General features: G+C 39.6%; 7 protein-coding genes across 10 annotated transcripts in view; 2 read left to right on the top strand and 5 right to left on the bottom strand.

The window, feature by feature from the left end:
* PYROXD1 (pyridine nucleotide-disulphide oxidoreductase domain 1) overlaps positions 1–1,453 on the bottom strand; it is a 19,857-nt gene extending 18,404 nt beyond the window's left edge. For 2 of the 3 annotated variants that reach the window (XM_026066818.1, XM_026066821.1), the window contains exon 1: positions 1,273–1,453. In XM_026066818.1, the coding sequence (XP_025922603.1) occupies positions 1,273–1,347 (75 nt within the window). In that variant the 5' untranslated portion in view covers positions 1,348–1,453. The remainder of the gene's footprint in view (positions 1–1,272) is intronic. The other variant, XM_026066820.1, reaches the window with a different exon arrangement.
* A 30,059-nt stretch (positions 1,454–31,512) lies between these two features.
* Positions 31,513–35,179, bottom strand: IAPP (islet amyloid polypeptide). Its single transcript, XM_026066936.1, has 4 exons — positions 34,868–35,179; positions 34,375–34,471; positions 34,094–34,228; positions 31,513–31,705 (listed from the first exon to the last, which is right to left on the bottom strand). Exons 2-4 carry the CDS (start codon positions 34,452–34,454, stop codon positions 31,513–31,515), a joined length of 408 nt encoding a protein of 135 aa, XP_025922721.1. The 5' UTR covers positions 34,455–34,471; positions 34,868–35,179.
* A 20,546-nt stretch (positions 35,180–55,725) lies between these two features.
* LOC112966599 (solute carrier organic anion transporter family member 1A2-like) lies at positions 55,726–72,471 on the top strand. The gene is made up of 14 exons (XM_026066898.1): positions 55,726–55,815; positions 57,003–57,144; positions 59,009–59,141; positions 60,019–60,125; positions 62,486–62,632; positions 62,952–63,050; positions 63,523–63,756; positions 65,796–65,960; positions 67,298–67,493; positions 68,716–68,881; positions 69,937–70,121; positions 70,693–70,757; positions 71,313–71,430; positions 72,303–72,471. The coding sequence occupies exons 1-14, from the start codon at positions 55,756–55,758 to the stop codon at positions 72,469–72,471; spliced, it is 1,986 nt and encodes a 661-aa protein (XP_025922683.1). The 5' UTR covers positions 55,726–55,755.
* A 15,274-nt stretch (positions 72,472–87,745) lies between these two features.
* LOC112966595 (solute carrier organic anion transporter family member 1C1-like) lies at positions 87,746–107,917 on the top strand. The gene is made up of 14 exons (XM_026066893.1): positions 87,746–87,856; positions 88,488–88,629; positions 88,739–88,871; positions 90,374–90,504; positions 90,729–90,875; positions 94,833–94,931; positions 95,694–95,936; positions 97,131–97,295; positions 98,720–98,915; positions 101,368–101,533; positions 103,804–103,985; positions 105,337–105,401; positions 106,558–106,675; positions 107,695–107,917. Exons 1-14 carry the CDS (start codon positions 87,746–87,748, stop codon positions 107,915–107,917), a joined length of 2,121 nt encoding a protein of 706 aa, XP_025922678.1.
* Positions 107,918–119,227: 11,310 nt separating this feature from the next.
* LOC112966586 (solute carrier organic anion transporter family member 1B1-like) lies at positions 119,228–135,502 on the bottom strand. The gene is made up of 14 exons (XM_026066880.1): positions 135,371–135,502; positions 132,922–133,063; positions 132,701–132,833; positions 130,870–130,985; positions 129,877–130,023; positions 129,659–129,761; positions 128,116–128,357; positions 127,394–127,558; positions 126,719–126,914; positions 125,070–125,232; positions 123,480–123,664; positions 122,165–122,229; positions 120,271–120,388; positions 119,228–119,444 (listed from the first exon to the last, which is right to left on the bottom strand). The coding sequence occupies exons 1-14, from the start codon at positions 135,500–135,502 to the stop codon at positions 119,228–119,230; spliced, it is 2,124 nt and encodes a 707-aa protein (XP_025922665.1).
* A 17,735-nt stretch (positions 135,503–153,237) lies between these two features.
* LOC112966596 (solute carrier organic anion transporter family member 1C1-like) lies at positions 153,238–175,544 on the bottom strand. Of its 2 annotated transcripts, XM_026066896.1 has the most exons (14): positions 175,407–175,544; positions 171,992–172,133; positions 170,766–170,898; positions 170,002–170,123; positions 169,154–169,300; positions 167,958–168,056; positions 166,921–167,166; positions 165,888–166,052; positions 161,772–161,967; positions 160,583–160,748; positions 159,937–160,121; positions 155,892–155,956; positions 154,546–154,663; positions 153,238–153,457 (listed from the first exon to the last, which is right to left on the bottom strand). In XM_026066896.1, the coding sequence occupies exons 1-14, from the start codon at positions 175,533–175,535 to the stop codon at positions 153,238–153,240; spliced, it is 2,133 nt and encodes a 710-aa protein (XP_025922681.1). In that variant the 5' UTR covers positions 175,536–175,544. The 2 variants fall into 2 exon arrangements, with proteins under 2 accessions (XP_025922681.1, XP_025922680.1); XM_026066895.1 differs by lacking the exon at positions 169,154–169,300 and having other exon boundaries at positions 175,407–175,535.
* A 21,506-nt stretch (positions 175,545–197,050) lies between these two features.
* Positions 197,051–286,961, bottom strand: PDE3A (phosphodiesterase 3A). The gene is made up of 15 exons (XM_026066912.1): positions 286,899–286,961; positions 239,912–240,172; positions 237,024–237,178; positions 232,787–232,902; positions 228,808–229,027; positions 224,921–225,006; positions 224,291–224,460; positions 222,847–222,984; positions 215,818–215,929; positions 212,774–212,887; positions 211,094–211,293; positions 208,713–208,916; positions 204,991–205,146; positions 201,269–201,509; positions 197,051–197,292 (listed from the first exon to the last, which is right to left on the bottom strand). Exons 1-15 carry the CDS (start codon positions 286,959–286,961, stop codon positions 197,051–197,053), a joined length of 2,478 nt encoding a protein of 825 aa, XP_025922697.1.
* Between the last annotated feature and the right edge of the window lie 1,397 nt (positions 286,962–288,358).

The following is a 288,358-nucleotide window of genomic DNA, read 5'->3' as shown; positions in this document are numbered from 1 at the left end:
TACTTACACAAATAGTTTAATCAACTTTTAAAAGATTACTCATATTAATATAATATTTAAGAGTGTAGTATTAGAACCCACATATTACATTAACTACGAATAAAATCAAAACAAAAAGCTGATAAATGGCAGAAAAATAGAAACTTTCTATATAGAAGGGCAGCATTATAAACAGATTTTTGTAAATTAGTCTGTATCTAGTTTATACAACATGCCTACGATATTGTCAGAAAAGAAAACGTAGATGAAATATCACTTCATCACCAGAGAATACACACATCTGAAACAGAGTCTTTATACCTGCTTTGTAGTTTAAGAGATAAAACACTCTTTACTAAACTACAGTTCAATATCTACATCATTTTATTCCCCATTTTAGGCTCAAAATCACTTCCAGTTAAAGCAAAGCTTCAATGCACGTTGTTACTTTAAACTCAAAACTGAGAAACTCGAAACTGAGAAATGAACCCCTGAATTGATTTTTAGAGCTTGAGCTCATGGAAAGGTGAATAAATTGGGCCATCTCCACAGGTGTACAGACCTAAGCATGGATCCAATGAAACAGCACAATATCTGTATAAAAAAAGAGCACGTCATAGCAACCTTCCTTTCCATTGTAGTATAATCCTTGATGGCACTAATAATGAGGGCAGTGCTCCTTCAGGTTTCTGACCTCCAGGCTAGCATACAGAATGCCAGCTTTCTCGAGTTACAAAGACTTAGCCCATTTTTACAAAGCAGTCATATTCCCAGCCAGCAGAATATTGCTATATTACAATACTGCTTCCACGGGGCTGGCTTTGTTCGCTATTCATAAAACTTTTTTTTTTAAAGGACAATATAAGATATTGGGTGGGGGTTAGCAGAAAAATTATTTATACGACTACTATATGGACCCAAGGAGCTGTTTCTACGGAGGTTCACACATTCGCTCTAAAAGCATTTATGCTTTGCGAGTTAACATAAATACGTGACTTAACATAATCACGTCACTTAAACCGTGCAGCCCCGGCAGGCCCCGGCCCCACAGCACCGCCCGCTACTGGAGCCGCGAGCCCCGGTCGGCGGTTGGCGCTGGAACCCGCCCCCCACGGCGCAACCGCCCCCTCAGGGAGGCGGCCGCAGTCCCCCACCCCACCCCGCAGCGCCTCGCGCCCACGCGCGACGCCGGGGAGGGGGGAACCACCGGCAGCCGCGTGCACACGCGGGCAGGCGGTTGGGGGCGCGCGCATGCGCCAAGCCGGGGTCGGGCGGAGGGGCCGCGGCCTTTACCTTCTGGGCGCAGGTAACTCCCGCGATCCCTCCGCCCACCACCACGAACTGGCTCCGCGCGGCGGCAGCCGCCATTTCTCCGCCTCTCCCGAGCACGCGAGCGACGAAGGAAAGAGCCGCGCCCCGCCGCCGCGGTGCGATTTCCACCCGCCGCCGGCACTTCCGCGTCCTCGCTGGGGCGCGCCGGCCAGCGCCCAGGGCCGTGGCGCTCCGCCTACGGCGGGCGGCAGAGCCCAAAATTCTTCCGCTGGCGGCGGGCGCCGCCGCGTGTTGTTCGCGGCCGGGGGCGAGAGTGCAGCCAGGCGCCGGCGTCGGGCAGGGGCCGTTGCACCTCCCCCACCTCGGGCAGAAACACCCCCAAACCCAACTCGTCTTTGTTTCTCTTATACTAAATTTGCCTTTTACTTTCTCACGTGCTAGGGCCCCGTTCACCTGCAGCGTTGGCCACAGCTACCCCCAGCAACTCTCTTCCCCCTCAGGGGCCGTGGGGAGTCAAAATGTTTGTAGGAGAAGAGGGCTTCACCTACAAAACCGGTTGGGTCTAGCAGCAACTGTTTGGTCCTCTCTTCAGGAAGGAGACTTCCCGATTGTTTTTTGTTTCCTTGATAGTTTTTGGTTCAGTTTTCCTTCCTTGAACACTCGGTAAAACCCAGCTAAGTTAGTTAACTATCACTACATAAATATTTGCATTGTTAATAGACTTTGTCAAGGCACTTTAAAAACAGCTAACAAATAATTAATATATGGACTAAAAAAAAAATCTATATTTAGGCCTTTTTTCATTCCTTACCCAGAAATCAGGGGAAAAAAAAAACCATGAAAATGTGAGAGTAGAGTTTGCATTTTTCACAGAACAGTACTAACTGTATAATTTAGATCATAATGTACTTTCAAGAAGAAATACAACAAACAGCTAGAGAGTGATCTTAGGTTCCTGAGACACTGTGTCTCCGCACATGACTTCTGAAGGCCTACCGAACTGTCTTTCAAAGTGCGTAACAGTATCATGATACTTGGCACTTCCCAGTGAGCATCTTACTGTTGGGAAACTCAGCTGCTGGAAGTGCCTTGTAGCCCTCAGGTGTTGTTGAATCTTTAGTCTTCTTGTTTGTGATTAGAGCAGATGACTTTGACATTCTCTTTGGCTTTTTCTAGACTAGGATAAAAAGTAACACTACTGTAACATAAGTGCRTCAAAGTAAGAGAATAACTTGACATGTGATAAACTGCCCGGCAATGCTTATGTTTTAATATGACCCTCTTAAATTCAACCTTATACAGTCTAGTCTACCTTAGACTTTTCAGCATATTACTAAGTATGTTTTGGATTCTAACAGTGCCACTTTAATGCTCTTTTTCTCTTGGAGAAAAAGATAAACTATTAAAAAGATAAAGCTATTAATTGCATGCACCTCAGATACCAAAACTGTTTAATAGCTAATGCCTTTTCAGACATTCCTATTACTGTCAGAACATCAATCAGTTTTTAAAACAGTGACTTCCTGATGATGGTTAGTTACATAAAAAGAAAAAAGCAAAATGAAAATATTTAAGTAACTTTTTCCTAGCATAAGGAAAATTTCATGAAGGTAATTTCACAGTCCAGACAGTTGCTGACCATTTTGGTCATAAACTAAATTCTGTTCTCTGAACACATTCCTTTCCACTGTAAATTACCAGACTAAATGACCTGACATAAACAGTGCAAGAAATTGAATAGACTTGCATCACCAAGTGCAAGAACACCTTCCAAGGATTTTATTTTGCAGTATATGGCAAATGAAAGGAGAAACTCTCATTTTACTTAGAGTATTTGCTTGTGCAAACTAAGAATAGTTATTTCTGCCTCCACAAAATTGTAAAAAGCCTTTTCAGATGCAATGGGACAAATTCAGAGCATGAAGTTGCTCACAATTACAGCATACCTGCTTAGTTCCTAATTGGCAGCAAAAGTGGAAGATAATGAGATCTATAAAAAACTTTTCCAAATTAATAGTGCTTAATTTATGCAGGGGATATAATGAACTTAGCTTTAGTATCAGTAACTCATTGCACATAAACAGAAATTTGCTCCTGCTACTTCTTACCAAGTTTCCTAGCATATATGTGTTGGAAAGGAATAGTGGAGGATGTGAGACATTGAGAATAGATGACATTCAATAAGTAGGTTTTACTCTTTAATGAAGGGGAACTCAATGCTCTCCGAGGAACCCCGAAAATCACTGTGCATCCATCACAGTGCTTGTACCACCCATACCAGTGTATGCTTGTATAACCTTCAGTGCTTAGCTTTGCTTATCTAATAGTCACAATTTAAATATAAATAGGAGTCATATAGTTCCTCCGAACTCCAACAGCCAAATCCTTACTGCCTTGCATATATGGATATATTGGACCTGGGAGAATCCACAAAAATTATGGAAGAAAGACATTTAACTGTAAAGCAAATTTTTTTTTATATCCCTATTTTCAATGAAGGAAAAAAAAATCTGTATACGTAAAGATCCCAGAGGCCTCTGCTACCCTGCATCCTCTGCTAAATGTTTTCTTTTTTTCCCTGAAATGATTACTGCTCTGATTTTCTTTCAGAAAATGTCTGTCAGGCATTGTAATTTTGACACATTGGACTTGAAAATAAATTAACAGATAATTAAATACCAGCTAAATGTTTAATGTGTTGGAGGAGTCTGAATCCAGTAGTCTGATGGGGGCAAGGCTGCTGCAACTCCATGCCCACAGGTCCAACCACTAGCAAGGCAGAGGATATATTCCCAATAGCACACATGAACACGTATACAACACATGCATATATACATATGCCAGCCACAAAGATCAACACAGACACACACAGCACTTGCACAAACACAAACAGCACCAAAAGCCTCATCCTGTTCCCCTCTCTGGCTGATCAGGAGGAAGGTCTGTTAGTGGGAAATACATGTATACATATATGTACAGTGTGGATCCACCAACAGCTGGTCTTAGACAGTCTACCCCGTATCTGCCCCTGGAGTCTCTCTCTTCCCACGTGTCTCTCCACTAGAAAGAGGGACACACACATACACACACGTGCATGCATGCGGGACTCAGTCAACCCCCAGTCCCCACGGTCTCTCCAGCAGTTGGTCGGGACCCCTTGGTCCCTCCAGTAGCCAGCTTCTCCTGTGGTTGCACCCTTAGGGACACACACTCACACCTGGCTCCCAAGCAACTTAACCTGCTTGTTGGTTAATCTGGCTTGATGTTCAGTAGCAACCGCACACTGGTTTACATGCCCTGGCTCACTCCAGTTGCTGGCTCCACAGACACATGGGCTCTCTGACCCATGGTCCCTGTCCAGTTGCTGGTGCTTAGGCCTCCATACACACACATGCACACAGAATAGCAAGTATCCTCACCCAGGAAAATAGCTGGAAATGGAATTTAATAAAAGATAGGACAGATCGTGCTGATCATGCGCAGGGCACAGTCAGACAAGCGTACTGACCAGCAACCTGTTTAAATGTGACCAGTTTTTTTATGCCCTTATCCTGCTATTTTCCCCACACTTGTTCCTTCCCAAACCACCATGATCCCTCCCTTTCCCCACCTTTGTCTCCTCCCCCAAACATCCCATAATGTCTTGTGCAATCCCCAAATGCTCCTCCTCTGCCTGCCATAATGTGTCCCATACCCCCAGGCAGTAACCTTCCTCAGTCCCCAAGGCAACCCAGAGAGATGCTCCTGTTGACTCACCATGGTGGGTTTCACACCTGGACCATGGGGCTGATGGCTCTCCTTGCACAGTCCTGTTTGGGGCCAGGCCTCATTTCTGTGTTGTGGGGGGGTCCCCTACCAGCCATTGTTCCTCTTTACTCCTTTGTGTGGGTGCAGATGAGCCTTTTATCACATAACCTAACATCTTATTGTCATAATAATTTTATTAGTTGAAAGTACAGCTATTAGCAAACAAGTTCAGAAGCTTGTTAGTGAAAACATGTTGACTGGGTTCTGCTTTCATTTCCATGGGTGTAAAACCACATTACTTTTAAGGAGCTCTGAAGGGTTTATATTGATATGGCTGTAAATGGATCATTAACTCCATTTTCCTTGTAAGAAGAGAGGAGAAAGGATGTGGGCCTCTGTCCTGTCATACATGCACCAGAGAGTACTTTATTCATGAAGAGTCCCATGCAGACTAATATGCCCTATCAGAAACAGGCCCAAACTCATTCACAGCAGTTGCAGTGTGGCAGTGTAATGTACACAGATGCTCAGATGCGAGCACTGTGTGGGCACATGTACAATTACAGCTTGCTGCACTCTGCACAGCGTACGCAAAGCCAAAAACAAGAAACCCAATGGGTTGGATTCTTTTATCAAGCTGTAGGCTTGGAGGCAGATGTCAGTCAAGTGATAAATGCATAGCTGCTCATTAAGTCACAGGGCAGAGGCGCTCCTCTGCCATAGGTTATGTATTATAGGTGGAGCTCTGGCTACAGCACTATTTCATTGACTTTCCTTGTCTCAGAGTGCAAGCAGAACTAGTCAGTGAGCTGGAAGTGCATTGATCAACTGTGCTAGGCCCTTAAGTGCTTGCAAGACAAAGCAGGGGCATTGCAGTGAGGGGCATGGTAGGAAAGCAAAAGTGCAAGTCTCACTTTTCATGAGTCTTGACACAGCTGATAGGACCCTTGATTCTGATCTCTTTAGTTAATTCAGAGTTGAAGAGCAATAACACCCTGGGGTCCAGAGAGAAAGGAAATCAGTGGTGCAGTATAAAGTGCTTAAACTGCCTGATGTGCTTATATTAACCTGGTGTGAAGGAACTGCTAGTCTGCATGGGGAATATTTTACCTGATTAAGAGTATTTGTTCTGGGTAAGGATTTGTCACGTGAAATATTAATATAACTGCCAGTGTGTTAGATGGAAGGGCTAGGTTACTATTTCATTTGCTTGTAAGAACTGCTGCTTTTCAAAAACAAAACCTTGGCAGTTTCCTGTTTCTTCAGGACTGACTGGACAAAAGCAAATGCTTAAACTCAGAATTTGTGAACATGTGTAAGCACAAACATAAGAATATAATTGGACCTGCTGACTGCTAAAGGAAGCCTTTTTTTAAGGTTATCAAGCATTCTGGAAGTTTGCAATGTATAAAATGAAAATGAGAAAATTTTAGGCAATTAGCTGCTGTGTCATTATATTTGCTCCTTACTACCTTTTCTTGTACTTGTGATATGATACAAAGGTTGAATGTTTGTCACCACCAGTTTCTTGGGCTGTTCAATTTAAGGGAATTCATGAGCTCTTGAACAGTGTATGGATTCTGATAGTTAAATCTGAAATTCCAGGATTTCTATCATTGCTAATGAGGATTGAGTATTGCAAGAGGTTTGCAAACCTGTGTTTGCCCAGATGTAAGCATCCTCACCAATGCTTGGTCTAGTCTACACTTGCTCAGACCCCCCCTCACCAGGGAGCAGCCTTAACTGTTTATCAGGGCCCCAGCCTTGCTAGATCTGTGATTTACCTTTCATTCGCAGGGCCTAAAACATACCTTTTGTTTGTCACTAGTAATTGATAAATGCGGCTATCCAGCCAGCTGCACTCTGGGAACATACTCTTGGCTTGGCAAAGCAGGCATGAGGTGGCAGTAGTCTAGAAGCTTTGCTAGTCTGGAACAATTTGTTGATTAAGCTGCCAAACAGGGCTATATAAAGTGCTGTCCTTGTCTGGAGGAATGGAGGACAGATAGGAAGGCATGCAAGAGACTCAGAAGACCCCAAAATGGGGAATTCTGGGAATACTATTGAAGGACTACCTGTATTTGAGTCTTGTAGCTCCTTGCCATCCTGTATCCACATTGTGAATCAGCCATGTAGACAGGGAAGTAATAGCTGGGATGATTTATACATAGATACTGAAAAGCCTGAGCCTGAGGGCTCAGGCAGGATCCACCTAGGGAAACATGCTTAGAGATTTTCGGTGTGGCCTATGTGATAGTATATGGCAAGAATGCAAGCCCAAATGCATGGGTAAACTTGCAGTATAACTGTAACCTAATTTTGTTATTCTTGGATATAATACCTTATCACTCATTCCATAATTCATGTGGTTAAAGCTTTCCTCCCATCTGAAGGATTCTGAAATAGAGATGACATCATTTATCACGGAACAAGGAAGCACTCTGACAGTTCTATTTTGTTACCTCATTATCAGATCACAGTTGTGTCACTTCACATTAATTGGGCCTGTCTATGCCAGCTTGAATTAGTTCTGCAGGTAAAATTTACAGTATCAGAAGTACTGACACCATGTTGTTGCCAACCACTGACTTCCATCTGTCACCCTTACCATCCCTGGACAAGATGCGATTGCTAGATTAGAAGCGTGGCTTCAGCTAGGTCAAGCACAGAGCCATCTAAGCAAATTGACTGGCTCATAATTTATCTTTGGGAAGTGATTTGCTTTCAGGAAAGAAAAAAATTTCCCCATAGCTTTCTGATGCATATCTGTCCCTTCCTCTCCCTCTGTTACCATCTAGCAAGATCTAGATAGCATGTTATTTCTTCAGTTTGTTTTCTATTTTCCTGAACACTTAGAAATGACGTTCTTTGAACAACACTTTGAACTAGTTTTAAAGAACTAGTACTTTCCGGCTTACAGAAATATTTTACTAGTAGAGCAGAAGGGAAATACTGAATGAGACCTTATTATGAGAGCAGTCCTGCATACTGGAAAGCAGATAACATACAGCACTTGAGAGGCCTCAGTCCTGCAAGAAGTTGTGCTGCAGGGAAACTCCTGCTAAGTCACTATCTCTGGATTTTTGCTCTTCCCTCAAAGATATCAAAGTTTATAGACACTGTTTAAGAGGTACTTTATTGAAAGTTATGAAAACCAAGCCTGATTTCCACAGAACTGACACAGCAGAAACAGATGCAGCTCATCTTTTGTCTAGCAAACCAGCTCCTATGCCTAACCCTGGTTTTGGGCTGAACTCACATCTTAAAGGCCCTTAAAAGCTAGATGAGTAAAAAAAAAACCTCAGTTTGCCTTCCAAAAAGCTTTAATATCTCAACCCACATTTTCTCCTAAGTCAGGATCCTGAACCTTGGGCCTAAGAAGTCGCCTAACACTAAAGCAATTGCCAGGAGAGGCAGGATGCTCCCTGGGAAGGGGTGGGGGTATATCAGGGGGACATTAAGGCCTCCTGGTGCCCCCACAGCCATCCTTCCCCTACCCCCCAAGACCTGGCCCAGAGGGGACTTGCTGTGAAGTGCCACCATAGGCACAGGCAGAGTCTGGAGCCACCATGGGACTATTTTGGGAGGACATAGCATGGGGCTGGGATAGGGACTTGAAGGCAGGACAGGGACAGAGGCCACCACAGGATCACAGGGCCAGAGCAGAGACATGGGACCAGGACAAGGCCCCCCCTAGGCCAGGCAGGGGGGAGCCAAGGCATGGCCAAGGAGCCCCAGAGGTAGGGGGGAGCAGGGTGCTGCAGAGGGGCTGAGTTAGGTGCTATGGGAGAGGTGACTGAGGACCCCAGGTCACTCAGGCCAAACCAGCCCCAGTTACCCATGCAGAAGCAGGGCCACCCCACAGCAGGAACAAACCAGGAGCCAAAGGTGACCTCACAGCATCCATCAGCAGCCAGGGCACAGCAAGAAATGACCCAGGGCCTAGGTCCATCCAGGGGACCATCAAGAGACAGAGGCCCCAGGCCTCAGCTTAAATGGTGCTCCTGGGCAGGGGTGTGGAGGGGGGGTCCCAGGTGGGGCCTGTCAGGGCAATTAAGGTCTATTAGTGCCCTTTCAGCCCTGAAGGAGATATTATTATCAGTTCAACCAATCAATGGGTTTTACTTTAGCTTAGGACTCCCTCAAACGAAGCATTTTTTATCTTTTTCATGATGAAAAATTAAAAAAAAATAACTATAGGCACTTTCTGCAAACTTCTAATGATGGCTTCCATAGAAAAACAATTTTGGAAAGTTGTTCCCAAAGAATTTAGTCACTTGCATCTTGATTTCTCTGCTAAGATACCCAACAAAGGATACGAGAGTATTGTCAAGTAACTCAGCTTCCCTGTTCTTTCCCAGATCTCCTCTCTTATCCCGATCTCCTGATTATCCACATTGCATAAGCGTTAGTCTAGGCTACCTTCTGGGGTTAAGCAATAAGTTCCCACTGAAATGCAGCCTGGGGCAGTGTTATGTGCTGGGGATAGTTTGCTGCAGGGGCTGCGGCCAAAAGATGTTAGGAGCCACCCTCCAGTGGATTTGGCTGCCTTCTCACTGCACAGTCTACCACCGTCAACCCAGGAGGCAATTTGTACTGCAGATGCAATCAAAGATCCCGCTCGTCTCCCTACCTGTGGACCCTTGGTTTGGAAGAAAAGGTAAATAACATGTATGTTAATATTGTGGGTAATACTAAAGTAGGTGATTCAAATATTTCTATGTATCAGTTTTAGCTACCCTTCCCAGCAGTATTGCCTCAGCTGCTCCTAGCAGTGGCCCTCTGCTGAGGTGGCCAGACAGCTTAGGAGAATGAGTGTATTCCTAAAATATATGTAAGATGTTCACCGGTGATTTAGTCATGTATGAATAATTCTCTCCAGGGTGATTTTCATGTACAGTAAAGACTTAACCTTTCATTTTTTGCAGGTTTGTTCTGTTTCTTGGCTTGTCATAGAGGCACCAGGTAAGGAAAAAAAATCCTATATATACTGTGTTAACTGTATCTGGAAAAAAATAGTTTAAAACACAACTGTCTTTTGATTCTCTCTTTCCAAGCCTGTGATATTGCCAGTGGCTCTGCCAGTAATAAGTTTTGATAGCTAAAACAAATAACATTTGGTCATATTTGTAGCTTAATAGCTCCCTTAATGTAGTCTAGTCATGGAGCTAAACTTGTTTGTTGACAAATGAAACCATCAGAACTGAGAACAGAAACTTCTTTTGTGAACTCCTTTATTTTTCTATCATTTCTCCAAGGGCTTGTGATGAACAGCTGTCACACATATTATACATTAGATTTGTTTCCTGCTTTGCTTTTGCAGATACCTTGTCATTGCCATTTTCATTCAGTGCATAATTTCTATGTAGTATTTCAGAGCTCTAAAATCTTAAAAAATTTGTTACATTACCTAGCTTCATATAACAACATAGAACAATATGCTTTGTAATGTACATATATATGGATATATGTGTGTGTGTATATATATTTATATATATATTTTTATATATTTTATATATATATAAAAAAATACTGATTGTAGCTTTTCTGTAAGAAAATGAAGTGCAACAGAAATAAAAATACAGTATACTTTCTCTGTGTATACATAAGAACAGTCATGCAGTGTTGGATCAAATACTCTTCCAGCCTAGTCCCTGTCTAGTCTCTGACAATGTCCAATTACATACATTTAGAGAAAGAGCACGGAGTGACCATTCTCTGGGATACTCTTTCTGGTTCTCACAGTCTTTGTTTAAGAAATATCCAGAGCAAAAGGTTGCATCTAAACCACAGTGTTTCATAGCCTCATGACTATAAAATAGGTTTAACTTAAATGAATWTATTTAATCCATTTTGAACACATTTACTCTTCGGGTTTTTGCAGTGTTCTGTGTCAGTTATTTTCATGGTGTGTTGTGGCCATTTTTACTGAGGTTCTCAAAATGTTCTACACATTTCACAGGTGGACAAATGATGGCAAGAAGTCATGATACCATGATTTGCAGTTCTGGACATAGAGCTTGATCATCCTTAGTCTTCAGACTAAGGAGAGAAACAAAGACAGTGCCCTGCTGTTTTTGTGGGTGACTTTCTTTTCCTTTGTATAGAAGGGGTAAGCCTGTTTCAACATACCATAATGGAGGACTTTTTGACATTGGTATCACAAGTTTCTGTCCTGATTCTGACTATCTGCAGAGTTGATAGAACTATTCTGTAGTGAATGTATTTTTCTCACAGAATCATTTTAGGACATGTTCTTCTCTACCTTAAGGTTTCACCTCTTGAACTCCACAAGACAAAATTTTTATTGTAATATTATCAGATTCTGCATGGTCTGATACCTCTGCATTTTGTTATCAAACATATCTATTTGCCAACATGTGTCTCTGGACAAATACAAAAAATTTGCACCTGAAAAAGCAGCACTGGCTGACACTGAATTCAAATGAGACTGAACTGATATTGCTAGCAAGAAGAAAGTGCTCTTACAGTCTTAAGTAGATATATAGGTCTTCATTTTACTATCCAAAACTCTGATGACATTTGTTCTTTCTACTTGAGGGCTGATCTTCCTTCTCTGACCATGATTTCCTATAGCAATGGGAATGTAAAACTGCTGAGCAATAGGGGAAGTTCTTTAACATGGGAGATGAGACTTTTGCAAGTTGTCTTATGCAGATCAAACCTTGTTCCTGCAGCAGAATAGAATAACCCCAGAAACAATCCCTTGTGAAACTAAATAGACTTGAATAAGGTGCATAGTCACTTCTTTTTTAACATGTGCAGGCCAAGAAATTACTCAACAGACATGGTGATCCAGAGGTCTTTGCAACTAGAGATAAGTTCTGGTACATCCATTAGTTCTTCAGAACAGTGGGCATAGAAAATCTAGTGGCCTAACTATCAGTTACAGGAAATCCCTGCTGGTTTTACTTATATGGATTTGGATTGGCTGTATAACTTACTTGTCACATCTCTTGTCCTTAGCGTGGAGATCCTGATAGACAGATTATATACTCTCACACACAAAATAAAGCACTACTATAAGCCTATTATTTTAAAAATGTTTTAGTAAGTTTTACAAGTAATGATTCCAACAGAGCAAGACTGAGACTGCAAAGAAAATTACACCAGCAATGTTATAAAAATCTCTAGAGATATCCTGTTTTATTTGTTAAAATGAGGTGATTTTAGAATGGTATACCATAGAATTGTCTCAAACTAGTGCATATTTCCTTTAGAAAGTCAAATAAGTCCTCTTTAAAGTAATCTGCAACTTCTACTTTTAACTCTGAGATTCATAAGATGTTAGATCTTAATGGCCAGATTTTGCTTCCCTTGCTCATGATAATTATTGTGTTATTACATGAGTACCTCATTAATTCCAATATGAGTAATGACAGAGGGATGGTTACCATAATTCTGACTTGATGGTGACTGAATACTGCCTATTTTGAGTCTGTTCAGTCTGATATGAAGGAAAATGGCAGGTATCTCTTGGTATTTATTTTTTGGAAGACTGTTTTGGAGGTCTGGAATCGTAGATGAGTTCTGCTGAGACTGATCTCTGAATAGCATTGAAGTAGAGGAAAAATTGTTGCATCTTAAATCCAGTTTGTCGTAAAAGTCTGCAACAATCACCATAGTAAGCTGTATTTCATTTTGTGGGCAGATATAGTCAGTATACAACTACTCACCAAAGTTAACAGTGGTACTCAAAGAAAAGGCATACTTCCTGTCGTCTGGCCTCTTACTTTCCAACCGCACATCTTTCTACCTTTGTTCTCTTTTTTCCTTTTTTCCCTAAGATTAGATTTATGAATCATTTGCAGAGGGAGAAACTCTTCTGYGATGTTTTTGTCATTAGTCCCTTTTGATGATTCATTTTAACACAGATGCTGTCATTTAACTCTGCTGGTGCATCAAAGGCTCAACTTGATCACAAGTTTTTGGAACATGAAATTTTTTCCAAAAGCAGGAAGCTATCAGAAGTGGTTTCTTGTCTGTCATATAATTTATCTGAAAAGGTCAGCATGGCCCTATCTTCTGTGCAGAATTCATAAAATTATAAACATGTTGTCAAGGTTTAAAATCAAAACTTTGACAGGATAACCATGACCTTAACAATCACCTTATTATGATCAGAATTGTGTCCTTAAAGGAGTGAGAATAATAAGGACATTATCTTTGAAAATCCATGTTTGGCAAATGTCTTTCAAGTTACATTCATTTTGGCATTTGTTTTTAGCAGTATTTAAAAATATTCTTAAGTATGTAGCTTTGAATTTACCGGTGGCAAAAATAAGGACTGGGCAAGAAGTGTAAATCAGCATAGTTCCTTTGACTTCAAGCCATCTTAGTTCACAAAGTTGTGGAGCTGATTTTTATTTAAAATGATTTGCAAGTTTTCTTTTCTTTTCTTTTCTTTTCTTTTCTTTTCTTTTCTTTTCTTTTCTTTTCTTTTCTTTTTTTACAATTTTACAAGACATGAAGGTACCAAATAACATATCTTTTGCAGCATGATTCTGAGAGTATTTACCTTCTTTAGTTACAGTACCTTTTAAAGTTATCATAATGAGAATCTATCCCCTGTTCTTTTCTCTTCTCACATAAATTGGCCTTTTCCCTTTAAAGCATCTTTTAGCAAATAAATATGCTATTTCATACACTCTAGTATTTCTTGTTGGACACTTGGTATGTTGACACAGCAAGCAGTATCCTTTTTAGGGTAACAGAGAGAGTGTAGATAACAGTAAGAAAATTGCATGTCTTAAATCCACAGAAAGACTCTTGGTTTCATTGGGCATCCTATAGCTCTTGCTAAAAATGCATTCTTCTGAGGAGGAATTCATCACATTTTGGAAAAGACACATTAGATTTTACAAATATGTTCAATCCTGGTCAATTTAAACATGTGATTTATCATGATATATACAGTCATATAAATATTTTTGAAATAATGTGTCAAAAAAAAAAAGCCATATAGCCAGATAATACTGCTGATAAATGAAACTTATTGATATTTGTTCTGAACATGTGGTGAGTATGGGAAAAACCTTATAAATCTGATGATAGTCTATTGCTGCCTCTATGGACTTGATGGTTGTAGTTCCAGGTGTATCTCTGGTAATGAGGGGTGACTCAAAGATAATTGATAAGCAAACAGTATAATAAACTCAGTGATGAAAATCTGCTTCTTACATCCCTGAAGCCTTTGGCCACATGAGTCCTGCTCAGAATCTCAGGCAGGAAAGAGTATTGCTAGCTTTAAGTGAGACTGGACTGTCAGAAAGACAGAGTTTGCAGGAGCGCAGATGTATCAGGTGTAGTAGTCTTACAGTTGCCTTTCAGTTTTGGGAGGGAAAGAAAGAGGAGAGCACCAAGTAAAGTAGGATCTACTGTGATTGGCAAAGAAGGGTGAAATGAAAATGTCCTCATTTTTTGTTGTTTTTAACTTTTCTTCCTGTTCTATTTTTGTGGGTCAAAAACCCCTTCAACTCTAATTTTTAAAGAAGCCCTGTATTTTTCATATTTATAGCAAGCACGTAGAGAGAAATCCATAACAGGGCCCAAATGCAGATGGATCTGCTGAAATTTAAATATGGTTAATAAGGTCACAGGTATATATTTATGTGAATGCTATGTAAGTTGATTAACCAGCTTAACTCTGGGGAAAACCGTTGAGGAAATGTTAGCATAGGCCTTCCTATTGAAGTGCTTTCCCAGGAATGGTAGAAGGAAAGACCAGAGGTTGAGCTTGCCCCCTGAGCTATATATAATAAGTACAAATAGAGAGGCATGAGTCTCTCCCTTCAGTGAACTAAGGCTCAGTTTTTGCCAGTTAATCTGGTTCTAGGGTTAGCTAATGTTAATGGTAGTATTGCTAGATTTCTTTGGAGGTTGCATTAACATTCATTGCATGGCTGTTCAGCTCCATCAGTTTGTTCCGACTAATATTTTCTTTTCTTTTTCAACACATTCAGTCAGTCAGCAAAGTACAGAAGTAACTTTAGAAGGGTTCTCACTCCTTCTTCGTGTATCTGTGCCAGTATGTATGCACATGTTAGTGCTGCGAAAGGCTATCCCTGTTCAAGTGGGTCAGCAAAAGGTATCAGATATATATGTTGCCTGAAAGGAAAGGCATTTCATTAAAAAAAAAAAAGTTATCATTAATTTAGTTAGTATATAATCAGATTTACACTTCCAAATATCATGTTTGTCACCTGACATACAAGTGTTTGGTGGCCATTTTTGATCTCAATACCACTTCATGAGATTCTTGATGGAACACAGTTATTCCTGCCTTCTCTTTTCCCTCAGGTGAACATAAAAGTTTGTTCAAGGTTGGAACCAATTTATGAGTAAGAAAGAAATTCCTGCCCACTAATAAATTCTAGGCTGATCTAAAGGAAACCCTTCTCCACTTGTAAGCTGCCCCACTGTCTTCTCTCCTGAGGTAGAACAGCCTAGAGGATTTCAACATGAAGCTGAAGGATTGTGCCATTATTCCTACCTTCCCCTACAAAAGACTTCAGACTAGAAAGGGCGTGGAAGATAAAAATTAATAGCTGTTCTGTATGCCTTAACTTTTGCCTGGTTGAAAAGGAGAAGATGGAATCACACACAGAACTCAACAAGTGTGGGAAGAGTGTGTGCAGCAGGGAAAGAGGTCAGGGTGGAGAAAGGACAAGGAGCAACAGTGAGAGCAGGGTTTTAGCCGAGGCAGAACTGAATGCAGAATGAACAGGGGAGAGGTGCGGACATCTCATGAGCAAAGTATATGGGTAATTGCATTCTGTTCAGCAAAGCTCTCTATGATAGTTTTGATTTCAGTGAATTTTTTTTTATGTTTTAAAGATAAGCTATTTCTGGTGTTGTACGTTAAATGGGTGGATTTGTTATTTTCTTAAATAATATGCTAACCTTAATGAATGGTCCATTTTTGAGAGGTGCTAGGCATCCACAGCTCCTCTGAATTTTGGTTTGGACTTCAGTGGTATCCAGAATTTTTCAGCTCAGTTTGTCCTTCTAGCAGAAAGCAAAATCAATTAGACTTTGTCATTGCTCACTTTCTCATCGAATGCCCTAATAAAGCTATTGTGAGCACTCACACTTCAAATGTGGATAGTTAATACTACTGTCAAGTAATTAAAAGGACAGAGTCTCAGTGTCTATATCTGAGGGAAGAAGAAATTTCATTTTGAATTATTGGTCACAGTGACCATGGCCCATTATTGCGCTTTATGGCGAGGTTTAGAACATTTTCCATTAAGAGAGGATCAGCTCCTAGAATTGAATAGAACAAAAGTTCAACATGTACTAAGAATGTGTGAAGTTTATACGCAACTGTGGATCCTAAGGTGCATTAAGCATTGAAATAGTTAGCTTTGAGGAAGTTTATTATTTAGTTTATAATGTTGGTTTATAATGGTTTATAAGTATTACTTGCTTTATAATTACATGGTTTAAATTATCTCAAAAGTTAATTCACAAATTATGTCTCTTGTGTAATTAGTTGTATATTCTAAGAGGCCCTTGCTTTTTGAAAAGAGCTAGTGGTAGTGATAATAAATACTGATTGTTCAGTGTGAAGTAAAAGGATAACAGTGTTACAATATCTTAATATCATTTACTGTTAATGTTTACAATTTGTTTTTACTTGTGATACCAAATGGCCACTCACTGTTGCTTCCACCTGCATCCTAAGAGCACAGGTTGATTGTGGAACCTGCATTTCTATGACATAAAGATAAYGGCACCAGTCTAGTGCCCTATGTTCTTGAATTTTACTTTTAAGATTCTGTGTTTAGGTGGATTCATTCCCAACATAAATAGTAGCCGTGGCCTTTTAATGAGCACTCACAGTGTTAGGTAAAGATGATGCAAGTATACAAGCATCACTAAAATCAAGAGAATCTCTCCTGCAGTACTTGCTGAACTAACTTAAGTCCTGCATAAGACTTCAGAATATAAAGCTATTTCTTTATCTGAACTGAAGCACTGCAATGTGGGGAAAAAAAACCCAAAGATTTTATCACTTTCTAAAGTCTCAATTTGCAAAAAATCTACTAAAATGACAAATTTAACAGATACCACCATGAAGTAGGAAAGAAACCGTGCAGTTTCAATTTTGTATTTCCTCTGGAAGTTAGTGTTGCTTATTATATTTTCATAGTGAACCAAATCAATCCCTGAAACAAAAGAAGTGTAAAGCTATTTCTACCAAGAATGATTGACTAAAGCTTCACTCAAATGGCCTGAGTTGTAAGGTTAAACTCTGCTGGCATACTGATAATGTAAATCCCTTTTTGCAGAAGTTTATACCTCAACATGTGGGACTTGAGCATTTTAGATTTAAGGATTGCCTCAGGCAATTTTGTGGAGGAACTTTTTGCCTTTATTTATGATGTGGGCCACTTTCTTTTCTGTTATTTTCCCCAATCCCAGACCCATTATATTTGGAATTATATTCCTGATAATATAGAACTTTTTAGGTCCCATCATCACTATTTATGGGATAAGTACTTGGTGGCATTGTAGAAATTATTTTAGAACCCTGTCTGGTTGGAGGCTTGTCCCTCTCCATTCTTTTTTCTGGTTTCCGAAGCTTAGTGTGGTCTATATGAGTGCATTTCTTTGTCTCAGTTAATTGTTCATGAGCTTTCTTTTTGTTAATCAGCATGTTCTAAATCCCCTGCATGTCTCCTCCATTCTCAAATTTCTTATCTCTCCCCAGGGTATTCAGTTAAACAGCCCCTTGGGTATTCTTCTGTTCTCCAAACTATGTGCTGAAGAATTATATTAAGATTGTCGATATCAGCTTACTTTCTTTTCCTTCCTTCCTTCTTTCATTCCTTTCACTCTCTCTTTCCCTCTCTGTCTCCCACATTAATTTCTCCTTTGTCTAGCTCACCTACTTTTCATGATTTTTTTCTAATGAAGTACTATATACAATAGCTATTAACATTGCATTGACTAGTATTTTTCCCTCTTCTCTGTTTTTCTACAATGTGAGCTACAAACAAAAATAATTTTAAGGTTTATTTTCATTCCTCACATCCCACATAAATGATGCATACCATGGTACTGAGTTACAGGACTCTTCAGCGCTCTCCACTGCTCCTTTTTCATTTGCCAAGGCTTTTATTCTCAGTGTTTTGCTATTTTTTAGGTATTTTACAAAACAAACAAGTGTCACTGCAGTAATTATATTACTCAGTGGCTTAAGGCATTTCACAGTGATAGCAACATTATTTTTTACCCTCCCTCCCCCAAGTCAGACTTTCTTCTAATTGTGCTGGTCCCTGTTCACCCGAAACCTGTAGCCAGCAGAGCTGTAAACGTTCGTAGAGTTATTGATTACACTACACTTAATACGGTTTGACTCTTATTAACCAATTGTATTGATTCTGCTTGTTGACTTTTCATCTAGGGAGCCAGTTTGTTCATCTGTGGGCAATCTTTTATTAAATATATTCTTAGTTCAGTCAGAAAACCATACTCAATGAATCAATTCAATTGAAAAGAACAAAAAAGGATGTTTTGGAATACTACCTCTTTGAAGAACAGAGCCACAGTGGTAATAAAGATCTACCCCACGTTCAAAACCAGCTTGGCAGCTCCCTACTGGGTAGCATGGTTTTCTTGATTTCTGAGCGGAGTTGGTTGGTTGACAGGATAGAGGATAATGGAGAATTTCTGCACAAGATCATGGACTGTTATAAAGGAGAAATACAGTCATGTGTATCGTGTATCATCTGTATCATCTGTTCACAGAATGCCTTCCATACACCTGTATTTGTTCAATCTTGCTAGCATGGATTACAGTAGGAGTGAAGATGTGGACTTCAGGATGTGCTGGCTGCCAGAGCATGGGTTCAGGATCCTTGAATTTGTCTTTCTCATTTTCATTACAAAGTTGCTGAGCATGACCCATCGCAACCATGCGCTGAAGCTGGTGACCCCACGCAGAGTGCTTCATCACTTAGGGTGAGAGGGTGGCCCTCAGTCCCGATGCCGACTCCTGTGGCCTGTGTCCTTGGAAGCAGGGAGGATAACTCCAAACTGCTCTGCTGGGAGAAGGAAGAAGGCAAAGGAGAGTGGGGATCTCTGTACCCGTGCAGATGAACTGCATGCTGTGAGTGACAGCATGCTTTGCTCTCTGTTTCATGTGAAAGTTTTCATGTGAAAGAGGTGGGTAACCAGGCTTCTCTGACTTCACATCCATTTTCCCCACTTCAAGGGTGATTTCAGGGAGAAATTTTTTTCCTGCTCCCTAAGCAGTTTGTCTTGGTATTCTCCATTTTCCTGTTTTCATGGTGTAGAAATGTCCTTCTGCTGCCTGACAAGAGTCAGCTGTGGGAGTTACTGCTATTTGACATACATGCATGCATACATACATAATGTATGTATGCATGTATGTATGTATGAACTCATTCATGATCTCAATATCTCTCTCTGTAATACTTGCTTATAGTTAAGCACAGGCCTTTGCCTTCTTTGCTGACTCTGTTGCTAATAGAAGTTGCACCTCTATATTAATTCCCAGGTCATTTCTGGCATGCCATAGAGGGACTGCTTGGCTCTTTTACACATTATGTTAATGAGAGTTAACTTAAGCTCATCAATATGGTGTTTCCTTCTGGACAGTATGTATGTCCTTATGTTAGGGTTTTCTTTATTTGTGCTGAAGTTAAAAAAAGAAAAAAACACACAGAAGTGGTATCCTGCTGCCTAATTTGTGGAATTTTTGACTAGTGCCTAGAAGAGACACTAGGGTGAATATTTTTCTGTAGGAGTTCTCTCCTTCCTTTGTCATTCACCGTTTCTTTTCAAGGGCAAACAAACCTGGCTGCATTCCCTGGCTTGCAGCAGCTTTCTTTCTAAAAGTTTTCTTTGAAAGAGAGAAGAGCAGCTTGAACACTGAACTTGGCCCTTGCTCTGTTGGAGAGGGTGGATTTGGGAGGGGGAGGTAAGATGTACTCTCTGGGCAGTGCTGGGGCTGTCAGTAATCGGTGCAGGGCTACAGCTCTCGGATGGGGCAGCTCTAGCTTGTTTGTTGGGTGCCGTCTGGAGCAAGGGTGAGTGTGGATGGCAGTCCGTAGCCTGTGGCTTGCCAGTGAAGAACTGGCCGTGCGCTGATGATATGGAGGTGAAAGGGAGGAAGGGATTGGTTCTGATAGCAGCGATGGGATGATGGCACTGGAAGCAAGAATCTTGTGGCTAAAGAAAAGGTCTTGACTTCTGATGTCTTGGGGGTTGTGTAGGAAGAGAAACAGGTTGTCAGGTTGTGTTTCATTTGCCACTGCCTCTTCCTCTCCCTCACCGAGTCCTAGTCTGTGCTGTGAATCATCTCGCTGATACTACCGGCTGGCAACATCTCAGTAGGAAGCCTCCACTGCTTTAGGATTTGGGCTGCCTCTTTCAGCTTCTGCCCCTTCCACTGCCTCACAACTCGCAGCCACGTCCTGTTTGGTCACATTCAGGTCTGGAGACAACACATGCAGTGGAGACTGGTTGGCCCTACTGTTGATTGAGCGCTACCTTCTCCTTCTCTGTAATGCTCAGAGAAGAAAAGGGAGCTCAAAGGGAGCAGAGCTGCTGACACCTGCCGAAGTATTGTGTCTCATCTCAGATGTCCTACCCAGGAGGTGCAATTTTGTGTTCCTAATTTTCTTCTGTACATTTTGTTCAGAATGACTTCAAAAAAGATTTGTGAGAGAACTTGCACTTATTCCTTCTACCCCCGTAGAAGTCCTTCTCTTTCTATTCCTTTTGGATTCCTTTCGTTCTAGGATGTGCCAGCTTATGTTCAGAACTAGATGGTATAAGATCTTTTGACTATGTCTAGGGATGTTACTGAGACTAACCTCTTAGGTTCCTAGATTGCCTTTTCGAAGGAGAGAAAGGAATGAGAGCATTGGATAGCAGTAGTGGAGTGGGGGAAAACAGGCTGCAGTAAACTCAAGATGTGGAGATCAAACCTCTTGGAAAGCAATTTTTAAGGGAAAAGTTGCATGCTGGCAGGCAGGGGGAGGCTGAAGTTACTAAAAGAATTTGCCATGTATTAGTATTAGTATTGCCTTAGTATTAAGTGTTGCAAATTGGAGGAAAGGTAAGTGCAGTGGGACTGTTCTGCAACAATGCCCTTTAATGCACTGAAAATTAAAAGCATTACACAAAAGGTAGGGAGAAAGGATACAGGCTTAAAGAGTATATGTGTAAAGGACTGACATAAGTAGGTACAAAAAAAGATTAAGACAGAAGATGAGTTAGTTAATGGGGGATGTAATGGCAGTCAGAAAAAAAGGTCTGTAAATATGCAGAAGTCTGAGAGGGCTGACAAAATTACAGGTTTGCTACATAATGGGAAAGACTAGTAAATAACATAGAAAATTGAGACATTTGGTATTTCTTTTGCTTCATTAGGTTTATTGGATTCATGGTTAGGTTCACAAGTGGGAGAACAGAGAACAGAGCTTGCTCTATTTTGTGGTTTTGTTTTTATGGCTGCAGAGGACTCCAGAGGGTCAGAAATAGAGACTTTTTTCTTATTCAACTGCTTATCCACTAAGCAGTTGAAATATTCTTGTGAAATGTAAGTGCACCAGTTAAATATGGTGATTGACTGAGCAGTTTTTAGATGGGTATCCCTGTATACTGGTCTGCCCAGACCTATCATCTTCCAGGATTTGAATGGCCTTGCTAGGATTAGGTGAGGCACTGTTTATTACACTTTTACAGAAAAGAAGTCTGCTTATAGCTATTTACATACCTCCCTATAGTGAGAGGAGAGACAGGCTCCTATTTTCACCTACAGCTCCTCGGGGGATRACACACCTGTGGTAATGAGTGAAACAAAGCCTATATATCCTTACAAATAATGTTCATACTTTACATTATGCATGTGCACTTAGGCTTTATTGGGACTTAACTTGTATTTAAGCCTCAGCTGGTATGTGATGTACATGACTTTTTGTTAATCCAGACCTCTAAATTCAGTGTTGCTTTGAAAGGTTATTCTGGCTAAATTACATGTCTGTAGGCTCCTATAAATTTTAGCATCACACTTACTCTGTTTGCAAAGAGGAAATCCACAATACTCTGACAGTCCAAGCTGGTGGCAATACCAGATCATGATGCCCAAATGAAATGGCTTTCTCAGCAGGTTAGCAGATCAACATTATAATTTTTCTGTCTACTTTCTTGTCTGCTACTAGCTGCAGTGAAATAGTCAACAATGTTCATTTATGAGCTGTGTTTATTAGGTTTCAAAGTTAATGATAATGGAAAAGAATGAGGCAAATTCATACTTTCTTTATGTCTAGTCTCCAGCTTATCTTTGTCAGTTCTGAATAACAGGCATCTTTTCAAAGAGAGATATTGAGGAACAAGGCAGCACCCAGTATGTAAAATATGAAGTTTGTACTCTGTGCCAGCTCAGTAGATGGATATTTTTATTTAAGATATTAAAGTTTATCATTATTATTATTGTTATTATTGTTTTTGTTGTTATTAGATATTATTATTATTAAAGATCGTAATTATATTATTTTGATTTAAGATATTAAAGATTATTATTATTATTACTACGTTATTAAGATTTTAAGATATTATTGGGCAAACTTTGAGGTAAAAAAGATACTATAGGATGTAGAAACCAGAAGAAAAGCCACTGTCACACTGATCTGTGCTAGTTCTCTAGTTCCAATGGTAATAAAACCCAACAAACCAAATAATCTTTTTTTTTTTGGTGAATATACATTGGATGAAAATTAAAAAAAGTTCGGATCACTGTTGATTAGAACTACACTTAAAATTATTAGAATGTGATGGATGTGTTTGGATGAAGAGGAGGAGGAAGTTTATAGTTAGGCTAAGATTTCTTTGAGCAATTTCTAACCTTTACATTAGTCAGATACCCAATCTCCGGTCCCTTTGGGGAAATATAAATAAATACAATGTAATATGTGAGCAGTAAAATTTATGGCCATTGCTTGATTTCACTTGGAGTCTGCTGCTTACGTGAAGAAGAATTTCTTAAAAAATATGCAATCCTGATTCTTCCCAGAGACATACTGTATCAGTGGGCCAAATCCTGCAGGCTTTAGTCAAACCTGTTACTGAATATGATTATTAAATGAAGACACTAAGATTTTCACCTCTAGAATTAAACTAACTGCTCTCTAGAAGAGCTATCCAAAGCTTAGGACCGTCTTTAAGTCCAGAGAGTCAGACAAAAGCTCTGAATTGATCTTATGTTGGGGTGAATTCTTAAGATGCATTTTGATCTCAGAAGATACAAAAAGTTAGCTCCACCACTTATATTGTGCTCTTTACCTTAACTGTTTTCTTCTTTCACTGTTGGCTCTAAGACCGCTCATTAGTTGCCCCCCACTCTGAGGCCTAGCATGCTATCCTTAATTTTTTCCTACTTTACCTGTAAGGTCAATAAACACAAGAAATACTGATGATTTATTCTGTTTAATTCATTCTTCCCAGTTTCTCAGAGCATGTTATTAAACTTGTCTGCTGATTTCAATGGAGTCCTTGTCAATGGAGTACTATTATTAATTCTAACAATACTAGTATTAATAATAAACAGTTGGATTAATCAACTGAAACTCAGCAGAAACTGGGAACTTCAATGTGTTATCCCACAAATGCAAACCAAAGAGGAAGTTTCCATTTACATAAAGCTGCAGATTTTTCCCTGTGCTGTATTTGCACATGTACACACAAGCGTGCACACACACACACACACACACACACACACAAACATGAGTCACTGAAATGATATATACCCCAAGGCTCATTGCTGCTGATTTGCTTCAGAACTTCCTCAAAATTTCAGGTCTGCTCTTATCAGTAATGGAAGTGAACTGAAACTCCAAATCCAAACGTTGTTCACCCACTCTTTTGCAAAGGTCAGAAGTTGACTTGGGAGTTATTTCCTAGTTTACCAGTGTTTCGTATTCTAGCCAAATTTTATACTGCCAGACTGAATAATGATTTTAACATGAATGATAGTTTTCTGAAAAATCACATCAGAAATGAGACGTGCCCTTAAACCGCCAATTTAATACAAAATAGAGAGTTACCTGAGTATGTAGTGGAATGTTTTTGAAGGAAAGTACAGATTCATTAAGGTTGAAGACTTTGATACAGGCCTTCAAAAATCTTTGTAGCTTTTGGGCAAGATTTTTTTTTAAGCAGCTCAGCAAAACTGGATTGACCATTTTGTTTCAAGATTTTGTTTTTACCTGAATACTGGAAAATTCTGCTTCTGTCCCATGTTGCCCTGTGTGTTCCTTCACTGGATGAATCCACATGGTTTCTGCATAGCCACTTGGGTCATATGTTCGAGTCAGCCTCCCCTTGTGACTGCGAATTTGTTGTTTATTTGAAGCCATGTCTGTTTACAGCCTTGCAAAACATTCAGGAATTGTTTTCTTCTGGCCGGTTATGCTGACCATGGAGAAGGGCAAAGCAACAGTTATTCCCTGATTTTTCTTCCTTTCCTGTCCTTCAAATTTTCCCAAGACAAAACAAAACAAAACAAAACAGAAAGACAGGTTTGGAAAGTAACAATGTCTAAAAAAGAAAGAGGTTTGTCTCTGGTAGCACTACCAGTTCAAGCAGCAATTCCTGAAGTCGCAGCCTGGGAGCTCTGATGGGAATGTGGGAGACAGTTGCAGGCAGCAGTCTCCTATGTCTCACAGTGGTGTGAGAGAAGATACCTCCTTGCTTGTGGGAGCAATCTTGCTGAAAAACCTGTTGTGAAATTCTGCAAGGTAAGCCCTAGTTATGATGACCTCTGCGGCAATATCTTTGCAAATGGTTCTGGGGCAGTGTCAGCCACATTGTGTATAAAAGGTGGTGACATGCAGCAAGATGACCACTGGGCCCATGCATTTAGTTCAGTGTCCCATAAGGGACAGGAAAAATGTAGTGGTATTCTTGTCATATCTGCTGGAATGAGACCTGAGAACATGCATACCCTTCTAGGAACACAGTGATGTCCCTCTTGATTTTATGGAGCAAGTCATGCAGCTTACTGTCTGGGAAACTACCATCTTGAACAACTATCCTCCAGATTACTCTTGAACTGGGCAATGGCTAGTTATGCAGGTAGCTTCCTTTCAGACGTTAAGACCGATCCAGCTGAAAGCTTTACTGAATGACGGTGATGGAAATTATTTTGCAAAGTCATTCATTTCCAATGCCAATTATTTAATTTCAAAAATATGGAAAGAGTTGTTTTAATTAATTTTGTTTACTGTTGTGAATAGTGATTTATATTCACAAAAGTTATATTGCTAGGGTGTGGAATGAAGAGGAGGAAAATTAGGGTGAAGCAGCCTTCTCCCTCAATCATTTAATTCCAAATATCATGGAGTAGTAGCTTTGTGCTACATAAGGCTCACTCAGTGTATTTATGTTCACAGAGCTGATATTGAGGCTGTCAGTGCTGTGCTTTATTGCCTGGATTTGAGCTGGGGTAACATATAATGAGAAAAATACAACCTTTTTATCTTCCAGAAATAAATTGAGCGTCATGCTTGGTTCCTCTACTTTTTGTATACTCTGGGTTCGTGTAATAATACTTTGATTAGGTCTTTTCCGAATGTGCTTGTGTCTGGTCTGGCTTTGCCCTCGTGTGTAAGCTGCAATGTAAGCAGGTGGAGTGCATGCAGAGGGTCTTGGCAAAGGCCTACTGTAACGCAAGGAAAAAATAAGTAGGAAAAAATAGCAGCAACATTCACTTTTTGGTTTGGGAAAGGGTTTCCTAAATAAAACAGAAGTATGTTAATAATGAGCAGCTATGGACTCAGGAATAATCTTTTTAAGAAAGTCTTTGCTCAGTAAAGAAGGAATGATTTGGAATGACCTCAGAAAACCGAAGGAGAAGAAGCTAGGAAATGTGCAGATGACTTGCATTGGGGAGCATGCTTGTGACATATCTAATTCAACAATAGTATGAGTATTTAGGAACCAACATCCTGTGCTAGCAAGGAGGATGGGTTTAGTGCTGGTTCCCAAGTGCCAGAGAGAGCTGCGAATCCTCCCTGTGCCATGAGACAGGAATCCTGTCCAGGGGCAGGAATGTGCCCCTCTCTTCTCCTGGCCATCATCCTTGCAGTGGAAAATTAAAAATCAGTAAAAACATTCATATAAAATAAACTATGTAATAAGATTTTCCTTCAGAGGATGAATGAGGGAAGGTTTGGATCTTGGTGCTGGACCCTGCCTGTGGTCCAGGAGTGCTGCCTCCACCCCAAAAGAGGTGCAGCTGAGCCTCAGGCATCTCCGCTTCCCTTGACGTGGGGCCCCGCTAGCTCTGTGTGCACACTCACACCTTCAGCTGCGGTTGCAGAAAAATTAGGAATAAAAAATGGCTACCAGTTGCTTACTCATTCTGGAAAAAGTTTAAAGTATTTTTGACAGGACTGAAGTATTCTGCAACCTTGAAATTATGTCTCTTCCTTCTCCAGTTTTTATGACCCCTTCTCCCTTTCCCCTCTAAAAAAATTCAAAATCAGTTTTCTGTTTTCTCTTGAAGTGCTGAAGAATAGAGGAGAAAAAATAATCTGTTATATTACTAGTTCCATATGCCACACAAGTAATGAACACCAGCTAGTCCAAGAATGATATTTTAAAATGACCCATATTCTGAGTGTTAAGTAGCTTGGCTTCTTTAGTGCTGGACTGATAATAACTTTATTTAGGCTGAGTAAATTTTTATACAACTCCCTGAGTGCAGGGAAGTCCCACTTTAACCTCCTCCAAAGGGACTGCTTATTAAATAAGGTATGACTCTGTGCAAATAAAGTGCAAATCCTGGTGTTCATACTGAGTAGCATTTCATTCCAAAATTATTCCAGCTGTTTCAATTCACACATGTAACAGTCTATTTAATGGAACTCCAGTTATTTTAATATGTACCAGTATTCTGATTGCTTTTGAAAGAACAGTCCACAGAGATGATGCACTAATCAAAAATTGGGACCAAAGTAATTCAGGTAATTCCAGATTCTATCACCCAAGGTGTAACCAGTTGTTCTGCAGCAGATCTCAGGCTACCTGTGGAGTAATCGTTTATATTAAGGGTGTTGCAAAATAGCCTATGAGAAACAGTTTCACTATCTTTAGTGCTGGATCAAAAAGAGCCTTTTTACGTAGAGGCAAAAATGTTATTAAAATAGGTGCAGGTCTATGATCCTTAATTTGAATAATTAAACTGAATTTGGATTTATAAAGCATTTTTAGGAAATAGTGATTTTATGGCATGATTGTTGCTCAGATCAGCCCTATTGTTAGGATTAAAATGCATGTAAATGTGTTCTTTTTGTTCAGATTTTTTAGCATTCAAGGAGAAAATTTGTTGCATAATGAAAAGCAGTTTTGACTATTGTCTTATCATCTCCATTGTCTCAACCTTCAAAAGCTTATGTGATGTCATGGCTTTCGACTTTTGATGGCGTGTATAATGTGAATTCCAAGCTTGAGAACAACATTTTTAACATTTGAAATGAAGATTGCTTGTAGTTAAAGAAACACTTCTTAACTAAATCTAATTCATGATATATAGTTTCATATAGTTTATAGTAATGGAAGCTGGAAGCCAATTTACCTGAAATATTCAAAAAACCTGATCAACAAAGAATCCAGATTTTGCTCTCTTGGTTCTTAATTTGAAGCTTAGTTTGAACAATGGGTTTCACATCTGCGTTTGAGTCTGATTACTGAAGCATACTCAGCTCCACAACAATATTTCAAATATGTTTTATTTTTCAGTATAATTTTTTCATGTGTGGGGAAAAAAAGAGATAATGATTGAAACAGAAGTTGTCATATCCCATAGAAAGATTCTATTTCATGTTACTTCAACCGTTATTTTTATATTCTGTGTGCAGCAAGCAGATGTCTCATGCCTAACCACAGCTTTTTGCTAGTGGCATTGCAAAAGCAATGTAGAGCAGTCCCTTTYCTACACTATAATGAAGCTAGACAACAAAATTACTTATCTTGTTACTGTCAACAAAAGGAATCTACCATAAATGTCAAACTGTATTTGTAAGTGAACTAACTGACTCAAAAACAGCATAACTCTAGAAAGCGAAGATGGCAGCTACTGAAGATATTCAGTAGTGCATTACAGGAAATGGATTTTATTCATAGTATCAATGTATTAACTTTCAAATATTTTTAGAAAGCCATTCAGTAGAATCCAGACATGCTAATAACACTATCCTGCTGAAGGTGAATGGAAGCTTTGTCAACCTAGTGGCAAAAAATCTTACTTATCTGAAGAAATATTTATTTTTCTTAATGGAAATTGAAAATACTCATTCAAAGGTGACTATTAAATAAAATTGCACTTTCTGCTGCAGGAATATTGTATGCTTTATTACTTTTAGCCCAAGCCTTTTAAAGTGAAATCAATTTCTTACCTGAACTGTATTCATCATGAAAAAATATAAATTCTGTCTTTTGTGAAGCTGTCACAGTTCCTGAGAAATATTAGACCCTGGGGCCCACTACTCTGTTTAATGCATTCCTCATGTTCCTATCATCTTTTTTTAATGTTCCTTTTGCTTGTTTGATGACTTTTATTCTTCCCTCTCTCATTTAGCAAAACTCAATATTATGTCCCTATTCTGTTCCTTTTAAAGACAACTTAATAGAAGCCACTAAAAATCAGAGGTTTAGTATTTATAAAGTATTTCTGAATATTAACGTCATTTATCACATTTTTTATATTTTTCATTTTCCTCTTTTTTATTTTTTGCTTTCTTACCTCTTCTCTGAAAGATACAGGGCATCCAGCTGAATTCAAAAAGAACCGAAGCTATGTAAGATCTTATTCTCAAAAAATATTTAGGTCCCTAAAGATGCAGGGATAAATACATACATAGTGGGATTTTCAAAAGTGCTTAGAGGCACTTAATTTTTATTGTTTAATTAGGCTTCACCTAGCAGTTTTCATGTTCTGAAATTTTTGTATTTTTTAAAAAAAAACAAAACTCTTGTCCTGTCTCATTCTGTAAGGATTATGCTTGTATCCAGGTTTACCATGACTAGATCCTTCTTCACTAAGTGCAGTCTGTGGTAATCATGCAGTAGGAGGAAGAGTAGCAGAACTGTGTTCTCAAGGTATACACAGGAAAACAACTCAGTGTAGGCAGTTTCTCAAGATAGATGCTCCAGTTGATGAACTTGCTAATTTATTTCAAAACTTTTTCTTTTTTTGCATACTTGCAAGAATATGAGAATTGATTACTCTGATGATTTGAAGCCTGAGTCTTGTTTTTTTTTATTTTATGAGACTGTTTTCAGGTTGAACAATTCATACCAACTGAAGGTAGGATTCATGTCACCTAACTCTAGCCAACTTAAAGTTAAGTTTCCATTTTCAGCTAATTGTCTAGACACCCTCTATAATCAGTGAAGAAATAGAGGTGCTTCAAGAGTGTGATTCATCCCATCCTAAAATAAATGTCTAAGCTGGGATGAATTGGCAGTAGCTGTTTTTCTCCACCAAATAGCAGGAGAATGTTGACAAATGGTTAGTCAATAGCTATTGATGTATCTATTATCTCTATCTGTTGGTTTGCTAATCTGGGAGATGAACAACATTTTTCAGTATTTTGCCAAATAGGATGAACAGATGCCAAATAGATGTTAGTATTGAATTGTTCATGATCATGGGGCAGAAGGTAATGTTTACAGTTCCAGTGAACCTGTATATAGACAGTCTGTGCTCTGTTTTGATTATCAAATGACAACTTAAAGAGACAAAATTGATGCCTAATACATTGTGCATGTTTCAGGTTGGGATTAGCCTTGAAATGAGTATCTACCTGCAGTGAATATTCCACGTGGTTACTCTTCAGTACAAACACTGTGACAAGGACACTTCCAAAATATTCTCTTTTCTAATTCTAATTAGAAAATTCTAATATTTTCTTATTTGTTTTCTGGAAAGTAAATATTCTGGCTGAAAAACAAATTAAACCCACAATGGGTACATAACATATCTCATAAATAACTTGAAGAGAACATATTTCAGATTGGCAGAAATATTAGACAAGTTTAATACTATCTAAATGTTTTTCTCAATAATTTTTAGGACAAATATCCATCAGAAGATGATGTAAGATTGCAACTTTTCTGAACAGAGTAATCATTAACAATTTAAAAGCAGAAAATTTGTGCTTTAATTTTTATTCCCATTTATAGTTTGGGAAATGAAGAGAATGTGGCATTTAGCTTTAAAATTAGCAGAAAAGTTTATCTTTTGAGGTATTCTTTATAAGAGAAACAAATCAGCCAATGAAGATTATTAAGATTTAATTTGCTTCTCCAGTAGTAAACTTCTGCTAAATGTTTTTCATAATTAGACAGTCATGTTTTTCAGATGATAGTTAGTTCCTCACCAAGAAAATGATGAACACAACAACCATTGCTGCAATAGGATGGTGTTTTTTAGGAAAGTTCACTTAACATTTTAAAGGAAGCATGTTTACTAAGCCTTCACTGATACTGGGCTGAGGTAGGAGAAAATGAAACTGCCAGACTTCCGTTAGGGTCCACCCATATCTGAACTAATTTTCTTGGATGTTGGTAACAATGTAAGTATGTCAGCAGGCAGATTAACCCTGCTTCTATCATACATTTTGATGCCTGAACTGCTAATTTGATTTTATCCCTTCCTTCTACTACTCTAGTTCAAAGAAAGGAATGACCAAAGAAAAGTGTTTCTGAGAGCTTGTTAACTGAGCTTTCTTTTATTCATATTTAAAATGCACTTATGCTCATGATGCTTACATTTAACTGATACTATCTTAAAGTAAGAACTGTAAATTCTTAAAATCCCATAATAAATATGTAATGAAATCTGTACTGCACGACCACTTCTATTAATTTAGTGCACTTAAAGGTGGAAAGAGACCATTCAGTCAACTGGTCTAATCATCTACACAGTGCAGCTATAGTATCTCATCTAGTTTTTCCTTGAACTGAGCAAAACAGGACACTGCAGACATTTCCAAACCAGAAAAATTTTCTGTTTCACTTACATTAGGACATAGCTTCTGTTAGCAATCTGATTTTTGTTGGTCTTCTTCATTAAGATGGTTTCTTTTCTCTTACCGAATTGTGACTATAAAGACATACACATCATGGTTATCTTTTTCATCTTTTTAATTAAAAAAAAAAAACTGTTGCAATTACATTTCCATTTATTATTGTGATTTATTTTCTTTTTACAAAGGAATTTGACAAGCAGGTTTCTGGAGTTCTTAATGAAGTTAAAGCAATAGTCTATGCATGTCATTGTACATGCATAGTGAAATAATGAACATAAAAGTCATGTACACACACACACACACACACAAAGAAGACAAGGCACTGTTAAGACTGTACCAGTAATAAATGACTGAAAGGTTATTGATACATAAAAAGTGGGCAGGAGCTCCTAATGAAAACTGTATCAGTAGTCATTTTAACACATTAGAGCTGTGCATTGTTTTGGGGTTCTCTGCTTAAAAGCCCAGCTGTGTCCCTCTTTCCATATGTATTGGACCCCACATTGGTAGGTGAATAAATTGCTCCAATGTTGTTGCTGGAACGAACTAAAAAGTCGGCCAAGCGTTGTGTCACACATGTAGCAGTGTTGCATTTCCGTTTCTCCAGATGGTGACTACTAATATAAGACAAAAAGAGCCAAGATGAAGTCAAATGATGAGCCATAAAATATGCCACTTCTAAAAGACATTTGAGCTGTGCTAATGTGGGAGTTCTTTTAATATGAGCACAAATACATGAACATTACAATCTTCCTACCACCTACCTTGTGCCTGAAAAAATCTTGTGCTCTATGCTATTATCAGTTTTAATGATGGGGATTATTTAAATGCAAAGACCTTAAGAGTCATATGTCATTTTTATTGATATTCTGCACAACAGTTTATGACATCTAGAAAACCTGTAATGATAGTATAGTTAAGACAGTAAGTGAAAACAATGACTAAATGTTTAGCTTTCAGCTGAACTTCTAAATCTATTTAAAGCTCTTGCTGATATCATGAGGATTACTAACATAATGACAGTCACTATCATTTATTTAGTTCTCTTATTTCCACAGAATCATATCCTGCTCTCATTGAAGTGAACAATAATCTCTTAATTCACATCAAATGGATGAGCCCAAAGACTCTAGCCAACCATGACACCTATCAGGAGAAGTGACGGGCACTGCCAACTTCTCGTGGCTCCAGTGSCACTTCAGATTTAGCTCTGTCCAAACAGGAATTTATTCACTCGCTACTGAAAAGCAGCCACATCTTGCTGAAACACTAGCAACTTGATAATGCTGTTGTGGCAGGAAGTGATTGTTTGCTGGACAAAACTTTAAAGAGTATCCATGGAAGAATCCATATCTAAAAAATAACATTTTGTGGTTTGAACCAGCAGACCATTTACAGAATTCTGTACAGAATTTATGTAACATGAGGATTTTTTAAAATCATGATAAAATGCTTAGCTTGAGAGAACTTGGGTTTTCAAGCTTGCTTCTTAGACCACTATACAGTTCCACAAGACAGAAATACTCCTATTGCTCAGGTTGCTTACTGAGTTGTCAACAATTTTCCTGGGCTTCTTCATGTTGATGGGGCACTATTGTGCTGATTGGCATGATGTGGCCAAATCGAATAGAAATTATGAGAGAAACGTCTGAATTATACTGGTTCTTTGTCAGCAAATGGGTAGGGATTTCTAARCAATTAATATTTTAAATATGTAACTATGTTTACAGTAAATGGCTGTATAGAGCTTGATATGGTTCTTTTTAGACTTCCACTAGTATTTCTATTGACTTAAGAAGAGTTGAATCAAGCCCTTAATATGGGAGGTTCAAGCAACAGTGGGTTCTCATGGAATTCCCAAATCTGTTTGTGGAGGCAGAGTTCTCATTTTCTTTAAAGGTGCCAAATGAAGCCCTGAAACTCCAAGTTTAAAACTCCAGTCCTTACAGTAGGTTACTAGGTTTCTAACTGATATCTAGTCCAATTGAACCGGTTATAGCTGTAAGCTCCCGGATCTGTAGCCTTTATTTGAATATGTCATTCAATGGGACAGCTCACCCAGTAAAAGACTATAAGCAAGGGCCACAGAAAAGCAGGTATGGCACACCACACTCATAAAGGTAATGCCTTACATTTGATTATTATAATAATAATTATTTTAGTTTTTAAAAGTAATAGCTATAAAAATGCCACAACTTTGTCACCATAATCAAATTATTTTGAAAGGTAACCAAATTGTCATATAATAATGATTCTTCAAATAGAGAATGAGAAATTCAGATCAGAGGTGACTATATAGAGACGTGTTCACTGAATCTATCCATAACAGAATTGTCATTAAAGAAAATCACTCATAAGCCTGATGACCAGATATACTAATTCAGTGCTGCTTATGATTGGATACTAACTCCAAATACTTTATGAAATGCTAGTTTATTCATTAAAAAGTTACCTAAAAATGGCATTTATGGATTTATAAACATAAATGCATTTCAGATTAGCTAAATTCTATGAGAGCCAATTGCTTCTTTTTATTCTTCTCATTATTAAATTGGTATTTAAATCTGTAATAAACATAATTTACTTACAGGAAGTAGTTACATTTCAAAAGAATTATATTCTAGCAGAACTTTTGTGTTATTCAGAAAGACGTATTTTCTGTTTTTTTCCCTTCAGGCTTGGAAATGTAACAAATAAAAAAGCCCTTTCAAAATAAACCTTCCTTTGCAAGGTAATGAAGTATTGRTAGGCTTTTTCATTTATGAAAGGGTTATAACGGATCTGGTAAACTGATTGATGATCTGCCACTTTTGTCGCTGGATTTCACTTTCTAACCCAATCTTTATGTTTACAGAATGGCTTCATTTCCACCAGAAGAGTGTTTTAAGCTCTGTTTGAGAGTTGAATAGGAAGAGTCTGAAGGAACAGAATTTCACTGGCACAAAGTTTACTTCATAATCTAATCTTAACTGATGTGACTAGAAGAACAGAGAGGAAATCAATACCTTTTTGGCTTTGCTGCTGCTTGTTCTGGCATTGCCTCATTAAGTCCTGAGAGTGCATTCCTTGACATTACTGGCAATATCCATCCTTGTCTCTTGGAAGTCCCATCAGATAGATCATCAGCCACAGATAATAATCTTTAAACAACAATAAAATATACTGTGAGATTGAATAGCTCTATTTTTGCTCATATCATTTGAAACATGAAAGCAAAAGCAATTCGTGCAACAATCTGAATGTATTTTCCCTTAAAAAGAAATAAATACAATTATTTATAACTCACTTCTCAATAGGCGTAGCTTCCAGACAGCTCAAAGTGACAGAAAGTACAATGAAGACAACTGACAGCTTTAGGCTGCACATCTTTGCTTCCAAAGTTTCTGGAAAGAATAATGATTCAAAACTGAAAGCAATCCCAAATACTCTTGAGCATGTCCAATTACTAATGCCCATTCTGTCCTAAATCAACAGCAGCTAATCTCTTTCACACGCTAAAGTAAAAGCATGATTCCCCTAAGTTTAGTCACACAATGCAGTTTCAGACAGATAGCTCTCAACAGCAAATGCTCATTTTCCATCTAGCAGTCTCAATCCTTTCCCATATCTCTGGCATATGTCCTGAATCTCAGCTTTTGGTCACAGGTGCAATTTATCTTGAACTTATTTTAGCCTTTTCCTGAAAAATGCTGCTGATTAATAATGAGAAAGATTGTGCTTTCCTGAAAGTACTGGTGTTGCATGGTATCTTAAATAAGGGAAGAAGGGAAATTGTTTACCTTTTGGTGGTCAAGGAGCTATCTGAAGAGGCACTCCTGTGTTAGCAAGAAGGGTGCATGCAATAATTCCACGCTTGCATCTGGCTCTGGAGTATCCGTTTTCCCCCTTCCTTGCTGACAAGTAATACAGCTCTTATATACCCTTCACACCTTTCTCAGCTCTGACATCAGGCAGCACAGAGAGACTGTCATTAATTCCCATCCCTATAGATAGAAAGTGCCCCAGAGAGGAGCAGAGGCACATGGGTCATTACTGCATTAGCACATCAGTAAATATTAACCTAGTATATGCAGGATGCCCTCATGAAGATACTGTAATAGCATATTGCACATCAGAACTGTGGCCGCAATTTTACAGTTCTGATAAGATGCTGAGGTAATTTTCCCTGTGGGTGTTTTCAAGGGCTAAATAAGGTAACAAAAGTTATAAAGAAAGCAAGAGTAAATGAAATGCCAGATCACAAGTAATTGAAATATAAGAAAACAGATATATTAGAAAAGATAGGATAGTTAAAGTTGTTGAGGTTTGTTATAGAAGTGTATAATGTTCACAACAGAAAAAAATGTATGAAGGGATAAAAGCTGTATGAGGCATGAGAAAAAAGAAAATGATTTAAGGTGACTGATAGGATGATCATTCAGGTAGAAAATAAGGTAGAAATCCTGTAMGTTTTTCAGTAGAGTGTAAGTATGAATGAAAATCTTATCATTATCAATGCAAAGTCTTTTGTTTTCTTAACAGGGGTAGATTGTTTCACGCATGAAAATTGTATCAATTAATATTCTTAAGAAGGCAAAGACTACTATTAAAAAGCTAGGAAATGTCAGAGTAAAGGCTGATTGTGCAAATTTATTTCTCTACTGTGCAYAGAATATGGTTGAGGGAAACATAGTCAAAATACAGCTTTACAGAGGTGAAATCTAGTGTTAATAATTACTTTGTTGCAGATTTACAAAGATACAAATTAGGACACTTTTCCAAGGGTCCTGATTTCAGTGGGAATTAGGCAAATTACATTTTTTCCTAAGTATCATTAGTTGCTTGTTTATATCTTTAGGTGCCCAAATGCCTTTGAAAAACTGGTCTTTCAGTTACTTATGGAGGTTAAGATGTTGACGCAAAAGCTCAGGCAAAATTTGCTGTGATAAGAAGTCATCATTATATATCCTCTTCATCCCCATATGATGTGAATGCATTCATAACTGCTTCAATACTGAGTATGTTGCCTTAGCTGGAAGGCTCCTTCATTGTCAGTTTAGTTTGTAACAGCAGATTTTGCACCGAAATGGCCAAAGTTCAAGTGCTAGTTCTCTTCAGGCATCTGTGCTACTTGGGTTGAAGAGAGAAGGAATACTTGGCTGGGGATAGTAACCTCTTAAACTGACACAACAGCTCATTAAAGAGCTTGCCTGTCAATAAGATTTTAGCAAGTGACAAAATCTTTTTTTTTTTTTAAGGAGTGTTGCTTCTGAATATTTTGCTGTTTTTGATATGCTATACTATACTACTTTTGCCATAGGTTCCTATCTTACTGCCCTGGATGGACAGTCCGAGGGTGAAAGAAGTATAGTTGCCTTTAATCTTCACCATGACATTATGTGCTGTACACCACTTTGAAATAAGTTCGGCTCTTCATAATGAAGAGTTTTCTATTGTTATTTTCACAGTAGCATGTGAATGGTTCTCTGAAAATAAGGCATGGTTAGCTCCATTTTACAGAGGTAGAATTGTGCCAAAAAGATAATTACGCTAATAATCTGGCAAGTGATACCTCACAGCTTGAATATTGAACATGAATGCTTTGGTGCAATTCTTCCAGGGTGGTAAGATTTCCAGGTCCATCTGGCACTCAGAAGAGGTGTTTGTGCTCAGTTCTTGTGAAAAAGGAAGCTCAGGTTGTCTCAACTCCTGAAAAGCAGTGGATAGATCAGCTGCAATTTGGGTCGGAGATGTTAAAAGATTGGACTGAATATTCAGAAGTAGTTATGTTTTAAAGTAAGCATGTTGTATAGTGCTTGAATCGAGCTATGGGTTGGCATAAGACAAGTGTGAACAGGTTTTTCTAGGAAACATCCGTCCCAAATTCTAATTCCAGCTCTTCTGAAAGTGGCCGTGGGGAGTTTCGTTGCTTTGGGGGAAGAACAGAAAGGCTGGTTCTTGAGGGCGTTGTAGAAGTGAAACTAGGCTCATGATGTCCAAGGGCCATTGCATTCTCTCCTGGGACGTACAACATTTTGGTAGAGTCAGCAAGAAATCTATCCAGCTATTGAAGTTCAGATACAATGTTCAGAAAATTAAGATATGACTGCTTCTGTTACAACTTTCTCTTAAGCAGAAGTGGTGATTTTCCAGGACAAACAGCAGAGGATCATGCAATCATGGAAAGTCTCTGACATCAGAGGTATTCATAACTCAGCTTTCAAGAACTTGACACAAAGTACTGTGCTGTTAGTACCATTCAAAGAAATGGTTAGAAAACTGTGTTTATCACTAACTATGTTTATCACTAACAAAGCTCCTTAACCTTGGTCTCAAAAATAGTTTAATTATCATGCATTAACAAATATTTTCAGCCTGAAGCAGAAATTAAGGATTCTGAGTTTAAAAAAATGACAAATTTCATCCTGAGTAGTTAAAATATGATACCTTTACATTTTTATAATGTCATTTAAGTCCATGTATGAAGATCTGTCTAACATGTTGTGCCTATATGAGGATGCAAGAACACCAAAGTTGAGGTTTTCGAAGAATCAAGAGGATACAAAATGCCCATGCCCCAGTTCCTTCTAGAGACTGCCTGCTTAAATGTCTTGATCTGCGAGATGAGGAACCTGCACTGTACTGTAATGTACTGGCAGCAGAGGAAAAGGAAACCAGTCTCACCTTGAGTGTCTGCTGCTTTTGTGTACTGGGGAGTGGGATTCATCTGATTAAATGAGATGAATGGAGAGAGCATTCTTGTGCATATTTTTAATGTAGGAGTCTAAAATAGCTCAGATGATTTGTACCTGTTTCTCCTCATTGACTATAAAAGCAGCCTTGGGTGACTAGCTCAGATATAGATGTTTACACTGGAGGTGTCTAAATACATGTGAAATTAATTCCATTGTGGGTGCCTTAACATTTTTTTAGGTCTTCAGTTGCCTAACATTTAAGGAATCTCCTTCTTTTTCTCAGATCTGCCTTTTTCTTAGGCTATTCTTGGCACTTGCTGGACAGCTGTTTCCCACTCTCCTGGCAGCTTTTTAATTTCTGAATTCCACATTAGGTTGATAGCGTTAATGACACACATATAGACTTTTGGTAATGGATATCTCTTTTCCTTTTGTGAGAGTCACAAAGAGCTGTATTGCCTGTTGCATGTACTTTACCAGATGCTGTTTTGCAGTGCAAGGTAGCTGTTTCCAGTAAATTACACCGTTGCTCAGTTACCAAGAACTAGAAGTGTGTGAATAACTCATGCTTTAGTTTGCCTGCTGTATGAAAACAGCGAAGAAAAACTCTGGGGATTAATCTGAAATAAGCATATTTCAAAATTTTCAGTAAAACAGAAATCATAACAGCAGCATTAGTATGCATTAATGTAAATATTGCCAGTACTGAAACAGAATGGAGCATGTGTCACTGCTTGTATTTGTTTTATCTTGGGCTGAGCGTAATGCTGTATGTGAGCTGAACAAATTCTTTCGTTTTTATAACGTTTTTATTGGCTTTTTATTTTTTTAAATAAATCTGAACCAAACATCAAAACAAAAGTAAAGGATTAAAACAAGTTCATGAATAGTGTCAGCATCTGTGAAAAAAAACCAAATGCCTTGTGTTCAAATGGCCAAATCTGAAATTATGTGCCTAAACATAGTTGTCTACTGGCATTTTAGATGCCCTAGGATATCCAGGATAGAAATGCGCAGGCTTGACAAATAGGACACATTCCTAGCAGCTGCAGACTGGGTGGGACAACAGATGGAGTATGAAATTGCACTAGACACCTATGATTAGGAACCTGAATAATTCCCTTAATTTTTACATTTGGGTGCCAAAGTCTGAAAATTTTGGCTGTAATATAGTCTTCACAGTATTTCTTGTTTGGTACTATGCTGGTGAATACTACAATGTTTGTGTTTTCCGGTGAGTTGAGTTGTAATTTGCTACTTGTAACACTTAAGCTATGGATATCTGCATTCAAATATTGTTTTATCAAATATACTTTTGCTACCATAACTATGTTTGTTACTACTACTAGGCATGGGCTGTTTCAGCATTGATAAAAACTGAAAAAGCTCTTCTTGTTCACCCCAAAACTGATGTTAACCCTGTCAAAGAAATGTGGAAGCAGCAGCAGGAGGGGTAATGGGAACAAAGTTAATCATTTCTCCCCTGTGGAAAAAACACTTAGGTGATTCAGAAATGCAGGGCAGCGGTCCGTGGAACCAGCAAATGGAAAAAAATCATTTGGATAGTTAAGAAAATCTTAATGCCCTTGTTGTGATGTATTAAACTACTCAGCTCACAGCACTGAAAAACAACGGTGTCGCCTCAAAGGGCTGATGCTAACGACGGTTCTGAGAATGAGCTCAGCAGAGCTTGTGCTGAATCAGTCCCTGAAACTGGGAAGTTTCCTCCCAAACGAGGAATAAAATCCATGTTACATCAGAAAAGTCAGAATTGACAGCACAGTGATTTATGAGTTACAGTTCCTAATGCCATTGCTACTTACAGTTTGTAGAGTTTAATTGCATGGCTCCTACTGGCTTGTGTTCAACAATTCATTTTTGAATACAATAGGAGTTTTAAATTCATGATAATTTTTTCCTATCTCTTCTGGAACCTGTTTCCAGAAACATAACCAAATGCAGAATTCTCCTTTAGTTATCAATGTTACTTACAAGACCTCTAGACAGTGCTAATGGTAAATAAGTAATATGCAATAGTACTACTTGTATTCTTCCTTCTTGGCAGCCTAAGTCATCCATTGTTTCCTGCTGTGATCATTCTCTAAAGTAACTGTCTATAAGAACTCACCTATAAAGAGGTATTCAGCTCTCAAATATATTGCTGGAATGTATACATACCACAACCACCACCACAATAATATGTGAACTCACTCTTGTTCACAGCAGAACAAAGCATTTTGCTGAAAGGAAAGCTGTGGTGCTTACTTGGAGTATCTCTTTGCAGTCAGCACACTGTAAATTCATATCCTGTCTTGCTGCATATGTCTCCTTACAGACAAATCCTGAGTATACTGCTACTGAAAGTGCAGCATGAGGCCTCACTGCATGCTACTTTGAGGGAAAAAGAAGATTAAAGAATTAGATGAGTGTAGGAATGCTGTTTCTGATTTCCTAAATGTTACTGTGAGAGTACAGAAATCACTTCTCCACCCATCTTCCCCACCCCAACATTTTATAAAAAGCACAGACATCTGTTTGTAGAAGATACCATGAGACCAGGAACAGCTCTCAGACTTATTTCAGTGGAGATGAATCGCTAATAAGTGCAGAGCAAATGGAGCCATTCACCAGTAAGAGAAACTGTTGGTTTTCAAAATAAGTCTCCACAAAATCACCTCAGTCCTTCTTAGCTGATCCGGTGCATAAGTTTTAAGTAAGTTTTCTTTTAAACTATCTCACTTTCAATAATCAGACTTTTTTCCCTCTGCAAGCTGCAGTAAGAGAATGACAATCTGGCTTTGTCTTGAAACGCTCTGAGTCTTTCAGATGATGCAGTCTTGACAGCTCTGCTATTAATAGTGGCATTTTCTCTCCTGTTTAAAAAGGAGTTGTGCTGAACTGAGAATCAGTCATGTTAGTAATGATTTTTCACTAGGGGCAAATGCAGTGTAGTAGCTTATGTAGGAGGATTTATGCTGGCAATGCCATGAAACATAAATTAACTTATTTATGGTATGTCAGCACATGTGGGGTAGGCTGCAAAGTAAGATAGCCCTCCCTTGAAAGAGGAGTGCAGTAGGGCTGCATTTTCTGTATGCTTGGATTATTGTATGTGCGAGCGGAAGACCTGACCTTTTCATTCTGCTTGGAGATGAGAAAAAAATTTGATAAGCACAAGGAACATGAATCAGTACATGAAATTGTCTCTCTACTGTAAGAAGTCATTAAAAATTCATTAGAAGTTCAGCATATGTATCTGAAGAGAATCAGTGAATTTCTGCTCTATTATGATCATGTAATTTCCGCCATATATCACTGTTTCCATCTGATTAGCCACCACTCCACTTTTGACTGAGATCTACCCTGATAACAGAAGGCATGAATGATGTGGAAAAGTCAGCATTTAAATGTGAGATCTCATAAATGCTTCAGGTGCTACAAGTGACATGGATGATTCAGGAGGTGGTATTTTTTGCAACAAACTGGTATTGAACCATATGTCCAGTGGAAGGTTTAAGCCACTTTATTATTGCAAGACATGAAACTGAGACTCTGAAAACTTTCAGTCATTAACATTTTAAATTAATTTTACACCTGTACATATTGTGCCCATGAATGCTATGATTTCAATGGGACAAAACTGAAAATCCATCTTATCACAGCACTTGGTTCAGGAAAGAATGCTATGCAGACTGGCACAGAGACACATACTTCAGGACAAGTTTAAGTCTCTTTAAAATCAGTGCATACTGAGTACATACTAAGCATTTCTTTGGATGGGTAGCTTAAGCTATGCTTTTGGGATCAGAGCCTTTGTCTATCATCTAAACTACGGTCTAGATTTGTTTTTTTCAATTTTTTTCTTGATTTACAGGATCTCTAAACATTTCCAGATGGAGGGGTAGACCTCTGGCTAATGACTGTAATTCTAATTACTATAGGCTTGCTTTTGTTACTCACTTTTCACAGAAATCCTATACCCCTTACTGATGGGTTCCCACAGGCTGAAACAACTACTTTCATTTTAAAGAATGGTCAGATAGCCACACTGTTCATACTTACTGGTATTATGGGAAAAAGCTAAGAACTTTGATAGTGTAATATATAATTTCACATCAACATAACATAACATTTCATATAATTTCATGTCAACAAAGGACTAACACATTCTTAAAGTATTTTATAAGCAGTTGTCATAAATGGTCATAACCTTCTCCATGGTGTTATAGATGGTTACAGGCCACTGCTCTGGGTGATATATCATCCTGTTGGCTTTTATAATACTCATAACAGACTGTAGCAGTTGATTAAACAGCTGTTAAAAGAACCATAAAAATTGTCACCCATGGAGGTAAAATATTTTATCATAAAGTGTTAAATGTACACTGTTATCTGAAATCAGTTCTTTAATTGCTATTGTCAAAATGTATGCAACTTAAACCTTTCTGAGCAACAATTCTTGTTTTGGGGGAATCCTATGAAAATTGTCCATGTTTTTAAAAAATGAGGTGCCTGCAGTTAGAAAGCCATGCTCACAGGTAGATGCATAGCTGCATGCCTGATTTCCAAAAGTTTGTCCATATTCCTAAAGCTTCCACTTTTAGGTGAGGATGTGTCGCACCTTTTAGGGTTGAGGTCTTTTAGAAGAGGTCCCTATGTAAAGTGTCCTTAGAAATGTTGGGAGTATCACCTTGAAGTATTTTCTGGCAGCTGGTATCTAGTCGGTTGTATGATGATATCTCTGCACACAAAGCATATTATCACACACGAAAAACTTTGGGACTTGATGGATAGCGAAAGTGAAATGCTATCAGGTTACATAAACCACTGATTGATGAATCATAGTTAATGTCATTTCTTCAGAGGAAAAGACTCCAGAGAGACTTTGAAGCCTTGAACTGCCAGTCAACCTACAGCACATTAGCTCCTTTAACTTTTCTCCAAGTGCCTTCAAGAGACAATAGGACTCGTTAGTGGAAAGCTGACGACCTGAACCCTGAATGCACAACAGATGTCTTTGTATCTTAAAAAGGAGGTACTGCCCGAGACTGTATTGTTAGGTATTTGACATTTTTTTTATAAGTATTTTAATTTGAAAAGCTGCTTTGACAACTGGAACATTTGTGTTTTCTAACATTTAAAAATAGAAGTTTGTGTAACAGAATATCTTAGTAAAATTTGCCACAAGGCTGGAAGACACAAACCTGCTTCATTAAAACAAAAACAAAACCCCCGAATCCATACATGTAGAAATCAGTGTGCTAAACTGCTTTCTTAAAAGAGAAAGAGCATTATGACAGTCTTGCTAGCTTAAATAAATAAATATAGATAGTAATGAAAACAAACAACAACTAATGTTTTGCAGACAGACAATATTATCTCCGACATATGGATCTGAATGCACTCCATAAATGACTTTATTATTCTTGTGTTACAGGGGAAGAAACTGAGACAATGGTGAGTTTAGTGAGAATGCACAGAGTCAATGGCAGAGCCGAGCATAGAAGACAAATCTAAATCTTGATCTAGTGTGTAACTGACAAATACTCTCTGACAAGGTAAGAGAAGATAAAAGTGTACTGCATGTTCAAACTAAATCTGCATTCAGGCTTACAACAGGCAGAAGGTTTTGTGCCTCTGTGTTTCTGCATAGACAAGGATGAACACCAACCCATCTTTGTTAAATGTAGATGGGTGCTTCCTTATCTATCATGGATAAATCAAGCTCTTACCTATTGGCCAGTACAATGAGGTATAGTAGCTCCCCATGACATACCTCCATCTAATATAATCACTGTCAGAATAAGTATACTTTTGATTAAAGTAATCTCAGTTAAATTATTACAGCTCTCTTCATCTTGCATCATTCTCCTCTGTCTTCCAAGAGAGTAAGTTCCCAAAATATTTTGAGAAGAGGGTTTTTTTTTGCCCTATGCAGCTGTTGTGACCTCCATAAGCAGGTGAAAGTAGAGAAAACATTGTGACATTTCCAGACTCAGTTTTGCTGGTCTGTTCAAAGATTTAAGTTTGCAGTGAAGCTTTTGGAGTGTGTATCCAAACCAGAGCACAATTCTGAGAAGAAAATTCTGTGTTGTTCTTGGTAGAAATCATTCTTCTGTTAGTCTCCACTTGCTGGGACCAGTGCAGCTATGTAGCTACAACGGCACTGGATGGTGTGGAGCATGCTATCATCCCAGTCAGTACTAGAGAAGGGTAAAATTTTAAGCTCCCTTATGTTTCCTGGTAAGCCTGTACTAGGGAGGTAGATCTCAGGAGGTGCAACTAAGAAAACCTGTTTTTAACCATTGCTTGGATTGTGGGCCTGCTCTGAACTGATGGGGAGACTCAAGGGAACATAAACTGTGTCACAAAATCCTTGCCTGGGTTGCCATGCTATGTAAGATGGGATGTGCAACCCGTTATTGCTGTAGTGCTCAGTTCTGTGGACACACAGCTCATATTTCTAGCTTTTCCTGAGTAAGGTACATTTGTGGTTATATACTATTACAATGCTGGAAGAAAACTGTTTATTTTCTCCGTGTTTCCAAAATAACATATGGTATTCAGAGTGGGGCCAGAAGTGACTCCTGTGTATTGGTAGATCACCCATCCTTTCATATAAAATTCAGATAGGAACTAAAGTTGTTTCTGCTTTTTAATTGAGATTTTACATTAACTCTGCAATTCTTATGAAACCTCTACTGATTTCAGTAAGAACCCCATTTAGCCAGGTGAATTTCCTGTGAACTTGCACAAGCAGTTGTAAGTGAGGTACTGACCTTTATGCTTCTGGCTACAGCCTTTTTTGTTCCTTGGCCAAGTCAGCTAGATCTAGAGTGGCATAAAGAGGAGAGATACCCAGAATAGGTGTCATATGACCTGATTTTATCTTTAGCTATTTAGGCTAAGCTACCTATCTAGACTTTTACAAATCAAAGAAAAGAGAGAAATACCTCCAGAGACCATTTCCTCCCATTCATTTTAGACAGCTGTCTTAAGATGGGATAAATTGCCCTCTGGAAATGTCTGTCTCTCTTGAATACCTATTGAGAGAGTCTAGATGAGTGTCTTAAACAAAACTACTTGCTAAGAATAGGATATACCTGATTCTATACAAATACTAGACTCTCTCAAGGTGTTTTCCATATATTGAAGCATTAGAATGATTAGAGTGTCCCTCATGGAAAAACTATCCATATAGAAAAAATAAATAAATGGAATCTCAGTTTCTCAAATGATGGGCAAGTATTGCAGGAAGCGGTGAGCTTGCTGCATATATGGTCTTTTAAGAGGAATCCTATCAAGCAGATGTGAAATATTTTGCCAATATTCTAAGACATCATAGACTCTCTGTAACAATACATTATGCTTGCATTAATCACAAGAGACATTTGCTTGAAGGTAGAAATGATTATCAAAACCAAATACTATACTTAATGATTTTTACATGCATTTACTGAATATTAAACATGATGCATTTGCAGACCTATGTTAATTTCATATCTCTGCTCCTACTTTTTTTTGGAGAGCCATTTTATTTGTACATGTTGCTGATCCCTGGCCAAGGACTCCTCACCTTCATCCAGTACCTCAGTCCCACAGCTGAAGGCTGTGCACTGAAACAAAAGCAGGTTAGACAGGTCAAAATCTGCACAATTAAGTGCACCAAAGTGCACTGATGACTAAGGGCACTAGGCACATCCAAGCATTGAAAATTCATAGAGGTCAGGGGAGTCTACTCATGGAGGTGTCCAAGTATAGGCCTTATGGGTGTGTTCCTTCAGGCATTTATTTATATACACTGACCACACAAGCAGGCTACAAGTATCTTAAAATTTTAAAATTGAGAATATACACTTCCCCAAAAGCATTCCTTCACACATCCTTCAGCTCCCCAAAAGACTGGGAAAATATAAAAGCCCTGCAGCACTGCAAATAAATGTATTTTCAATTTAATATTTTTCCTGAGAAAACACGGTTTTAAAAGGAATGATTTTTCCTGTAAGATTATTCCTGTAAGAGGACAGAAGGCATTTTCCTTCCTCCAGGACTATAGAGCCAAATGTATGGATACTACTAGCCTTTGTTCATTTGTAAGCAGTAGTGTCTCAGACCCTTTCTCCATAAAATGAAGATTGATATATTTCAGATAGTACCTTCTTTCTCATGGTACCACACAAAAATAGAACACCAAGAACACCAGACAGAAAGCTTATATTACTCTTTCTTGAATGAAGAAATTCCTTGGGAAAACTCTTGTTAGTTTGTGTGTGTGTGTGTGTGTATGTGTCTGAAGGAATGTGCCCTTCAAGCATCTCTTTCTTCATTTTGCTTTTAAAGATAAAATCCTCAGTTCATACTTAGACACCTCAATAAGTGAAATCCCTTTGACTTTTGTGACTCTGCAGCACATAGAYGCCTACTTTAAGGCACTTTGCAAATATGTTAATATGAATTGATCAAACAGAGTGGCATATACAAGAATAAATCTTTTATAATGGGCAATGTGAATCTTTGCAAACAGGCATTTAAACCTCAGATCTCAGCTGAGATAAACCAATGTATGCAGTAATTAAAACCATCATCCTGGAGAGGTACTTCAGCTTTTAAGAAGAAAGTATGTTCTTTTCTTCTTCCTCCTCCTTATTATTTTTTATTTTTAAGAGGAAAGAGGGCACTCATTTGTATTCAGTTTCTAAAATGCAGATTATTGATGATACATTCTAGGGAAAATTTTAAAAGCATAGTTCTCTACAGTGGAGCTAGAAAATCATATGATCATGGGCACAAGCTATAAATCACTAAAACTGCCACCTAGGTTGTTTTTCTCTGATACAGAGTATTTAAAGCAAATTGTCAAATGCTTGCTATGAAGAGGGATTAGTCTGACTGGAATTTTTGCTTTCCACTTCTTGTATTCCTTTGTTGGATCTGAATTTTCAGCCTTACTCACCCTAAGCCACAATTATTATTGAACCAAATAATCCTACAGAAACCTGTATCTGATGCTTCTATGTTTTCTGTTTTATCAAAGTTTATTTGATGGCTATTTATTTAATAATTAATTAAAAACTCAYGCAAGGGCTTTTATGTCACTCACAAGGGCTTTTATTTTCCATAGATACCAAAAAAACTTGGAGGCATCTCAGAAGCTCATATAAGTACTTTTGAATAAGTATGATTGCTAAGGAGCTTTGAAAATACAGATCTCTGTAGTCAAAATCATGGCTTTTTTCAAAGAATAAAAAAGCATGAATTAAAGTATATTCTACAAATAGTTGTGAGTTGAAATATTACAAAATGGATGGGGTGAGAGAGAGAAAGAAGAAAGGAATGGTAAACCCTTGTAATAGTTAAGCACAGGGTGAAAAACAACTAGATGGAGGTCTACAGTTCCAGTTTCTAATCAATTAAGGTAAATATATTGTATTCCCTGCCTCACTCTCTTAACCCAGTCTCTTAATTAGGTGCTTACAGTCAGATTTCTGTAGTGGGCTGTTGCAATTACAATACTGACCTTAATGGGAGGGATAGGCATACTTTTAATGCAAAAGCAAAGGATAACGCTCTAAAGACACTGAGACTTCTCTCCTTCATAGATTCAGGCATAGCTACACACAGAGGGCTACTGCACCTTGTATTTGCACATGAAAGAAGTCGCTTTATTTCTGAATGAATGCTACACTGCTGTTGACATACACTACTGAGCAACTACCATTTTGGTGGGCAGCATCCTCTTCCCTCATCACCTTTAACTTTTTTTTAAGGGAAGCAGGGTTGGCTGCAAGGAGTTAAGGCAACTTTATGCTCAGCCATTTTCTACCTCTGTTGACTGTTGCTTTTTCATTGTACTGTGTTCTGTGCACCCAAAGCAAAATGTGGCAGAACTCAGGTGGACCACTGTCTTTATGTTTCCTTCTTATTTTGTCAGAAGATTTTTTAATTTTCCAAAAGCAGTAATGGGAAAGTGGGGAAAGGAGACAACCCTTCAACATACCTTAATGAGAAATAACGCTTCACCTCAGATTTTATTTCAAGGAAACCAACTGTTAATGTGGAAAAAGAATTTCTACTTCTAGTTAAACTTTATAAACAAAATCCCAGTATAGACAGTCGTTAGGTGGGATTTAGGGGCCACCATGAAAAGGGAATAGAAAGCCAGGCTATACCTCTTATGATACACACATTTTCTGAGGGAGAATGAGATTCACATATTGGAAATATGTTAATAGCTTGTACATAGGAAATTTGCTTGTAAGAACCGAGAAGATAAGTTCTCTGAAATTTACCATTGTGAAATTTCATTTTACAAAACAATAGGGAAAAATGCATCACCTCAAGTTCTGGTGCAGTGCTGAGGAGCCCAGCAGGGTCTGCAGGGACCAGAGGTCTGTAATGCATCAACAGAGGGTCTGCAAAATGATCATAAAAAATAAAGGTGCCTAAAGGCATAGTTGGGAGCAGCAGTGCAGTGAACCTAAAAGGCCAGTTATATTACTGTTATTTTAAATTAAAATCATTTCAGTGCAGCAGTAGAATCATAAATTTGTGAGACAATATTCTGTGTAGCAAAAATGCTGAGCACCTTGCTGATCTATTATTTCCCACTCCCACTTGCTTAACCACAGTGGGTCTGAGATAGTCCAGGGAGACTTTTCGGGAAGGCTAGGTGCTCCCTAGAAGAAAAGTAGAAGAAAGATAGAAATGCTGCCCCAGGAGGCTGTGCTCAGGGCCAGGAGTTCACTAATTCCAGTCCCACCGACACCACACTTTGTAGACCTACCATTTAGGCTTTTCATGTGTATTAGTAGTTATTCCTGTGAGACACGCAAACACCAATGTCATCAAAGGAATTAAGGTCACAGATGAAACCTGCTTCACTATCAGTAATGGAAGGTGTGTCTCCTGATTCCCAAATCTGATGTTGAATTGATTTGATCACAGTCATATAACCTTTTCCAGTCACAGTAGCTAGAACAATTTATACTTGGTCAAACTACTTTCCAGTTTTGTAATAGCCAAGCACAGGTGACTAACACTACCCAGTCTGTACAGCAACCACAGCCACTGTGTGACCATGGGCAGCTTTTTTATCTTTCCCTTTTGCATAGTGAACAGTTGTCACTCAGCAAAAGACCCAAAGGAAAGGGTGTACCGACCAAATGTTGCAGTAGCTCATGATTAGAATCTTTGACCCCTTCTAGAAGTAAGAGCACTCAAGTTATACAGCACGTAAAGAGAGTTAGGTGCTTAGAAATTGGATCTAGAAAGATGATTACACTGAGCAGGAACCCCGAAGGCCAGGAGTTGGAGATGCTGAGAAGAGTGATTTTATGCCACCTTGCTTAAGAGGCTGAGATCACTTTCTCTGCTTTTGATTCAGCCCCACCTCTCCTAGAGCTAAGCTCTAAGTGCTTTACGCAGAGGAGCACTACCCTTGCTTTCAAATCATTCTGCGACAGGAACAGGAGCACAATCATTGTGCCTGTGCTCCTTTCCCTCAGCTAACCCTGGCCTTAAGCATCCCCTCAAGATGGTGAGAAACAAACTCGTACACTTTCCAGTCTTACTTTATATCACCCTTTGCTAGGAGATTGGCTAAACCTGTACACCAACACAGTTATGTACACTCTTAAAGTTTCTTTCTTGCTCATGAGCTCTCACTAGACGTCTTTGGTGGGCAGAAACATCAGCTCTTCGTCCTCAAGGATCCAGTGTAGCTATAGTTCTTTGGCACTCTTTTGGGTGGAGAAAGAGATAGGCATCATTTTTTTCAGATAAAGGTAGAGTTCAGCCCATATTTTTCACATCTGAGTGAGTACTCTAAAATGTATAACTGAAACCGTCCGGCAAGAACACAAGTCCAGTGGTAATTACACTTTAGTTAATTTTCAACAATTTAGAATAAAGCTCAAAGTTTAATTGCGCGTTATCAGCCATTTCTTCTGATAACTTTATGAAAACTGTAAGTACCTAATTGTTTTTCTCTTAGAATCTTTTTTTTTTTGTCTCAGCCTAACATTAGTTTAATTGCATTTGAGTAACAGTTTGAACTTAGTAAAACAAAATTTTAAAATGCTTTGGGTAATCAGGAAAATTAATTAATTAAAAATTCTGACTGATACTACAATTGACTTCTGGGAAGAATTAGTTGCTACATGTGGTTTTTAATCATGTTTGAAAGAAAAGATGAACTTATCAAATTATCCATATGAATAAGCTGAGCCAATCGGAAGATGCATTTTACATTGAAATTAGGATGCCCCCTTGGGACTCGGGAAAGGCAACTTGCAGAATATTGCTTCCTAGACCCTTAAATCCAGATATCTGTGTATTTTTGTCTTCCTTTTTGTTGACTGGTTAAGATGAAATGTGGTTTAAAACAATTGAATGTATTTATGGGTTTGTATAGGGGAGATATGTCCAAACTCAGACCTCACAACTTTAGCCTGTCTGCTTTCGTCAGCCACACAGGATATGTCTGCTTTAATATTTTAAGCCAACCCCATTCAGCCTAAGCCATGACAGCTGCCCTTCATGCATCTACTTTGTAACTGTAGCCTGTYCACGTTGTGCTTTTTTGTTCTTTTTGCACTGTGTAAAGTGGGTGTCTTCTAGAGATGAGTCTGATGTTTACTTGTCTATTTTTCTGGCTGTCTATGTTAAGAGAAAGGAAATTGGGTCCAGTAGTGGAGAAGGTTGGAAGAGGCAGTTGTGACCTAACAGCTAACTAATGTTTTAGCCTGCCATAAATACATTCCCAACCCAGGGCAGAGGTGGCAGGACTAATGCTGATCCTATACAGGATTTTTTTTATTGAACTCTTCTCTGAAATTGAGGCAGATGTTGCAGGCTTGTGGGTAGAAGTCAAGTGTGCTTAGACTACACCTGGTAGGTGAATCACGACCTGAGCACAAACTGGGGCAGAGACACAGCCTCACCTGGCCTGTGTGTATTCCTCAAGTGGCTTGTTGCAAAACTTAGTCGCAATGTGAATATCCTGGTAGCAYAAGTTGTCTCCTCTCAGCTCACTGTTGGCTACAGAGGTACAGGCTGACGTTCACCGGAGGTATTTCTCACAAGTATTTTCGGTTGTGTCAGGGTACTGCAAGGGCTGGGAGTGCCCGCAGGGCCCTGACAGGTTGTTACAAGTGCTACAAGGCTCCCAAAAGGAAAAAAAAATTGCATTGCTCATGCTTATCTGATACTTCATTTCCTTTCCTAGCACTCTGTTCAGGGTAACTGTCTTAGCGGTTTGGCAGCTAATCCTGCTGTTGGCAAATCTGGCATGTTTATCCCGTCTGCTGCTTTTGGAGATCCTCTCTGGAATTGTAAACAAGCTGGAATGAGGCTTTATTTAATGAGTTTGAATGGACGATTATCCTCTGAACAGTTCAGTCTTGGGGGGAGGTGAAATAACCCTAATGAAAATAAACTTGCTCTTTTTTATTTATCTTTTTATCACTAGCCATATCATTTTGATGCAATTAAACAATTAACATTTTTGATGAAAGACCTTTTTTGTCACTGTTGTTGCAGATCTATTTTCCCCAGGTCTTCAATGGGCCTCTTAGTCATGGGTCTATGGGCCTTTTTTCAAAGGCTATCCTATTTCAAGCACTCCCAGTTCTTTTTCTTTCGCTTGTGGTTGCTCATTCCTATTCCTGAGCCAGCTGCTCCATCATGCCAGAGCAGCTGCCTGGCTGGACATAAGCTGAACAAGGATGAGGGGTTGATCCAACAGAAAATAACCAGTTTTCTGTGGGGTTGCAGTAGAGGAGCTGGGGACAAGCAACCTGGCCAAAGACTACTTAAGCCAGTACAGACAGCATTGTCATTTCCTCGGTGTTCCCCTTTTTCCTGTGTGTGCTGTAAATAAGCAGCAAAGAGCACAAAGCACGTTTGAAAGCAACTTTTGCATGTTGGTTTTAAGCATTTTAGGCTGACAGTCAGTAGCTCGTCTGTTCTTTGTATCCCCAGGTATCTCCAGGGCTGAGCTTGTGCAGCAGGAAATGTTAACAGCAGCTGAGAAAACAGGAGGAAAAATCATCTCTCATCAGTCCTTCAAATGCAAAATCAAATTTCCATAGGCTCTAAAGGGGAACTTCACACTKTGTACGGCACTGTGAAATTTATGTTCCTACTTGTAGTTAATTTTATGAGTCACATAAGGGGGTGGAGCAGGGACCACTGTGACGATCAGGCCAACCTGATGTGGTACCCCCCCCTGCTACAGCTGGAGGAGGGCAGCCTTTCCTCTGCACACAGCTGGGCATTGCTGCCGCCTCCCTCATCCCCCTCTCAGTGCTCATCACCATCACCGTGTGGTTCAGTCCACTGATCCGGCTGAAAACTAACCTAGCAAAATGGAAGAGCAGCTCCATTTCATTTTGAGGGGGTTTAGGGATGGATGAGGCTATTATTACACCCAAATTTTGGCCTAAATGGATCATGAAACCATTGAACTTTTAATAGTTGTCTTTGTGTCATGGAGATCACAGAGATGTCTCTGTGGTGTAGGTCCTAAATACTGTCTAGGCATCAATGAATACGTATACAATGACCTGAGTMAGAGCCTTGCCGGATCTGCTGGTGTCCTGTGCATTCAAACGCAGGCCATGTAGCAGAACACTGTGGACAGCTACAAAACACTTTACAGATACTTGGTTAGTGCTGTTAATATCCTAAGTGCTTTAGCTGTCAGAACTCAAAACATCAGTGACTATATAAACAGTGGTGAAGGAGAATGGGAAGCCAGCAAACTACACTGATGTCACCAGAGTAGGAAAGTGAGAACCTGGGGATCATTTTCTAGTACAATGTTTTTTAATTACTGTTGTCAGTGTTTTTAGCAACCAGAAGGTCTTTTGCGTCTTTATGAGCAGACTGAATTTAAACTACCTGTTCTGATTAATATGTTATGATAAATAACAAAAACCTCACCAGAGAGTTTAGTTTTCCTTCACTGTCTGAGCAATTGCTCATGAGTCTGGGAGGTGGGATCTGTTACTGGAGAAGCTGAGAAATCCTGTGGCAGCAGCAGGGAGTCAGGGGAGGTTCAAAAGCTTAGAACAACCCTTGAACGCAAACAGACCTAATAAATAAACAAACCTATTCAAATACATTTATGTTACATATAACTGCTTGCTGTGCTGATCCTAGGAGGTCAGCAGTATTCAGGGCTGGCTTGGGCAGGTTAGGCTGGGGCTTGGGAGTGTACTTGCACAGATAGTTCAGGTAACATAACGCATCACTGGCACCCAGATGGGCAGGTTTCACTCTTTTCTTCATCCTTTCCTACTTTGCTTTCATCCCCACTTTCCCCTCCCTTCTCTTGTTCTTGGCCCTGCTGTCCTGCTCTTTCCCTTAGGTGGGTTTGACACTTGTTAAACTGTTCTGTGGGCCAACTCAGGTCACTACCTGTAAGGCAGTTTTTTTGCTGTGTTAGATTTCTGCCTGGTTAATAATTTAAAGAGGTTTGCAGAAGAGTCTAGATCATCCAAGACTGGGAGCAAGATAAGCAGCAGGAATGCACAGCAGGGAGATGGGAGAGGGAATGCTATTGGTTAATTCTGTGGCACGGAAATTGTAGTCTGAGTTCTAACCTGGATTTAAAATGCGGTGTAAATGCACCTGAACTGAGTGAGTTACATACCTACATCTCTTTGACATCTACTCTGTAAGTCTGTGTTGTCTTCAGTTCCATTCAGTCAAGCGTGACCACAACAATATTTCAAAGCTAGGGAAAGCAACCTCAGGGACATTGCTTGAAATCATCATACTGTCTGTTTTGCTATTCATTTAATAATCTTCCCAATCAAAAATGGATAGAAACATAATTTCCTACAAAAATGTATGCTTTGAGGGAAGGTAATAATAAGTAAAGGCAAACACTGCCATTTTGTCATCTGTAATTATATGAGGGGCAGTGTGGTGTTTTGATGCCCCAAGACAAGGAAGGGACTTTGGAGCACAGGTTGCTGGCTGGTTTCTTTTTGCACCAGAAAACAAAGCCTGTAATTAGCTAGATGATGTTCCCTATATGTGTTAGTGCAAGTGGTCTAGTAAGGGACAGAATCCCATTACCTACTTCTTGGAGTAGGAGAGGAAACACATAGGGGATTTCAGTCTTGTTCTGCTGCTCATCTTTTGGCATTGTGGATGGGCTAAAAGCTGGATTAGGCAGGGGCTATAAGCTCAATAAGGCAGTATAAAGATAAGGCATAAAATATTCCCTGGGTTGCAAACTTTTATGCCAGTTTTCAGAGAAAACATAAAGCTGTATAAGCACAATTTAGTACTGATGACTTAAGACAGTCTGTGTACAGATCCTTAAACAAAATAGAAAAGCAAACAATTTATTTATCATAGTAATTGCCCAAGATGCTGATCACCTACACTTAATTGTAAATTAGGTATTTCCAGGAATGTTATAATAATGCACTGTGCTTTTAGAGACTGAAAATGGGGAGGTGACAATAGAAGGAGTTAATGCCCACGAATTCACCAGGAATCAAGTTAATGAAGAAATACATTTGAGAAGATTAACATTGTTGTGGAAATTAACATTTGTAGTGATTGACTGGGGGTGTTTGTGGAAGAATGTGAAAGGGCAGTTTGATCCTGGTGAGGACTGAAGGATAGTTTGCTTCCCAGCCCTGGCACCGCGAAGTGGAATACATTGAGAAGAGCAGGTGCTGCAAGGTAGCACTTGGACACTATATCCAAGACGAAAAAGAGGAAATTAACCTATATCCATTCCAGCCATAAGGTAGGGCTCTGACTTGCCTCGTTTTCTTCAGCTTCCCCCACTATCAGGCAGTGGGGAACTGTATTGTATAACCTGATTAAATGAAGCCTTTTCAGCAGTCCTTAGAGATAAATCCCCTTTAAGCTGGTGTTCCCCCTGATTCACTCTGCTTGGCTATTCTTGTTAAACCTCAAATGTGCAGGGGCTCTTACAGGTCAGTATATTCCAGGTCTCTGGAATATATTGCCCATTGTTTGAATACATAAGATGCGTAAGAAAGCAGGTGGCTTAGCAGTACCAAAAGATCTAACCATCAAGTCAAGATGAAGATCGCTAAAAGTAGGCAGATGTTTGGTTAGAAGACAAATAAAGAGGGTTGTTTTGCAAAGCTTGGGAGGGGACCAGAACTGAGACTGATTTGTTTCTGTTTCAAACTTAAGTTGGTCTGGTGGTTTTGGTTTTATTTTTTCTCCTAATTTAATGCCAAGAAACTAGGCTCCAATCCAGTTTCTATTAAAATTAACAAAGAAACTTACATTGATTCTATTGGAAGAGGGCCAACAGGGCATGCAGAACAGAACCATATGTCCTCTTTATGGCTAACAGGGACAAACATAGTAAGTAAAGAGCATAGAGACAGGTACATCAGCCAGACCTAATAGTCTTCATAGTCCTGTCTCCCCCAATGGTTAGTATCAAATGCTAGTGAAGAAGACTGAAAAGCTGTACTACAGACAGTTACAAACTAGCTTGCCTACACAACATCTCTTTTCTTCATTCATTACTTACTGGTTGGGTTGTGACCTGAGCATGAATGTTTTTATTCCCATTTTTATCCAGGCTGATGCATCTGTCTCAGTGCTCTTTACACACTTCCCACTTCCTTCAGGTCTCACCCTGCTATAGACTGAGTTCCTCACTACTGGCAGCTGGATCCTGCCAGGGCAGTGAGTGCCTGTTGACAGCATTCAGTATCTGATGAAAAATAGCTAGCTGTTACACTGTTGACACTTGCATGTCAAATGTTCTTGATTAGAAAATATTATTTTGGCTTGTACATTTGTTGGAATTCAGTTTGCAGTTATTTGGGGAAGATGCTCAAATATCTGGTCTCAGAAGGAATCTGATTTTTTCCAAACATGGAACAAACATGTTCCTTTTTTTCTTTCATCTTTTTAAACACTGTAATGGGATCATTAGAAAGATTCAGAAACAGACATTGGAGTCACTTCAACAAAGCAACATGAAAGAAGCTGAGAAACCACGTGCAAGGGAGAAATTCTGCTGCATTTCCAAGCTTAAGGTACAGAAATGTTTTAGCAATTTTATATGAATGCACAATTATAATTGCTTGCACTGTAGTCAAAGTCTTCAACTTGTAGTCAAAGTTAAAATCTAAAGTAAGTGAATGAACAATCTCTGGGGTGTTTTTTGTATCCTTAATGCCTTAATCATTGAGGTCAAGCAGGTTTGTAAGCAAACGTGTGCTGTTTTCTCTGTCCCTGAACTTTATGCTCTGTGAGGTGTTAGTAGGTATGCTTGATTGCTCTTTTGAAACTCCATCTCCAAACTTGTGTAATCCCCCTAGTCTGATATAGTTATCATTCCTTCTTTAACTTGTGAAATGAGCCTTACCAATTCTGGCATGACACATGGCACTAAAAACTGGCTACTGACGAACCCAAACTACTCAAGTTGTCAAGAAACTGTATAAAAATTATATAATACTTTGTTTTTCATAGTAATTCAAAACCCTAATATGTTACTCATGCTTTTTAGGATTTGCAGCAGATGTGTTTAAAAATACTATTTCTTTTCTCTCGTGAATACTATTTAGTAAGTGTCCTAAAATGAAAAGAATTTGAATACAAATGCATATATTCATATTTATTTTATTAATATCAATCAAAAGTTTATTGTAAAAAGTACCTGCTATTTACTACTACTCCTGTTTGAAAGGACTCATTCTGGGCTCATGACCTCTACTGAGAAGGGAGAGCAGCTACTCAAACAAGTAATTCTATCAAAGACAACCATCTTACTCCTGCACGTAATTTATCACTCAGATGAGCAAAAGGTGCAAAGATCTGATCTTTCTTGCACTTTGTGCACTGTCTTTCTTTTTTCCTCTGCCTGCAGATGTTACGCAGTCCTGCAGATGGCAATCTTGCAGCAGGCACACGGTGGGAGAGAGTGTGCTGTGCTTGTGTCTTGGCTGGGGAACTGGGGGTTGAGGTTTCTGAAGATAGTCTTGGTGACTGGGATCGGGCGAAGAACAAAATCTCGCTTCTTTTTTTCGTTCACTGAAGCCATAGCTCCGTGGACACGGACAGCAGATGGGATTTGAGCTTGTATTTACATGCATATCAGTATGTCAGGACTGTTCCCTTGTTTTACTTGGAAGCACATTTTTGATCAATAAAATAGCCTGGAAATATTCCTAAATATCAAATGTTGAATTTTTTATATGTTCTCCTTTTTCTTTCCCAGATATTTCTGCTGGCGCTATCATTTGCATATGTTGGTAAAACGATGTCTGGTGCTTACATGAACAGCATGTACACACAGATAGAGAAGCAGTTTAATATTCCGGCTTCTTTAGTGGGGATCATTAATGGAAGTTTTGAAATTGGTAATCACTCATTTTAATATTTTTTATTCCTTCAAAAAATAATWTGTTGGTTAAGCATGTGTTAGTGACTCTCCTATCCACAGTAATCTGTCACTTGCTGTATGAGACAGAATAGTGAGCAACACTGTCCTGCCCTCTGAACTGGTACTTAGGTATTTAGTGTCTTGGACAGCAATGGGAAAACTTACTCAAATAAGGAAGTTCAGGATTAGAAGCTGGTTCAGCTAATTTAAGCACTATCTTAGGATAGCTTGTATTAAATTTAAGGTCATATTTATCATTTTTGCAGTTCTTTTCATCAATGACCTCAAAGTTGGTTGGAGTAGATTGTCTCCTCACTCAAATCCAACAGTGTTTCAAGTTTTCATACTTGTATAGCTATAAGAAACCTTCTAGTTCCACTGAGAGTGACCCCCAGCTCTCCCATCAGTGACCTTTACTGCCAAATGACAGGCTCAGGTTTTGACATTGCCACCAAAGCCAACAAAAAGGCTTGATAGCTTCAAAAAATATCTGGGTAGAGATCATCAGAGGATGCATTTTATACCCTGAAGGCCACAGTCTGGATCCTCTGTTACCTCTGGCTCAATGGAGGAAAAGGTCTACACAGGCTTATATGTACTGGCAGGGAGAGGAGTCAAGGCTCCATTCATACCTTTTCCTGGTCTCCTCTATCTACATGAGCAAAGAGAAAAGACTGTTCACCACTCCATGCTGCTGCCTGCAAAGCGGTCTGATAAGGCCATTCAAAGTCATGAGAGAATGAATAACCAGAATATATTCATGCTTTTGAAAAGTCTGGTAATTTTAGAAAATATGAAATTGTCAAGATTTGCGAGGTGGTATGTAGAAATGTTATTATCTTAAATAAATTTTCCTTTCATATGAACTTTTTTAAAAGAGCAAGTTGCGGCATTCCTATCTCCAAGGATGTAAAATAACTGTGAACAATCACATTAAGATATAAATGATTAAGAATCAGTGTATGTGCCAGGCATAATGAATTTACTGGAATTGTACAAGTGTACATCTTTTAGTGTAATTCAAGCCACTTATTCAATGCAGTCTGTCTAGCAATTATATACAAGAAAAGATGTAAACTTCATTCAAAGCATGATGCTCACCAGTCAGAGACACAGTTTTGTTCTTTTGACAAAAATACGACAAAATTAGTAAGTGTGCTAACAATTGTTATTGTTATGGGACCTGATTCATAACATGAGGTTTGATTCTTAGCTGCATCAGCAATAAATGAGGAGTATAGCAAATCAGCTGATTTTGAAGTGAAAGTAGAGGAGAACAGATTCAAGTTTTTAAGCCCATTTGTACTTTTAAATGGCACTAAGGACAAAAATCTTTTTTAAAAAATCCTCTTAAATGATTTTTGAAATTAATATTGATTTATTATTCCTCTTTTCTCTGTATGCCATCTCACTTTTATTCTTTTCAATACCGAAACACTTGGATATATACTTCTCTATTTTCCCACATGTTGCAAAATAGAGTATCCCAGGAGAATAATTTCCTAAAAGAGGTATTATTCTGTCTAGTCTGCATGTAAAGTAGTGTGAAATTTCTTCTGTATATAGGTGCAGTCAAAAATCTCCTCTTTCACCATGATATCTGTTCTATTTTAGCTTCTGTTCCTATGTTAATTCCTGACTAGTGTAACTCTTACAGAAAAACAGACAGTACAAACAGGAGAGAATCATTGCACCTTTAGCCGGTTCCCTGTATAGCTAAAGTACTCACAAGACCAGAGAAGTAACAGATGTTGAGCTAACAAGGTATACTCAAAATTGTGTTGGACCTTAAAAGATATAAGGATGCCTTAGTTTGTAAATATGAAACATTCTTTTTGCAGGCAACTTGCTGCTGATAGCATTTGTGAGTTACTTTGGAGCAAAGCTTCACAGACCAAGAATAATTGCTTTGGGCTGTACAATTCTGTCATTTGGCTGTCTTTTGATATCACTTCCACATTTCCTAATGGGACGGTGAGTGTTTTGCTTAACTCACAATAGCTTCTGTGACTCTTTACCTGCCTTAATCGAGAACTCCTGCTGAAGTCAGATTGCTTATTGAGAAAAGCATTGGGTATGGAATGATAATTTTAGAGAGGCTTCTTTCATTTTGTTTCTGAGAGGACTTCAAAAGTCAGTAAGCCCTCTCTTTCCCTGTCCTCTACCCCTTCCTCTCCATGCTACCTCTCACATGGACTCTCTGAAGAACCAGTGGCCTATATGCTACTGTTGCATTATACAGTTAGCTCTTAGCTGCTTGAATGCGCAATACAAGATGATTTTTCAGATGTCTTTGGTTTGGAGCTTGGATTAGAAATTGTATCTGATCATTGTTCTGACAATGCCTTTAGATATGATTCTTTATCCACTTTTTCATTATTTTTGCTTGGGTTAACAAAATAAGCATTTAGGCTTGTCAGCATCTTAATCAGTGAGATGCTTTTCGAGGAAAGAAGATGCTTTGGGATTTTAATCTTGTTATGCCCAATGTGGTATGTCTCTGACAGGCTTGGTGGCACCCTCTGCTCAGGGTGTAAATTGGATTAAAGTGCGTGAAAAAATAGGAGAGAAGATAATATGGGGTCTTCTTTAGGGTGTTTCATCATCTTCTCCTGAAGCATCTGTTACAAGGTTATGTTAGAGACAAGATACCAGTCTGGATAAAACACTGGCTTCATTCCTTCCTATAGTTCTTTTGGTCCTACCTCACTTTGTTACTAAGGCTCAGTTGACTTTTTGCTGTACCTACATAATCCCCTTCTAAATAGCTTCATTACTGAAGGAGAGATTTATGAGGTGGTTCTAATATATTTCTTCTTGATTTGTAAATGCTGTATTTTGATTCAAACAGATATCATATTGAAAGCAGCATTTCACCATTTGAGAATTCTTCAGTCATGCCTCTGTGCTTTGTTAATCAAAGCTCTTTCTCTTCACCTACAGAGAAACCATTAACAGGTATGGCTATTCTGATATCTACTATTACTTTCTGCTCAATTGTTTTATAGTGTTTAAGTAAACAAGGTTTTTTTGATTAGTACTTTTTTCAGGGCTCTACTTTGGACTAGTACTTTTTCCAGGCTTGAAAACTAGAGGTCAGGCAATTTCTTAGATTTGCTTGTTTTTTTTAGTGTGTTACTCCAAAGCTGTAAGTCCTTTTCATGCAGTTTTTACAGTATCCTAACAGCTTGAGTTAACATCCCTGTCATTCCACGTTGTTTGGGAAAATCAAAAACCATGCTGTTTTCAGAAATCTTTGTCTTTTTGACTTGAAATACCATAGTACTGTGAGGAAATGGGAAACTATGATTTGGAAGATGGGTAAAGGGCATCAAGATTCCTTTTTGTTGTATCGCACATGAAAGAAAAGAATGAGAAATTGAGGCAGAGCAAAAAAGTAGCCCCTGCTTTCTTTTAGAGAAAAAACTTATCTGGCAAACTGCAATATGCATATCCATTATCAGACACATATGCATATAAAGTAACTATTTTGAAGTCAAAAGAGTGAGAGACAATGATTAAATAATAGCACATAAAATTCTCACTCTGAGGATGGGATTAATCTCCCTGGCCTTTATCCACCTCAAAGAGAGGCATTTAGACTGAACTCTATGGGGTCCCTTGATAGATAGTGGAAGGAGACTACAGAGTACTTTCAGAGTGTGTCCCTTGCTGCAGGGATGTTCATGCTCTTTGCTGTAGGATAGGGCAGATTACCTCCTGGATGTGCCTATTGATTGTTGGAAACTTAGATGATCGGTGGATGGCAAACGTTAGGTGAGATGAATCCCACAATTATTTGTTATATTCTGTGATGATGTTCCATAAATGTGTGCTAAAGCTGAATCACACTGCTTTAATATCATTGTATGTACTCTGTGACATAAAACCCAAATGTCATTATACTGTAGTTTTCTGTGTCTCCATTTAATAAAGAACATGGTTTCCAAGCTCTCCAAGACTGCATATCACTTTAGGAGTTAATTTTTCCAACTTCAGAAGGAACAGTTAGGAAGAACATAGGCTTAAGAGCACTTATTAAGCTTTCCTTTGAAGACTTCAGATATTGTTTTTCTTCACTTATCCGTAACAAAAAGTTACAGATAGGTAGAGCAAATTTCCTTAAATTAGACAGCCATTCAATGGCCATGTAGGAGATAGAACCCAGAGGTCCTCATTCCCATGCCTTTACTTGGGCAAGTTAACTGTTTCCCTGTTAGCTTACAGACAAGCAGAACTGTGACAATTTTATCACACTTATGAGCTCATCTCCTCTGTGATGTGAAAACTCCTTTAAATTTGATCACATCTGCATTTGGATTGTTTCACCTGTGTTTGCTGGCAGGGATCTGACATTGATGCAGTAGACCTGAGCTTGGTCTCTGAACAGTAATGTTTTCAATTAAAGAGTGATCATAAACTTAATAACCTGATGTCTCGAAAGTTGAAAACCTTTTCTTTGAGACATTGTAGAAAAATCTGAAATGAAATAAATTATTTCTGAAAAGCATTTTTTTCTTAAAGTAAACTTTTCCCATTAAAAATGTTCAATTCTAACAAAATTTTCTATTAAGAAAATCAAAATAAAATGTTTCATTTCAGTATCCAAAACAAGTCCAACAAAGGATCACAGCAGCTTTGCCATAACAAATTGATAAGTGCAGGGACATGTTGCCAGCTAACAGGAAAATCTTGTAAAAGGAGCTCTTTTCTAGGTGAAAACTGTAGATGATTCAACATTTCTGTTTGACTTGAAATGGAAATGCATGGCATAATATTGGTGTGAGATAAAAATGGCAGTTTTAACTAGCTCTCATTATCAGTTAGCAAATGTAAATTGTGATTATCATTCTAAGGATTTTCTTGCATCACATTAAGTGCCAGGAGGCCTTCCAGGCTCTGAGGCAGGTCAGCATCAGTCTTGAAGCAGGAGGGGATGTTGGAAGGACCTTCATCTACAAGCCAAGAGGCGCACAGATGTTCAGGGAGCTGTGCTCTATATACTAACACGAAAATAACAGTTCTGCTGGTGGGAATGTGTAAAGAGAAAAGTCTAGGTTATAAAGTGAGCAGCACTGCCAGCTGTTTGGGGAAGTGTGGTGTGGGCAGAAAAGGATTTTAAACTCTGCTCCAGCAAATGCAACAGCTTTTTCCAGTTCTGGAGCCTTTCAAGCACCCCAACTACTTATTTTCCTGTTTTACAGGACAGACCTACCCATCAAAGCTTATGCTGTTAGTTAATTCTTCATCTTTACCTCTGGAAAGCAATTAATAGTTAAAATTAAAACATTAATTCTGGCTTCTTATTTTCTTTATAGATTGTGAGAAAGAGCCTGGATCCTTGCTGTGGATATTTGTGATGATTGGAAACATAGTGCGAGGAATGGGTGAAACTCCCATCATGCCTTTAGGCATTTCATATTTGGAGGATTTTGCCAAAGCAGAGAATTCACCTTTCTACTTGGGTAAATCTATAAGTACTCCATCTTATTGTGCTAACTCCCATCCCTAAAACAAACATACAAATAAGCAAAAGCAAAAGGGAGGTTCTTATGACTCCATTAGTCCAATAAAGGAAGATAAGATAAGAACTTTGCTGCCTTATCTAAATAATAATACTGTAGAGCTTGTAATTTAAATATTTGTTATTAATTTGTTGAAATGAGGCTGGTTTTAGGCCTAATTATCTATTTAGTAGAGTTGTTCTAAACATCTATAATACTTCCAAGAAAATAATTATGTGCAGGCTCTGATTTTGTATGTTTTCACCTTTTCATATGTCAGGATGTCTACATACAGCAACCGTGATCGGCCCGTTCCTTGGTTTCTTGTTGGGATCATTCTGTGCGGAACAGTTTGTTGATGTGGGATCAGTAAATGCAGGTAATGGATGAATATATAAAAACTTTCATATAAATCAGTAGGCATGAGTGGTGTATTTATCAGCACTAAAAGATGTTTCTGAGCTAATATGAGTTGTATTCCTTTTATCTGAGCTTGCTAGTGTTTCTTTTAGAATGGAAAATCTGTATGTAATATTCAGTTCAATAAAAGCCCTGAGTTCACACATCAGCAAATGAATCTGCATATAAATTATTTGATGAATTATTGTATCATCTGACTTAACATAGAAAAAATATTAGAATTAATTTAATACAAAGCACTAAAATTTGCCAGAAAAGTTAGCAGCATAAGAAAAGAAGACTGGAGACTATTTATTCTCTTTCATCAGCCTCATTTTAAGACCTTTATAATGTTTTTAATCTACTACATATGTTAGAGATGACTAGGAAAACAAACAATGACAGCCAAAAATGTTTCTGAATTAATACGAGATGTGTTTTTTTCTTTTTAGAGGATATAACTATAACAGTTACTGATGCCCGTTGGGTTGGAGCATGGTGGCTGGGCATTTTGATTTGTGCATCACTGAATCTTCTCGCAGGAATACCTTTTTGGTTTTTGCCCAAGTCCCTTGTGAAGGAAGGAGAAACCAATGAACCTGAGGAGTTCAGTAAAAAAAGTCTAGTACTATTGCAAGAAAATGATAAAAATGAAGCCAAGCAGACCATGTATGAAATTGCTAAAGGCAAGTTATATTGTGTCTTATTTCCATCTTAATTTTGTCCTTAAGATGTAAACCATGTCTGTGTATTTTTGTAAGTAAAGATGGGTCCAAGGTATGAAGTCCATACATCTGTTTTTCAGCTCTCTGCAGTACGAAGGATTTGTACAGGGATTTAGAATGGCCTTTACACAAGTAGAAAACTAGTTTCATACACCCAAGTCCAGAATTCACTCCTTTTCCACCCCTTCTGCATTTCAGGTATATGCCGATCTGGAGCTTTTCTTCCTTTTTTTTTCTTCCCAGAGGTTTAATGCATTGAAATCTCATTAAGAATATTACACCTCAGTGAGCTGTGAACAAATTGAAAATATTAGTTACACGTGTCCCAAATCCACTGTGCCGAAAACTAGCACAAGTCTTACGCGCTTCTGGAGTCCAGCTTAAAGACACAAAAGGGAATTGACAGGTGCTTAAGTGTCTCACAAACACTTGAAGAAGAACATTGAAGAAGGATCTGTTTGACTTACATTGGTTCATGCTTCCAACAGCAACATTCACATCTGTGTGTTTTCAGATTTATATACCTGTAGAAAGCTATTTTTTTCCTTCTAATTTTTGTACTAGTTAGAAACATAAATGAATAAAATACATCAAAGGCTATGACCTTCAGAGTGGTCTCATGATTCTGGATGCCCAGCTCCAAGTATGAGCTACCTCTCCATGGTGTTTCAGGCTGAGCCCTGCATATTCACCATACTGAGCAAACACTCAGATCTTGGCTGGTATTGTAACTTCATTTTGATAAACATAGCTTCTCTCTATGCTGTCATGTAGCCCCAAATGAGCCCATGAATAACATATTGCTTTGGTGAGGTAAGGTTCCTAGCTCAGACTGTGGCTCCCTAGCACTCCAGAGTCTACTTCAGAGCTTATTTGTATTTGTCATCATTCCCTTCCTGCACTGATGTGAATGTCCACTGTACTTGAATATCTGGAAATAAAATGTATTGTCATGTGAAGTTGAAACTTGAAGTATTTATAGTTCAAATTAACATGGTAATCTCTTCTGCAAAAAGCTCTGATTCTAAAYTGTATGGCATATATAAATAAGACAGCCTATTCATCATGTTTCAGATATTTGACCCATTTTTGCAAGACTGATATACCGATCCTGTTCTACTGAGATACTTGCCTGCCTCTGAAAGATAGGTATCAGTGCTTGCTGGTGCCCACTTTCAGTGAATCATGGTCATTGTTCTACAGAAGTTTGTGTTTTTCTGCAGAGTTTCTTGACAATATCTCAGCACATTAATTGATAGAGAACATGAGACAAAGAGGAATTGTTGTGGGTTTTTTATGGTTCAGGTCCTGATTTAATAGGCATTACTCAGAGAAAAGACATGTGTAAATTAGTTTCTCAGAGGTTTACCTCGCTGAAGGCTGGAGGATCCAGACTTTGAGATGTGGTGGGAATAAGCAGAGCCACTTATCTCTTCAGGCCTCTTCTCCCCTAWCTTTCCCTTTCACCCTCACTAACAGTAGCGTTATCCAAAATTAGTGATCAGGTCTCTGTGACAGGTAGTTACAGCTGTCTAGTCTGTGTGTATCCTTTCCCCTTTGTACTCCCTTTGCCTGCCACATGCTGGAAAGGGGTTCTGACAGATGCTCTGCAGGGACGGGATGAGGGGAAAAGGAGGGGGAATAGCTGGGCAGTAGCTGCTGCTGCAAATCTGCAGTTGAAAGATTCAGTCACTGCCTAACTCATAAGCTTCAGGAAAATTTTATGACGAAATTTTTACCGTGCTTTATAAGCAGCACCATGCACTGCTCTGTGTGTGTGTGTGTGCATGTGTGTGGTTATCTGCATGTAGAAGAGACACACTGGGGAAGGCTGGACTAAGTGAACAGTCTTTGACCTGTGGTCTCTGTCCAAGCACAAGAATTAGCCTGATCCAGTTAAGGACCATCTCTGTTCCCCTTTTTCCTCCTCAGCCATACTGAGCAATGGATGATTCATTTCATAAAGCATCACACTAATTTGTTGCATTCTTTCATTCCAGATTTCATCCCGTTCCTCAAGGCTCTGTTTCGCAACCCAGTTTATATGTTATTTATATGCATAACTGTGTTACAGTTCAGTGCATTCAATGGCATGATATCCTTCATGCCAAAATACTTGGAACAGCAGTTTGGAAAATCTGCATCAGACGCCATCTTTTTAATTGGTACATTCACATTTTGCTTTGTTCTGATCTACCACCTGGTAATGGCTATATGCAAATTCCCTCTACACATACACATATATGCATGTATACATGTATACATGTACACATATACATGCTAGGGTCAAATGCTTCTACATGGAAGCAATTCCACACTACAAAGCAGTTCTAAATAATCATTTTGTATTTTCTACTAAACACCTCCTGATYTTCTATGCAGAATTTTGTAATAGTCCATTTCCCATCTTTTAGATTGTCCCAGAAGCTTCAGTTGATGTATTATATCATCTGATATAATTTGCACCACTTGCACTACTGATGTCAAAGAGGTTATGCTAATGGCAAGTAGTTGTAGCACAAAGCAAATATCCTGAAACAGTAGGTTCAACTTTTTCATTTCTTAAATTCTCAGCGTTCTCTTACTTAAGGGTTGTGGCTTAATTATATCAGGACAAATTATTGTAGAAGAATCATCTTAATGTACATTAAGCCATACTTCTGTTCCTTAATTGAATGCTCAGCTTTCATAGTAGCTGCTGCAATTTCTTTAAACAATACCACAAAGAATGTCCCAGAACTTATGAGTACCACTAATACTCTCTGTCACCAGCGTTTTGAAGCTCTGCATACAAAGCCATATAGTTATCATACATCTTATCTGTGTTACACTGCCATTGCACTGCAGGGTTCTTTTTTGGTCCGACTGCCTTTAGTATTCAAATACAGAGTACTTTGAGAGGAGGACAAGTCTCATTTAATGGCTTTTCCCCTTTTCTCACACTCCCCATGCTCACATGCAGTCAAGGATTGCTAGAGAACCAACATCATCTTGAGCAAAGACAACCAAGCCATATGATGTTTGTGTAAAACTATTTCCTAGATGCCTCTCAGTCAACCTTTGCTTCATTAAAATATCAAACAGTGAAAAAGAAGAGTGAAGCGTATGTTCAGTAATCCCATTCCAAAACTGCATGTCTGTTCTTTCTTTCTGTGATGCTCTGTGTATGCAAAGATGTGCTGCATTAGGTCATCCTGCTCTTGAGTTGCTCTCTCAGACAGGGGGACTGTGATGAAACCCTGTCTTTTTTGTGTTGAAACTAGACTGCTGTTGTAGCTTGCAATTTTCTAATGAATTATTTGAGTCCTAGCCACTAGTTCTCCAGGCAGTTCACAACTGCTATTGACTTTGGCTGGTTTTTGGGTGCGCAAGGGAACTTCAGTTAAATTAATCAGCCATAGGCACTATATGCGTCCTTGCTGAATTACATATACATTCTTCCTTTATGGGTAGCTTTGCCAATCTCCTTATTTATTTTAACATGTTTTACTCTTTTAAACAGGTGTTTACAACTTACCAGTTATATGCATTGGATATTTTTTTGGAGACTTGTTCATGAAGAAGTTCAAGACAAATACCTCTCAGGCTGCAACCATGGCGTTTTGGATATCTTTATTGGAATACCTTCTCTACTTTGCTGCCTATTGGACTATCTGTGACACTTCACCAGTTGCTGGCCTAACAGTTTCATACGAAGGGTAGGTTCTTTAAGGCACAACGCTGGAATGATTTTTCTTGTCAGAAATCAGCCACTGACACCACAGTTTTGCAAAACAAAACTAGGTACATTTCAGCTTGAGAATCTAACTTTTCTAGACTTTTTAATTGCGTGAGACACTAGGTCTATAGGTCTAGCTTTGGTTATTTCTGTTTTAAATGACACAGTGTATTAAAAAAGATATAAATACTTGTACAATTGCATGTCTGTATTGATCCTTTGACTAATACAGTTATACATTCAAGTCATGTAACTGCAGGTAAAAATAAAAAGTTGTTGATCAAACGTAGGCATATATGAATGCACTTTCAGAATTACAGGGGAACAAAAACTTTCTTTATCTTGCACTAGTTTACTGGAATTTGCTTGTTATCAAGATAACAGAGGAAATTTATCTGCAGTTTCTTGATTTGAAGCCTGATCAGCAGGGGGGCTGTGTGTATATGAATGCACATGTAGGTATACATATGCTTATTGACAGCTGAGCACATATATGCCTTAGATGAGAAAAATGCTGTAAGGTACGATGTTGGGGCCCTTGCGGTCCTTCAGAACAACAATCTATATGAGATATAGAGTATGGAACTACACTGTTTAGGATTAGTTGCTTAGCACAACTTGCTTAGCATTAGTAGCTAAATTTGCTGAAGCCTTAGGCCTCAGGCTGTAGCCGTTGCTACGTGCTTTAAAGTAGTTTTACCAAGGACACTGGTGCAGCTGGGAATGATACATCCTGAGAAAGTACAGATAAACTAGCAGAAGCCAGYGGGAACCAAGGTTAAGGGCTAGACAGTTTTGCTAAATAAGTAGCAAGGTACARGRCATGACCGCTGCGTGCGTGATCGGTGCAATGATTGGCTACCTGTGACATAATCTGTATGAACCACCAATCAAGGGCCAAAGCGCCGAATACCTGTACCTATAAAATAGGCAAATTGCTGAATAAAGATGGAATTGAACCTGCATTCTGTGAATGCATATGATTCTTTCCGCAGACCGCGACAGTACGAATACCTAGTTATGAATATATACTAAAGTATAATACCCTATAGAAAGATAGACAGGCATGACTGCTGGATAGAAGCATGTATGATTATGTCCTGGATCAACGCTTGAGCTGGATTAGAACCGTAAGCATTTCAAAGGCTTACATTAGGGATTTCATTACTGAAATATTTATTCATCTTCTAAATGTATTTCAGGATAGAGCAAGTTTCATATGCAGAAAATACTCTACTTGCTGGCTGCAACAGTAATTGTAATTGCACACTGAAAGTATGGGACCCCGTCTGTGGGGACAACGGAATCGCTTATGTGTCACCTTGTCTTGCTGGGTGTAAAGCCTCAAGGGGAACTGGAAAACATATGGTAAAGCACACTTTTTTTTGTGCTGTAGCTATGAAATATAGTATTTGAGGAACAGGGGGAGAAATATCCATACCTGTACCTTTAATTGGACTTGTAGGAGAGAATTGGACAAATTCATTGGGTGGCAACAGAAATTCCAAGCTGAATATGAAAACTAGTTTAAATTAAGTTTAATTTAAAGAATATAAAGAAGAAGCCTCCTTTAGTAATTGAAGGAAGTCGAAATACTAAAAATGCTGTGAAAAGTTATTCTCAAGGTATTGTCAGTCTGTCTGAAACCTGAGCGCATGKTCAGCCAGAATGAAATTCTATAGCATGGATATAATAATCTCTTTCATCCTGTAGATTTAAATACCATAACTAAGTATTATCGAGTATTTGTTATCCTAATTAAGTATACATTTTTCATAATTAATTTATTTGTAAGTTCTGATTAGATGGAAAACAATTGCAAATAATAACTTCAATAAAGTTCCAAACCATACAGATTTCAGAAATCATTTATGCTGTACAAGTATTTTAGAGAACTATTAGATTAGATTAGATTTAGCAAGGGCCAGACACTGATGCCCTTATTCACTGTGGGTGACATTTGTTAGCCCTTATTCTGTGAATAGTCTCATTGATTTAGTAGAAGCAAGCATGTGAGTGAGGATATTATAACCTGGCCTTAAATCAGATATCTCTGGTTTCTTCTCTTCTAGCATGTGAGATCCCATACGTTCAGTTATGAAAAGAAGGGTCAGGTTTAATGGCAGTGGAAGGACCACATTACTAGGCTGTGGTGGGAAATATATCTTCTGCAGAGGGCTCTTTTGATCATGGCCTGCTTGAGGTAGTGTACTCCCAGCTACATAAGAGCACCCTGGCTCCCTCCTGCTCTGACCCCACGCACCACCTACAGCTGATCCGTGGACCTATGCCTGGCAGGTGGGGAGAGAGACTGCAGTGCAGCATACAGACTCAGGAAAATGAGCAAGGCACCAATTGTGAGAATTTCACACTCGGTGTGTGAGTTTTGTCAGGTCTGTGTGATTAAAACACTCTTTTGACAGGTATTTGAAAACTGCACCTGCGTTGCAGCCTCCGAGTTTTTATCTCAAAATGTCTCTGCAATTCTGGGCCTGTGTGACAGAGAGGAAAACTGTGACAAGATGCTTCATTATTTTTTAATATTGTCATTAGTCTGCAGCTTCATTTTTTCCTTATCAGCCATGCCTGGATACATGGTCTTGATAAGGTACAGTAAAATGTTCTTATCTTAAGAAACCTATTGGACTTTTTATTCTGAGGTAAAACACCTCCAAGAGTTAAAAGTGTGTTACTTTATGTGGAGGGAGGAAGAACTGAAGGATCTTATGTCACTTCTGTGCTGATTGTTAGGGTTTAGTGTCATGCTAAATTTTGTCAGCTTTATAAACTGATGTTGCTTCTGGCTGTCAGCTGTGTCCTGAATTAATAAAAGACCACTGAGTCAATGCACTGAGATACTGAGAGGTGCGTAATACCCATCTGCTTATTGATAACATCAACACGATGCTGATTAAGCCACCACTATCTTCTTGCTTTGGCCTGGCCTCAGCGCAGGTGGATGATACTGGGAAAATAGCCTTTCCTTTTGTGATCTGAGAGTCATTGTTAAGGAACTTCAGTCAAAGCCGTGTAATGAGGATAATGAACTCTTTCAGCCAGTGCTCTAGTTGGAATGATTTGAGCATAATGTGATGAAGAATTTGACTGAAAAAAAACAGATAACTATTTTTTATTAATGTCACCTCTGTTTATCTGTGTACAATATAATTGTCATACAGGTCTCTAAAACCTGAAGAAAAATCATTTGGAGTGGGTATCCATGGACTAGCTTCAAGAGTATTTGGTAAGAAAAGCTCTGATGCACTTTGGAAGCATCTCTAGGGCTTATCTGGAGTTAGATATAGGTCAGGGCTGGGTTATGGGCATGGCACATGGCTCCTCTATGGAGTGCCTTTGAGCAGGGGAAATTTGTTTTTTTATAAATCTAGGCAACATGGCAGATTAGAACAGCTTTCAGTTTGTGTGTATTTATATTGGGGGATAGGCTGATTATATCTGGGGCTCATCTGAAAGCCATCTTGTATTCCTTCCCTCTTGTCAAGTGTTCACTGAACACAACACTCTCACTGGCAAGAGAAAATGCTGAGTTTTGAGTAGGAATCACAATACATGTTTTTTATATTGTAACATATTGCAACGTGTATATTGTTAAAGATTTTTTTTGTTGAGAGTAGGTGAATAAGAAAGAAGAGGGAACATATGAAAGGTAGAAAACGTGGTTCATGTTGAAAGAGAACAGGACAGATAGAGTAGGTGAGAAACTACACAAGTTCTGTAGGGTATCTGTTACTCAGAAAAAATATGCAATTCACAAAAGCATTGCTAATGTCATTTTTAGCTGGAATTCCATCTCCCATTTATTTTGGAGCTTTGATAGATACCAGTTGCTTGAAGTGGGGTACTATGAGTTGTGGAGGAGAAGGAGCATGCAGGATGTATGACATTGTCACTTACAGGTATATTTTTTGTTTTATATGCATTTCTCCTCCTTACTATATTACTAAATGCATAGAGATATAGATGTATGCTCTTCATCTTTATCTAGTACAAAAACAGCTTCTGTATTAGAGATTTAACACAATCCTTTCCTTTGGTATTGGCTTTATTTGTCAAGTGCAACCTTTGCCACAGACATTGCAACATCTTTTGAACAGAAATGTCCTGTTACCATATTTACATGCAATGAACATCTTCCATGAGAACAGACCTTAACACACTACAGGTCTGATAAAAAAATGAAAAGCAGGAAGCCCTCATGGAAAAAATGTTAGATATTTAGTGGCTGACCGTATGATATCTTTGAACAGAAAATGAGCGAAGTAGTGCTTGAATTAAATTACAGAGGGTATGGTTACCCAAGCTGGAATTTGGTGCAGAATATTATGCTTCATGCCTTTTGTAGTCCTTCAAGAAGCACTATGAGAATTTTGAAGAAAAGTGTTGTTGAAATAACAGCCTCAGCCTGATTCCTGATAATACTGTGTTAAGGTTGGTTTTGGAAGAAGAATGCTAGCTCACGAGTACCTGTAAGTTTTCCTCAGGTGTTCTGAACTGCCCTTTTCACATCTCTCTCTGTTTTCCCATAGGGGACCAGGTGGCTAACTTAGCTGGCCAGATGAGTTGCCTGAAGTTGAGTGGTGTAGGCAGCCACTTTGCTGCCTTTGACATATTCTTTGTTCTCGCACTGATTCATCCTAGATGAGATCCAAGAGACTCGGGGCACAAGCTTTACAGCAGCTAGGCCATTATCACAAAAGGATGTACACTGAATAGTTTTGCCATTGTTTCATGAATGCATATATTTAATGAAGCTCATCTTTTATTCCAGATGGCTCTACCTGGGTCTGCCAGCAATATTACGTGGAGTATCCTATATCCCATGTGCATTAATTCTCCTTATTTTAAAGAAGAAACTTAAATCTTCTGAAAGCAAAGTCCTAATAAATGCACCAGTGGAAATGCAGACTAAAGAAGAAGAGAATGAGTCACTAAAATAGCACTTCAAGGCAGGACATATCATGAAAAAACCTTGCAGTGTAAATTTTGGACATATCTTTCTTTGTGAAAAATTTGTTACTTTTACTAGTGAACTCTTGGACAGACATTAATAGAATTACACCTAGTTATATCCTAATACTACTCTTAGAAAAATAACAGCTCATAAACAGAGTTTGGAGAAAAAATGTGAGTGTTTTGTGCAAAAGAACAAGGAGTAGAAGTATGAAAACTTATGATATGCCAGGGTTGAGTCATCTGAGCAAAGGGCTATGAAGCAAAAACATATGTTTTGAATCCTGGTTTCACTGAAGTTAATTAGAGTTTTGCAACAGACTCCAGTGATGCCAGATTTCATCCTGGAATTCTCCAGTGGCTTCTGCCACAGCCTCTCTCATTGACTATAGACAGGTCACACAGCTTCTCTGGGCCTCAGGATTCCATAAAATTAATTAATTATATTGCCAATCCTTTCAGGCAGGGACTGTTTGTTAGTCTGCATAGCGTAGATGCCCAGTGTTATGAACCTGGTTTATGACATGGCCTGGGTGCTTTGGTAACAACAACAACAACAACAACAACAACAATAAAAATTAAAAAACTGCTGTGTTGTGGGGATGTTTTAAGGCTTGTATACAATGAGGACAAGGAAAAGTTCTCAGGATTTGTCACTTCAGTTGCATTCACTTTAGAAAGGAATAACTTGTACATTAAGAGTGATAGAATGGTAAGTGGGGGTATTTTTCCAGCAAATTGATGTCTGTTAAATCCTATACCTTTTCACGTTTTGTCAGATTATTCTTTGAACGATAAATAACAGTAGTCACCTATGTGCTCTTCCTGGTCTTTTTCCAACTTTTATTTCTCTCATATGTGATGCCACAATGAAGACAGTATCCATTTGGGGTTCAATGTCAATGAGCCACTGCCCTAAGATGTCTTAGATATCTCAGTAAAAGACCCATACAGACAATCTTGCTCATAGGGATATACATCATGCTAGGTGCATATTTGGTTGAGTACAGTGCATCGCTGTTTAGCCTCTGGATTGGAACTGCCTCATGTTTGACTTCAGTGCAGAGCCTAGGTCTGTTCTGGAGCTGGCCATACGAGAACTTCTCAGGCCCTTTTGGTGTAGCTGTTGGAAATCCTCCAAGCCCCTGACTGTTATTCCCTGCTGCATAAGGCATGGAGGGAGCTTCCGGAACTGTATTCTATACCATAGACCAATGCTCCAGCACTTGCAAGTGTTTCCTACCTACTTAATCTGTGTTATACAGAATCACTCTGATTTTATACATCTGGGACCTTCTGCAGTCACATAAAAACAGGAAGGATATTTCACCAACATAGTTACGTTACAGCAGTTATAAGGTTATACCAGACTCTTTAGGGTGGCTCATTAACTGCGTGTGTGTATGCTTGAAATTGCTTCAGGCGAAATCATGTCCCTCAAAGACAAAATGCCATTTCCTTCCATGGAGCAGGGAATTCAGCTCCAAAATTTAAAGTTTTCAGCTTCAAATATGGGAGGTCTTACAGTTAATTCTTTTGAAAAGATAGGTCACAGCTCCTTTCTCCCTTTGCACCAGCTGATGGAGCTGAACTGCTATAAAATGAGGAAGAGGAAGAGAAGAAAAGGAAAACGTGATGCAGGCTGTAACACAACAGAGCAAAGAGTACAGTTCTCTATTATTCCCCAGGTATTCTAGCGGCATCGTGACTATTTGAGGCACAGCTGATTTTCATTATTGTTCTTGCTACCCTAGGGCACTTACTTAAAGCCATCATTCTTCCTTGTGGTGATTATTATTCCTCCAAAGCTAGAGTTAAAAATCTCTTGCAGGCATTTAGTCACAGTTTGGTGCCAAGGTAACCTGGGAAACATGAAAAGATACAGCATACCAAAGTTTCACAGCTGTGGCAAACAAAAGGGCCTTGTTACTTAAGTAAATCTGTGCCATATAAATGGACCACTGCCAAAGAGTCAGGCCCAGTTAACTCACTGTGTTTTGAAATGGAAGGAAGCAGATAGGAAAGTCTCCAAGTTTGACGTTTAGCCTTTTGGTACTGACATACATTTTCTTTTTAATTGTTTCACTTCATCTGCTTGACAGTGTGTGGCAGAGTAACAACCCATCTTCACCAGACAGTCTGAAATCATTACCCTGCTACTCAATCTGCTCATTGACTTAGAAAGCGCTGGGTGGAGAGAATGAATGATGGCATGGTAGAGAGGTGTCTTGGCGTAAGTCTAAGATGGGAACATTACTTCTCCAGAGCAAAACCAGGAAATGGAGAGTACGGGTCATTCCAAAGTAATCTTTAATAAAATCTTTATAATATGCCATGCCTGGTACAACAAATATTCCTGGGAATAGGTTAGGAGATTAAAAAAATATTCTTGGAACTATTCCTTCAAATGTAAAGCCAAACTTTAGACTTGATCCTTCCAAGTTCTGAGCATGCTGACCTCAATTCAGCAAAGCATTTAAGCATGTGTCTAACTTTAAAATGAGCGGTCACATTGATGTTTATTCTTTAAGCAGGTGAGCTGTGCTCATGAAATCAAACATCTCAAGACTGATTGCAAAAATGCCATAGCTGTGACGCTCATTTGAACAGAGGCTACTGCTGTAGGTTGCAGTAAGTACTAAAATCATAACCACTGTGCTTGAAAGTTTGGGCTGATCCTGGTCTGCTGTTTCAAGCACTGAGATATACATCAGCACAATGGGTAACACAAGCCAAAACCAGAAATAATGTCAGTAGAAGTAACAGAGTAAGTGTGAGGTTTTCTATAAAGTAGTCGCATATGAAGGCTTTAGTTGAATAAATCCCATATTGAATTGATAAAAATGTGTGGTAAGTTTATTTCCTGAGTGCTTGGGAGCTGAGCAGATGGCTTTCACAATACAGTCAATCACATTTGTTTATCGCTGGCTCAGTAAAGGATGCTTATGGGTTGAGTTTTGATTTTTAAACCTGCCGAGTGGAGGACTGGGTGCTCATGCCTGGATACAGAAGCTGACAGACGCTGAGAAACCAACACTTGATGTTGTTCTGGCAGTGTGACCTATGCTATCATCTTAGAGATATTTTAAAGGCAATGGTACTCAAAACTGTGTGCRTATCATGTATTCATCTAGTGTTTTGTATTCAGTGCCTTTTGTAATGTTTCCTGATTCTTGATCTATTTTTTTGACTGTGGTCCAGCACTGAGTTGACATTTTCAAAGAAATACCCACAAAGTCTTCAGTATCTCACTGAAAAAGCTAACACTTTATTTAAAGCACATCTTTATGCATGTGTAGGATATGATACTATTTTTATATTTACATTGTTTTGTATCAACTTTTAATTTCATCATCTATTTCTTTGCCAAGTCTCTCAGTATTTTACAAGTTGTTATTAACAGGTTTGGAACTACCTTAAAAAATGTTGTGTCTTACACAAACGTCATTGTCTCCCTGCTGTTTCTAACATTTAAGAATTTAAACCTATTCCAAGTGTACGGCTAAATATTGCTGATGATGCAGTTTGGTTAAGGTATGATTTTTTTTTAGAGATAAAATTCCTCATCTGGGAGTATAAAAGAGAAAAAATGTTACCTGTCAAGTCCATTTTAATTAATGGACAGGAAGGAGGTGTGGTGACCAAACCTGCACTGTTGCATAATAATTTTGCTGAGGGCAAGTCTATCTGGTTTATGATATGAATGCTGGCTTCATATTTGTGATACATACATATTAGGCTAACGTATAGCTTCTGAACAACAAGCATTACAGTTTTGGACAAGCCTCATTATCAGCTCAAGTTCACTTTCTTTCTTCAGTCATTTCACCTATAAACAGTGGACCATTTCTGTGTCCTTTCTATCTCAGGTTGAATTTTATCAGATGACTCCTCCCTACAGACTCTTCTCATCCAAACAAACTCATATAACACAGCACCCAGAGGTAATTAAGTCTGTGGATGTGGAGGAAGTAACTTCCTGAGAATGCCTGGGATGAGATTTGGCAGAGGAAGAATTTAAACAACTTTTCAGTTTATATAAGTTTGCTCATGTGATAAAAACTGGATATATTCAGCAACAAATTCCTGGCTATTGCTGCTTCTTTTAGAGATTTTTCAGTCTCTTCCTTTACTAAGAAGGCACAACGTRTTCCCAGCTATGCTGGTTGCGGTTTTGAACTTTCATTGCGATTAGGACTTCCTCTGGGAATGCGGGAAATTGCTAGGTAATTTACCTTTCCCTTGCTTTGTCCAGGGAGCCCAAGGCCCAAATTTTTTTTAAAGGCTTATAGATTGCATGAGAAAAACTTGTAGATCCCATTGGAAGGTAAAGCTTAGGCATGGCAATGCCTGATGTCCCATCAGGATGAGCCCCACTTGGAAGTTGCAGGCTGGATGTGTGATATATGCCTATTAATTTCCGAGAGAGGTGTTTTGGAAATACAAACAGCAGTTGCTTAGGACAGACATGTATGCATATGTCTGTGGGTGGGAACTTGCTGGATCCTTATAGCCTGGGCAGTGGGACAGGAAAGTCTTCACTCAGAGGGCAGAGCGCCTATTTTGGATGAGAAACGGTGGCGTGTGTGTAGGGGACAAAAAAAGAAGTTGAGCACAGAGGCTGAGTTTTTGTAAAACAAACCTGTGTTTATTTAAAGACTACCTAGCTTTATAATGTTATCATTTAAATGGTTCCAAACAGGCTTTGGAAAAAAAAAACAGACTTCTCATTTGAGATTAATGGAAAACAAAGTGGTCCAGATCATGCTGTACCTTTGCTGTTACTATTGTTTCAAGGCTGTTCTCTGGAAGGTCCCAGTGAAGGCAACTGTGTGCAGTCTGGCACTTGAAGATTTTTCTTTCCTCTGTAGGTGGCAAACCAACCTCAAGAAAACTTTCTGATATAAAGATGGAATCGTATATAAAAAAATCTGAAGTTTCTGCAGACATTTTCAGAATTGCAACGTATATTTCAAGAGGGCGTGAGCCCTGCTTCCTAACCCTACTTTCCTTCCCCACTTTCCTACCCTATTACTCAGCTTCTGCATCGTAACTCTCAAAATTCCTCCTGAAGGATTTGAGTAACACGGTAGTAGCATTTGAGATAGTGCTGTTGCTGCTTTGTGACTTCCGCTTATGACTAGGAGTTTGGAGGCATATTCTATCAAGGATATTTGCACACACTCACATACAGACACATAACCTTCATTGTTCATCCACTCATTTATTTTTCAGCTATTACAACTTAATAGACAGATACTACTAAGGGATGTTGCAGCCAGTAACAACACCCATTCAATGGAATCGGTGGCCCAACATTTCTCTCCTTTTTTTTTAAATCTTTTTATGTAGAAGTCTGGCTTCTGAAATCCTCTTCTGGGTGCTAAGGAAGTCATTTCTGAGTTCAAATATATTAAACATGAAGCTATTCAATGTTTCTAACTTTCTTTGCTAATTTATCTTGCCATGTTTTCAGATCAGACAAGGCCTGAGCAATGAAGGTTAGATAAGGTTATGAGCTTTCCTTGCAACTGGAGATCTTTAGGTCCAGTTCCTTTTTTTCTCTACTAATTAGAAATGCCAATGGTATGTAGAGAAGAGCTTAGTTTTCTCCAGATCTTTTTTTTATTTTATTTCTGCCATGAACTTTGTCCTTCTGAATTTGATACTACACTCCTCCCTGGCAGCAAATAGTGGTATTATTAAAAAGGAATTATGGCTTTAATAAATGTTTGGAGAGAGGAAGAATCTGGTAGATGAGGGAGAGTTGTTTTGCTTCAGTACTGTGGGCTGATAAATCCAAAAGAAATCCATATCACACAGAAAGCCCTTCTGCCATATATTTACACGGCTTTAATACTGAGGGTCAACCACTGAAATCATTCAGTATAGCTAGTATAATTGGTACTTTTTCATGCTTTTTTGGTATGTGTTTTCACAACATAAATAATACTGAGTTAAGAGGAGTCCAAATAGGGCTGCAATTCAGTCAGTCTCCCAGGTGTGCAGATGACTAAGAATAGGGAGTACTCTGTGAAATTCAATGCCTGAGTGCCCCAAAATGGCGGCTGATCCATCAACGCTCAATTTGCATGTTTATTATCACAAATCCATTAAGCAATATCATCTTCAAATAAAGTGTTAGGAAGAGAGAGCACCAAGATTAAGGTAAGTCTACATATGTCTTTAGTTTAAAGATTGTAACAGGAAAGAGAAGAGGTGCCAAGAGGGTCCACCTAGCCTGTGTTTGCATGGAAGGAATCCAGGTGACTCCAGGATGCACAGTGATCCTTACTGAGCGTTTATGTACTGCAGGATGAGAAGTAGAAGACAGGTGGCTGGGGGTATCAGACCTTAGATGGCCAGGCAACAGCTGAGGATTAATGCCTGGACAGGACTTTTAGCAAGTGCAATGTATGCTGGAATAATCCCTTGCCCCAGACAAATGAGACAAGCTCTAGGAAAAGAAATGGCACGTCAGCCCAGACTATCACATAGGTTATAATAATGATTGGCAATCTTTCCCTTTTCACTTGTGATCTGATAATCAAATATGTACCTCTGCCCCTCACTAAAGGCTTTGCCATGTGTCAGTGTGTGTCCTGCAAYGAGATGAGCTGGCCTCTGTCCCATAGGATTCGCACTGCCAGTGGGGAACTGCATAGCTCCAGCGTGACCTGGGCTTTGCTCAAGAAAAAATCCCAACTTCCCAAGGGGGCTGGGTTGGCAGGCAGCTCTCCACCATGACAGAATATTGCTTGTGGTCTCTAGAAAGAGAGGGAGGGGAAATAAGCAGGGGGTGCTGAGGCTGACACCACCAGCCTCTCCACTGTGGCAGGGGCACAACATCTGGTGCATCTGGCTTGAATATAACAATTGCACAGCAAGTTGCAACTGGCAACCCCCAGGCTGTCAAGGAGGATTTAAACTACTATCGGCTGGTAATGTGCTCATACCGGAGAAACGAGGCAGTGATAGTAATGAACAGATAGGAACAATTTAGTGACCAAGGCCTCTCATTCCAGTCCAGTTGTGTTTGTTTAGCTCTTCTGGGTCTATAAATTGCATACAGTAAGTAAATTACATTCTCTGCTGCCAATATTTCTTGGCATTTATCTACTAATGTTTGTCAAGTCTGATGATAAAATCTAAATGGCATGGAGATTCTCTGGGGATTATTTTAGACTCTGTTTTACTGTCTTGGAACTTTTCCCAATGTGTCACAGACATTCTGTTCTGTTAATTCTTTTTTTACCATGGACTYACTCATGCCATTTAATGTCTGTTTTTTTCTCTTCTGTGTTGTTACATTCTTCAGATATTTACTTCTGTCAATCTCTTTAAAGTAAGCCTGTATCATCCCTATATACTAAGAACCTTAAAATTTGTCCTGAGAATGCATGAAATATATGTGATGTTCATCTAATGAGCATCCTTATCATAGCTGCACCGAAAACCAGTTCTTGGCTGGAACACTGGAACATTTCAAGGCATTCATTGCCCTGAAAGAGGTCTTCAAGTATTGCTTTATCCAAGGTCTTCCTACATTTTGATATTATCCTCTGTCCATTTTTTTGGTGTGAGATTTTTCCAGAATTTGTACCCTTTACAAAACAAAAAGCAAAGATTGTTTTTTTAAACTGTGTTGTCATTGACCCTGGGGAACTGAATGCCAGAAACTTATTTCAGAGACTCCTGTTTTTGCTTTTCAGAACACCCAAACCCAGCTGAAAACCAAAGAAACATGGCTCACCACGAAGAAGAAAAGAAACATGGCTACTGCCTGGAGTGGAACACCAAAATGGTGAATATACTGCCTTTTTAATGTTTACCATTACATCACTGACGCTATCTAGCAGTTGTTTTACAGACTGTAGAGGAAGATATCTTTACATTCCTTAGCACAGGACCTATGAGAAAAAAATTCCCGTTTTTTAATAATTCCATAATTCACTGAGATTATACTGCACAATAGTTTCAGTGACACTTTCCAATAAAACTTTCTTTTACATACTCCTCATGAAAAAAACGACCCCCCTCAAACCAAATTACCATAACTAATGTTTAAATACTTCATTGTTTCATTAAAAACCAAAACTCTCTATAAAATATTGCTGCAAAAAGTGGCTGTAAAAATACTGCCTTCTCAAATCTGTACTTGGAATTGCAGGTGAGAAACACTGATTTCGGAGAAATCAGGATATGTTTTCCTTGAAGCTTCTCATGTCTAGCACTCTTTAAGGGAAAGCAGAAAGTTCATAAGTTTTTTGTAATGATTGTTACAACATCATTTAGAAAAAAAGCCTAAAATGCATAAATAATTATAGTCTTGCATATAAAGTACTTTGAATTTTCTTCTCATTTAAAAAAGGTGAAGGCAAGTTTACAGCAACCTAACATACAAACAAATCAAAATAATGGCATTAATAATGATTTGCATGTTAGCAATGAGATGCATCTCCTATACTTCCCCCTGTTTTCAAGCTGCAGTAAGCATGTTCATTCACATCTATCTAATTTTTAGATATGTTTCTGTACTCAGAACTAACTATTTAGATGTGGAGCATTTGTTTACCTCCTAAACTTTGTGAAACCTCTGGCCCTCTGCTTGTGAAGGTACAAGCACCATTCCAGATGCCAGCTCCCTGGTGCGAGGAGGCTCTCCCCTCCTTGCCGTCCGTGTTGGGCACTCTTTTGCACTCCCACAGAGCAGGCGCAGTGTGGTGGGTAGATCCCCCAGAGCTGTGGCTTTCACTGCTTGGAGAGGACAACAGAGGTCTAGACCTGATAAAAACATCAGTGCCAACATATTTGAGGATGACTTGGATCATATTCCACTATAGAGTTGCTTGTTTACGTTTTTTTAATCCAAACTGTCTGCACCAAAAAAAGAGAAAAGGCTGTGATTTTTAGGAGCTAAATTCCCTCCTTGCTTTATGAGATTCCTGTTTAATATGGCCTTCAAATGAAATACATATAATAGGTGATTTGCAATGGCATAAATAGGACGTGGGCATCTACCTTCTGTAGGTTGTCAATGGTAGTTAGACTTCCACTTTGGAGCTTTGAAAGTGTCCCCAGTAGGTTTGACTGCTTCCTTGTTTGCTTCAGTGTCTAAGCGAGTCTAGGGGACAAGCTATCAGTATTCATGTTTGGCCTCCTTCCACTACTAATTACTGTCTTCTGAGGGAACCCCCAGTTTGACTTGCAGACTGAGCTCTCTGAGTCCTGGTCTTGCAGCCACATCAGCCCTGACACAGCATCACCATGTGATCTTTAGGCTGCAAGCTTGGCACTTGGGACTGGGCAGCTTAAGGCTCAAGCTCTGTTGACAGTAAAGCTTAATCAGTGCAACCAAGCATGACTAAAATAGTGACAAGTACCTTCCCCTTGCACAATGCTTCCACTGCTGATGAATGAGATGCAGCGCTCAATGGGCAGCCTCTTGAGCAGGAGCTGCCATCTGGCTTACCTCTGCATGGCAGGTGGCCAAACCTTAAACCTCTGCAAATTCTTAATCGACTACCAAAGTTAAAACACAAAATGACCTCTGGGGCAAACAAGCCAGCTGAACACGGGGAACATGTGCCCACTTGCTCTGAATGTCCTTACTTGTCCTCAGCTGCAGAATATCTTGCACCTGTTTGATGCGGTTCATAACACACAAAGGGCGTCGATGGGCAGCTCCGTTCAGCCAGGCGCATCATATCAGGAACGCTGTGTCCTGCTTTGGGAACATGGCTGGCAGTGTTAAACAGCGTAGTGCCCATCTGGAGCCAGGCAGCAGCTCCAATCCTGAAAGCCGTTCTCAGTGCCGTCCCAGGGGGGCTTTGATGCCCACCTCCTGAGCACTTGTCACGGAGATGGCCACTGCTGCTCAGCCTGCCGCAGAGAGACAGCACTGAGTCATACTGGGAGGAGGAACAATCTACATCAGTGACAATAAACAATTGCTTGCTGTTGATCTGCTCTTCTGGTTTTGATTTTCTGTGCTATCACAGGCCTTGCAGAACAGGTTCCCTGTGGGGCAAGGCCAACCTGCAGCCAGTTGTCAGGCTGGTGGCTGACACAACAACCCACACTGTGGCTCTCAGAGAGGCACTGATGTGTGCTGCTGATGGTGCTCTCTGCCAACACGTGCTGGTGGGTTGGCAGGGATTTGGTGGCCGTGGCTTGCCTCACCAAGACCGCCCTTCCAGAACAAGGGCCCTTTTTTTCCTCTAATGTCTATTAGCAGCTGCCTCAACACAACTGAGTCACTCTGAGAGGTACTATGGCAAACACTGTCACAGGTACAGGAGCCCAGTTTGCAGAAGCTATGGAAAACTATTTTTATGGGAGCGCCAAAGTCTGTTATGGTGGGATTCGTCTCTACTGACTTTCCTTTGTCAAAAGCTGATCTTGTTGTCTCGCCTTCTTTCACGGCTGTATCAAGAGTTATTTCATATCATTCTGAAGTAAGTAACTAAAATAGACCAGACAACTCACACCCTTGGAAAAGCTTCTTTTTTCTCCTCTGACTATAAAGAGAAACCGACTGACTGCTTCATCTGGAGGTGTCTGCACTGGATCCAGGCAGTGCTGCCACGTAAATGGATCCTATTGATCTGTGTGAGACAATCACAAAGAGGTCATGCCCTCTAAAATTAAACCCCTTGGAATTTAACTTTAAAATACTTCTATGGAAGTGCTGATGGGATTTTCCTGCCTATCTCACTTTGAGAACTTTGCTCTGCCGTTTCACCTCCTAGACGATGGGCTTGCAATTACGTTTCCAACAGACTTCTGTTGTTCTATGTGACTGCAAGTGGGGGGCAATAACAAATAGAGAGCCCATTGCTAATGTTCATATACATTTTTCCTCAAACTTTTTAATAACCTCATAGTTAAAAACAGTCCAAATGTAGGTTGCAATATGTGTAACTTCAAAATTATCAGATGAAGCCAGTTCTGGTTTATTTTGGTGATATTCTGGGGAATGAACCTAAGCATTTTAAACAAAGTTGTTTTTTTTTTTTTTATAATTAAGGCATTAAGAACTAGGGAAAGATAGGTTTTCTTCACTTAAATAAATATATGAGCAGATGAGACAGTGGATCAGTTTATCTGAAGTCYAGGTTTGATTGTGTTTCCTGTAATCTGAGTTGTTTTAAGAGAAAGAAAGTTTCATACGTACATTCTTTCCTCAGGTTAAAACTAGGTTAGTTAAACTAGAAAATAAGTATTTAAAGACTAATACTGGAACATCATAATTAGAACCATTATAAATAAAATGTATCTGTGTTGCATGTATTCTTACCCAATGGTAGAAATGAACTGTGTTTTGCTCTGTTCACTGAGTATCTGATGACATACCACAGGGTAAATAAAGTCACGGAGGCAAAGTGGAAAATTTGAAACTTTAAGTGAGAAAAGCAAATAAAGACCCCTAATTAAAAAAAATTAACATATAATCATCATAGTAAAATAAGCAAAAGTGTATCAAGCAAAATCCAATAGCAAGTGTGAATGTGGCAGATGAAATGATTGTCTGCAGTTAACTACTAAGCTTCAGGGAGAAGTGAGAATTTGAAAATTTCTGGACTTCTCAAATTTACAATTTATTTTAGCTTCAGGAGTAAATAATAAATTGCCATGCATTTCATTGAATCAATTTAATCTTTGGCAAACCTCTTAACTTATGGTGTCAATCTTTTATATGGAAAAGGCTAATGAAGGCTCATCATCCAAACTTTGTCAAACTCTTATGGATTTCAGAAATTTACCTTTCACTGTAAAGAAAAGTGATGGTAGCACAATGCTTTTTTTCTAGGGTTTGTGAAGTTATTGCAGTCAAAAGACTGTTTTCGCTATATTTAGATATATATTTAGATTTAAATCACTTGAGAAGAATGGCCCTTTAATTAGACATGAATCCGGTTTTGCAATTTTGTCATTGTAAAAGTGAGCACCATGCTGTTAATGGCAACAAGCCAACCAACCCCCCCCTTTTCTTGAGAATCTTTTTATAATACCTGGAAGGACCTTTAAGTCAGATTTTTTTTTTCCCCCCCACTGGACGATTCCGCTCTAAAGAAGACAATGACTAGCTGCTTTTGCACTCTCTATGTGCCTGGTTAGATTTAAGAGCTAGAAAATATTTGTGGATGGTCAGCATGTGAGAGTCAGGCTAGTTATACATAATAGGCTCATTCCTCATGTGTGGCCAGCCTGCAGCCAGCATGCTGCTCTGAGGGGCGGCTGTATCATCCTACGTCTCCTATTGGCACCTGTGGGAATGGCATGCAGTTGTGTTAAATTACCCTGAGTTCTAAGGCACAGAAGGTCTATGACAGGAGGCAGTGATTGCCTGAGGGCACCCACTTTTCTTTAGGTCTCTGTGAGGGTAACTCTCTTTGCCTCTATATCAGGGTTGTGGCACAGAGGGCCCATACTCAAACTGGCAGATATGAAGGTACAGTCCACATCCTCCTGAGGAGCTAGGTCATCCCTTAGCACCTCTGCCAAGACCCTCAGCAAAGGCATCAATAAGTGCAAGTTACGGTGTTTGCAAGTAACACACTTGGGWTAACTCTCGGAGCACTTGCATGTGAGCTGAGCCACTCTGTAGCTGGGGTGGCTGGTGGGTGGCACAAAGTCCCCTCTGTAGAGGTGCTTAAAGCAGCTTTAGCATTTAGACTTTAAAAAAAAAAAGAAAAAAAAAAAGAAGAAAACAAGTTGTTCCTCCTGGGAGAGGCTGGCACCACTAGCAGGCTGGCAGATAGACTGCCAAAGTAATGACAGCACAAGAAACCTGCCTTCTTTTGCGAAGCTTTTGTATCACTGACTGTGGGAAAGTTTTGCAATCACCGTAAGAAGGAAATCCAGGGTTTAAAAAAATGTGGTGGAGAGCTCTGCTTCTGCGAGTAGGCAGCACTTCTGCAGTGACGTTGCTCTGGCTCCAAGCCTGAAAGCCCTTGGGCACAGGAAAGCAACAGCCTGACACAGAAGTGACACAAAGTAAGTTGTCTCTCTCTCTGAATCTCTCTGTCTCTCCCCACCTCTCTTGCCCTCTCTCTTCTGCTGTTTCTTTCCATCTGTTTGTTTGTTTAATGGCTGCATGCTAGTGCAGGACAGAATAGGGTCCGCGTACGTCTCAGTGTCACTAAACTTGGAAGAGATTATCTAAAGTTCAAAAATACAAGTCCGCAATTAGATTTTTTTTAAAGGATAAGCACTGTGGACAGCTGTGGGATGTTTTATCCCTCTGTACTGAAGTTATTCATTCCCATTAGTTCATTTTAAAAAATTGCCGTTAATTAAATCTTGTGGTGTTTTTTCTCATTAATTTTATTTTAAATACTGCTGGTATCAATGATTAACTGGTTTGCCAAAGTCCAGATTTTTATAGAGTTGTCACTGAAAATACTATTATTTCATTAGGCAGAGGAAAAGGTGAGTTCATACAGTTCAGCATTTTCTATATGTTTAAGGTATACTACTAGGCTGGCAGCATAACATTAAATATTGTGAAAAGAAAACCAGGTCAGTGATTTAAATACTGTTTATTTAACAGAGTCAGATATTTCCCAAAGTTAATCATCATCAAAATACAAATCAATAGAGAATGTATCTGCTTTAGAGAACTCTGTCTTTCAGCTAACATCCTGTAAAGACTGGGGTAAGTTTGAATTCATCATACATTAATTATCTAAAACTGCTGTTTTCAATTTTTTTTGATTTGCAAGCTGCTAAAAATGGTCTAAGGAAGGTTGGATCCTTTTAGTAACTTCATATTATGTGGAGTACTGAGTAATATACATGTGCTTGCTTTTCATAGTTACTTTTGGTGGGTCCTCCTGGAGTAAGATTTGGAATAAAAAATGACAAAATTGAAGTGAGTGGTTATGAGGCTTTATAACTCTTTATTAGACATTAGCACCTATTCACAGTCTTTAAGAGTAATTCAATTTGGGTTTTGGGGGGATAAGAGAGCTTTGACCTTTCTGAGTGTGGGTGGACCAAATTACTTCTAAGTGCCTCGCCTGGGAGAACAGAGCAATCCAGGGGAACAGAGAGATCCTTACAGGTTAGCTAGTGACATTGCAGTAGCCCTGCAACTCCAGTGTCTAAAAGCCCTCATGACACCTCATGACAGGGCTGAAACTCAGAGCTCAGCTGGCCTCCGAGGCCTGCAGGAGGAGGACTTTGATAAGTTCTCGGAGGAATTCAGCACTTCTACAAACTGGAATATCTGAGATATCAATGGGCAGAAAATGTCGCAAGCCAATATTTATACCAATGCATATTAGAGCTAACTCACTGATTTCAATACTTTTGCACCAGTTTTCTGACACAGGAACTTGGCAATAGGCCTTTTTTACTTGTTTTCACTTCAGATCCTCCCCATGAGCAGATCTTCCCTAATCAGCTTAACCTACATCAACTCATGTAGCTAAGACAACTCCTTGTATCAGAGTTAAATTTTAATGAGAAAATTTGGCAGTCTCATTAAAATAGCTACATTTAACTTCTTTTTTGCAGAAACTTGTGGCCCATATGCCTTGAAGATAACCGTTGTTTCTTTTAGTCTTTGTCCTCTTTTTTTCTAATACATCTTTTTCTTTACCATATTCCTTGCTTTATTTACTCCTCTGTCATCATTTAGGGTCTGATTCTACAAACGTTTATCCAATAAATARTTTTATTCATAGGAGTACTGCCAGAAATGTACAGAGGAGTGTTCARTATTTCTGCAAATTCATAGATTATGAAGTCAGTGGAAATCTTTGTGAATAGTACGTAATATCAGTAGCCATGCTGGATCAGACCAAAGTTTCATTTATCCTGGGACAGTGACCAAAAGCAGATGCCTAAGGAAAAATATAAGAATTAGTTCAAGCACAATGGAGATGTTTCTCTGACATACTCTCCTAGCCTCCAGCTGCTCAGGGACTTTCCTTCTCTGTACAGATTTCTAAAAACTGTGAGAAAGTTATCTCTAAATTCCCATTAATTCAGTCAAGGTACTGAAATCTCCTAAAAAGCAGATTTTCCAAAGCAGGTGCAGCAACCCTTAAATCATTATAATGACACTTTGAACGCTGCTCAAGATCCCCTCTGAGAAAAAACTTTACTGTGTAAGTGCTTCAAGTAGTGTCTCACTGTCTAGCATGCCTGAAAAACATTGGAGAAGCTTTTATTGCTATGTAAATAATAGTGACTCACAGTCATATCTTCCAAACAGGAAAACCTACATATCAAATTTAGAGGAGGAAAATCATGGATGGGAGAATCACTACTGACCAACTTAAAGACAAACCACCATTGCAGGACAACAATGGCAGAGCAGTTCTTGCCAAGCGCATGTGCCATAATTGTTCAAAGTTAAAGGTATGGAGAGTAGCCCTCAGCATATATTTTCTTTAGAATACTGAAAAACATAATTTCAAGTTCTATCAAAATGTAGTTAATTCTGTAAGATAGTATTTTACACTACATGTTTTGGAAACAGTGTTTTAGGTTGTGATTCCAAGCACCTCAAATTCAATAGATGTATTCAACAGTTAAGAGATGGTGCCATATTTTGCTAATGAATGCCTTACAGATGTGGTATAATCATAGTAGTAATTGCTAAAGCAGCTACATCTTTTTATCTGTATTTTTAGAAGAGAAAAAGTAAGAGTAATAAGAACATGGCATAGTAATAATACCAATAAGAAACAGCTTTATGCTGCAAGTTTTCTCCAAAAAAGGAAACAGCTAAAACAATATGTGGTAGAAAGGTAGAAAGTGCACAGAGTCAACGCCTCTCAACTTTCTTCTTCATTGTAAAAGGGGCTGTGCAGGCCACCAAAGGTAAAGTACGTAACATCTGTTTAAATGAAAACAGTGGAAAGAACCTCTTCATGCAGAATTAGTAAACAAAGTATCCGATTCTTGTGTTCCTTGAGTAGATTGCTGAGCCATCCAGCTGTGAAGAAAAATTTGTTTCTTTGCAAACCCCATTATTTTCTCTCTTCAGATATTTCTTGGAGCTCTAGCTTTTTCCTTTTTTGCCAAAGGATTTTCTGGAAGCTACATGAAGAGCATGACCAGCCAAATTGAAAGGAGATTTGAAATTTCATCATCAGTTGTTGGCATCATTGATGGCAGCTTTGAGATAGGTATGTGTACTTTCTGGGAGAGTGGAAAAATACTCCTTCTTAACACATTTTTTCCCCCCAAACACCTTTTCTTTTGTAATCTTACTGATACCTTTTTCTGATGGTGCAGGTAACCTAATGGTAATGGTATTGGTGAGTTATCTTGGACCAAAAGTTCATCGACCAAAAGTAATTGCTGTTGGATGTCTCATCATGTCACTTGGAGCATTTTTATCAGTGATGCCTCAGTTCCTAATGGGACGGTAAATATGGACAGTTTTCACAGTGTGTAGTAATTGAACTTGATCATATGATTTTTTTTTTTATCAAATATCTCAGTTAAAACCTTGACAATAGTAGATTCCTCCAGATAGGTAGAAGGTTTTAGTAGGTGGACTTTTTTAATTTTGACTTTTTGATTTCCTTTCTGAAAGCACAGCTCTTTCTACTAGGTAGGTAAGAGAGAAACCTGAAGTTCAAGGTTTTTGTATGGCTACAGAATTATGTATAAACTGAGTTGAATTTTTCACATGAAACAGGTAAATAGACACAGATTTTTTTTTTAGATGTGCTCCTTTTTAAATACTTAAACTCTTAATGAGATCTTGTTGGAAGGGGTCTCTTTCTCCATGATGGCTATTTATGCTGAGCTCTTTAAAATTATGAAGGTGTGTACCTACTCTGCACTGATCTCAGGGAGAGTTAAGTATCTAAAGGCCCTTAGGATCTAAGCTGTAGTGCCTACATAGCTGTCAGAAGCAGTTCTTCCCTCTTCAGTTCTTCAGCAGCCTTACTGAACAGTAGTTGAAAATAAAGCCCCTCTGTCTCTCAAAAATTAAAATTATTTATCTGTATATTTTCCTTAGCTCCAAGACTTACACCTATGATAAAGAGAGCGTAGAAGGAGGACTGTGGGGACCGTGGTGCAGAAAGTGGCCACAGTCACTGCCCTGCCTGTGAAATAGCAGGGTACAGCACAGGATGGAAGCAGAGCTAGGGAAATTTCTGACTTATTCCAAACTCACAGATGAGTCCTGAAGATTACCTGTTCTCCACAACCCTGTGCAAAACCCAGTGGCCGTGGGGGCCTCACTGTTGTCCACCATAATATTAAATGCCACCAGCTGATAGCATTGTCAGAAGGAATATCTGAAGGAATACCAGAAGGAATATCTGCTCTCCATTCACCCCAGTGTAGTGAATTCTACTCAAGCCAGCTGCAGGTTACTCAGCAGACTTGCGGTAGTAGCTGACTGTCTAAATACAGCCTACCTGGGACATGGATTTTGCAGCCTGTGTTAATCTCTTTATAGACACAGACAGATTATTATTAGATCCTGAGACAGCTAATTTTAAGTTAATAGAGTTATTTCTATATTACATGTCTGTCACATAGGTAAGAAAAGGGGTGCCAGTAGGGAAAAATATCAGCACTATTGTATGTAGGCAGATGTGGGTGGATCTCTGTTATTGTGTCTAAAGAATGATCCCTTATCTTAGAGCAACTTTTTGGCTCTTTAACTGAAGAAAATATTGGTGTCAGAGTGGTCACAGCATCTTGAAAAATACTAACTTGCAGTTAGCCTAGCAACTAGGTAACCATTAGAAGACATTGTGCAGTCCCCACATGAAGATGCTTTTTTTTTTCTGCCTTTTTTTTTTAAAAAAAAGCTCTGGAGGTGGGTTGCCCCCCAAGGCTCATACTCATTTCTTGCAAAACAGAGATTTTCATATGTCAGTTGTATTTTACGCAGTTGTTTTCCAGTTATAATTATGAAAGGATAACTGTTACTGTGGACAACTCTTCTACAAGTTTATCAGCTTGCTCTGCATCATTGTCTGTGGACCATCCAGTTTTAGATGCTACAGAAACACCAAGAGAAGCGAAAAATTCTGGTAAGCAAAAAATCTGACACTGGAATCCTGTCTTTTGCTTATCCTCATTTTATATACCCTCTTTTTTTTGGAAAGCATAATAGTGAAACCCCTATTAGAAACCCTGATATGTACAAACCCATACTATGGTTGTACAAAAATATTTTATGTTATGTTATTTTTCTTTTGCAAAAAAGTATTCTCAGAATTATGTTCACAAAAGTGTAAATGTTTATGGCCTGCAGGATGTGAGAAAACATCAAGTTCCTATCTGTGGCTCTTTGTGTTGATGGGAAACCTTTTACGTGGAATTGGAGAAGCACCAGTTATGCCATTGGGGGTTTCATATATTGACGATTTTTCTAAAGAAGAAAACTCAGCATTTTACATAGGTAATATCCAAATGGGTGATGTTATTTTCGACATTCTTTTCTCTAAGATTTCTGTAGCAAAGCCAAAAAATCTGTCTACTCTATTTTGGTTATTTTTTTGTTGTGCAGAGACAAATAAGGAGTGCTAAAGAAATCTCATCTTTGTCTTGGAGGGATATTTCCCAGAGGCTCCTCTTGCTTTCTCCAGTTGGCTTCTGCTACATGTGCCAGTTTTCTCTCTGATGAAAAGAAACAGGGTTAGATACTTATTTCTCTACAAGTATTTATTACTCATATTTGGCATTAGCATATCACCTTCAGTACCACAGCTTCAGAGAATAAATTCTTCCTAATCACCTATCCACAAATACCAGAGTTATGCTTAATCACAGTAATGTAAACATGTGTTTCAGAGCCTTTAGGTCACATTTTGAATTTTACATGCAGCATACTTACTGATGAAAGCTTTTTAATGCCAATAGTTACCTAAGGAGAAACMAAACCCTTGCTAGGATGTTGTAACAAATCACTTCTAATTGGGATTTTGTTGTTGTTGTTTTGAGGAAAGATACCCTATTGCCCAAGACAGAAAGCCTTACACCCAAGCAAATTGATTTATTGCCAATTTGATTTTATACCTTGGAGTCTTTGTGTGACTGAAGGTTCTTGAAACTGCTGCCCAGAACAAACTTGGTGAAGCTGAACTGGTCACAGAGATAGTCAGACACCATACTAATTTCAAGAAAAACTCAATGGGTGAGGCTGCAAGGTAAGGCCATTGAAAATGTCTTCATTTGGTGATGAGGAAATCTGTAGCTTAAAGAAAATGGAAATATTGTGAATGGAGATGACAAAAATACAAGTTCCACTCCCCGCTCATCAGAAATATTTCTAATCACCTCTGAGCTTATAATTAAAGGTAGTTTAAAAAGTACAGCTGAATTTTTTTCTTGTCAAAGTCTGATCTAGGAGAGATTGTGATGTGTTGGGAGCTACTGGTGAAATGAGACCGAAAATATAAAGCAGAAGGAGACGCAGAGAATAGTATAGATTCAACCAAATGAAAACTTGTTTGGGTCATGCAACTGAAACAAAATATTTTTTTTTATGGAGTATCCAAATGTTTCATTTTAACATTCTGAACAGATTTTTTCAGAGCCTTATTCAATTAAAAGATTTCAATATTTTAATGGACTAACCAAAGTGCAAAAAAGAAAACACTGAAATATCGTAGGCTTGTAATTCCACTTTTTGACCCATTCTGACTCCTTTTATATCTCATTTTTATCAGTTGTCTGAGTCAATCTATGACAGCATTTTTCTCAAATATTTAATAGGTATTGTCCTATAATGAAAAAAAATCAAGTCAAGCCTTGCTGTTGAATTTTGAACACTGATCTCGTTATTTGACCCTGAGGCAGAAGCATCAGCTTCATGTGTATCCATTTCTTCTCCTACTCTTTGATGTTTTGCTGAGCAAGAGTGTAGATTACTACCACTATTGTGCCACTATTTATGCCACTTTGTGGCAGAGACAGCTTTTCACTAAATGTCAGTAGAATACAGCATTACGATTTTTTTGGTAGAGCTGTAGTGCAGATGACAGCTGAGAGTAATAAAACCCTGAGCTGCCATAGAATGGAACAGAAAGGGAAAAACGACGCTTTTTTTTGTGTTTTAACTACCTTACAGAACTTAATAGAGGATGATAACTTTACTATAGAATTATATAAGACAGAAAATTGATCTTTTTACACAAGCCCTTTAATTTATGTAGTTCTACCAGGCCATCAACGTGGTCCTGAGTTAATGCCCTTGCTGGTATGATGCACCGTACACGGCATACAGTCCTAAAAAGTGCTTCCCCGTCAGGTCGCTGCTCAGTATGACTATGAGGTATAACAACCTGACCCACTGTCTGCAAGCAACTGGTATTCATTAGGAGGTAGGACTGTAAGGCTCTGACCAGTTTGCTTTGCTCTGAGAATGCACTTTGTTGGAGTAAAACTTTGAAAGGCTGAGACTGATTGACTGCTTATTTTTATAAATATTCTCCCATACTAATCACCTAACTTAGGTATTTCATGGTATTCAGATATCTAACTCCTGCTTAGGTGCCTCTAGAAGAGCTGCCACTATGTCTCTGAGGATCTGGCCCATGCTATAAGCTTTTGGTGGCCAATTTTTTTTAAAATCAGTTTCTGAGTGTAATTGAAACTGAATGTTGACATGGTTAATTAACATCAGTAGCTATCAGATTTAGCATTCTCTAAGAGGAATAATAGGCAATTAAAATTATTTAATGAGGTGTACTCCACTTCCATGGGTTTCTCACTGAAAGAGAGACTGTGAATGAATGAAATTACATCACAGAGTTGAACACTAACATATAATCCTGTATCTATTGAACTCAATGGCTTCAATAAAAACATGTCTGAGGCCAATGTATGTTGTAAAATTTAAAACCAGTTGTATGTCATAGTTACTCGTCAATACAAAGGCTAGGTTGAGGTATGTTTATTTGCAGCAGCTGATTAATTGATACGTTGAGTGATTTACTGTTTACAGTTCAGTCTGTTTATTAATTACAAAGGATAAATACAAAAATATAGTAGGAAAATATCACAGTGAACTTATTTGATTTTATCTTATCAAATGTAGGTGTAAGCTTATTAGATTAATGAAGTTGTTCTTTAATTTAAAAGCTATGCAAATGTGAAAGTTAAGAACTTATTTACGCATATGCAAAATTATTGCACCTGTTCTTCTTAGTTTACCTGATAACTTATAGTATCTTAAAGACATATGCTGTAAAATACCAGGCTGCTGATACTGGCGTGCTGGGTTTTTTACCTGTTTAGTTTAGAAATTTGTCACTGAGTATCTGAACTTTGGAGATGAGCTTTCATAGTGCGGAGCAGTAAGATGTGCTCTAGACTGATAAATGTAAAGAGCTATTTCCTGACTTYCAGTGTCAAAATCCTGACTCTACACAAGTCAAATGCTTTAGCATCAGAATTTAATCTAAAAGGCCAGATTTTCCAAAGAATTAGAATGAGAGCTCTGAATGAAAGCAATATGCAACTGAAGTAATGAAGCAAAGAAGAAAACTCATATGGTTAAATTACATTGTAAGAATTCATTACAGAAGTCTCTGATCATTAGCTGAGCAATCATTGTATTCAGCAGTGAGTTTGCAAAACTAATGAGTGAAATATCTCCGCAGTAAAACAACACAGTGTGTACATAAGTACGTATTAATTCATCCGTTAACTAGTTTGCTTATTCTACTGCTCAATGAATCAACAAAAGTTCTGTCTAAGGTACTTTATTCAAATACAGCCGGATTTATATTTCCTTGCTGCCCAATGAAAATATTCTCAGGGTTCACTTTTATTGCCTCTATCATTTAAATGTGCTTCAAAAACATGTTTTCTTGCATGCACATTGTCAATAGAACTGCTGTTACTTAAACAATGACCTGAAAATACAGTAAGGGGAAAAGTTCTGAATTCTAAAATCACAAAACATCATGCGAGTTATAAACATAATTATGATACCTTCAATGGACCTAGAGTTGTATGTTCTTTAACTGCCATAAACTGAGCAACAGAAATACAAAAATCTGAGGAGAGAACTTGAGGAAGAGGTGGGTAAAAATCACTGCAGTAGATTCTTTTTCCTCATATTTGTTCTGCGACCCAGACCTTGCCAATTAAAATGCATGTGGGAGTCCATGTGAGAGCCCACTGCCTTCAGCAAAGCCCTCTGTGGGTGAAGGAGCCCACTTCATGTTGCAAATAGCGGTCTGGGGGCTTACAGTTTATTTTCTTGCCTCTAAAAGACTTACCCTTAGACATTCTCAAACAGTCTGTGCCCATTTGTTTTAGTCTCCTCCATACCTCTCCTCAGAGGAGCAGGATGCTTGTTCACATAGTGTCTTCCTCACTTGCTTGTTGTGCCTCCTTCCTGTTACAGGCGTTGTGAGATCTGCGGGGATGTTTGGGCCAACCCTGGGCTTCCTGCTTGGATCTTTCTGCGCCAATCTGTGGGTCGATATTGGCATTGTGGATATTGGTAAGAGACAGTGAGGGGATGCTCTAGTAGCTGAGAGGGCTGCAGTATAGGAACCTGCATACTAACAGTGCATTCCCAGGTTACTACTCCAAAAAGGGGGACTCTCTAAAGGTTTTTCCTACTCAGAAGCTGATGTTATTGCTGTTTGATTTACATCTCCAGCACTGTATTGTGACTGGGACAGCCCTTATTACACCTTTGTTGAGTAGCTGAGAATGAATGAACAAATGAAAGGCCATCCCCATTTTAAGAGAATGGTGAAGGCCTTTTGTTCATGGACTTTTGGCAAAAATTAGGTTCTCTGAATACAAGTGGAACAAAGATCCATATGAAATCCCATTTCATTGTCCAATTCACTTTTTTATGTCTCTTTATATGTCTCCTGTCCCAGGAAAATTTGAGGAACTTCAAGGATAAACCTGTTGGGTTTGAGGCTGGAAGAAGGAGGGGACAGTGGGAAATTGAGAAAGGGACGTTCTTTTTTGGTGGTAAAAGGCTCTCTTGCTGTCACCCATCCCCACAGAAGGTATTAAAAGGCTAGTCTGCAGCAGGAAAGGTCACCATGGGTCCAGATGGAGACACTGGCACTTCTTACTTTTGACTGCATGGGACTGATTTAATACAAGCTGCCTTTTAAGTCATCACATGAAATATAAATCTGCTTTTTCCTGCTGTTTAAATCTTATAAATGAAAGTTTAAATTAAAGTTTAATTGCTTTCTATTGTATTTAATCTCTTTTCCTGTCTTTCTGTATTTTACAGATGCCATCAGTATAAATCCTAAGGACACCCGCTGGGTTGGTGCCTGGTGGCTTGGATTACTGATCTGTGGAGCAGTCAGCTTCATAGCTTCATTGCCTTTCTGGTTCCTGCCGTACTCCTTACCAAAAGAAGGAGAGGATGAAAATCAGAAGATTAGTCATTTCCCTGTGTCTGTTCAGGGAGATCATTGTAAAATAGAGCCCTCAGTTCAGCCACAGTTAAAGTTCTCTGAGGCAGTAAAAGGTGAAAGATTACGGCCAAGTGTTTGCACATGAATTCTCTCCCATGGGTTCATTCTGAGCTGAGCATGGGTTTGCACAACATGCAGTGAAATGCATGTTACTGCAGTGCAAATGATGGACAAAAGTGCTCTCTCTAAATTGTAATATTATACTTGAGTGCCAAGGGTGTGCTTCAGTCCTCCTGCTATGTCAGACAGTTGGAAAAAGCTCATGCTGTTGCTTTGAGCACTTCCCAGTTCAACACAGTAGTTGTCATACAACGTGTTACAGCTATAACCATAAGAAGGGGGAGGGCATGAAACATCCCAGCCCTTCATCAATGAGCAATTCGCTATTGGCAGGTTTCTCTTTAACTGAGGCCAACATATGGGAGGGAAACATGGGGCTAAGTACCTCATTGGCAGTTGGTGGGGTTTCACTGAATTCATGGTTCCTGTATATGAGCTCAGTTATGCTGACTTTGATAAATTAACCTACTACAGTCAAGATCAGTGCCAAGTACCCAGTGCTGGACTCAGTCCCACGAGAGTTTTATTCATATGTATGCACGTGTACCCATTAGTGTATAGGATGCTTCCCTGAGAAGTGTTTTGAAGTCTGATCTTTTAGGCAAGTGTACCAACAGCTAGACTACAGGCTAATCACAAGCTTTTCTTCTTCACTGCTTAATTTTATGGACTTAAGTACTGTAATCAAGGATCCCAGCAAAGGTTCCTGCCTTTGGCTGAGCCAGGCGCTCCGAATCCCTTTCTCCTAATGCCACCCCTGGTACCACGTGTGGTGCTCTCACGTGGTTTGTGAAGGCTTCTACTTTAGGCAACAAAATTTTTGCTTAGTACATAATAGAGAATTTTAATGTTGGGGCATTCTCCTGTCTGGGCATTGATGATTGGTGTTGCAAGCTGTGTTGCCTTTGATGAATAGTCCTGTGTTACAGACAAGATAATTTGGGATTTCTGATTCCCAGTCCAGCATCCACCATACCATTCATCATTGCTGCTTCATGCAGCAGTAACTCTGTAAATCATGTGTTGGCAACTGGGAAAATTCTCACTTTGACAAGCATATATTTTGATAGGCAAAAAATTATGTCCTGCTATTAATTAAATCAAGGTTAGGTTTATTAGCTAACAGATGCCAAAACAACTCTTCTCTGTGTTTAGCAGGGTGTACAGCATATACCTCTCCATTGCAGATTTCCTACCAACTTTGAAGAAGCTGTTTGGAAACCCAGTTTTCCTGGTGTACGTGCTCCTCACTATTTTGCAGTACAATTCTCTTGTTGGACTGATAACCTATGAGACAAAGTTTATGGAGCAGCAATTCAATGTATCTGTGGCAAGAGCCATCTTTCTAATTGGTAGGTACCTGTCTTCTTTTTATTCTAAAATCAAAAAGGAAGATTTTCTTTGTTGTTTTGTCCTCTGTTTTAAGAAGAGCTCCTGTGAACTTTTCGGGGTTAAAAAAACCTGTGTGGACGTTTATTAGTTTCCTGCTGTATTTTGAAAGTGGATGTTAATTTTGGTGTAAATTTTCCTGGTGTTCCTAATATAGTGGGCTAGTACATTATTAGAACTGGGTGAATTTTTTAGTTGAAGCTTTTTTCAAAGAATGAGATTGGGATTGTGAATTTGTGTCAATCTTCATGAAAACAAACCCCMCATAAACTGCAACTAATAGCAACTAAAAGATCCAAGATTGTTTACTTTCAAAAATGTCCAAAGAAATGTCTGATTTTCCTTTCCAGAATAACAGTTTGGTTCATATGTTCTTCAGTTTTGATTACAAATACAAATTTTATAAAACAATCAAAACCATATAAACAATCAAAAAACAAAGTGTAAAATTTCAAGTCATTTCATTCATCTCAAAATTCTTTTATTTGCCAGTTTCCTCAAAAATAATTTCATTTTAGTTTTCTACAAAAAAAAAAAAAGCTGAATAATATTAATATTTTGCAGCGCTGGATGAACATGGTCTCATAAACTGGCAAGAAAACCCAGGGTATTTGAGGACATTGCAGAACCTGTATTCCATTACTTTAATCTGAAGCAGGTCTGCTTTTGCTGTGAGTCAGGTACAAAAGTGGAAAGAACTTTTTTTTTCCTCTTTCTCTTTTTTGGATACAGGTAAAATTTTACAAAAACAGCATGACAAAAAAAAAAAAACATGCAGAGAATTACAAACCCCTCACAATAGAAAAGTAAGAGCTCTCTATTTGGCACGTAAATATTAGGGCTGGAGTTTATGAAATGTTGAACAGATATTAAATCTAAGTGAAAATCTTTCCATGATTCAGTCTCAGAGCAAAATGGAATCTCGTACAAAACCAGACATTCCTTCCTTTCACATTCTGTTTTTGGGACTTTTCGTAATCTTCAGGAAGTGTAATGGTTTACATTAGATGAAAAAGTTCCCATGAGCTATGACATTTATCTTATATACTCCATTTTCTAATAGACACCTGTATAAGTTCTGTTACATCAGTATACATACTAACAACAGTACAATAAAAAAGGTAGGGAATATTGAGGAATTAAGCTTTTTAAAACCATAACGGGAGTAGGAAGAAAATGAAGAAATAATAAAAATTAGTTAAAGGTAAGAAAAATTCATAGAATGTCAAAGGACCAGTCTGAAAAAAGGTCAGTATCTGTTTTTTGTTTTTTGGGGGGTTTGGGTTTTTTGGGGGGGGTGGAGGGGGAACTATTAGTATCAGATATTTACTCTAAAAAGGGTCTAAGTGGCAGCAATTAACATCTTTCTGTTGCCTTTTATTTGCAGGTGTGATACTTTTACCCATCACGATCCTGGGGATGTTTCTAGGAGGCTTTCTGATTAAGAAATTCAAACTGCATGTAACTGGAATGGCAAAGTTTGCGGGCATCACCTTTATAATAGCATATCTCTTAAATCTCTTGTACTTTACGTGCAGTTGTGAGGTGCTCCAAGTGGCTGGTTTGACAGTGCCCTACTCTGGGTATGTATTCCCTTGGGTTTGTGCTGGTTTTGCCTCTTGCCATAATTGTTTCCTCTCTTGTTCAGAATATTTTGCATGCACTTGAATTCTTTTACTCTCATAATCTCATCTGGGCTCATAATCTCATCTGCACTAAGAACCTTCTAATTTAGAAAACATTTTAAACTGAATTTGGATGAGTTCTGAAATATAGCCTCTCTGTTGATTTACTGTAGCATATTGCTATAGCCTTCTGTGTCAAAGATATATTTATATTTGTATGTTTAAAAGCTGATTAATTTGTCTTTGAAACCTTAGTGTACCAAGTTACCTGTTAGTGTCAATCAGTGCCATTTCAGCTCAGAGAGTGAAGCTACTGTGGTTATGTCACTTCATCGCTCCCTTACTAGTAACACACACAAGAGGATCCTAGGAGTTAAAACAGACTTGACAGGCTGAAATGATACCTAGTGTTGGGGATGTGCAGAATACTATGACTTTGGTTTTCAAGTTTCAGTTAAGTTGGACTTTTTTTTGGGGGGGGGGGGAAATTGTTTCTTGATGAATATTGGCAAGGTAACTTTGTACGCTRGCAAATCACTGAGATGAAATTGATCTCAAGTAATTGAAATGTTTATATTTTATTTCAAAGGTTTAATTTAAAGCTGGCCTCCTAGGCCAAATAGGCCCCATAGGGAGTGAGAGGTATAAAAAGTGTTGAAGGTGGCTTCCTTGTAGCACCCCAATGGCTTTACGTTTAGAAGGCACCGTTCTCTAGCTCAGTAGTTATCAGCCTGCACTGCTAGATACCAGCCTCCCTTAGTATCTGGAGCTACCTACCTACCTGAGTCTATTTTTTTCCACTGAAAGATAGAGATTGGTTACCTGAGGAGCATGTGCTGCCCAAACAGAAGTTCCCCCTCCCTTACCAGGGCCAGGGTCATGCCTTCTTGAGAACATTTTGCCTACTGTGTAAATTTAGCTCAGGCTGGTCTGACAAATTTAAAGGGGTTTTAAAGGATTAAACTAAATCCGGCAGGTCTTGCTAGATTTTCAGTTCAAACAGAAACTCAGGCCTGTGTTTCTTGAAACTGAGCATATGTTCAGGGAAATACCTAGGTATCTTGGCAAACCTGAAACCTAGTTCAGCTTCGAGGTTAGTTATGCAAAAGATGTCAGTTTTAGTCAGTGGTGATTACTGTGGCAGAGTGCAACATCAGATGCTGTAGACAGAACTAAAGAATAAGCCAGAAATACCAAGATAGCAAATACTGAAAGAGCAATTACAGTTTTTCTAGTCCCTGACAGTTGGGAGTGACTGGAGAATTTATCATGTGATCAGACTTCTCTGGTCAAGTGAGACACATACTATTTCACCAGTTTCATAATTTATGGTTTGAAGACCAGCCGTATCACAGCAAAGGCTAAAAGGAAACCAGTTATTTTCCATCCTAAAAAACTTTAGGAGAAATGTAGCTCCCATGAGGTTTGTTTTGGATTAGGGGTAGGGATGAAGAAAAGGAAAATTTTTAACGCTTTTTCTTTAATTTGTGAATTCAGGTCATGTTTTTTAAATCTGTGGATGTAAGTCACCTTAAAGCTTGGGTGATTTGTGGATTGTGGGCTCTTCACACTTTCTGAAAATAGAGCCCTGCTACCGTGCCTGCAGAGCCATTGGCCACTTCTTTAGTTCTCAGCTCTTGTTGCCATCCTCTTAGCTTAGCACCTTGGGCGTCAGTTTAGATGTTTCTTACAGAAATTCTAATAAAAATGAAAGCTATAAAAGTCCATGATAATGTACCATAAGAGATGAGATCTGGTAAGAAACAACTCAAGCCTGGCCCAGGGGCAGAGCTGCTGCTGCATGTGGTCAGAGCTGAGGTGGAAGCAACACTTCGCCCTCAGACATCCTTGACTTTCATTGCCACTAACCTGCTCTGATCCAGTGAACAAATGTCAGGGACACCTTGCTGCTGTAGTTTTATGGAAAGTATTATATCACCGCTTCCAACATGCAGATGTGGCAAACTCTCCACCACTAGGGAAGAGCATGGCTAGTCTAAAGGTGATAGAGATTTGGGGTATGATTTTCTTTCTCTTGGACTGAATTTTCAAATGAAAAAGTAATATCAAATATTCCCTGCAAGTTTGTGTTTATTCATGTTCTCCTACCCTTTAATAAAGCCAAGGATACCTACTTTGCGAGTTACATGCCTTTTCAGCAATAGTGGATAAAACTGTTAATACATGATGAGATGAGATGAGCTCTTAAGAGAACATTGGTTTAGCTGACAATTGCTTAGTCTCCATACAACAGCTTCACAGTCTATTGGATGCTGTTGGATGCTAGCAGATATCTGTCCACGAGCGTTGCTTCACTTTCTCATTTTTTCCTACCTACTCTCACATATTTTGTCTGAAGTTATAATTCAACTACATAATTCCTTTGTTTCTTCCTGATCTTTTCCTGCAGATTAAAACAACTCTCGTCCCTCCAAAACAGCTTCATAGCCAGTTGCAATGCTGACTGCAGCTGCAAGATGAACCAGTGGGACCCTGTATGTGGGGACAATGGGATCACTTACATGACAGCCTGCTTTGCTGGGTGTAAATCATCAACAGGAACTGGAAAGGATATGGTAAATGTGTAGCTGGACAGATGATTATTCATATAACTGGATTTCTCTATCTGTTCTTTTTTGGGGGGCTTTTTGATTAAGAAATCCCATGGAGACAGATGTCCAGTCCGTACTGTTAAACCATGAAGTAGTAACTGAGTGAATGCAAGGTTCCAGGTAGGATTTCAAAAAGAGTTGGGAAGAGGTAAGCAAGCCACTCAGGAGAGATGTAAAACTCCCAGACTCTTGACTAAAATTTCTTGAATGCTTTTATTTTAAATTTTGAAATTTAGCTTAAATTATTTTCTTCTCAGCAAGATGACTATAAATTTCATTTTAAGTTTCTCAGTAGATCTCTTATTGCATAGGTCCAACACAGCTAAGAGTGGTCTGCTTTAGAAGACCTTTACCTTTGTCATTGTATCAGCAAATCCTGTGCAGATCTGTATAAAACTGTGAGTGCTGTTTTCATGAACCAGTATGAATGGTACTAGAATTGCCTGCTTTCCCAAGCTGCCATAGCAGTGGAGCAGCAGCTGCACAAGGGATTCAGTCAGCCCAGCTGTGTTGACTTAAATAGGTTCTACCTCTAAACTGTACAGCTGGAAGACCTGTAAATGTAGGCCTTTGTGCTCACCTCTGCTTAAACTGCCTGCAAAGTTTTAAGCAGGGCTCCGTCACTTTAATTTAAGTCAGCTAGGTCAWGGGCAGAGGAGCATCCTCAAGACCCCAACATTTTTTGTGAACGATCTTTAGTTCACATTGGGCCAGATTGCCTGGTTTGGCTTGGATCAGCAACATAAAACAGTTAATTGTGCCTGATGTGAAGTAAACAGCACTCATTGGCACTGCTTGCTGGAGATATTAACAGCATCAGGGACAGGATTGCTATTACTGCCACAGCTGGATTTAGAAAAGGTRGGTCCAGAGCCCTAGGAAATGTTTCGCTCTTTGCAAATTACACTGGAAAGAGCTAGCAAGGTCTATCTTCATGTAAGTGCAGTTAAGATGACACTGCATGACCAGATTATCTGCTTCATTTAGTCTGTTGCTGCTCTTGTAACTGCTACTACTTTTCTGCTGCAGTTTATGACCCTCAAAGTTGAGCATCATCATCAGATCATGTGAAAGGTCCTGGCCTGCTTCAGTGAGCAGTTGACTGGGTTATCCTTAGTCCTTGCTGAAGATAAGTGCTTATGAAGACTAGGTGGCTGAACTAAGCTTTCCTTATGTCACAACATCAATCTGAAAAGGCTTTGCATTACAGGGAAAATACATAGAGCTCAACCCCAGGTTTTACGTTATCATGTTTATAGCCAGAAACAATATCTAAACAAATATTTAAGTTATGCAAATATTTAAATATATAAAATTAAAAAATATATTTACAAATACAAAAAATACAAATACATTTACAAATACAAAAAGTTTACAAATACAAATATTTAAATATATGAATATTTACAATGGAACCCTAGTCTGAGCCTATACATACCCATCATAAGAACTTCCAAATGCTGTAAATTAAGGATGTTATGGCACATGCTGAATGTTTAGACCATTAGCTTTCATTTTCAAAGTTTTAGTCATACCTCTCCATTCAAATAACCATTACTATACAGCTTTGAAAATTCCCTTAAGTTGTTTTGCAAAGCAATGAAAAATAAGAAAATTGTCATATTAATTGTGTGAATGGCCATGTCTTCTGGCAGAAGCACGAATGACTTCTCATACCAATACTGAAAAAGACAGGCGATGTATTCTGCCTTGGTGATATGCATAGCCATATACTCATGCTTCACATCAGTAGGACTGGCATTCGAACCCACATTGCCTGCTGGCTTCAATGGCTATGACACAGCCCACTTTCAATCCAAGGCCAAATGCTGATTTAGATACATAATAATAGATACACATGTTCGCATTCAGGCCCATATCTATACCTTTATTGTTATTTTATGTACTTCATAGCATCCCTGGTCAGAATGGCTTCAGACTTCATGTCTGAATTTTATAGCTTTGGCCCATCTTCAGCACACACAGAGCACTTTCTGTCCTAGCAGCAGCACGGCTGAAACCAGAATCGTGGTTGCTTTGTGTGTCTGGAGCAGCTTAGAGCGGCTGGAGCATACCAATGTACTTGGCCATCAGTCTGCAAAGACGATTAGGGAGGCTCTCTCAGCATAAACAACAGCCTGCCTGTTACACGGAGTGAAAAATCTACCTCCTAATAGGTAGTACACAGAATACACTGAATTCTGATTAAATAAATTTTTCTTCTCATCTTTCAGGTGTTTCACAATTGCAGCTGTGTGGAAGGACAAGGACATGGACTTGGCAATTCCTCTGCAGTTTTGGGACAATGCCAAAGAGAAAGCTGTACCAAAACATTTCCCTATTTTTTAGCATTACAGGCCGCATGTGCATTTATTTTATGCTTAGGAGGCACTCCTACATATATGATAATGTTTAGGTGAAATATTTTGCCTTACCTTGACCCTAAAGCTTGGGGAAAAGAGAACCAAAGTACGATATCTACCATTTCATTCCTGTTCTGAGGAAYGGCATTCTGATCAAACTGGGGTTGTGTGTCTTTCCCTGTTCTCTAAAATCCGCCTCTGTTTGGAGGGATAACGGAATGTCTATCCACCACTTAATTCCACTTTAAGACCTAATATATACTTTGATAATGGGTAGGCCTTATGCTGATTCTGTACATTACATTTTACTTCCAACAAGAGGGATGTGTTTAACAGAGCAATGAACTTGAAATAAGATATGGTGCTACCCCATTTCCAAAGTGGCTGTACTTTTCACCTTACTCAAGAAAGAAACATTCACCTTTGTTAAGAGGTTTACCAAAAAGCTTTGTTGTCTCAGAATGTTGTCTGTGTTGTGGAAATATGTGAAAAGTTGAATAGTCTATTTTATCTAGAGCTGGTATAAACAGAATTATGTTATCAGCAGTAATTTTTTATTTTTGTTCCCTTGATTGTCAAGCAACACTGCTATGTTATACTTAGAAGAAAAGACAATATTTTGTGCCTTTCACATGGAAGTTTCTTTCCACTTGTGCTTACAAGTGAATTACAATCTTCAGCAAGCAGGGCACTTCACTAGCTAACTTTCTTCCCTAAATTGCTGATTCTTCTGCAGTGTTTCTTAGTCCAGCTGTTCTTACTTCTTGCCTGGATTGCAGACAAGGTTAACTTTACTGGGGAAAGCTGTCAGACAGCTAGTGCATATAATCAACAGTTATTAATAATAGTGCTGGAAAGAAGATATGATATACTGGCCTAGCAAAAACTCCAGTTTGGGAAACAGACAGGTCAGAGCAAATGTCCTGTCTGCCCCAGTGCCAGCTCAGTGCTCCCTTCTGCTCTTTTTGTGAATTCTTCTAATCTGCCTGATGGACACAGGCCTTATCTCCACTGGTAGGAATGAGGTGCTTTTATAACCAGGTAACTCATGGTCACTGTCTCTCCGTAAAATGCTAGAGGCCCAGGTGGGTTTTATCTGCATGTATGCTTTCCAAAAAGTCTTTAAAACCTGCTCTCCTTGGATTCAAGAGTAGTTCCTGAAGGTTCTCCCATTTAGCCCAATGAGAGTTCATCCACTGAAATCAATGGAAGGAGGCTCAACATCTGAACTTTAACTTTGGTGAATGTTTTCAATTAGAGCCCCGGTGAAATGTGCTAGGTAAGCCACAATACTCTTGGGATGGGGCAGGTGCAGATGTTCACAGCACAGCCATCAGTGTAGCTACTTTAGTCTACTGTTCCCCAAAACATCAAAACAATGTATTATTTTTGTTTCCTTTTCAGATCTGTTTCCCCAGACTTGAAATCCTTCGCTGTGGGGATTGAAACTTTAGGTGGTAGAGTACTAGGTAAAGCTTTGTTTCATTTTCTTTTGGAATTCAAATAGGCAATGGAGGAGAAAACCCAAAGTTAGCTGGTGGGATGTCCTTGTTCTAGGCCAGAACAAAAGAAATTCTCCAAAACTTACTGTATGACACTTTTCTTTACAAGCAGAAAACAAATTTCAAAATATTTGAAGGAGTTTGGTACCTATTTCCTGGTATATAGTTACATATTATAATTATCTCTTCAGAATGTTTTCTGTGCAGCAGAGAAATCAGGTGAAGGAAGGAAACTGCATTGTAGCTTTGGGTGTTTTTTGATTAACAGGCACAGCTACCTGAGCAGGATTAGTCTGGATGCCCTTAACACCCATGCTCCCTGTTGCTGACCACTTTTCTTACAGTCAGCATGTAGTCTACCTATTCCTTTCCTTCTTGTGTTGGCCTACAAGAAGTAACTATTCCATTCCTCAGACATGTAGCATGTCCTACCTTTTGAAACTTTCCCCATGCAGATAAGCCCTTCTGGTCATTTGATTCTCTCCCTTAATCTCCGTATTTTAGCTGAGTGCTGCAGAGAATCAATCTCATGCTTTTAGGAAATAGCTTTCTTCACAAAACCACACATTACCCCTGAAATAGCTAGTTCATTGTATTAAAGCATTATGACTGTCTTTAAGTTCTAGTCCAGCAACACACTCACTTTATATTTGATTTTGACCAAATGCTTAGATTGAGCCCTTTGCACTGAATTAACCGTTTTAATGGCAAACAGTTGTATAATACCCAAATAGGTATATTTATACATATATATATTAATATATCATGGCACATAATTCCACACCAGGGACTGACAAAGAAGTTTTGGTTATATTATTTCTTTAAACAACAGAAGTTAAAATTCTGGTAAAAATAATATTAAAGTGGAATTACTAACTTTTTTTCCCCTGAACTGGAACTGAAAAATTACAATGCTGTAATTGTCCATCCACTCCATTCCCTTTCAGTATTTGGTTAAAAAAAAATTCACAAGTCTTGTTATCTCAAAGCTGGACTGGGCTGTTTTGTTCCTTTTTGTTGCAGCAGAAACCTACACTGAGATTCATTTTGCCATTTCTTCACTATGACTTTAAATTCTGACTTCTCTATTTCTGAGATCATGTAATAAGACTTTTCTTTGCAGGAGGACTCCCAGCTCCTATTTATTTTGGTGCCTTAATAGATGAGACCTGCTTGAAATGGGGAACAAAAAGCTGCGGGGGATCTGGGTCTTGCCGAGTCTACGACACAAAAGCGTTCAGGTGAGCTGAAATCTTCAGCAAGGAGTTGGGAACTTGGCTTCTGAGGCAGCTTTGGCCACTGAGGACTGAGGTATACTTTTGCCCATGAGAATTGTCCAGAAATGGATTAGGACACTACAAGCATCAAAACTCCTTTTTTTTGACTACACCTTAGTAGCTCAAATAAGCCACAGATTTAGATTAAATCTGACATACAGCATTGCAATACACTCCTTTACATTGCCAAAATCTGTATCTTTAATGAAGCCCTAGTGCACTGAAGAGTTCTGTGGTGCTTTGGGGAGACTGAGCGACCTAGAATAAGTGTAGTACTGAAGGCACTCTTCCTCACCTCCTCATTTCTCTCCTTACTGATGTACAAGACATCTCAATCATCTCCATTACCCAGTACATCTTGGTCATCCTGGACCAGTTAAAGACTTAACACTTTCTGGAAGCAGCTGTTCTCCCCAGGCCAAAAGGCTGTTCCCCAGCTGAACTGTCCTTTAACTGGGGAGTTTTTTGTGTGAATGTGAAGGGTTGGAACTAGGGAGAAAACCCAGGGCTGAAAAACACATTGAGTGTTTTCAGGTCAAGAGTCTACCATGAGAGGTTATTGTAGGATTTTGTTATTGAGAGATTTGGTCACAAAATGCACTTGGAGAAGGGACGCAGAAACTTGCTGGTGTGTTAAGTGCTGTGGCCAGGAGCTCGATATCGTGCTCTTGGTGTCGTCTGGGAGAGCCGGCGGGGCCCCAGCTGCGCAGCTCCCCCATCCCAGTCCTGAAATGTGGTCCATGGACAAGGAGCACTGTTCACACAGGAAGCATCTCCGCTAGCAATGTAGGACCAGACCAGGGCCTGTCTGGGAATCAAAATCATCAGATTGTTTGTTTTCTGTCTGTTATTTCTCAAAACATGGATCAATGCCTGGCTAAGAATAAATGCCTATGCCTAATTGTATTTGATATCTTTCATGATWTCACTCGGAAGTGGCAAGCATTGCTAGCAGCAACATGTTTTGTTGCTTTTTTTTCCAGAAACATCTATCTTGGACTCATCGCAGGACTACGGGCAGGATGCTGTTTCTTATACATAGTGCTCTATGTTTTAATAATGAAACGGTTCAAACCAGACAGCAAAGAGATGACAGATATTAAAAATATAGAAAATCCAACCAGTAAAGAACCAGTTAATAGCAACAAAAAAGAAACTCTGCCTGGTGCAAGAATTTCAGAGGACGGTGAAGAAACTTGTATGTGAAAAAGAAACAAGTCCTTTTCTAACTCTGCGTATGTGCCAGTTTTTCTAAGCACAACAGAGGTTTTATTACTGACTTTAACAGCTAGTTTACATTTTGGGGATTCAAAGAAAAAATGTTTTTGAACTGTTGAATTTTAATTTACTTTATCATATCCTCTTCCCCTGCCCATCCCAAACAATAGAGAAAAAAGGGTTTTAAGATTTAAGGAAACTCGCAAACTTCCTTACCCCCAGTTCTCTTTCTAGACCAACTATAGGACTGGCCAAAATTTTTTAAGTATCATAATTTTGAATACAATTGAGAAATTAAAAAGAAGAAATCTACAATAATAAGCTTTTTTCCTGTTTTTAACCAACTTTATTTCAAGTCCTCTTGCCTTGTATCTAGTCCCACTCTTCTAAATGGCTAATCAAGTTATACTTGCCCATTTGCTGTGATGGACTTCGTTGCTTGGTTGATGATCCTTGTTACCGACCTGGTCCCACAGCCCATGCTCAGATGAGAGCCCCCATGGACATCAGTGAGCACTTTCTGAACAAGAAAGTGACATCAGGATTTGGCTCAAAACCAGTAAGCAATCAAAGTGGATTGAAAACAAAAGAAAATAGTGTATTAATTTTGCAACACATCTCAGTATTGGGTTTGAGTAAAATTACTCTGAACTGATGCAATAAATTGATAGATGTTGAAGTTAAGTTGTTTTGTTTTTGTTTTGTTTTTTTGGTGTGGGCAGATTTATCCTAATGACTGCAGTATATAGATATGTGTCCTAATGGCCACATATATAGAGATTTCTCTCATTTTTTGAGGAACCACCAGTAAGCATTGAAATACAGTGCTGAAAGTTTCAAAATTCAGGTCTTTCCATGGACAGACTACTTTAGAGAAAATCTTTAATAAAGAATGCTTTCTGTAGTTATTACTGGGAAAAAGCAGTTTCTGAAAGATACTTGGTGTGATATTTCTCTGACAGATCTCATTCTGTGGCTGTGCAAGGAGAGCAAATATGCCTAGCAAGATCACCGTAGGTTTTATCTCCACCACCACAGATATTTTGCTTTCCTTCCTGAAGTGTATTCTGTACTCCCTGAAGTCCCATGCAAAAGCCTAAAAGTAGGAAACAAGCTTCCTTCCTAGTCTTAAAGTTCTCTGGGACATGGAAGGGAGCACTGTATTAATACAAAAGAAACTGTACTACCGTCTATAGGAGAAAGCAACAGAGCAGAGGGCAGACGAGAGAGATTCTCCATATCAAATGATCTTCTGATCTTTCTTCTACCACCTGTCCCATGTAGGTGCCAACACAGGAATTGAAGCCCCTGGAAAAAGGGTCTAGGTAGTACTTACTGAAAGCCAGGTTTTCAGATCCTGGCCTTGGGGATACCATTGGTTGAATTTTATTGCTTAAAGACAATGACCAGCACATTCAGACATTGTGTCTTTTGCAATCACAACTTTGATTATAAACTGTAAATAGATGTGGGAAAGCAATGTGTGTTAAAATGGAACAGGAATGAAAGCTACTCTAGAACAGATGGTACCAATACTGCAGCTAGGTCTGGGAATAATTAAAGAAAAATTCAAGGTCCAGAAATCCCAGGAATTTTACTCTAGGAAAGTTATGGTGTGTCTTTCTCCCTCTTCTGATAATGTTATAACATTGAGCAAACATATTGGTAGTTCTAGAAATATTCCTGATCTGCACTAGGTATATAGGAAGAGATCTAGGCAGGTGACTCATATTAACATCATCTCCCTTTTACTTCTCTTGTTTAGATATTTACTTCTATACATAGATTTTTATATAATAGGCTTTCTGATGAGAGTATCTTTTGCACCTAATTGTTTGATTTTCCCAATAGGTAATGTTTTATCATGGGTATCTCGATAATTGATGTAAGACTAGAGCTGAGGTTCTGGTCAGATCTGATAATTGATGTCCAGATATTTACTCCACTTGCAACATGATGTAGCAAACTTTTTCAAATAAATAGGACAACATAATTCTTCATAACAATCCCAAAATCAATAATAGCATAAACGCTACCGTGGGTAGTATTAGAAAGAAAGAAAATAGTTTTGAAGCTGGTAAGAAGGATGTGCATTTGATAGTTGCCATCCAAATGTAGTAACTTTTACCAGTACCTCTTCAGATGTATGTAGCAGAGAAAAGTCTTGAAGCAGGAATGTGCCAGTTAAGAAATGCAACAGAAACATTAACCAAAGGGCCTTACAAAGGAAAGAAAGGAATCTAGTTCCCCACAGCATCATGTGGTATCTCTGTGCCAGACTGCAATACTCAAGGGAGGAAAACCTCAAAGGAGGCAAATGGGTAAAACTAGGAAACTAAGCATGAGACAGTTTTGAAAAATGGTCTGGAACAGGGATGAAGAAACAGAAAAAGCAGCAGCAGCAGCAACCAACAGAAGCAAAAGAAACTCCAGCTTAAACTAATTGGCAGAGGTTTCAACTTCACTGGAGAGCTGGAAGGCAGCAGAGATACCGAGCAACAAAAATATCTTTATTGCTATGTAGAAACTTCATTATGGATAAAAAAAAAAAAAAAAATCCTAAATCCCGTTATTGCAGATTCATGTTTTTAAGTAAGCATTATTTTCTCCCTTAATCTCATCTAGAGCTTTAACTTGCTACATAATAATTTAAGGTTGCAGAAACCCTTAGAATTGGTGTACTGGAATGCTAACAAGTGTTTTGATTTCCAGTGCATTGCTCCAGGGCATTTAAAAGGTAACCTACTGGTTTCTGTAGTTACTTGCCCCATCCTCAGATTTGTATCATCATTGAATAAGACTGCCTGGCCCAAACCTTGACTGAGTGGGCATCCCCTTCACAGAAGTTTCTGTTGATTAATTCCTCCTTTCAGAGTCTACAAAAATGTCTCAAAGTTGCACTTTCTAGTGTAAAAGAACTTTCTGTTTTTTATTATCTCTTAGATTTGTTTCCATTTTTGGCTTATGCCAGCTGTCACTGCCTGAAATGGTACCAGTTTCAGACTGATTTGCTCAACTGCACAAGGGTAGTGATTACACAGTGGTTACAAAGATTGCACCTTCTGGAGATGATCCAATAAAAACACTTACCACTAAGTATATGAATAGACCCCTTCAATTCATCAGGAAATACTCCAGTCCATCCAATGGGGCCATAGCAACAAAAGTCAGTTACTCTCCTGTTTTAACACTTCTTGTCACTTGCTGTAAGCCCCAGCCTTGAATGGAACATTTCACGGCAAACATAAGAATTAAACACCTTAAACGGTGTTATGGAAAATTCAGCACACAAAGCAAGGAACTTCTTCAACTACTCAGTAGGAAATGCCAAGGAAATAGGCAGGACTGAAGTTTGTTTTTTGAAGTTGATCCTTTAGAGCATCACCTCCTTTGAACATATCCAAGATGTTTGAAGGAAGTGTTGCATGCATGGCCATTAGCTGCTGAAGGTCTCTGAGCTGGGTGGATGTGCCATTGAATGGCTATGGCCTGGCTCCTCTCCTTGTGGCAGGGTGCCCTTTGGCATTTCACACGATGAAGCTGCACATCGTCAGACACAGCTGGTGGCTGTACAAGTTAACCTCTTTGCTGATATAGTCTTCTTGCTGTCTCCAAGAGGAAGAGGAACCGGCTATATTTTGAAGTTTAAGTAGAGGACTTCTTAAACAGGAAAGCTATGTAGGACATTTTTTATTTTCAATTACACTAAGACAAACTTATTTGAGAGTAAAGATCACAAACCAGGCAGTTTAGGGACCATTGCTGCTTTGGTGGGCCAAAGATGCAGATAATTTAAAACATAATAGTTCCACTGAAATCAATGAGGAAATAGCTGAATTGCTGAATTTTTTTTCAGACTGTAGAAAGTTTAAGGGCATGACTCTTGTGTTTACCAGCTGTGAGTCTACCATATAGGCCCTTTACTGGTATTATCAAAATCTTTCTGTGAGAATAACTGTATAAGACAGAACTTCGTCTGGCAGTCGTTATTTGGCATTTCCTGACTTTTAGGTATATAATCAAGCAGACATAATGACCTATGACTATCTGTTTTTATGATATTTTCTAGTTGTTTATCACAGAGAAAAAAACCCAGCAGCCCTAAACCCCCAGTTTTCTGTATGCATTAAGATCATGTATCCTGCAAAGACGTAGCCTTCCTACAGTTTTCATGTCCCCATTTTCAGCAAGTCCAGTCTATCCTGGCACAAAAATATATTGGGACTAGAGTACTAGTTGTCATTGAACAAACAGAAAATACTTCAGGCTCTCAAACTAAATAAAAAAAAAAGCATTTCATACATTTTATTAAAAATAGTAGAAAGGTAACATTAGACTAGATTTAGTCCACCAGTTTTTCACTGTGGAATATATTGTCATTTTGCCTACTTCTGTTCTGGAATATGGCTGTAGTTCTTTCTAAATGAAACTGTTACTAGAAGGTCTGACTCATGCAGATCTGCACTGCAGACTGGATGGGCCCTTCAGCCTGAGCTCCTGCCTAATTCACCAGCAGTGTACCGCAGGGTGCAGAGGCTCTCAGCTGAGGTCTGAAAACCCTCTGACGGTGTCTGGTTAAGAGATCCAGGATGCGGTTCCTCCCTTGTGCGGGCAGGACTGTTTTACGGGTCAAGCAAAACCTGGGCTTGCAGTCATGGCATGAAACGGTCATGCACCCCGGGAGGCTGGTCTGGGCAAAGCCCTGGCTCAGGCTCATGCCAAAAATGCTTTTTAGGTGTCTCTGGCAAATAGCCTAGTGGTTGTGGTGCAGAACTGGAAGCAGAAAGCCTGCAGTTTGTTTCCTACAGGACTGAAGTGCTGTTTTTCACTTAGCTCTTCTACTGATGCTGCAATGTGATTACTATATTTAGTGAAAAACTAAGTAATAATCACTCAAGACTGTCAGGGAAGCAACAGGTCAGCAGATTTAGGTAAATCAGTGGAATAAACTGAGAGAGAGAATATATAGAAAATTATTATAAGAGAAATGCAGCTGGAGACAGACTATTCTAATGGAATCCTAAAGGTTTGTTCAGAATAAAACTTACGTCATGCCAGAAATCTGACTCTGAAAAGTGTTTCTAAAACTATTGTTACAGATTTGCTTCTTAAACCAGAGATATTCTGAGTCAGTGACTGTCATACCTACGTAATTTATCTCCTCAGCTGTGTTATGCTTTAAGATTATTTATATAGAAAGGAATCGTTTTCTTCTCCACTAAAATCATCAGGTAAGAAATCATCAGAAGAGCTTTATGTTTCTCAGTAGGACATACTGCTGCATAGGTGAACAAGTGCTCTTCCTATTACGTGCAAAATAATAACTGACTTCATCTCATTTGAACGTATGTTTATTTTATTATCATCTCATCAATGGAACACTGATGCCACTATTAGCTCATTTACATACCACATATTTTTCATATTTCTTTAAAATCAGCATTATGGTAGCTCCCAGCTTGGACTTCTTATACATCTATTGAGTTTTGCCACTCCCACAGCTCAGACTTTTTTGCTCTTTTTTTTTGGTTTTTATGGAGTTGTCTCTAGCTTTGTTGTTTTAGATAATATTTCTTTAGCAAATGTATATGGGTCTCTATCATTCCAGTGGTAGCAACTGCATGTTTTGGCTGTTGCAGACATGGTGAGATGGATGAACCCAGTGAGATGCTGAGAGAAACACAACTGTGTGTGTATGATCAACATATTTTGTTTTAGCTCTGGTTGGTTGCTGTGACCAGATGGGATTTCCACAGTAGCGGGATTAATGAAGCCTCRGTCAAGGCCAGAATGTGTCCTCCAAGGATGACCCGCTTTTAGGTGGCTCGAGACACCACCTGGCGTGCAGTATGGAGGGCTCGTATGCGCCATGTGGGAGAGTCCCCACTGCTTGTCCTCTGAGACCCCTGGTCACCTGACTCCTTGCGTCCCTCAGGATGCTTCCCTGATAACAAAAAGCCCTGGTGTTATTTTTGCTTGCTGAAGTGAGGACTTTGCTGCCTGATGTCATGCTGTGAGGTGACATGACATGGCCTGCAGTTATTTCATCTACTGAAGTTTTGGAAGATAAGGGACATTCCTTCTCATGTCAGGCCATTCCAATGCTTATCTGTAATATAACAATTATTTTCAGCTCAGTTTTTCTCCATTCCATTTTGACTATACCACATTAAAGGAGATTGATTTAAGAGCTGCAGAGGTTAATGGAAACTGTAGTGGAAATACAGGGAAATCCTTTGGTTTCTGCTGAGAGCTGAGAAGTCACCATCTAAGAGAAAATTTGAAGAGTGGAGAGGAGCAAAATTAGCTAATGCTGGTCATTGATCTCTCAATGTAAAAGATATTTTACAGCCACTTGGTAAGAAAGGTAATTGCAAATGAGAAAGCAACTCCTTTAACACATGATTTTCTCTCTCTTGTTCAACTATAAATTGCACAACTCAGTAATTCACTCCTGCTCCAACACAAATGATCACTGCCCTACATGCCTACTCAGAGCTTGCCTTTTTGGATCAACTGCCCTGGATTGTTTGCAGATTTTCTTTGACATTGTCAGAAGTTGGCCCAGATAATGTAGTCTGGCTACTGTGATAGATCCTTTTCCTTGTATTCCCATCTATTTTCTCTTTTCCTCCTTAATTCAGCTTAAAAAAGAACAGTTTACAGCTGCTGTCTTGCAAAGACTTCTCAGCTCTACTCTCTGCACTGTAGAATGGTAATTGTTTGCACCAAATGCAGCTGTTTTAGCATATAATATAGTTTAGGTAGTACACTGATTTGTTAAATTCACATTCTGGCATTGAATGTTTGCCCATCCACCCATCTATAATTAATGTCTGTGTAGTACCTGCTGCTAAGGAAATTTTGTGTTTTTAATCTTACTTTGATAAAACCTTCAGTCAGAGTGAAGCTTTTTAGGAATGGCAGGAATCTACTTGTTCTATGTGTTCACTGCTGTTCTTTCCAATGAAATGTATGTTGTCCTTTATATAACCATTTCTGGCATTTTGTTACAAGTCCAAATTGACTGCAAGCTAGCAAAGTGCATCCCTCACTGAGCAGTGCTATTAACATAAAGATATAATGACATCTCACCCAATGCCAGGTCTTTTAGACCTCTAAATGCCTGGAGAATATTAAGAACATGATGAAATGTGATGGTGCCATCATCAAGTCATCTATATTGTGGGCCAGATGCTGAATTTCTTACAGCAGTGGGGGAATTGTCACACAGGGCTGGAAAAATGGCAGTTGTGAGACCTGGACTGCAAAAGCATTTCTTACATTCCACACCATTTCTGTCTAAACCAACTCAATGCCTTCATAAAGTCAATGAAAACAACAAACAGCTTTAAATCCCATGCATTAAAATGAGGATTAAAATACAACTAGTGGGCTGAAATTAATTATGATTCAGAAATGAGTCAGCTGTTGAACTCTCTTTCAAAATCTGTTTTGAAGAAGAAAAAAAGAGAAAAAATAGGATGAATAGTTGGAAACTAAGGAGCTTTTGCAAGCAAATACTTGCAAATACTTAGTGTATGGAAGTAAAGAATTCCGGAAAGCAAGAAAAGGAAGGTACACTAAGAAAACAACTAGTGCTACTACTGACCACTAGCAAGTATCTTTGAAAAATAGTGGATAACTACTAAGATACCAGCTGAATGTAGCAAACTGAACTGAAAATTCACTTTGGAAAGGCTCAAGAGAGAGAGAGCCTGCTAAATTTGAGACATTTGCCCTTGAAGTGGGTAGAGTACATCACAAGTACATCCTTTGTCAGGACGATGACCCTAACCCAACAGGGCGCTCACTGTAGTCATGACTATTTCCWTAGCCTGTCTCTGGGCTTTTCACATTTAGCCAGAATACTTCACACTGGCACGTACAATTAATGGATTTACTAAAAGTCCAAGAATTTTATTAGAGAGGAAAATTCATATGTTTCAAACTAAAGTCACCTTCTGACAATATGCTGCTATGGATAAAATGCATGACAGATGGTCACTTTGCCAAGAAACATGTTTTATGAATTCTTAAAAAAAAAAGGAAAAGGGCTAATCTTTAACACTGTTTCAATTGAGCACTAACACTGTTTCAGCTGAGCACTAATGAGCCCATTTGTCAGCTTGGACAGATCAGCAAAGTCATTTACAATGCACTGATTTGCACCAGTTGATAATCTGTCGCCAGATAAAATTGACAGATTAAGTCATCGTCTTTGTGTTGTGCCATGTGTCTCTGCAGCGCATCTTGTTGCTTGTGGATCCTTATTCCAGGCAAGACTAGGATAACCTTCATGAGGTAGTATACACCCCACAAAAGCTGAGTGTGCCTTTCTCGTGTTTTGCATTAGTTCAGGCATTAAGCTCATATCACCTCAGACAGCTTTGGACAAATCACTTGTTGTGTGGGTTTCAGCTGTGGCTTGAAATGTAGATACACACCTGAAAGCACCTTAAACAAAGCATGAGCAACTCTAGAAGTATTTCTATATTGTTTTTGGACACTAGGCATTTTTTATCAAGTGGGAGAGATACAATCTAGCTTCTTTCTGTGAAGTAATAGAAAAGAGAAACTTTTTTCCCCACACTGTTTTCAAAGAAAAACCAACCCAACCCAGAACAACAACAAGCCCCCCAAACAAACAAACGAAACAATCAATCAAACAATTACTGCAACAACTTCCAGCTTTGTTAATTGTAAACTGCCTCTCTGGATTTAGAGGCATTGCTGCTAACTTCAAAACTTCAGTGCCTACAGGAAGGCACCTGAATAAAACTGATCTGCCCCTCCAAAGGGATAAGCAAAGGGAGCTATGGATACATTTACAGTGATGAACAAAAGAGTAGATGTGGGTACTTCATTTTACATACTCAATGTGTCAAAGTGGTGACTGCAGTGATAGACTGCTACTGAAACACATTCATGCACATCTTCTCTCAGGGCAATTGTTCTCCCCTCAAAAACAACAGTGAGAAAAGCTTCCAGGCTTTCCTCACAGAACTGTAAAGATGCTCAGAAATTATCTCTATCCTGCAAAACCCTCCTGAACATACTGAGCAGCAGGCAGTATTATTTCTTGCAGGGTTCCTGCTTCGCCATATCTGTCTTGCCCTAGACCACAGCTACAAGCTCCTCAGAGCAGAGGTTGTTTTGTGTGCGCATACATATGTGCGCGCAGTGCTCCTCAGCCACCAAGTGCTCTCAGGGCACAACAGCAGCACAAAAATTAATTACAGAGTTGTAGTGTGAGACAAAATGCAACCAGAGTGTCCTGGTTGCTCTGCCTCCACCACAGATTTGTGTCCTACAAGCTGCTACAGCAACCAAAGGCAGCTGGGCTTTGCACACTGACTCTGGCTGGAACAATTTTTTCCACAGCGAAAGGGGAAAAAGCCCTTGATAAGCAGATTACGACCTTCTTGCATCAACCTTCCTCTCTGTATTCAAAGAAGCCGATTTATTTATACCTCCTTGACCTCATGAGTCTGGAGTAATAGCTTCCCACATCAGCTGCAAGCCATAACCCTTTCTTTTGGCATTGTTGATTCCTCATGCATAATTCTCACAATTTCTCATCCAGAATCTGCTCTTGTTTTCAGTTAAACTGGTATGTTTTCACACGAAATATGTGTTTTCAAAGGTTGCAGATTTTGGATTAAAGTACCTCACCCAAACTCTGGCTTTGGAGTCACCATAGGAAATCACATATGTACCCAGACATATTAATAAAGTATCATCTGGACAAGGTGGAGGACAGTCACACAGAACCAAACAAACAGTTGCATTTTCTTTCCCTGCCAAAACTCATCCCAGAGTCTGATAACTAGGTAAGGTGGTTCATTCATGCAGGCCATTCCTAGGGCTCTATCTGGCTATGTAAAAACATTTGCAAATGCAATTCTTAGAGAGTCCCAAGCAAAAAACTCGTGGCAGTCTTGATAAATAGAGAGACATTGCCTCCAGTAAGTATCACTTCATTTGGAAAAGAAGTCTCACTCTTTTCCCTTTAGCTGCTATAGTCACTACCACATAAACTATCATGATGGCCCACACTGTTATTTCATAACAGCTCAGCTTAGCATTTTGCTCAATGTGTTTTGGTATATTACCTAATATGTCTATCTTCCATATCCCACTGTACCTTGAGCATCTGTTTTGAAGTATTAACCAGAGAATTCAATCATTGTTGTGAAATGGTACTCAAGCATATATCTTTTTATTTAAAGTAGTGACAGTTTTCCAGGTCTGATTGGTACAAACATAATAAACTCAAACCAACAAATATACAAAGGCAACTCTGAAAACACGAGCTAAAGGCTTGAGCTGAAAAAGTTTTAAGGTGCAAGAAAACACAAATGAATGTTGCGCATAACTGGTGATCAGCTTCTCCCCCAAAATAGCGACTTTGTGCATGACAAGTATTTGGAGCATTTGCAGTTGCTGGATGGGTAATGCTATTCTTTGAGTGTCCTCTGCTGGTTACTACATGGCATAGCAATAAAAGCCACCTTAGATAAAGTGTCGTACACTGGATAGATTTTGCTTAGAAAACAATGTCACTACAAAATTCAGAATATTTCTTATGTTTTATAGTCACAACTAAAAAATTAACTTTTAATACAATGCTACAACTTTGAGACTTTTTAAACAATTATTTCATTTATAGCAGCCTATTTTTGGTTATAACTAGGCATAATGTTTTCAGCTGAACTAAGATAAAATGTCTTCTCATAAAATATTGCTTTTGCCAGATTTTGCCAATTTTGCAATGGAAAATGGTTGAGATGATTCATTTCGTTGAGGTGGGAATGCTTCGCTCAAAGATTTTGCCTTTATTTTGAATTCTGTGTCGAGTTTGATGAAATGGGAACCCTGCAGTTGGACGCCACCCTGCCGCTCCCCAGTGGGACTCTGGGCGCAGGATCCGAGCTGCACGTTTTGTGGGGCCGTGGAGAGGTGGCTGTTCTGCCAGCAGGCATCTCTGCTAACACCCTTAAAAACTGCAGATGAGCTCTATCAGTCATGCCAGGTGGGATTTTCCTTCCTTATCAACTGAGAACTTGAGTCCGTTCATATAACTTGTTATGTCTGTTATTGGTAACCTTGTACACATATTCATACTTGAAAGTGAAACATGCCTGTGCGTAAGCTTTTCTTGTTGTTGATTACAAGTTTGTTACTGCTTTCACTTTCCAAAGAAGTGTTATTTATTGTTTAGTTATTCATAACATTGTGAGAGCTCTTCCTAAAAGCAGGTGCCCTGATTCATGTGGCACTGGTTTAAATGGCCTCCTAAATACAGGATTCTTTCTCTGCTTCAAGAGAACCTGCCAGACGTTCATTGCTCTTGAAATTATCTTCTCTATTCATAGGAGCATCTTCTCTTCCTCCATTTTCTGTAGATCTGGATTTCTTAGCTTGATAGTGTTTCTTTACTAATATTAAAAAAAGGATTCCTAACAAGTAGGAAGGAGCTCTTAGCACCGCTGATAAGCCAAGGTAGGCATATCTGTGGGACAGAGCATAAAAGACAGTGCTAACTTTTTAATTTTTCAAAGAAACTGAAACACACAGCAGCTTGGGGGAAAAAAAAAAAGTCTAAATCTCACTCTCTCTGAATGGTGCCATAAACTGCTATTAAAAACACTTGCTAAAGAATTTATAAAGTTATGAAAATAGTTGTAGATTGAAACTTCCATCATCTTCCCTTTGTTCTTAAAGATTTTGAGATCATTTTAAGGCCTGAGATTTTTGCAGGGCTAGAAATAGGTGGAGATCCCCAGGTTGGGCTATTTTATATAAAAATGAAAAACACATCATAAGTGGTCAAGGGTTGAGTGAAACTGAAGAAATCTCGAGAATATTCCTCCTGGAGACAGCTTTTGTTTGTGTTTAACTAATGTGATTTTCTTTCATTTGTTTTTCTCTCAAGTGTGGCCAATACACAAAGTTACTGTTCTTGCCAGTATGAACAAACTACCTGCAAATAAGGTAAATTTGGGTATCTTTCCTCTCTTACTGGTAAACCCTAGGTCTTTTAAATCGACTCAAAGGATATTTTACATATATATATATATATATATATATATATACACACACACATATATATATATTTAATTCCAGAAAGATCCTGTCATTGATATCAAAGGGCCATGATTTAATCCTAAGATTGGTCAATTTTGGAGTTCTGGGCTGATGTAAATCTAAGTTCAGAGTTAGTGTTTGGCCAGCGTTTGATCAGTGGTCTCATACACTACAGTATAATAAAATAAGGAGTATCTATCTGCAGTGAGGAAGTGCATGAGGGTCTTTCTTTGTGTTCTAATTTACCTTACCTGTAAGCAGTGGAGTCATATATTCTGCAAGCCCCTCGCTGCCCACAGCTTCTGCTTCCCCATTTCAGGCATGTCCTGTCAATCAATGCACCAAAATAAACCGGAGCTGGAATTCCAGCTGCAATGAAGCAAGCAGAAATGTCTCAAGACACCACAAGAAAATACTTTTTTTTTTTAAGAAATCAGCATTATACTTTCTTAGCAGCAAGTTCCATCCTGAGCTGTAATAGTGGCATTGGCGGATGAGACCGTGGGTTCTTTTCCTTTATAAGTACTTCATAGGGACATTCAGAATAACTGAAACACCCTCTCTGTGCCATGTGGATCATCAGTTCCTGCGAAACATGATCTGAGGGTGGAGGTTTGGCCAGGTCTGTAATCTCGCACGTCGCTTGCTCCAGCACACTGGTTCCTCAAACAGGGCTCTCAGAGCCACTGCTGGCTTTCAGGACAAATGTTAAGCTCCTGCAGGAGACAGCTGGACTGGCTGTGTACGTGGAGCACTGAACTGATGGTCCCTTCTACACATAGCCTAAATTAACCCTTTATTTCTATCTGAAAGCAGTTGATAGGAAGAGACAGAACCAAGTATACATATTGGAACCATATTTTAGTTAACTTTGTTCCTACACAGACACCCTGCATTCTTACACAGGAAATGGCTTATTTTGTAAAACCAGGCATATAATCTTGCATGTTACTTCTTGCATAGGGTTCTTGCGAGTGTGAACTCAATAATCTATCTATAGAGGTCTGTGTATTATGATGATCAGGGCTGCAGCTAGGGCATGATGAGAGAAATGCTCATTTTGGATGTCCCCAGAGAGGGAAAGGGAAGCACAGAAGATTTGAACTCCAAGGCACTGGGGAGAAATACCAGCTTTCACAAATCGATGGCAATGGCACCTACAAGGGAAGGTGCTTACCGGCTTGATGTCCTCAAGCAGAAGTCTGTAAGGGGGCCAGTTCTTTATTCATAATGCTTTTTCCCCTTCCCATGGCCAGCAAAGCTCTAGGAATCCCTTTGGCATAGTGTGTTTTATGATAGAGACTAAATCCTGAGTGTTGAGTCAGAAAATCCGCCCCATTATTGTGTGACGAGGAAAGCACAAGAGGACAAAATGTGGATACAACTTCCTGTCTCAAAATGTCTGGTCAAAATCCTAAGTACTGACTACAGCCCTAATCAACCTCTGACTGCAGACATTTGTAAGCTGCTGGTGATATCTCAGGCTTCATAGTAAATCCATCTGGCTTGACTCTTCACACTTACACTTCTCAACACTTCTAAAATGCTGGTTTTCCTATTCCATTAACAAAGAAAACATAAAAGGAAACAAACAGATAGATGTTTTCCTGTCTGTCTAGGCATCTTAATTAACCATCTCATTAGCAACACATCCCATTAGCAATCCTTAGACAAAAAAGAGCATTGCAGCATGCTAAAAAGGAAATGGAATCTAAGCACTTGTGCACCAYGAAAGCAAAGTTTCAGTAGGGACAGTACTTTCTGCTATGAACTCTCTTATTTGTGTTGAATAAAGTCCTATTAGAGATTTTCCCTTTTATCTTACTTACAGCACTATGTCTCAGTAAGAAAAGCTATCAATTGAGTGGTAATTAAGATAATATTTTAGTTTTGCTCAGAAACTCTTTCCATTTTGGAATCCCATGCTCCCAAAGTGCAACAGCATTTAATAAGCAGGCCAAAACATTTCAAAATTGTGTCAGCTGTTTTCACAGTGAACTCTCGATGGTATGTTGAACCCTCAGGAACAACCAAGGATTTAAAAGCAATTTTGAGTATATATCTGGTTTACAAATGGTGGTTGCATTGGTGTCATTTAAAGCCACAGGAGCAAACATCTTAATTAGTCAGAATAATTTTTCTTACCTAGCGTTCTCATAATGAGTGTGTGCAGACCAACTGCAAGAGATTTCAGCTCTGGCTGGACACATCTGAAAGAAAGAGGGATAAATAAGAAGCATTTGCCTGCCTAGTGCTTAGACATGCCTGTTAAACTGATGCTATTTCCCCTGGATTTAACACTTTTAATCACAGAATGCTGAACTTCAGGAGTATAGTGCGTCTGACATCTGCTGAAATAGGCTAAGTGGTATGAAAAAGGCGAATTTATCTATTGTTTTCCATCATCTATCTCTTGGAAAGTCCATTCACTAGTCATTCACTAAAGAGGTGAAATTTTAAAGACATAATCACACTCTCTGTCCTAGGGTTACTGAAATACGGTCCCCAGCTACCTTAAGTCACTGTCACAAATTTTCCCACTTGATGAGAAATATTTTACTCATGTGATGGAAAATATCTTATTGCTCTGAGGCAGAAGTGTTGCATATAGCTGCATTACTGCAGCATCATTTTATTCTCAAACGACATTTGTCAAAGCAGTCTGTTCAATTGTCACATCTTGAACTACACACAACCATCTGGCAGTACATCCATCAGTTCCATGGGGAACCACATACCAAGAATCTGAATTGGGCACTGATCTTGAATCCATTATATATCCAGTCTGTCATCTTACAAATATTAACATGGACAACGTTCAAAAAGATGTCTCACAATGACTAGGAAGAGGGGGAGTTCGCATTCTGATTTCCATACTCATTTAGGATGACATAGTGCCCTTGGGACTCTGATTAATTTGCCACTAATGCATTTTTCTACTGCTTGAGCTTACTCTTCAGGTTACTGAAAAATATATATTAATTTGTATGTGTGTTCCTAATTGCATCCTGGTATCCCTGCACATGTATATCACAAAAGATATGTGCATAGGTGTCTCACATGTCCTGAATTTACAGACATCCAATGAGCATGATCTGTTAGGTCTACTCCACATCAAGGAATCTTGACAAATGTACAGTGTTTTCAAAATCCATGTGGCCAAAATATCCAAACAGAGAAAGAAGACGTTCTGGAAAACCTAGATGTATGATACCTATAAGAGACACCATTATGGAGGAGTTGGAAGCAACACACTAAAACTGACTTACTGCCAGCAGCGAAATAAGGTTTAATGCTAGCAATCACAAACAAACAGGAAGTGAGAAAACTCAGTAGAGAAAATACGTTATACTGCAAGAGAGTTTTTGTTGCTAAGGGAAAGAAAGAAGCCTAAACATCACTGTGATCCCCCCATTGGAAAGACTCTACCATTGGTGCATACTCACTTAATTTTACTTACCTAAACATCAGCATGTAAGCTGGGGTGCCTCCCAATGCATAACAAAAGCCACTTATGACTTGTATTACTGTATAATAAATAAAGTTCCTTGAACAAGCATCGCTTTTTGGACATTGCCCCAAAGTGACAGAGTTATTTCCCCACTGTGACCCTCTGGCTTCGAGGCAGCTACAGTTATGGAAGAGCTGAAAGACACAAAGGGGATTCAGTGGGGCATTGCCCGTGTGGTGGCACATCCCGCTGCCAGGCACAGGCAGAGACTGCAGCCTTGCTAAGCATCCTGCTCCTGTTGCATTTGCCTTAGAAGAGCAGCAGCAGCTTCTTTTCTTTCCTACAAACAGTGCTCAGAGGAGGAAGGGATGTTCCCTGCCAGAGTGCTTTTACCAGTGGACTTAGCACCACTTTTTGGGAGGTGCTTGGAGTACCTGCAGGGTACCTAAGCATTTGTGTCCCTGCAGGGGATTTGAAAGGGAACAGCAGGCTTGGGGACCAGTGTTTTTGCAGCTGGGTTATGCCACCTATTAGCAGACTTATCTCTGTGAAAAGCACCCAGGTCATAGGTCCCTCCTACTAAAGCTGATGCATCAACCAGAGGTACCTTGCAGCTGTAAGCACCAGCTACCTGACAAGTCATAGCTCATGTAGCGCTCTGAGGTCAGCAGCAGGTGTACTGAGAGTCTGAGAGCAATAACCCCCCTTTCAAGCAGGAACTGAGAGGCATGGAGGTCTGCTGAGGTGAGGGGAGCTGTGCACCATGAACCTCAACCTCTATAGACACAGGCTTGCTTCTGTGAGAGGCAATAGTCCTAGTCTCACAGACCCTGCTGAGCCCTACTTCCCCCCATCCTTCAACATGTAAGAGTTTAAGCAACAAATCTCCTTGAAAAAGACCACTGTAGGCACCAACAAGAAACTATCCAGAAAGAAAAATCTTTTGGAGAAAAAATTCTGTCCGAGTGAAAGAGAATGCCCCAGAACATGTGTTTTCTAGGATGATCATCTGGCATCATAAGACATGAGAATTACAGTGTGATGAAGCCATATATCCAAGCACTGGAACTGTCTTGCTCTGTGCCAAACAGAGCTCAGCTATCTGGAAAAATAAGCAGTATCCTGCCATGCCAGAGTCTCACATAGAAACAAGCTGCCTCTCCTCAAATGACTTTTCATATTTATGCAAAAGTTACATTAATGCTCTGTATCAGGGAAGAGGGCAGCTATGTTAGTGTAGTTCCACTCTTGGCTGAAAGCCTCAGAGCAGCCAAGATCAGGTTTATGAAAGCCAAATGATGGGCAACGGACATAGACAATATGTAAGCACTTTGAATTATTTTTTTCACCTCTATGTTCAATCCACAAAAGATGAAAGTTAGTATCTACAACAAAGAGTTTGGGTTTTCAGCCTAATGTGTAATAACTCAGGAGAATCTCTATGCCATCCATGATGTTTGTGGCCAGAGATCATAAACATTTTACTTATTGTTCCCCAGTACCTTTGGTTTCCTCTAAATGCATGACACTACTAAACTTCTGATGCTATATAGAAAATAAGCTAGTAAAAAAAACCCAGAAACTGGAGCAAGCTCTTACCATGTTCTTTCCATGTCCCACCGAAGCCGTGCACCCAGCAAGACATGGTGAAACGTAGGTAACTCCATTGTCTCCACACACAGGATCCCACACATTGGTGGCACATTTGCAGTCAGAGTTGCAGTCAGAAAATAAGGCATTTTCATGGTGCTGAATGGGTTTGCTTAGAAGATAAGTTTAGACTGGTGTAAGAACAACTTTTAATCCAGTGCTAAGATCAGTTTAATCCCTTCGACTTTCCCTTCTGACAGTGTCACTACTCTGAAATTCAGGCCATATGCCAAGAACATGGGTTTTAATAGTTGAGTTTCTACAGTATCAGTCTCTTTACTTGAGATTCTATCCGACTTCCACTGATATTAAGATTACTACATTATAAAGAATTTTTTAACAAATAAAAGTGTTGCTGCTGATTTTAGCTCCCAGGCATAGATAGAAAAGAAGAAGAAAAAAAGGCTGAAAGGCTTTGAGAGGTTAGCTAAACTATCCCCTAACTGTAGGTATGGCTAGCAACAGTTGAGAAAGCCTTGTCAAATATTTGTTTAACCTGTGGTAAAAGGCACCAACAATGGAAACCAGCTTTCCTGGTCTTCACCGTTAAAAATATTCCCCTCTTACAGCTTAGCATAACTCTTTCTGGAGGACATGGAGAACGCAGTATTCCCATTTACTTTCAGCCACCTTTTGGGTAGTGAGATCTGTAACACAGGTGTCTTCCTTCATCTCCTCCCTTCTGGAGTAATTAAGCTCATATGTTTGCCACCTCTTTCATCTTGGTGCTTACTGAGTGTATTCTCTGTTCCACCATTTGGGTTCTTAGTGAAGACATTGTTAGCTACAGGATGTGTGACAGACAGTTTGTCCTCAGCTTCCAACAAATGTCAAAATCCCTGGCATCCTGCATATCTGGTTCCACGTTTTAAGCTTTGGACCAGTATGGTTTGATAAACGAGTTGTAGTGACAGATTATTCAACTGAAGGTATACCTTCAGGAAGCTGCAGACAGATTCACACTAGCTATGAGGGACTCTGATCTGGCTGGACATGAGGCAGTGCCAAACCAGAAGTTGTACAGCCATGCTAGTGTGTCACTGGGCCCCTCTGAGAGCCTTATCCTAGGACACATACCCTGGGCCGATGGCTTTACTCACTCCAAGAAAAAATAACAGCCAGTAACTTCTGAACCCTGGTTCTAGAGAACATCCTTAGTAGGCACAAAAGCTTCAGCTGCTTTACAGCAGACTGAGAATCCAGCATGTCCCAGTCTTTCCATCTCTGTGCAGGATATGCTACCAGTGTTCTCTGTTACATATATTTCACCTTTTTACAAAGTTTGGACGCACTTTGCTAGGAAATCACTGCTAGTATAAAGGCAGCAGTATGTGAAATATCTGAACAACCCCTGTAGCAGCCAAATGACCTACACTGGTAACAATGTAATTTTGCTAATATATTTGTAATTAAACTTTTGCCAGCGCTATACTCTGGCAGGCTGGCACTCCCCTGTTCAATGAGACTATGACAGTGACACTTGGTAGGGTTGACTTCCTCTAAACAATGAAAAAGTGTTTTCCTATTTTAGCTTTAATGTCATTTGGACTATTTCCTTGTTCCTGTGAAGAAAAATGTACTGTCCATTTTACACTCACCCATCATAGGACACTGTCAGTCCTGCCACCACATGGTTCTCACAGCCCACAAAGAAGTGCAACAGAGTGAAGAGGAAGGCCAAAATCGACATGCTAAATGCAAACTTGGCTGCTCCAACGATGCCCATTTTGTACTTCTTCATTATGAGCCCTCCTAGGAAAATCCCAATACCTACAGGAGGTAAGGATGTCAATCCTGAAAGAGATTATATAAGAGGAATGTTAAAATAGAGACTCACACAGCAGTTAAGGGCCAATTTCTGTCCTTGGGGCGATTTCTCAGGCAGCTGTATGTTGTATCTGATGACTCTAGGTGGCTGCCTGCTCAGCCTGTTCCCTATGTCTGACACGTTATTTTGAAGTGTTTAACTCTCAAAACCACTGCACACCCAGCTACCTAACACGGACTTTGGCTCCCACTTTCACCACAAGCACCCACCAGTCAGATGTTGCAACATTTAAAACTCCCACACCACATCCATTCCACATTTTGAGCGTCCCTGTTCTTTCTTTATTCTGGTCCCACAGACACCAAAGGAGTAGTTTGTATGCTGCCTTTATATAATTCAGCTTCAGGAGAGACATCAGTCTATTCTAGAAGGAATTCAGTCCCAGAAAAAGCATGCCAGAACTTCTCCCCMTGCATACACATAGTCATTGCACAGTGTCACTCACCTATGATAAAGTTAGATTTAGATGTAGACTGTCCATACTGCTGTTCCAAGTACTTTGGTTTGTAAGTCAAGAAACCAATAAAGCTACTGAACTGTAACAGTGAGCTGCACAAGAGCGTCAAGTACATTCGATTACTCAAGACTTTTTTCAGGGAAGTATAGAAATCTGAAAGAAAGGGATATAACTCAAGACTCAATATTACTCAAGACTTTTTTCAGGGAAGTATAGAAATCTGAAAGAAAGGGACACAATGCTGTCTCGTCCTTAGCCTCTATGCCCCCACTTTCCTAGCCTAAGGACTGCTCAGCCAGAACTGAAATTCAAGCCTGCTGTATTTTCCTCAGGAAGCAAGGTGCTTCAGAGTCTCCATGAGCTCTGTGATGATCAGAAAAATAATTTGGTTTTCCGTATTGCAAAGGGAGCTTTCTAATATTTTCTTTAGGTTCTAATACAGAAACAATTTTTTTCCACAGTCCTAATCTAGTCCAGTGCAAAATTTTCGGGGTAGTTGTCATGCAATGATTTAAAGCAGGCAGATCCTCACAGTCCTGAAGGTGCTCTTTGTCTTCAAATAATCTTTAGCAGACACCTCCTTTCCTGAGGATAGCTAACTGGTTTAGTTTGAAGTGCTGGAGAGGTGAAGTGTTTGGCAAAACTGTCATGTTCCTGCTGTATATTGTACCAATTGCTTTCCATAGTTATAAAACATGCAAAACACTTGCCTTTCAATATTACTGACCACTTCTTTGGCTTAGGTTTTACAGAGGTGTGYGTCTTCCTCATGGCTCCTGTCCCTTCCAGGAGACCAGATGAAGTTTTGTCGTTATTGGCTTCCTCTGGCTTTTCCAGACTCTTCGGCAGGAAGCAGAAAGGAATAGCAGCTAGGAGACTGGTTGTTCCAGCTATTATAAAACCAAGCCACCATGCACCCACCCAGCGGGAATCCTGTGGGGTTATAGTGATGCTTTCTAGAATCAAGTGAGACAGAAACGAGTTACTTAATGAAGAAGTTGAAAGTTTCCACTCTTTGCCTGCAAACGTAGCTACATTTCACAGTATCTGACTCTCAGTGTTAAAGATAATCATCTGACGAGAGACCTTTCCTGCACTGAAGACATCGGGAATCACACCCTGGACGGTGTTATGGTTCATCTGCCTTCTTATGGCATTGCTGACTGTCATTTTGACTGACATAAAGGGCAACACAGCAGTCCTTACCCAACACATAAGAATCCAAAATAGGTGGCAGACAGGCCCCAAACATTGGGTCCTTTTTGGCCTGACAGATTTCTACTGAAACTGTCCTTTGCTTATCCGAATTGCATAGGTCAGTATTAAGCATATTCTCTTTGGCTTCAGTGAGATTAGCCATGAATTTACACTTGATTATGTATTACAAGAAAGATGAGAGTGGTTTGTTGTATTTTTATGACTGTTATGTGCCTTCAAGCTTGTTGGTGGACCAACACTGTAAGACTTTTCACTGTGTGATCAGAACTGGCTCAATGCCCTTATGCTTAGGTAAAGTATAATGTTGGCTTACAGGGCAGACATAAAATAATTCATCTATCCAAGCACAGGATCATGAAGAGCTCAAGTTCTCCCTCCTGCCAGTAAAATAGGATCACCCACTGCTGCTGATTGGATGGGTTATCTCCTGAAAATTTGCTGCCAGTCCACACTGCTTGACTATCCCTGCCTTGTCAGGTGGAATTGAAAATGGACTGGCCAGGAAACAGGGTGTCATAAATGGTTCCTGTCTCTTCCAAGTGTAAGTGCACAGGATGCAGGGCCATGGTTACCACTTGTGGAGATTGCCCTGCCCTCTCTGGCATTTTGCAGACATGATCTCATACATTTTCTTTTCATTTAAACAAGCAAGAAATATAAATATATTGCAAACATTAAATGAATTCTAAATATTGTAAAATGCCCAGCTGAAAGGGGAAGTAGTTCACCAAAACTGAAAAATTGCTATGCCAGCAGAATCCTTTCATTAAGATTTCAATTTAGTAAAACATTTTTGTTTAGTGAGAGTTCTTGGTACTAATATTTAAAATTAATCATGTATTTAATCCTTTAATCCTAAAGCAGGAATCTAAAACACATCCCCTGTCTAATTCCGTCTTTTCCCCCCCAAAAACCTTCCAGCAATATTTTGTAATATAGTAAAACCTTACACAGATGTGTAGAGGAATCTGTTACCAACAGTGGTGCAAATTGATTATTATTTATTAGCTTACTTTCACTTTACCTCTGCTTTGCTTACCTAAATCCACAAATCCAACATCCACGTACAGTTTTGCACATAGTGATCCCAACAGGAAACCAAACATTGGGCCGAACATGGCTATTGTGTGCAAACTTGCTGAAAACATACAAAGCATATGCAAATAAATTTTAATGGCTGAACAATTTCCCCTGTGGAGGATGATCTATCTCTTACAGTAGGAACCTCTCAGTTTATTTTATGTTGAGATTACCTATATATACAGGTGCATTTTCTTCCTTAGCAAAATCGTCAAGATAAGAGATGCCCAGTGGTGTTATTGGTGTCTCGCCAATTCCACGCAGCATATTTCCCAATAAGATATATATCCACATATACGATGATGTTTCCTTTTCACAGCCTGCACATAATGAGGGTTATATCTTCAAAACAGAATAGTTGAATGGGAAATGGTGACAAATCTCAGGAAATTAAGCACGTAAAATGATTATTATTTAGTATGTAAGGTAYTAACAACAGTCTCCTTATGGAAGATTAAGGCAAGGTTGTCAATCTCATTATATCTTTTAATAATCTTTTAATAACACTTACCTTAACCTCCACCATGTTTGGTTTCTAAAGATACAGGTATCACCCCCCAAAAAATACCCATGTAAAAAAAATGACAGATTGATATTGTCATAAATATATTATCTGGCATATAACTTATATCTTTAACCTGAGAAGTTAGAGATGGTCACCGGGGTACAGCTTGGCTCTTTCTGTACGCATGCAGCATGCAAAGCAAAATGAATGACAGCTATACTCCATATTTATAAGTAAAATCATAGAAACTTCCATTCATTTACTGTTAACTCKGTGTAGCTTCAGCTCCCTTCATCCAATTCTGTTTTTTCTTCTTCTTTTTTTTCCCCATGGGTCCTGAGTCCCTGAATCTCTCTGGAAGCTAATTGTCTTTGCGTGCATTCTCTGCAATCCTTTTAATGTTAGGGTCATTTTATTGTAATCTGGAAGGAAGAATGTAGGAAACTGGGATCTGGATCCTAGTAATCTGTGTTTGCTGGTTGTTTCTTCTCCAAATGAAATGCACAAAGTGCATTTAAGTATTGGTAATGTTCCCAGACAAGTAGAGTCTGAAGTTAGAAATCTAATGAGCATCCTGCACTGGGGAATAATTCACTCGACTAAAGACCAAGGTATACACAGGATAAAACTAACTGCTTCATTTGTACTTACACTTCCTTACCTGACTGTGAGACTTCCAACAAAGTTTTGTTGGCATCTTGATGTAGCAAACAGGGATTTACATCTGAAGTTAAGTTGACTGAAGATGCTGTACGTGATGCCGTCTCATACTTATAACTGGAAACACACAATAGTACGTTTAGAAACAGTGTTTACTAGGGAAATATTAGTACAGTATGTAGCAGTCACCTGACTGCTATTTCTGTAAAGATAAATGTATTTTTTTTTTAATATCAGTCCAAAGTGTTAATGAAGGAGTAAAAAGGAGGATTATTTTTAAAATACGGAAAACTGAAACGCTATATACTAATATACTAATATGCTTTCTGCTTCTAGGAACCAGACTAGTTCTGCTAGACCATGCAGTCTTATTTTCAGTTTGAAACAAAGACTGTTCATCTTAGGAGGCACTGCAAACCAATTTCCTCAGAAAAATTCAGTCCCTAGCTCATGAAAAACTTCATGAGTTTCCCAGTATAGACAAGTCAGATACACAGTTTGACTCAAGCGGTGGGAAATATAAGTCTGGTGTTGGTGCAAGATCCACCACTGTGAGGAAATGTACTCTTTAGTTTTCTTTTTACAATGGTACACCTAAAATTATTCTAATACATCTAATGGAGCAACAGAAATATGTCTCACTATATCATTTCACTGTATCAGAACTATGGCTAGAAACATTATTACATATAAGCAAAATACAGTAATTCTCTGAATCTGGAGAAGATGCATAAAAATTAGTTTAACCAACCACAGAAGATCAGTTTAACCAGCCATGAGCATTTGGAATAAGAAAAAAGCCTGGGACCAGTTCTATGAGCACTGATTCATCTGTGCTCCCCCCTGACTCACTGAAGCTGAAAGGCTTCTTTGTGTGAGGGATTGCTGTTTGCCAGGGGAGAGCACAGAATCGATTTCACAAATAGGCTGCCCGAGGCCGCAACCAGGCTCTGGGTGCCTCTTTCAGGGAGCTGGATTTCTTCTAATGAGCACCTTTGTAGGTTGTTTTCTTCAATGATTTAGCTCTGAAACCCTGGTTTTGCATGAGGGTTGCCTGTTGCTATAAATAAAGTCATATCTCAGATAGGGTTGTCACCCAATACGAAGCTACTGGCTCAAAGCTTTGAGGTCCTATGCAGAATGGCACCAATTGCAACTTATTCTGGAAATCATATAGGTGGGTTACAGAGTAGGTGTATCTCAATAATTTTACTGTGATTCCTGATGATTTAACTTTCCTGCCCACATAAACCTGACATCTTTATTAACACCCGGTGATACCACATTCCTAGATTACCACTGATTTCCCCTATAAAATGTTCACACAGTAAGCCATTCAGGAAGATTATTTAATTCTTTAAAGCAATAGCACTAGCATGGTAGGATGGCTGAAGACTTTCAAAGAACAACATTTTCTGTTTGAAATTTGATTTTTCAAAAGTTTTTCATAGGGAACTGTTTCCTGCCAAATATATATATATATATATTTATAATGATTTCATAAAATAATTTCCTTTTCTGCCTCTACTCCAGAACAAATCTGACTGAAAATTAAAGCATTTTGGTTTTCAGATTTTTGCCAAAAGTTGAATTTTTACCTTGGAGGAACCATATTTTTCAACCAGATATAAAGTACAGTAATGTATGTGTTACATGTGATTAATTGTGTTTTCATTTGATGTACTGTTGAGTTAGCTGGGTCTTATTCAAGGTGGGATTCAATAGATCTTTGGAAATCTAAGACTTAATATACACCAGCTTTTCTCAAAAAACAAAAAGTAATATCCAATTCCAACATTCTGTTACTCAAATTGATCTTGATTAGTACTTACTATCCCATGAAGAAATGAGGCATCGCTGTTAAAATACATCCCAAAGCCATAATAAAGCATCCTACAGCTATTACTTTGGGCCTGTGAAGTTTAGCTCCAAAGTAACTTACAAACGCTATCACCAGCAAATTACCTAAAAAAGAAAGAACAAAAATTAATACCAGATGCTGTGTCTCATAGTGCTCTGAAAAGTTTGCTCTGTGTTATGGGATATCAATTACCCATCTCAAAACTTCCATCAACGAGACCAACTGTAGAGGACGTAAGGTCAAACCTTCTTTCAATCTGAGTGATGGAACTTTTCATAATCGTACCAGACAACGTTTTACAAAAGTAGCTGAACGACAAAGCAGCGAGAAACACCTGAGGAAAGATGAAGATGGAAAATGGGAGGTAGGAACAGGGAAGCAGGTCATACAGAGATGAAATAAGTTTAAACTTGTGTGGAACAATCCTTATGGCACATGTTTTAGTCGGGTTGACTTTGTTAATCCAATTCCAGTGACAACGTTGTGTGTGAATTTTCACACGCCTTAATGCTACAGAGAGTCATGGTGGCCTTTCATCGAGGTTTGCTCCTGGCTCTGGTTTTCCCTGCTGGGGAGAGCTGGCCCTAGGCTCTGAGCTGAGAGCAGCCTCTTGCTTTACCTATCTTCAGGGTTGCTCTGGCCATCTTGATGACCAGAAAGCTTGATCTTTCCTGTGTTGCTGGTCAAAGGTTTTCCAAGGCAGAAATCCTATGGACTGTGGAACTTAAATTTGTCAGACAACTCCCTGGGTCCTGCTTACCTTGCTTATGTCCAGTGATGAAATTTGTCAGAGTGCTGAGGCCCAGTGTTGGGCAGCTGAAATGGTGGGATTTCTAGATGTCACAGAAATGTTAAATGTGCCACTGGTAAAATTCCCCATCAACAGAGATTTACTGAAACTAATCTAACCTCAAATGAACCTTAGTCACAATTATCTTCTGCCTGGGCCATGTATTACTTATTTTAGGCCTGTTCATCCGGATGCATCTCCGTTTAGATATATTTTGAATATATATATCATGCTATGATATATATAAGCTATGTTGCTTGTGTACCGCATACCTCATAGAAGAAAGCTTAATATTCTTTGTAATTTTATAGTTGCTTCCACTAACACATATTGTGACTTCTGCAAACAAAGATATATTTGATAACAAGTTAAACTAAGTCTGTTTAAATATTATCCAACTATTTCAACAGAGACTAAAAACAAATAGACTTATTGCTCACTGGGTAAAAGTTACAATACAATACAACATTGGATAAGTAAACAAAATTAAATATATGTTTAGACCTTTGCATTACTATCTACTGTAAGAAATAAGTCCAATCCTGACAGTAAATGCTTGAAAATAGTTATATTTATTCTCTTTTGGCCTAGGAATGAATGGAAAATTTTCACAAGTACAGGCCTTGTCCTGATATGTTTTATATTTGCTGAGTCAGTTTGGCAGAAAAGACTGTGAGAATCACCTTTCTTGCCTTATTTCAGCAATGCTTTCTCTTGGGTTCTAGTTGAAACCACAAACTGCAGATAAGCATGAAAACACAAACAGAAATGACTTAGGTATTTTGGGTTTGAAAACACAATCCCAAAGTAAACCATAAAGACCTCTGATAGGAAGGTGAAGTAGAAAAAGAGCTTGCCTTTTATTACCTTAAATATACTGTGTCTATTAAAGTCTAATTTATATAAAGGCAATCACAGGACGCACAGTTACAGATTCACTGTCTTGCAGCACTGCCTGTGTATATGATGGTAAAGCTAGTGCCACGATTCTCCCAGGGAGATCAGATTCTATTTTTGCAGGTGTATATGGATGGCAAAAGAGAGTCAGAAAATGCAAAATGTGACAGCCTTTGCCCAATACTGTAGCCAAACCATGTTGGATGTTTGAGAAATTTGCAATTACCTATTTTTTCCGTAAAGTTTTCCTTTTACAGGCTTTTCATAGGGAGAAATGTGTCCTTGGTTCCAACTCCACTGAGCCTATGGAATTAACCTGAGATGAAGCTGGCTCAGGAACTAGTCAAGACACAGACCCAAACACATCAGTGTCACACGAATCCTGCCCTTGTAGTATTTGCAGCTCAGCAAGAAACGATAAATCCTTAAGGCTCTAACGTGAAAGCAAAATTCTCATTAGTCTGTCAGCTTTGTCCAGTCAATGCATTAAATTCTTCCTGTGTGTTCCTGAAAGCTCAGGTACTTGTGTGAATCAGTGGACTGCTTGGCCTAAAGGCCTTAGTATTTACTAAAGACCCTGGAATAGGATTCTTGTCACCCCATTTTGGCCCTACAAAAATGGGTGGCAATAGCAACCTCCAGGCAGCAATGTGTCTTAGCCACCTATTTTAGGATGGATGAAGTCTTCCACTGGAGATTGCTACCTCTCTCCAGTGACTAAGGAGGGGGCTTAACTAGGAAAAACTTGAGGGTAAATATGTTAGCTCAGGAATTTTTATTTTCTTTAGGACAAAGTCTGATAATATCAAACCCTTCCCTGTACCTCCAGTGTGTATTCAGTTTCAGAAAAGACAGGGGGAACAATATCGAAGTAATCTGCCATGTCATATCTTGAACAACATTTCTTAACATATGACAACAGTAATTTGTGGTGATATTGATAAGGCACCAAACCTTCAGGCCCATGCAGCAGGAAGTCTTCTTTTTGACTGGCAGTTGTTTATTTGCTTCATCATCCAAAAGCTGGGCAGGTTCTGCTTCCTGGTTTGAGTCATCAATGTGGCTGGATTCAGTTTCCACTGTCATGGCTGATTTCTTTACTGAATTATCTGAACCCAAGAGAAAACGATAATAAATATAGGAACACATACATCAAGGTAAAGTTGGTTAAGGATCTCTCTGTTGAAACAGCAGTTATAGGAAAATGATGAGATGTTGAAACTGAAACTTTTCATTGAAAAGGATTTGGTTCAATGACATCGGTGTTTCAAAGTGTATATTTGTTTAAGTTTTTAAGTTTCTTGTTTTGACATGTCTTTTTTTTTTTTAATTAAATGGTTCTTCCCTCTCCTCCCCCCATTTTTGGTGTATGTTTTTTTGGTCTGGAATGACTTTTAGTTCTAAAAAGAGCAAGAGAGAGCACCTCTGTCCAAAAACAACCTGAAGGGGTCAACATAGCATCAGTGCTGAAGAACAGGGAGTCTGAGAGAAGCTTTGCATTCCAGGGCCAAGTGGCTTAGGGGTCAGTCAGCACGCTGGTAGGATCTGTGTGGTAACACCATGCCATCTACGTTCATCCTGCTTATTCCTTTGTATTGGCTGGTCACAAACAATTCTTGATGACAAAAAGAACTAATTATTTCAGCTACCTGAGCTCCTGTAAGGAACTTAGATGCTCTTTCTTCTTGCAATGGCATGCAGGGTATTCTTAGTACCTTTCTGTCTGCAGAATGCAATCTATATCTATATCTATATCTATGCATGAGATCCACTGTTACTCAGCAGTTCAGCAGAATTGCTCCAGTTCCCCTGTGAACAGCACATACTGCAGCCACAGAGGACTAATCTTTCCCCTCCTTTGAAATAGAATTTTGTATTATTGAAAGGTTAGTTGCATGATTAAGGTAAATTTGTTTTTATTGCAACAAATGTTACAATCTTCACATTTGTCTTTACTGATTGTTTAGAATGTATATTGGAGGGATGTGTAAGTAATATAAAAGGAGACTACTTCTGTGAAATGCTATAAGGGAAGTTTACATATCTATTTGCAAAGTTTATTTAAAGAATGAAAACACTTGCCCGTTTGTGCAACTCCAACTACAAACAGAACAGATTTCTGAAGGAAGATCCAAAAGCCACTGCAGAGCCCCCCTGGAAAAATGGATCACTGGAAACAAACCATTCTTCAGATCTGCAGATCTTGACACACAGAGGAAATGGGAATATTGGAACTAATGTACCCAGTTCAGAGCTCAGAAATCATAGCTCACAGGAATTGATTTATTTCACCTTTCACAGTAGTCTCTTCCTTTGAGAAAAGAGCAAGAAAGAGGTAGAGAGAGGAAAAAAAGCATACAAAGAGATGTTTTCCATGGTTGAATGGAGCTGAAAAAAAGTTGGACGAACTTTTACAAAGCTGGAAAAAGTCCAGCTGCATTTGCAAATTGCTCTGCTACAGGTCATATGGCAGAGTAACATTTTTCAGAGCAGTTGAAGGGCAGACATTGCTCTAATGCACGGTGGTGAAGAACAGTTTTGTTTACTCAAATGGGGCAAGCCTCGATGATGTTAAAACAAGTAAGCAGAGATTTAAATGGTTTAAAAGTTTCTTAGGCTTAAGTTCACCAGCCTGTCCTTAGGTGCTATTGCTGCCATAAAAATCTCCTTTCCTTTTCCACTGCTCATATCTGCTTCCCACACTTTTCACTCAAGCAAGTGCCACTGCTTCCATGACTGTGCTGTAAGTCTGGGTCAAAAAACTGATCCAAATGAAAAATAGCTTCCCACACGCACACCTTGATTCCCCAGGCAGATGGGAACAAGGCATAGAGGAAGGATTTGCTCAAGCCTGCATGGCTACTAACAGAAATGTTTGTGAAAGAAGATTCTCTGTGCATCTGACCCAGGGAGTGAGTACTCAAACACTTCTGAGCATCTGGTCCTCCAAAATTTAGCTACACCCATGTAATCTGAAGATTAGTTTCTCCCTCTTATGAGGATACATTAAGGACTACAGTAAGATGCTGGGATAGCAGGTCATCACTGGTGACAGGGCTATAGAAGTAGCTTTTTTTAGAGAGTTTGAAGATACAACAGGACGTAGACTCTGGATATAAGGAAAGAAAGAGTGAAGGCAGAAAAACATGAAGATAGAAATAAGAGGCAAAAGAGAGAAAACAGAAAGGCAGTTAAGTATCCATAACTAACAAAAGAAGTTAAGATATTAGCAGGCGATGGAGGAAAATGTTTCAGAGAGGGACTGTGAAGGCGTAAGAAGGGAGGACAGGCCCTGAGGGTGAGAGCAGTATCAAACAGCAGGTTAAAAAGAAAGTGGCAAATAGTGAAACAGGCATCGACAGGCAGAGGTTAGGGTGTCAGGCAAAACAAAGGATGAAAAAGAAGAAAAATGCAGTAAAATTCATCTTCTGGGGGCAAAAACTGCCTGATGCATGTAGAAAAGTGTGAAACCAGCCAGCAGTTGATAGCCAGCTGGCTCAGCAGTGTCAGTGGTGAGCTCCTCCAGTGACCCAGGGGAAGGACTCCCAGGTGAGAGCAGGGTGACTAGCTCCTGCCAGGGGTGAACAGCATGTGTGCTGTGGCTTCTTTGCACAGGTGCTACTGGAGGGACTGTTGCTGGGGAAAGAGGAGCTGCAAGAGAAAAGGTGATGCAACCACTTCTGGAGAAATGATAGGGTGAGCTATGTGTAAGGACCAACAGTTGAAGCTGCTGGCAGCCTCTCCTGCTGTCCTGTGCTGCCCCTGACCTACAGGGAGATCTTTCAGAGATAGGAAAAGATCAGGGCTAGGGAGACGTCATGCCACAAGAGGATTAGGAAAAAAGGTAAAAGGTAAATTTACGATCATTATCAACCTAAATTAACTGTTGAACCTGACCATTTCAAGGCTAAAAAGTATTGATGAAGTTGCTATTTTCGAACTATGCCACTAGAATTTGTTTCCATCTTTAATAAACAAAGGATTTGGGTACCAGCAAAGGAAAAGAATGAAGTTCTCTGCAGCACATTTGTTCATTTAGTCATACTGCTTCTTTCCAGCTATTACTCTTTGCTTGTACAAGCCACTCTGCTGCAGTACTGACTTGAAGTCATTGCATTTGCAGAAAGAAGAGATCTACCAAGTGAAATAGTGGAATGTGCCAACACATAGCTGTGCATATAACAAGCCTGTTTAGGTAGTTACTCAGCCTAAACAACAACAAAAAAATCACCCTGTCCCCTTTCCCAGGAAAATAACCAATCCTTCCCCCAAAAAGCAGCATAAGGGAAAAAATCCCCAAAGCCCAAGCCATACTGTGAGAATGAAAGTTAATACTCTTCCATGTTGTTCCAATTGCTCTCTTTCTAGCTCACTTTCCCATTATACCCAGGGAATATCTGACAAATAGCTAGTATACTTGTGATGGTAATAAGTGGGGAAAAAAGAAGAAACAAAGTACTGAGTTTATTCTTGTGCTCAATACAGTGTCTTCAGAGAAATACTTAGGGTGAGGGGATATCAAGGGTCTTAGTTAATAATCAGTGTGGATCATTTATTCCGGTGGGAGCTGAGAGCTTTTACAACATCACAGGAAGCACACAGCACCTTGCAAGTCCCTTGCAAAGTCCAGCAGCCTGCCTTGCACAGTACAGCCACAGACTTCTTCAGTGCTTCAGAGTATATGACCCTCAAGGGGCCACTACCTCTGGGGTGTAGAATACTAATCTATCCCTTAATGAACATTTTAAAAATTCCAGCTTGGTTTCCCATTCCCCACAACAATGTAAATTATAATGAGCACTAATTTAAACACAGCATGACTAATAGGTAATCAGTTTACAAAGGTGAAGACAATATTTTGCTGCAGATTATACAGAACGGTATGAAAGAAAATAGGAATGAGGAATTTTCAGAATCCAGCAGGAAACTAAATCTTTCAGCTGTTTCTTGCTGCAGTTGCACTCTGAAAAGCTGTATCATCATCCAGTAGACTACAATATCACAAATCAGGAGCCAGATTTCATCCAGGAGTTTATGTAACTATCTTGACTTGTACCAACTGCAGTGCTAATCCAAGAATCTTATTGATCTTTAGATACATAATCATAATAAAACCTATTAAGTTAATGTAATATGAGAAATGAATATCACAAAGTGCTGTGCAGGCCTAAATGCTGCTTGCATTGTTCATGAGATATGATGTTTACTGTTTAGAGAGATACGTACAGTTGTAGGATGCCATCATTGCAACACGAATGTTACCGCTATTACTGGTCACAGGAGATGTGACTAGTACTACATTGGTAATGCTCATTAACTGCAAACACTAAATGGTAACATTTTAAAATTAAGACAAACAAAAAGAATATTAAAAGGTGCCTACCTAGGTTTTGTATCCACCACAACAGCAGTTTTACTACCACTCAAATGATCAAAAGCCGGAGTAGTCTCTCCTTAAGCAAGGCTGCACTGGTACTTGGTAGAAGAATCATTAACTTCTAACATAAGCAAATATAAACTATGGTTTAGGCAGTTTTAATCTTGTCTCCTCCCAGTTCTGTCCTCTGTTAAAGGTCTCCAAATATGTGTTTATCTACAGGGATCAAAAATTAGGTAGAAAATGTGCAAGTGTGCTTCATTTGCACACTTTTGTGGAACACCTGTTCTCTTGAGCTTGTCAAGTTTATAATTTCATAGAGTTCATACCTTCCTTGCTCTTAAAAACTGGATGACCCAACTTTAGAAGTGTTCCTGATAACAGATAGCTTAAACATATCTTGGTATGATGTTTTATTTTCTTAATCTATGGCTAAAATCTATTCAGATTAAAACCTGTTAGCCCCAGCCAAGGATCTGTAGGAAGAGAAAATATAATGCACTGGGTATATTGAACAACTTGGATGTTCAAGAAACATTCATGCTTAGAATAATGATGGGATTTATATTCAGTGCTATTAACAGCATAGGCAAACAGGACATGAAAATATACTGGGGCTATGTGTACTTTGGAACAGGTCTTTATCTACTTACAGCTCTAGTTCAAGGAAACCTGAACTGGTTTCCTGAAAGGTATTTTATTTTATTGCTCTTGTTGTGGACTACACATGACTGCTAAGAGTAATTTTAGTTAAAACAGAAGTTGGTTTTAGACCATGTAAACTTTGACTACAGTCTGCCTAGATGTTAGGCCGAAATGTGCCATTCCTTGTAATTTATGCAAACCTAAATATGGTCACCATACCTATTCTTTTACCTGGTATGAGCAATTACAGCCCACTTAACAATGTTCACCTCTGCAATATCTGAACTGTTCAGCCTTCAATACTATTATGAGATAAGCAGTGATAGCTAGCACTGCTCATGGCTTTTATTTCTGACACTCAACCAGACAGCTCCCTTCAGCTTCCACAGAACAAAAGACATCAGCATCATCAAGAAGAGGATAGTCACCCCAAAGCTATATGTCAGGGCAGTTCAAATGCAAGCATTAATAAAATTAGAAAACAAGAATGCAGGCAGAATCCCAGATCACAAATCCAGTCTGCAATCTCAAAATCATCTTTTGTGAAATGGAAAAGCTCCGTCCTGAAATGAGTAAGAATTAGATCCTCCTCCCACCTCCCATCTGCTTCTAAGGCTACTGCAAAACATTGCTCCTATAATGCCTAGAAACTTCCTTTTGATTTCCAGCCTATGAGAATTCACAATCAAATTATATTCTGGTTTTGCACTGACATGGCCCTTTAGCTTAAAAAGCTCTTCTTTTCATGCTGATACCTAGCACTTGACCTTGATAATAAATGAAGAGAGCAATCACACTTTTTAGTCTGTTTTGCTAGATAAGCAAGACAATCATGTTTAATCACCTATTGAAAAACAGGCTCTCTTGACTCTGCAGCTCATCCTCGGAGCGCTTGGCTTCGGTGCTCTCCAACTGGATTCATATTTCCCCAATGAACATGGCTAAAAATGTATACAATATTTCAGGTGTAATCTCACCAGTGCCACATTTTGAAATATTAACTACTCCTTATCTCTAGCCTTGTCTGATGTATTCTAAGATTACACATAGCATTCTCAGCAAAGTATCTCTTTCAGGATGGTTTGTTATTATCTGCAAATAACAGGTACACTCAGGATCTTCTCATATGTTTACAGCTAAGGATGGAAATCCTTAGCTGGTCTATTGTACTTTAGAACAGAAATTCTTGTCATTGGCCTTCAGCTGTACTTTTTATTTTACAATGTAATCCAGTCCTATTTTGCCATTCTCATAATCATTCCTCTTTTTTTTTCCTCTATGATATCCAGACCATCCCCTGTTTAACAGTACCATCCACCTTTGTGCCTTACTGCTATCAGATTTATAAATACATTATGTGCAACATTCCAGCTTCACTTTTGAAATAACAGTAAAGAAAATCAAAGAGATGATAGACTGGTGCCTAGCTTAGAAAGCTAAAATAGATGGGTCTTAACTGCTTGCTTCATCAACATTTGGGGTGTCTTCCAAAAAAAAAAAAAAAAAAGTAATTTTAGAGAAAAATCTAGAGAAAGTCTTAGAATCACAGCATAATTTAGATTGGAAAGAACCTCTGGAGCTCATCTGCTACAACCCTCTGCTCAAAGCAGGGCTAACTTCAAAGTGTTGTAAAGTTTCTTGAATCTTGTCAAGTCAAGTTTTGGATGAAGTTCTCCAAAGATGGAAGTTCCACTGCCTCCCTTGGCACCTGGGCCAGTGTTTGACCTTCCTCACAGTGAATAACTTTAAATACATAAGGTAATGTTACTTTTTACATACATAATGTGCACATATATATATATGTGTGTGTGTGTGTGTATGTGTACACACACACACATAATGTGTATATACACATACATATATATATATATATGTATGTATGTATGAATGAGTGAAGAACTGGAATATCCCTTTATGCAACCTGTGACTATTGCCTCTCAACCTTTTGCTGTGCATCTCTGAGGAAACCTGGTGCTGTCTCCTCTATAAACACCCATTTAGGTAGGTAGAGGAAACAGTAAGATCCCCCCCTGCCCCACTGAGCCTTTACTTCTCCAAGTTGAACAAACCCAGCTCCCTCAGCCTCTCCTTGTATTTCATATGCTCCAGCCACCTGACAATCTTGGTGCCCCTGCATTCAACATGATTCAATGTCTTTTCTGTGCTGGAGTGCCCCAGACCAGACGCAGTACTCCAAATACAGACTGACTAGTGCTGAACAGAAGGAAAGAATCACTTTTCCTGGCCTTCTGATCTTTCATAAAAGTAGCCCAATATGCAGTTAACCTAATAGCATCAAAAGTGCACTGCTGCCTCTTGTTCAGCTTACTGTCCACCAGGACAAATAAATCCTTTTCTGCAAAGCTACTTTCTATCTAATTGGCCCCCTCAGCATATTCTGCTGTGTAGGCTTATCCTATCTGAGGTGCAGGTCCATTTTCCTTTGTTGAACTTCACGAGGTTTCTGTCAGTCCATTTCTCCAGCCTCTTTGAGGCCCCTCTTGAGAGCAATCCTGCTTTCTAACATGAACCTGCTGAGAATGCTTTCAGTCCTGTTGTCTGAATGTTTAATGAAGATGTTAAACAATATTAGCACTAGTATTGAACCCTGAGGAACATCACTAGCAACAGGCCAGCAGCTGGACTTTGAACTGCTGAACAATTTTGAGTCTTCCAGTTTTCCACCCACCTTATAGTTCATTTTTCCAGTCCATATCTCACCAGTTTGGCTACCAGGATACTAAGGGCAGTGATATCAAACGTCCTGGTAAACAACATCCATGACTCGCCCCTTGTCCACTCGTTGTAGAAGGCAACCAGGTTGATCAGGAATGATTTGCCCTTGATATATCCATGCTCAATGTTCCCAGTCACCGGTCCATTGTGTGCCTGATGATGGCTTCAAGATGAACTTGTTCTGTAATATTCCATAATCTTCTCTTGGTATTTTATTGGTTTCTTTTACTTGTAGCTTTTTGTGCAGAGCTATTACTGATTTTCCATGACTAGTGATCAATAACACAGTAAAGGGGCGCAGGGTTTGTTCATTGTTGCAGAGGAAAAAACATGGTGTTATTATGACTGCATCCATCAGATTTAGGTCTGAATTAAGAAAAAACAAACAAATAGGCCATTTTACTGAAAAGGAGTAGAGTGTATCCTCCCGGTCAACTGAGCATGTGCTTAGTACTAGCTACATGCAAGAAGTCCAAATTCATGGCTCTTCTGCAGAAGTTCTACAACAGATATGGGCCTCTTTTCTTCTGAGAGGTAGTGATTCTTCACTTCATRTTGTGGGATAAAGCATCAGCCCTCCTCTTCTAACATTTTTCTTATAAGGTTGTTGAGGTTTTCAGCTAGTCTACAAGATAGGCTGCCTTGGCACTGGTTTATCGTTATTTATTACGGGATGGCATACCATACTTCTGCTTCTCAGTGTAGTTACCAGTGTTCCATTTAGGGCACCTACACACAACAAACTGTGTCCTCCTTCTTCTTCAGAGATGTGTCACGAGCTCCATTATTATGCTCTAACTATATCAGGATAAGTGTTGCCTCTTGTTTTGCGATATTGCATAATGAAATGGATCTTACCTTTCCCAAGGTTTCATTGTCAGGTTTTATTCAGATGTATTAAAAGACCTATCCAATATTTTTTTGCCTTATGGCTCTAAAAACATAAAAAGACACCGAGCTAAATGCATGCTTTAATAGAACCGGTAGAAAAAACTAACAATTTTTCATATGGCAAAAAGGGAAAACAATATTTCTTTGGCTTCCTCATTCCAGCACATGAATACACAGCAATTTCTCCCCAGGTTTTTTTCTAGTTGCCTATATACCATTAATCTATGACTTATTTTGGAATGAAAATATCTTTTATTTTTAGGTTCTATATAGCTGAGAAGAATTTTTCATTATTCAGACTGTTATTGTCCAAGCCATGCATGGAAGCATTCACACTCAAAGTGGCCTTCATGAACCAGAGCATTTGATGTTGACCAAAAGAACTAGAATGGGAAATAGGAAAGTACTGCAGTTAAATGAAAGACTATGGTACCAAACCTGAAAAAAAGGCTTCTCATCCTTTTTTTTTTTCCCTTGAACTCCTTCCATATGACTCTAATTTACACTTAAAGGAAATAATTGGATTATGAGAGCAAGATCCCCATAATAAGAACACTGAGATATCAGTAATTGTTGATTACTCCTGAGAATAAAAACAATTCTTACAAAAGCCGCACTAAGCATCACCTTTACAGCAGGACATGGTTGCAGACTCCTCCAGGCAGAGGGTGGCAGCAGACTCCCACCAGAAGAAGTGACTGCCAAGGCACCAATTTGCAAGGGGTGAGCGAGCAGTAGCAGGCGGCCAGGCAGAGGCCAACTGCAGTGGGCAGCTTTGATTAGAGCCCTTTTATTCTCAGGCCACTTATCCCTAAATAAAGGAAATCAGTGGACTTTAGAATTTAACTCTTGATTAATGAACTAAGAAAAATAAGTGATATGTTAAATGAATATAGGAGTCCTGAGACTGTGAAAACCTTCACAGTATGTTTGTAGCTACTTCAAGAGAAAGAAAAGGTTTCTGCTGCTGCTGTTTCAGCGCATCTAATATCAGTTTGTTGCTGTAGAGCTACAAAGAAAAAAAAGCATACTTACAAGCTGATTTGGTGACACCAAAAACTGTCACCATCTTACCTATTGTCTGGGACATGTTCCTTCCACTGCTTAGTGGAGCTTTTGTCATTCATAAAAACCCATTGATAATTTTGCTATTGATTTGTATCATGTATCTAATCTAGGAAAAAAAGAAGGTGTGCTGTTTTAATGATGTTTATAATTTTTCCATTTAAAATACAAAAAGTAGCATGTAATGATGACTATCCAGCTTTACCTTGCATCCAATTTTAAACAACAACCTGGTTCAGGGTTGTTATTATAGATGTAGAGCTGAGGGTATGCAAGTCATTGGGAGATGAGAGTACTTAGACCTCTGTAGGAGCTAGACCAAATGTGTGCTGTGTATAGATGTATATATATGTGCATGCATATATACATACATATATATGTGTGTGCGTGCATGTGTGTGTGTGTGTGTGTGTGTGTATACAACATAACAATACTGAAAAAATTCTTCAGGTGAAAATCCAGGGCCAAAATCTCCATCACCTTCAAATGGTCTGGGATATTACCCTGAGAGTTAAGGCCTGAAAAAATTATTATGCTCAAGTAATTGAATGCCTGGCATAATACACAACACAACTTCGCTAAGCTGTTCCTCTGTCTTGTTGCGCTACAGCAAATCTTTTACAAGAAGGGTCCAGTCTTGATTTAAAGACTGCAAGTGACAGAAAAATCAGTAAGATCCCAAAGAAAGTTGTTCTTGGGAAAAAACGTATGTTATTTCTAAGCCAATTTTGTCCTATTTAACTTCCAGGTGCTGGAATGTATTCTTCCTTTGTCTGCAGAATTAAATAGCCCTCTCTGGTCAGAAATCTTCCCACATGTGAAGGTGATTTGGTCATGATCTGCATTTTCTCTACATGCTATTAGTCTCTCACTCTGTGACAGATTTTTCCTGAGTGTATAGCACTTTCACAGCTTTTTTTCCTAAGCCAAATCCCATTTCTCAGTATCTTTGTTTAGACGCATCAACAGCACAAGATCAAGGAGAGGATTCTAGTAACACCCCATGTACAACAACCATTCACTCAAACTTACCTTGCTTCACTGCCATGAGAGGAAGTTTCCTGACCTAGTCACTGTCATGCTGTGAGAATGTGCTCCATTTGCTCTCCACTAAATCCTTTCCCCATATACTCCTTTCCAGGATTCAATGAACTGTCTTAATGAGCTATTGGTTAACCAGCCTCCTAGTAACATTAACTACATATTGCTTAAGTGAGGTCATTTTAACAAGCATTTTTAAATGGCCCCACCTTCATAATTACTCTCTCATAATTTTTTATCGCAACTATAGATTTGCTTTCTTCTGGAGGTTGATTAGCACTGGGTGAAGACCTGCTTCATGCCTAACTCCATTACAGATGCTCCAGGGCGTAAGAAAGATCATCAGCCAGAGTCACACCTACCATCCCTCTAGCCCTAGGGGCTGCCCCACAAGTGGAGATGAGCCAGGAACCAAGACAATTCCAGTGTGCCATGCCCTTGCTGACAAGATGCAGCCCCCAGCACCTGATGAGGGTGAGCAGAGCCAGGGTAGCCAGAGCCGCAGGTCCCAGCAGCAGTCCAGTGAACAAAGGCAGGCCCAAGGACAACCCAGGAAATCCAAGCAGAAATTCATGAACAGCCCAGGCTATGCACAGGCACACTTCCCACATGGCTCAGCCAGGGACAGGTGCCTAGGGCTGAGCTGAAATGGGGCCCCCAGGCCCCTGGGCAGAGGTGTGGGTGGGGATCCCAGTGGGGCTGGTCAGGATCATTAAGGTCTATTAGTGCCCTCAGGGCCAGTAACCAAGGGAGGATGCTTAGGGAAAGTAAGGGTCAGCAAATGTATCATATGCATATGATACACTTCTGTTATTCTCCCAATATCCAGTTAGTTTCAAAATACAAGGGAATTTGTGAGCAGCACCAGTAGGAGAAGGCAGGTACATAGTGACCCACATGGAGTTTTCTTTTGTGTAAAACTACCCTATTTCTGTTTGAACCCTTGAATACTACATTTTTTGCATGATTTCACAAGTCTTGTATCTACTGTGTGAAAAGCCAACTCCATTTATTTGTTCTGAACCTTGCTCCTATGGTCATCATTTGTTGCTCCCTAGTACTTGTAGCTGATGTAGGTGAGCAGCTGATCCCTGGCCACATTTTTCTTCCACTTACTTACAATTTTTTAGACCTCTGTTTTCTTCTCCTTTAAGTGGTCTTTTTCCAGACTGAATAGGCCTAATCTCTGTTGCTGTGGCCATCCTTGTAGCAATGTATATAACCAGGCTTTCTCATATGCTCTTTCAGCCTCCAGGGATTTTTTTTTCTTTTGCCTGACACTTTCTGAGGTGGCTTCTGTGCTTTTTTAAGAGCCTTCCATAGATTTTTGTCCCTTTCATCTAGTCACTCTTTAAACTCATATAAACTTCTACCTCCATAATTCTACTATTCATCAGCTGAAGCAGTACCTCTGTTCATTTATCCTGAACTTGTCAGTTGTTAATGTCCTCAGATGCTCTTCTTGTGTTAAACAACAAAAATGCACTCCCTTTCTTCATGTCACTCAGAATTCTCCATAATGACTCTATTTACAAATACTTTTTAACCAGTCCTGTGAATTAGCTACTTGTGATTCTATGTACTACGTGCTTTATAGCTTCTATATGCGATTTTTTTTATTTAATGTTAAGCAGAATTAAATAGCATGTCTTAGAAAAGTTAAACTGTACTGTGTTATCAACAGTCAAACAACCAAAATGGTAAAAATATAAAAAAGGTAAAAGTTTTCTCTCAGATGAAAATAAACGTGCTGACATTTTAACATATTGCACTAATTGTTTCATACATCAATCCTATTCACTACTCTGAGCACGCCAAGGGAGTAAACTATCATTACTCAGCTTTTATATTGTTTGGTATTCTCACACCATTTACTTTCTGTTTTCTGGAAGTTCCCTTAGATTCCGGAATTTGATGTTGCAATTTAATAATAGCACGAGGATGGGGTAGCTTCTCTACTGCCTACTGAGCTGAAGATACTTCATCTTATACTGATGCTTCTTTGCACTCAAATGCTGGGTGGACATGATCAAATGCACTGGTCTCACACTCCACTGACCCCCACTTTTTCCCTCTTCATTTGTTAGAATTGCTCAATTTTCCCTGGTGGCCTGACCAGGAATGACTAGCTTTAAAGGAGGCTGTTTTATGCCGTTGGAGGGGTGCATTTTTGCTGGGTGCTGGAAAGGAAACCATGCAGACTCACACACCCCAGGCTTGGTTGCACTTCCCAACATGTGACATGGCCTGGCACCCACACACGTTCTAATGTGTGCCAATTCAGGCGTTTGCTGTAGGAAGAAGATGCATGTATATTATTTTTACATGACATACAATGCATGGGTGCTTCTTGACAAGGCTGCATGTCCCACTCTAGCCTCAAGTGCTGACATCCATGGTCTGGAAAGCTCCTCAGCCAATTCTTTTAACAGCCTCACCTTTGAAAAGGAACACTATGTGTCGTTTTGCAGTCTCTCAATTACAGTTTAATATCTGTAATATTAAAAAGGAAAAAAAAAATCTAAACTTGCTAACCTTTGGGATACATTGCCAGTAGTAGATTTAGGTTAAGACATAGATTTAGTTTAAGAGAAAGAATTCTGGTAGGAAGAACTTGACAGGTCCAAATTCCTTAGTGTTGTGTCCATTTGGTTATTTATTATAACCAATCCAGGGCATGTATCTCTAGTCAGACCATGCATCCACTTTAATACCTGGAGCAGTAAAATACAGCAGTAGACTTGAGAATATTTCAAAGTGAAAAAGGGATATATCTGCTTGGTAGCTTAGAGCATTATCATTGCTGAAAGGTGAGAGGAAAGGACTGCTCATTTTTAAACCATAATGAAAATATGCCTTGCTAGAGGAAATTCTTTTATAATATTCGTCTTCCTTTCATATGTGTTGGAAACAAGGCATGGAAGTAAAAACCATGCTTTAAAAGAATTATCCACAAAGTACAGGCATATGCACTAAGTTTAGGTCATAATCTGAAAAAAAAAAAAATTTCATGCTTCTTGCTGACTTAGAAGAACAGGAGGTGTTTCTCTTAGTTTCTCTTTTGTCCTGCTTGGTAGGATTTGGGGGTTTTTTTTGTTTTTTTGTTTTTGTTTTTTAACTTCTGGGAATACACTGTTTTCTGTTTGACATGAAATTATGTAAGTCTCTGACATGACCCAAAGTTTACTTTGCCTGAGACTGAGAATAAACAGAGATTAAGTCTGAATTACCTTGAGACCTGTTGATGTCAAGGCTAGTAATCTGCAACAGACCGCAGGTTTGCAGAGCCTGGCACTTTGGCTTGATTCGGYTTGACTGTAGTGGTCACTACTGTAGTGGTTTGACAGTATCTTTTTTTCCTTGCTTCTGTTAATGCTTAGACTTTAGCTTGCTGGTATAAAACACAGATCTACAACAGCTGCACTTGTACAGTCTGTAAACCAGTAAATTTTCCCTGGCGTCTTGCTGCAGGGCATGTGCAGAGCTCTTCTCTGTGCTACTTTCAGCATTGCTGAGCAGCAATGTCCCTGCCCTAAACCTCAATTTGTGATTGATTCACAAATTAGGAAACATCCCCATTTATCTGATGTACATACAAGATCAGGCATTGAGTGAAAGCCTCTTTTAACCTAGCATATCCTTAAGTTAAGCTCCTCCTTTCTCTCACATGGTATGAGAGCTCATTTCTACCAAAAGCGCCCTCCCAGGCAGGCTATGGAAGGCTCTGAGCAGCTCCCATTCCCGGAGGCTGGTGCTGTTTGGCATTTTTTTGTTATTTTTATGACAATATAGTATGAATGGGACCTGAGACTGGACCACCAGCCTTTGTGATCACCCTAGTCAGAATGCCTTAGCCAGTCCCATTTCACAAACTTCTCAAATTTTTAAAACTTCATTTGTTTAGTTCAATACCCAGCTATGCAAGGCAAAGTGAAGAGAATGGACACCAACCTCTGACAGTCACCTGGGAGGACAAAGAGCAAGGACAGGGGTCTGGGTCTCCCATGTTCCCAGTGACTGTCTGAACACTCATCACAGAATCACAGAATGGTTGAGGTTGGAAGGGACCTCTGGAGATCRTCTAGTCCAACCCCCCTGCTCAAGCAGGGTCACCTASAGCACRTYGCACAGGATTGCGTCCAGGCAGATTTTGAATCTCTCCAGAGAAGGAGACTCCACAACCTCTCTGGGCAACCTGTTCCAGTGCTCTGTCACCCTCACAGTGAAGAAGTTTTTCCTCATATTCAGATGGAACTTCCTGTGTTTCAGTTTGTGCCCGTTGCCTCGTGTCCTGTTGCTGGGCACCACTGAAAAGAGTCTGGCCCCATCCTCTTGACACCCTTCCTTAAGATATTCGCATACATTGATAAGATCCCCTCTCAGCCTTCTCTTCTCCAAGCTAAACAGGCCCAGCTCTCAGTCTTTCCTCATAGGAGAGATGCTCCAGTCCCCTAATCATCTTTGTAGCCCTCTGCTGGACTCACTCCAGGAGTTCCATGTCTCTCTTGTACTGGGGAACCCAGAATTGGACGCAGTACTCCAGATGTGGCCTCACTTGGGCTGAATAGAGGGGGAGGATCACCTCCCTGGACCTGCTGGCAGCGCTCTTCCTGATGCACCCCAGGATACCATTGGCCTTCTTGGCCACAAGGGCACATTGCTGCCTCATGGTCAACTTGGTGTCCACCAGCACTCCCAGGTCCTTCTCCGCAGAGCTGCTTTCCAGCAGCTCAACCCCCAACCTGTACTGGTGCATGGGGTTATTCCTCCCCAGGTGCAGGACCCTGCACTTGCCTTTGTTGAACTTCAGGAGGTTCCTCTCCACCCACCTCTCCAGCCTGTCCAGGTCTCTCTGAATGGCAGCACAGCCCTCTGGGGCATCAGCCACTCCTCCCAGTTTTGTATCGTCAGCAAACTTGCTGAGGGTGCACTCTGTCCCTTCWTCCAGGTCAYTGATGAAGAAGTTGAACAAGACCGGACCCAGGACTGACCCCTGGGGGACACCGCTAGCTACAGGCCTCCAACTAGACTCTGTGCCGCTGATCACAACTCTCTGAGCTCTGCCATTCAGCCAGTCCTCAATCCACCTCACTGTCCACTCATCTAACCCATACTTCCTGAGCTTGTCTATGAGGATGTTATGGGAGACAGTGTCAAAAACCTTGCTGAAATCAAGAGAGACAACATCCACTGCTCTCCCCTCATCTACCCAGCCAGTCATTCCATCAKAGAAGGCTATCAGATTGGTTAAGCATGATTTCCCCTTGGTGAATCCATGTTGACTACTCCTGATCATCTTCTTATCCTCCACATGCTTGGAGATGGCCTCCAGGATGAGCTGCTCCATCACCATTCCAGGGATGGAGGTGAGGCTGACTGGCCTGTAGTTCCCTGGGTCCTCCTTCTTGCCCTTTTGAAGACTGGAGTGACACTGGCTTTCTTCCAGTCCTCAGGCACCTCTCCTGTTCTCCAAGACCTTTCAAAGGATGGAGAGTGGCCTAGCAGATGGAGAGTGGCCTAGCAGCTCACCTATGTGATAAGCTGTGGAGGCCATTGGTCCTTCCTCCAACAACTGCATTTTGTGAAGTGACTGGTTTAAATCCTTCCCTTCTGCAGGGGGTTTGGTGCCTAAGCAGCATCCCTGTCCTTGGGGAGGAATCTGTTCTATTGAATAAATTAGGTAGTTCTCTAGTGATCCACTGTAATCATTTTTCATTGATAAAGCTCAGTAAACCCCATTCTTATATGTCTATCCCTTCCCATGCATCCCACAGGATAGATTCAGCATCTAACCTCGGTCTGCAAGCTCAGGTAGGCAGCAGGGAACCTACATTCACTTCTGAGATGCAAGTGATGGGGCATGAGGTTGTTTTGCCAATATTATGATGAATGGTGAAGCCTGCCCCTAATTAGGCACTCTAAAATACTTTAAAGGATGTTGTCTGTAGTGGTACTGACACTATCTCAGCATATCTCAGCATAAGCTGAGACTCTGTCCCATTCTAAGCAATTCTCTATCGAACCCCCAGCCCCCAAATTTATCAAACACCAAATATTATTGAACTGCAAAAATTACATATAGAGGGCTGCTATCATACAGTCTTTGTTCCAGCTACTTAAATAATACAAATTAAAAAGAAATGCCCCAAATCACTCAGTCTTTGAATTCATTTTATTATTCCAAGAAGTATTGTCATAGCTTTTTTAAAAATAAATCATGTGTGTCTTGTATCATGGTGTTATTACACTGCATAAAATGCATTGAATTATTCAGTACACTGAGTATTAGCAAGTAGGAAGAAACTATTGGAAACCTAAAAAAGCTCTATTTTTCATTCCAGTTTCCTTAGGAAGATATTCTGATGGAATCTTTGACTGTTGTAATGACATTTTACATTACTGTTAATGTTGTGCTATAACAGAGCTGGAGTATGCTTGAAAAGAAATCCCTAACCACATTTGATGGCCCAAGTGTTATGGGTAGAATTGATGGGAAGCTCAAAGCCTGCAGCTGGTTTGTCATTCCACCTTTCTGCTGCCCCGTGCCAGGCTGCTTGCAAGGGGGAGTTTTGTGTGAAAATCAGTGCAGAATATTCTCTGCCCCTTCCATTTACAAAGTAGTTTTTGTGCACCAGTGCCCTGAAGGGCTGATAGTAAGGCTGAGTGCACCATAGCTAGGTCCTGCAGCCCGTGCATCACCTCTTACATGCAGAAGAAAGCAAAGGGGCAGCAGCAGTGGTTGCGCCTAGACCATGAATGAAGCTGAGGGGCAGCCTTAAAGCCTGCTTTTCAGCGAGGGAGCAAGCTGCACCCCCTTAACCCCAGCAAATTCCCTCTGTTGAGTTTCACTTACTTGGCAGGACAAATGTTGAGCAGTGTTTTCAGAGCTATACATATTCTAAAATGTTTGTCTTTTGTCTTTGTATTTACAATGAAAATTACATAAATATGAACATTTTCAGGGTGGATACTAAGAGGACACCTCACTTAAAGAGCTTCAGTGATGATAAATTTTTGCCTGGAACACCACTCACTAGATAAAGTCACTGTCAAAATCTCAATCTTCTTAAAGTCTAGTTTCCTTTTCTGGCCAATAAGTTGTCTGAATTAAATGGTCATTATTGACAAAATTATCTTTCCTCTTCTTTGTCAAACCAGTGCCTCTCCCGTTGGCTGAGACGGTCTCATCTTGTGTAGAGGATCTTTTCCTTAGGACCCAAAGGACTGCGATGCTGAAGAAAACAGACATGGTGCCCAACACCAAAGTCAGTCCCAGATAAACGTATCTGTGAGAGAAAAGATCTATCAGACCTATCTGGAAGGCAATGTACAATTAGAAGGCAGCCTGGCAGGATGGACACATTTATATTTTTGTGAGGTGAAGCTGAGTGAGGAAGGAGTTCAAGCAAGGCAGCAAGGTGATGACGCTGGCAGCAAGAGATGCTCAGCTCACCCAGGTCAGGTATTGTGTGGACAGTGGCAAAGAAAGTGTGTCAGTCATTGACTGTCATCCTCCACTCTAATGTGCTTTGGTTAGAAGAATGCTAATATTTCTAGGACGATTAATATATTTTTTGGTTGCCTCATCAGCAGTACCAGTGATACCAATGGCATTTTTGATTTACAGGCAGATAATAATGATGACAATAACAACAACAACAACATTAATAATGTCTCATCATGCTTTATTAGTAATGAGTCTGAAATGAGTTTTGTTCTTTTCTTCTCTGATGAAATTTTCAAAAGAAGATGTACCCCTCTTCTCATGTTTTATTTTTGTGGGGGAGGAGGGGAATGGGTGACAACTTACCAGCACCCCTGTTCTCTTGTTTTCCTTTTACCATTGTTATTCCGTTCTCCATGTCAGAGTAATGCCATTCATGAATACAGTTCATATAATTACTCTCCTCTAGCAATGAATCAATAAAGACATCACAGAGCTTAAGCCTTTCAATAAGCCAGGCGTGCTTCATGGCATCTTCCCTTCCTTCTTGTGATCCAGCTCCAATAAGGAACAATGGTGAGGTACAATAGCTCCCTCCAACCCTCCCCCTAGCAGAGCTGCTGAGAAAATGGGAGGAGTTTTAGTAGAAAAATGAGGATTAAATTGAAGTTTTTTTGGCTAAAAATGAAAAGCCATAAATATTTTCAGCAGAAATTAAAATAATATCAACCAAAAAAGACTAAACCAAAAGAGCACTCAAAAAAATGAGCATTATTATTATCATTATTATCATTATTATTATTATTGCTTTTCAGACTCTTTCATTCAAGGTAAAATTTTTCACCCAATTTATTTGATGCAAATTCTCCTGCCAGTGCTAGTCCATTGTGTGTAGAGGTATTTAAGGAATGAATTGACAAGAGTTGTTACCTGAATGCACTGGAATCATAGAGTCTACATGCTCCTCTTCCCCCACATCTTTTGCTTCCCCATTTCAGGCAAGTGGTATCTATTGCCACTCCAAAATACACTGGGGCTGGAATTCCAGCTGGATGTATTTAACAAATAAATAGAGGAAATAACATTACTTTCCAACGTAATCAGTTCTGATCTAGAGGCATGCTAATGTACAATATAAAATAAGAACGACACTTCCACACTCTTTGCTGTTTTAAGAAGTTGCATCTTGCATTCCCTGCACACACACACACACCTTTCTGCCCTGCGTGAAATTAGGATGGGGCATAAAATGCAGAAGAACATCAAAAAGCCTATTGAAGTTGCCAGAAGGAGCACTTACCATGGCTTGGTTGCTTCGCTTTGTAGAAACCCTCTAGAAAAAGGGGAAATATTTCTCCTTCCATAAGCACAATGGAGTTTGTTCAGATTGGGGTGGTGGTGGTTGTTTCCAACATGCTTGCAGGAGTGGGTTGAGAAGGGAGAGAGCCAGTGGAGCTGGGAGCCTGCAACATGGGTGCAAGTATCCTGAGAGGAGCAGGGTCCTCCTGCAGCAGGGACATGGCCGTGCTTATGGGTGATGGAAAGGAAAAGCCTTTCCTTGGGTGTGGAAGGAGACAATGTGGACCCTGGGCAAGCTAGGGAGCCACTGAGGGTTGCTGGAAAAGAAAGTAAGCCTGGAGGGAAGAGCCCGGCTTACAAAGATGTTGTAAGAAAACAACCGATACCTTGTTTTGTTTTTGTTTCATCTGCCTCACCCAGCTCATCTAAATTTTCTGTATTTAAATAAGTGCCCTGCTTCTTGCTAATTGTTATCTTTTCTAATAAGACCTAGAAGATTTTGGAGCTCTCAGTTTCTTGGCATCTCATGGCCCCCTTGCTTTTAGAGAAAGCTTGCAGGCAGCTCTACCACAGGGCTGCAGTCAACCCTGACCTCAGGAATTCCCCTAGAACCTAATGAAAACATGCCTGAATAATGATCACAAAATATTCTAGTACAGACTATTAGGCTTGTTATTGGATAAGAGGAGGCAAGAAGTAATTTTGATGTTAGCTTCATAGCCCTAAGACAGATCCCTTGTCACTTCTATGTACTTTGTCAATCTACATTTTTATTATAAGTATGATACAGCTGTAGGGTTTACAAAATATACAGTTGCTCTCCTTTTCCCAAGCCTCTTCCCTGTGTTTCCCTTTTTTTTTTTTAATCATATAATATTGACTTGTCAGCTAGAAGTAGTTCTTTCCAACAGTCAAAGATTAATTCTGGGATAAGTGACTAATAAGGACTACATTAAAATGCACCCAACCAGACTTACCAAGCACTCTTACTGCCAGGGTATAGATCCCAAGTGCAAATGATTTCAAGTGTGGTTTAATGCACCTAAAAATAAAGAAATCAGTGTTAAGTAGAAATAAAGAATTGACTGTGCATAATTTGAACACAAATAGAAAGCATGAGGGAAGAAAGAGATATTACTTTTCCCTCCCTAATGCAGCTGACTTTAGCAGAATTATAGAAATATGTAAATAATGTGATAAAATTAAAATTGCATCTAGGAATTCTGAATATCTATACTGAATACCAAATTTTAAGGTGGCAATGCATTTTCAGATAAAAACAGCATATAGGAGTTAGGAAGAGAGGACAAGGCTCATGAAATCAAACAATCATCTCATTCAGTTAAGCACTCGATAAAATTGTGGATAATGACCCAGATTAATAAAAAGCATTTAGGCAGACTATGTTAATTTCCCTGTATCTAGGATCAGGATCACACCTCCTATAAAGATAAATCTCTGTCTCTGACAGAACAAACCGTTTGCATTCAAACCTGCCGTGTGAGCCCAACCACAGCTCCTGAGCACAAACCTAAGCCTTTCTGGCTCAAGTTAACTTTAAGCATGTGAGTAGTCCCAGTCACACGGTTAAGCTGGGATGTGCTTGATACCTGCTGAGGCTAATACATGTATTTCATTATGGTAATGTATAAAGCTCCCTGTTGTGTTAGTCTTTGTATTCAATATGAAAAAAATAGGCTGATATTCAGTTACTATCGATTATAAATAGCATTTTGGAGGTACATGCTACGTGCTCTGAAGTAGGATGGACTCAGCTTGCACAAAAATTCATGTAACTGGAAATACTTTTTAAAAATTTATTAAGACATTTCAGAACTAGCTATTTGGTCCCCCACCAGACATGATTTATTATTTTCCAATGTATCTGCCAGGATAGCATTAAGAGCCCTTATTGTGAATAATATTCAGATCATCTTCCCTTGATTTAGTGAAAATGTAAAAGGACACAAAGGGCATGTATGGAAAACAAGACCAAAGTATTGACACAGTCAAAAAATCTTTGTACCCATTTCATTTTGCAATCTGAGGGCTTCATTCTCTAATGCTCTGATCATGGATATTTGTCATACAATCTGTTATAATTGTGGCTTACACAGGCATTGTCATCTCTGCAAAAATGGATGTAATATGATATTGAGCCAGAGGAACAATGCTTTACTGTTTCTATAGGAGCCATGCTACACAAGCAAGTCTCTGCCTGGAAGCCTTTTTAACCCAATGTGAGGACACAAAAAGCAAAGAATGGAAGATAAAACCAAAACCTGGATATGTTTTATCTGTTCTGTAAGGTTTATATCCTGCTAAGATTTCTTCATATAGAATATAATACAGACATCTCTTTCAGGTGGAAAAAAAATTGTTTGAGCATTTGTGTTTTCCACAAAAACTCTAATTGTTCAAGACCCTAAAAGCTAACCCTTTTTTGGGAGACCTGAGACTTCCTTTTCATTGCCTAATGACCTTCTATTAATCACTTGTCCTTAAACAACAGCAATCCAAATTGCAATTTTTTCCCCCAAACTTCAGGACTTCCCCAGGTTCCTTAGCAATTGTTATTGGTCTAATACCACTGAAAGGATATTTCAGCAAATGATTCAGTCACTAGCTTCAAGCATACTTCAATGATTTTACTCTTGTAAACCCTTGAAGTAAATGTCACTATATCTTATAGGCTTTGGGGGATTTGGCTCTATTCATGTTTTACAGCAGGTGCAAGGATATCCCATACTCATCTGAAAACATCAGTGTGCCCAAGCCCAGGAATCTTATCAGAGCTGGCTGAATACTGAAAAATTTAAAAAAAAAGATAATGGCGAAAAATTACTTAAAAGAAGTCTGAAATTTGGCTTTGGGAGTACTTGTTTTCAAAAAGCATTTATTTTCTTTCTGGAAAAAAAAAGCATGTTTTTTGTTCAGACAGATTTTCAGGAAAAGCCAGTCGTTGATGGATTTCAGAAAAATGAGCATGAGCTTAAAATGGAATTGTGCCCTCAGGTCATTTGCAAAGAAAGAAATGGATTGAACATATTGAAACATGTTTTATTTAGCTGTGGAACAGATTCTGGTGCCTTTTTTCCAGCTGAGGAACATATAACTTCTCAATTTCAATTAGACTGCTCTCAAAGTAGAATGATTTTCAACAGGAATGAAAGGTACTGGAACAGAACCAATAAAGCCCTCTCTCTGATTTCATATAACAAAATGCTTTAGGAACTTTACTGAAAACCTTGTTAATCTTCTCCAGATAAATCTGTTAAGCAGCAAGTCCCTGGAGAGCAAGCACTTGGGGCTGTGAAGTCCAGGCAGCCCCCTATGATTTAAGCTTGTCGGTGTCCAGCTAAGAGCGTCTTCTCCCAACATTTCTCCAGTGGAGACAGGACAGATAGCAAGTAGTTGAGCATGGCAGCGGTGGTGCCATGGCCCCATGTGGTACCACACGTATACATTTGCTACCTTGTGTTTTATGGATAAAAAGGAGACGTGACATGTGGAGGTAAAAGGGAAGGAGACTGCAGCCCAGCACAGCCTTAAGCTCATTTTTATACAATAGAGAAACCTCCTGTGGCAGAAGCAACCACAGTGGGCAATCTGACAGAAATACTGATGGCTTTGCTACGCTACAAGCTCTCAGCTTGTGAATCATCTTTCTCTTGGTATATGGACAGCTTCAGGGTGAATGGTTTCACCTTTCAGCAAAAAGTGGTCTTAAATGGATTATAGTATGGTTGGTCTTTCTGCAGTTATTCCTTGGAGAGAAAGACACTGCATCTTTTTGCAATTCTCGATGATAATGCTGCTCGGGCTGGATGCAGCTATAACGTGGGTGGTTAAAGCAACACAGCTCACATGGTTTAAGGCATGTGTTTTACTGTCAGTGTTTGCGGATGACAATGGGGAAGGATCATCACCTCAACCATTTCTATAAGTCTCTGTGTGAACATTATTTCTGATTCAAGGATTGTGCAGGAACCACAGCTGGAGTTACATTTCTTTATTTAGGTTTTCCCATATAGCATATATTCAGCCAGTTCTAGCACCGGCTTTTTCTGTGTGGTATAAAGACACTGGCAATGAGACAGGGCCTGTTCCAGAGAATTTCATTCAAAAGCAAAGAGAATTTTAGGGTAGGAAAACACAGCAATAATAAAGCTTAATTACATATTTACTGTTGTTTCATTTGAGAAGTAGCATGTACCCATGTGGAAATAATTTGGAAAAAGGAACTGAAAAAGAAAGCTTTTCAAGACAGAATGGAGCAGCACTTAGAATCCAAAAGTTGACAAAAATCCAGGTTATGCACTGGAAGTATTATATTCTGTTTGCAGTTTCTAAAACTGGCTTAAAAGCTTACACTTGGTGGTGGACAAATACTTCCAGCAGTTAAATAAGTAGTGGAACAATCTTGTGGGATACACAGGATGAACTCACAATTGTTATGATAGCAAAAACCATCTCATGACAAATCTATCCTTATTTTGAAGAGAGAAATCTTTAAAGTAGCAATTGTATAGAAAAATATAATGGGCCCAAGAAGAAGAGCTGAGTATATATAGCAGTTTGGGTTTGTGTTAGGTCACCTCTGTGTACCTGTGTATTGGTATCCATTGCAAATGTGGAAAATTGGCTACCTACAAGCACATACATGTGTACACAGGCACATGTAGAGCTAATTTCCATTCACATGAAGGCCATTTCACACCATTCTGGTGGTAAGATGCATTAAGGTGAGTGGAATTTCATATAAATGATAATCAGCTCTGCTATATTATGTTTACAACCAGAAACATATAGAAGGTAGAGATAATCATAAGTATGTATTTCAGTGGTAGAAAATTCATTGCCAAATTCTGAGGATGCCTTTTAGTACTGACAAACTATTTTAAAATCCACCTTGCATAGCTGAAAATATGTCACAGAATATTAGGAAGGGAGGAAGACCTAGTTACAGGTGTCAAAGCACCTTGAAAACATTTGGCAATGCTAAAAGAAATGATTGCTTACCTTAGAAGTAGTATGTATCCGGGTGTACCACCTATTGACAAAGTATATGAAGTGATAACCGATATTACCAGAAAATACAGAAACATTTTTGGACATTCATTTCCTTTTTGGCATGGTCCCACCACAGCTGAGGAGCTTCTTGAAGGAGATTCTAAAATTCCCACACAGCTGCAGTTATAAAATACCTGAAAGACAGCAGGTGAAAGGGTAACCATGATAACCAGAACAGAACAAAGTGAATGTTCATATCCATTCCCCATCATGTTTTTCTGGGTAGCCAGAAGTTTAATTCCAAAATGGAAAAAGCTTTACAACAGGAAAAAGTCTTTTTTTGAAGAAGAAGAATTAGCTAATGGAAATATCTACTTTTGATGACAGCAATGTGTGTGTGTGTGTGTGTGTGTGTGTGTGTTTTAATGGTATTGGTAGCCAACAGCTACAAAAATCTTCTACATTCTCCATTTGGGATTTCTACTGGAAGCAGCACTTTAGAAAGTTTTAAATGTGGGTGGCAGATTGCTATAAACCTCAGGAGTTTATGGTTAGGGAGGATTTACCTTACTCAACTTTAATTCATTTACTGTGACAGAACTAGTTATATTAGGAAAACTACAACATCATATACAGAAATAGAAGAATCTCTTACAGTGTTTTTTCCACTTCCATTGGATGCCTGACAGCCGGCAAGACAAGCAGAAACGTAGGTGATTCCATTTTCCCCACATATAGGATCCCAGTCATTTTTGGAACATATGCAGCCTGAGTTGCACTCTGAAAACAGAGCTTGTTCATAATGAGTTATCTGTTTGGTTCTGTAGAAAAAGAGATATTGAAATGATACTTTCTAACAGATGTGAAAGAAATCATCATCAAATCATGGGTTATCCTTTCTGCCAGATGTACCTGAGGTTGGCCTTGTATTTTTAGTCCATTTAGGTGTTGTCTCTTTCCACTTTCACACAGGAGTGTTAATTCTTTTTTTTGTTTTTTGTCAAAAGTATTTTACTATTTCATATGCCTACTATGAGATAGTAGCTACTTTCTTAAGTGGAACAGCTAACAATTTCCATTCATGCATTTTCTAAGATTTTAATTATCGGAGGCTTGATGCCATTAAATCAAACCTGGACAAAAGTTTGATTGCTCCAGTTATAAAGAGAGGAGTGAGTTACTCATGGGACATCATYGCTGGAGAAGTTGGTAGGAAAATGACCAGAATGGGATTCACCCAAACTGAAGGGCTAATATCCACACACTGTCTGCCAGCTCCTGCTGAAGTCAACACTTGAGCTACTCCTGGGGCTGCTGTGCAATCAGAGATGGAAGGTCCTTACATAGAAAGAGCTTTGTAGAGTAATAGCAGGGGCAAAAATGACCAAAAAATGCCAGCCTCAGGTGTACCTCTGTGCTCATGGTTAATCTTTACTTCCTTAAGTTTTGGGTCCAGAAGCTATTACATGCCATGGATTGTTCAGCAGCACACAGAGGCAAGGACCAACTAATTGAATATTACTCCCCTACTGAGCTCCTCAGATTTCCAGGAATTTGTAGGTTCAAAGGATGGGTCCCATGGCAATAATAATTAAAAAGTAATCAGAAAAATAATCTGCACTTATGGCATAAAGCCCTCAGAGCTGAAAACAATCACAAAAGGATTTTGACACAATGCCCACTGGAATAGATGGAATGGTTTCCACTGCTTTGAATCAAATTTCTGAGAAGCATATTTAGGTCAGTAATTCTCCGTTCAAAAATATATTCCTTGTGGAATACAATGAAGAAGGAGTTTGCTTTGAAATAGAACTTTACACTGAAGTTTGCGCTTCCCAACATACCCGTGATACGACACGGTCAGCCCAGCCACATCCGAGTTCTCACAGCCCATCACAAATAATGAAAGAAGTAAAAGGTAACCAAAGAAAGATGATCCCAGGGAAAGTTTTGCAGCCCCTAAGACATTGATTCTGAATTTCTTCATGATCAGTCCCCCTGAGAATATGCCAAAGGCCACAGCAGGAATGTTGATAAGACCTGAAATCAAACAGAAAAATCTGTGTCAATAAAAACGTCCGTTCAATGAACTGTCCACCTCAGTCACAAAAACAGCAGCAGTGCTAACATGAAGTAGCAAAATATGAAGCATCTTCAGTCTGAGGATTTTATTTGCCCAGATTTGGAATGTTTCTACGATGGTGCTGGGACTGCTTTCAAAAACTTGTTCCTAGAGAAATATTTCATTGCTAGTTCTTTGACAGATACATAATTATCAGTGAGATTGTATAGAGGGTCTAGATAGTGATCTGCCAATTCCTTAAGCTATGTGTTTTTCTCCACTATTAGTTTGTTGGTGGAGGGGTTGTTCGAATTCTGTTACTGTTGTAATATTCTGTAGTTGTGGTTGTAACATGTTGCAGTAGTTCTCGGGAGAGCTGCCCTGGGCACAGAGAAGTAAGCTGTTGTCTAGAGCATCCTACTGCCGAGAGCAGCCTAGAAGGCCACAGTCCAGCTGCACAGTTTGGCTCTCTGGGTTTTTGATACAGACCCTCTCACTGCCCCATTCATGTCAATATAATAACAGCAGGAGCAGCACAGTCCACTCTCTGGGGCTGTCCCACTCTGGCTTTCCAGGCCAGCTTCTCTCCTTCCCTTTTCTGCTGGCAGGAGTAGCCTGAACTCCTCATTCCTAGAGGGCAAATCCAGTTTTGGTCTACAGAGTTAAGAAATCTTGAGTGAGATCTGCTGCTTTTTCTGTTTTGATACAGCCAGGAATTATTGGCTGAATGATCCTGCTGATGATCCACTAAGGAAGTCTGCAGTGGGGGGAAGAGCTAGCTATATGCCATTGCCTCTGCGCACAGGAGAGTGAGGGCACAACTGGAAGATCTCTGTTTTTGGCTGCCGAAATTCTCCCTTGGGTGAGTGTTGCAACAGCAAGGAGATACGTATACCCCATGGCCCTCTTCTTCTACCAGGCTTCAAGCAATCCACTGGAAAAGCAGTGAAGATAACATGTAAGACTGGTGACCATTAATCCTTACCTGAACAGCTCTGCTCAAAGCAGTGTCCATATTGATAGACATGGACATCAAGACCAAAAAAATCCTGTTCAGTACATGCGAAAAAGATGTAAAGAGAGACCACTGTAAAAGATACTGCACAATCAAGCACGATGCCCTTTGCTGGATTTCATTGTGACTGAAAATAATTTTCCCAGCTTTACCATCCGATTCTAGCATATGAAATTCCCCATTTTCACAGGACTATGCATTTTGCAGCTTTTAATTGATGCTGACACCTAGTGGTACTGATCTGAGTGTATAAAACAAAAGGAAGTACAAAAACATATATATATTCATATAATAGATGATATTTAGGATGTTTATTCAGGCGTGTGGTGATATTAGAAAATGATTTCAAATGACTTAATTTTAAATATGAGTTCACAACATTGGAATTTCATCCTCCTGCTAAGAAATACACCCTTAAAGGACCTCTTAAATGGAGTCAAAGTGTATCCACCTGTATGCAGGAAAGAAAGCAGTGATTAGAAGAGATGCCAGAAGGTATATTTTTGTTAAAAATAGTCTTATTCTATCCAATAAAAACAGAGGTTAGTATTTTTTTCAGGAAATATTTTATAAAAATCCAGATTACTCAGAGGTTTCCTGCGTAGACACAGACCAATGCTTTCCTCTTCATTTCAATACCATACCTTGGTTAAATGAATACTGCAAGTACTACTGACTTAAAGATTGCCATGAGATACTTGATTTGCATTTGTCTGTTATTTATGTGATTAGGATGCTCTATAGGAAATAATTTCTTTGAGAAGAGACATGTAATGACAAAACTATAAAACATATCTTATTCTGAGCAAAACAGTATACAACAAGATAATCTCATTTTTGTCACCAGCATATCAAGAGAGAGTTTATTAAACAAAATTGTCAAATGTGCTCCTTTTGGGCCTAGTCCTGTTACTGCTGGGGTTCAGGAAGCTACAGTGGGGTGGCATTTGGTCATTCTAAGCACATGTGAACACTGTACTTCAGGGGATTTCAGCAGCAGTATCCAAAATGCAGCAGACATAAACGGAGAGTCCTTACACAATCTCACGTGAGTGCCCTGCTCAAACACTTCCAACTTGCACATTTGCCTGTTCTCTTCTGCCTGTCAGGTGAACCTGGAATGGAAACTGGGAGCTGTGGGATACCCCAGACAGTAAATACCTTCTGCTTGCCCATTCATAGGTGCTTCTGTGGCTCATAGGTACTTATCATGTTCTTACAGCTAACTTTATTGCTTGACACTGGCATTGTGGGAAAAATATTGTATGCATATTTAAAAAAAAGCCATACAAACACAGCAGTGACTGTTTTCTTTCTTGTATATTCCTTGGTTCATGACTACTGAAAAATACCCTTTACAGGCTCCAGCCGTTTTTTGTTACAATGCTTCAAATTGCTCAGACAATTCCGATATCTATCAAAGAGATTGAGACAGAGATTGTTAAAAAAAAAAGAAAAGAAAAGAAAAAGGAGAAGGGAAAGGGAAAGGTAGACAGATAATGTTAGTTCTACTGAGCTCTCAGTTTCTTGGTGGAGAGAAAGAGACAGAAGACTGGGAGAGAAAGGAGACGGAGGAAGGGAAACCCCTTACTGCAGGGATGGCTACTGAGCCAGAGACCTTTCGTAGCCCAGCCATCATATACCCTCTATTGAATACAGTTGCCTTGTCAAATCAGATGGATCTTAATCCTCAATCAGTTCGTACATACCTGAAAGCTTAGCTCCAGAAAATCTGTGAATACAATGAAAAGTACTGTACTGAACGCAGGGATTATTTTCTGGACTTTCCCTGGCCATCAACTACAGTTGAAGATTTCTCCTTTCTTATAGGAGTTTTGTGCCAGGAAATTCCAGCCTCTATCTTTAAGGAATTAACATAGCACAATGGATCACTACAGCTTTTCTGCACATATATACCTCTGTTGCAGTGCAACTAGTGCTGTCTTGAGAGCTCTGAAACAAGGCAGCTCCCTCTGTATTACATAGATGTAAACCTCTTTGCTGTCTCATGCTATTGAATCACTGGACCTCAAAAACTGAATTCAAGTCTCTTGTTTCAATAGCTGGGCGGTGAAGTTCACCATCCTGATGATGTCTTCAAAAATGACCTCCTCCACAGCTTCTGATTTTAGGTGCAGGAAGAGAGGAGGCCAGACTCCCAAAGCTGTCCCTGCTGTTAGCGGAGAAAGATAGTTTCTCCCTCCGAGTCTGGAAGAGCGGAAGATCAGCAACACCGGCAGAAGGAGCGTCTTTCTTGTGTTATACAGGGGAATAGGGAGACTAACTTCATAACTGAGAAAAGGTCTTAAGTAAGGAGCAGAGTTAAGGCAGAAACACCTGATTTTATTTCACTAATATCACACTGAGATAAGGTTAAGTTTTTAATGTGTATATTATATGATCATTGATATGACTTTGACTTCCCTTTATTTAACACCAACCTCTTCAAGAAAGTAAGAAATCACTGGCAATATCAGCTAATTTATGGTCAGTCCTCTAGCACTCACTGAGTTGATATTCCTTCATTGAAATAAATGGGAAGCCAGCAAGGGAACAGATCTGTCTGATGACAAATTTATGTAAAGTATTTTAAAATTAATGCTCTTTTCAATTATTCTCTTGTGATGTATACATTATTCTTCACATTCCCAGTAGAACTGGAAATAAGGTATCAAATTTTGCAGTAACACCTGCATAGATAAACTYAGAACTAACTATTGCTAAAGCCAAAATGAAATAACTTACCTTCTACAAGATACTACTTTAAAGCCAGGCAAGGAAGGAGAAGAAATAAGCATAGCTTAAGAAATAATTTTCCCCATATGTATATGCCACTCCTAAAATGTCCATTTATAAGGTATCAAGAAGCAGATATAGCATTACCTATAACAAAATTAGTCTTTGAAGATGTTTGCCCATACTGTTGTTCAATATATTTTGGCTTATATGTCACCATGCCAATTAAAGAATTGAACTGAATGATACTTGCACACAAATACAGAAAGTAAACTGGATTTCTGAAAAGGTTCTTCAGTGATGGCAAGAAATCTGCAAAACAAAATAATGGAAACGACAACCAGGTCAGAGAGAATAACTTCTGCAAATAATGTTTTTTTAATATGATTGTATGTTCCAAAGGAAGACTGCAGCATACTTCAGAAGGAATAAGTTAAGTCCCATGATGCTCTTAGGAACTGCATTTCTGGATGGGGGAATGGTGAAACAAATTACTAAGCACCTATTTTCTAGAAGAGACATCTTGTTTTAGGTACCTTCCTTTGATCATAAAACAGGTCTGAATTGGTTTCTGTGTGTCCTCAACAGTCACAGCTCCTTTTAGCTTTACTGGGATTGGAGGGTGCTCAGCATAGCTGAAGGTAAGCACAAGCATGTTGAGTTGCAGATTCAAATTTTGAGGAAAAACACTTCTGGCAAGGTAGAGCCAAGGAAACTGAATTGGGCGAAACAGCTGGTGTTGAAAAGCAGATAGCTAGCTAAACATACTTTATGCGGTCTGTGCCCATCCTTATTCTGGTCAGCTTTTGTATGTATTTTACTAATGGATGGCCTTAAAGAAAAAGGAAGCTTAGCACACACAAAAAGGAGGTTTAGAAACTGCTATCACAGGTTTTCACTATTTGACTTCCACTCCTGCAACAGCCAAAACCAGCAAAGGAAACCCTTTGCAGGGTCTCATGATACTTTTTGGGCCACTAGCATAATTTTACAAATCTCAGCTGAAGAAATTCTGCCTGCAAGAGCAGGTCTAGGAAAAAATGAAATTGTTCCCTAGAATCGTGCATACTAGTTAGCTGGAAAGTTACACTGGAGAAAAAAAAAATGAGGCTATTAAATGGTATAAAAACTTGTGAGAGAGAGAGACTGAACAGTGARGAAACAAACTCTAGTGACTTGCCTTTTGCCATCTCAGCAATCTTCATATGCTGCTGATAAGATTTCTGTTGCTCTTTGTTATCCTCAGTGATGAACTTTGACTGCTCAGAAGAGGTACTGGAGCCCTTTCTGCTTTCGGGTTTTGGTAGGTGCTTGGGCAGGAACCAAAACGGGATGCCAGCCAGAACACTAATCACACCTGCTATTAAGTAACCCAGCCACCAAGCTCCCACCCACTGCACATCCTTGTGAGTTATTGTTATGCTGTCTGGAGAAAGTCAGAAAGGAGAAATAAACAAATACTTTTAGGGAAAGTTTGCTGATAATGACGAAGGTGATTTTTGCAGGGACTTTCTCCAGGAAAGTCCGCCTCCACCCCAAGTTTGTCTGTGCCACATGTCTCTATTGGTGTTATGAGAGCAGCTCGGGGGAGGTGATAAAGGTTTGCTGATCCCTGGGGACAGCAGTGGCCTTTCCCTAACACCACGGGGGCCCAGATTGTGCCGTGCACACATCCCCGGAGAGGATGTACCCAAGGGGGTTACTGCAGGTGGTTGCAGCCTGCTCYCAGCTGGGCTGTTCTGCACAGAAGCTGTGGAGCCAGCCAGAAACCAGGGCAGAAGGTGCTTTCCTGGGAGGAATGAAATCAGGAGCTCTGGTACCAGTTTCAGGACTTGTTTTCTATCCAATGACAATGTAATCCAAAAGTCACACGTTTGGCTCTTAGCAGGATACTGAGCCTTGGGTCTACCTCCTCCTGGTATCTGCTGCCTCCCTAGTGCCTCCTCACTTGGATGATCTCCTGCGAGGCAGGATCTGCTCGGACTGAGGAAGTGTCAAGACTCTTACTTCCTCTGTAGCTGTTCTCGTTGTTAGGCTTTTTCGCATGAGGCACTGCATTGCTGTCATCATTTTATCTCCAAAGTGCCAGCTCTGATCTAGTAGCCCCTTATCCTTAGAAGAGATACTAGAACTAGATAGTTCTTGGCCTAAAATACATGCCTAGAATAGGCATATTGGAGCCTGACTAAAATTTTAAACCCAAGTTTTCTGACTTACCCAGATCTACAAAGCCAATGTCAACATAAAGTTTGGCACAGAGGGATCCTAGAAGAAAGCCAAATATTGGGCCTATAATTGCAACTGTCTGTACGCAGCCTGTAATAGAAAACAGGGGACTGTTATGTTTCTAAGTGAAAATGAGCATTGGTTCTTGCTGTACATAAGAACAAAGTATGACATTGGATAGGTAACAAGTGATGCGATCTTAAATTACTGAGTCAACCTTCGCTCTCTGACACATTAGTTACTCAAGTTAGCACTTCTGCAAGAAGAAACCAACAATAAAATTTGGCCCACTACATTGATACTTTTTCTTTTTTTGGTTATCATACAATTAAAGAATGAAATTCAGCCCAAAGAAAAGAAGTTCAAGGAACTTAATGGCCTAAGCTCAGTAATAGCACCACTGTATAATTGATATAAACTGTTTAGCTGACATATATTAAAATAACTGGAAAACAAATATCAACGACTGAAATTATTTCAGTAATTTAAATTGTAGTGGACCTTGGACAGGCTGAAAAATCACTGTGATTTGGTACCCAATATTTATTTCAATAGACTCTAAGCCAAACTTCCCACATATTTTGTGTTTTCATAATTGATCTGAAAATCTGGCAAGAACAAGTCTTTTACACAGGGATTCTGTTTTTTGCCAGGCTGGAAACACATCAAGAAAGGATGCTGACAGGGCAGGACTTTTGGGTAGTATTTCAGATGAATGTGCAGAGCTCTTCACCCAACGAACACAAGAAAACAGTGATCCCAACTTTTCAAACCGCAGCACTACTTATTACAATTCTACATTAATCTGGAGGGAAAGTTTTAAGAGTTTCCTGGAATTCTATTTTAAGTGCTTAAAAAAATACATGTTTTTATCACTTTCCAGAGAACTGACTGTGCACAGAGGCTCAACAGTCCACATCCAGAAGAATTAGGAAGATTAAGGTAACAGCAGGAACCTAAGGTCAAATTCTTTTCTCAAATTAAGATAATGGAACTGGACTGGTATAATTAAAGGGGAACTTGGTCCTTTGAGTGTACGTGATTGTTAAATAAAACTTTAATATTGGAAATGATGCAAACAAAACAGTCAGGGCAGGTTAGTTCAATAACACTCATTCCATTATTCAGAATGGCTCAGTTTCCATCAGGGAAAAATCCATTAGGAAAAACTAATTTATTTATTTTACCAATGTATAAGGCGGCATTCTCTTCAACGGCATAATCATCAATGTATGTAATTCCCAAGGGCTGGATAGGGGTTTCACCTATTCCACGCAAAAGATTTCCCAGTAAAACATAGATCCACATGGATGAGCCAGCTTCTTTTTCACATCCTGGATACATCAGCACAGAGACAGCAACAGGTTTTTCATAACATTTTGCTACTAAAAGAACAGGACTAAAAGAACGTGAGTGAAATACTTCTGAAGTGGGCAAGCAGTGTACCTTGAACTGTGAAAAAAAGGTTTGGTGGGGATGAGGGTGGAAATTTTAACCCAATCAGCTTGAGGCAGACACACGTTTAGCGTGAAAAGCTTCAGCCAAAGATATTAAATGTTGGCTAGTTTTATAAATTTGCTGCTACATCCCAGGTAGAAACTGTTTTCACTTGCTTCTGACCAAAATTGGGATCTCCTAATGGAAAGATTTGGGAAACACTGAGGATAGACAGCGCTATCAATCACATTTAGTTCACACATTTTCCAACAGAAGGAAGATGGTGACTTTCCCAGGTCCCAGGGGAGACCACCTGGCATTTCTGCAAGCCACGAAGCTGCAGAAAGCTTCTGGAGCAGACAGCAAGGCTGGAGGAAAGGCCCCAGCCTGAAAAGATATCTTGGCAGTTGGCAGAAGGGTTTTCAAGTCTTTCTTAAGAAATCTGTTTCACCCAGCAGATCTGGCTTTTCCCTGGGAAAGATTCGTCTGATTCCCATTTATTATTTTTACATCCTAATAAACTAGTGCATTAGAGTTTGGGAGCCTTTTGATGTATTTTAGTATGCTTATCACAGCATTTGAAAGGGATTGTTCTTACCTGCATTTATTTTGGCTTGAGATTTTTCCAAGGCCGAGAGCGGAATTTGGCTTTTTTCCTGTAGACATGGGGAGAGGCTAACAGTTGAATTGATGGTGGAAGGAAATCTTTCATACCTATATCTGTTTAAAAACAAAATTGTCTTTACCCTCTCAACTTATATGAAAAAAACAAACAAAACTCTTGTTATCATGGGAAACAGGCCCATAGCACTTAAATGAAGATTTCATCTGCATCCCATTATAATGATCTGTGTGGTTTGCAGGGAATAAATGGAACTTGGTTTATACTGTGATACTGTATGAAAATGGTTCCCTCAGATCTCTCTGTGTCACAGTGATGCGTGTCAATTTAACAAGCACTTTCCTCTACTATGACACATGAATCTACACTAGTGTACGTTGATTATCAGACAGTTGGTGTACCCTCTAGCTTGTGCTTTATGCTCAGATTGTCTCCCTCACTTTGTTCATCACTTCACCACTGAGGCTTTTATAATGCTTAAACCACGTCAAAAAGTGGCTGATCAGATCACAGATTAATAAATTGATAAAAGTTGATTACAACTGTGAATAGGGTATATGTTAAATTACTTGCTTTGCTGTAATAAAAGAAGTCCTTTCATAATAAATATTAAGTTGAGTAATCACATCAACATATGGCTATTTCTACTGGCCTAGTCACAATCAGTGCCTAAATATTTTAATGAGGTAGCCTCCAGTGTGCATAGCCCAGCAGGAGAACAYCGATCACTGTGCGCTTACCGTTCCATGAAGAACTGGGGCATCGCAATTAGGAATGTTCCAGCTGACATAATTAAGCAGCCTGCACCAATTATCCTTGGCCTGTGAAGCTTCGCTCCAAAGTAGCTTACAAGAATTATGATTAGGAGGTTCCCTTTGAAAGTACAAAAAGAAAACTGAGATTTACGACCTGTTGATAAGAGACCTAGGCTCTAAAATAAAGATCCCTAGCATGTAGTATGCACAGAAATTTCAGGGGGCTGATCACATGGGGTTGGTACTTTTCACCGTTTCTAGGCATTCTTATGGGAGCCCAATACCTTCCCTGATAAGAAAACCTTAAGCTTTTGGAAAAGCAGCAGGAAAGAAGAGAAGGACTATGTCAGATGATAGCCAGTAGCAGAAGATGAGGAATATCTAGGAAAGCAAGAAAAGAAGAAATCAAACAAGCTTTACATGCTTAAGCTAAGATTTCATTCCCATGAATACCACTGTCCACTGAACACCCAAGAGAAAAATTCAGTAATTTGAAATAGCCAGAGGTGATGTCACTCTGGAAAGCTTAGTGTAAGAGTGACCTGGATGGACTGGAAAATGGAGGGAGATTATAGTTAGAGTTTTGTACTCTTGCTGCTTACCAAAGCATGAGGATACATTGGTGGGACTGGACAATTACTTATGGGTGAAGAGGACTGCTGACAAAAGGAGGGAAAAATCTGAAATCTGTGCAGCTAAATTGTCATTCTACAGGTAAAATTTGTATTATTAAATTTCATGACATGAAGTTCTGGTTGGGCTAGCCAACAGCTGAGCTTATCAAGTCATGTAGTTACCTGAATGGGTGAAATGATCCTTCACTCCACATCATATGTTAACATTTTTACTTATTGGGGAGTAAAATGGGAATAGTGTATGCTGTGGCCATTACTGTTTTCATAATGGAATTCCTGTTTTTACAGGTTCTGAGAAACAATGCCAACCAGAACCATACATAATGGTTCCATGTGTTGGCCACACAGGACCATGTGTTGGCCACTACTAYGGCCTTTATCATAAAGTATTTAGGAATGTGTTGAATTGTTTGTGCCAGCAGCCCTATCTTAGCCAATGTAAATATATCAAGTCATGTTGACCACTACTAGGTGAATCTCGCTCAGTGTTAATGGGCCAGAGGGATACATTCTTCAAAAGAAATTACATCACTTTTTTTTTTTCTGAAAACAAAAATGGGTTTCTACAGCACATACCAATTTCAAAACTGCCATCAATAATGCCAACCAAAGATGAAGGGATATCAAATCTTCTTTCTATTTGTGTGATAGTACTTTTTAGATAACTTCCTGACAGTGCTTTTGCGAAATAAACAAAAGATAATGCACTGAGAAATATCTGTGAAAGAAAGTGACAGTGATTATAATCAGGCAATACAGAAAGCTTTACTTAATTAACTATTTTTAAATAATTCTTACATTCCCACCTCTTCTTTTCCCAAATAACCATGTCAATATTTCTCCTACTCTTTGTGAAATATGCTAGATTGCCAATGTATGCATTTCCTATGATCAATAACAATACAAACTGAACTTGCTAGTGGCCAGTACAGGTGCTAATTTCTCATAGATGCCAAAGCAATTGATGTCTTGAAGGACAGAGAAATACAGCAGCCTCCTGATCCCTCTAATGGAGGGTATCCTACAACAACGACAGTATGGATAAATTTTAAGTGTCAGTAAATGGGTATTTTTTTAACATAGGCTTTTGCCTTGTAGGAACCTGACTAAAAACATGTATTTTCACCCATTTTACCAGGGTATCTAACAACCAGCTGGATTTTAGAGTCTTGTTCTGATATGATATCCCCATTGAAGCCCAGGGCGGTAGTAAGGTGTCCGTACAGGAGTGTCTTCAGCTGCGTGAACTTCAGAGTAGAACTGGATGTTAAACAACGAGGAGATAGATGTAACTCTTCTATAACTGTCCTCTCGCCACCAAAGCTCTTGTCAGCTGTAACATCTGCATGTTCATAAGAGTACATAGCGCATCTTGCAGGTGGGGAACTTTCTCACACCCTTCTGTTTTGCAGAGGCGGTTATTTTCACTGAGGTATTTTCACATTGTCTTTTGTGCATTAGGCTGAATCAGGAGTGTGCTTTGGACGTGAAACTCCTGTCCCCTTCACTGTACTTTGGTTCACACTATGAATGCACAGACCACAGTTCTTTCACATGAAATTAAGCTGGAAGACGTGCTCCAGAAGTGCAGCTAAGTCACTTTAACAGATAACAGGTGTTCAGTCTCTGGGGCAAGACTAGAGTTAGTGTGAAGTAACACCTCACCCTGAATGCATAAAGACCGACTGCTGGGTCCTTAGCACCAACTGTTTCACTCCTACTGAGCTATTTCCTAACGTAAATGCAGCCTTACTGTGTTTACTAACTGCAGAAATACTCAACAGACACAGTGCAATCTGTAATGGGAACTGCAACACTGCTTTCTATCTTCAAATACAGGCTGTGTTGACTGAACATATACTGCTCTTTGTGAAAGGTGTAAAAAAAAATATAAAACCAACCAAATAACCAAAACCAGAAACAAAAAGACGCAGTTACGTTTGGTACATGAAGAGGTCTAGATCTCTGTCCTACCCTTCAGGACTGCTCTCTAGGCAATCATGCTTGCAACAAGCAGGAGCTCTGAACAGTCTGCCCCATGTCCAAGCGCAACATCCTTAAAACATCACATTCGACAGGGCACATATTGGTACCAACACTGGCATCAATGTTTAATGAGAATTCCTATGCCAAGGTTCAAAAACATCTGTGTCACATTCAACATACTTTTCCTTTTTTAGCACTGTTATTAAGCAATATCTCTTTCAGAAATGCTTGTGGGTACATAAACAATACCTCGTTCTTTTTTCCCACTGCGAGGGTTCTCAAAAAGCTCTCCAGGAAAAAAAAGATTGATATAATCTTTTTACATTTGCTATGTGTTTATGCCCTTCAGTTTTAAACATCAATGGTAAAACAGGTATTTTTTTCCACAGGAAAATTATATAAGTGAAACTGGAACTTCAGACTTCTTCTACTTTGGCACTGATTTTTCCTCTTGGTTTGGAACTATCCCAGGAGGGAGATGGAGACCATATACTGTGGTGGAAAAAATGCTCCTGATTTAGAGCTGTGACAGAAAAGTGCACATGATTTCATATTCTTCTGTGGTTTGTCATAGACTGCACATATGCAGGTATTTCACCACATCTTTTTGGTCAATAAAGGCTATTTTCATGAATGGGAAGGCTGGTAATTAATGAAAAACCAACCTGCTGAATCTCTGCATTGTTTTGGTATTCTAAAGCTTAATCATGCCAGTTCTAGTTCCCAGAAGGCACAAATTTCTCGAACATGAAAAACTGAGATGTAATATTATTGCTCTTCTGTTTTTGGAGCTAGTAAACTGATTCCTGACTGATCTATGACTGCAGTTTTATTCAATGAGGGAATTGGATTATTGTTGAGGCAAATAGAGGAACAAAGATAGAATTGCTATTATGTTACAAACTTAATTAATACAACTTATCTTTTATTTCAAAACAGGACCCAATTTTTGACCTTTGCAGAGCAAGACCACAGAGAGTATTCAGGAATCCAAACCTTTTTACTGCAGTTATCTTACTCAATTAATCGAACAAGATCTTAACTGCTCTGCATAATTTATAGAGTTCAGTTCTACTACCACTGAAATCAATGACTTTATTGGGATCTTTGTTAGTCTCTGAAAGAAGATTTGTTTGATTTTGGTTAGCGTGGAAAACCAACAGAAATAAAGAATGTGCAAGATGAAGAGAATTGGACAAGAGCAAAGATTCAGTTTCCATATACCTCAGATGAACTCAGCTCATGTTTGCATGGGGATTTATTGAGCCCTCACACAAGAGTTTTATCTGTAAAACACTGACAGAGACTGTAGGTAAAGCACCATACTGTTGTCCATCCCGCTGTGTCCCCGAAAAGCCTTCCCAGAGGGATTGCTCCTCCCAGGCGTGATGCTCGTACCATCAGGCAGGTAAAGGCTCTAGCAGGAGGCTCAAAGCAGGGGGTTTCCGCTGCCCAGAGGAAGCACTTTGGGTGGGCGAGAGAAATGCAAACGCAGCCGTGAACTTTCACAAATGTTCACAGTCTGTTTTCAAAGTCTTCTCATGTGGAGTTTGCTCATATCAGGAATGTTACAATGATACTTAAATAATATACCACTCCAAACATGCAGGTAGTAATATAGATATTATTTTACAGACCCAGACGACTACCGTGGCTGCAATCTTAAAAAAGGCAGTACTTACTAACAGCTGACTGCGGTACCTGGCTTCTCACGTTCTGCTCTTAACCTCAGGAAAATAGGGTGATGCAATAAAGAGGATGTATTAGCCTTTCAGGATGACCCTTGAAGAGCTTATGATACGCTATCCTGAATCAACAGGTCCTATCTGAACATTGCCAAACGTTAGGCAAATATAGAACAGAAGCACACTTTTTTGCATCTTAGAAAGATCTTGAATAATTTCATACTGACTCAACAACACAAAACTAGAACTGAAAAAGGGTTAGTTCACCAAAAAAGAGGTCTTCTACATGCCTAGCAGAATATTCAAAACTCTTACTCTACCTTTATGCCTCCACAACATGATTGTTTTTCCTTGGAAGCAGAAGATTCAGATTTGAATGAAGATCGATCAACTGGCAGGATTATGTTGTTTGAGAAAAACTGAGAATTTTCTTTTGACAAAATCTCCATGATGATATCCCCTGCCTCTAAACCAGAAAACATGAAGAACATTTTAAAAGGGTATCCTATCAGCTCAGCCTGAAAAGCTCGTCATGTGACAGCAACACCCTGCTGTACTGCTTTCCCTACAACAGCAATTATCAAACTTTACAGCAGAATCTGAACAGTGCACTGCATGTTTAATTATGGAAATTTGCAATCCAGTTGCCTATTATAATGGAGATTAAATCATACTCAGTAAACAGTCTTCATCTTCATTCTCTAGCTATCATCAACATGATTTCACTGAACATTTGACCAAGCATTACCAGCTGACTAAATTGAGGCTTGATAATGTTAAATAACATTTCTGGAGCTTATATGCAAGTTCATGTTTCTAGATGTGACCATGTCTGCAGAGATTTCTCAGAGCTGATCTCTGAATTTCCCATATATCTGGGACATTAAGTAATTAGATCAAAGGAAATCTAGCCCTGTTAATGAGGGACTTGAATTGTTTTATAATGAAACATTAGCTCTAATCGTTTGATGTTAGTTAATGAGTTACACAAGAATAAAGAGGTTTAGTTCCCTTTACCATTTTAGATAGGGCCTTAGGGCTCAATGGTTTTGCCAATTGTTATAGGAAAATGTGAATTTCCTTCTTTTTAGGTAAATACAAAGAAGTAAAGAAAACCTAAATACTGAAGTTTGAAAACAAAAAATATCAGTAATTCTTAAATCTCTACTTATATACTACAGTACCTTGTTCTTAATTTCAGTCTCTAAATCAGATCTGGAAATATTTATTAAACAAGCTTTTGTGTTCACTTTTAAGCAGCACTATAGAACTGCTGACTGAAAACAGGAATAGGTGAAATTCTTATTCTTTTATAAGTATGTAGAAAGACACAGACCTTATATAAATAAAAGATATATTTTTGTGTGTGTGTGTGTTCATAAATATATATATTTATGTATGTATGTATATCTCTATATATCTACGTATTCATGGGTTCCCAAGGGTCTGTGCAGTAGGTACTTGTGTTTCCACAAGTAATGTAAAATTTGATGTAACCAATTAAATTTAACAAAAGTATATCTAGATGCTCATGCAAATACTTGCCTAGCCTCTGTTCATAATTGTCAAAGTAAAAAGAGAGAAATATTTGCATATGACACTGCTGTGTCAGGGACTAAAATGAATTTTCTTACTAGCACTGTTGGGTGTAAAGATGTTTGTAAGAAAGACCAATAATAATGAAAGGAGGATGGCTTGTGCGTGCTTCAGAAAACTTATAACCTATTCCTACCCAACTGATGACTTTTTGTAATCTTGGGAAAAGCCATGCTGTCTCTCTGTGCTCCACTTCTTAATCTGCTCAGTGGGGAATGACAGCATGTATCTCAGTGCTCTGAGAGCAGAGTGAGGATAAATTCATTCAAATTTGTGCATATGGAGATGAAACTCCTATAAGCTATGATGGCATGTAAACACATGAGATAGATAGATAGCCTTTAGCTTAAGCTTTGAAATGCTGAGCATATTATTACTATAGCAATTCAAGAATGAAATGAAATGAAAATGAATTTCAAGAATGAAAAAAACCAAACAGATAAGGAAAATTTTGCAACAAAACCAGTCCTACCCTCCGTCAGGTGCATTGTCCTTATGTCTGAGTAACCAACATTCAACTTGGAAAAGTCCAGCAGGGGAGCAGAAGGGCTGCACAGTCTCCTTCCCTGCGCCCCATATACAGGTTTGACCCCCCCAAAATGTCACAGAGACATGGAGATGAAGTATGACACACCAGGACTGGAGAGTGACATACAAATCCATGCCACACTTTGCTGGGGCAGTTCTCAGATGGACAGAGAATGGGTAGCAGTGTTCAAACAAGTCTTATACTCTACAGGCTAAACACAGTACAGGAAATAATTCTATTTAAAATGTGATTCTAGATGTCAAATGGAGGCATGTCAGGAAGGCCTGATAACCATACAAGTTGTACAGGCTTTATTGTGCCCAGAGTCATTCCTCTGGCATGGCTGTATGAAGGACAGGGGCTTTCCATCCCAGAGCAACCTGAAGCCATGTATCTCTGGGCCTCGGTTCAGTTGCCCCAATAACGCCTCAGTGGGAGACTCAGCCCAAGCCAGAGGGCAGAGCGATGTGCTTAGTGATATTGCAGGTCACTGCAGTGCTAGCTCTAATCTCTCCTCTTTCGTGTAATGAGTGTTTCGCTTTGATCACAAACCTGCCCAATGCCTCTCAAACACTTTTTGGTGACATTGGTATTATCCTGGGAATATTCATAATATACTCCCAACTGCTCTGGGAGCTTGGAGAGCTCTGTTGTGATACTGGGAGATACCTGACTGTTACGGATGGTCCGTTACTAACTTCACTACAGAGACAGCCTTAGCTTTTTGCCATATCTTGGATACCATGTTTCTCCAGCACGCCATGAAACATGCGGCCAGGAAGCCAGGGCCGCCTCTTCCTCCCCAGAGGTGGCAGGAACACTGATGAAACATAATCCTAAATACTGGCATAAACATCACTTCACAGAGATCAGGACAAACTGGTCCGGTTTGTCTGACAATGGCAAAGAACCAGAGGTCGACAGGCAGAGCTCTGCATGTTTGAGAAAGATCCATGTTACAGTGATAAATTCAAGCCTCCCATATCTAGCCCTCTCTATGCGTCTCTGCCTGCATAGACATGTGTGCGCGCACACACCATTGAAACGTTTATAGTCATGAATTCTTTATGTAATCTGTTAACACATGCTTGACTACAGAAATGGCTGTACATGGATACTTACACACACACACAAACATTTCTTAAGCTAAATCTATGGGATGACAAATACCTGACTGAAAGATTGTAATCATATGGCTTTAGTGCATTCTGTCTACTCACGAAGAGTTTGAAAATAGTATCTGTGCAGCAGTTATCTCTGCACAAGCTTTAAATATACTTGCTATTTTAAGTGTGTATCTTTACCATATATTATTTGTATAATAAAAATATGTTAATTGGTTTTATCAGTCACTATTATTAAACTTGTGCACAATCTCCAAGATCTTCCAAAATGCAGGTTTTGTGGCAGTAAAGATATCCAGCTCTTATACAAGCAAATAATGACATGGTGAGAATAAAACCAAGTATACCAAGGCATAAACAGTAAAACTTGAAGGCATAGACACTGTATTTTCTCTTCTTGCAACCATACCCCATCTAAACAGTGTTTCCTAATTATAAGTAGCATCTTCTGAAGCTTGTAAAGTGCTTTGAAACCTTCAAAGATCTTTGAAGATATTTAATCAATAGAGTGCCCATGGATTTAGTTGTTTTAATCCATTTGGTAACTTTTATTAGGAATTAAGAGAGCAAGACATTGAAGAAAGCACTGTATAAGGTTGTTTGTTCTTTTAGAAAAATCCTTTTCTTGTTTATGGCTGCTCCACTCCATAATATTCACGGGAGACAGGTACTTAATTAAAAACAGAGTCTAATTCTGTTAGTGTAGTCTATACTATCAATCATCCTACAATAGCAGCAATTCTCTCGGATAGGATTAAGGCAAGAGCCATCAAAACCAGAGACATTTTAACCTCTGTGAAGATAAGGGAGGGAAGAACATGGTGTTTTACCACACTTATGAAGAATCAAATCACACCAAGTGAGTTCCACCTTAAAATTGCCTTTAGTGACAGTACTGAAATAAATAAATAAAACGGGTAGAAGTTGGCCACCGATTATTCTGACAGAAAAGCAAGACACTGAATTCAATGTCCTGAAGTGAGGGGATCCTTACAAACTTTGTCACACCTGCTGCAAGCTTTTAAATCCAGGCTGCGGATGTGCTGCCCGCCATCCGGCAGTGTGCCCGCCATGTCCCTTCATCCCTATGCCGGGGCACGCTGGCCCCCTCCTTGCATGTCTGCCTCTACCAAAAGTGCCCCTTGCCTCAGCCGTGCTGCAGCTCCTGCGTTGTCTCTGCGGTGGCAGTGGGGATGCAGGACTGTGCCTTAGGCTCTGGTCTGGAGAAGGTCTCTGAGCACGCATGCAGCAAGCTGAGAGGCAAACGGGCAATTCCCTAAGCGCCCCTTAACTTGTGCAAGCTCCAGGCATTGAGAAAAGTCCTTCCCACTGCTGGAAGCAGGTCTGCTTCGCAACAAGCCTCCTTAGAAGTGCCTTTATCATGTGTCAGCCTGCAGACACAGGAGCGGCATTTGCTAGATGGGGAGGGGGAAACGGGAGACCCATACAGAGAAAGTGGACCAGATGAGCCCAGCTAAAGCACATCTTCTCTAAAAGGGCCATCGAGAAAGAGAAGAAGAAAAACCAAATCTTACCTGGCAGCAGCAATCCCCAGGGATGGTGCCTACCAATTTGCGTGGGTAAGCTCCCTCTACTGCTTATACCCATACATGCATGCACACGCAGTGGTCCCAGCTTAGCAGGGGGAAAAGTCTGAGGGGGAAAACCACCTCTTAGAAATTACCCAGTCCAGGGAAGGCACATCTTATACTGGAGGTAGAGAAAGAAAGGAACGCAAGGGTGGGGGAACCGCTGTCTCCTGTTTCGCCTCAGCGCTCTGCACTTGTCCCCCCCATCCTCCTCCTCTGCCTCGTCACTTTTTCCCTTCCTTTCTCCCCTCCTATAGATTGCGGGACACTGGGCACACAGGCAAAGCAAAGACGCTGGGTGCCGAACTTTGAAACCCTGAAGAGCAGCTAAACCCTTCCGGGGATATTTTTCTTTGCAACTTGCTGCAAGTTGGATTGGGCACGTGACAAAGCTTTGTTAAGTGAAAAAAAAATATAATCCTCATCTTCTTAATTGCTCATTCCCAGGAAATGAAAGAGCGGAGCAGAAAAATAAAAAGACAAAAAGACAAAACAGGGTTGGGGGGAGAGGGAAGAGGCTAAAATATAGAGGGAACAAGTTATTCACAAAGCTTTCCCACCCAGACGCTGATATTTCCCAGTATTCCCAGTGCGCCCTGCTCCCCAGAGGCCCCTGGGCAAAGTCCCTGTCAACATGATGTAAAACCAGACTGAAAAGGTCTGTTAGAGGACAGGACAGAATTGCTTTGGAGAGTCAGTCACGTTCTTGGCCAAAATGAAAGGGAAATGTTGCAAACTTCCTCTTCGTTCCAGCCCTGTGTTTCTCCTGTCACCAGGTTATGGCAATTGAAAAGGCAACATTAATTTGCATGTTCGCGTTATGGTAAAGTGTGTGACTAATGCSACTAGTTCCGAGCGCAGTCATTTGAAATTAGAGTGGTCATAAATCCTGCGTGGTCTGCTAACTTGGGCGATTTAATTACACAAACTGAGAAGGTATTAACTATAAATACTTCTTCCTTTCCCCTTGCTCTCGCCTACCCTCTCCAGTAGAGTATGTTGCCATGGCAGCTAAAACCTCCCTGACACTCAAAATGTTGCAGTGCCAAACACAGTGCCTTGGAGCAAGTTCCTACTTTCTGAGATTTAACACAAATTGTTATCCATTCCTTCATTATATCTCCATTTTGACTTCATAATGCGGCTGGAATTTTGTTAGATTGCATGCAAATCACATTTTGTGCTGCAGCGGGTCTTATATCCCTGCTTGGCAGTTCAGAAATTTGGAAATCTCTTTTCCCCTTTTCTAAGAGATGTCAGGGTCCCTAACAGTCCACAGGAATTAGTGCTTGGGAGAACTAAAAGTTCTTTCAGCCTCTTTCTGAGAACAGCTTCCAGCCTGTTTCCTTCAATTATTAGGGAAACTGAGTTTACACAATACAGGATCTGTACTAGTTTTGCCAGACCTTTAATCTTTGATGCTGACCTTGTCTCCTGCAACAATTTCTGACAGAAACTCCAGTTTTTCTGCCACTGGTAGCCTTCTGCACACAGTCCCTTAAAATATTTAAGGTTCTTACTCATAAACACCTTATATGATCCCCTTTCCCATAAATCCTCCAAGTCCCCATTATGCTACAAATGGTATCAAACACCAGGGCATAGTCTCTACCTTTACAGAAAAACACCTAAAGAATGGCATCATGCAGCATAAGATGAAGTAGTGCTTTGAAAAATGAGGCCTGCCAGATTTAGTGCAATCTTCCCATCTTTCCTGGATTTTCGGTTCACTAGTAATTCAAATGGCAGCATTGTAAAACCTCAGCATCGACTTTCTGTCACGGTTGGCCCTTTCCTGGAATTTCTTTACAGAGGCTTCTCTGACTCCTTTATAGGTGGATATAATATCTTAACTGGAACTTTATCAAAACCACCCTGGGGTTGATATTTTCCATTATGGAAAGTTTTCTAACACCTTCCAAAAGAGCATCACCCTTCCTTTATGAGCTAATTATGGCAGTTCCTCAGAAACAGTCGTATTTATGTCCACTACATTTCTCTTCCAGATGGCTAGAGTAAATGAATACAAGATCCTCACTAAAACCCAGTGATTTCATCTGCCAGAGAAGAAAGTCTCGTCCAAGTAGCAATTTCTCTGTCTCGCAGGCATCCCGCACTACGGATATTGCACAGAAAGGTGATGGAATAACTCAGCTACTATGGTTTACTAACTTGGGAAACAAATCTGCTGCAGGACATGACACCTCTTGTGGCAATGCCCGCCTTGATTTTTCTTTTCAGTGTCTCCCACAGCAGAGCACTGCCCAAGCAAGACACAAAACTCATGTAGAAGCTCACTAGACAATCAATCACACAAGAAAAGGTTTTGCTTTCCCTTAATCCCAAAAGGAATTGCTTACTTATATATATTTCAGCTATAATTGAAACAAAGCCTTTAAGGCAGCTGCAGGACAAAGAATCAGAAGCAAGTTTGTTCATCGAGGTCTGTTTCCATTTTCTTTGCATTCCTACTTTGTATTAGTTACAGGAAATTAGAAGCCAGACCACCTTCATTTCTGAAGCACAGGGTTAAATTAATTACATTTTTAAAGCCTAGTCTAGCCTTAGTGAATAGCTGTCACAAGAGTAATCTTCATTCAGAGGTGTATCACTACACTAATGACACAACAGTTTTGTGGGTCCGTCTCTAAACTGTACAACAACAACAGAGCTCTGAGGCATAGCTCCAGGGAAGTGGCTGTTCCTTCTTCAATCACGTTTAATGAGTGAATACTAAGCTTGTAAACTTGTGAAGTCTCAAAAAAATAGTGCTCAGAAACATGAATCTTTTTCCTTTATAAAAGATGTTTTGTTGAAACATATCCTGACAGAGTTATATAAATCATAAAGGCTTGCCTGGAAAGATAAACTTAACACTGGCATCTGAATGCATACATAAAAGCTGCATAAAAAGTTTGGTTTTATCTTATGGAAGGAAAGATCTTGATTTAAAAAAAAAATTTAAAAAATTAAAATGCATAAGTGGGATTTTGATAGACCCTATTGGCTTAAAATTTGAACTTCTTGTAATTTTTATAGTCTGACAGAGAACACATTCCCAAGCCTTGCACTGCATTGGAAAGCAAAGCTGCTTAAAAACTTTCAGTAGGATGAGACCTTAGTAGAATGAGTTAAGTACTTAGGCTGACACTTGGCTAAATGCTCCCTTATTTTTATTATGCTGGCATGTAAATACTCCACCTCCAAGCAACTCTGTTGTGCCTGGAATGACTCACACTGAAGGAGAGACAGTCCCTGCAGCAATTGCTTGTGGCCCAGGGTCCTCATGCTGCACTGATCTCCTGATCCCGAGAGCTCAGTGCAAGAGCTAAGCTGCAGCAGACAAGACAGAGAGCTGGCATAATATTATTATTTACATTACAAGGAGAGGAGCTGAAACTCATCGCTGAAGGTCATTGCAGGAAGTCTGTGCAGAGCTGAAGAAAAACTCAAACAGTTCCAGATCTCTTGAATCCTTGTCCAGAGAGCAGTAAGAACAAGGTCTCCCCACCACTGGTGAGTCTGGAAATGCGGAATAAAAGCAACTTTCTTGCAGTCTTAAGTACATCCTTGTTAAGAATATAAATGAATAGGAAAACCACTGTCAGAACAACCCTCACACATCCATTCCACATCAAAGAAACAGAAACAAATAATTCATGTTGTCTTTTAGAGACGTGGAAACACTCAGGGTTTGCAGTGCAAATTTCAAGCTTAAGGGTAATACTTCCTTGCCCTCTCAAAGAAAAATCTTATTATCAAAGGATGGCAGAAGCAGCAGAAAACTATCCTACTTATTTCAGTGGGTCAACTAACTTGTCATTGGAATATCCACAGGTCTTTCTGAGAAGTCTCATCATGCTGAGATGCTCATTAAATTATTCATGACATTCAGATTTTAAGCCCCTATCATGAGACATCAGAAAGAAGAATTTTCAAAATTAGCAGTTGAAGTAAATGCAGTATTTACTGCACCCCTAGGATAGAACAATACCACCTTTTAGAAATATGTTCTCCATGCATGGGGCCTGGGGTTATGATTAGGAGCATGCTCAGTAGCTGTCAGTTATCCTAGAAGAAGCTGCAGAAGGTAACCTGTCAGGTAAAAGAGCTAGGAGGTCTGCCCTCTTGCGTGAGGAGTAAAAAGAAGAATTATGGATTGAGGCAGGTTTTGACTAGAGTTTGCAAGAGGAGAAAGAAATAATACCTGAGGGGAGGGAAGAGGAAGGGGAGAAGGGAAGTCACATGTATACTCAAATAGCACCACACTTTGCAGAGCTCCCAACAGACCCTGAGGAAACCAGCTCCTAGTGGGTGTAATGAGAATGATGAATGAGATCCAGCAATATGACAGAGCACTTCATGGCAGGAAGCACACTTTACTCACTGGAACTTTGAGGAGAATTTTAATTTAGAGGACTGGACTCTAATAAGATAAACCGGAATTTGGCCAACCACTAGGGATTAAAAACTGTTAATCTTAATAAAATCCCATAGCACTTTCTGTAATGCAGATAAATTCTTTGAACTAGGTTTAAGCCCAATGTTTTTGGCTAAAAATGTAGAAAGAGGTGTAAAGAATTTAACAGAAGAGTTTATTACACAAAAGGTGTTGAACTTGCAGAATGTGATGCTTTTGGCAAGCACAGTAATAAACAACTGCCATGTGCAAAAGATCATGAAGGGAAGTAATTTAACAGCAACAACAAAAAAAGTCACAGTAAATGAAGTCATCATGCAGATCAAACAGGACCCTTCTGCTTTGTGTTTCCTGGCAGCAGATAAGCAGATGTTGCAGCAACCCTTTATGCAGCAACTCTTTAGGCGTATCAAGCTTCCAAACCATTGCAACTGGGTCTGTCTCAGGTTATTTAGCAAATTTAACTACCAGTCTGGATTAGGTGTGACATCAGTCATGAAAATCTTAGGTAAAACTTTAAACTTGCATGTTTTCTCCCATGGCTCATGAACTAAGGCAATGCTAGAAAGTATCAGGCTTTGGCTGTGATGTAGTTCAACCAAGTTGCTGGCTTTGACAGTTTTCTTCTCATCATGCTATTTTTTTGGGATCCCATTGTGGAGTGGTTAAAATCCTCACTTGGACTGTGTGAGACACCTGTCTCAGAGCTACAGGTCCCATTGGGACCTTGAGGTGGCAAAGCTCAAAGCAGGTAAAGCTCAAAGCCTACTTTTACCAAAGCTTGAGGTGGCACCTCAAGGTAGGCACTTGACTACCAATGTCCTTTGCCTTTCTACTCCTAGGTGACTTGCTGATGACCATCCAGGGAGCCCGTGGTGGCCTGAGGGACAATGTCTACTTCCACATGATTCTGGTGAGATAATTGAAGAAAAACAAAACATTAAAGAAAGCTTTGCTAAAGAGAGTGCCATGAGTTTTCTGAGCTTTCTTTTTTTTAGTGAAACATTTTGAAGTGGTTTTAGGTGAGTGGATTTGTCTGAGCAATTGAGAATAATTTGAACACCTGAAAAATGCGACACTTAATTGAGCCGCTACCGCCTGTGCGTCATGGCCTCATTTATGTTTTACCAGATTACTAGAAGAGGCATGTTCATGTGTGGTCTCATTAGCAGATTGACTGCCTCGACTCTGTGTTTTATTGCTCATCTCTTCCCATGGGAATCTCTTGCTATTTGAAGAGCTCCAGAGAGAGTTTGTGATTTTTAAAGACAAGTGCATTCCTACCTTGGTAGCCTAATCTTTGTGATGAGGAATGCTGAATGAAAAGAGTTTTTCTTTGTTACTCCAGTTGTATGCTTTTGTTTTGGGCACCTGTGAATCTCTGTGAATAATTCAATGCTATGGAGTGATTAAATGGTGGGACAGACCAGCTGGAGGCTTGTGAGCTGTTTTTCCATTAGAATAGGTATAAACATATTTTACTTTCAAACTGGGAAAAATCCCAATTAATACCTCCCTAATCACTGCCTGGTGCAAATTTCCTTAAACTTTTGACATTCAGAATTTAAACCAGTGGGTAGATAAATTGGTGGGACTTCAAAACCAATATCCAGATTTTGTGGCTGATGTCTTTCATATTTTGAAATTTGTAATTTTTAAGTTACCGAGGAAAAGAKGATTTCAGTACACAGTTTATTCAGATAATTTGTATGCAACTGTTTCAAACAAGTTGGCTGAAGAGCTCTTCAGCCACTTTACCTACTTTGATGCAAGTAGATAATAAAACTTAAAAAAATGGAGAAAATCTTAGAAGGTTGTAAGATACTACTTTTTGCAAGCATAAACAGCACTCAAAGAAATTACTTAGACATCAGTCCTAGCCCACATAATGGACTAGCAAAATCTTTCAGTGAAGAATGACAGAATACTAATCAATGTAATTGCAAGAAAAATTATTTCACTTAGTTGATATCCCTTTTTAACATATTACATGTRTGATTAATAAGGGAAACGCTGTTAAGGTAACACATTTTCTCTGGAAGCATTAGTCACTCTGCATTACTACGGTTAAATTGTGCCACATAATACAGTCCATATTCAATCAGTATGGTCCATATTTAATTGGATGGAAAAGTAGACAGATGACGGATGTTGAAATATTGGTCACCATTAAACAGGGACATTTATAATGATGTCTTCCACTGATGGGTTCCAAGTCATACAGCATTTAACATGGGATTTATTATTCATCTGAAATATAGTGCAGAATACCGCCCAGTAAAGTTGCAGATAATCAGGTGACCAACAAACGTAAGCATGGGCCACTAAAGCATGCTAAGCAGGGTTGACAGATAAACCAGTAATCCAATATATACCTACTTTATAGTACAGTCAAACATTTCAGAAGAAGGAATGTACGATACATATGCACCTACCCAGTGAGCCTTCAGTGTCCAAGAAGGAGAAAAATTACACTGGATTAAAATACCTTCCTTGTGTTGGCAAGATACACAATGGCAAAATGTGACCAATTCTAATACTTTCTTTCTAAAATAGCTGCTGATCAGCTGGTGAGACTTCAGGAAAAAGTTCAGGATGGGTGACGAAAAGGCATGCATCAAACTGAGGTGAGGATAACCCATCCACCACTGCCCGCCTGCGCTGGCTCCTCTTCCCCCTGTGCCAAGTGCCCCATTACTGGTCAGAGATTTATAGTGCAGGTCCTGCAAGGGCAAGGACCACACCAGGAGCATACTTGCCTTATTTTTAATGTGGATTTCTCTGCCGATTAGAGGGTGGGAAGGTATTTTAAGGTATCTTAAAATAAATTAGAAACCTTCCTGATCAATGCTAAATGCTATATAGTACAAGTAAAGTACAGAAGAAACCCTTCTTCAGTGCCTAGTACTGCCAGCTACCTCCCCAGCTTCCACACTTGCATGTTTTATGCACCCTCCTGTTGAAGGCCACCTCACTGACTGCTCCGAGAGGGTATTTAATTCTGGACCTGATATAAAACATGTTCTTGTCCTGCCACTGACTTCACTGGATGTGAATCAGAGTTTGAAGAGGCTACAGGTCATTTGCGGTCTGACTCTTAAACAGAAAGCTGGGCACTGGAAAATAAAGGAAAAGGAAACGCGGCAAACAGGATACCACAGAATTATATTTATGTTGTACATTTGTCTTCACATTGCAACAGCCACATTGTTCATTTTGTGACAAGTATTTCTAATAATTTTGAATACATATTTACTGTATAATACATTTTACCAAGAGGCACTTCCAGTAATTCTGGCAAAAAGGAGCTTCATTATAGTGTCTAACTTACAAAACAGTAAAAATAAATAATGTTTATCTAAAAGATTTTTTTCCTGTACAGAATCTATTTTGTACAAAACATTTATCAGCCATTAACTAAATCACTTAACAAATACTTGTGAAGAGAATATATTAAGTATTGCTACATGTATTGAGTGCAAGATACTAGTGAAAGGAAAAGAATTATTCTGTTTATGAAAATCACCTAAAAATACAAGGCCTTGTTCCTGAAGTGTTTAAAAAGGAGAAGCTTGGTTACAACAATATTGACAATATATAAATATAAATTAACGTATGTAGTACTTAGTGAAAAGAACACTGTGTTAAAAATTGGCATGTACAAATCCTGAACAAGATGGCACTTCTTTGCATTGCCACTTTGGTTGGCAGTTATTTTTTAAAATATTGCTTCAAAGGAATTATAACGGTACACAAAAACCTTTTCAAATGCAGCCATATAAAATTACATTGCCCCTTCCCCCAGCCTTTAAAAGTGAAAAAATTGAGGGGGGATTAATTTTGAACTATACCTGTGATTTGTGAAAACTTGCTACTAGAACTGAATCCAAACGAGCTTATCACAAAATAATTCTGTATGAAGCAGAGTGCCCTGAGGTCCCAGTACAGTACTGGGAGTTGGCAGGAGTCAAACTTCACAGGACAGGATCTAAGATGGCCAAATTCTTCAGTGTTTCCTGAAGTAAGAAACTTCCATTGACCTTTGGGGGAATTTGAAAATATGAACTTTGTTTAATTTGGCCTCAAAATTTGGTGGGGATTTAGTGCTGCAATTGTATCAACACATCCAGAATCTTCATTCAGAAAAGATTTTGATCTTGCTGCATTGGTTTCTTTATTACTTTCATCAAAATGGGATTTTTTGTGTATGTGCTATACATACTTGCATATTGTTATCCAGATGGCAAAAACGTACTGGAAACCAATTACTTTTGAAAGATACTATTTCTACTGGAGCTGTTGAGGCAAAGGTTATAAAATACGTTTCTGTTGGAAAATGTTGTCCTAGTTCTTCTATTAAAAGCACTAAAAAAAAAAAACCTGCCACCCGTTAGTGAAAATGTTATCTGTTAAGCAAACATAACCTACAGTATGAATCACGTTTTTTAAAAAAGTGAACTTAAATYACTTTCCATCATGCAAAAATCTTATATTGATTACTCAAGAAAAAAAGACTTAACTTTAGAAAAGTAATGACCAAATGTATGCTGACATAGTTGAAATATTAAAAATATCATCAACACCACATAGCAGTTATAAATGCTGTCTTTGATCTTTTAAGATACCATCTGCAGTGCTGTATTAAGGTTTATAGACATCTAAAATTAAAATTTTTGCATTCAAATATAGATTTTCATTGTGTGTCAGAATCAGGCAGGAATTTTGAAAAGGAGAGGAAAGATAACTTTAACAGACAACAGGCTTTCTACCTAAAATAGTATGTACACACATGGCAAACCCTTAACTGTTTTCTCTCTGTTCATGTTACAGAATTTTTTTTTTTTTTTTAATAAAAGCATAGGGGCAAAATGACTGGGTTCAGGGGAAAAAAAACAACCTCCTTTAAATAAATATTTAAAAGCAAAGAGTAACTGTTAGTTCACATTAATTGTTTGCAAGTGTTCGCTGTGGTAAAGGAAGACAGTGTTGAAAAAAGGAGAATATCTAATGCCATGGCCCTCAGGGCTATAACTGAGCAAACCACCCTAAGGTTGGTCTAGAGCTGGCTTGCTTAGATATTTCTCCAGTGACTTTGACAACAGCACTCGGAAACAAGGCGTTTGTTCTTGACCTCTGCTCTCCCCCTCTGCGGCTCATCCCTTCCCCTCGGCCACGATCCTGGGCCGTTTGCAGCCTCCTCTGCTGGCTTGGGCAGTGCAAGCTGGCACATGCCTGCCCTGCTGCGGCCACCCTACATGGGCATTGCTGTTTATTTGATCTGAGCGCTATGCTTTTTGAACCAGGAAAAGGGAGTGCAACATTAAAAGGACTCATAGTCCACAGCTGTGGCAGAGTCCTTTATATTCCTCGTCCTTCCATCCAGACAGCAAACAGAACCGCTCAGGTTTCCCCATCTAATTTACTGCTATAACACAAGACTTTTCGTGCTTGCAAACTGCAGTGTGCTCCCTGATGCACACCCATCTCATATGTTGCCAACAGCAAAACAGGTATTATCTGTTGTCCAATTTTTCGCACCTCCGACATACCACAAACACATCTTAGGAAGTAAGAAATAAATCACACAGACTAGCCACCTGAAAATCTCCACTGAAATAAATACTGTAATTTTTTCATCCTCTAGCATCGCGCAAAGTTTTCTTTGCTGATACATTTGGAGGATTAAAATGCTTCAGTCAAAAAAACTTCTTGGTTTACGTTATACTTCAGCTTGACAGACCATGGACAAGGCCAGTCATAACTAAATTAATCATCTTTAAGAAGGAATAGTTTTGAATGTGCAAGCACTCAGGGACATTTCTGCAATACGTCTCAAGCGACACTGGCAAGCTTTCAAACCGTACAATGCTTCTTGTTAAGTTAATTTTTATCAAAGTAGTATTGTGAAGTAGCTCAAGCTTTTGCCCCCCATTTGTCACTGTGAAAACAGACCCTGTAGAAGCACCTCAGCACTATTCTGCCTGCAGGTTCCTAAGGAGCTCGTGTCACCCTATGATTTCAGGTGGGTGGTCGCATGGGTAATGTTTGCATCCTACTGAGGAGGCATGATGTACTTTTTTTTTTTTTTTTTATAAGAGAGACAATGAGCACCCACCTGTGAGGAAAACCCCTCTGAATAAACCATAGCTAGGAAGTTAATGAAAAGTACCCCTTGCACTGCTCCCTCCGACCCTGGGATTCACTGACTGCAGCAGGGGCTAAAACCATGTTTCCATTTACTTCCAGAGGAAAGTTGTCTTGCTAATGGAAAGCAATGAAATGCAAAGAAAGATTTATCATATTAAGTTATTCTCAAATGTGCTGATGCTATTTTGCTCTAGTTCAATGCAAGTTTGTCTTCAATAATCAATATTTTTGCTAGCTCTTCCAATAGTTGCTTAAGATAGCTGTCACGTTAATCTTAACTACTCCCTGGTCTCATCAACAATACTTAACAGGTACATTTTCTTCAGGAGGCCTGGACACTGACTGAAGACATGACATAGGCATATTTTCTTTCCTCCTTTCTCTCAAATTTCCTGGCTCTACTTCTGGCTATCATCAAGCATGAAAAAGTCCTTCAAATGTCAGAGAGCTTTCTTATTTGTTGAATCACTTAAAAATATAAAAGAAAGGTTCCTCTGCCCTACTCTAGGACAATTCTCTTTAATGCTGCCACCATTTTAAATAATGCTTCAACATCAAGTAGTGATTAAAAACCCAGAAACTCCATGCTTACTTCTCTCCAGTAGGATTGATTACTTTTGGTTAGAAAGAAAAGGGAAATTAAGCATCTTGCATACAGTCTGCTTCATATTGTACTACATTTTTCTTCTTCTCTTCCTAAGAATTGCCAGGTTGACCCTCTCCATCTCAGTTTAAAACTTGATCAACTTGAGGACTAATTACATCTGTGCTGTGTGGCCAATGGAGGGATATCCCATTTTTCAGGCCAACATGCCAGTCTGAGACTGGAAAGAGCAAGCGAGCATCAGTGCCTGACTCCAGGGGCCACATCTGTTTGGGTCAGTAGCAGAACAGAGGCACCTTCTTGGCTTTATGCACACCCCCAGATTTAATCTTCCACCCATGTGGCAGACGGATGCTCAGGAGATCCCTGTTTAATACTGCTCGTGCCTAAACTGAAACCTTTCTGCTTTAAACACATAATGCTGGAACATCTCAACCATAACAGTAAGCTGAAAAAGTGACAGGAAAGATTATACTTTTTTTTCCCCACATTACAGGTTTTCAAAATTGATTTTCCAACAGTTAAAACAATTTCTGGTCAAAAGGCTCTTCTATCTGAGAAAGAAAAGTCACAAACTGTCACTATCCCTCTCCCCCCACCAACCTATTGAACAGTATTTCTACTAGAGGGTTCATCTCTAGAATGAACTGCCGCACAGTTGCATTGCCTCTCCCAGGCTTTAACCAGCTCGTGCGACTCCCTGTCGTGTTTGCTGGCAAAGCATCTTGTCTTTTATCTGGATCCCAGCTCCCAAGCACAGCCAAGTTTGCTGGGCTGCCCGGGCTGGCACTGACTAGCGCTTCTCGTGGCACCTATGCAAGTCAGTGAGATGGGGGATTTGAACCTGCACCCATGTATATCACCAGCAAAGCCTCCACCATCACCCCAAATGCAGGATCACACCACACAGACCAAGCAGGGTGTGCCAGGAAACTAATGAGACTTTGCACAAGTAATTCATTAACATTTGGGACAAACCACAAAACCTTTTGCTGAATTATGGAAAAAAATTCAAAAGTGCGAAAAGTTCATTTTAAAGACTGACAAAATTCCCTAAGAACCTAAGTCCCATTGAAAGCCAGTGGGATGTAGGCTGCTGAGTACCAAGCCTGCTCGAGTTCACAGTTCAGCAGCATGGGAACAGCACTGCGTGCCTGTGGGTGGCCTGGGGCACAGGCCTGGCAAGTCCACAGGGGCCGCACCACTGATCCATACTCTGCTTGGCCTGATCTTTGGCCTCTCTGTACAGCATTTTACTATCTGAGGCATTTCTGAAGAAAGAAAGGAGGGACCAGACTTTCAAAAATATTTTGTTAAAGCACACAGAAGATTAGGAGAATGTTCAAAAGAAAATAAATGAACTTAATGCCCAGCATGGAAACTTAATTAAGGGAGTTGGATACTGAACTTGCTTAGATCCCAAATGGTACTTTTAGAAGCATCCATCTGAACCTTTAAAGACTTAACTGCCTTGAAAATTCAGACCGTCAGGATATTAAGCACTTCCAATAATAGCGCACTGAACTTTTAATAAGCTAAAAGTCTCAAATGCATCCACTGAAAAGTCCTGAGTAATTGTAGTCCTTGGATTTTAACTTGCTGATGATTCAGAGAGATGTTCACACATCTTATTAGGGTAAAAGCTGATGAATGACTCTCCTTGAATTGCTAACAAACACATTCTCAAATTGCAGATGCATTCTCAGATCTGCCCCAGGAATGATCCTCTCCCAGAATATGAGAGGCATTTGCAACGAGAGCCAGCATCCCACACACGGCCATAAAGCAGGCCACTGGTGACACACAGCCATTTGTCTAGGTTTCTCTAAAGAATTTCATTCAGAGAAAGTAAATTTGAAATGCTGCCAAGAGCACAGTAGAATCCCTTTTTCCTAGTAGATTCCCACAGCTCACTTCTACTGCCCAATGCACGGCCCACAGCATCGCTATCAAGCAAACTGGGAAAATGGCAAGAAAGGGTATATGTATGCAACTGCTTTGTGACCAGTAGAGTGCACTTCTCTCTGCACTGGTAAGTGTGAGCACTGCAAAAAGCTGCCTATTTAAGTGAAGAGCAGAACTCTCCTAGGCTAGAAGGGAACAGGATCAGCCCGCAAGTGACATTACAGGGGAAAAAACAAAGCATCAAACCTGAAAATCATGATCTAGTCCTCCCCTCTCTCTCTCTGTTTTTAAAGAATTGAAAACTAAAATACGTAGTATTTTTATTACTGACAAGTCTGTTTAAAAGGGGTTTGCTTTCTTTACTATTTAACAAAATCCCTTGCATACTGTACATACCAGAAACCCGTATCAACATTTTAAACACACTAACTGAAACACTTTGCTGACAGAATACAAGTCTTTTTCATTGTTCTCCCCCCTCCCCAAAATATTGCACAGGTTGTGGTTTATTTGGGCTTCACAACACCAAAGGACTGCGCAAAGTGGGAAGCTGTTAAGGCCTACCCTCAGAAAGGCTGCTGCAGCTGCAAGCCAAAAGTTTCGCCTCCTTTGGACTGGACACCAGTATAAAAAACCCTAAACAACTACCTGCTGCATTATTTTCTAAAAAAGCAAAAATCAAAAAACTGTGTTCACACATTTGACATATAACCTCTCAGGTATTTTCTCTTCTGTCATAGTCAAACAACTTGGGAAATATTCTGATTGTTTCCTGGTAGAAATGCATTGCGAAGAAGCAGAATCAGGTTTATAAGGAGTGAACACAGGCTAAAATTGAATTCTACTAGTAGCTATGTGGAGTACAAAAGGGTCACCTCTTATCAAGCTAACCAGTCCCAGATGCTTTTGCTTCTTCACTGGTATTGCTTCCAGTTTGGATAAAGTTGAAGATCATTCTGATTTTAAGCCTGTCAGCAATTCCTTCCCTGTAAAAGACCTGAGTTTATCAAGCTGCACCCACAAACAGGCTTGTGTAGCAATGCAGAAATGTGTAACAGCTGCATTGGCACTACAGAAAGTTCAACAAATTAGAAGCAGACATTGATTTTACTGAATGGCAACCAAAAATGATGACTAAGAAACTATAATAATTCCCTTTCAGCACATTTTTAGGATACTGTTCTTGGTTCAATCCTGTATGCTTACTCAGATGACTATGTGGAATTTAACTGGCTTGCAGGATTTGGCCTCTTTCTGGAATGCCTCCTCTTAATTTTACCAAATGGGCTCCTACTAGCACTTTGTGCCATGGCTTTTTTTTTCCTTCTTTTAGCAAAGGCAATATAAAAATCAATATAAAAAATCAATTTCCAGTGATCATGCACTCAAAATCATGCAAAAAGTGTTTGGAGATGTGGCATTCTAAAGCATCTTTGCAAGTTTAATTTTTAAAGGGCAGAATGAGGCATATTAAATAATTCTGGTACTATAAAGAATGCAAGTCATTTATGCAAGAAAACCCCAAATTAAATGATTAATCAAAGTAACTGAAGAGGAGTTAAAACTGTGCAAGCTGGATTACTGGAATTGCTGAGATCTTGGAGAAAACTCAAGACATCTTTTTTTCCTTTGAATGAATTCTGCTATACCCTTTTCCTTTAAAATAATAGCACAATTGGGATCTTGGTTATTTTTCTTTCATTCAAAAATACCAGTAAATCTTTCGGCTGATGAGAGCACCCATGGCCATGCTCCAGGGCCATCCTGTGGAAAGGCACATGCCTTCCTCGAGACAAGGAGCAGGAAGGGACAATATCAGGCAGATGGGACCTTTAAGAAACAAAGATCCTGGTTTGGAGCGAAGGTTAACTCTAAAAGAAATACGAAGCAAAGAGAAACCCTGAAGTGATAACACATATGCTGACTGGCTTCGATAAGAGAATGTTTTCCGACAGTTCTTGGGAGGTATCAACAGGACCATGAAATATTGCGAATGCATAACAATGGCAAAGAAGCGATGGATGCAATGTCAGAATTTTAATACAAACAGGACTTTTCCTACAAACTCTTCCTTTCACAAACATTGTTATTCACACCCTTTCTTGAGAAAGGGCTGCAGGGTCAGAATATAAAACAGCATACATAATCAATTCATGCTGGAGAGATAATTGCTTTAACTTTTTATATATAATTTTTTTGGGGGGTGGGGAACAAAACTATGTAACTGGTGTGGTACTTTTTGGTGCTGCCAGTACCAGAGAGCATTAATATGTTAAAGCCTTGATCCTGTAGACCAGTGGCTTCCCGGAAGGGTCTATACAGATTACTCAAGACCTTATGTGTTGGGCTTGGAAATGGCTACACTCTATAAAATTTTTTTTGTATTTATTTTTTAAAAAATTAGCTTTACAAAAAACTTTTCCCTTTTTTTCTTTTTCTTTTTTTTTCTTAAAGATATCATTATCTACAGGAACCCATAAAAATTTCTCCATATTTACATCTAGATAGCTAATCATTGACAAATATAATATTGTGAAATAAAATATTGAAAGTGAATATTCAACCTTTTAAATAGACATTTGGCTCACAGCATAAACAACAGAAAACAAACAAACAGAACAAAACAAAAAGATCTGCTCTTCTACAAGCCCAATCTTTTCCTTTCTCTTAAAAAAAAGAAAAGAAAGAAAAAAGAAAAAAGTAAGTATATTTGTGGGATCAAATATGCTGCTTCTAAGCAGAATGCCAGCAACAAACTGCTCCCATCCAGCATCTCACACTGAAAAACCAAGTTCTCTGAAGCTCATGTGAGTAGCTGCTGAGACATACAAGTGTCCGGCCAGCACAGGACTGGCACCTCTCCCCCCTACCTTTTTGCTAATGCATAATTTGCCTTTTATTCGAAGGAAGTGCATGATCCCCAAACCCTCCTTCTTTTGCTCTTTCAAGAGACGGTAGTTTAGCTTCACTCTTAAATGATATATTTGGCCACTGAGGCATGGAGGCATAAGGTTAGGGTAGAAAGATGGCAGTGTGCCTCTAGTTCCCGAACGTGCGCACACATTTGCTCTCTTTTCTGTCCTGCTCAAACATATGCAATGCCCCACACAGCCATTCACGCACGCTAGCGCATACAGAGGACCCCTTCCTTTAAAGAGGAACAGCACGGTGTGCCCCATGCTCCCTCCTAACCCTCTTTGGAAAAGAAGCTTCGTGGCACATCCCTTTTGCCAGCAGCCTGGAAAGTGCCCGAGGAGGAGGAAGAGGAGGAGGAAGGGGAGCTCCTGCAGCCAGATGGGACCTCCCAGGAGCCCACGCTACCGCGGCCCCTGCTGAAAGCCTGCTGTCTGCAGCCGGAGCACAGACTGGGGCTCAGAGGGCTCCTGGGAACGCGGGGCTCCTCATGAAGGGCTCCGATTTCCTTGTGGGCACAAATTTTCTAAAATTCAGGCCTTCTGTTTGCCGCCATGAAGCAGGACGTGTGCTACAGCTAGTCCAAACTCTAACTGTGCTACTATTAGAGTACATCCACACGCAAACACTCGCCTCTGCACAGGCACACACACACCTATATGTTGGCAGGATATATCAGCATTCATATAAAGCCTTGGACCTTTTATCCCTCAGCATTAAGAGCCAAAGCTACTTAACTGGTACCTTACTGTTAACTGTCAATGTGCTTTAGAGGCAGCATTTCCTTAGATAACTTCCTTCTGTAAATATCTCAGTGACCATAATATATCATTAAATGTATTTTGCTGAAGTGCGCAGCCAATAACCCCTGGCTATATATATTTATATAATTCCACCCCCCACCCTCCCCGATCTCTTTAAAGAAAGTCTGTAAAGCCGGTGTCGCAGTGTGAAAGCTTCCTTGAGGATAGGAGTTTAAACAATGTACCTCACCATAAAAAGGAAAGAGAAACAAATTAAACAGCTGTAGGTGCATTATCCCATACTTCTACAGTGTTGTGTCTAAATGCTGTGCTGGCTTGAGAAAGAGTCTGTGCACGAGTCAATATCTGTCTTAAAATACTGCTGTAAATATTGTCATTGGTTCGGTTCTACAGCTGTGTTTTCTTCTTCCCGTTTGGGCTTCCCTTTCTCCTCCTCCTCCTCCCTGATGGCCTGGATTTGTTCTGAAGATGGGTGCAGTGTGGTTTGCTCTGCGCCTGCCTTCTCTGTCCCAGCTAACCTTTCCTCATCTTCAATCACTTTCTTCCACATTTTATGGTTCTGAAGCAGGTGCTGCGTGATCTGACAGTAGATTTTCCTCCTCTTGAACTTCTTTCCTGGAAGATACCACGAGAAATTAATGTACTCTTTTCTCTGAGGGAAGAAAGAAAAGGGAATGAAGGTGTAGGAAGCAGAGAGCATGTATTCTGACATATAGGAACTGCTCCAACAGATTTTTAAAGCCACAGACTTAAACAACCTTAAAGAAAAGTACAGGAAACCACGTCCCTCCAGACTCCGGGGAAGTCAACCAGTTTCCCTCACAGTCTGAGTCACAGATTTGTCCCATGATAGCTTGCATGCTGCTCATGACTGTGAAGCTTACAGACACATCTAGCGCTTGAATGGTTATGCACAAAAGCATGTTGCTGAGCCCTTCCTGCCCTCTCTCTTGCCATCAAGTATTTAAGACTCTGATCAACCCACTCCATAACACACACATTAAGCCCCCCTCCAAATGGATCCCTGCTCACTGCTCTAGAAAGCAAACTAAATGAAAAAAAAAAAATCCCGTTTTGTCTTCTCCACACTTCATCTCTGATCTGACCAGTACTGTTGGATAACAAATAAGCAGGGATTAATAAGCAAAGGAGGTAACCTGTTCCTACGTCCCCTCTCAAAGCCTGGGATTTACCACTCTGCCATCACACTGGAGATGACCTTAAGGCCTTTGCATAACATTTTTCCAACATCTGAGCTGGATAACTGCAGAAGTGATGTCGTATAGCCAAATATTATCAGGGAGTTTGCTCGTCTCTGGTTTCGAAGCATCAGTTCCCTGCTGTTACTCTATAAATGSTTTTGCTGCTGGTCCTTCACATGGCTCCTTGCACAGCTGCACTGTACGTGTTTTGCTCCCTGAAGTGTCTGTTTTTGTGTCTGTCTAGTCTGTCCAACACAGGTTGTTCAACTCCTTATCACTACAAAGCTTGAACATTTTCCGCAGTCATTAAGAGCAGCAATGGCACCTACAGAGCTGAAATAATAACCCTTTCAAAGACTGCTGCTGATTTCTTTAAAAAAGAAGGTGACGTAGAGGAATGTTTTGTACCAAATAAATTTGCGTGGATTAGTATTTGCAGGTTGTCTAAAGTATGCCRGTGTCAGGATCCAAAGTGTTTAGCCCTCGAAGCTCTTGAACTGGGAACAAAGAGCTTTTCACTGAGTGCAGAGCAAATCCAGCTCGATCCTTCATTAGCAAGCCCTTGCTTGCCTGCAGGCACCCTTCAGGTTTAGCACTAATAAGTGACTCCCGTGCTGCCAGTCCGCAGCGGGACGCTGTCTCCCGGGTTTCCCGAGCAACCCCGCACCTTGCCCGTGGTGCTACAGTTTGCCCGAATCGCTCAGCCTGTTTAACTCTCATCCTGTCAGTAGAGCTTTGGGGAAATTACATGCTCCTGTTTAATGGCAAATGATTATGACAAGGATTGATTTTAAGCTACCTCGAGTGTTCTTGTGGCAGGTAACRTGGTGGGATTTTCCAAATTCTGTTTTTCTAACTCTGAATTTAATCTCAGCTGCTCTAGCAAATTATCAGGACCTATGTGAAGTGCTTTCTGCAGCAACTATATTTGTATCTGCCTGAAAGGTATTTCCACCAAGATCTTCACCCACATCTAGACAACTTTTAATATCTGTGTATCTTGGAAAAAATGGATACTAATTTGCCCCAAGCAGCAGAAGACATCTCAAGCTACTGTTTTTTGTTTTTTTTTCATGGAGAATGTTTAGAACATCCAAAATTGTGCTGATCATAGGTATAAACTTCTAACAAACTGTAAGACCCCTATGTCCACACAAAAGATGCCATAGCTACCTGATTCAGATCCACATACCAGTCACAGAGAATTTAGAGGGTCAAAAGAAAACGTTTTAATGTATTGGTGTGATGGGCTCACACTTCACCCCCCAGAGAAGATGAACACCCCACTTTGGGTAAGGGAGCTAATTTGAAGGTTTAAAATTTTTTTGCTAAGTTTCACTAACACCAACTACAAAAAGAGAGGGAAAAAAGGAAGGAAGTAAACAAATACTCACCTTTCTTTCTCTCCACTTTAAAAATAGTACAAGTAATCCAAGAACTTTTTACAGTTTAAGTAAAAGAGATTTATTTGACAATTAAAAATATAGTAAGTATAAAATCCCCAGATGAATGCAGCAAAACAACATGAAGGAAAACTCTGCATCTCCAGAAAATTCTTTGAGCATTCAGAAAGTAGAAAGGTACAATAGTAGGAAGAATTAGCTTGGATGTTTCAAGACTTTTGATATAATCACTCCTAAGGTTTTGAAAAGAAAAGATGTCAGAGAGCACTAGATTGAACAGTGAAATACTGCCATGGATTAGAAAGTGGTGCAGAAAATAGGAAGAGACTAATAAAAATGGTCTATTTTCAGTGTGGCAAATGTTAATAGTGCACTGTGCTCTGAACTTGAGAGAAGAATTTTTTGACTTGACTACTAGCAACACAGAAAATAAGTGAATATAGAACTGAGGTGAACAGAGACTATCAGTATTTCAAAATAAGGTGAGACACTAGAATGGATAAATGAGAACACTTTCATCATATAAATATCTTTCTTTTCCGTAGAGCAATATCAAGTCCAATGCTTTGGGATGCATGTTGGTTACTAACTGCATAAGCATTCCCTCAGGTAAGCAATTGCATAAATGTCAATTGCTGCAGAAACATGGTTCTGCCTCCTATTACAGAGATGATCCTGGAAAGTTGGTAGACCAGGAGCTGCTAAAATAAACCTTTGTGTGCTATATTATTTAACATTTGCTGTTCTCACCAGCTTTTTTTGCACGCATGAACCTGACAAATCTAAATAAGTGTGTGTGTGTGTGTGTGTATGTGTGTGTTTTTATGAACAAGAAGAATGATTTCTTAAATACAAAGTAAATATCCCTTGATCTTACTAGAGATAAGAGGCCAGCCCTGCAAATTGAGAGACATAGATTTTAATTCCAGGCCCCAATCTGATTTATTACCTATGTTCAGTGCACCATAAAATCTTTCCACTTCTCAGCTTCCCCAACAGAAAATGAGGATGACAATACTCAGTGGGGCATGGGAAGGGGGGGGGGGGGGGGAGAATAGAAAACGTAATGCTGTTAGATAAAAGGCTGTGTATTAGCTACTGTGTATTTAGCAGTGCATTGAAGGCTGGTGATTTTTAGAAGGATTAGATATAGGGGAGGGAGAGAAAGCTGACCTGGAGGAAGGAAACAGAAGAACAAGAGTAAAAGGAAATTCAAAGGAAGGAGCAACAAAAAAGAAATGGAATGGTAATACATGCAGGATTAAACTAGTAAAAGAAACAGGCCTACAATCGCAGCCTTTTCTCTTAAAAATAATTTCCAACAAGCTTCTGAGATCTTCTTGCGAGGTACAAAGTCTTCCTCTCAGCATGGCAAACATTGACACTGTCGCCCTCCTGAAGGAGAGGCAGGGAGACTACCAGCTGGGACACAGCTCCCAGCACACAATACCGCAGTGCACAGTACCCTTCTCTGCCCTCCCCTCCCTGCACACTACCCGGGAAAGATCTGCATTAAAATACTCCTGCTGTTAAAAAACATCATTTCCCTGACCCTCATTGTACTACTACTTTGCATCATGCTAACTCATGGAAACGAGTCCTTTCCTTGAAAATTCTTCTTCCACCCTTCCTTCTTCAAGTAGAAAAAATAGATTCAGTCTACTAACATCAGTGCTGAAACAATCTAAAATGCTCTTATGCACAGAAAGGCAATCCACCACCAGAAACCTCAGCTGAAGGCATAAATAAGTATTAGATAGTCAACAGCAACATGTATTGGTCCTGAACCACGGAACTTCTCCAYTGCCAAGGTGACTGGCTACAAGCTGACCTCACTGAGGACAGCACTGAGCCACTCTAACTTTGGAGAGGCCCATGTTGAACCTGACCAGTTCACAGTCTCAGTGCTCTTACAGTAAGACTGCTTCATTTTTGGTCAGAATATGACACTTATTCTGTTGAAAAACAGAAACACAAGCAACTTACTGGATTCAGCATTTTCACAAGTTTCCATTTCTGCTGCTTCTTCCTCTTCATGCTCATCAGTGTCTCCTGATTCATCACTATCTTCTACCCACTTTCCTGGCATCAGCCCCGCTGAGTCATAGGAATTACATAGTGGTCCCACAATGTGAGTAACGAAAGATTCCTGGAGATGTGCCAACTGAGGAGCAGAGCGATCCATGAAAGGACTGATAGGCAGGCCAAGGCTAGCCTCTTCATCACCCTGGAGATGAAAAATAGCAGTAATTTCTCTGAAGTAATGAAACAAAGCCATGTCACTAAAAGGAGTAATTAGCACATCAAACCAATTAAAAATGATGAAAGAAAAATAATTTAACTATAATGACACTTCTATAGCATGCCAGTGTGCCGTTACTACAGTGCTATTTCAGCAATCACATTAATTTACTAATCGAAGTTACAGTTCTTTTCTTCTAGGAGGACCTGCTACCAATATCAAGAATTTAATGCAAAATGATGCCTACCTCCCTGCCTGTATTTTACACTGTAATTGTGGAAGTCTGAAAACAAATGTTTTCTTTCTCCACATTGTTTACAAAAGTAACTTCAGATTTTGTGACTGTTAGCTCATTCTCCTTGTAATCTGACATCTATTTGCAGGGGACAAAACTGAACTGTTCTGAGCAAGAGCTATCTCACTGAACCATTTTTCTTATGAATTTTGTCCTTACAATACATAATAACAAAGAGAACTCTCCTTGGCTTTGGGTCATATCTATTTATCTGTTTCCTAGGAAAACTGCAATGATTCATCAAAGCAAGGGTAATTCAGAAGCAGAAAATCTTCCCACAAACCTCTTTGCTACCTTTTCTTAGGGGCATAAGGGGGCATCTTCCTACTACAGGAAGACTCTTCTCTCCCTCCTCTTATGATTGAAAAGAAGGTTAAGCTTTCATGAAGAATGAATTTTGATGTTCTTATTCATCCCTATCAAAGCAAAGGTCTAGTGATATCAGTGGAGTTTTCAGAGGACTAGACATGTTAAGACTGGATGCCCTCTTCCCCAAGTAAAAAAATCAAAACTCAAGATGGTTATGAAAATGAATGTGTTAATGCAATGTAGAGAACCGTATTTGAGAACGCAGATTAGAATTTGCACAGTCATTCTCAGTTTCCATGACCTAGATTTTCCAAAAATCATGGATAATGTATCTGAGTCAACATCCTGTTGATATCTGGGAAGCACAAAAAATAAGAGGTAAATTTTGAAGCACGTACCACAAGTGTCTCACTTCCTTGTGTTTTCTTATTTTTATAGTAATCTACCCAAAAATATATTGCTCAATCATCATATGWGAATATCAGTGTTTACAAAACCCTGAAACGTGCCATCCATTCTTGAGATAGCAAGCAATTAAGAAAAGATGGCAGCTCTCTCTTTGTCACAGTAACATATTTGAGGTTTCATGGTTGCGAGTTGTCAGTAGAGGGAAGAAAGTTGACTATTAAAATGTTTATAAGTTCTTTTTTCATGTTCAGTTAAAAGTGATTTATTATGCGAAACATTTTGCAGTACATTTTTTGATTCTTTTAAATATATGCCTAATAGCCTGTCTTCAAATAAGGATGCTGAGCACATGGAGGAAAAAAGGGATACATACTGTAACAATATGGCACAGGATTTTGAATGTTAATATGCTATATGTTTTTAATAAGGGCTGTTATTTATACCGGAGTTAAATTCTTCAAAGGAATAGGTGTTTATTAAAGGAAATTCAACAAAGATATTATTTTCACAGCATAGATTGAAGGTACATATGTATGCTATTTTGATAACAAAAATTCTGGGGAAATTCATACTTCCCATAAAATTTTCCTTTTTTAGAAATGAGAAAGGAATATCTTTCTCTACTCAGAAAAGAATTCTATGATCAAAAGCATGGTGAAGATGATCTGATAAACCTCTCATAGCATTTTATATTACGGAAAAATCAGATTTTCACCTAGGCTTAATCAGTTAAGAATATAGCTTATTGTCCTTAATGCTGGAAGTCCTAGGAAGAAAATGTTCTCTGTTTCAGATCCTGTCAGTATGGCAATATGTCACACAAAAAAATAGAACAGGAAACCCATGAGGACATACTGATTTCTCAATACAGTGAACACGTCTTGCATTGAAAGAAATCCCTAATATTTTATACTAACTACCCAATCTCTTGGAAGTCGCAAGCCAAGAGTTCAAACACATTTGTACATAATTCCCATGCCAAAAGGAATGCCATTAATAAGGATAGCAAATGCACTATTCTGAATCAGAATTTGCAGAGAAGATAAATCTCAAATTTATTTATTTTTTACTTACAGGATTACGAGAAAGATCATCCCCAACAGTATTTTACAGCAGCTTCCAAGAGCATGAAAACATTTAATAGCACACCTTTCTTACTGATGGAGAATAATGCCCCCCCAAAACAGATTCTTACTGTGGAATAGACAGATAGATAGTGGATAGATAACACCACTATTTTCCTCCCAAGCTTGATTCAGAGTTCACTGTCAGATACTTTGATGATATCAATGTACGGGAGCGCATACTGTCCTCTGATATTAGTTACGTTGGATCCAAGGAGAGTCATATCACATACCTGATTAGCAGATTTTGTTTGCATGCATTGGCACCCACATAAGCTATGATCATCATGAATACCTACAGGGATTAGCTTGCAACTTCAAGGTACTGTCTAGCCTTCCCAAGAAGACTGTGGGGTTTCTGGGTCAGTGATTTAGCCTGCTAGCTTCCTCTTGAAAAGACAGGACATGGAGTTCAAAAGCCCTTCCCACTCAGGAAACAGAGGAATAGTATAGGAACGGCCCTGTCCCTTACATTCAGCAGTGCTAAATAGGTTCTAACAAGAAAGGTTTAATTAAGGGTTCCTTTATACCTGGCAAGAGAGCACCAGAGGCTGGCCATATTCCCAGGTCTTTGCAAATCATTCTATGGCTGTTCTCTTCCCTCGCGCTACCATCAGCTGAACCTTGCACAATTAGTGCAGATCTACTGATAAACCTTCAGAAAGCTGAAAGTATAGTCTTAAAAAATAAAGTATGAGTTAGAATCAAGGTGTAAGGAACAGATCATGATCATTTTGTGATAAACTGTGGTGCTCAGTACATAACGGTTTTGTGTGCTGAATGGGAGCATGGCCCATAGGGAAGCTAAATCAATTCTGGTCTGTTCTGATAATCTCAAAGAGGATGTTCTGTCCAGTTTTGGAGACCACATGTCAATAAAACCGTGAGCCACCTAGAGTCACTGCACAGGAGAGCAATGAGAATTACCAGATGTCTGGAAAACATGACATACAAGGAAGGATAAAAAGATGGTTTACACTACAGAAGACTGAAAGGCAGACATGATGACATACCAACAGAAAAATGAGGAACGGAACAACCTGTTCTTCATAACCATGGTAAAGATAGTGCCAGACTGGAACAGTGATGCCTGCAGAAGGCCGTAGGAACCCCATCACGGGAGGTCTTTACAGACACATCAGAAGCTTCAGTCCAACACAGCCATGATACAGCTGATCAGCAAAAGGATGGACTAGTTGAACTCTAGTTGTCCTTTTCAGCCCTATTCTCTGTGATTTTCACGCATCACTAACACTAGCACACTCAAGAATTGTATTGCACAGGCAAACCAGGAACCAGAAAATACCACCTTGGACATATATTTATTTACCTGTTCATAAAACTCATTGACAATGCCTTCTGTCCACTGCAGATGCAAATCTTTGCATTTTGCAGGCCCATTGATGTCAGCCAATTTGATGCACATTTGGCAAACCAGCAAGCGGTCGTTCTCATTAGTCCAGTCAATTCCAACATCATCGTTCACCTAGCAGAAAGAAAGGGGAAAACCATGACAGCTATCCTGGGTAAAAGAACGTATCCACAGAGGAAATTCTGCCCTGGGATATCTTACAGTATATTTAGGTACTTAACAAAAATCACAGATGTAAGCAGGTGAGCTATCTCAAGGTTGAAATTTGCAATTATCTGTAGATCAATCCAGAAAAAGAAAAATAAGTGAAAATAAGGAGCATTGAGGTAAATTATGAGAAAATGATATTTAGCAAATACTGCACCTGTTTGAAAGCATTATCAGGAAAACAAACAAATGCAAGCTTTCTATACCATTTTCCAAGAAGTTACTACCTTATTTGCCTGCGAAGATAAATTATCAGCAAATGCCATGCTGATTTAATTACAGAGCATGAAGATAGATGTTAACAAGCTTATTTCCCCATTTGAGCACAGTATGTCTGAAGGGACTCTCTATTTATTTTCCTTCTCTCTGTTCTTCCCACACTTCCCATTACTCCCCCAATAAAATGTGCAGGGAGTGTCTCACTGCTACCACTCGCTGCTTCCTCCTGCTGCTGCTGTGTGGCTCAGGCTCAACCAGCACAGATGCTTCATCTGATGGGAGTTTCCAGCCCCTTGTCTGCTGCCAAGGCACTGAACATGCTCTGTAGGTACAGAACCGCATGTGAAGCATTAGCTGTCCTCCTGGTGCCAGAAGTCACAAGCTTCCAGCCTTCACCATCATGGGAGACTCCATTCCTCAATCCCAGAAGCACAGACTCTGCTGCCCCTTCTTTGGTACAGCTGGGGGTCGAGATTCCTCTTGTACCTGCAGGGTCTCTGAGAAGATCCAGCCAATCCCCTTTTCATCATCTCTGATGCTGCAGTCTGCTGCCCTCCTCCTGCTGCTCCTTCACTTACTGACACAGATCCTCCACCAGCACATATCTCCTGCAGGCAAGGAGACCATCTCCCTCCGTCCCAGCCTCAGCAAGAGGCACCAGGCCCTCCCTGCAGCTCCAGACCTGCAGGGCTGTGCCCTCCCTCTGGAGCTCACTCTGGGTCGAGGCTTCTGGTGATACATGGACCGTTGCTCTGGTGGGTGCTGGAGATCGTGCCCTGTGGTATGTCACCACCATTGCTGAGCATGGGGACACTGTCCTCTCTAGCCCCCACCTGTACCAAGTGCTGCATCTGTCGGCCACCTCTATTGCTGCACCCAGAAGTTATATAGGTCTCTCCTTAGTACCTGCTGAAAGGTTGATTGGCCTTCCCTAAGAGTCAACTGGAACAAAAGCTCAAAGCACCCTTTGATTAGGACTAGCTGATCAACAGAGCTCATCAGAAGCTGCCAGAGCTTGCTAGAAGTCACATCTTCCTATAGCTACCTTTTCCCGGCAGCAGCAGGCTCCACTACCCTCAGAGAGTTCCCAGGAGTCCTCCAACAATCCCAGAAGATCCAGGAGCAGAGCTTATGATCTACTAAGCCCACAGATATAAGATAAGCAGCAACAGATGAACAACACCCCAGTCTTAAAAGGTCACTTTTAAAATTCTGTAATTCTTAATTTTGCAGATTGCACATTTCTACCAGGCTGCTACTCCCTTCACAGGGCAGTGCCAGGATTCAATGACCTTAGTTCCAAGTGGTCAGTGATATCAGTCTTTACTGCTGTTAGTCACACTTTCCATTCTCAGCCTTTTCTCTTAGAACATCCCTTAGTGTAAGAGGGGCTGTCTTTCACTGTCTAATTAATCTTTGAAATTCAAATCCCTCCTTGGACCACAGCCTTGAGCATCAAGTATGCAAAAGTTGAAAAAGATGTTGTGCTATGACTAGATAAAACTTCCTTCGTTATTCCTTGGTGGTACTTTCCAGACTGCAAGCTTTTCTGGTGAGACGATGCTTACGTGACATGTGTTTGCATTGCCTGCTGTAGAGAAGGATCTCTCCAACTGTTGCTTCAATACACTAAACTACAAGTCAGCAACTCAATCAATAACAYGATCATTTAGAGCTAATTTTATCAGTGTTGCAGCATCTCCACCCAGAAACAAACACGTCAGGTATGCTCTCTGAGACCACTCCAAAAGCAGTTTTGCTAACCAAACATACATAATTTCCTTTTAAGATGGTGATTACTCAGGGAAAGCCAGGCTCAGCAACAAACACAGGTTAGTATTTTCACCATCTCCTCCACTTTTTATTTGGTGTATGAGTATTCAAGCAATCAGGAGAGAGAAGGAAGTTAACAGCATTCATTACAGATCTATAGTGATCTAGCAGGACATGATACATCAGACTGTACTCCTAATTATCTGCAGCGTCTCAGATATCACCTTGGTGTGGTTACACCTATCGTCTTCCAGCCTGAGAGACTTAAGCCAAATTTAATTTTCAGCATCCCCAATTTATGCCTAGTACTTTGTATTTACAGCTGATCCAGCTTGTCCATTTCCACAGTTAAGACAGTTTGTCTCTGTGACAAAGCCACTGCAATCACTGGTTTAGCTTGTCTTTTTTCATTGCTTACTGAAGCTCACAGAAGGGAAGGTTTTGATTGAAGCTGTCAAATCCAAAGGCTTCAAACAGCTTAAATTCACTGTGTTTTATTGTCATTGTAGCCCTGATGGGTGAGAATCTGCCAATACGCTTAATGCTTTGAGAAGAAATTAGGTGGGATGAAAATGGTCTCCGAGTTTCAAATTAAGACCTAAAGAAACCACTCTGGTATCAGCAGGAGGTTTGGAGACACGACTAGCAGGGGTGCTCAAACCTTTACAGATCTACAGATCAGTGCTCTGTCTACTCTGGACCATAATTTAAGGCCTTTCTTTACAGCTCCTTACAGCATGACAAAGAGAGTGACTTTTCTCATAGGGTTACCAGTTTGAAACCAAGTGGGACAGAAAGATCATCCTTCCATTGCATTTGAAATTCGCATTTCAAAATTGTTACAATTTCTGTGCTTTTCTAATACAACAGTAGGATTAGATTGATAAAATATACAGTAAATAATTAGACATTATGGAAGCTTGGTAACACAGCTTCCTATGTAACCTTGTGGTGCCAGGTAAAAAAGGCAGCTGACTACTGAAATCACCATGAAAGTTGCAATTTTCACACAACAGGGTTTTTACTCTGATGGCCTTCTGAAAGAACAAGCAGACCAATTTTGTCTGTCTAGTTCCTCCTCCCAGTAACATYAGCTTTTCTCTACTCGGTCCCTTCTGTTCTGATGCAGTTGAGCTCATGGGCAGCAGACAGAGAAGCTCTACAGCATGTAGGAATGATAGTGCCTGTCTGTTCCCACATCTGTCTCATTTTGTATGTTATCAACAGGACAGCAGATCCTGTCTTAAACCAGTGCCTGAAAAAACTAAATATATATAATATATATGTTCCACTAAGTTTAAATAAGTAACCAGTAAAAACAAAAGTGCCAGATTAATATTAAACAGAACGTTTCACAGCAGCAGAACGTACATTCGGGGGAAACAGCAACACAGCAGCTTTTTCAGTCTTTTCACTGTGATACTACCAAGCCCTGCAAACTTTTCTGACCATTCACCAGAAACCCGAACCAATCTTTTTACCTTGGCATTGAATCTGGCAACGAAATCAAAGTGTTTCTTAAGGTCAGTAGCCAAAATTGCCTCAATGACAAGGAAGCGGAAATGCTTGAATTCCACGTGGTCGAGGTTGACTAAGAAGTTGTACTCTGGCCGGGACATGAACAGGTTCCAGGCAGCAGCTGCATGGTGGTTTTCCAAAACAGAGCGGTCATTGTACAGCACAGCCTGTGAAAGCAACGTACACAATTAAAAGCTAAGAAACCTCTTAACAAAGAAAATATTGCAACGTAGAAATAAGAATGACATGGGGATAATGGATGAGAGAGGTTCATTTATTTTTATTTTTATTTTTATTTTTAATATTTACCCAGGTTTTAAGATGTGATTTTGGCAGGACTAACAGCAGAAGTTTGTATCATATGACTGAACTGCATTATATGACAATAAATTAATCTGTTTCTGCCTACAGGTGAATGGCTAATACAATTTAGGTGTGTTTTACGTATATGTGTAATATAATCAGTATTACAAAATGTAGCACTTCACTGTTTCTTAGAACTAATCTCATTAGTAACAGGCACTGTGTTTGGTTTGTATCTGGTAATTCTATCCATAACAGATTGATTCCAAACACAGAAACAAGGGAAATTCTCTGAATTCTCTGTGAATTTCTCTGGAGTGAAAAACCCTGAAGTCTGAAGGTTTTTTAATACACTCAATCTGTCAACATATGCTCAACCTGACAGATTTCTCAACACTAAAATCCAAAATTGGTTAAATCTTTAACAAGCCAAGAGGCATAACTCTGATAATGATGGAACTTTCTTTTAGAAACTGCATTAAAGAAATACCTAGAAAATGGATTTGAGGGGACAATAACAATCCAGGAAATCTTTCCACACCAGCACCATTCAGTCTCTTGACTATTTGATTGATGGAAAGAAATGTTTTTGGAAATATGTTTCTATGTAAAATAGATAAAAATTTTGTAAGTTTTTATACAAATATATACCTACACATTCAAGTGGTAAGACTTTCTTCATTACTTTTCTCTTCAATTAACTTTTTTTTTCGGTCATCTAGAGACATCACTATTTTTTATCCCAGAGACTAGGTTGCTGAAGCAGCTCAGCTGTATAGTCCATCTTGCCTAACTGCACAGTAAACATCTGAGACAGATATATTCTGCTACCTGGGCCCCATTCCTGAAGGCAGGTCTTTAGTTCAGCAGCACTTTAACATTACTGAAAGTTGATACTACTTGTGGTGAAAAAATAGCAAAGAAATCAGATGCTGAAAACAAGTTTTGCAAATTTCAGGTGATACCAAATTTAAAAGAAATGCAAGAAAAATGTAAAGACTGTCCATTAATTAATTTTCAAACTTGGGTAATATATTACAGCTAATCATCTAACTTCCCTTGCTGACTTTTGCAACTGCAAAGCCATAGTACTTATTTCTTAAAATAGATTTAAGGACAGAATATGTTTTCTGTCTATTTACCTAGCCAGAGTATCTGGGTTCTCAATCCCACAAAAATGTTGCAAGGTTTAGAAGTATTGCTGTCACTTTCTAGGTAGAAACTGAGGCAGAGCAAGGTCAGGTTACTTGCTCTTGGAGAGAGAGAAGTCTGGGTCCAAACTGGGGGGTAAATTTGGGTATTCTGCATCCCTACCCAACTTCTCCCCGTTAAATCATGTTTTTTCTTTCCTTGTGCATAGAAATGTTTTTCAATACAGTATGCTGAAGGCAGGCAAGTCAGCTGTGTAAGATAAGGAAAGATGATCTCATAATTAAGCCAATAAACAATGACTCAGAATTGCTAAGTTCAGCTGCCAGCATTGGCAGCAATTTCTGTGTAATCTTAGGTAAGCATCAGTTCTCCATTTATAAAACGGAGATTACTTTTTTCTCTATAGAGGCATATGTAAAGATATATTCATAAAAGACTGCAGCTGCTCATTTGCTGTAGGAACAACAGAAAATATGTTAAGACCATGTGCAAACTCATTTGCATGGTGCATTGTCAACTGTATAGGTGTTCTTTTTATTTTTAACTTTCTGGGCCTTGCTGGGCAGAACAATTCTTCCCTTATTTCACAAACAGTTAAGGATTCCAGATCAGTCAGCAGAACATTAGTTTTTTATTCACTATGACATTTTATCAATACCTTTCTTAATACTAACAATAACTGAGGGTGGTAAGGGTGTGTAAGGAAACTCTTAACCAGTAATTCCCAAGTTAAGTGATTATTTTCTGTCACTTTAATATGCTGCTTCACAATACTTGGTAGAACACCTCTTAGCTCTGCCTCAGGCAAACCACAGGAAACATTGGCAGTGAGAAGCTGTTATCAAAGACTTTCCAAACTTAACAGGAACATCGCCCAAGATTTATTTACCTGAGGAGCACTCGTTGCTACCAAAAAGGCATTGGTTCTTCCTGGATGATCATAATCATGCATGGCTGCAGCGACATAAAGAGCCATCAACTCGAGGGCAGGGATGTTGCCAGCTAGGCATCCATAACTGTCATCTGTAGGCATGTATGTCTTCGAAAACACATAGCCCATATGGCCGTGAGTGATCCCACTGTCAGAATCTGAGCAGAAATAATTAAATTAGTAGAAAAATTCCTTACCACTTTTTCAGTGACTTACCAAAACAGGTAGGAGCAGCAAAGCAGGAAGAGGTGGGGTTAATTTAGAATACACAACCAAAGAGCAAACACATCCTGACCTGAATGAATGCCTTCTGATACTGTGCACATATTCCAGTACAATACTGCATGCAATTGGAAAGGAACAACCTCAGATCCTACTGGGGATCTTCCACCCATCCAGCAGTGCCTGTTCTCAAACTACTTAAGTTTTATCAGCTACTGACAATAAGCCATGAATCGATGGCCATGCTGGAGCTTTGTGGATCACTCAATCTTCCCACTCCTTCCCCTAATTGCTCCACCATATAGATTAGTCTATGATACACTAACAGTCAGCATTATGGATTAGCATTTATTAATTCAATTGGTACAGGTGCATGCTTTCCAACCCAAAGGTCTAGGCTTTGCATCTTTGCTAATAATCCTCTTAACAGCCTCTTTTTGAACCAACTCGAACTTGCCCCTGTCAGAGGCAGACACAGAGATGTGTTGCAAGTTTAATCTGCTTGAATGGATCTTGCATGCAAGTGAACAAGTGTCTTTCAAGTAACATATACCAAACTAAACCAAAACTCAACTCCCTTCACTCAGCCCATCTCACCTCACCTCACAAGCTTCCAACAAACCTTGATATAATCATTGACAAAATTTCCCAGCAATAAAACCCTTTTCCACCAAAACATTCCTAAGTGTTTCACAAATTATATGCATATGCCACACAAACACCACTGAAAAAGCAGGAGAAATGCTCTCTGTGGAACAAAATCTTGCTTTTTCAATAACTCCCTCAGAACGCCCACAAAATAGACAGGCCCTCTAGTTGCTACAGCTCACTCTGGGGGAATAAATAGCAAGGTACAACAAGAAGAGTTTCCTATATGGAGCAATCATAAAACAGTGGACAAGTTCGTCTATCAAACTAGTCGCAAGCTGCAAAGTGATAAGCCTCTCAGTTCAGAGACAGTAAGGAATGGCAAAGGAACTCTTCACAACATTGCCAAGCACCTGGATGTGCATGCCATTCTCCGCACATCCTAAGTGGTTTTGTAATAGTAAAACAATGCAGGGTTTGAAAATCTGAGAGTCCACACTACTTCTGGAGCAGTGTTACAAAGCACCACTAATATAGCTTCTTAGAAGAAAAGGTATTGTAAAAAGCAAATGAGAGTAAACACCAGCTATTAGGGGTGACCACAAAGGCAAGAGACTTGCACCCACACATTTTAAAATGTGAATTCTTAGGCTTCGGAGGAACAATTCCATTCTCTTCAGTTATACAGACATGCAACATGCTACTGAATTTAAAAGTCTTCATAACAACAGCTACTGCACATAACCCTCCATTATTGGCTTTCTTCCAGCAAATTTCATGACAAAAGGTTTAAAAATACAACAGAGGCATTTGCACATTTAAATATACCTGAATCGCTTGCTGACCCATGATCATTAATCACAGTTGGGAGTCCTGGGATGGGCTGAGTAGTAAGGTACCAAACAGCATGTAGAACATCAGTTGCATGGATTCTGTTGTGATCTGCGATACAAAGCAAATGACCAAACATTAAAGATATTTCTGACAGAGGGAAATCAGCACCATCTAGTGGGTACTACATGGCAGTCAATTGAGCAGATATAAATCAAACACCATCACAAGCAAGTGCTCAGCTTTCCATTTATTAATAAGATGAAAGCAAGTTCAACAATATGTCTTACCCCAGTCAAGAAAGAGAAAAACAGCAGAGAAGCAGCAAAATACGCAGTATAGGAAATATTGCAAAGAAACAAGGAATCTGATCAATGCTGCCAGTTCCATTCCCTCACTCCAGTGCTTGTCTTTTGCTAGTTGAATGCCATGGGGTAAACATCCACTGTTAACCTCTGGTTCAAATAAAATCAATGGAAAAAAACCATCCACTTCAGTAACCATATTTCATTCAGCTTATAAAAACAAGGCAGGTAACACTTACCTTACTCTATGTGAGCAAATTCAGCTGCTGTGCTAGTGGACATACTGCAAAATCAAACTCGGGATATGTGCACCCTGCACAGTTAAACCAGGTTCTTTCTGGAGCTTTCCGGCCAGAGATAAGAGTTTAGGTCCTGGCTCCTGTAATGTGGCTTACTACAAGCTCTCTTTGCAGAAATGAGGGGTAAAAATCCCTTCAAGGCTCTTCCCACCAAATGCCTCAAGGCCAGGTAAGTYATCCCACAATCAACACAACTGACTGGACAGCAATCCCAAACTAGTTCAGCACAAAGCATCATCCAGACATACACTGGCAAGAGCAAGCATGATGCTGAAAGAGGGACATCGCTTTGCTGCACCAGGATGAATGCTTACATCTTGGGTAAAATCACTGAAGGGCACAGGTTTCAGCCTGTGATTCAGGCTAATTTTGGGCAGAGCACAGGTATCTTCTACAGAGACTAGCTAAACACAAGTCTGCTAATCTGAAGAGCTGGGATGGAGAAAGCACCCTAGAGAGCCAGATTTGCACACTTGCCGCTGCTAGGGGATGGGTAAGGACTGTGTCTCCTGGGAACAGCCACTTGCCCCCTCTGAAGCAGTGCTGGTGATCCCACGTTTCTAAGTCCTGCCGTTGGTGCAGCAGCAGCAGCCGGCCCGGATATCCAAGGCCCTGGCAGAGAAGGTCTTGGCCATCTTGCTGACCCTGCAGTCTACTTCCTATAATACTTGTTTGTAACCATTAGCTTAACAGCAGAACAGTAAGCAGCATAGGAATGGATATTATTTGAAAGAAGAAAGTAAAATAAGCACGGAATCTCCTCTCCCCCTGCCTTTCTCTAAGTACTGAAAACATCTCTGCTGAGAAAGTAATCTCCTCATGCAAAACCTAGAGGATGGCCATGCATAAGGGTCTGATGCTTTTTGCCAGGGTAAGGGCTGGATGAGTCTCCTATGAAATCTTTACTAATTCAATCCAGCTGGGATAGTCACAATTAGTTTTGTGTGAATAATTGATTTTTCAGTGCAGCAACTAGAAGAAAAAACTGGTGCAGTCCCAACAATTTGTTTTGGTTATTTACCCCTTCACATAAATGAAAAACTGGAAGGAAATTTAATTTTGTATTAGACAAAATATTCCACTTGACTAAAATGAAACATTTGTAAGAAAAGCCAAGGAAATGAAGGGCTAGATTCACAAAAATTCCTGAGACTCTATGAATAGTTAAGTGTTAAACAAAGCAGAACAGCTCTAGAAGGACAGACTGTGGGACATCCACCTATAAGCCCTCAGGCTACAATCTGGTACTACAAATCCCTGCTCAGATTCAAACACAAGGGAGGATTTGAAATTGGGTCTCTCATTCTCCCTGAAGAGAGTCCAAACCACCTGGCTGGAGGGCATTTTGAGGTAGTTTTCCTTCAATCCCTCCCACCGTAGCTGTTCCAATTTGTATTTAACTATTTTGAGAGAGAGAGAGGCAGAGATAATATGACTTATTAAGCCAATATTTCAGAAATTTTTCCGAGAGATGGGAGAACACGGAAACAGGGTGTCCCATATTCCTCAACACATGGGTTATATGCCAGTTAAAAGGGGTAATATAACCCTCTCTTCTCCTGAAAGAAAAAAAATAAAGTCCTTTGCAGTTGAAGCAGTTTGGTAAATTTGATTTGAATTAGTAAATATTTCTGGGATGACTGAAACCAGGTTTTTCAGTGAATAAAAGATTCACACTGTAAAATACCAGCCTAACTGTAGTCACAGAAGTCTAACAGGATGCACTCATCTCTGTGGCATTTTTATCCTGCTTTACAAAGCCTGTTTCCTTTGGTTGGAAGCACAGCACTGCTAGTGTCTACCAAATCCAAGTCTCTCAAAGAGGAAATATTTCAACAAATCCCATTTGGGGTAGCGGGGCATACTCACATCATCAGGAATAGGCACATCATCAGGAAACAGCTCTTTGTACCTCTAGTAGTTTTACATGTTTTCAGGCTTGCATAGAATTTGTCATGGATTATTATTAAACAGCACAAAACATTAAATGCAATGAAAAAAAGCTACGTGAGGCTGGGATGCCACACCAGCCTCTGACTACAAAGCTATCTATGTGATGTGGCAGAAAAAAATCAGGAGAAATATTCTTCCCACAGTGCACAAGAAAGCACGTATAAGCATGTATGCTTTCATGCACTGAGTACAGTGAGCTATTGCTATTGAGCATTTCAGTAACCATTTTTTGATATTCGTTTTATTTAGACTTCGCACCACTGCCTTCTGAAACAGTTTGGTGTGTTAACTGTGAGCAATATATCCTCAGAAGTTAAGGATATAGGATTCAAGACATAGGTTATGTTAAGGAAAGAAAAAGACAGCTCTTGAAAGAGAAAGTAGCTGCTGTAACTAGAAAGAAGAAAGGCTTCAATAAAAAAGTATGTGGATAATACCTCAAACTTTGAGGAAACACCATTATCTGTTGGGAATTTTTACTTACAAGGTATGTCTCGGTATCCACATTCCAAGGCATGAAAGTAGTTCATAAACTCCCTCACCGGAATTTTAAAGGTTTCAAACAGCCCCATGTCTTCAAAAAGCCTGTATGATACCTGCAAAAAAAAGCAAAACCATCATCCTGCTAAATAGACCAGAAAGAATTAAAAAAATAGATACGAAGAATATTCTGTCAAATCATCCTGTGAAAACCTGCTTTCCTGGTAGTATTCTTCTCAAGAACATCATCTGATCCAGCTATAGCAGCAGCTATTTTCATTTCCATAGAGATGCAGTTATACAATCAAACACACAGGCTATTAGTACCAAACAATTCTTCTCATTCCTTCATTACAAACTTCCAGACGTTCTTCTCTTCCTTTTAGACATACTGGTCCCCATATTTTGCAAGCACCTCATAAGCAGCCACACATAAAGGAAGATATCCAGAGGTCCTTAGTATCCCCTTTAGGGAAAAACTTTCCCACAGATTTCTCCAAAGAGCATCCATGAGTTAATTCAGTTCCCAGAAAAAGCTGGGACCAGGTAGAGGAAGGACAAAATAGTTTACGAAAGGAGAAAAACATGTGGATTCTACATGTTATCTCCCTTCCCTCCCCCAGTTTTTGGAAGTGAAATGACAAAAGCTAGTTTTCTGCCAGGATTTCATAGAGCAAGTGGCTTAGGAAACAGAGTTGGTCAAAGTGTTTATGCATGAGAGGAGGATTGTGGATATTCAGGAGAGGATGCATCAGAAGGGAGGATGGGTTAAGGATGAGGGCTCCAGGAGACATGAGGGCTCACAAACATAGGTAGTAGCCACTGTAAAATGGAAGAGATTGAAAACATGCTTGAACTTCACAACCGAAACAACTGGACGTAGTAAAATTACTGTATGACCTTTTCACTTCTTTCACAAATTGGACCCTGAAGCCTTTCAGCTTTTTTATTCATTTACTGCTGTTCTGTCCTTTTGATGCCATCTGTCTGGTAATGATCTGTTTGGAGCCAAACAATTAAAGCATACTGGGAATGATGAGTGCTATACTGAAAAGAAAGTGTTACAAATTCTGTTTCTTGATTTCACACCTCAGTAAAAATCAAATGGCTATCCAAAGCCTTTTCTTTCTTGGTACTATATATACAGACTGGCACCTGTGGGTGGCACACAAAGTTTAATGAACTGAAGCTTCAAATGTCCTACCACTGTGGATTCTTACAGTAATTTAAAAAAATGGATGTGAATTTTCAGCCTGAATCAACTTTTGTTTTCTTCCCCCTCCTAGGCATTTCCTCCAGGAAGAATGTGCATGTGAACTAATTCTGGCAAAGCACTACAACAGGCAATGATGCTGCAGAGACAGGTTGAGTGTGGTTTCTGACAACATCCAGAATAACACTCGAATAACTCGAATAACACATCTGCCAGTTGTGATCCTGCTGGTGGCCCCAGCTCTTATTTCTGTTACTGCTGCAATCATATAAGTGCTGCTGGCAATGCGGTCAGAAAAATCGCTGCTGGTGGTAATTTCTCTTTGTGGCCACTGCTGCTGGCCATAAAAGAAAAGCTCTTTATAGTAAAGGAACTATTGAATTACAGTGCTCTAAAGACACGAGCCTGGAATAAAACTATTCCAGAGAAGAAACTGATGCTGTACACATAGGAACATCCTTCTTTGAAATAAGAATTTGAATAAGACAAGCTATATAATAATTTTTTGAGAATAAGAGAAGTTTCCCCTTTTTATCCATTATATTATTTGCAAGCTTCAAGACAGCAAAGGTGAGTCAGCGTATGCTTAGCAAGCTTTTAGTAGGCTTTCCTGCTAGCTGGCATTTTGATGGGCATCAGAAATCTGCATAGAGCACCTCTACATATTTTAAGATAATTACTAGCAGGGGGGTGGGACATGAAGTGGTCAAGGCAACTGTTAAAATTACCAGGTAATGTCAGGCTTAAACAGGACAGAAAACACCTTCCTGAAGGAGCTGGGAGGAGACACATTATTCTTAAGTGAGAAATGACGCACGATTCCCTTTTTCCCTGCAACCTGACAATGAAAGACCAAAAAAAAGCATATGGGGTTGTTCCTGACTGGGAAAAACTTCTCACTGTGTCAAAGGCCTCTTTACCTGTTATTACAACTCTCTCAATTTTTGCATTCTACCGTTCTCCACTTTCTTTGTCCAACAGTCACATCCTAATTTTCTTCCATATATGTCTTGACTACTTCTCTTTATTTTTATTCTCCACAGTGTATTTCTTTCCTGTGCAAAAACCACAGGAAAGAAAATGGAAATGGAGAGAGAGCATCATATTTTATATGTATTACCATGATAATTTTTTTTTAAATGGCTGAATGACTCATGAATATGATTTCCATTTTGCAAAGGGAACTGATGTGCAACAGGACTCTGGCACTTTTGAAAAGCGAACTTACAGGACTTTACAAAAATTATAAATTATATAATAATAAATTATACCCCGAGAAAGAACAAAGACATTTTTAAAATACTTAGCCATGGAGGCAAAACCACAGGACTCTCCTGCTCTCCATACATCCAGAGACTCGCAGCAAGTAACTGTAACTAGCTCTCCAAGGAGAACAGAATTATACTGCACCAGGAGGAAGCAGTGAAACTGTGTTGCACAAAGGGGTGAGGCCAAACCTTTGTAGGGGAAAATCCACTGCACTCGTCTTTATGCCCCACAGTAATAACTGGAGTTGAACTGACCAGGTCGCCTGCTCAGATGGGGCCTCAGATTTCATCAAGAGCATCCCCACGCAGAGCACATGCTCCTGTGCACTGACTGCACTGCTGAGATGCAGCCTACAAGCAGGAAGGAGACAGTCCAAGGGAGAAACAGTACTTGGCATTTCATAGATGGGGGGAAAAAAAGGGTCAGGACCTGCTCAAGGCAAAGCTTTGCTCTGTGAAAACGCCATGGGATCCTTCTGTACCGAGGCAGAGCCAAGAGACTGACTTTAAGCATAATTTGGATTAGGAACTGCATAGAATTCTGTTTACCTATCTGGAACCCTGGCTGAATTAAATCCACTAGGATTCAAATATATGGCTACAGAAAGACTCTAGTTTTAGATCTCTGAATGGTAAGCTTCACATTTCTAGCAAAATGTCCCTGTATAAAAAGAGGAAGCAGAAAACAATATTATTCTGCAGGACCAAAACTTACTGATCTATGCTGCCAATACCAGACAGATATTTTAAAGAATTCATGTCACAGAAGCATGTTTTTATTCCCCTTTGGATTTTCAGCGCATTCAGATGGGAAGAATCCACAACAGTGGAAAAGAAGTGAAGCTGACTGTGATGGATATGAATAATAGTTATTCCCCACGACTTGGAATAAAATGGCATTATTCTCCATGGTCATGAGAAAGGATAAACAGTCAAGCAAGTCATTTAGACATCTGTGTAAAGTTTTCTTTCTTTCTCTCTTTCTTAACAATGATGAGGAGGAAAGGAGTAACAGAAGGTCAGAAAAAGGAAAAAAATGGACATTCAGGTCTTCTAGAAAGTCAACTAATTAAACTCTTTAGTTAAAAAAAAAATGCAGTTTTGGTATCATTGCTTTGAATTAAACATTTTTAAATGCTTTTGTCCTTTAAAATTCTTCTTCCCCGACCTGTATGTTGCTTCATCAACTCCTTGGCAGTATCGTCCAGCGCACTTCTGGCTGTTCTGCCTGAGCAAGGACAAATGCTTCTCCCGAATGATTTCTAATGGCAGCTTTTTAAAAAATGGGGATTGTTATTCACATGTAGCTCATCTCTTGAGTATTACAGGCACACATAAATGGCTCTTTTCAGAGGACACATGCACAACAGTTTAGGTTAGTAGTTCCCAACTCATCGTTTGCAGGCAACCATCTTGCACTCCTTCTTTTGGCTCTTGTATTTTTTTCTGCAAGGGTGTGTTTCGGTTGTCTGCTCTGTGTGGCTTCCTCAGGCTTGTTACTCGCGGGACAGTGAAGGCCGAGGTCCGATGGCTGCATACATCCCAGCTATAGGCAAAATAGTTTTTCCACTGTAAAAGCATACAGTCCTCAGCCAGGCCCAGGCAACCGAAGAGCCGAACCAGGATATGAAGGAAACACTTGCAGCAGAAGATAAGGGAGACTGAACAAACAGAAAATTTGGCAAGCGTGGCAGCTTCTACAGCACTCTGTAAACATGGCTGTGCTCAAATTGCATGACTTTCTGGCAATAATGAGGCCCACAGATAAGGGCTTGCCACTTAAAGTGCCCAGTCTCCACCTCTAACAAATGCCACTAGTTGCAAGGTTCGCTGTGAATATCACGGGAATATCCCCAAAGACAGCATCCCCAGGACTCCCTCCTTTAAAGGCTGCAGCTCCTCTCTGCAGAAGTCAATGCATGATGACGAGATGACCAAATATTCGTCTTGACAACACCCAGGGACCTGCACACACGCATAGCTACGATGCCCCATCTCAACACTGCTCATGTACCAAGAGCGTAGGAGCACCACCAGCATTTGGCCCCTCTGTAAGCCCAGTAATAAAAGGCAGGAAGAGCCCTTGACTTTGGCCTATTCTTTTATGCTCTCCTTATTCACTGCTTCCTTTCCAAATCAAATGAGTTTCTCCTTTGCAGGTTTTATTTTTTATAGGAGATGTAAGAATAGTACTAAGTATGAATGAGGACGGTATCTAACTTCACGGTCTCTTGTGAGGCATCAGCCTCTGCTGGAGAGCTTTGCTGCTCCTTTCTGAAATGAGACTGATATGTAAATTCCTCTCTAATCCCTATTATGCATATTTGTTAGTGCCACATTTAGAGTGCTTTCCACTGTAGTTTGCACAAATGCTTTTATGGCTGCTGACTTGTTTGGGGTCTTTTTATATGTCTAAATCAATTTAACTTTCCAAAAGGCGGAAACAGACATCTCAAACAGCTTTAAAGACACTAAGCCAGCATTTGCTTTCTAAACTGAATGTTTCCCTAGAGGCACATGTCAACTTGTCTTTGTTCCATCTCATAAATTTAATCTAGCAAGGCATACATAGTTAATTCAGCTTGTTAATTTACTTATTTTTTAATGGATGAGTCCATTTAATGGCAAAAAGCAGAGGATAAAACACTAGAGCTTTAATTTTTCTTTGTTGAGAATATCCCAGGATATAAAAATTACACAACAAAAAGACAATACTTGGGTTAAAGAAAAAGATTTATTTATTTCAGTTCTCTTACTTCTGAACATAATTTTACTAGGAACATCTGAGTAGGTGGGGGAAAGAACTAATGGAATGATCTTTATTTTAAGAACAAAGTTGAACTTGTTAACATTTTGCTCTTGGGGAGTGAGGGTTATTACAAACAGCTGTTACAGAAAACTGAATTTTGATCACAAATAGTATTTATTAAAAATTCTCCACTTATTTCGTAGGTCTCATTTTGTGGCACTGCCAAACTGATATAGGGCTCAGAACGTGTGCAAAAAACAGATGTGGGGAAACAAAATGTGGAGCTTTACTGCAAACTGAGTGCAACACAGAAGAGTTGTCCAGAGAGGTTTAGCATTCCATGCAACCATGTAAAATGATTAAAACCTATGGAGGTACCCATGTAAAACCAGAAGAAATTTTGGGTCATCCAAAGTGTTGGTTATGCCATAGGAAAAATGCCTGTGTGTTACCTCTGTTTTTCGTTATGTTTCATTTATGATTTTGTAATGTGCTTTGCAGTTAGGAAAAACATGATGAAGAAGATTTAGAAGCACATTTTTATCTCATGCTCACGTCTACTGCAAAACTGTCTAAATGATCATTTATATCCATACCCACATCCAGCTGTAGTTGGCCTATTTCCCTACAATTAACCTAGAGAGCTGGAAGGCTGGGTAAACATAGATGTTACTTGCCAATCTCCAGAACGATAAAAAGGCAAACCACAGAATAAATCTGAATTCATGAAGTGGTTTTCCTGGTTGACCAATGGATAATTGAATGTAGCTGCATAATGGTTAGCCACCAAGGGATCAAAATTTGATATAGCATTTTCTGGAGCTTGTGGCACTGAGATCTGCCTGACAGAGAGAGGTCAGTGTAACTGTCCCACCTTATACCAATTAACATACTCACTTCTTTCCAGCACTCATCACTGCATATTGCTCTGTAAAAATCAGTCAGATTCTTGTTTGTTTTTTTCTCCCATCCCTAAATATCACTACTTGCTTTTTCTGTTTAATAAGCTTTTATTTTTCTACAAGAAAAAATGGCTGATTTGTCAGTGTGCCAGGAAGAGGGGAACAACAGAGCAGAAAGTTCAGCCAAGAAAGTGATTATGAAAGCAACATCAATCATGCTGGGTAAACAAGGGCTGTGTCAGTATCTGCATTCAATCTATATGAGTGAATGAAAAGCAGGTAGTTGAAAAACGAAGACTAGGTGGTTCTCGCACTCTGATTGATAGTAAATTGGTCTTTCCTATCTAATACAGATCTGAATTTACTATCAAAATGCTGACTCTTCAAAGGTGAGGGAACATAGAAAGGACAATTTTTTTCCCCTCCTTCCAGAAACCTTACTTTCTTGCACAGCCTGACTGAATTCTCTAGGATAAAAAAGGACAAAATGTATTTTCTGTATCAAAATGTATTTTCTGTATTTTCTGCATCAACTGAATATTTTTATTGTTTAGCCCTCATACGCTGCACCCATGAGAAATCCTGTAGCAAAGTGTTTAGTAAGGGGTGACAGCAGCTCCTGCAGGTAGAAGAGAATATTTAGAAAGGTTTACCTAAACGCACTGATGGAGATACAGCAGGCCAAATAGATGTGTGTTTTTTCTCTCACATTTTTAAATAAAAAAGATGGGAAAAGAGTACAGAGTTTAATGAGAAAGATTTCATATTGCCAGTTTTGAACTAGATGGCAGGGATCATAATTCATCAGATGACCAGTTTATGAGGACAACAGGTCTAACACTGCTTTGTCTAAATGTGTCAGTAATCTATCTGGTCATCTCAGACAAGATATCCTTCTTACCTGACTGAGGATCCGACCACATTTCTTTCCAATTTTTTCCACCAGATCAAAGATTGGGAAATTCCAATTGTTTAGTTGCTCCATCAGGGGGTCCAAGTTGTCCATAACCAGAGGCTCAGGAGCAAGTATAGGTTTGTCCTATGCCAGAAATCAGAATAAAGAGAAATTTTAGTTCTATGAAGCATCTCACACACAAATTCAGGCTCTTAGAAACTAAGGCCAGACTAACATTGGCTGTAAGCCGMTGGTACTTTACACAGCTCAGTGGAGATGTCCCCGTTTCCACCAGCCCTGAAGTTAGTCCCTCTCCTTTATAATTTGTTTCACTTGAGTGAATAGGAAATTCTGTGTATGAAACATCAGTCTCTGAATTTATCCATGAGAGACATTCATTCATGGGAATCATTCATTCATTTCCAAGGGAGGCATTCTTCTTCATTGTAAAATTTGCTGCAGTACAGAGGGGAAAATGTTCAGTTGCTACTTCACCATCAGGACCCATTCACTACAATCTAACATGGCTAACTGAGCATGTTCCAAGGGAAAACTTGCCCTTCTTACACTGAAACATATCTGTTTTTCAAGGTCTGCAAATAAAAGATAGGGGGCATGCCCCTCTTTTCTTATGTCTCCCTGTATACTTCCTCAAATCTCATCATTGCTAAGAAACAGCAATTGAGTAAAACCCAAAATGTCTCAAGAAAAATGATTTCTCTCATCATGTCCAACTCCAATTCAACAGATTACAAGAAATTTTACAAGAGCTCATGGCAACACAAATTTATTAGTTCAGTTGTACAGCAGGGTGTGGAAAATTTAACAGCTTTTCCTCTACACCTGAGTCAAACCTGCAGCTGAGTACAGGACTCATGAAAAGACCAGCACTTGTCAATGTTCAACACACTGCCATGTCCTTATGTTCAAGATTTATGATGACAATAATATCATATGGTACCCTCTGAAAAGTGTTAATTTATTTTAAAATAAGGACCACCATATATATAGCCAAGATTACAAGGCCATTGARAAGCTGAAGTAGCTGACCAGGAAGGCTATATATAATGCTGGTAATACTGAGATGATTATTTCTTTTCCTTCCAATCTATTGCCTTTAAAGGCAATGTTAACACAGAAGCCAAGCATTTTATAAGTGCCTAATGCCAGATCCAAAAGCTTGTATTTAGTCATCAAAATAGATGGTTCGTGCCTCACAAGTGGCCAGTGCTTAGCATCTCCCACACATTTCAATGGGTCCTTTAAATTCTGCAAAGTCAAACTTCCTATCACCAGGTAGGAGCCCACTGGTGGTTAAGGCAGCAGGTTCTGCTTAAAACCATGGTCACAGTCTTAGACAGCCCTGGGGTGGTCTTTTTCTTTCTTTCTTTCTTTTTTTCTCCAGTGATTCAGTATACACGGAGTACAGGGTGAGAGCAGAGCAAGCTACCTCAGGGGGTATCAAGGGGTGCAGGATGATAGTCTCAGGTGCGTATGTCCTACAAACGGATCCCTTCCGTGTCTGTTCTTTGGAGCCATCTGTCTCATCATCATTTTGTACAATGTCGCTGCTGTCACTGTTGTTGGTCTCATAGTCAGAAGTGGCTTGCGCAGGATCATCTACAACACAAATCACAAAGTTGGTGGTGTGAACAGCGAGGATTGCATGAATGTCATCCTGTGACCTTCTGAGTATAGCAACAGGATCTCTGACTCATAATACATATGTGCTGCTTGGCTGGGTCTAAAGTCGGACAATCTGTCCAAAGGCATTAAAGTATATGTCCTGCAGAGTGTAAAAAATGGGATCAGGGACTGAAGAGTCAGAAAATTTTTGTGGACCACTATTGGAAGAGGCTCGGTTAGATGAGGGAGAGACCATATTTACTTTATATTTCAACTCTATTCTTCTACAGCATTTTGCACATGTTGTAAAAGAATAAGGGAAAGAAGCCTCAAAGACAGTTTCTGTGGTCTCACCTACATAAATTCTTCTTTTACAAGAGAGAGGCATATCTACCCTTTCAACGAATGATTACTAAATTCCAAAGAATGAGATTTGTAATTAATGAAGAGTTACCTGTTCTATTCAGGGTGTGTGTGTTACCATCACCTCTGTCTACAGTCCCATCACTAGCTTCTATTTGGTTATAGGGTCTGCCACAGCTGAAATACAACAGCAAGAAACATACACAATATAAAGAACCATGCATATTAGATAGTCTTACACTAAACTATTTCCTGCTGGCAGTATAAGATTATGGCATACAATATAAGCTATGGTGCAGGGTGCATTCTCAAGATAAAATTACAAGATTGAGCTGAAGTTCTATCAGAAGTTAGGAATGCAAGAAGACAGCTTTATACCTTGGCTTAGCTGTCCATCTCCACTAGGTTTGTGTTGCCAACAGTAAATCTATACCATGTGATTTTTTAAAATATATTTACTATTTTCTAAGTTTACCAGTACAAAAAGTAAACTGGCTCTGTACAACAACTGCACTATAAATATGAATTAAAGAAGATGATGAAAATTTACCAGAGTGACATGGAATCTTATCTAATTCAAGTTGAATACTGCCATGCAGTGGATTTATTCTCCTTTTCTTGCCTGAAACTTGCAAATGTTCCTCTTTAATAATGCAAAAAGGTATGTTGCCGTTACTTCAGTGACAACATAGCAGCTACAGCAGAACCGAGGGGGTGTTTTGGACAGAGAATGAAGTGAGTGATTTGGCATCCGGACATTTAGCAATGGAACAACGTGACAAACAGTTTGCTTCACCATTCCCAAAACAGAAAGACATTGTGGGAAGGATAACCCCACCGAGGCCTTTCCAAATCACTGGCTATTCCTTTCCATTAAGATGTTTTTTTGCTTCTGTGTGATTCCCTTTCATCTCTAAACGAAAATTCAGTACCAGCTGGAACATCTCAAATTACAATGTCCCAACATGATTGAATCCAGGGCCTGAAGGAACAATGATATAGCATGAAAACATTAACAGAATTTAACAAATCTGAGACATCATTTAGCAGCCATTTAGCCAACCTTTCCATGAAAAACAGCCATTTTAAAATATCTTACTCTGGTTGGATTCAGTATTTTGTAGCATATCTTATCTATAACATTCCTTGCCGGTCAGCTATTATAAAACTATTTAGAGCAGTGTGACTTTATATTATGAACTTTGCAGCAATGTACGTGCACCGTACAAGAATGGCTCAAATCCTGGGCCTGATGGTTTTGCAAAGGTCATCCAAAATATATTCTGGAGTTTGGTATGCCCTGTAAAAGCAATCAATTCCTGAAAAGAATTTAAAATAAAAACACAAATCTGTATATAATAATACACGTGGTACATTGCCAAACAAATAAATCTTATATCACTCAGGTTTACAAACATGGTTAAAAAAATCTATTAATTTCTCTCTTTCACAATCCCTAAGGTTTCCATAGTGTCAATGCTAGCAAGCCAAAGAGTAAAGGTTATAAGAGGAAGAGAGTCTTTCATTGGTTGTGATGCTAACACGGCYTTCATGTTATTATGAGTACCAGAATATATACAAATTCACACTGATTTAGTATGTTTGGTCCACATAAAATACTATATCTAAAAAAAAATAATTACTGAACTACCTAGTAGAACACTTGATATCGACTCTCCATCAGAAGTAAACTTACCTTTGCAGTTTTAAATCAATTCCCTTCATGCATCATAATATAGTTTTTAACCACAAGACTGTGTAATATTTTTCACAGGATCCCTGCCTCATTCATTGAGCAGAATCCATAGTGATTATTTAAAATTTATTTTAACTGCGTTGCCTGGCATACATCCTTGTTACTACACTCTCTTCAAACTCTGCTGTCCTATCACATCTCATTTTGTGTGAAGTAAAAAAAGATCCTGGGCGGATATGATTCAAAGCATTGAATCCACCAAAAGTTTATTTCCTTTCTTGTGTTTATTATTTATTTATTTATTTTGCCTGGTTGAGGTTTGCTGACTTGGTATTGTTTTATAGCAAGGCAGTAAATGTAGAGGACTGCATACCCTGAATACTAGCAATCTACACAGTGAATGCTCGAGTTTGAAAGATTTATTCCCAGTGTCTGTTAATTTAATTCTCTCAGTATGTCTCAGCCATTTCATTTGTTTGTTTTTTATACTATGCTTATATTGGTAAGGGGGGGCATTATTTATGTGCTGTTGGTTCAGCTTCTGTGGGGGATATGATGTCTCTATATATTAATGGCTAGAAATGTGATAATGCTTACAAATTTTCAGTGATGGCTAAAGGGACAGTGACTTTATTAATATTAGTGGATGCCACTTCTATTAGCAGTAATTACACCATAACATTTTAAATAATGTGCTTGTTTCAAATAATCAGCAACACAGCCTATGCCAACAATGCAATTATTTGCACTGCTTACATAATCTAAGCACTTAAGCACAAGGAAATTAAGAATTTAGGTATGCTATACAACCTGTACAGACCAAACAGGACAGCAGCCACATTAAACTTAATGAGCATTTTACCATTGATTACACTGAAAACAAAGTCTATGCATATGTAGACAATGTATTTCATTACTATCCTCAACAATCTTAATGTTGATAGGGGCTTTTAGTTATTATTTTAGTCATTTTAATGTAACTGTTATATAACTATTCTCTTTAATGTGATACTGCCAGTGATAACTGTTACTAGCCAAAGGAATGATCAATATTTTGTTGAAATAGTTATATACACACAGTTTAACAGGACAGTACCATGTTTATGGTATATTTCTTATATGTAACACAGGTTTCATTTCAGATGAATCAGTGCAAATCTCAGTTTTGCAATATCATTGAAAACTTTGAAAAGTACTTTATTACTATTTAGATACCTACCCATGACTTTATAAGCCTGTCAGCATCCCAGCCTGAACTCATGTCAGTATGACTTTCTTGAGCAAATTTGCAGCCTCCAYTTTGAGTATCTCACTCCCACTTTCTACCCCTGAACATAGCGTATTGAGACACAGCCAAAGTCACATGACTCTGAGACCAGAAATTAGGTACTATTTCCAAAGATAGTCAAACCTGATAGCATTTAACCCAACACATTGCCTCAGGTGACATGCTGTCCTCTGGCTATGACCAAAAGTAACATCTAATGAGTAAGGTAACCTAGGAGCTACTCTGGAACAGGCTTCTAAATACTGACATTTACTACTATTCTGAACTGGATATATATTGCAAACTCCTGTAATCTGATTTAATATCAGATGAGTCCTGTTTGAGAAGTTAAACAGAACGGCCTTTTTTCTAAATGCTGATTTTGCAGGGCAGGTCTATATACTCTAATAATGAGACACCTTAAAATGTTCAACTAAACTGTGTTACTGTAACTTTCAGCAGTAGGAAGAACTCAAATGCAGTTGGCCTCTGAGAAGAAATCCCAATTTTGCATAACCTGACTCTATCCTAGGGAGGACATAATTCACCCATTCTGCGACTGCTCACAGTAACATAGCCTTCAGGTATTACCGGAACATGTTTGCCAGACACCRATCAGAGGGCTATAGGCCAGCAGCTTTCAAACCCTAGTAGTACCTAAGTAGTGACCTTAAAGTGACCTTAAAGTGACTGCTCATGTTTAGAGCACGGCATGAGAAACACTAGGTGTTAACATGAAATCAAACTCAGGGATCTGCAACTAATAGACAAAGGATTTATGAATTAGACTATGTATCTGACATAAGTAAAAGCTGTGAATGTCGTTAATTTGTCTTGTACTTTAAAAGCACTGTGTAGCATCAAACTACACAATTACTCACACGCTAAGGGCTGCTTAAATGTGGTGAAATACCAATATACAACACTGCAGCAAATTAAAGGATCTTGTATACAGGTCAGTTGTTTGCAGGGACAACRTGAAATGATTTCAACACATATCAAATTGCTGTCTTACCTGCTGCAAATAACAGAGGAGCTGATAATGGGGTCTGACACGCTTGGTGCACTCTGAGTAGAAGTTAAGACTTTGTGTGGCTTTAAGCCTTGCTTGGTGTCAGTGTCTGTAGAGTCTGGAAATGACATGGAAGATGTTCTTCTTGTAGGACTTGTGGCAGGGGTCCCCTGAACTGGTGAATGGCATGGGGAGGTGAGAGGTGAAATATTTGGAGGGATACCTGGCAAGAGAAAAGAAGAGTCTGCTCAATGAACAGAAGTAGCATGTGGATGTATGAGTTCACTGTGCAGATGCACAGGTACCAAGCAGAGATTCCAAACTGAAAAATAAACAAAAACCCTCCCTCCACTCTGAGCCAAGCTCTTGGCTGCCGCAGAGAGATGAAGCTGCATTAATATCACGGCTTCCACCTGCTGAAGATCTGGCTCAAAACATGAAGCATATTCTCCTGCTGAGTCAGATGCACAAACTGAGAGGCATGAAATCAAAGGCATGAATTAGTGGCATCGCAACTGGTATCAGCATGTTCTAGGGACAGAAGCACCAAACTCCAACCAAACAGTTCCCAGTCACACCCTCAGTTTCTCTTTGTTTGACTCTCTCCATCTGTAAAGCAGGGATAAGAAAAGTTTGCCCACTTTCCCAGCAAATTTGAATTTTTACATGTGAGAAAATTAGCAATAAACCAAAAAACCCCAATATTTAGTAGTAGCAAATTATAATAATATAAAATATTGCACTTACAATGTTGCCATTTCCACATTCCTCCCAGATTTAGACCTCCTCCTCCTCCTCCAGCTTGAGACTACTCTTAAATATCTACTGCTCACTGTGAGGAGACTTGTGACCGTTACCTGTATGGCTTGGTATTGTATTCCTGAGCTAATGTATGAGAAACTACTAATGTCCACATGTGCAAATGATAGCAGGATGCAGTTCTCTCTGTCCCCAATTCTATCTGAGTACAACTATCAAGACAAAATGCAGCAGCCTGTCCAGTGTTTGAGATAAAGTGCTATATACTCTTTGAATCCCCTTGAGATTTTTTTTGTCTCAGACAAAAAAAGGTCCCATCCACAATGAAGTGCAAGGGAGTAAACAGTATCTATCTTAAAAGGAAATGCATGTAAACTGACATTCCTCCTGAGCTTTGTTCCAAAGTCTGTAGGAGATCAGCCCCAGTTCATTTACCGTGTTCATCTTCAGAGCCAAATGGTATAAAGAGCTCAGGAACTTTAACTGTTTCTATGTTTGAATTGTGCCCATTACCTAAATGCATTCCAGACACAACAATTATCTTTGAACAAGGCAATATGTTGACCTAAGTTTATGAACTATTAACCTTGCAGGTATACGCATCTAGCTCCAGTGTTTTTCCTGATAACAGCTTATTGTGATATGAGGTTAAAATATGACTTACTGTTGACAATCTGAGACTTCAAAATAATATCTGACAATTACCACACTGTTACTTTGAGATATTCAGCATCTCCAAAATTTTGATTAGGCAATTGCTTCAGCAAGCATATGGCATGTATTACTGACTTAATTCAAGAACTGCAACTATGCTGTATTGAGATCAGAAACCTATGGCCTACAGTACAATTAAAAAAAAGTTATCAGATGGCCACGACATGTGAAAATTGCATTAAAATACAGAAAGCTCTGTTTCACRTTTACTAATCCTTTGAGATACCTGCTTTCCATCCAACAAAAATATGTCTTTAAAAATATTTCACAGTCCGTTATTTGCACAGAGAATCTAATCTGATTATAAACTATCTTTGAGCTACATGTTACCAGGTAATCCTCATGACTGTTAGAGAATGCAATATATATGGTCATCTTTCATCAATTTAAAGCTAATCTTGGGAATTTAAACAGCAACTTTTGCAATAACATCTCTAACCACAGCTGTCTTTCTACAGCTATTTCTGGGCTCCTGTCTCCTGAAATACTTTTTTAAAAGTAATTTGCCAGAGTGGGCAACCAAAAATAAGTAAGTCTACCAGAAAAATACAAACCTACTCTCAATAATCCAACATTTAACCATTTATTGCCAAAAGTGAGAGAAAATGTCTTGCCACAGCAATAAATTTTGAACAGTCAAAGTGAGAGAAGATGAACAATACTGGGGAAATTTTTTAAGTGTATCCATCTGTTTTGGTACTCCAGAACTTTCACACATGTGCAGTGTTTATGAAATAAAACAGTAAATTGGAGATTGTGGGAAATTATGTATGAAAACACTTGAGCTTACCTTAGAGTTTTGCCAAAGTAGGTATAGAAAGCACTACTTTAAAATGCTGGTGTTTTAAAGCATAATTAAAGTCATATTCCCTAGATTAACAGATTTACAGATTAACCTAGATTTACAGATTTACCTAGATCCGCTCTTAGCAAGAATAATTAAATATTGCCAATGGAGCTAAAATATAAAAGTTTAATTGGTAATAATCAGGGCAAATAAAAGCAATTCTTTAGATGGAACATGAAAACAAATCATAACTGAAAATGCATGATTTTAAAAAGTCTAAAACTGTGAACTGTCAAAATCTGATTCTTCTGCACAAAGAGCTGAGCCAAAATGTTTACTCCTGTGAATCACTGCCCCCTGGGAATTGCTTGTGAGGGAATGGAGCTCTCCATTCATCACTGGGGAGCTCACTTCTTTGTGCAGTAGAGTTGACTACTCACACTTTCTGGAAGAACAGACAAAAGATAAAGTGACTGATGGGATTGATAAGTCTCATTTTCCAAGTGAAAGTATTAATATCTCCTTTTCAAGGTATTSGGCTTATCTCTGAAAATCCAATACAAGTCTAAGTTGTATCTGTTTTGTTCTAAAACCAATTCCTGGATTCTTAGTACTATATCTCCATTATTTTCAAGTTTAATTTTATTCATTTGCTTAAGACCACTACTCTTGTAAGATAAGATTATGTAATTTAATCTTCACTGCAGTATAACAAAGCAGCTTCTGTATGAGAAGACATTAGACTCTCCAGTTTGAAAAAGATATGTGATGCGACAGAGCAGAATAATTGTGTAGCCATATTTTCAAATGAGTCTCTAAATTTGGATTCTCTGACTTTTTGGATGTCAGGCCTCAGGCATCTATCAATTTCCATCTGATGTGTGGGTGGTCACTATTTCTGAATGACATTATCGCAACTTGGTAAAAAACATGGGCTGATTTAAAAAAAAAAAAAAGGCAGCCTTGTGATCATTTCCATTTGCAAGTTAAAGCATGGGTAAACATTATTTTACCCTGGATTCATATGGGGAAAACAACATGTTACTATGGATTGCAAATACTTCATGGCTGTCATACTGCATATTTCATTGTTAATTAAAAAGTCACCTTCTCCATTTCTTTCCCTCAGTTAAAACATGAGTCATTTCTTTAAGGCTGTAAATGCTGAGTAAAAAAAGCATAATTTCTCATCTTTAAACATCAGTAAGAGCTACCTATATTTTCTCAGTAATGAATATGCAGAGACAATCTTATGAGTTACAACAGTTCTGTCTCGGATATGCTTGTGCAAAATAAGGTCAGTTGCTGCATACAAATCCAAATGGCTTAGTAGGTTGCGCTTCAGGAAATCACAGTCAGACAACATACAGAGACAGTTAATTTAACAAATGTTATAGAAAACATTTGGTTCTCAACCTTATTGTAGTCAAGGGAATTACATGAATATACATCACAGCACAATTTAGCATAGCGCCCACTGCATCTTCATGACTAACCTCCATAAAGCATAGAAGTCAAAACATGTACAGTGGCATTAGCATGAGCTATAGTATTTTAAGCCACACTATTTTTAAATAAAGGAAATAAATGTATTAATATTGATAGGAAAACAAGAAAAGACACAGATTGGACAGGGACCAAAAGCAGCTGCATGTGTTAGTCACCAGGTTTCCCAGGGCATGTGGCTAAGAGGGCTGGACAAAACCAGGGGCACCGACTCACCTTGCCGACTCTGTCTTTTGGCATTCAGGTGGTTTGTAGAAGACAGGGCGTAGGATGTGGAGAAGGACCTGCTTTTTGTGATTGTCATCAGAATTGAGCTGTTCCAAGAGTCAGTGCTGGAAAACAAGAGCACAGACAACCGTGGTTCAAAACGGTGCTGACTATAAAAGCCTGCATGGCAGAACTGAAGAAGTTTGGAGCAATAGCAAGAATGATGTGATATCAAGATAGCACAAAATCTCTAATGAGGAAAACAGCATTTTTCTGCTGGTTGAATTAGTATTCGTGAAGAGCTCAGTATTGTATTCAGCAAAAATATTTACAATGCAGACACTCCAAAGTTGGACTTCCTTCAGTGTCCAGGCCTATTCACTTTATTTACACAAAGATGTCTTCTTTATATTGTTCTGACAGTACAAAGAGGCTTAAGAGTAGACTTGAAATAAGTTACATTTATACCCTCTTTTAATGCCTCCTTACAACAACCAGAAGTGCCAGAAGTTCTCAGTGTAAATGAAAAATCAGTCTCCTTGACTTCTCTGCTGCAACTGCCAGCACAGACACCCATTAACCCTTCTGGCCCTGGAGGAGCTCCTCAGGAGGCACCATTCACCTCGGAAGAGCCTGCTAGGGGCGTGCCTCTTCTCCAGGTAAAGCACTTCATGCTCTAGCCAGCTTAAATTTATGTTGCATCTCAAAAAATTTCCTATTGATGGGCTCTGAAGAGGGCTGGCTGCTGATGCAAGAGAAACTCACTGAATGRAATGTGTGTGTGGGGACAAACGAAATGGTGTTCCCTTACAACAGGATGGGTGCATAGTGTCAGCTTTCGGGCTATCACTATATCTCAGATGGTGCCAAACAGTGCCGTAGAGTAGGAGAACTGCATTTTTCATTGTTTTCTTGAATGACAGTCATCAGACTTCAGCTCCTTGCAATGACGTAGCACAGGCTTTTATGATGAGGCCAATGACTTTTCTGAACAGACACACTAGGCCTCTCCGGCTCCATATTTCTCCCCACAATCTCAAATCCAGATCCCTCCTGTATCAAGTGATGAGATGAGACACAAGGCAGAAGACAGACTTTTAAAGCAGTCTAGTCCTAGCCTAACTTAAAAAAATTGTTCTGAAAGAAAAAATAGCATAACGTTTTAACTCTACTGACACTTTATTGTTCTGGAAGAACAAGCATTGCCCAATGAATTACAAAAATATTTGCTGGTCAGCTTCAAAGTTCAAAGGCCAGAATTCCTGTAATCTATGATGAAGTAAGAAGAAGAAAGAGTCCAGCTGTTTAGTTTTTTGTTTTAGTTTTTGTTTTTTCAGATGACGGGAAGAATATAAAACACTAGGTCACAGCAGAAAAAGAAATCTTATTAAGGAAGACCCATTGGATATAGAAGTGACTGAAGACAGGAATGAGGAAGCTATTATTTTTACCAAATCATTTGAAACTATGAGCAGACCACGTTTACCAGTTAGACCACAGTTACCAGTTTAGTCAAATGGGGTTGCAGGAATGCAGGATTCCTAATCTTAAACAGAGATTTAAGGAGATGTTTGCAAATCCAAGACTACAGAAATCTGGAGGTGATGTCCTATGCTGTAGGGCACATATGATGCAGATTCTGTAATTGCAAAAACTGTCATGGGCTGACTCCATGGGCATTCCCCCTCTTCTCCCCTTTGAGCCATGAAACACTCCCTTCTCTGTGCCCTATGGCATACCTGGATTTGGTGCTGGGGAAGTGGCAGGTAATAAAGGAGATTTTTTCCCTTCAATTCAAAATTCTTTTCCTTGAAAGCATATCTGTATTGGTCTGCCAAAACTTTTAAGGATAGACTTACAGGCTTCATTTTTCCCCTTTCTGGAATACACATTGTTTCTCCTACTGTAAAAGAAGATCTGCAAACAGTAGGCTGGGAGGCTTGACAGAGCTATAATTATACAATTGGCGACATTAAACACAGGAAGAATTGATAGCCTGGTTAGTTGGCACACCATGAAGCGTTATATAACAGCTGTAGAAAAGGACCAACAATAATATTTAATTGCCCCCCTTCTCCCTCAGATTCCCATCTTAGGATGCTTACATACTACGCGAGAGTCTGGGATCAACAGTATAAATCAAATGCACCCTGGGAACCACAGAGGAACAGTGACTGAAGAGTGTTTCCATTTGGTTATAGCTTCTTTATATTTACTTTTACTGAGATACATGGGACTCCTCATAAAGGGAATTTTGGCTAACCATTTATTTTTCTTGCACCAGACATTTAGTGTACTTTGCAGGCGACCTTAAGCACCTAGGCTCCCTATACGAGAGATTCCTGTATGGGGAAGAAACATATCTGGAAGAGAGACTGAAAAGACTGATAAAAGCCAGCAGTCTGGGGCTACATTCACCCAAGCAACAACATGCACTGGGGATGTTATGTTGGGCTTTCTCAAATCCTGTCTTTTCCTCCCTCACAGGCACCAAATTTTGAATTGCAGATAAGCACACATTTTTGAGATCACAGGCCTAAATTCTCTGCTTGAATTTAGTACTTTTGCTCTGCTCTTCCTTTGCCCCCAACAAAACATGTCTCCACGCTCTTTCCTCACCCAACAGCTCTGAAATTATAGCACTTCCTCAGGTTGGGAGGGGATATGAACATTATTCTCCTAGGACAGCACTGTAACTATCCAGCTGCTCTGCTCCGTTCTGACTAGAATAGAAAAATATTCATGGAGCCAGAAAGGATGAAGGGGAGTACAAGAACTGTATACCAGTATTCAGACTTCCCYCTCTGATGAAACAGCTATGCGATACATGCGATATAACATACTTAACAGCTCAGGGACCCAAGCCTCTCTTTTCTGAGCAAGACAAACAAATAATGTACAATTCCTCCAGAGTCTGTTGCAATCGATGTTGAGGCTTTATTATCCTGCTTTGTTGCTGTGATTCTTCCAGTGTCAGCCCCTGCTTACAGTATCCCTGAAAGTAAGGTGCATGTTAGATACATAAATACTTAAATGCATCATAAGTAAAAGTTGGCATTCAGTTTGCACCCCATCAGAACAGCTGTGTTTATTCCCTCTTAGCGGAAAATAAGGAAAATCTTTTAACTAGATGAGACAACTCGGATTAAGGATATTTTTAAGTGTCAACTATTGGTGGTACTAACCACCAAAAGTTTTGAAGCCTTGGGCATATTGACAGAAACATGGATTTCAGCTTTAGCTTTTGTTTCTGTGTCAAAGGTACAATACAACACCAAAATCTCAGTCTGAATCGCAGAATCTAAACTCTGTGGTCAACAGGAAGGAAGTGCTCCACTGCACTGCTTAAAATCAGGGAAAGTATGGCACTTAACCTGCAGGACAACTCTACACTGCCCGTTTCACTTACAACTGGGTTTTCAATCTCTACTGGTAACTCTTCCTTTGTAATTTTACTCTTAGGTAAAACTTTTTTAACAATCATTGCAAATCTACCTAGAAACTAAACTTTCTTCTCTCTACTAAACTACTTCTGACCTTGCCTTTAAAAAATCAAGCTTCTCCCTGCCACTGTCTAATTCACTGTTTTTGACTGATCATCTATTGTTGGTATTGCATTTGCGCGGGTTCCTCTGAATGCTCATCAGGTCTTGTTTGGGGAGCCTTAAGCGCTTGTGATGTTCTGGAAATACGTGTGTAAATGGGATAAAGGGCTTGCCCAGTGCTGTAGGATCTTTTGATATGTCATTTGTATGGAGAAAAAAAACACAGAATTGCTTATTTGGGGAGAGTTTATGTTCTGCAAGGTAGTATCTTGAAGATAGAGAAGTGCTTTATGAATTTGTTTAATGACTGGAACGTATCACAAGGTGTGTTCCTGAAAGTGATGTTCAGCAGCTCAGTTACCTGTTGGAATTGTCCCTTGGCTGGGTGATATCCAGGGAGAAAACCTCTGCATATCAAGGATGTTAGTCACATAGTCTTGCCTTGCTTCCAGTTTTATTGTATAATTCTTCACATTGCTAGCCTAAATTTATTTTTTTCCTACTTTCTTTCCCAGTAATAGGAATAGTTCCAGCATAATTTAACTAATCTGCATTCCTTTGGTAACCCCATTTAGAGAGATGTGAAGAAATCATTCTAATGTGCTTTGTAGCCAGCACTTTTACAAATGGACATCATCACACAGAACCAAAGAAATTTGTCCTGAGACACACACAAAAGACAGAGGAGGTAATTTGCTAACCTGGATGAAGATGATTCATGAGGTTTGATGCTAGCACTGCGATCCCTTCTCACTGGGGCTGGCTCCAGCGTAGGCAATCCTGTGGCTGATGTTGTTGTGGTCCAAGTTGAGGACACTCGTCTCAGCAGTCCTGGAGGCAAACTTCTCCGTAAGCGCTAGAGAGAAATCAATTTCTTACAGTTTACATAGACTTACAAGAGTTTTAAACACGCAGAAGAAAAACATTATCTATCGTTTGATTAATTTTTCCTGACAACACCTGGTGAGGTACCTTAAGTTTGGATTTTCCCAGGTATTAAGCTGCCTAACTCCCACTGAAATCAACACAGCCAGGTGCTTTAAATGCTTGGAGGATTTGGAACTTCCTCCCTGTTTTGAGATGGTGAAGTTAAGAAAAAGCTATCTATCCACAACCCAATAATCACAGACATTCAGCACTTGGAGCTCTCACTGAGTAAGCATTGAGCAATTGAGAAATTTTGGTCTTATGTGACTTGGCCAAGGTCACTTAGCAAGTCATTTAGAGCCACTAAGATGACTAAAGGATTGCAGCATTTGTCATAGGAGAAGCAGCTGAGAGAGTTGGGATTGTTTGGCCTCAAGAGGAGAAGGCCTGGGGGGATCCAATCAATGTATATAAATACCTGATGGGAGGGTCTAAGGAAGATGGAGCCAGACTCTTCTCAGTAATGTCCAGTGATAGGACAAGAGGTAATGGGCACTAATTGAAATGCAAGAAATTCCATTTAAACATAAGAAAAAAACTTTTTTACTGTGAGGGTGGTCAAACACTGGAACAAGATTCCCAGAGAGGTTGTGGAGTGTCCACCCTTGGATATACTCAAAACACAGCTGGACACAGTTCTGGTCAACCTGCTCTAGCTGGCCCTGCTTTGAGCAGTGGGATTTGACTAGCCAGTCTCCAGAGGTCCCTTCCAACCTCAACCCTTCTGTGATTCTGTGATTTAAGCTGCCATGAGTGCTCTGACATGAGAGACGCAAGGCAAGAAAAGCTGAAGGAAAAATAAGGGAGGGGAAGCATCAACTTTTTTTCCTGATATATCTACCCAGTTTGAAGATAGCCCACTAAAATAAAACTTCCATGCTCTAGGTTATGATGTCTTCCGAAAAGCTTAAAGAGAGAGCATGACTGTTCACAGCAGATTTTTTCTGACCACCTTGCATTTTTCTTTCACCTCACTCTATTCCTTTTTTCCTGCTAATAGTACCATCATTTTTCCAAGGTGGGAAGGCAGACAGAGGAAATAGGGGATGATGATATGGACAGTCTTTGTGGAGCCAGATTTGCTGTTGTAGATGCTACCAATTTGTAAGATGTTTTTCTTATCTTGTGAAGTATTTACAGTTAAGAACTAAAATAAATATTTCTCTGGGATGGAGAGCTTTGACCTTGCCAGAGGCTTAAGAGATATGAGATGGAAGACACTTGTGGCTCAGAAGGATCAAGCAAATAAATAAATGTATTAATACCTTACCCTAAATACTCAGATGCTTATGGTAACATCCCTAAATCTATATTTAGGCACTTAAATAAATGATTGTAAGCGTGTTACATTTTTGTGAACCACAATGTGTTTAGGTCAGTGAATTCTTCAGTCACAAATTATTCCTCTGCAGCATTTAACTCATTTCTTCATCCTTCCCTTCTCTTCTCCTCACTAGGCATTATGCAATAGCAAACGGGTATCTGCTCACTGTGTTTGCTCATGTGATGGCAGTGTTCCTCCACATAACTTTTCCCCTCAGTGCCTAGAGTCCAGCCATTATGCACGTGCACACTAAAATTAACTGGAACATATTTTTCACAACCTGTGAACACCCATTTCATTTTTTTGTATGCAGCAGCTACACAGGCAAATAGAGTATTAATAATCATCACACTAAAATAAATAAAAAAAGAATCATGAACGTTGCAATTCAGATGCCAGGAAATGCTAGAATGAATGCTGGCTGTGCAATTTGAACAGCTAAAAGTGAAAAACATTTGCCTATGCAACAGTAGTCTGCCTATGTTTAATTTTACAAGGGAAATCACAGGACAGAAGTATTTTGGTTTGGTGACAGAAGTATTTTGGTTTGGTTCCAAAAGTGAAATGTAAGCCTTGCAGGGCGGCTAATTAGCAATGAACCTACAACTCAAACTACTTTGTAGCTGAGGTGTTTTTTCTAGCTGCTCATTCACTGAATGTGAATAACACTGGTCATTTCCCTATCTTTCAGAATCCTGAGCATCCATAAAGCCATCTGTCAAGGCAGTAATATACATACACTTTGATTCAGTTTTTTTTTTTTCCTCAAGAATTTCTCATGAGCTTACAATATTTGTCATACTAAATACTGTGTCTTTTTTTTTTTTTAATGAAACATTTGCAACTTGATTCAAAGCTCCTGAAAGCCGTCAACAGAGTTTTCCATTACCTTCTATAGGTTTTACATTTTAAGCTCAGGGAAGTAAGAAGAGACTGAATTTTTTATGGAATTTCAAATTCCAACCTTCAAAGCAGGGAATAAGATCCCTCACATTACCATTCCCTACTGCTTATCAACTAGGAAGGTCACCCTACATGCAGCAGCTCAAATATTTTGAGTGGGAGAGGAATTGCTGTGTGAGAAGCAACAGGGCAGATGTCTGAGTATGGATGCTGAAATGCTTTTGCTTGCTCTGCTCCCTATCATTTCCTCATTTAAGCTCCTCCCAACACCTGCTAGGAAAATGGCATAACTTCTGTGCGAATTTTCCTGGGTCAAACATCCAATTACAAAAATGCCTGGACCAAAGTTAAGCTGGCCATGAGTTGAAGGAACTGTCTTATTATGAAACCAACAGTCAAGTTTTAATATGATGGGCAGGACCATCAAGTACTCACCTTGGGAATAGCTAGTTTTTCTCCTTTTTCCTGACATTCCTCTGAGTCAGAGCAGGTGTAGTTTTCACTGAAGGACACCAAAGGGTTCACTCTTGGCTTGTGAATGGCCTGGAAGGTTAACTGCGTATTAAGCAGGTTGCTCACTGTTCTCAGCGATGTGCACACATTGGGGGGCAGTGAAGGATCTGCCAGAAGGTCTGTAATGAGCCCATGCGCTTCTCCCATGACAGCGATATCCACTGTAATACTGGTACCAGAAGACTGAAGAAGACAAAAATAATATATGTAAGGCAATAGAAGTGTGCAACCTGCTAAGCAGTATCTAAATTTGTGGTGAACTTTCTCAGTAACTTTTGTTAAAGGGCTTATGCAGAGTGGAAAAATAATAAAATGAAATAATTATTTAAACAAGGAGAGTCATGCTGAACGGATTGAGCACCAGCCATAATGGTCACACTCCACAAAAAGTTTGGAATTTCATCTTACCTAATTTCATAGCTTTCATCACCTACAGCTTACTTGCCCTATCTGAAGGAGTTGTTCAGGATCCCTATAGAGACACAGTCAATGGTCAGGGGCTATTTGTACAATTCGTTTTGGAGACCTAGCTTAGGATGGAAGGAAGTTCCTCTTGAGAGATGCCTTTTTACTAACCACAAAGGGATCTAGGACAACTAACTTACATTCAGTGCTTATGCTTCAATGAATGAAGTGAATGCCAAGCATGAGATTTTTAAAAGACCTCCACACTGTTGAAATATAGCATTCTGGTGTGGTGGCAACAACAATCTTTGACAAGCAATTGTGTATTGGGCAGCTATACTGAAATTGAAACAGAACAAAAATTGAATTATCCAATCCTCATTCAGACAAAAGTGACAAGAAAAATTACTCTACAAACTTGTATGACCAATTCAGATGGCTCTTACTTCCTGCTGGCTTTGAAATAGATTCCTACTTTACATATATCCTTTAAAAAGGATAATTAACTAAAGTGGTGTGGAAGCAGAAATAACTCTGAGGAACAGTTCTTACCACTGGCAGGTCTCGCACATCCTACCTGGTACACACATATAATTGACCTGTACATTTTGCACCACAAACCAACCGTGATATGGGCAAACTGCCCTCATATGCACAGTCTACTCATCACATCTGCAGGGAATCTCACACATCTGGAACACCTTGGACTTACGGTCATGCACAAGAGGGTTGATCTATATACATCCACCTTGAGTTTGTCCACAATTTCCAATCATCCAGCAGCTCCAACTACTACCTGTCCCGAAACACAGTAGAGCAATATATTGCCACTAAAAGAAACAGTCTACTGCCAAAACCAGGAAAGTTACCAAGTCTGTGAATTGAAAACTGATGAGGCAATTGTAAAAGGCTGAGGATCTTTCAAATCTACTAGAAGAACAGGGAGATTGGATATATACTGCAGCAGAATAAACAGAAAGGCAGGAAGGACACCTTTCATCACTTCTGAACTTTCAGTACAGCAGTGACATTTCAGCCTTGCCAGCTGACACACTATAAATCACCATAAATTCTACCTGAAATCACTAATTCAAGGTACTCCAAGACTGACCATTACTCCTTTGGTGCACTTCAGAGATGTAAGTGTAGTCCTGCTGTTACTGCTTGGGACTTTTCAGCAGGTGTAAACACAGTACACCTGGGGCACCCTCCCAGAAGAATTTGTGCTTATTTGCTTTCATATATTTCTTAGAAAAATCTAAGATATGTAGTTTTCCAAATTATGCCTGTGAAAAGAGCATAAAGGTTTCTTGAAGTGGGAAGTACATAGGATGGMGAATCGGGCAGACCCTGTTTAATCAGAACCCTGGCTGGGAGCGACCCACCAGGAATAGCATTTACGGGCCTCCCAATACATTGACGAACAGCATTCATCACCAGAGCCTGGAACTGCTTCAGGCTCACAAAAGGCTTTACGAGCAATAGCAAAATAAAAACTTTCGGAGGAAAGTGATTTATTAGCTAAATTTTAGTCACATGTGAGCTGAGGCAAGAAACAAAATTGTTTTGATTAAGGCGATACATATATAGCGGGTACACATCAGCATTTCACTTTGGATCAGAGGTATGCTTTTGAAGCAAGCATCCCTGTTGTCCTCAATTACCATGTGAAGTCTTTAGCCTGCATTGCAGAGTACTCTGGCAGCATAAAAACTGCTTTCCTTCAGATGAAACTGAACTGTGAGGTGTGCTCCAGGAGTGCCTTTAATGCACTCCAACTGCTAATAGGCTTTCAGCCTGAAATAACCTCTCTCCACCACAATCCCAAATGCGTGGTGTGGACATCAGGTCCRTGGCACTAGCTGTTTCACTCCACTGATCCACTCTGATTGTGCCCTACTTCTTGCTAATGTAGAYGTGATCCTCAGGACCAGGACACGGGCCCTCTCGCTCTCCATCTTCCCATGCAACCAGAAAGCCAGCCTCTTCTTTCTACATTTCTGGTTTATTTTCTTTGGTACAACGACAAAGACAAGAAACTATTTCATATGCTAAAGAGCTGTCTTATCCTACTGAAAAAAACAAATGGCTGAAGTTCATTTAATGGTTCTTTATATTGCTTAACCTCTCAGGAGTCCATGCAGAAGATTCTGGCAGATGCTAAAGAAAATTCTTAAATTAAAAGACAGGGCTTGGGATGGGAGGAATTAATTATCTGTCTTAACCTCAGCTCTAAAAAACAGACCAAAGGGGAGTGAGGGAGAATACATCATTCAAAGTGCGATAGAAGCCTCATATTTTCAGCAAAACTGCATAATCTACAGTTTGAAATTCTATTAAGCCTGGGGCCTGAAGTTGTTGACTGCTGATCAGAGACAGAGATTAATACGCCAATGAAGTAAACAAGTCTGACTCAGCGGGCCATACGCAGAGGCCCAGATTTTGTAGAGTAGTGCTAATATTTTGCAAAGCAGCCAGCATTGTTCTCCACGATCAGCACCAAGTGAGGGGCAGGGGACAGGGGCAGGGGAGAGGGAAACAGCCCTTCTCTTTTCAACGGTGCGTTACTGCCGCGTGGCGCCTGACGTGCGGGGAGACCTTGTCACGGTGCGGGGAACCCTTCCTTGAATCTGCTACCCGGCCAATTTATGTGACTCAAACTGCGGGCTGCCCGGGGTTGTGTGAGGAGCTGGTGCTGAGGACATGTGGGAACAGGGACACCATGCGCAGGGGTTGTATCCTCCCTCCTGAGCTGTGCCAAGGAGAGCCTGCGACCGACCTGACAAGGTAGGCACTTACCAGCACGACACAGTAATGCAGCTGAAGCCGATGCCCTCACCAGAATAAATAAGTGGGAATGAAGCATGACTTTGAAAGCGTGCATTGCAACGGGGAAAGGCTCCAGAGCTGGCAAAATCATGGATGATACCACCACGCACTGAGCATTATAAGCTCTTCATGTAGCAAAGTGGCAAGACCTTTAGGATTTTTGACCAAAAGGGTACTGCCTGCAGAGCAGCAGCTTTCAACTGACACCTTGCACCAAAGCCATGCAGCCGCTCAGCCCGCCTGGGCAACGCGTGCCCAAGAGGTCAGTCTCAACCGTGCAAGGACCTGGAGCAAATGCTTTGTGCCCCTCGCCAGGGCTGTGACGAGACTTACATCCTGTCAGCACATCCTGACAGCCAGAGCCACTGTTCAAACATCACCAGATTTCACTGTATGCCACATGGCATCCTGCATTGCACAATACTGCCAAGTGAAAACACTTTACACAGTACTTCAAAGACATCACTGCACTGTAATAGGGAGATGTTTTAAGCAGCAGTCACTGCATGTCATAGTTACAACATTGCTTAAACGGATTGTAATGCTACATCATTCAGTCCTTAGAAATCAGAGCATATTTAAAATGAGAAATGATCAAGCATAAATTCAGCCTGAAGAAAAAGAGGGTAAACACTGCTCTAATTCACTGATTTCAGTACATTAATGACACATCCTAAACGCACAGTTTGCATGTTGTAATTTAATTGCAAAGAACTCTCATATAGGAAAATGGTTCCTTTTTTCAAGCAGCTTGAATATTTTATCTATTTCAGGATGAATTTGGAATCCTACCAATGGTCTGACTAGATAAAAAGGCAGATATTTAAATTACTGTTTTCACAAAACAGTTACTTACAAACTGGATGCAAGAAAACACTGAAAAATACTGGATTTTTTAGATTCCCTAATTTAAAACAGTAAATAGCAGAGTCTATATGCTTTTTAAACCATTATTCAAAATGTAAACTAAAATGCGTTTTCTTAAAGGACAAGGAGTCCTGGAATTTTTAATAACATACATATGGTGATGTGAAATAATAAAGATTTATGCAAGGCTGTAAATTCCTGAAAATTGTAGATTGATGTCATTATATATACATATTTACACATGCACATATACCCACACAAACACTTTTTTTAGGGTTAAAACGCATAAAAAAATCCATGCTCAAATTTTGTACATAGTTTTCTACTAATGTGAATAGCCTCTGCATGAACTGATCTGGATTCTTTCCAAACCACTTACTCGTCTAAACCCAAAGGCCGGATACTTGGGAATACAGGCATGAAATAACATGTTTACAATCAACAATAACGCAAACAGCTCTAACTTGATTAAAAAAGAAAATGCCAGCTAAGCTAAGGTGAATTTTAGTTTTAGAGTATCCATTTACCAATCTATACATATAATTGCAAATGCAGTTTCTTGCATGAATTTTGGAAAAGGTTGGCTTACTGTTCGCTTTGTGACTTTGCTCCCACTTGGACTGAAGCAATGTCATTCAGAGACTAAAAGTGATGTTCTAGGGCATGAGAACGAGAAACAAACAGACCAGAGACCAAACAAAAAACAGATCGACCAAACATGCTTAGTGATAAATAATGTAATAAGTAAACTAAATTGCTTACAACGTTGAAAAACAACTGTTTTTTTGCCTTTTTTTTTTTTTTTTTTTAACTGACATGCAGGTGGGTATCTTAGGCTGTGGTACCACTTGGAACTCCTAACTGGGCCCAAATGCACTTGGTGGGTGTTTGTGGGTCTCTTTTTATGTATAGAAATAGAAAAAAGTTTTTTTGTGTTTTTTTTTTTTCTTTCCAAACAAAAAAAGGTGGTCAGATGATGGTAGGAAGGATTACAGACTGGGGACTGACATGCACATTTCATAGTACCAACTGTGTAATCATTTAAGTTTGATTAAACTGGGTGGGGGAGTTACTGTGAATTTGCAAGAAAACTTTCACATACCAAGAAGTGCACCCACTGCTGGAATCGTAGGATCAGATCACAAGTAGCATGCCCGTTGCTACACAGCCAATTTTTGCCAGGGCAGAGAACTTTTATCTCCTAGGAGGATTCAAATTAAAGTCTTCAAAGCAATACAAAGACAATGTTCTGCTAAATTTTAATGATCATTTAGAATTTTTAGTATTGAATAATTTGTCTTGGATTATGTAACATGGTTGAAACAAAATCTTTCAGAATTTTTATTACCTTCTGTGGGCTTTTATATTACATTTTACAAAATCCCATTTGTTTTATTCTATTAAATTATATTACATATAAAATCTGAGAATAGCTTTTTACTGACATGGGGAAAAATTAAATAAAACTGTGTAGGAAAAATGCATTTAAGGAAAATGAGAATAAAACATTCCTTTATCTGTAAGCCCTTACAGATAAATTTAGTTTACGATTTTTTCCTGGTTAAGAAACAATTGACCCACCTGGGAAGCAGATTTGGTATCCTTATACTTAACAGATGCCTTACTGCAAATAAAATTCTGCCCCCCTCCTCTGCTCAATTATGTTCTGCATCTGATTCTCATAAAACTGAACTCATCCAGCTTAACTAACAAATACTACTCTCTCTCCATCCCACAAGAAAAGATGATTAACATCACTACGCAAAACATTCAAAACTTAAGCATAACAGAAAAACAGAAGAAAGAAAAAAAAACAATTATCAAATACAAACCACAATTCATTTCACACAGCCCCATGTTTAAAAAAAAAATCTTCATTTGCTATGGCTTGTACACTAAAAAGAAGCACTAAAAGCAGAGATGCTGGCCTTTCACCACATTACACTCAAGTACGCTCCGCAAGCAAAAGAATGGGGGGTGGGAAGGGAAAAAGGAAAAGAGCAGCATCCAGCATATCTTCAATCTTCACACAATTACAAGCAACAATAAATCACAGTTTGATATAGTTTCCAAGTCACATCATGAACACTCAGGCCAAGTTGTCTGGAAACAAAATTAAAAGCAAATATAATTCTCCATTATTTTAACATCCACAGAGCGATTTGAAGGATAAACATGAATTGGCTCCTATGGAAATAATGAATCATTTTAAAGGCGCCTCGAACTCAACTACTCCACCTTCCCCTGAATGACTAAGGAGAAAAGAAAAGCGTGCATACAATTCTGTGATGTTTCACTTTCCTGCATTTAAAGCTGCAGAACTGGAGTCTTGCACAGATTTATTATTTTTTAATTTATTCTTATTTTGTACTACTGCAAGATTTAAGGTTTTCCCCTTTTCTGTAAGCAAACAGGAAGTTTCTGAGAATCTTTGTCTCCATCTCAGTGAAGCACAGCATTTCCACTTCTCTTTGGAGGTGGACCAGTTGCAAGCTCTGTAAGGCATATTCTTTGATAGGACTGAATATATATCACCTTCCTTTGTCTCATTGTGTTGATCAGAGGAAAATTTTCCTAACTATCACTGTAACCACCGATTTTGCTATCAATTCTTTAAATCCCCCAGTCACCTAACCATAAGATAAACACTGAAGCACAAAAGATGAGTCCATAATGAGGGAATACTCGAGATGTTGAGTGAGCCATAAGGATTTTTGTTTTGACCCTGGTTACGTGGCATTTCGGATGGTATCAGTGTAACAACATGCATTAACTGTAAATATAAATATAGTCCTTTCTGGTAACAGACTGAAGTGCTGATCTGCACAAGAGAAAGGTGCTAAGCCTGACAGAGGCAGTGTGTCTGTAGCCCCAGCATCCACAGGTAGGATAAAAGGGGGCTCAGGGAAGAAGTATGCACAAGTAGTTATACGAAGGCAGGAGCTAATAAAACTGAGGCTCACTGAAAAGGTATATTCTTAGTCTACTCAGCACTCACTTTATTGCAACGAGCCTGTTTTGCAGCACCAGCCCTGCAGGCACACAGTCAGCAGGAGCAGCCGTGCTTGGAGCTGCGTGTGCACTGATGGGCTGCTCTGGATAGTGCTCCCTCCATAATCCGTGCGCTGAACAGCCAGGCATCTACTACCAGACAAGGCCACTAATTTGGATCTTCCTCTGGTACCCTGCCACTGGTTGTCACAAAATTTCTAGGAAGGTAGTTTATCTTGGAGGCTCCTTCCCATTGTCAAATTTGCCTGAAACCATCAGACAGCATGTTCACACAAGCCTGTTTTCTTGAGGGAACCAGAATAAAAGCAAATGGCTCTAACATTTAATCTTTTCAGAGTAATCACAACTTCGTAAATATTGAATTTGGAGTCTTTCAGAAAGAGGCACTGGTTTGAGGAGGAAATAATTTGTTTTTCTTATAAGATCTATGGAATGCATCACCATTTACAGCAAACTTTGCTCTGGGGTTGCAGTCACCATCTCCACTTTCTGCATCTCTACCTTAGGTGACACCATTCATAAAGCTCACAGTTAAAGCTGACTAAACTTTTTCCATTACAGGACCTTTCAGTTCGAGGTAACTTTGTCAGCCAAGGAGTTCAGACTGAAGCAGCCCATGCCAGGTATTTGCTTGGGGCGAATTATTTCAGCATTTGAGAAAAATTGTTCAGACATTTACAAGAACACTGTTAGAGTGTTTTATTCATGTTAACAATTCTTAGCAAACTGATATCATTTAATCTGCGGCAGGCACTGAAGGTGCAATAAGGGCATCACTCCAGTGTTAGGAACAGGCCTTTTGCTTTCCCTAACCTGATATGCCCAGATTTAGTTACATAGTCCCTGGGGAAAACAAAACCAAACCTAGTCTCGCATGATTTCTGTGGTTTGGCAGAAACCAGCCACCAAAATGTCTAAGGATGCTGCTTGCCCTAACTGCTCACACCTCCACACACTCCCCATATGTCTTGTAAACTGTGTACGGCATCCCAAAGGATGAAACATAGCTAAAGGAATGCATTTAATCCAAAATTGCAGTCTTCAGCTGAGACTTGCACCTCAGTTATTCTTCCCTTTTGTTGAGCGACGATGCCATGGTAATTGTTAGCACTGATAACAGGATGATTTCTCCTCTGTTCAATGCATAGGCTTGGGTGAGCCTCTCCCTGGGTGACCTACAGCCGCTCAGAGCTTTAATAGAGACATCTACTTTAAACAACAATACATGGGAAAATTTTTTGCATCTCATAAGCAATAGAGAAACAGACATGTCCTCAGGAAAGCATGGATTCAAAGGTTTCACAGATAATCATTGTGAATGCTCAGGGGAGGAAAAAAAAAAGAGAGAGAGAGAGAGAGAGAGAGAAAGAGAGAGAGAGGGAATACACTTCCATCCTAAGCAGTTTTGGTGCCATCTGCAACTTGCAGGGAAAACTATCAGTTCTTGCTTTCAGGTCACCTAGCAGCTTTCCCAGGTTTGTAACATGCAGCAGAAAAAACTAACTTTACAGCTGATGTCAACCAAGCAATGAAAAAAAATGATATACACACAAATATTCCTCAAGGAGATGGGCTATTAGATTTAGCAAGATTTGCCCCCAAGGGGATTAGAGTACTGAACTTAATCCAGTGCAATGGAAGAATTCCCCAGGATTTGGTATCTGTCAGAAATTAACTAATTCCACTGGCACTGACACAAAGCAGTACCTAATTTTCCACATTCCCTCCTCCCACGGCAGGGGTCAAATACCTCAGCGGCTGCTGGAAAACACCAGAAAATGTATGGGAAGTGGGCAGAGGGTGGTTGCACAGAGTGAGTGGGTCATGCCATTATGGCACAAACGCTGCGTGGGGCAAGCGTGAACCAGCCGTACGCTAGCTTTCCCTTTGGCTCCTGGGGAAAGCCCAAGTCAGGTCAAACGAAGACACTGCAAGGAGTCTGGCTGACTTTCTCCAAAAGGTATCCCAAGAGAAGGAACCTTGGAAAGGAACTCACAGAATGACACCAGAGTGCAGGGCGAACGTCCTGGCTAAAAGCCTCTGGTCATGGCTTGGAAATCTCGTGGAAATACTGACGCTTATGTTTGATCTCAGCAGAGCCTCAGGGATGCAGCCCCCCAATCCCCAGGGACTTTCCATGCAATTTGGCTGTCTAGTACCTAGAAACTATCAGGACTATCGCTGGCTGAAGAACAATTTGACGACATAGAGCAGATCAGAGTTAGTGGTGAACAGTCAGGGTTTATTATTTAAAAAGGAGTCACCACTCCAGTTCAATTTGGAACTTTAAAAATAATTACTTTTCTTTAGAACATAGCAGATGGAAAAAATTAAATTCTAAACAGGGCTCAGATATGCTTTGAATAACACAGGCCGAGGAGTACAATTCTGTACTTCAGAGACTGTCCCCAATTGTCTTCCATTTTTATTCTTCAATTTGTACATCAGATGGCCATAAATTGGTAGCTTGAAGCTGATAGTTTCCGTTCATGCAAAGAAAGTAGTGACAACTGTCTTCAGTCTCAAATAGCAATGCAGTAATACCAGCTGGGACCCAGCAGGAGCAGTATGCTGGGTGCGCACATTGCTGAGGACCTGCCATCTATTAATACCTGGTGATTTTACCCATCGGAGTTTTCAGCTCCAATCCCCCCGACTGCCTGCTTAGCACAGGAAGCTATTTTAATTCTACGGTGTTCCAAAACGGAGCAGCCAAACACACAGCATGAGTTAAAAAAAGATCCATCGAAAGCAATAATTGCCATTCTCCCTCCTGCGTACTAACTAATCCTCCCACATTTTCAAGCCGACAGCCTCAGTCACATTAGAACAAAGCCAAAAAGAGCAATACACTCCAACAATTTCCCCCCTTTCAAAGTATCTCAGCCTCTTTTAGGATGCACCTTGAGAAGTGACATTGCACTTTGCAGGAGGCTGCAGAAATAAACATGAAAAATAATTATCCCGGTTAAAAGCTCATATTCACCACAATCCTTTACTATGAACTGTTTGACAGTATCAAACAAAACATCATTATTAAATATCACCAAAACACAATGCAAATAAATTTAGCCTCTAAATTATGATAAAGGATTATGTTCTGGATAAAGACTTGCTATAGAGAGCATCAAATATATTTTTAAATATGAAAGGGGAATTGCCATAAGGGAAAAAATAGAAAAAAGTTAACTCTGTCAAGTTTTAAGGACTGTTCACTAAGTCTTCAAAACCAGAATAAAAGAAAATTAGAACCTAGGAAATAGTCATCGGTGAAGTTGTAGATATAGTGTTTTTAAAGTTCAGTCTGTTCTCGCTGAAACTATGACAAGGATTTGCAAATGACAGTAGTAGCCAGCTGTACGTCTTGGGCCATATTTTGCATATGCTGTAACATACTCCTGGTGACCAAAACACTAATAATATTTAGTGGTAGATGTTTCAGAACATATTCTAACTTAAGCCAAAGGCAAGCATAGCTGATCTGTACCTTTTGAAAATAAGTCAGAGCAAATCCTGTGCTCATGAAAGTCAACAGCCTCACTGCAACCAAACTGGTCAAATTTCAATATTTTTTCTCTCTACACCAGACCTTCCAGTTCACATTATTTTACTTTCTCCTGAGGTAGAGTGCTCTCACTAGTATCAGTTAATAATCACCTGCTGTCCTATAGACATCTCCTTGTCTTTCTCATGACTTTATGTCACTAATGAACTCTTGTGTGAAAAGAATTCATCATTCTTCTTAAAGACTTGATTTTGGATTCTTACATTATGACTCATACAAGAAAAGTGACTGTAGCCTTAGGGACTACAGCCCCCAAATCCTTCATCAACAGCTCTGCAGAGCTGCTGTTTCTCTAAAGTACAAGCTAAGCTTTACTTGAACACCTAAATCCAGGACCTGCAAGAGATACACGAAGCATGCACTATATGTGAAAACCTGCCAGCTCTCCTAGACAGTAATTCATGTACAAGAAAAATAAAACATTATCCTCTACAGGTCTYCTATGATGTTAAAATGATTTTCTTCATTTAGTACAGATATAACCTGACAGACTGGCAAGCCCTGAGGACTGAAAGGCATATCTCAACCTACTTCATCCTCGACCTGCAAGGAGCAACTTAAAAACATACTGAGTTCATTTGTATTACAGGCTTATTTTGCCTTTGTCACAACTGAGCTAAAATATTTGCCTGCTAAGATATAAGGTATACAGCTGATCATAGCAATAGGTTGAAGGCTGCATAAGATAGCCATTTCCAGCCACTATCGTTTTGGTTTATAATCTATGAACTGGACACAAAAGGCTCTGTGTCTTTCTAAGCAACCTCAGCAACCACCAACTTCTTTCATCAAGCTGGTGACTAATTTGTCATGTGCATCTTTATGGTTTTCATCTAAGAAAAGCCCTACTTTCAACTTGTGGCTTGAGGTTGTGAACAGTTCTTGACTTGCTTTTCGGGGGGGGTGGAGAGGAGAAGAATAAAGTCATGCAATGTCCATAATTGTGATATGCCGATTGCCTGTTAATTCTAATTAGAGATCGATCCAATCTGTACTTCTGCATCGTGACCATCTCACCACATCAAGCACTGTTACCTGCATTGGGATTTGCACTTTTTGATAAGGGCCAAGCACCTCTGTGCTTTGGGAAAGCTTGGATTCAAAGTTGCATCTAAATTTAGCAACTTTGACTTCTCATTTACAAAAGGCAACACAGTCATAGAGACCAACAAACAGACACAGACCATGAAGCATTAGTGCTTACGCTGGCAACCCATCTAGACGATTTCTGTTCCTACAGTGACTTATTTCTCTGCTTGGATGTAGGCATTAAGAAAATCAACTGTGGGTTACACATGTTTATTTAAAACATTAAATCCTTTTGTGAAGTTGAACTGCAGTAGTTCATCTGAAACTACTCCAGCAAGGAATGAGTGATGATGCATCAGAGAGCGCAGAAGAAGCACTTACTACTACTGAATGGAGTAGGTAGGCTGATTTTGGAGGGACAACACAACCCCAAAACTCCAGCACATCAATACAAAGCCTTGATACTTTGACTCAAAATGACCTATTAATTCGTGGAGATATTATTGAGCTATTTGCTGATGACACTCCACTTTTAATGACACAAATTTGCCTCAGAGCCATCTTCCACAGAGAAGAACGGTGTCCTCGCAAACAAAAACAGGGTTTCAAACTCGGCAACCCAAGAATTTTCATTTTACTGACAATTTTAGACAAACATCAGAAATATTTTGTTCCACAACAGAAAAATGATTGTTTTGGAAATTTTTTGGCAACTGAAAGAGCTTGTTTTGGCTTTGTTTCAGCAACTTTAAAGCGTTTTTATTAAAAAATAGGAATGAGAAGTCATTTCAACTTTCTAAAACTTAAACCTTCCCTTTGAAAATGCTGAAACAAACTTACTGAATTTTTTCAAAAAGGTTATGACTCTGGGTCCTGCAAAACCGCCTGTTTGCCCACATTTGCATTTTTTGCTGCCTCAGACTGCTGTGCAGTCTTGGCACGTCTCTCACAGTCTGAAGGGCTCTTTGTTGACTTAAATGGGACTGATCCACATCGGATTAGACCCCAGGGATGACTTTGATATTCAGACTTTCTAACACTGGTGACCTAGTGCAGGGTATTTAAGTTAAAAGTCTCCTTCTATAGTCAGTGTAACTTTGGGAGGTGACTCAGTGAAACTGAAATAAAAGACCACTTTAATCAGAAGGAAACACTTGACTTTGTACCATTGATTTAGTGAAGTATTATGCACATCTCTCTCATTGCAATGCTTTATGTAAACATATTTGTTAACAAACTGAAAGAGATCGCAAGCAAAATTATTTGCCATGCAGTGCTCGGCCAAGTCAGCTGATAAAGTACATGCATTCAATCTTCCTACTTCTGTATTAGCTTCCTGACTGCTTCAATTTGAGTTTTACAAGTGGACCCCAYACCCCCCCTTCATCCTATTAAAGGAAAAAAAAAAATCTACTAACCAATAGTCTCTGTACAACCCTCTTTTGCTCCTAATGAATTTGGTGAGATTTTTGGCAATAGTATTAGAAAGCACGATTCTCCAGAAAGGAGAGATATTTCAGTTAAATTATTTTTAATTACTGTAATTCCTAGCAAAATGCTAATACAGACCARGAAATATATATCATTCATACCCCACATTGTGTAACAGATTGGCATTTTGCCAGTAATGTGAAGACTGATCTTAATCTGAGTAGTCAAATTCATTTGGGCTCATTTCATTTCTTATTGCAGGCAAAAATCGCTATAAAGAGTAAACCTGAAACCTTCTACATGATATTACAGCAAGATGAAATACCCTACCAAATTAAACATGCACAACACTTTATTCGCTTACACTTGTATCTTCACTGACAGATCAAAAAAAGTGTTTGAATTCCTGTCAATAAAATCAAGGTGGCACAAGAAGGTAGCGTGATGGGGTTCCACTTTGTTACACCTTTTCAGAAAGAAGGCTTCAATTAGAATGAGGTTTCCCTGACATGATACTAACATGCCTTTGAGCCATAACTATATAATGATCCAATTCTATACAGAGCCACAGTAACACACTTCATGCTTAAACACGCTAAGAGCTCAGTTTAAATAGGGGGCAGGAAAGAATTAATTAATTGGAAAGAAAGGAATTAACATTGAGTTGGCCTTTTTTAAACAGACAAGAAAGTGAAAATCAAAAGCTGTCTCTGAAGACTCCCTAATCCTTTGTGTACAAAGAGAATCACATGAGCCCGTGTCAGTTAAAAACAAGCAGGCAAGTTACAAATAGGACTTCATGCTTAACTCTGAATCCTGATCGGTGTGGATTAGGGGTACTTAGTAACCAGGCATAAAAGATAAAAACATCACCTTCAAACTCTACAGACAATTTAAGGGCTTGCTGATATGATCAGCCTAAACAGTAAACAATTAAAACATGTTTTATCAAGCGCACAGAATAAATCATTATAACTAAAACCCCTCCACCGATACACCTCTAATCACATACAATAACTATTTCTGCTTGTAAAATGATGTTCTGTTAGCTCTGTATAAACTATTTATGAGTCCATGACACCATTTTTTTCTTGGAGCACCGAAAACCCGCTGAGCTGCTGGCTGCCCTCCTCCACTTCCCCGCCGACCGCTGACGTGCCAGGTGCGAGCCCGGCCTCACCGAGGGGACTATAACGAGCAAAAAGATGAGCGCATGGCTCTTCTGCTCAAACGGGGTTACGTGGCCTCGCTCGGAAATCGAGCGATGCGGCTCCCGGGGCATGGAGCGAGGAGCCCCACCGCGTCCCTCATCCCTTGTGTGACTGCTAGCCTCCCGGATCCAGGAGAAGGGGCTGAGGGCTTCATAGTGGGGCTCCAGGGAGAAAAATGAAGGAAGAGTTGGTTCACATACATATCTAAGGCTGCAGCACAAATACTTCCACAAACAAGCAGACTATTTAGATACCTAAAGGTAGGCGACTGCTTAAAGTGAGTCCGTGCTTCAGATACCACAGGAAAGGGTATAACATGAGAACAACGGTACAATTGAGTGTAACTTTTACTAGAGCCCATTACAGCGTTTATAGAGTGCATCGTGCAGCGTTTTAGGTGTGGAAAAGCCTTTTCGAGGGAACACCAGGTGGCACTATTCTTCCTCCAAAGCAAAACAACTCCCCTGGGCACATAAAATGCTACCATCAATTTGCGAGGAAAAAAAATATTCATCCATGTTTTTATATATTAGCCCAATAGCCTCTCGCTGTTTGCATTCTTTCAAATGATCTTGAAAATCCTATACAAACAAATTATTGTATCTGGGGGAGACGGAAGGAATCTCATAACATTTTGCACTGATCCTCATACTAAAATATTCTGTATTAGGAGGATTACGGACATTTCTGCAGGAACACAAAACTCCCCAGTAATACATATGCAGTGCTTGACAACTGTATTAAGAAAGCAGAATCCTCTTATTTAAGAAAATTTAGACAAATATTTAAGGATAACATACATATGCCTCCCCCCCGCCCTGCTTTTTTGTCCTATCTTCTGTCAGAGCTATTAAAGAGGCTCAACTCCATCTACAATAGTCCACTGTTTAGTATGAAGTTATTCTCTAACTTTGTTTGAGCACTTCTTTTTTTGTAAAATAAAACTGCTGAGAGTATCCACATAAAAATAATAATGGAAGTGAGAGAATGAAAAAAATGTTACAATAAATGCTAATAATGAAACAGCAAAACAAAGGAAAAAGCCAGTGTTTGCATGTGCGTGTTGGTGTAAGCATGGTTTATTTCAGTTTATCCCACTGAGTATTACTGCTTCCAAAGGAACATATTGGATGTGGTTTGCAAAAGGATGCAAGGTATTTAGCAACGTTTGCTGTTAGGTACAGGCTACCCTGACTGGGGAAGTGAATCTAAAACTCAGAATTAATTTGGAATGGAAGTACAGAAGGAGCACATTAAAATTAAAGTCTCTCTCTCTCTCTCTTTTTTTTTTTTTAATCCACCAAAGGACCCATCTCCATTCAAGACAATACAAACTAATAACTTCAGGGGCAAATTTAACTGCCAAGTGACTCCTCTACCTACAGCTGGAGTCACAGCAGAACTGCAGTTGGCCCGCTGTGCTCCCTCACAAAACATATTTTTGTTTTTCCTCTGAGCAGCTCTCCTCCCTTTCAGCTCCCTAGAAGTTGACAGGCTGCTTCCTGTTCCATGATCTGTGAATCATGATGCAAACGCCAGTCACTACTCCCCTGTGAAATTAAATTAGGTATTGGAGCACAGCGTGAGCAATAAATTTCCCTACCACGCCAGCCCTAGAGAAACTGTACTCTTCCTTCCCCCCAGCTGAAGAATGGAGTTATGAAAGCAGGGTCAAGTTGGTTATTACTATTTGTACTCTGCAACAGCAACCAGTCTGCTCTGTGCCAGCTTAAAACAATTTCTTCACTTCCTACTCATGAATATAATGGTACCAAATCTAAAGAGAGTCCAATAATTCATTATATTTATTCATGTGTTCTTCTGTAACCACTTAACACAATGTGAATCGCAGCAATGCTTAACATACACAGAATACCATGATAAATCACCAGAACTTAGTGCATGTCATACAGCTGGAAAATTGGTAAGACAAGGGTAAGCAATATTAACACATGGTTTATCAAGCAGGAAAGGGGAGTATGTGATGCTGCTTGTTTCATGCCTTTCAATAACAGTTTGTTAAGCCGTAAAGTATTCACAGTTGGAAAGATCATAGGGCTATGTTGCTCCATATTTTTTTCATACAGATGGCCCTTGCTAAATTACACACATCTTTGTCACCACAGTGTACTCTGAGTGAGGAAGCACCAAGAGGCTATTCGGAAGCTGATATTGGTACAAAATAAAATGGTAATCTATTAGAAGCTGGTTTGTGAGCAGAGATTAATTATTGCTTTTTCTGGAGCAATAATGGTAATCTCACATTGGTTTAGGGGAATTTTAGTTTTAACCTGTAATGTACGAGTTGAAACCAGACTACTTAGCTGGCTTTCCACATCACCACGGAGCCGTGTTCTCCAGGTAAGGTTTCTGGAGATTGCTTCAGGGAAAAACAGAAAGTGCTCCCACCTTTCCTTCTCAGAAAGTAATGCCTTCCTCCTCCTTTTGGCCTGAGAAACCAGTCCGTGGACCAGCTTCATCATCTCCAAGAAGGCTCATCTTTCCCAAGAAAAACAGGGAGGGGAGGAGGGATTGACACTACCATAGGCAAAAGATTCTTAGTTGGTGAACAAAAAGGGGAATTTACATTTTAAAGCCCAACATTTGTACTGGGAAGGATAACAAAAGACAGTTGTAGTAATGAATCACCGTCTGCCCAGTGCTATTTGTTCCACAGCTCAACATTTTGCTTTCTTTCCTGTGCAACTGAGACACATACACTGCCCTTAGCCCAGGAGGCAGCACAGCTCCTTTTCTGTTCTCCGCTGCTGATCAACAGCACCACTCGGCAGCTCATGCATCCACTAGCATTYACACTGGAAATGGATCCAAGCCCGGAAAGAGCTGCTGAGGAGTCCTGGTCACAAGCACAGAGAAGAGGTGACAGGACAGCATGTGCATCCACTGCCTCGTGCTTCACCAAAGCAACGGCTGAACAGGCTTTCCCTTCCTTCCCCAGCATGAACACGGCTGCCAGCGGTCTTTGCAAGTTCATCCAAGATCATTTCTCCAAGGTCTCGGTCCACTGGAAGTCTAATCACATGCTCCTTCTCGCCTGGTTTAGCTGCCTGACTAGGACTACTGCTGGAGTCACCACATCAGTAAGGGATTGCTCTGGCCTTCATGCACTGCCGGCTTCCCTGCCCAGCTGCTGCAGGGGTGGCTACAGCACAGCAAAGTAAATTAGTTTAATCTTGTGCATCTGGTACTGAGTTCTCAGCCATCTGCTTAGGAGCATAAAGGGACTAAGTTCTGTTTCCATGCATCGGTCATAACACAGTCCCGCTCTAGTGTTAGAGCCCTTCCTCACCTCTGCTGATATTTTTCACAACATTGGACTTGCATGTTTGCTCCGCAAGCTACTGAGTTACCTGGATCTGAGCAACTAAATAACCTTCTTGGAGCTAAGCCATAGGTCTGTTTATTGCCATGAGTTTTCAAAAGTATTATTTTGTCTTCAGAAAAAAAGAGACAAAAAAAATCCTTGCAAAGCACAACTGTCTGGATGCTTTCAATATTTGGTAGTGAAATGAATGTGAAGCAAAACCTTCATCTCTGTGTACCTCTTATCAGATCCACTTAAGGTAACAATATCCCACAAAAGACCCTCTGGGTCTCTGGAAGGTGCAGCGCACTCATTGCCTGTACAGTTAGGAAAAGCTTTAGACCACTTCTGGGAATGCAAATGAATGGGATCCACGTGACCCCCCAGTAATAAAAGGCTCCTGTCTCTTTGCAAAGCATTGAAATGCCATCTGGCGATTTTGTTGACGTCAGCAAGCACAGAAAAACAACAACCACCTCCCCCAAAAAAGCAAAAGCCTTGGGCAGGAGGGGGGAATGCAGCCTTTTGTGGCGCGCGTGCACTTAAGACTGGTGCTGCTAAAAACCTGCAGCAGCGCTGTCAGCCGAGAGACTAAATTCTGCAAGCACTACTGCAGGAAAACAGAGTTTCTCCTGCTCTAACCTCTGCAGACTCCCACAGAAGAAAGGGGTTTCTTTTGTACTCCTTAACTTACCAAAAACTTCCAAACTTTAAATCTCTCCAGCAGAAGTTGTCAGCTCTCTTAGGGAGAGAACTGCTGTGAACACAAGCGGTAACAAACACTCTGCATCTGATCTCTGGTTTTGGCACAGATCAGGAGTCTGTTATCTCATCGTACTCTCACTCCATCGACAAGTCCCAAAGCAAGCACAGAAGTCAGCTGTAAACTCTATGTTACACCATCGATCAGCCACAGGTTCCCTCGCACCCAGCTTAAGAGACTGCTGCAAAGCACTAAGAGACGTGCACCATGTCCTCTCCATTATTTTACCTTGTAACTCTATCATATTGCTGCAAGTTTGTACACAAGGAAAAAGTCTCTCCGTGTAGATGACAGTGAAGGATAAAAGACTTCCAGCAATGCACACAGGCAGAGTATAGAAAACGAACCACTCATTTTGGCTACTTGGACTAGATTTCTTGCACATTCACCTGGAGCACAATGAAATAAATGCTGCACTATTTTAAATCCCATACAAACATTTCACAATGACAAGTAATAAATGACCCAAGACACTGTATAGTGGTGTTCCCAAATCCTGCAGGATAATATTATAAGCTGCAGATACTACTTTTATATTACATTTAATATGCAAGGCACAATATCATTCCTAAGCTTTACAGCATATGTCACTGGATAAAATAAACACCAAAATATTCATGTAAAATGCCAACATTTTGAGCCCTTAGTATGAATTACCTTTCTATGCTGAGCTAAAATAGTACTATCAACATGCTCACATGCAGACTAAAGCAGGCATCTTTTTGTATTAAAATAGATTTTGCTGTTAGCAAAGTCTTCTTATGTTATTTCTGATCTCCACTAACAAATCAGCCTAAAATGCAAAAAAGGGCAACAGTACACTGTAATAAAACAGATATCCAAACAATGGATATGTCCCCGTAAGCAGGTAGGTCTGTAACCTATGAGAAATGTCTTTACGATTAAAAGGAAGAGTAAAAAGGGAACACGACCACCAAGTTACAGCTCTCCCTAGACTTACAACCTGCAAAGCTATCCAAACATAACAATGTGCAAACATTGCCATTTCATTATTTACAGTATCTTTATCTGCAGCCTGGCTATCTTCTAGATTATTGCTAGAGTAAGACGGCAACATATCTCACATATATCAGGGTTCCCAAACCGCTACGCTTGACCATGACCACTGTGACAAATGTAACAGCACTGACTCCCTGTGGACCCATGCGACATTTAAACTCTGAAGTGAGGAGTTTTAATAAGGGGTGTACAGTTTTATAGTAGCTTTGAGAAAGCAACTCAATCCCCTCATTACTATTTCTCAGAAATGTAGGGGCCAGAAGCACCCAAGGCATGGCAACAGTGCAGAGGGAGTCATGCAGAAAGGGGTTGACCTGTCGTCCAGGCCCACGCGCTTCATGTGCTCTAGGTTGTCTCACTGAAGAGGTGTAACATTAAACATATTTCTAAGGCCTTACAGGACTGAGCTCTTGCTGACTGATGTATGCAAAACTACCTGAAGACTCCTTTTTCTTGCCCTGGTTCACTCCTCCTTTCTTCCTCCTTGACCACATCTCCTCCTCCTGTTACTAATGAACCTGAGAGGTTTTTTGCTTACAAAACCACTCTGAATTCTTGATCTCTGCCTTAGTGAAATTTTTTAAGAGCAAGTCACAGCAGCACTGTGTAAATAACTGCAACTAGACTGCTCTGCCTGGAAACTGGAAAGTTTTCTAGCTCCCATCTGAAGCTTGAAAGCTTAAGCTCAGTTCAGTTAAGAAAATTCAGGGCTTTTCCACAATCCTTATGCTCTCAGGCAGCCATGTGTACTATATGCCCAACCCAGAGATGAATGAAACCTCCAACAACTGCCTGTTTTATGCTAGCACATGGGCGATCACTAGGAAAGTGTGTGTTTAATTGGATTAGTCATAAATCCTGATATAGGAACATATCAGAGGATGGAGAAAAGATATAGCTATTACCACACTGCCATTTGAGGTACAATCACTTCCGCTTAACATTTCTTTATTGACTTAATAAAACATAAATAAGAAAACCATCCATCCAGTTTATTTTGGCATTAAGCCTCCTCTTGAACTGTAGGAGGATAAATTTAAATCTACAAAGGTGACAGATTTTCCAAATTCTCCTCCTATCTCTCATGTCAGTGTCACTTCATTTCTGTTTTAAATATAAAAAATTTTCAAACCACAAAATTAAATCCCAGTCAGTGTTTCTGCTTACAGCAATCTGCAGTAGAACTTATGCTCACCAATAAATACAAAATTTTCATGCCTTTTTCAGTGGTTCCAGGATAATACTTCATTGAACTCATGAGAAATACAATCCCAGCACTTAATGCAATCATCTGAACGAGCGCTTAACTTCAAAGAACACAAGATGCTTCTGTATCCATCCCAATCTTCCACTTAAAAGCAGCCCAGCCTCCCTGTGTCGCTATGACAAATGTGCAAATTGCACCTTTCAAAGCTCTTGCAGATTCTGGAGCTCCTGTACTAAGACAAAAAATGCCTGTTCTTGTGGCACTTCTGGGGAGACTCTTAGAAGCTCCCCGATAATGAACTTTCTGCTCCTAATAAACACAGAGTTCAAATGGATAACCAAAATTCTGGAGTCTGAATCTCATTTTCAAGGTTTGTGAAGATTATTCAGACATTGACATTCACTGTAACATGCATATATTAAATCTAACTTATTCAAAGAGACCCCTTCATTTGGAATACAGGAAGTAGTGTGGGAGGAAATTTATGCAACTTTTCTACTTTTCTACAAATATTTGTTTATTCTTGTATGGATGGCATTTCCTAATTTTTGTAACTTGTTGGACATTTGCAAAGTTCACTTCTCTCAACAGTGAAAGAGAAATCTTTTGCTTACAACAGAGCAGTCAGTGAGAGGATCTGAGATTTCTGCTAATTCTTAGGCTGCCTCGCTACAGTTTCACAAGTCACTGGAGGATGTATATGTTATAAAAACAGCTCAGTTTGCTTACTGACATCTGGATGCCTAACTCAGGATAGATAAGGCTTGATATGTTACAAGTTTGGCGTGCCATACGGATTTATGGCATTAGCCTTAGAGGACTCTGACCCAGGTAACAGCCCAAAAGGTCCTCAGCTGTCCTTCACTTGGTTACCAAACAGGAGTATTAGACTGTACGGCACCAACCCAGCTGCCTTGAGAACCTCACTTTTTGGGGAGGGAGACCAGGGAGAGGTGGGCCGGGGGGTTATTAAATGCTGGAAAGAAGATGAGGAATTCCAAATATAAAAGCATGCAATGATTACATGCTGACATGAAACAGTGACACACTGCTGCAGCATTTTGGGCTTTCCTCATGACTGCTGATAACTGAAGTAACTAATAGCATGTGCAGTGTTTGGGATGACAAATTTGCCTCAGTAATATTATATAATAGGCTAGATGTGAAGGGCAGAAAAGGATACTCATTTTGTTTTAATCCCAGAAGGGAACATTTTCAGATTCTCAGTGATATATTATGGATTTTGATAGAATCATTTCTCTTTTTGTTTCCTCGTGGAGGATTAAGCCTATCTTAAATAATGTAAGCTATAGCAATTGCTATTTCCTGTTCTCCAGTTTTACAGTTCTGCCTGTCAAGCAACTCATCTCTCTTTTTTGTAATCAACTTGATATCTTCTTCCTACTAAGCACATTTGAAACTTTCTTTGGGCCAATTCAGCAGCAGCTGCGTTTCCTGCAATATATAAAACCAGCGGTCTCCCCCTGTAATGTAAATCCTCAAGCCTCAAGCAATGCATTTGTCTCCTCACTGCCCTTCAGTAGAGATTGTTCTTCCTTTCAGATTTCTCCACACAAATACATTTCAGTTCGGAAAGCAGAGCTCCGCAAGTTAAAACCCACAGAGGCCTAACCTGAGCCAGGAAGTTTCAATGCTACAATTATTGGAACAAATCCAGTGCAGCAGATTGACAGGTGATCAACTGACCTGAAGGATTTCTGGAAGCTCGTAAGCCTTGCAGGAATTCATTCCTTTGATCTTCTGATAACAGCAAGCAAAACATAGACCCAGTTTTACATTAATTGCTTTCATTACTTTGCACTTAATCTGTACTTTAAAATATTCACCTTGCCCTTGATTGCCACAACTATAACAAGCTTTGCATAGCCATCCATGGATGAAAAGGGAACGGGAATTAAATGTGCAGACTGAGAAGAAATTCTGAATTTTATTCCTAGCTCCAATAGTAGCTCACTAAGGGACTCTGGCTAGTTAATTAGCTTCACTTTGATTAGTCTGCACTTGCCTAGTTTAGAGATCACCAGGGAAAGTCAGGGAGCTTTGAGTGAGGCCTACCCAAACAGACTGCTGCTTTTCACAGAAAGATCAGGGCTGAGGAAGCGAACCCTCACCCTGTGCTACAGGTCGGCACCCGTGGCAAGACGTGAACGCCTCTGTCTGTTCTCTGCCTCGGAGTCCGAACCAGCGTATCTCCCGGCACCTTTCCCCAGCGTTTCCTCAGCACACCCCTAATACCTTGCGCCTGGAAGCCAAAGAGAAGGCTACAGACTTCCAGACTTCCCTTACGTAGCCTCTGATGACTCACAAACTTACCATGTGGGTGAGCACTGCAGGCAAATGTTAGCCTTTTTATAGGTGCCTGGAAAAATGGGCCAGGCACCAATTTCACCTCTCTCACTGTTTAAGGGCTTTGGAATCAAAAAAAGTGCTGAAACACCAGGGAATATGTGCGTGCGATGGTGTGGAATTAGCTTTTTTTTATGACCTGCATGAATCTGATTCTTGCAAACCCAGAATCCTTTGAGATAAACTGAAACCCTTTTAAAGATATTTTTAAATTCCCAAATTTAATATTGGGGTGTTAATTAAGAAATTAATATCAAACTGAGGAAACCCAAATAGTCATGCCATTTAAGATTATTTCTCTATTTGCATGCCAAAACATTTGCTGAGTGTTTGCCATTTCCCAGGTTACAGTTGATAGTGTCATAAACACCTCTGGCAGTGCAAAGAATGCAGCCTTGACACAATCTGGGCAGCCACCGTAAAATCAGCGATAGAAGATAAAATATGGAAATCCTGGCCTYGGCACTGACAGGTAAAATGCTAGCAAGTTCCCCTTTTATAACTCTCATTAAGTAGAAAACATCATTCTTATCATGTGTATATAATAGTATCCCACAGAACCATCACCTGCTTCCTCCAAAGCTTGTGCATTCTCATCTGAAAACAGTTTTACAGAGTTTTATGACACTGCTATAAATCACAGTCAGAAACTCAACCAAAGATTTACAATGCAGGTGCTATGCTCACAGTTTACAGGCCATTAGCAAACAAACTCACTAAACTTTCCACTACAGCAAAAGTGCAAAAGCCTTGTTATCCTAAGAAGAATAAAACTGACAAAGGCTCTTGACAGAGTCTTTGTACTAGGACAACCACCAGTAAGACACTACAGGTCATTTGATTAAGTTACTGATACAACAGCCATGCAAAGATGTGACTCACCTAGGGACTATTAACTTACCCTCTCCAAAAACACGCAACAGAAAAAAAAGATTAATAGAGGTTCTGATCCCAGCAAGTTTTCTGAAGAAGGTGCTTAACTTCATTAATGAGTTTACGCACAATGATATTACCAAATTTGGTTCTCACTTATGCTAAGTTCCCTTAACACCCTTATAGCAGCCTTCAGAAACCTGAGCAAAGGTGCATACAATTATAATTTTTTAGGGGAACATACTTTCAATTTGACTACTGTCACAGGACTTCAATAAGATAAGTAACTAACACCTAACTGAGGCCACATTTTCATTAAGAAAGAAAGGACTTTAAATGAGATACCACCTGCAGACTTCAAACTATAATTGTGCTTACAGTTAAAGCATCATACCAAATCAGGGCCACTGCAAATAAGTTTATCAGTGAGTCCAGTGTTAGCCTATGCAGAAGCATTCTGTGCTTTTAGCTGAGTTCTGCCATTACCATCATAACTTTCCAGTTTTAAAAAGACAAAATTATTCCTGACAAAGGGTAGATTATTTACATTTATGGGTTTGTCTTTTTGCTAACCCTGCACTCTCCACTGTGATAGCTAATGTAGCACATATATCACTTTGAAGAGTTTTAAATTTAACTTACCATTGTGTTGAAGCCCTTAGCTTAGGACAATGAGTCAAATTTTACCAACACTTATTAAAAATAAAGCCACAAATAAGATAAAGCACTGGCAAAGACCGGAATGCAATGAACACATCTGCACTTACGCAGTGACCTAACCACAGTGCTTTATCACAGAAAAGTAGCCTGAAATACCTTTTCAGTATATTTGACATATATGATATTGCTTTTATAAAACCAAGACTAGAGCAAGTTTTGGAACTTCAAAGCGCAGCTATTTCCGGTGGGAGGTTTATTTTGTTAAGAACTTGACACACTGTAGTTGTGACACTAACCAGGCTTGCTGTGACAGGGTGCAGGAAGTTCATCCGCGCTGTAATGATAGCAGATCACATGCGCTACCCTGCAGAAAATGTCACAGCTGGGGGCGGCGGGGCAAGGGGGGCGCTTCCAAAGTTTAATTTCCCAAGTAATTTATGACTACAGACTACACCCCCTTACTCAAATCTCAGTGTAGGATGAGGACCGCAGTGAATGTTTGAATTTCTTTATGTCTAGTGTATAATAAATCTAATTCATGTAAGGCAGTTTTGGCAGTAAGCTATGTATTTGCACATTTCTGTTGGCTTAAGTCACACTTTCTGTTAGGAAAGCTGTTCAGAAAAGGTTTATTTCCTCCACTCTTATAAATTGTTGGCATAAACAACCATTCAAAAATGTAACCTCAGTTATTTGGCATTCTAATAATTTACATCGAAGCCCTCAAGCTTGGGTTTCCTGTTAAAATCAATGTGTGAATTTAAGTGCATTAGCCTTCAAAATATTTAAATTCAAGTTAAGAGAAAAAGCAGGCGGTGAAACACATCTGACAGCTACACATTTCCCCTCCTCTGCCGTTTCACTGGAGAGTGACATGCAATAACTGCACAGGTGAAACCTGAACTGGCAGGAAGACAAGATAGGATGATATCACTGTTCTTTCTCATCTTCAGTTTCTAGGCTCCTCTGCAAAACAGTGGTTCCTGTCTCAACACTATCTCCTTCTCGGTGGCTTTCTACTCCATCCACTTTGGGAGGTGGGGGGGGCAGAAGGGGCAGGCTCACAAATACTGCGAACATTTTAAAAAACACGCTACAGGGCAATTTCAAACAGGAGTACAGTCAGAAGACACAAATGGTTTGGTATTAAACACCAGAGTACTTCAGCAGTTGCAGAGATTCACCTGAATCATGACTGCAGGGTGCTGCAATACCGCCGCCAGTCCGAAAATGACTTTATAAATAAAACATACATTYATTCACTGATTCATACATATGCAAAGACACACATCATCTTTGCAATCTTTTCCTCCTCTGAAATAATGCAAAAATAAAACAAATCCAAAAAAACAACATGAGGAAAACTATTTTGTGCTTCAGAAATTCTGTTACGGATTTGTATACAAGAACAGTATTTGTGCATGCAGCTGGAACCGAGCTTTTTGAGAAGAGTACTGATGCACTGATCAAGTCCTTTGTATCTTCATTAACCTAAAGTTGATTAGCACATTGGCTTGCACACACGGACATTTCCCAAAGAGGATTACAACACAGCTACCAATAGGAAAGGAACAGTGCCGAAACAACATCATACCCTTTTGACTTTGTCACAACCTCAGTAACGCTGGTCAGTTAACCAGTCCCTAAATGATTTTCCTGACATCTTTCCTTCTCATCCGAGACCGGTATATCAAAAGCAGCTTCCCTCCCACTCCCATAGCTTCGTTGTGGTAAAGAGTTTGCAGTCAGCTATGGAGCCAATATTGGGAATGGGTTACAGGCAGGATTCAATCCAGCTCCCTCTTCCAAAGCCCTCCCGCTCTTTCAGACCGAGCGAGAACTGCTTGCTGCTTCCAGGCAGGACAGCATGAACGAGGCAGCAGGACAGCAGAGCACTTTGCGAGGAGCAGTCGTTCTTCCGATCCCAGCTGCACATGTGGCTGGTGCTGAGACAGGAGCTGACATCGCCGAAGCGCAGCAAAAGCGACCTGTCCAGTGCAACTTTCTGAATGGGGAGCGTAGAGATGGGGCCTCTACTCTTACCCTGCCAAACCACGTTTCTTTTTTGTTGTTGCCACAGCACATTAGGAACCAGAGACGAAATTTGCTCTATCACTCTCTGAGTTATATCCACTGCACCTAGTGTCTCCCTAGCATGAAAATAGTTGGTTTTAGTCATCTTTTTTCCAACTATCTCAGATACGAAGAAAAAGACACGAACCAAAAAAGGCAAGTAAATAGTTTAGCAATTACAGGTAGTCAAGGCCACTGATGCTGGCTGCAAAACATAGACACTGGGTGGTTTTAGACCAATGCCTACAGACCAACGGACAGGGATGCACCAATGCTGCCCAGGAAAGATCTCTCAGCTACTAGAAGCAGACAAGGCAAGTGAACTGAGAAATAGCATATGGCAATGAGGATACCGGCCTGATTCGATACAGGCTGTACTCTTGCTGATCCCAGAGCTCATTTACTTATAGCTACACATCAGCCCACTGCCAAAATCAACAGCCTTCCCAAAACAGGTTGATTTTGAGGAGGCGGGCAGGAAACAAAGAAGCCAAACTAGAAAAACACGTTCCTCTTACAACTGCTAGGCTGCCAGCTCAACTCAAAGATGTTTATTTCATATCTTCACCCCTATATACTTTTAAATCAATTCRTCATGAAGATTTACACCATTTTGAAGTCTTTAAAAAAACAAAAAAACTCAAGGAGTGAATAAGCACTGCTATGTGTAGGCAGGTTAAGCAAATCACAGGTGGGAAGGATCAAAATTGAGGCAGAAGAAAAGAGTAATGCAGTGATAGAATGCATTTTTCTGTACTGTGCATCTATTCTGTGCAGGTAACCCCTTCCCCTCCAAAAAAGACCACCCCAAACCCACTCCACAACAACAGAAGATTTCAGTTTAACCACCTGAGCATCCAGAACCTTTGTCAGACCATAACTTCTCTTTGCAAAATGGTTAAGAAAGATTTCACCCCAATTTCTAATAAATTTAGATATGAAGTCTTATATTTTATCTTACAAATCCAAATATAACTCTGGGCTCATATGGAGTTCACCACCATTAAAGCAGCACAAAAGATAGTATCTGCTTTGAAATTTGTTTTGCCAGTATGTCCACTTATTGTGGTCACATGTACCCTTTGTTCTTTCTAATGTTAATATAATTGTATTAATTTTATCAGAAAACACAGGGAGGGAAAGTGATCTAATTTCAGTGGGACTGTCAAAGGAAATCTATCTCTTGTGGCAGCAGCTAATGATTGCGTGTCTACATCAGAAAAACAAACGTACTCTTTCAATTCTCCTCTTACCAGGAAATGCAAAACCTGTTCTGAAAGAACTAAGAACCTGTTCCCTCATTTGTGCATTTTACACAAATGTTACCGAGTTCATTATTCATTTTACACTCAATCAGGGAAGTAACCAGGACAATAATTATAGATACCTGGTAACCCACAATTGATGAGAGTTTTTGGAGGTATTGTACGCTCCTACGTAAGTCAATGATCTTCAATGTACAGCAGTTGAAAAAAATATCTGAATGGTATTCTGGGCTGGAAATCTTATCGGTTACTTATAACAATCGAATAGATACAAAATGTCTGGCATATTACCTTCCATTTTTATACAAAGGCAGTTTTTACAGAAATAAAGCCAATGTGGCATCCCTCTTTCTGTCCATTCCTCAACAGCCTTCTACTGAAACAGCTGAAACCTTTTGGCCACTCAACCGAATGTGACAATGAAATAAAAGCCAAATACATTTAAAGTCTTCCAAGGCTCCTTCATAGGGCCATCAACTTTCATGAGAGGTAACACCCCAAATGGCTTCCTAAGCAGATGGGGAAAGGTTTCAGCATGAGGTCAGGAGCTACCTGTCTTGGCCGGTCAGCCCCTACCCTCCCTTGCCTAGCTGACTCCTAGTAGATTTACAGCAGTGATAGGGATTAGAGAATTGGGGTGTATAAGGGACACAGAAAATAAATCACTGATAAATCAGGCTTAATTAGATCTTCTGCGTGTAAAGCAACCCACCCAAGTTAAGCTGCAGCTGCAAGCCATCTAAACCTAAATGATTACATTTACACTAGGAGTTCTTGCCTTTTTGCTCTCCTTCATCAATATTCACTCAGTGCTCCAAATGGAAACAGTTGTTTTTTCCTGATACTAGTACTTTCTGCCTTGCCTTCTAACAGATAATAAAATCATAATTATTGCTGAATTTGCCAGTTAGACGGAGTCTTCAGTCAAAGAAAATCGAAACACTGTTAAGAAAAAAAAAAAACACAAAAAGATATTACTCGTCAGAAAACTCCCACAACTAAGAAAGTAGTCATGCGACTAGCAGGAGAGCCAGAAGACCTAGAGCTGTCAGACCTATCTCAATACCATGCTAGCTAAGCCTACTTTAAAAGTCCTATTTAGCTTGAGTGAGACTTTTTGATGGGATTGACATTAGGAAACAAACAATAAATAAGAACTTGTTTTAAAAATCCTGCAGTACAGACATTCTCCATGGTCAGGAAGTAACTTCCAGAGCTGCAAATCCAGGCTCTGCACAGATGCTGCTTCTGCTTTCTTCATGCCCAGCCCTGGAACCAAACAGCCTAGCAGAACACGCGTGAAACCTGTAATTGGTTCTGCAGAGCAAATTTGTCTGATATATCAGATCCAAATAATAAACAACAGAAATAACATTTTTGTAACAACAACTTGAAATATTTCCTCATGTTTTAAAATCCTTTTGGCATTATATAAGATGGCTTTGCAAATACAATGTACACCTCCCTCCCACACACCTATATATATGGGTTATACATATACCTATGGAAAGTATATTATTTAAACATTATTCACAAAACCTGCAAATGAGAAGAAACTTCAGCTTGACAACACAGAAGAAAAAAAGGCATTGAACCAATACAAGATCTGTCCCACAATGCCTGGCAGCTCATGTGTCTGAGAAATGGATGGTGTCAAGCCCTCTTTCTTAGATACATAAACTATATGTTATTGGCTGTGACAATATGAGGCCACCTGATGTCCCAGGCTTAAAGTGCTGCCACTTTGTTGCTGAACCTCTACCAGAAAAGCCTTGGATAATGTCTGCCAAAAGAAGAACTTTGCATCACGAACTCTCAAACCAAGTCACACAACTTGGTGGGAAACACTTCCTAAGTCTGATTCCTAAACTTGTGCCCGGTTGCAAGGCACTATGATTATTTTTCTGCAGTCATGTTCTGTGCCATTTATCAGTGAGCTGAGAATTGAAAGTGCCCCAGTCTTCTCAGCCACCTGCATTTACTTTAAACACTAGGCAGAAAAAAAAAAGTGAATCTTAGCAAAGCAACAAGGTAAGTTCCTGATTACAGAACTGACAGCAAAGTTGTAAAAAAAATAATAAAATAAAAAATGAAATTCTTGATTGTATTTAAGCAGTAGATTCATCTTGAGTTGCTCCAGTATATCAGTCAATCCAGGGGACAGAGACAGAAGACAAGCAATTTAAGTCCAGCTCTTATAGCTATCAGCCCTGGAGAAGGCTTCTGTTTTTCCATCACTTTGTTCAAGACAGAGTATTCCTCCTGCCTTTTTCTTTAACAATTTTTCACATAGCTAAATGAAATGCAACTTTAGGGGGAAAAAAGGCTGTGAAAATTCAATTCCTGTTCCCCAGCATTGGATTCTACCTGCTCCCTTGTTCTCTGGAGTCAAATCACAAAATGCAAACATGGTAGGCATAATACTTCTATCTTTTGGAGTGTCGTCAACTTTATACCCCTACTTTATTTTTAATTAGGATATACCTAGCATAATTTCAAAAATCTTGTTCTCAAAATTCCAATAATTCCCACTCTTTACCATTCATGTATTATAAAAAAACCTAAATATATTTCACTAAACCTCTAACTTGCTCTTTGCTCTTCATACAGACCACATATGGCACATTAATCTGCCAGTTTGGACTGAACATTTCTATTAATAGTCCCTAAAGAACTTAACCTTTATGCAATTGAATGACATCCATTTCTACCACTGCAGTCCTCCAGACTGCTGCGACTAACTCGGCTTCAGAGGCACCTCATCTTGATCCCTGCTGCCACCTCACACACAGAGCTTTTTACAGTTCTGGTACTTCTGTTACCTATATCAGATGGGAAAATATTTGCCTGGCTGCTGCTGCTAAGGAAATTAGTAAGAAATCAGCTAATGAGGAAGTGTCAGTGTGGACTTGAGAGAGATTATTTTTGCATTTCTCAAAGGTTGATCCTAGGAAAGATCAAATTTAATACTCTTATAGTGACCCTTCACAAGGAGTGCGGTCAGCAAACAACATTTTGCCAATGACAGCATTAGAAGACATTGCCCACACAACAGAGACCTGCGACATCATAGCAGAAAAAAAAAAACATCGATGAGGGCTGGAGTGACAAAAACGGATGAAATTCAGTAATGCGGTGAGAGGTTATACACCTAGGGACTACCTAGGTGATGTATGTTTAGTCCAGAATTGGAGATTCTCCATTGCAGATGACCAAGATCTGTGTACATTGTTTAATGCAAGAACAAATACAAGGCATTGATGCAATGCAGCTGCAACCAGAAAACATAATACTTAGATAAATCACCAGAAGCCTTTTCACTAGGCATAGAAAAGTATGATGCCATTGTACAAGGCACAGGTAAGTCCTCATGTGGAGTACTACATAGAGAGAGTACATACTACATTCTCTGAAGTTCAACTGAATGGCTTGTGCTTTACAAGAGGATTAAAAATAGATTTATACTTGAYTTATCACCTTTCCTTTAAACAGGTGCCTAGGTGGACTATAATTTATATCCAATTTATGAAGAAAGTTGATTTCTACCTAACTATGATAGATGCAGAAAATACCTTTGTAAGAAAGAAGAAAACATCCTATGGGTAGACTAGAAAAAGCAAACCTTATTTAATGCAGCAGAGTGATGGATGAGAAGGGAATATGATTGCTCTTTAAAATACCTCAGAGAGGGTGTTTGTCTATGCTACAGGATAATGTTGGACTATAACAAATGGGTTTAACATGGACATAAATGCAGGTAGGAGATTAGAAGACTGTTCCTTACCACTACAGGAGAATTTGGGGAGGGGAGAAAAAGGTGAAGCAACATTAAAGTAGAGCTTGATTAGTTTAATGAAAGGATTACGTAGAGCTGTCTATGCTAGCAAGARGTAGCATCAGAAGAATTCTCGTTGCTCGTAAACATAAATATTGCTCCAATGTAAATATTGCTAATTCCCTCCCGTTTCTTCCTTCTAAATGCATTAAACACAAAGCAYGGAAAAAATCCTGTCTGTTGCAGAGGGAAAGCTTGCAGAGAAGCAAACCAGCAGTTTTGCATGTGTCCTCAAAACTTGGCCCACAGAGTCATAAACAGAACCACCCGAGGCAAATGCTGACATCAGGTTCTCAGAGCTCACTCATCAACATCTCTATTGGCCTTAAATACATAATCGAGAAGCCTTCAGACAATTAGGGAGCCCTGAAGGCAAACCTGCGTGCAGCAGCAGCAGCTGAAGAGATGATTTCACTGACACAGGACAGGGGAGTTTTCTGCCAAGTTTCATTTTGGAAACTGAGTACACCACAAGTGCTCCGGCAGAAAGCCACAAACTGGGCTGCTGACCCCCCCACCTCATGACATACTAACTGCGCGAAAGAAGTTTGTATACGTTGGTACTGACCATATTCTAGGTGCTGGCAAAAAGCAGGGAGTCATTTTCTCGCACTTTGGCAAAAATCTCATTTGAAGTTAATATAATATACTCAGACAGACATAAATTAAGGCATCACCTGGATGGCAATTCTCACTGAGCAATGTTTCCAGCTGCCAGGAATTTACAAACCAGGTTACACCCTGCTGAGGCATCCAGAGCACATTATACACAGGGCAGCCTGTTACATCCCCCTAGACATAGTGGCAATCCTACCTCAGATTTTCAGAGTTTTCACCACCTACTCCTGTTTACAATTGCTTCCCCTCAGTACTTTTAAACTGTTCATCCTTGTTAACAAATAATCACAGAATTGTGGCTAAAAAAAAAAAATCACAGACTTGGGACTAAAAAAAATATCGGCTGCTTAGTGATTTTTTAACATAAAAAAGTCAAACTACATGAAACAGATAAATAACATATTATAAACTGAAGCAGCAATGCCAAATTCACTTTGTTCTCTCGGTGACAAGCCAAAAAGCATCGCAGAAAACACTAAAAACATGGTCGCATCATCTGTCATGATGTTTCTGTGAAAGTACTGTTGCAAAAAGGGGTATTTTTCTGCTACCTGAGTTAAAAAAAAAAAGTTATAATATCATGAGAGCCATCTATCAATATTCCCACTAAATATAACAAGTGTTATAGTCTAATAAAGATCATATGTTTTGGCTTATCAAGCATAAGAGCAACAAAAGGGAAAAAAAATGTACTCAACAGAAAAAAAAAAGATCTGCAGAAACAAAGTTATGAAAAAATCATGAGAGTCATGTTTTGTTTTCTTGCTTTAGAGACATTCACTAAGCTGCATGACGCAGTCATTTGGCACAATGAAAGGGTTACGTTTAGAAACAGCATCAAAACTCAGAGGTATAGATGGGCTCTGATCAGAGCAAATTAAATTATTAGAAGTAGTAAAAGACAGGAGTTATGAGCTCTATTAAAGAATTCTGTCCTTAGTTGAAAAGGGCATCTYTAAAGATCAAAGAAATGGATGTTTCAGTGATTAAGGTATGACATACTGAGAACCCAGACTTCATTTTGTGGATGGGAAAAGTTCCATATTAGAAATATTGCACAAGAAAAACAGGTTGGCAAGGCTCATGAAACTTAGCTTGGATTCAAGGGCCTACACAGAGGCAAAAAATGATGCAAAGGAGGCCTAAAAGAAATCTAGAAGGGTATTAGGAGAAAACATTTAGGTCTGGGGTCTCTATACTAGGCTTTCAGTGAATGAGAAAGTAATGTTTAGATGTATTAGGAAAAAAAAAAAGCAGGCTACAAAATAGTAAAATTAAGAGTTCAGAAGAATATCAAATTTGATGTTGAAGAAAAATTACTAAGTGCAGACACGTACTCTGGTCAGATGAAAACATCTGTCTGAGATGCCAGTAATATACAGTTATTTTCAAAAAGGACTGAGCAGGCGTTGGAACTGGATTGGAAAAGTGGTCAGGCTGGGGTCCCTAAAGTAGTATATGGAAAAATAACCATCACGTATCACTGAGCTAAAAACTTACACTTAAAATAGTCCCAGGGTCAGTATGTATATACGACTTCATACCAATGTGAGAATCTTAAAGACAAGACTAAGTTAAATCCTAATTTTTTGATAACAGTGTGCCAAGAAGATCCTTTGATGTAATCTGTGTTACTCAAACATGGCATGGGACATGAGTGTGAGAGGTTCTAACTAGCTAAGCTCATACCAGGGGGGATGATCATGCAAGTGAGATGAAGATACAGAAAAGTATTCCAAATGATATCAAGTGCCACAACAGGAAAAAACATACTAGTGAAAATAATACTGCTTATTTATCTCCTTGGCAAAGAAAACTGAGATCAGGAGACACTGATTTCTAATAAAGCAGAAATAGGAGGTGAACCTCCAACTATCACCAGAAGAAAAGTCTGACAAAAAATGTTGCTATGCCTTTACATGATTGCTACCTCAAATGGCTCCTTCTAGAGTACCCAAGAGAGATGTTGACAAAGGAAGGTTCATCTATCCTACTCCAATGACTCTGAAAAGCCTGCCTTGAAGAAACAACTGGAGAAGTGAGAGCAGAGTGCAGATTACATATCCATTATGCAATAAGCACCTCTCAAGCACTGAAAGATTGAGGTGGAGTTTTCTGGAGTTGTCTTTCTGTGAAAGACAGCTGACCATTAGAAACTGGATTGCGATCACCGATTTATTTCTCTCAAGTCAGCTGTTACTAACACTGTCCTGACATTTAAGCTGAGCACTTCACTTTGGCAACAGCAAAACTATGTGTGCCATATTAAAATATCTTGGATTTGTTTCTTTCTGCTCCCATGGTGAGGACTTGCTAAAAATTCCTGGACTTCAGAACTCCAGCAATAATTCCAAAACAAAATGTTGGAAGTACATTTTTTTAAATGTCTGCAGCAATAAAAATAGAACATCCCTAGGACCTTGAGCATCTCAAGAATCCACAGCCCAGTTATGTAAACTTCCAACTTTCTTCTTCCCAACTCTAAGACTTGGCATTGGGGGTTTGGAGGGAAGGAGAAGAGGACGGAATGACAATCTCAAAAGAAAGGTGCTGCCTGTGCAGTCTCAAAGCCAATGGGATAGCCCATGTCAAGAGATTATAAAATTTACTCTGGAAAACGGGCCTGGTACAGGACAAGGTAATTGCATAACTGTTTCACACCCCGTTTTAAAGCATTTCCATTTCAGTTTCTACTTCTCCTCCCCTCCCATGCTCTATTTGCTCTACAGTTAACAGCTTGCGCTATATAGTGTGCCCTTTGCTGCCACATAACCTAAATGTGTCAGGGGGTTATCAGTTATCACAGCTAAGGTGCTGAAGTTCCACTGTCCATCTGCACTGTGTCCTTCAAGGCAGGAGATGGTGCCTTGCATTGCTCCTCCACCAACATCAAGCTGCACCCACCATTGATGCTAGTATTAATAACAGCTCAAAAAAGAAAGGTAGTATTCGTTTATGAGGCAGGAGGTGGCAAATACAGGCAGAAATCACTCTTACAATCATACTTTTTACCAACTCCTATTTGAACAAAAATGAGCAAAAATTTACAAGATGATTCTGTTCAGGGCCTGTTTATCTGATGAGAATACAACTACATTAAAATCCCAGCCTCCAATCTGAGATAGCACTTTCTCAAAGGAAACTTTGATCCTTCAAGATGCTGATTATCATCTTCAAGATGTTCATCACTTTCATTTCCCACAGAGTTGTAAGGAACAGAAAGCATTACTACAGCTTCTCCTGTTAACTTCCCCACTTCTATTCTCTGCATCTTAATGAAGAACTTAATATAAAATAATTCTTTGCAGATTGTTCACTCAACTCCAACTATTAATTAAAAAAAACCCCAAGCACATAAAACCCTCCAGGAGTCCTAAAACACAATCTCTATATACAGGCAGCTGTTATTTTTAGACACCTATAAAATTTGTCTTTGATAATATGACCCACAAAAAGCCCATCCCTATTGCACGTTTCTGTCACATCTGTCACCTAACTTTGAAGATTTAGGTCTCCCTTCCCTGTATGTGAAAACCAAAAATGTCAGATGTGTGGGGCTTCCTCAGAAACTGAGGGCATGTATTTGAGAACAGCATATGAACTTTCAAAAATGTACTTGAAAGAAAACTTCAAATTATTTGTCTGTCAGATACCAGAAGAAGAATTGAAGATAGTAATAAAAGAAATACATGCAAGCTCATTTTTGGAGTAGCACTCCCATGCTCCAGAAGCAAAGCTATTGGAAACAAAAGAAAGGTTATCTGGGTTTCTACCAAAATACTATCTTTGTAGCCTGAAGAGGGATTACATGTTTTAAATCACTGTCTTGGTAGCCAGTTTTTAATAAAGCTCCAGCTCTGGTTGGAAAGATTTTTTTCTGGCTCCTTTTCTCCATCTACAGCTTTTTTTTTTTTTCTTTCCTTTCTCCTCCCAATGTGTGTGTTGGGGGGGGTGGAGGGAGAAGGGAATATGAAAAAGGAAACATCTGCTACTGCCATCTCAGCTACTGGATGGAGCTGAGATGAAGGGTCTTTACAACTCTACAACTGACCTTCTGCTTCCACACCTCAATAGGTAGGTTAGGACCATTAACACTGCCTCCCCCACTCCCTCTGTGAGCTGCAAAAAAGGATTAGTAGAGGAAGCCTACATTCCCCTTCCGTCTGAGTTTTTCTTAGTCTCTTTTACCACTATCATCCAGAGGCAAAAAGGCCATCAGTTTGATGCATTATGATTTGCAAGGGTTACAGAATGATGCACTGTGRTATCATACTTCCAGCAGGAACCTCTTTGTGGTTCTGCTTACCAGTAAATACGTGAATATTAGCAGAGACAAATATCAGGTAGCACCAAGGCTCCTCATCATGGATTTGAGCAGCTAAAGCTACCGAGCAAAAACTTACTGCTGTTCAGGGCAAAAAAACCCTGTCTCACGAAATCTCGCCTTCACAACCACAGGCACCACAACCACACAATAGTTGAGGTTGGAAGGTGCCTCCGGACATCGCCCAGCCCAACCCCCTTCCTCAAAGCAGGGACACCAAAAGCAGGTTGCTCAGGACTGTGTCCAGTTAGGTTTTGAATATCTCCAAGGTTGGAGACTCCACAACCTCTCTGGGCACCTGCTCTAGTGTTCGACCACCCACACAGTAAAAAAGCTGTTTCTTATGTTAAATGGAATTTCTTGTATTTCAATTTGTGCCCATTGCATCTTGTCCTGTCACTGGATACCATTGGGCTTCTTTACATCAGGTTTTTATAATATCCTCCCAAGTCCCTCTTCCCCCAGCCAAACAACCCCAGCTCTTTTAGCCTCTCCTCCAGTCCCTTAATCATCTCTGCGTCCCTTTGCTGGATTCCCTCTTGTATGCCCATATCTCTCTTGTACTGGGGAGCCCAGAACTGGACACAGTACTCGAGATGTGGCCTCACCAGAGCTGAGCAGAGGGAGAGGATCACCTCCCTTGACCTGCTGGCAATGCTCTGCCTCATACAGCCCAGGAGGTCGTTGGCCTTCTTTGCTGCAAAGGCACATTGTTGGCTCATGGTCAACTTGTTGTCCACCAGGAGACCCAGGTCTTTCTCTGTTACACTGCTTTCCAGCCTGTACTGCTGCATGGGGTTATTCCTCCGCAGGTGCAGTACTTGACGTTTCCCTTTGCTGAACTTCGTGAGGGTCTTGYCAGCCCATTTCTCCAGCCTGTTCTCAGGCTTCGAATGGCAGCGCAACCATCTGGTGTTTCAGCCACTCCTCCCAGTTTTGTATCATCTTCAAACTTGCTGAGGGTGCACTCTGTCCCATCATCCAGATCATTAATGAAGATACCTTTTTATGTTGAAAAAAAATTTACTTTTTGCAGTAAAATAACTGATCCCTCTACCTCTAGGGACTTTCTGTTCACCACAACAATTAGTTTTTTTAAGACGTGCATAAAGCCCAATAACTCAACAATTATGAACTCTAGATTCAGGCCTGATAATCTCCAGACTTCCTTTATGGACTGCAGGAATTCATACTGCTCTTGTAACACTCAAGGTTATTCAGGAATTGAAAATTGAGCAATGCAGACCTATTACACAATGAACCTTTGATCTGTAAAACACAACCCAACATGAAATTTTCTTTTTTATGACTTGACTTTAAGATTTACTCCAGTGCTGGCTTATTCAAAAAATCTCAGGAGGCTGCTCCAATAATTCATTTTGAAATTTTGAACATTGATCCATCAGACACAGAACAAAATTATGTCTCACTACTAAAGTCAAGCAGAAAAAGAACATCTGGTGTTGAGAACAGAGCTGATCAGCTGTGAGCTTTTCCACTGGGAAACTCATAAAATGAGCTACTAGAGAGTTCAGCATGTGTTCCTGTAAGGAAGGAACAATAGGAAATACTTTCACTTATTTATTCTTCTTAAAACCATCCCAGAGAGCAGCAGTTATAGCATAAATGTCTTCCCCAGTATGGACACAAAACAGAAAAAAAATTAAAACACTTTTAATAAAAATGCTTTTACACTCAAGTTTCCATTATAGAGTGAAATAAGGCAGTTCATTGCTTCCTTGTTATTGAAGACATCTTTGGACAGTTAAGAGACTGATACATTGTGGAAACTCTGTAAGGAAGGTTGGAGCAACCCACATCCTCTAGCAGTGCTATTATTAACATACCAGTGGAAACGTCCTGGCTGAAAACTGGGTATAATCACTCTTCAGGAAAGAATTAAGTATATTAATCATGTTCATTCTGTAATTGGGTTCATCTCTGTAAACAGGAAGCCAGACAGATTGTAATGACTGTGCTCAATATTTTGCTTGGAAAGGCTACAAATACCTGAAACACACAGAAGCAATAAGTGAAATTTAAGATGTTATTGGAAACAAAAAAGAACACCTTGTGGTACCTCCCTCAGCTTTTAATAGTTGGGAGGAGCTGAAGTTTGACCTTTCATCCTCTCAAAACCCACAAATCTACATAATTTTATAATGTGAGTTTTGTTTAATACCAGGAAGCTAGCTATATCACCCATTATTAAGTTGGCTATTACTTCCCTTCATAAGACCCTGTTTTCAGTTGCTTATACTTTTTGCCAAGCTTTAAACATTTGCGCTGAAGTTTTGCTTGCAAGCGTTAGCCTGAATTTGGAAAATTTTATCCAGTACAGTCATTTCCAGAAGACTGAGACACTGTTTTGCTCATCATTAACTACTAACCTCTTTGAGAGGCACCAGTGTGGACTCAGAACATTCTCAGTGTTGTTTTTATTTCAGGGATTGGCATGTGGATGCCCAAATTTTGGCAACTGGAAGAATTTGCAAGTCCTTGGAAATCTGCAGATTGGTTGTGCTAAAGCAGAGGACTCAGATTTCAGCAGATTAAACTCTCTGAAAGCCTACATGTGCTTAGCATCCTCCAGTGACAGGATTTTGCCCACACTTGCATTTCTGTAGCGCTAGAGACCAGGCCAAGATTGTGTATGGATACTTAAAGGTAGCCAGCAACTTTAGCTGTCAGATGTTAATACATTTCAAACCTCCAAAATAAACAGGCAAATAGAACTGATGCACCAGACAATTTTTCTAACAAATGGAAAACTAAAAATGGAAAAACACACACAAAAAGAATCTCTTGGCCAATGCCTGGTTATGATGGTTTTTAACCAGAAGATCATACCCTGCTATAGCCTCTGAACTACTTCAGAGGGATCTACAAAGAAGCAACTGAGATATACAAGCTGCTGCCTGCAAGCTTACATTGCATAAAAAATAGGGATCTGAAAACAAAAAACATGTTGAAAACCTCTGAATCAGAAAGATGCACTGCGGTAATGAGGGAAATTCAGGGAGATGAGGGAGTCTTCAGGAGCATCCCAGAGAGAAAAAGATCCACTCTCTATGCCCCAGCTGAGGACAGTCCACAGTCTCATCTTCTCAATTCAATTGCCATAATCAATCTAAATCTATGTCACAGAAGTGGATACATGCTCTCCCTCGTAAGGAAATGCTTGAGGAAAAAAAAGACAGCCTGTCAGCTTGTTCCACTATCTCTCCTTTTCAAAATACTGAGTCAAATGTCATGCTTCTTAACTGCTTCATTTCTGAATTGCACTGAACATTTGCATTAAATGCTGTGTAGCAACGATCCTTTGAACTGCAGTCTTCATCAAGTGGGAACATGCTTTCTTGCTCACCTTTAACCCAATAAAGTAAAATACAACTCAAGCGGAGTATCATCAGCAAACTGCTCTTCCAGAGGACTGGATTTGCTGATGGGTAGGAAGAGGCTGCCTGCAAACACAGGAGGATTAGCAAGAGAGAGAGAAATTTTTCAAGAAAGGCAATATTTATGGAAATTTGCTCCTGCTTAGCTATGAAGAATACAGACATAATGATGCTACTGAGTCTTAAGAAGAGGTATGCCACAATCAAGCTGCCAATCTACTCCTCCTGTCCCGCTGCCAATCATTTTGGGATAGAGAAGTTGACTGAGAAGATGATTCAGAGACTGGCTGACACCATTTAGAAGGTTTTTCTCCATGCTACGAGCCATGGATATGGGAGGTTGCAGAAGGTTTGCTTGCATCATCCATGTCACAACTGTCAGTGAGACATATCCTGTCCTTTGTCCTCTCAGCTTCCAGCCTCTCCCAGCCCTACATCAGCAGGAAGAGGAATTTCTCTGTCACGCTCTAGGCTCCTGTGAATCATTATGGACATTTTAATGCCATTTGCCAGCATGGAAGGATGTAGAGTGCCAAGATTTTCCATAGCTTTTGCCTGGTCAAAGCTATGCACTAAGATAACTATATTTCTGGAGCTGATCCCACTGAAATCAGCTGTTCTTGTACTTTGGGAACACTGGCTCCCTGGCTTAAAGGCACAACCTGACAGCCCTGACCATCTGCAGAACCTCTCTGATCATCATCAGTCACCTGTTGGATGGTAGGGGTGGCACATCGGAAAGCAAGAGCTGTCCCTCAGGTGCCAAGCTCATTATCACCCCACTTCTCTTCTGCACCTTCGTTAGAGCAGCAGGGTAGAAAGCCTGGGGGACAAACAGAAATGGACCCACAGTGCCTGTGGCTCAATTGCTCATCTCTAAGAACAAGCAAGGCCAAATCCAAGGCAGATTATTTCTCTTAGATAGCCTTCTGCATTATATCATTCATTTGCTGCATTAGAAAGCAAGGAAGTATTTTATAGATCACTTCTTGATCACAGTCTTAGCTTTCTGCACCTTGCCTGCTGCACAAGAGTAACTCTCCTCCCCCAGCACCAGCTCCATATTCCCATCAAGCCACAGCCCTCCCATGAGGTCTCTTTCTCATAACATCCTATGCTCCACAAGTCTTCACTCTGCCATAAAAGCTAATGAAAACTTGTCTGCTGAATGAAAGGATAATGTAAGGCTTTATTAACAATGAATAGCTGTGGAAAACCACAAAAACACACTTACAGGAAACAAATTTTTTGCACTGTTTTCAGGTATGGTAAGAGGGATGGGGTTAGATAAAAGGATCGCTGTTGTGACGTAACCTAGCAGGAACTCTGCTCAGGCATGCCATCGGTGGCCTGCTATGGTATTCTCAAAGGGCCTTTTGGAGGGGTGGGGGGAAGAGGTGAGCTGTGAATAAAAAGGCTATAAAACCTGGCTGCCTGGAGTCCAAACAAACCGGAGACACAAGGGGAGCTAGGAGCTTTTGCTGAGCTCTGTAGTCACTTACACTGCTGCTCCTGCTGACTAGACGGACTGTTGGCACACGCTTCTTCTAACTAGGTGCAATACTACAAGGTAATGTATCACCTCTACCTCGGCTTGTGTTGCTCGTGTGTGTGTGTGTGTGTGTGTGTGTGTGTATTCTTGTTTTGCCACTGAAACCTTCCAAAGGGGCCACGTGCTGTGGCCGTGCTGGTGCCCTGGCTAGCGTAGTTCCAAGCATGTGGCTTCGACTGCCTTGGAGACAGGTTGTACAAAAGCAATAATCAGGCATAACCCATCAGGCACTTGCAAGGAAAAGGAGCTTCTCAGCTCCAGCTGACCCTGGCTCTATCACACACCTTTTTTGGATCCTTAGGGAACCTGTGAGCCAAGGAGACATATCCACATGTGCTGCTCTGTGGCCTCCTCACTCATAACAATTGCTTCATCCCCTTCTCTATGAAGAGGTTACTGACCCTTGCACAGAAAGGAGGTACATACAAAGAATCCCCAGTGCATTAAAATTTTTATCTGGGTCCCAAAAGAAGACAGGAGGTATGGGGAATGCTAGTGCCCTGCCATCTGGTACTGTCCTGGGCCTGCTTGTAAGCAAATCTCAGCCATGTCTCTCCCCTAATGCAAGCACCCGTACTGATGCATTTGTATACGCTGTCATTTCTTGGGCACCCAAGAAGTGCTGCCTTGCAGAGGCACAGTACCTCTCCCCAGCTTCAGCTGGGATCCCAACAAACGGCGCCCCAGGCACACACTTCCTCAGCACAATTTTCCTGGTGAAGCTGGCTCTGGCCAAAGACAATCAGGAGTGCCAGACTGCTGTTGACCTACCAGATGTAGAGGCTGTTGGACAGCAAGCTAAAAAAGGTCTGAATCTAACAGGCACCTGAGCGAATGATAAAACACAGGGGCTCCAGCCTTCTCATAAAGATAGTAGATATGATATATCCATCCCCAGGGATGCCTAGGGGTTATGAGTGAGGAGCATTCAGAGCAGAATGGGGGCAAGACATGACTAACAATAAGATCTGTGGCTGAGTGAGCCATTAAACCTAGAGCAAAGTGAACACACAGTTCCCAATCCTGACAAAATGAACCTCTTTCATTTTTTTTTAAAACAGCTTTAATCTAGCAGAATGACTTCATACATGTCATCATGCAGCCACCACGTTTCCAATCTCACATCAAATTCTCTCTCTCAAAAATAAAACAACCGTCAAAAAACCTTGGATTTATCATTTCATGGAGTTATGACCCAAGTCATATTCAGATCAATTTATATGCTGTTGAACACCCTGCATGAGTTGTAGGCTATGGCAATTTCTCATGTCTATTGGATCAGTGGTAAGAACTGGATATTGAGCCTTACGTGCAAACTGCCTAAGGCGTAGCTGTGCTGTAAATCATTGGCAGGTAAGAGTGAGGCTTCACTTCCTGGGATTTACACAAATCCATCAAAATCTAAACTGGTGACTTAAGAGTACAGAAAGTATTACTATTATTTACATTGCTGTAATCGTGCATTTTACAGTGCATTTCAGTGTATTACTGATGATGTTGCTTACCTGCACAGTAGATCCCTTTGAACTATTTACAGCTATATAAACCTATATATCAATTATTGGTTTCATAGTGCCACACAAACTCAGTTTCTGCTTTTAAATTCATAGTCAGCAATGAGACACAATCTCATTAAAAGTTTACATCATGGGCTAATGTGTGAAGGATTCCTGTTCTTCTCTTTTTAGGACAGGCACATAATCCAACTTTTGCTCAAAGATTATGGCTCATGAAGTGTACAGGGAATTTCAGGCAGGGGGAAATACTCAACATCCTTACAGCAAATATTTAACACCTCATCACCTTTGGCTCATTCCGTTATGACAGCATTTTAAACGCGTATCTGTTCAATGAAATCATTCTGTGTTGAAGCTAGCAGGGATAAAAAATTAAGATCAGTCCAAAAAACAAGATCCTCTGACACATACACCAAATAAAACCGTCGGTCAGAACATTTCCCCAAACCCCCTTACCGAAAATCCAAGCTTAGCAGCTTTTAAAATTATTTTCCAATGCAGAAGACTTTCAGACAATCCTAACTGCTGGATGGGCAAGAAAGAAAAACATTCCTAAATTCTTTCCTTAGCTCTGTAAAGGTACTTCCCTACTGAAATTAATGAGATGTACAGTTATGCAAGATTCAAGCGCTATGAGTATCTCTACTATTGTTTGTTGAATAGAGGCTAACGCATAATAAATAATTCATCATAATTTTGCTTAAATTTACCTGTGAAAAATGCCCACAAGATCAGGCTGTCCCAGATATAAAAATGTATAGCTAAGTAAGACATTTCTCATCAGCTGAAACTCAAAATGTCTAATTCAGGGTTTCAACTTAAACCCACTTTCTTCATTCTTACACACACAAAAAAAGCAAAACAACCAACCAAAAATTCATTTGAATATCAGACCCTGGAAACCACAGAAACTTCTGTGATGCAACATCTGCAGCATCTTAAAAGATGCTCAAAAGATCAAAAAGAATTAAAATAAAATAACCCCCCCAAACCCAGTAGTGTCTATATTTGTCATAACTACTCATGGCTTTTCTCTTCCCCTGCTTCTCAGCCTGCTCACCCTTGCCTTTCCTAAACAGTTCTGGATTTCATTTGATTTGATGTAGGATATGTAGGATGAGGAATAAAAATCACTGGATGTCTTTTAGAAGATACCCAGTATGTTCAAATACAACATCAGACTTCTCAGTGAAGTTATGGGCTCCCATATCTTTTAAAGTCAGACATGCCATATTATTTTTAACTAGAAATGAGATTAAGCCAAAAAACATACTTTCAGAATTCCATCTTATTTTCCTCCCTTGGTCTTTTACAAAATGTGATAATACAGGTAGACCATTTTGGAGGGTTTTTGGCATCAGTTAACATAAATATCTCTTACCTCATCTGAACAGAGAAAAAATCTACAATGTTATTAGCTACTTACCTATCAAAATATATCTTCATTTCTTCAAGCTTAGCCTAGACCATAACAATAATAAGCTAGTGCCTCCCTCTAAGGACTGGATAATTAATTTGCCTGAAAAGGCAGAGCTATTATTTTTGTATGATGAAGTTTCCTCTCCCTCCATGGTCCTGACCTTGCGCAGTAATTGCATTTTCCTACAAGAAAAGCCCTGTTGACCAAGGGGGAGGCTCCTGCCATGCATGAGAACAAGCACAGCGGCTCCCTTAAAACTCTGCCACCCAGCCACGCATATGGAGTGACAAGAACAGTCAGAAACATCGGTGGGTTTGAAGCCTAGCATCGTCTTCCTCCCTTAGGTTACCTTCAATAAATCCTTACAGATACACACTACACTCAAGCCAATGCCATCTAAGGGCATCATTTACCGAGTCTCACTTGCCCCAGAGTGGTAGGTGAGCCAGGAAAATTTCCTGTTCTCTTTTAAAACTGTTCAGAGACATTCAGGGGTTGAGACAACAGGACGATGGAAAGTATACATATATAGCTCAGTGAGATCTCACACACCTCACATCTAGGTAAGGAACATTAATTTTTTCCAGATACATTATACCAGAGCACAGTATGATGCTATGCAAATATCAGGGTTGGAGTGATTAAAAGAAAAAGGAAACACAGGAAAAGTGAAATGGTTAACAATCAAAATACAACACTATGGATCACTTGCTGGTCAAATACTTGTTGGTAATGAGTCGAGAATCTGCATTTGTGTCAGAGTAAGAGGAAAGCCAAGAGGTTGAAATGACGCTCGCCTCCCTACACCTTAGCAGAAACAAAATGACAGATGACTCATTCAATAACAGAGCATTTATTTACCCCCCTTCTACCAGGAGATTTGAGAATGCCTGACTGAACTGCATCAATTCATATTCAAAATGATGCCTTATTATTTTTATTTTGCATTACCAAAACCCCCGATTCCTTTGTAACTTAATATTTCAGTTAGTTCAAGTGATAGCAAACCAAAGCAAAGTAGAAGCATAACCTAGGTCTCTATCCAGGAAAAAAAAAATTCTGAGAGAAATTTTAAAATTTGGCACTCAAAGGTGTAGCAAATTTATATGGTTGGAGATCTAAATTAGGCAAAGTCAAAGGAGAAGGCATTATATTAAAAAGAAAGAATATTTAACAGCTGGGACAACTTTTCCAGAGCATATGGTGGACTATCATTTGCTTGAAGCCTTTAAATTAAGATTGGATGTATTTCTAAAAGAAATACTCTTATTTAACCAGAAAACACAGGCCTGCTGTAGAGATTACAGCATGACTAGTGTTATGTCTGAGAGCTCTAGAWGACCACAGTGGTCCAATTTGGCTTTAAAAATCTACAGCTCTATAAACTATGGCATGTAATTTGCCAATAAACCACTCCCCCCCCCCCCAAAAAAAAAAAACGGATACAGGAGGACCCTTCTGAACCCTGAAAAGTATTTATGTATTACATCTTTATTTCCACTTAAGAAACAGAATTTTCTCACAAATTGCTGGTTTCTCATTGGTAAAGATATCCCAAAATGTACTTCATAGTCAGCCTCTTGATAAATACAAAACTGAGYTGGAAAATGTAATAAGCTACTACCTCCACTTCCTTTTCTAGAGTTCTTTCTTTTACTGTCTTTACATCCCGAGTAAGATAATGCAAAAATTTCAGAGAACCTTGAGCAAGGAGTGTACTAATTGTATTCCCATTCATGACATTTTAGTCCCACTTATGGTGACGATAGTTGCTCCAAACAGCATGCCATAATTTTTACATTACATCTGGTCTGTATCGCTTAGGTCCGCTGTACTCTCTTCCTTGTTAACATACTTGAAATGAAGCACCAACCAAGATGAAGCTGAAAAAGCTGAGGTTCTGCCAGTGCATTACATCTATTTGTAATCAGTGATTGCCTACACACGAGATACAAAATGCAACAAAGACATGCACCGAGGAACCCATCAGCAGTAGGCTACTTTTCTTTAGCTGATCAGTTTAAAATACACCTAATACACATCTTTCTTTTAATTCAAGCTTTAAAAAAAGTCTCATTTTTGAGAAAGAGACAGATTCTGCCTGTTACTTAACTCTACATTAATGGACTACAATGGTACTTCCACATTCATAAGCACATGCTCTTGCAAAATCACCTTTACATGCATTTTTGCACTATTCATCATGGAAACTACAGGTAATGGTCAACTGGCTTTCATTGTATTAAAAGAACCCAAGCAATCACAATTAAATCACTGTAAATATGTTCACCATGGCATTGCAAGGGAACACAGTTACACAACAGCTTCACCAGAGCACCGTACCTGGTCAGTAACGGGAATTGACTCCCATCTACGCTTCAGCAAGTACAGAGATTTCCGGCTCATGATTTTGAATCTGCTCGAGAGGTTTCTCCCACTCAAGCAAAAGGTCTTTTTTTTCCCCCAAACCAGTGACAAGAGCCTTATTTTTGATTCTTTTGTTTCATTGCTGTAAACGGCAGAGCTCCCAGGCGTACAGAAGTTTTGCACGCTGCAAGGTTGAGACCGGTCTTGCCCGGGCTCCTTCGGTTTTGTGAAAGCGTCTGTCTCCTCAGAGTGCCATGGCAAGCAGAGCCGGCAGAGACAGTGAAAAGCCTGGCGTTCACTGACGAATTACCTCACAGAAGCATGAAGTAGGTAGACAACACCAGACGCACTCACTCTGAAAATAGCTGTTGCTTAGGAACTGGAGGGGTAAAATGCAGCACCTCAGATATATATATAATTGAAAGCTTTTATATTTAAAGAGAATTAAGAGCACCGGACTTGTCTGTTTCTCTCCCGACTAGCATTGTTTTGTAATGCTGAAAGATTGCTCTATTCCACAGCATCCCGGTGTTACGCCTACATCTTCAACAAGCCAAACAAGGCTTGATGACAGCAGCAGGGTCACAGCAACAAATAATTCCCACACATTCAATGTCCGCCATAAATATGCRTGCACATAAAGAGTATTGCAGCTCTCACCTGAAATATTTCAGCAGGAATAAGTATTATACTTTCTTAAAAGAATTAAAATAGTTTGCATATTTTGTCTGCAGAGGGATAATATGTCAAGGATTAATTCTACCAGTCATATTGTCTTACAGTATATTAGAAATAAGTATGGCTATTTTTCCCTCATGTGAGTGAGATAATGTTGTCTAATAGACTGCAGGTGCGCATTCAAGAGAGAGATTTCTTTAGGAGGGTTAAACATCCAGGAATTTCTTGAACTTAGAACCCTAATTTTGAAGTTTTATGCCTAAATCTTAATTTGCATTAATTTGAAATGTTAGGCATGGAACATAACAAAATCCAGTTTGCGATCGTTGCATGATATCCAATCCAGAGAGTAAGTTCTGGGCACTAAACACTTTCAGCAGAAAGCGTTATCTTCAGAGCTCAAAAAAAAAAAGAAAAAAAAAAATCAAGAGATAGGTAGCCAGGAACCCAACTGCTTTTTGCAAGGCAGCCTAGAATTCCCTATAATTACAGCAGCTTTAATAGTAAAATTATTCTAAAAGAAGAAGAATTCTAAAAGATACATACATACATATATATGTGTGCGCAATTATAAAAAAGGGGAATGAGGTGCTGGTGTGGAAGTCAGGAGCAAGTTAAATATTGTAAAGACAGCTTTTTACTTGTCCCATTTACTTTCTATTGGATTGCAGATGCATATCAAGAGACAAACTCCTGCAAGCAGGAATTCCCATAAGGTGAGGTGTATTTTATTTGACATCCAGCACTACCTGTAACTA

Source organism: Apteryx rowi, unplaced genomic scaffold, assembly GCF_003343035.1.
Source record: "Apteryx rowi isolate R43461 unplaced genomic scaffold, aptRow1 scaffold_25, whole genome shotgun sequence".
NCBI lineage: Eukaryota > Metazoa > Chordata > Aves > Apterygiformes > Apterygidae > Apteryx > Apteryx rowi.
The sequence above is the reverse complement of the archived record's forward strand: the minus strand, read 5'-3'. Positions and strand labels throughout refer to the sequence as shown.

Coding starts and splice junctions, on each gene's coding strand:
- LOC112966595 (XM_026066893.1), top strand. CDS start 87,746: ATGGATGGGAGAATCACTACTGACCAACTTAAAGACAAACCACCATTG. Junction 95,937..97,130: donor GTTCTCTGAGGCAGTAAAAG/GTGAAAGATTAC, acceptor TCTCCATTGCAG/ATTTCCTACCAACTTTGAAG. Junction 106,676..107,694: donor TACGACACAAAAGCGTTCAG/GTGAGCTGAAAT, acceptor TTTTTTTTCCAG/AAACATCTATCTTGGACTCA.
- IAPP (XM_026066936.1), bottom strand. CDS start 34,454: ATGTGCAGCCTAAAGCTGTCAGTTGTCTTCATTGTACTTTCTGTCACT. Junction 34,229..34,374: donor GAAGCTACGCCTATTGAGAA/GTGAGTTATAAA, acceptor TGTTGTTTAAAG/ATTATTATCTGTGGCTGATG. Junction 31,706..34,093: donor GCAGCAGCAAAGCCAAAAAG/GTATTGATTTCC, acceptor GTCTTATATTAG/TAGTCACCATCTGGAGAAAC.
- LOC112966596 (XM_026066896.1), bottom strand. CDS start 175,535: ATGGAGATTTTGTCAAAAGAAAATTCTCAGTTTTTCTCAAACAACATA. Junction 170,124..170,765: donor CCCCAGTTCTTCATGGAACG/GTAAGCGCACAG, acceptor GTTTTTAAACAG/ATATAGGTATGAAAGATTTC. Junction 155,957..159,936: donor GGATACATACTACTTCTAAG/GTAAGCAATCAT, acceptor CTTTATTTTTAG/GTGCATTAAACCACACTTGA.
- LOC112966599 (XM_026066898.1), top strand. CDS start 55,756: ATGAAAGAAGCTGAGAAACCACGTGCAAGGGAGAAATTCTGCTGCATT. Junction 59,142..60,018: donor CCACATTTCCTAATGGGACG/GTGAGTGTTTTG, acceptor TGATTCAAACAG/ATATCATATTGAAAGCAGCA. Junction 70,758..71,312: donor ACTAGCTTCAAGAGTATTTG/GTAAGAAAAGCT, acceptor TGTCATTTTTAG/CTGGAATTCCATCTCCCATT.
- PDE3A (XM_026066912.1), bottom strand. CDS start 286,961: ATGAGCCGGAAATCTCTGTACTTGCTGAAGCGTAGATGGGAGTCAATT. Junction 222,985..224,290: donor ACCCCTTGATACCCCCTGAG/GTAGCTTGCTCT, acceptor TTTCTGGCATAG/GACAAACCTATACTTGCTCC. Junction 205,147..208,712: donor TTGCCAGATTCAATGCCAAG/GTAAAAAGATTG, acceptor TCTTTCTGCTAG/GTGAACGATGATGTTGGAAT.